At 43.8% G+C, this 268,103-nt stretch overlaps 4 protein-coding genes across 7 annotated transcripts; 2 read left to right on the forward strand and 2 right to left on the reverse strand.

Annotated features, from left to right (window-relative positions):
- The first annotated feature begins 1,622 nt into the window (after positions 1-1,622).
- On the forward strand, positions 1,623-23,871 carry RTKN2 (rhotekin 2). The gene is made up of 13 exons (XM_078593242.1): positions 1,623-1,714; positions 2,258-2,464; positions 7,740-7,945; positions 8,673-8,731; positions 9,648-9,701; positions 10,023-10,140; positions 10,941-11,141; positions 11,991-12,085; positions 13,597-13,703; positions 15,214-15,336; positions 15,986-16,145; positions 17,512-17,616; positions 21,756-23,871. Exons 2-13 carry the CDS (start codon positions 2,279-2,281, stop codon positions 22,184-22,186), a joined length of 1,845 nt encoding a protein of 614 aa, XP_078449368.1. The 5' UTR covers positions 1,623-1,714; positions 2,258-2,278; the 3' UTR covers positions 22,187-23,871.
- Positions 23,872-30,440: 6,569 nt separating this feature from the next.
- On the reverse strand, positions 30,441-161,750 carry LOC144717691 (uncharacterized). 3 transcript variants are annotated; one of them, XM_078593244.1, is made up of 10 exons: positions 161,651-161,750; positions 156,808-157,086; positions 83,268-83,805; positions 63,771-64,064; positions 43,194-43,444; positions 42,105-42,330; positions 39,547-39,599; positions 37,202-37,299; positions 35,917-36,133; positions 30,441-35,164 (listed from the first exon to the last, which is right to left on the reverse strand). In XM_078593244.1, the coding sequence occupies exons 1-10, from the start codon at positions 161,672-161,674 to the stop codon at positions 33,179-33,181; spliced, it is 3,966 nt and encodes a 1,321-aa protein (XP_078449370.1). In that variant the 5' UTR covers positions 161,675-161,750; the 3' UTR covers positions 30,441-33,178. The 3 variants fall into 3 exon arrangements, with proteins under 3 accessions (XP_078449370.1, XP_078449369.1, XP_078449371.1); XM_078593243.1 differs by having other exon boundaries at positions 30,441-35,167; XM_078593245.1 differs by lacking the exons at positions 156,808-157,086; positions 161,651-161,750 and adding an exon at positions 115,305-119,694 and having other exon boundaries at positions 30,441-35,167.
- A 12,535-nt stretch (positions 161,751-174,285) lies between these two features.
- CABCOCO1 (ciliary associated calcium binding coiled-coil 1) lies at positions 174,286-206,906 on the reverse strand. 2 transcript variants are annotated; one of them, XM_078593246.1, is made up of 8 exons: positions 206,756-206,906; positions 205,608-205,717; positions 203,867-204,036; positions 201,667-201,793; positions 201,341-201,413; positions 196,079-196,192; positions 189,465-189,626; positions 174,286-174,877 (listed from the first exon to the last, which is right to left on the reverse strand). In XM_078593246.1, exons 1-8 carry the CDS (start codon positions 206,756-206,758, stop codon positions 174,794-174,796), a joined length of 843 nt encoding a protein of 280 aa, XP_078449372.1. In that variant the 5' UTR covers positions 206,759-206,906; the 3' UTR covers positions 174,286-174,793. The 2 variants fall into 2 exon arrangements, with proteins under 2 accessions (XP_078449372.1, XP_078449373.1); XM_078593247.1 differs by lacking the exon at positions 174,286-174,877 and adding an exon at positions 178,068-178,232.
- Positions 206,907-228,833: 21,927 nt separating this feature from the next.
- Positions 228,834-248,607, forward strand: TMEM26 (transmembrane protein 26). The gene is made up of 7 exons (XM_078593248.1): positions 228,834-229,267; positions 232,009-232,177; positions 233,344-233,751; positions 235,994-236,220; positions 239,057-239,133; positions 241,313-241,443; positions 243,215-248,607. Exons 1-7 carry the CDS (start codon positions 229,077-229,079, stop codon positions 243,509-243,511), a joined length of 1,500 nt encoding a protein of 499 aa, XP_078449374.1. The 5' UTR covers positions 228,834-229,076; the 3' UTR covers positions 243,512-248,607.
- Positions 248,608-268,103: the final 19,496 nt, after the last annotated feature.

Raw genomic sequence — 268,103 nt, forward strand, 5'->3', positions numbered from 1 at the left:
ACATCTGTGAGAGAGAGAAAAAATAACTTCATAGCTCATCGGATTCCTCCAGTTGTTCAAATTGGATTCCGATTCTGCCGTGGCAAAGCGAGGACAGACAAGAACTCTCCGTGCCGTTCAGTGGCCGATCCAGCTGCCAGTGGTGGCGCTTGAGCAGGCGGGCAGCAGACAAGAGACGGTGGACCCGCACGCCTGGGCGGGTCCCATGTTGAGGTTTTGGTTTCGGACTTTCAACGGAGGTCGACGGCTCCGTTCGGCCCCACGGCGAGACAGCTGCAACAATGGGGCAATTTTTATTTCGATTTAGAGCTTTCGTGACTGCAGGGATTGATATTATTGGTTCTTTCGGTAAAGTCATGTAGAAGGGAAATAATAAAATATTTAAAATAAAATTTTTTAATTATCACGACGTTTCTATTGCAACACAAGCAATCATCATCAAGTGTGAAAAACGCCACTTTTTTCAAAAAAATTCTTGCTGTGGTTTTCACACCTGATGATGATTGCTTGTGTTGCAATCGAAACGTCGTGAGAATGTTATTATTTTATTTATTTTATTATATCCCTTCTACGTGACTTTACCGAAAGAACCAATAATACAATGGGGCAATGTTCAGAAAATCCCTCCACCTGTCCAGCTTGTGGATGGGCAGATCGCATGCGGTGGGGCAACGCGTGGGTATTTCCCCCTCTAGTGGAGGCCCTTCCGCCAGCGGTGGCCTGGGCAAGCCATTGCAGGGCTGCACCTTTACCCAATGCCCTAGATGAGTCGGTCCTTAGAACTGCTTTTTTGTGTTTGGTTTGTTGTCCACTCCGCTCCAACTCTGATTAGCAGGCTTGGCTACGTACGGTGGGAAAGAAGTTCACTCGAACATACAGACACTTTACCCCCCAACCCCTTATCAGTTGCCAAAGCTCGAGGTTGAACCTGGAGTGAAATAGTGTGAGTGAGCACTGCACGAGATTTAAAATAAAAAAATAAAATAAAATAAATTCAATTAACAGTATAAGCAAAGGTTTGTGATTTAAACAAAAATAAATACACGGGCTGTTAAAATAGAATTAAAATAAAATAATCCAAAACGGCTATCGTGGAATAAAACAGACATCTTTTCAGTTGAACGAGCCAATAAACATTAAATTTTGATTTAAAGCTTTCGTGACTGCAGGGATTCATATTCTTGGTTCTTTCGGTAAAGTCACGTAGAAGGGAAATAAAAAATATATCTAAAACGTCGTGAGCATTTTTTCCATTGTTTTATATCTTTATTATTTCCCTTCTACGTGACTTTACCGAAATAACCAAGAATACTAATAAACATTAAGCACGAATTTATGTTTGGAGGGATAACCTCTGATCTGGCACCAGGGATTGTAGGACTGCTCCAAATGAGTGAACGGGAGGGGGTTCCCTATTATATTTGTAATTATTCACCAACACACACTTAATAATGTATCGATCTACTTAACCACACGAATATACATAGATCTCTACACGAAACTGTGTAATAATTGTGGGCGTTACGTTATTGTTTCAGAACTATATTAACCCTCACCACCCCACCACCCCCCCTAATTGAGCCTCCTGATGGTATCGCCCTCATTACCACCTTAGATGCCCATTATACATTGTAGGGGGGAATTCACTTTAAAGTACACGTGAACCTCATCTCGAGTCCATCAGCCTGTTACGAAGTATCATTCGTCGAAGCAGGTAACCTCTATAAGTTGGGTTTCAACTTGCGGAATCTTTTAATTGTCCCGGAGAAATCCGACGAGCTGAGAAGCTCTTTATTTATTTATTTACAGCCGTCCATTCTGGGTCTCGAAAACAGTCGAGATTTGTTAAACATATGCTGTTGGATTGCACCAATTGTTGTTATTATTGGCAAGGGCACTGCATCAAAACTGTGCCCCCCCCCCCACGTTGCTGGCAGCGGTGCAACAACAGCCGACGTTTCGGGCAACATCGCCACTTAAATAGCACACGAAGGAGGATATCTTCTGAATAGCTGCTCTTCATTGACCCGGGGATGAAGAGAGGGTCATTGTCCGAAACGTCGCCCCCACCACCCACGACCCGCACGGGATCCGGGTTCAACTTCTCCAATTGGCGGCGCGAACCGGACGCGGTTCCGCGCGTTGTTTGAATGTTGGGAGCTGATGGCGGTGTCCGCTCGTTGTTGATCGCGTCTCTTGTTTGTTGTTTATCGTCTTGTTTGTTTGTTTGTCTATCGGCCCTCGTGTCTCCGCTTAGTCGCCAGCGTCCTGCCCGGCGATGTCGGCTCGCTGGGCCGCGAAGCGAGAGCGCGGCGACGCGGACGACGACGCTGGGAGTGCAGGAGGCGCGGGGCCACAAGCAGAGACGAAGCGAAGACGCGGGGCCTCCATCACCACCATCACCATTACCAACTCCACCACCCGCTCCTCCTCCACGTCGTCTTGCGGCCTCGCAGCTGCCGGGGTAGCGCACACTCGCCCCCTCCCCCACCCATCATAATCTCCACCATCTTCTCCATCATCTCCATCGTCATCCCATTATCATCATCTCCATCCCATCATCATCTCCGTCATCATCCCCATCATCCTCCCATCATCTTCTCCATCATCCCCATCCCATCATCATCATCATCCCATTATCATCCCATTATCATCATCCCATTATCATCATCCCATTATCATCATCCTCCCATCATCATCATCTCCATCGTCATCCCATTATCATCATCTCCATCCCATCATCATCTCCGTCATCATCCCCATCATCCTCCCATCATCATCTTCTCCATCATCCCCATCCCATCATCATCCCATTATCTTCATCCCATTATAATCATCACCATCCCATCATCATCTCCGTCATCATCCCCATCATCCTCCTATCATCTTCTCCATCATCCCCATCCCATCGTCATCCGGTCATCATCATCCCATTAGCATCATCCCATCATCTCCATCATCATCCCATCATCATCCAATCATAATAATAATCCCGTCATCATCATCATCTCATGATCCCAACATCATTCTCCTCCACGTTCCCCATTGCTGTTCGCGTTTTTGTTATTCGCCTGTTGCCGGATTCGTAACTCCTAATGCACGGAGCGTTGTCGACGAAACCAACAGTAACGAATCTTAAACACGTGGACTCATCTGCATATCTGTCAACCCATACGATTTACCCCGTAATCTTGTACAGAGAAATTGAATTTTCAGTTCCATAAGGCGTGCAGCCGTTTTAATACGGGCAAAGAAAACATATTTACTCTAGTTTTTGTCTATTTATTTGTGTTTCTCCCTTGTGATGGGACTTTATAGGATGAACATTGATATTTATAAGGGCACGGGTTGACCAATAAGGTCTGCATTGTTCTGTAATAAGGTAGGCAACTGATGAGGGGTTGGGAGGTATGCGTCTGTATGAACTTTTTTTCCACCGTACGTAGCCAAGCCCGCTAATCGGAGGTGCGTCGCGGGGGGTACAACGAACTAAACACAACAAAAGCAGTTCTAAGGACCGACTCGTCTAGGGCTTACAAAGCACGTGTTTGAGTGGCGCGTTGACAATGCATTGGGTAAAGGTGCAGCCCTGCAATGGCTTGCCCAGGCCACCGCTGGCAGAAGGGCCTCCACTCGAGGGGAAAATACCCACGCTTTGCCCCACCGCATGCGATCTGCCGATCCACAAGCTGGACAGGTGGAGGTATTTTCTGAACATTGCCCCATTGTTTCAGCCATCGCGCCGTGGGATCGAACAGAGCCGTCGACCTCTGTTGAAAGTCCAATCAATGTGCTTAACCTTTACTGCAGCCTTGCACTCCTTTGGATCTCAATCGTGAAACACATGTATAATGTTAATACATAGAAAGCCGTCCCTTGGTGTGGACCAATCAGTTTCAAGGACAATGCATATATTATCATAGTATGTTTTTTGTCTGCATTTTGACTGCAAGTATTGTGGTTATTACAAACATGAATCCTTGTAAAAAGATTTCAGTTTTGTTGCCAGAAAAAAGGGGAAAAACCCTATTATTAACATACATAGGGTTTGATGAAACAAAGTAGTTGTACTTACGTGCCCGTACTTAATTTTTGTTTCAATTATTAACTTTCTAAAAAATGTGGCCACGTCTCGCACCCCCAGAAAGGTCATCTCACACCCCCATGGGGTTTGTGCATCCCAGGTTAAGAGCCATTGCATTACACCATGGCCGCGATCCTCACGTGTTGATAATCAACAATGAAGTCCAAAGTCAAAAGGCCTTTATCTAGCAGTTTGCTCGATAAATGAGAGAGAAATACTTTTAAAATCACGGTCAGCGAATCGGTGACCTCCACTGCTTGGCGTATTAAACAAATGGCTATGACTTAGAATCAATGTTTCTGCATCCTTGAGTACTATGAACTATGCAAGTATTTTTTATATTACTAGGTAAGGCCCACTGAGCGATATATTGCTCTTCTTTTTTCAGAAGCGACCTGCCCACAAATTATAGCTCAACAAATTATAGCTCAAGAAAGTGTGCAAAATTATAGCAGCCTAAAATACTCTAAACGCACGTTGATTTTACAATTCAAATCTCTACTTTAAAAAAATAATTAGGGTATGACTGCTTGTGTAACTTCACTCGTTGCTCGAGTCGCCCTCTTTCCACCCACAGTCCAAAGCAAACAACGATTTGGGATTGGCAACCTAACACCCAACATGTGATCCTGTTTAGCCAGTTGCTGGGCTAATTTACAAGGGAATATATTTGGTGTGTGGACACAGCAGCAGCGGCAACAAGAACAGAGGACAATAAGTAATATTTTTAAAAACTTAAAAAAAAACACGCTTTAATGAAATGTACCGTACTCGTAATGGAAGAACTCCACGACTCCAGGAAGTGGCCCCGAAGCTTGCCATAACTTAAGCGACCGTGGTGATTTAGAGCCAACGTCAGTTGAGCTTGGACAATTAGACCCAAGCCGAAACATAACATATCAAAAATAATGTTTAAAAAAAATATATATTTTATTTTTAATGATAGAATATAGTATTGTCATCAGTATGACATAAGTATACCAAGTTTGCAGTCCATACCACATTGGGAAGTGGTAATAATTGAGTTACAAGAGTTGAGGATACAACAACAGACAGAGTGAGTTAATAAAAAGCGTGTTATAATAAAAACTTCAATATTGCAGAGAACAGGGTCGTTAAGGAATATTGCACAACTAACGAGGTAATTAGCAGCCATAAACGAAACGCGTGCTAGCATAAGTTCTATAATTCAGCTTGAGTATTACACATGTCCTGTACTCATTGTGTATCCTTTTCCATCGATGGGTCGTTTTCCACTTCGCCTTTAACGCCCTCTAAATCGTGTTCTTACGAGGAACATAGCGGCGCTAGGCAAACTGGGGAAAAAAACATTAACGTCCACATTAGCGGTGGTCGAACGGCGCATGCACATCGTGAATGCGCGCGCACAGGAGGATGGACAATCTAGCGTAGGGCGTTGTAAACATGTCACGTGCTGCCAAATACCCGACGGCCACGTAAACAGCCAGGCTCAACAATAACAATACATGATAATAGGTTTTTTCCCCTTTTTTCTGGTAACAAAACAGGTGTTAAAATGTAAAAACACCAAACTGAAACCTTTTACAAGGAATCATGTCTGCATTAACCACAATGATTGTGGTTAGAATGCAAACAAAAAACATACTCTGATTATATATGCATTGTCCTTGAAACTGATGTACTCAGTACATAAAATTTGTGATCTGATCTCATCTGTGAAGGATGTGATCCCTGACAAGTAATACCCCGGTGTCTACAAACTAAGCTGTGTCTTTGGCAGTAGTTACATTGGGGAAACTAAGCGACATGTCTCGGACTGTGTTCGTGAACATAAAGCAGATCTGAAACACGGTAGGACCAATTCCTAAGCCATGGCTGATCATTGTTTTAATGCTGTGGGCTCACACGAAATAGATTTTTCCAAGACGAAGGTACTCTGCAAACCCACTAGCTATCAGCAAAGATTCGTTCATGAAGCCATCTAGATATATAAACACAGTCACAATTTCAACCGAGATGATGGGTACAAACATATCAATAATTGGATGAACGTTATTAACCAGGTTAAGTCATACCTAGCTGTGATGTTCAGTAGTTATTTTCGACTCTCTGGTGTCACATTAACAGGTTAAATGTTTTTACATTAACAGGTTAAATGTCTCACTAACACAGCCACCATTGCTCGTTTTCCTTGACGTGGCGGTGGCTCTACGCTCTTACATTGACATGCTAATCTCTCACAATACAATGGCCACGTCCGCAGCTTCGTCGTGGAGGTAGCTCAGCTCTCCGATCTTACATTGACATGCAAATTTCTTCACTAGCCCCGCCCACTTCGCTTGTGACCCTTGGGCTACACTCATCTCAAACTTTTATAACAGGGGTCCCCAACCCCCGGGCCGTGGACCGGTACTGGTCCGTGGCCTGTTAGGAATCTGGCCGCACAGCAGGAGGTGAGAGCGATGAGTCCGCGCGTGGCCCGCCCCCATTATTTTATTATTGACCACTTCCGTCCGTGCCTCTTTCCCGTACTGTGCACTTGTCTCAGTCACAGTTTTGGTAAGCCCACAAGCTCTAACCCCTAGCCAACATGAAGAAAAAACAAACGTCGCTGGAGAGCTTCTTTGAAAAGGGGGAAAGACCCAATGATAACCCCCCCCCTGGTCCGTGAAAAAATTGTCTTCCACAAAACCGGTCCCTGGTGCCAAAAATGTTGGGGACCGCTGCTTTATAACATCCTGCCTCAGCAGCTCTCTCGCTATTTTTTCACCTGATGACGATTTCTTATGTTGCAATCGAAACGTCGTGATATTTCTTATTTTTTCTATCTACGTGGCTTTACCGAAAGACCCAAAGAATATTAGTAACATTGCAGACCTCTGCAGCCAGTAACACGAATGTTTCTTTACACTCTAATTAGACCTGTTAATTACTATGTCTATTCAGCAGTCTCATCAATCATACTCATTTCCCCGTGTAGACCAAACATTAAATCCACCCATGTAAACTACACTTGCACACATATTAATGTCCTTCATATTCTCACTCATGTTAATGACAGCACTTGTTTTGATTTCGCCTATGTTAATCAGTACTATAATTTTTTTACGTACATTAACGACGCTGAACTTAATCACGCCTGTTTAAACAACAGTCACATTAACGCCTAATATTAGCAATACCGTACGTCGTATATTTAAACCAACTACACATTCATCACTTAATGACAGTGGTGTTAACCACCCTCCTATTTACAACTCTTTACATTATGCTGTACATGTAACCACAGTCCTATATTCCACACCCAGTAATCACACATTGATTAAACTCCCATTAAACATATGTAACACAATCAAGACACTTGTCACACAGATTAAAACGATAGTTACACTAATATTTTCCAGAACGTAATATGAATGTAGGAAAATAAATGATTGCATCATCTCATAAAATAGAATTTTATATGAATTTACACTACACAAAGTGTTTACGTATGGTGTAACCGTCATGCATGTAAAATACCACAATACAATAATGCGACTCGCATATATGCTCTTAAATTCACGTGACGTTATTCTATTGTGATCTTCGCAAGCGCATTACAACGTTACAGTAGACTGTGATCGGGGGTTTGGTGTTGCAATCCCATGTGCTTCCTTCTCTGGCTCCACAGAAACACGTGCAACAACTCCGGGAGCAGCTGAGCCGAGAGGAGCGTGTGCACGAGGGCGTGTGTCGCCTGCTGTCGGCTTGCACGCAGCGCGAGCAGACGCTGCACGCTGCCCAGGCGCTGCTGGCGTGCAACGCGCGCATCCAGGTCTTCGGCGAGAAACTGCGCAGGGCGCAGGGCGCCGAGCTTGTCCGACGCGCGTCTCTCAGGTAACGGCCGTAACAGACCGCTACTGAAGTTGCTTCAGGATTTACACCATTGGAACCTCATTTGCCAGTAGCAAAATATGATAATTGGTCTTTTACCCTTTTATCTGACGACAAAACTGACACCTTTTTTACAAGGAGTCATGTTTGCATAGACTGCAGGTATTGCGGTCTATGCAAACATGACTCCTTGTAAAAAAAGGTGTCAGTTTTGTTGTCAGATAAAAGGGTAAAAAAACAATTATCTTGCTTCAGGTTGTGGAGGTTGCCTCAGTTGGGAGTGCTGGAGTCGGTGCTGCTGGATGTCCTAGGGTTTGAGTCTTAGGTACCAAATGGAACAAACGGAAGTGCGCCCAATTGGCTAAATGCCTGCGTTAGATCGGTCTTCTTCGTCGTGTTTCCTGTTCAACCTACGTGGTTTTTTCCCAGTATTCTGCACAGCACACCGCTTTTAGTGTTGGCATTGTCAAATTTTGAGGAGTGCATCGTGGTGCTGCATGGCATCTCAGAAGATGATCCGTGGTTTGCTTCTCCTGACACCACTGAGATCCTGCGCTTGATTCTGGAAAGCCACCTCTGATTAATCCTGATTACTAAATTATAGGGAGTTGATTGGTTTTTTTTTGGGTTGTAACTACCAATAATACATGATGGATGGAATGTATGAACAAGATGTGCCAGTCTAATGGCTAGTATCAAAGGTGAGCATGGATGTTTGTGTTCCCTCTAGTGCTGCAGATGATGATAACAAGGAGCGGTCAACATGCAAGGCCAAAGTCTGTCTCTCAGGTTAAAATGCACATGTAATCTAATTTCGAATGGTAAATAGACTAAACATTTCATGAAGCATTCTTAGCAAGTACCAGAAAAAACCTAGAAAACTCTGTGCAAGGACTGCAAATAAATATGCTTTACTGAACATACATTGAAAATACTTTTACGTCGCGAAGTGCTCTACAGAGCTCCGATTAGCCCCTCCGATTAGCATGGTTAGCTACGTACGGTGTGAAAGAAGTTCTACATAAATTTCAATTTAAAGCTTTCTTGACTGCAGGGATTCATATTATTGGTTATTTCGGTAAAGTCACGTAGAAGGGAAATAATCAAATAAATAAAATTAAACATAATTAAATATAATTCTCACGACGTTTCGGCCACAACGCTAGAGGACGGCTGTTTGCGTTGTGGCCGAAACGTCGTGAGAATTTTATTTTATTATGATTTATTTTTATTATTTTATTACTTCCCTTCTACGTGACTTTACCGAAAGAACCAAGAATTAGTTCTACATACATGCATACATAGCTAAAAACTGAAATAAAATGTAAACAAATACAAAATAATAAAATCCCACAAGCTAGTAACAGGAACACCTCACCAAATAAACAAAACAACATGGATAAAAAAAAATGCATATATGAAGGAGTAATAAAGCCTCTAAGAAATGATGTCTCAAGCCGAGAGACTCAGCGGACAATATTTAGCGGAAGACAATTGATGTACCCATTTTATATAACCTAGATTTAACACGGTTTTGTTGTACATTGATAACAGGGCTGAGTAATATTTGTCTGACTTTAGTTTGCAGTTAAAGATGCTTAATGTGTGGGAATGACAGATATATAAACAACAGCCACTTCAATACATGGATATAACATTGGACTCTGTTCACGCAGCGCGCTAACAGTGCCTCTCTCTTTCACAGACATTCGAATCCCACTCATGTGGAAGGACACGGATCATTTTCAGAACAAAGGAGGTTGGTAAACACATGCTTTGTGTGTTTAGTTTGTTGTCCTTCCCCTGCACCTATGATTCGGACAGTTTGCTACGTACGGTGCGAAAGAGGTTTAAAATCCATTTATACATATACACCAGCGTCATTTTTTTTAAACCATTAGTTATTAATAATTGTTATCTATCACATAATTGTATGCAAGTGCTGGTATTTTAAGTGGACAAAATATGAAGTATTTTAAGGCAATGTTTAACAACTGAATGGTTGCTTTGAGGATATTATGCATGAGAGGAGATACGTTGTTTAGAGGTGTAAAGATCTTCTCTCTACGCTCGCTTTCAGAATTCCACAGATTTGCTGTGTTCTGCCTGCTGAAGATGGACACGGAGGTTTTCGACACAAAGATGATCACCGTGGATCGCACAGTCACTGACGTCTTGTTCGACAGCGTGGCTGTGTTGTAAGTGTCCAGGCAGATTGCACTTTCTTTTGAACGTTTGTGCAGCAAAGTCAACTTGACGTCAGTCACCAAAGTTTGTAAGCTACAGGAAAAAGGTGTCCCTCCCAGTCATGTCATGAGTAAAGCAGGAAAATACCATTGTATTCCTCAAATTAAGAAACAAGATGCATGTTGCTTAGAGAAGATGAGAAATATATTTGCATTTAAATGTATTATGTATGTGCATGATTTGGTAGTGAAGATTTTTAAAAATCTGTTCTTTTTTAATTCCAATAATTGTGGCTCCTACGGCAACCATGCAGTGGTTTACATTTTATGGATTAAATATACGCCTGACTTAGATTTGAACTTGCAACCTTCCAATTGTGTGAGTACTGTGTCAACATTTTTAATAGATAATATTTCTGGCAACAAAATTGAAACCTTTTTACAAGGAATCATGTGTGCATTAACCACAATACTTGTGGTCAAAATGCAAAAAAAAACACACTGAAAATATATGCATTGTCCTTGAAACTGATTGGTCCACACCAGAGACGTAACATGCAATTTAACCTTTATAAAATTTGTTGAAGTACTCTATTGCGAAGCACCGTATCCCGCATCATAACGCTTTCCAAATCCTATGTACGGTCACTCTTGCAAACCATGATGACACTGCAAGATGAGAAATCTTAAAGCTAGCTGAGAATCTGCTTAAATGCGATGGCTGCATAAACAAATTCGTTCAAATGTAAGTAACATTTTGTTGAACTCATAAGAAACTCGTATCTTTGTGGTGGTGGTGGCGGTGATGGCAGCCCTGCTATGGAGCCGGACTTTGAGCTGCAGCTGGAGGTGTACAGCTGCTGCCTGCTGGAGGACCTCTCCATGGCGAGCACCCCGCGCCGTCTCGCCAGCCGCCTCAGCTCCTCCGTGGGGCGTTCCACGGGCCGGCGGGTGCTGCGACAGCGCTCCCTGAGCGACTTGTCGAAGCCCGCTCCCCGTCAACCTCCAGTCAGGTGGCCCCACCGACCCCTACAGTAGCCTCGGGAATACAGAGCAAGGCTAACACGGTGGCGAGATGTTAAATACCTCTCCTGGTATACGGGAGGTTGTGGGTTCGTTCCTGACCCTGCTATACATTTCCACGTGATAAGCCACTTCGTTCAGCGATCATTTGTGGCCAGGTCGCTTCTGAAAAAGAGCTATGCGGCTCAGTCGGCCTTACCGGGTAAAATAAAAAATTGTTTCAGTTTTAACACGTACACCAGTGTTATTCACTAATGTTCAGAAGGCGGCCACTTTCGCTGATAAGACATCAGTGTGCGGGCCGCCACACATTTGAAACCATTGAGGTTTGACAGCACGGTGATGGGGGGGGGGGTGTTTTCTCATTTGTGTATTGTCGGTGATGTGTTTGTTAATTTGAGTCTTGTGTGATTAAATGCACTTCTAAAACATTTCCAGTACCCGATGTGCTTCGTATATTAATATTTACCAATCGGAATGTGTACCAAAGCTGGATAATCTGTAAATTTGCTGAAATGTAACAATGAACGTGCCTCAGGAATGTTTCTACAGTAGCGTAACCTTGAAAGTCACTTTTAAAAGTGGCTGAAGACGAACTAGCACATTTTACTGCTCTTAACTTCAATATACTGCTAAGATAAGGGATTTTATAGAGTACTTGTTAAGCCAAGCATTGCATATGAGGGTTTGGTATAGCATTGAAGAAGTCGGGGTATGATGTTTGTGCGTTTTAACCTTTGTAATATATGAACAACCTGTTGCTTAAATATGTATATGCATTGTTTGTGAAACATATGTAACAATTGCCTGTGGTACGTTTTGTATATATATATTCATAGAGTGCCTAAGTTCCACTTGCTGGCTCGTGTGGCATTGACGCTGGAGCATGTTTATGATGGCTTCCGGACTCACGACCTCACGATCACAGGCAAAGGTTGGTTGCGGGTTGGCATAGTTTTAATGGCTTGACATTGGGACAGATGTCTAGTTCCATCGGCTTTCAATACAGTATTAATCATAGCTTTTATCCTGCAAAGCCTTGGTGAGTCTCAAGATCTTTTTTTTCAGGAGGTACCTTGCTCACTATGTTTGACTATTAACATGTGGAAGTGAGTTCCCAGAGAAAGCTCATCAATGCAAGGGGGGAACATTCACAGTCTGTGTAGGTAGGTCAGCAGGCTACTTGCTGCCTAGGCATATTGTCCCGAACAGCATTGCCTATGAACTACACAGTAGGCATGTAACAGTGCATTGATGTGTTGATTAATATCTATTGTTATGCTCATTGTACATACATTGAACAAAACTAAACAGACTGACTTTTAAACAACTTTTATTGCCGCCAGCAGCAACAGCACTGGAGGCGATTTCGATTCGAAATACACAGTCACCAGCAAACAAATGAAATATAAACGCTACAAATCCACGCGCTGTGGCGCTGCAAGCACCGCGCACAACACGAAAGAAAAAGTCACGTGGCTGTGGTGGTCATCGCGCACGCCACGGTGACGAGCGAGAAATAATACAAACAAGTTGGTTAAAATTTGACAAAAAAGCATTCTTTAAATTTAAAAGTGACTCCTAATTGTGGGAATTCATCGTTTAATTACTGTGGTGAATCATTTCATGCTTACTAAAGACACACAGCTACAAATCACAGGAAGACGGATCCCCTTGTAGATAGCAGGGCATGTGGTGACGGTGATCACCCATGTGGTGTCGGTGATCACCTAAGATAGCCAGTACCCACAAGCGTGTGGTGTCGCTGGCACCACACATACCACCTGTCTGACTGTCTTTAACGCTGCTTGTTTTAATTTTAAACCGAGTTGACCGAGTGAAGTCAGGCCAGGTTCGTATATGAAACGCTTGAGGAAGCTTGGTAGTAGTTGCACAGGGAGATGGTGATGCTTGATTTTTTTTAAATGCATACAAATTTGCAATTCGGCTTCAAATGTGGATTTTCACAATATGTACATAAGGTATTTAGTATTCGGGGAATGTATGTATGTTGAACTTCTTTCGCAGCGTATGTAGCCAACCATGCTAATCGGAGGTGTGGGAGGCAAGTATTTGATGCACTCTTCTTATTAATCATGTATACTTCAGGATAATTAACGTGACCTTGAAGTGATGCTTCATGAATTCAAAAAGGTGGGACGACACGTATAGTTAGTTTTGAACAAACTTAACCTGCCTCTTATATCTCATTGGCCTTTTTGTCAAATACAAATGTACACACTCCTGTTAAGAATAACTTAAAGAATACAAGATTAAAAGTCATATGATGCCTATGTTATGCTGGACTGATGGTAATGGGTCTAGTCATGTGGAACTGTGTTAATCTCCTGATTCATGGTTCATAGTATTGCATCTTCTTTGAGCCTATGAATAGCTCGGCATTGCGAAACTCTTTTGGCTTTGTTTTTCTCACGTTCAATACAGAGGGATATTCATATTGGCTGCCGCTCTACGGAAACATCTGCTGTCGCTTGGTCGCTCAGCCAGCTTGCATGACTGAGGACAGGATGACCGGGTTCCTTATCGTGCAGGTAAATGTGTAATTTTACCTCGTTTAACATTTGGTCCAAAGTCTTTTGAAATAGGAATAACCCCCATTGATATTGATCATAAAATGTTGTCAATTGTGCACTATGTATGTTTGGTACAGTGTCAAGGAAATATGAGGGTGTTTTAAGGTTAACCTACACCCTTAGTACTCAAAAACTTAATTTACGATAATAGAAAGTGAATAAAATGTACTCTTATTGTTTTGTTATTCTCCTGCTGCACACATGCATTTTCTCCATTGGTGATGTAACACCTTGTTACCAGAAGCATTGACACCTGTACGCCACCATTTCAGAACATGTTTTCCCATCCATAAATTCATTACCAACTCGCGTGCATTTGTAAACGTATGCTCTGACTACGACTAGTATTGAAACAATTGTGTGTACCACTCAACAGCTAAGTATATTTTCGGCTGGTCTTGACAGTTTTAACTGGAAATATCATCACCATTATATTCTCACACACACACAACACACTGTTTGGAAACACCAGTACTGCTCCGCTCAGTTGTGAAGTCACTTTACATTCGGAGTTCACAGAATCTTCCAATAGTACTCGACAAATGTGCTGTCATTTGTTTCTTTTATAATTAGCTACAACAACATATGCAGGTTAACCTTGAAGGTCCCCTTGTACTACTTCAAACATTGCAATGCCCATGATTCATTGTTTATTTTACCAAAGATCATCGTACTTTCATGCAGGTGTTAGATATGCATGATTTTAATATTTTTCTCATGTTATATTTGATAGATGTACAACAGTGTTCTTCACTAATTTTCAGAGGGGGCCACTTTCGCCAATAAGACATCTTCAGTGTGAGGGCCGCCACACATTTGAAACCAATTGGGGTTTGACAGCATGATGATGGGGGGGGGGGGTGTTTTCACATTTGTATATTGTCGGGAGCCGCACTAAAGGCCACCAGGGGCCGCAAGTGGCCCACGGGCCTTGCAATGAACAACACTGGCGTACAGTGTGATAGACTAGATCCTATACCAGTATTAATCCACATTTGTTTTCGAAGGAAAGTGTCACAGATTACAAATATTTGTTCATGGCGGATCAAAATTGTGAATTTTTGCTATATTTACGTCAAATATTTGTGCGTGCCGGAGGAGACCAGGATGGAGAAACTTCACAGTGAATAATAGCACTTGAAACTGTGCAGATAGCCGATCCGACACCCCATTGCTGTTCTGCCTCCTACAGACACCTCATTACACACCTGATATGTCTATCACTGCCTAATCTGTGCCACTAGTTTACAGGGATGCACCACCAAACATTAGCTCGTAAGAGAGTGACTGGTTACCGCTAGCACCAAACTTAACAAGCTGAGATGACAAACAAGACAGTCCCCGAATTCAAGACAACTCTTTAGACCTTGGAATTGTGCGTCAATGTAAAGCAACTTGCATGATTTTTCTTTGCTTCTGTGCCAAAGTTGTGCTCATGCAGCTCTTTTCACCATCGTGGCCTCAACAGGGAGGAGAAAAGCAAGATTGCAAGTTCTTCTGTGTGCTCGTAGAAGGCAAGCTGTTGTGTTTCACCACGCCAGAAAGCAAGGCCAAGGGACAGGAGCCAGTGTTCAGCATACCCATCAACAAGGTGACCGAGAGACACGGACACACAGAGAGAGATGGTGGAAGACAACAACATTTTTTAAAAACATTACACTGCAGATTTGCAGGAAAAAAACGTGCCTTTGGGTTCACCTATAACCCCCTCCTCGAAGTCGTTTGTATGTTGCCACAGTGACTCATGCAGCCAGCTATGGCTGCAGGGTTTTGGTAGTACATGTTGTTTGTCGTTTATTGTGAAAATTCCGTCACAGTTCCTATGATCACTGTTTCATTGCTTTATTTTGGTGATTTCGAGATGTTTTGTGGTTTGGCCATGTTTGTTTGTTGTAGTACGGCGTCAGACTGATGGCCTTAATCTAAGTTGTCTTGTGGTTGTTGTTGTTGTTTGACTTGCATCCCACTGGGATTTTTGCACACAGTGTTGGTTTACGGTGCTTTTTCTGCAATATTTTGCTGTCTTTTCTTGGATTTTCTGTTTGCACTTGGTCACATATTCACTTTAAGATGTTTTCTTGTTCATGTTTTTGTTTGTTGCACCCGATTCAAGAGCCGAATGGCTCACAGAGCTATACCTAATAAATGAACTTGAACTTGAACATCTGGAACAATGAGGCGTATCCTGTAGTGTGCGTTGGCGCACGATTAGATCGGCGCGCATCGTCTTTGCCGCACAGGATACGAGGATGCGCTTGGTGGGTTGTGAGGATGGCGTGGATCGGCTTCAAGTGCGAAACATGGAGTCGGCACGGTGGCAGAGTCACACGCTGCTGGCACATCGCTCCCCAGACCTTCTGGCCTGGCTGGAGGCACTCCGCCAGCACGTTTGGGATCTCGGTAAGAACATCGAATTAATCATTTGTTACACGTTGGAACATTTCCACATTTCCACTGGAAGCTATAATGTCAGGCCAGGCAAGGACAAAACCTAGTGATTTACAGAGGGAATGATATAATCTTCAAACCATGTGTAACATCTTATTTCATGAAGCATCAACTTTAGGTGTCAGTTAATGTTGATAATATCTTTCATCTCGTGCTTTTGGTGAAAAAAATATTTTAAAATATATTTTTAAAATATATATCAAATATTTTTTTGCAGTTTTACATCAAATTTGGCATATAATTACTTTCCACCCAATAAATTAATGTGGACACAAATATGCATACATTGGGCGTCATCAGTTTACCTCTCGCACAGGTAATGTACACATTGACACAAGGCTTGTAAAGTTTTGAAACAGAGGTTGCCAACTCAGCCTTGATGGCTATTGGTAATGAATATCTTTCCATGTCAGCATTCTAGTTTCAATTATATGCATTTACTTCATGTTTATTTGATGTGGTAAAATGTTTTGCCTGCAAGGCTTGGCTGTGAATGATGATCCCTTTCTTTAATTCAATGAGCATGTCTTGTACAGAAGAGAAGCCATGTTCTGATGAACACATAGCAGGATGTGTGGCCTTGGCTGAGTGTGTACAGTTTTTTTTGTTTATTTGTGCTCCTATCAAAAATAGTTTCTCAAGTTAAACCCTGTCAAAAAAATTACTCTGTTTGCCTTTGTAAAATAAAAGTCACTTTTATACAGTGCTCTACGGCAAAGTATCAGAGGTCGCAATCGGGTACCGGATACCCGTACCCTACCCGATACCCGGCTACCCATACCCGGCCGGGTACGGGTAAGGGTACCCGTTTGCGACCCTGGTGCGGCCGGGTACGGGTAAGGAATCAAAACCCGTTTGCGACCTCTGCAAAGCATACACTGTGAAAACTACAGGTTGTACCCATGCAGTGTGCTGTTGTTTGCAAAACACTCATATTTGCATTGATGACATAAATTTTCAACTTTCAATTGGTGTCATTCATGAGAATGTTGCAGTTGTTGGATTTACGAAGCCCTCTTCACACCGATGCCCATTTCCTTTGCAATTTATCGAACTTGCGAGCCCTGGTTGTTAAAATGCCACCCCAAAATGCTCGTCACATTCTGCCGTCTCATCTCGGTTATGCAATTCTCCTCTGCCAATCATCTCGTCGGTCAACCCATGGCACCTGGGTCTGTCTCGTGACCTCCTGCCAGCAAGCTTTCGATGCTTCACATGGCCTTGAAGTGTACATATCCTGGTACAAGCGCCGTGGTGACGTCACCGCCACTTGGTGGCGAATGGCGGTTGTAATTCTCCTTGGCTTGTGCTGTTCCAGACAATTGGAAGCAGTGCTGTAACAAGGTCATGGCAATTGAAGAGCTGTTGCCCAGGGCAGCTAATCTGCAGTCAAAGCCAGGATCATCTCTTTATCATGACATGGGTAAGTTGGATGTGTGCCTAAAGGATTAAATTACACAAATAATTTATCTGACTGGAAATTTTTGAAGATGGTAACAGTAAGACGTAACTTTTTAACATTTTTATATATGCGGTGTGTCAATTTTACAGTTTTATTTTTACAAACTAGTAAAATATCTTGAGTTCTGACTGAGAGGGCCTACTTTTATATATATATGGTATTACATAGGTAGTGTTTTGGTTTAGAGGTAACATATTTTCATGTAACCCGTGTTGAAGATCGAAGTGAAAAGACAAAGATTATGGCGGCGCAGGTAACAATTTACATCGAAGTGCTACTAAGGCAAACTGGCACCTATGAACATTGTAAAAGCAACAGTACATTCCAAATTGGGCTCACAAGATCTGTTGTTGTTTTATGGAAAAATAATGAACCTCAATTTCTTTTCTTCTGCATAAAGGCTTGCAACAATAATAAGTCAAATCTTGACTTAAAGCTTTCGTGACTGCAGGAATTCATAGTCTTTGGGTCTTTCAGTAAAGTCATGTAGATAGGTTGAACATTTATAAAAATAATAAACAAAAAATCACGACGTTTCGATCGCAACACAAGCAACCGTCTTCAGGTGGAAAAAGGGGGTAAAACTCATAAAGGAAATCTGTTTTTAAAGGTTTAAGATGGGCGTAGCCCAAGTGTCAGAACAAAGTCTGTTGTCGTAGTCGTCGTTGTCGTATCCTCTAATCTTGTAACTAAATTTTAACCCACTTCCCAATGTGGTATCGACTGCAAACTTGGTATACTTATGTCATACTGATGACAATACTATATTCTATCATAAAAAAAATGTAAACGATCTTTTTACACGCTTTCTATGAACTCACTCTGTTGTTATCGTATCGTCAAATCTTGTAACTCAATTTTAACCCACTTTCCAATGTGGTATCGACTGCAAACTTGGTATACTTATGTCATACTGATGACAATACTATATTATATCAAAAAAAATAAAAAATAGTATTTTTAAACATTCATTTTTATATGTTATGATTCGGCTTGGCTCTTATTGTCCACGCTCAACTGATGTTGGCTGTAAATCACCACGGTCCCTTACGTTATGGCAAGCTGTGGGGCCACTTCCTGGAGTCGTGGAGTTCTGCCATTACTCGTACGATACATTTCATTAAAGCGTGTTTAAAAAAAGTAATTTTAAATATTACTTATTCCACCAGAAGACGATTGCTTGTATTGCGATCAAAACGTCGTGGGTTTTTGTTTATTTTTTTTATTAATTATGAACCTATCTATGCGACTTTACCGAAAGACCCAAAGAATAATAATAAAAATAATAAGTAAATTCTGCAGACTGCATCTTTAAATAGCTGTTGATAATGATGATAATACCTTTTAAAGAATAATTTTCGAGGTAGGGTTGGTGATTTTGCAAATGTGTATGAAGCATTAACATCCATTATCAGCCCACTGCTGGATGAAGGCTTCCCCGTGCTGTGTCGATTGTAGGGGTGTGTTTGACCATGCTTCATCATGCTGGTCGGTGTGGATCAGTGGAGTGCAGGACCGATTCAGATATCGCTTGTCACTAATGTTAGCTGTGCCCAGGGATTGAACTCGGGTTACTTGGTTCATAGCAAAGTGTGCGAACCGCCGCACGACTGCTCTACCTCAAGCTGGCCAGTAGATGGTGGTAATTGTGTTTATGACCTGCCTGCTCGCATTATTTTTAAGCATTATGTGCTGTTGTGTGTCAGCTATAGATATATAAAAAAAAGTCGTGAGATAAAACTTAATACGTGCCAGCTCATTTGAAGGGTACTGTGAATATTTAACATGTGGAATAAATAAGGGTATCACATAATAAACCAAAATATTACATCTTGACTTAAAGCTTTCGTGACTGCAGGAATTCATATTCTTTGGGTCTTTCGGTAAAGCCACGTAGAGAGAAAAATAATAATAATGTGGGCACACGCGAAATTGATCCTTCCAAGACGAAGGTACTCTGCAAACCCACTGGCTATCGGCAAAGATTCGTTCATGAAGCCATCCAGATATATTAACACAGACAATTTCAACCGAGAAGATGGGTACAAACTGAGCAATCATTGGAAGGACGTTATTAACCAGTTTAAGTCATAACTGGCTGAGATGTTTCTATCCTACCTGCCGACATTACCAGGTTAATATCTTTACATTAACAGGTTAAATGTCTCACTAACACAGCCACCGTTGCTCGTTTTCCTCGATGTGGCAGTGGTTTTGGTGTTGTTCGTTTTTCTTACATTGACATGCTAATCTCTCACAATACAATGGTCACCTCCACAGCTTCGTCGTCGTGGAGGTAGCTCAGCTCTCCGATCTTACATTGACACGCAAATTTAATCTCTAGCCCCGCCCACTTCGCTTGTGACCCTTGGGCTACACCCATCTCAAACCTTTATAACATCCTGCCTCAGCAGCTCTCCCGCGATTTTTTCACCTGATGACGATTGCTTGTGTTGTGATCGAAACGTCGTGATATTTTTTTAAATTATTAATTTTCTATCTATGTGGCTTTACCGAAAGACCCAAAGAATACAAAATATTATAATTTGTATGCAGCAAAAGCTCTGTTGTCTGGCATTCATGAGGAAGGGAGGGTGCCGGCTAATCATGAAAGTAATACTTATGGTTCACCAAATTTTCCAAGTACGTAAAACCTTTCAAGAAAAAAAACTAAGCCTACATTTTAACTATGATGAAAGAAATAATAAATAATAAACTCTTAATGAGGTAATCGGCAGTCCGTTGTAGAGCATTCTTAGTTGATTGTAGAGAAGCAGTGGGCCGTTTATAGTACAGACTATAGTGGTACAGGATTGTATGTACAGACTGCCGCTAGCGCCACCACTCGGCAGCGTCCTGAATCTTCCGTAAACAACGGGTCAATGATAAGTGCAAGGCTGTCGTGAAGGAAGATTTATACTGGTAAGAACCTCCTGGTTACACCAGCCCACAGGGGATTATTGTGTCCGTCCGTCGTGCAGGGAGGGGTGGGGAGGGAGGGGAGGGAGGGGCTGGGTGGGGAGGGCAGGGTGGGGAGGGTCTGGGTGGGGAGGGTGGGGAGGGGCTGGTTGGGGAGGGGCTGGTCACCCCGTGGCGCGCTTATAAAACTCAACGTTTAACCTAATCACGCCGGCTTGTGCCCGCCCTCACAGTCGGGCATATTTGCGGAATACACCACGTCGCCGTTGACCCTGGCCATTGACCGAGCAAGCCAACGTTCCTACCAGCTCCCTCCGCAGGAATGTGGTTTACACTTGTTAAAACACAATGTCAAACAAAATTTGGGTAAGGCCTTGACATCCGCGAGGCTTAGATTCTTGAAAATGTGCACGAAAGTAGAATTCACGAATGTGGATGCCATATTAATAAGGGGTTAGGTTCCCGTGTTCGACTGAACATACCTAGAAAATGTAAATGTTTCATAACATAAATCCTGTACTGTACATATAAGTAACATTCATATGCTTAATTACAGTTTACAATAATACAAATAGATAATGCAAATAAGACAACAAAATAGAGTCAATAAAGTAAAACATATCAATAAATGTTCTTGAAAATGTTTAAGTTGTATTTTCCTTGGATGATGATGATGGTGGTGATGTTGGAGAGGAAGTTAAAGTGATTACTACTTTTTGAGCTAAACTCATCACTTTTTTCTGCCTTTTTCCTCTCACTCTCACTTCCTCCACTCACTCGACGCTTAGACCCCATGATCGAGATGAAATAAGAACACCACAAATAAGGGAACAAAACAGCACAAAAGGCAACGGCACTTGAACAGTAAAAACTTCGGGCACGTGAATCACGGCGCAGTTGACGACACAATGGCTTGGGTGCGCACACTGGGGCCACGATCCACTGCTGTACTACACAGGTTACCCCTCCCCCATGATGCGATATTCCCAAAAAAAACTCGCATACGAGCATTAAATCTCGAATAATCGAATTTTGCGAAAGAAAAATCCGCGAATGAAGAGGTTTTACTGTATTCTGAAAAAAGTCTTAATCCTCGGTGACTCATTCCTGCATGACTAAAACTGCTTCATTGTGTATTTATTATGGGCCCCAATTAAATTCCGCTTCATCTTTATTCACAGCCATCGACTCTCCAAGCAAAAACATTTCCCTGCCGCCAACCGATAGAGCCCAGCAGCCCGCCGATATGCCAAGTGCCTGTGGCAGCCTCGCCACCGTGCGGTGTGCGGGGACGGAGCCGACGCTCGCCGCGTCGCCCGGCGGCTCGGGCGACGCGGCTGACGCGAACGAGCCGGGAAGAGGACGGCGCAGCAGCGGAATCGCGCGTCCCTTCGGCAGGAACGTGGAGAAGCACCCCACCATCGGCGGGGAGCGGCGGATGTCCCTGGACGGAAAGCTGGCGGCGCTCAAGCAGCGAATACTGCAATGGCCCACGGCCGGAACCCCACGCAAGATCCGGACGGCTGGCGGCCCCAGTGAGCGGCGTGTGGCCGCAGTGGCGGGAATGGGAAGGCCGCCTCTTCCCCCGCGACGCTGCACACTCCAAAAGTGACGTGTAGAATAGCAGCGGGAGGCGAGGTTAAGGAGCCGAAAGGTGGACAAGAGCATACGTCTTGTGCTTGAGGATTAAACGTCGTGTGATTTAAAGTTGGGGAGTCCCTCATCGTTTCGTCGTGGAGGGGTTAGTGCTGGAGTAAGGGCTAGATTAAGGCTGTAGGCTTAGTCGGAGAACAGCGTTGCCAGATCTGTAGAATAAAAGCTTCGCAACGAATGGAATTCACACCTCAAGATGTAATGAAAAATAATTTAAAATGTGATTTTTTTGTTACAAATGATGAGAGTAACAACGATACAACAGTTTACATCCAGCTCAAGGAGAGTACGTGGGCTCTGGCGGCTGGCAGCTAATTGCAAATGCGTTGCAATGAAGCCCAATGACCAAGTTTACCAACAGTTATATAAAAAATATATCTTAACTTGTCCAACTCAATCTCTGAATGTGTCGGATGACTGACAGTCAAGAAAACCACCCTTCACAGATCATTCAGGAGTGCTGTTCCGTGTTTGGTTAGATGATTAATTCCAGAAGTAATTATCTGGTGTCACCGTTCGAGGTAATTCCTTAATGTGATACAATGCTCTGTTGACTTCAGGAGTTCTGGAAAAACATGGTTCGTTGCTTCATAAGACCATAATAGGGCATTTGGGATATAACTGGTGATTAGAACATGAAATGTAGCATGTAAACAGAAAATTACGTTTATTTTTGGTGCTAGCCGCTTAAAATCTGCAGCAGATGTCAATTGCTTTACTAATGAGAGAGCCGTTTGGTGTTTTTCTGACTTTTTATCTGGAAAGATTTGCAGGGTGCCAACGGTTGATGTAATCTACGTTCAACTGCTGTGCTTGTGAACATTTTGGTAATGTTTTCAGTGATGGTGATGATGAAACTACTGTTTTTGGTACTTGACGATTGCTTATTTTATTTCAAAGTTGTCTTCTTTGTAGCGTGCCAACTACTGAATGAACAATTACTGGATTGCAGGCGATGCCTGTACATTTTCCATTGTTCGTACCTTTAATTTGCAGTGGAAGTTTTATCGTTCATAGCATTTAGCTTTTAAGTGTGTCTTGGGTTTAAAATAGACCTCAGTTTTGTTGTGGTTATTTGTAGATTGAGAAAATGGTACATTTTGTCAGATGACGTAACTATTGTAAACGCGTTTCAGTGCTGATACGAAGCAGTGTGGCCCAGTGCTAATTATTTAGCGGCTCTTAAGGACAGGAGTGGAAATGTAACATTTCCCAGATGGAGGAAGGGTAGTCCAAAAGGACACCCATTGACTTACATTTGCAAAAAAGTGGTACGTAATTTATCGACTTACAAGATGATGGGCTGCATTGATCTCTTCCTGAGATATGAACTCACAAACCTCCCAAATGTGAATCGAATTAACTACAGCCAAGTAACCTGGCTGGATTAAAAGTGCCGGTGAGTGTGAAGTTGAATATAACTGTGTGTTACATTACTTGCGATGTAATATTGTTTCCCTGACTTTCAAGTGGAACTGCAAGTCGACAGTTAATGTAACGCATGCCTCTTGACATTTACCACAAATCCCCAATGCTGAGCTTTTGTTACCAATAAAATAACTGCGCTGGGAATAAAGTTCATGACGCATTTTTCAAGAGTGAGCAACGAGCGGAAAATTGCTACATTAAAGGCACTGTGCTCGACATTGTGTGTGTGTGTGAGTCTGAAAGTGTGAGAGTGAGTGTGTGTGGGGAGCGGTAGTGTAGCGGTTAGTACGCTGCGCCACGAACCTGGGTCACCCGAGTTCGACTCCCGCTCACGGCCAACGCCACCGGTGACGATTATCTGAGCCGGTTCTGGGATTCCCCTCCGTCGGCTCGGCCTCAAATGAGTGCCTGGTGCGCTGTGAATTTAAACAACGCCACTGGGGAGACAAAGGCGGCCGGGCGTGGTGTTGGCCGTGCCCGCCTTCATAGGTGCAACTTGCTAACAGCACTTGCCCCAACAGTCTGTTAGAAGCTATACGGGAAATCTTTGTCTTGTATACTCGTGTGGCTCTGGGTATTTACCTGATTTATCCAAAGTAAATGTTCTTCGACAAGTCATTGGTTTATTCTTAATCCGGGTTTTGCTCGTTGAGCTAAACCCGTTGATGGTGCCAATGAACTTCTCTGTGGGAGAGGGATGGCACCACGCGACCCCCTCCTCCACTGCGATTTACTCAGCGCTCGTACACACGAAGTTGCTCCTTGCCACATATGAAGCACACGACATCATCACCTCGCTGGCCTCGTCAAGGAGCGTGAACCGTCGGTCACGCGAGCTCCGGTGGTCATCCCTCGCAGCAGCAGCATATTTATATTTTGGCTGCTCGCCGTCGAACAAAGACGGCGGTCAACCGGCGCATCGCGCGGCGCTTTCAGATGCGCTTCTGCAGCCGTCTGGAACGCTCCTTCCTTCCGATATCAGGAAGCCACGGGAGAGCTATGCACTTCTAAATCATCCAGATTGAAAACTCGTTTCTTCAAACTACTGTGTCGTAGTAGTTTGTTGTCCTAACCCCCGCACATCCGATTTAGCGCGGTTGGCTACGTACGGTGTGAAAGAATTTCAACATACAGGACATAAGGGACATTTTACTTACCCAGTCTGACCGAAAAAACAATTATGCGTGACAAGTTCATCTTGTTATCGATACTTGCCAATGGATAACGCGCGTTAGGATTAAATAGTTTACGTTGAAGAGTCGTAAAACAGCATTACAATTATACTGGTAGGAACCTCCTGGTTACACCAGCCCACAGGGGATTCTTGTGTCCGTCCGTCCGTCGTGAATCCAATAATGGGAGGGGTGGGGCTGGGTGGGGAGGGTGAGAAGGGGCTGGGTGGGGAGGGTGGGGCTGGGTGGGGAGGGGCTGGTCACCCCGTGGTGCCCTTATACAACTCAACGTTTAACCTACTCACGCCGGCTTGTGCCCGCCCTCACAGTCGGGAATATTTGCGGAATACACCACGCCGCCGTTGACCCTGGCCATTGACCGAGCAACCCAACGTTCATACCAGCTCCCTCCGCACGAATGTGTTATTCTTGGCTCTTTCGGTAAAGTCACGCATATAGTTTCAAAGAAAATAACAAAAAAAACTACGACGTTTCGATCGCAACACAAGCGGTCGTCTTGTGTTGCGATCGAAACGTACAATATGAAAATTCCTACAGTCACGAAAGCTTTAAGTCAACATTATAATTCACTAGCATAGTCAATTTAAAAAAAAAATACCAATTGAATGAACGCGTCAACTCTTATCCGTTACACATTGCTGGTCGTGTTTCCACTTGGGCCTGCGCTCAGCAACACACAACAAGCCACTGACACGATGTTGAACTTCTTTCGCACCGTACGTAGCCAACAACGCTCATCGAAGGTGCGACATTTGAGTACAACACCACAAGTGCACCTCGTCCAATATCATCATTGCACGTCCAGCTTCATTTTTAAACCAGGCCTGCCACACCTGGGACGTCTTGTCATTGGCGTTCAATGGACATTTGTGATCCGCTGCCAATTGTGGATACGTTGGTGTTGACATACCCGGGGCGTTTCCCTGCTGTTACTGTGGGGGTTTTTTATGTAACGACTAATGGACATTATACATCACATTAATCGCCTCCACAGCTTCTCAGTGGATATACTAAGCATTCAAATACGTATTTCGGTAAAGTCGCGTAGGTAAAAAATAAATTATAAAAATATAATTGAAATAATAATAGAAATAAATAATCATTATTCTGTGACTTTACCGAAAAATCTAAGAGTATGAATCCTTGCAGTCCCGAAAGCTTCAAATCTAGAATTCAAATAAGTGTCGGTTTTAAAAGAGCCAACAGGCTTACTGAGTGCTTTCCATGGCAAATGTTATTGACGTTCATCCAAAAACATGTGATGTGTTCTCTGCGTGTGAACACACCACGTGTTTTCACGATGAGACATACCACGGCTTACCAAAGCCCCCAGATATGTATCGTTGTCTGGGCAACATTGGCAAATATATACTTTCGAAACGTGTTTATTTCCTTTGTTTTACCGCCAATGTAAAGTTGCAGTGCATACCGACGCAATTAGAAACATCGCACGAGAGCGCGCATTGTCGCACGCACGCTGCTACAAGGGGCCGCCCATAAATGACGTCACGCACCTGGGGGGGGGGGGGTGTCAGGCATTTGTGACGATGTGTGACGAGGGGGGTGGGGGTTGAGAAATGTGACGTCACGTCAAAATGCGCAACTTTAAATAAATATATACAACACGTTCTACTTTATTAAATAGGCTTTTTAATAAATGTTTTCTCCTACAACATCAGAGTGCAGCGCCACATTAAATACGCACTACAATGACAATAGTTTAAAGCGATTTGAAGTATGTTTTATATATTTGGGGGGGGGGGGGCAGAGCTTTGTGACGTCATATTTGAGGGGGGGTCTGACTTTTTGTGACGCCGTGTGACGACGGGGGGGGGGGGTCAAAATCGCGTGACGTAATTTATGGACGGCTCCCAATGCGCGTGTGTAGTGTTTTCCGTGGTCAAAATGCGTTCCACACAAGTGTCATGACAATGGGGTCTGAATGCGGTGTGAGTGGACTGGTGGCCACGGGAGGTAAGGACAGGGAGTCAGTTGTGGGTGCGAAGGGACTGGTGGCTACGGGAATGATCGAGAAGGGAGCGTGGTCAGGTGACAGAAGAGGACGATGGAGTCTGCCGGTGGAGCGAGCGTCCAGAGTCAGCGAGAATGTTCTAGATTTGAAGCTTTCGTGACTGCAAGGATTCATATTCTTAGGTTTTTTCGGTAAAGTCACGTAGGTAAAAAAATTAAAATTAATAAAAGTTAAATAAAAATCACGACGTTTCGGAGGCAACACAAGCTTCCGTCTTCAGGTGGAACCGTCACAGCACGATGGCCTTATCAAGTGAAAGAAATACTAAGAAAACAGACTGTTTTCTTAGTATTGCCTCCGAAACGTCGTGATTTTTATTTTATTTTACTTTTATTCATTTTAATTTTTTACCTCAGCGAGAATGATCGAGAAGGGGGGTGTGGCCTCGTTTTGGTATAAAAGGGAGATGTGCGGGAGACTTGGGGCTGTTGCAGTGGAGATCCCCGCCTGGTGTCAAGTGAACGCGTCTTCAATGAAGTGCCATCTCAAGAGAAGTGTGTCCAGTCGTCATTACACAAGTAGCCAAATCCCCTGCCGGATTGGAGACTCGCCTAATTGACTGGTTTGACATTCGAAATAGTGCGCTATTTGAGCTCACTGTTCAGATATATTTTAATCTGGATAAGAGTTGTTGGATGTGTGTCCTATATCCAATATAGCAGAGGGTTTTATTTGCCTGTAAAAATGAAAGCCACCTCAATACATTAATTTGCTTTCCACAGTTTGGTTGCCCACACGTAATTAAGGTTAAGAGATGTAGGTGAATCGTGTCTTTGTCAAAACATTAATGATAGTATTATACAATTGTTCAGATATATTAGCGTAGCCTTATAATGTTAATGGCAATTCAATGAGCCTTTTAATATAAAGCGTATTTATTTGGCCAATATGAATAGTGAATAGCTGACATCAGGGCACATTTAGCACTCAAACCCAATCCACACCTGAATCAAACTCTGCTCTAAAGTAGCTCTGAATCGACGGCGTGAACTGAGGCAGAGCCATTGAAATAATCCCAAGATTTAGCGCAAGAAAATGTTTCACTTGACCAGGCTTATCTGGTGGCGCAAGCTTGCAATCCAGCCCTTTGGGGGCAAAGTTGACGGACCATGGAGAAATTTCCATGCGCTGTGAGCGGAGGATCGATCTCGCGAGCCCCTTGCAGTGTGAACCCTACCGCCTGCCTCCACCCCTGAATGACCGACTCGTTTTCCAGGGTCGCTGGTTACCCCGAAAGGAGTTCTTTCAAAACGGACGGAAGGGGCCTTGGTCGACAGAAACTGAAGCACCCTTTGCGCTCATTATACTGGTAGGAACCTCCTGGTTACACCAGCCCACAGGGGATTATTGTGTCCGTCGTGCAGGGAGGGGCTGGGTGGGGAGGAGAGGGTGGGGAGGGGCTGGGTGGGGTGGGAGTGGGGAGGGTGGGGAGGGGCTGGGTGGGGAGGGGCTGGTCACCCCGTGGTCCCCTTATAAAACTCTTAACGTTTAACCTACTCACGCCGGCTTGTGCCCGCCCTCACAGTCGGGCATATTTGCGGAATACACCACGCCGCCGTTGACCCTGGCCCCATTGACCGAGCAACCCAACGTTCCTACCAGCTCCCTCCGCAGGAGGAATGTGTTCTTGTTCCTCTCGCGCCTCCTCGGTCCTTTTTCCAAAAAAGTCTCCCTTCAAAAGGGTGACGCTTTTCACCGACCGCAGCACGTTAAACCTTCTCCGCCACTGGGCTCGTTGCGTATCCACAGAAGATGCCACGCACCTGGCATTCCAATTCACTCGGGTCTAACCCGGTGGTGGTGTTGTGCACGACACGCCAGATTTAGGTCATCACACACCGTCAATTGAATACTGTTAGCCCAGGGCTGAAGCTGTTTCATAATATTTAGCACCACAAAAACTGGTTGCGAGTCTCTCCGACTCGTGTCTGACCATGTACGGCGTGAGCTGATCAAGCGGGCGGCCTGCTTTCAGCATACCCCTGGCTTGCTCAACATCGAGGGATGTTTTGGTGTCCCGCCCTTTATCCCTTGCCACCTCCTGCGCAAGGCCACACGCTGAACGTCCGCACGAAACAAATCCCTCATTGGATCTCTCACCCCCCTGACGAGAAACACTCTCCCTCCTCATGGTGGAGTTACTACCCTTCGTCTTTTTAGCCTGGAGTGGACTCCTCTTCCAAGTCCTTATCATCGGCAAATCCGCTCTGGTCTGGCCAACCTTTCTCTTTTCGATTTAAAGCTTTCGTGACTGCAGGGATTCATATTCTTGGTTCTTTCGGTAAAGTCACGTAGAAGGGAAATAATAAAACATAATAAAAATTCTCACGTTTCGGCCACAACGCAAGCAGCCATCCTCAGGTGAAGAACAGAGCTCCAGGTCCTCCAGTCACCTGAGGACGACTGCTTGCGTTCTGGCCGAAACGTCGTGAGAATTTGTATTATTTTATTATTTCCCTTCTACGTGATGTTACCGAAAGAACCAAGAATATGAATCCTTCTCTTATTGCCCTGGGCCCCTTTTCCTTAAGGCGTTGAGGACTGCTTAAGGTCACGACCCGGATTGGTCACACCAGGCCTGGTCCTTGCTCCGAGGTCAAGAAGGATCAGGATCATACCTCCCACACCCGGGAGGGACCATCTCAAGGTTTTCAGACAGTAACCTCCCCTGAGCCTCCTCAAGGTTATCCTGCATTCCTCACATTTGGAAACACGTTCTCAATTTTCCGCCAACGCTTAGCATTTTTAATTACGTGTCCTTAACGGACTTTACAGCTGAATTATATATTTTTGACCACAATCACTGCCTCTTTCACGCCAACATATGTCACAAATGTTACTATCGGGCATTCCGCCTCTGCTAATTACACCCCGAAATGCTGGAGCACAAAACATTCAGTCGCCTTGCCCCACATTTTTTTTTAAACACCAAGGGAAATTCGTTTCAACACGAGCTGCACCAACGGAGCACATTCTCTGTATGGGGTTGCGTTGCGTTTGCTTGGAAGCGCTCACCTTCAAGTGAAGTGCTGTTAACAGCTCAAAGTGCCTCGCCTTCTCTCCGTGGGGGGTGCCGCTTGGGCGAGATGTTAACTACCTCGCCTGGTATACAGCAGGGTTCGTGGGTTCAATACCGACCCTGACGCCTGCTGTATATTTTGAGTTTGCATGTTCTCCCCCGTGGCCGCGTGGATTTTTCTCCAGGTCCTCCAGTTTCTCCCTCGACGTTTAGAATGAACATCACGCGTTTGGAGTATTCGGCTGCTATAAACGTCGACGCGATGAGCCACTTCGTTGGACTATCATTTGTGGCCAGGTCGCTCCTGGAAAAAAGCGAAAGAGCTCAGTGGGCCTTTACTGGTAAAATCTAAATAATAAAATCTCCGCGAGCCTTTTCATTGGCGATGGCTTGCGTGTCGAGCTTGTTGCCAGTTTTCTGGGTGGCCAGCACAGGGCTGGTGGTGTTCAATGGCACGAAGTTATCCTCATCAGTGTGTCTTTCGGCGACCATCCTATGCACGTCCCCCCTTGCAAAAAAACGACACTTGCCTTGATTCATATACTGTACTCGGGGATGGCCATTTGTCTTATTTATTGAGACAACATTACAGAGCCCTTGATAAGATACATGTTATAGGCTTAAACCTGGATGAAATCCAACCATACTGTTTTATCATATAAGGAAAACATGTTTTGTCCAATGTACTACGTAAGTTTATATAACAGTTGTGTAGAAAATAATAATAAAAAAACCGAGCATGTTCACAGTGGCTTGATGAGACAAATAAATAATTCGTTAAGCACAAACCATTACGATTAAGCAGATATATGTTGCTCTGCAAGGCCCGTTGGTATGCATGCACGTGAAATTTAATTATGTACCTTTATTTCAAAGCTTGAATCAACATATTCTTTATCATGATTTGTGGTTAAATGCATGCATACCAAGAAGTCTGCCGACTTAAAACAGCCACCTTAAAAAACACCATTCATTAAGTCAAGCTTAACAAGCCTTAAATAAATACAGCAATAAAGTATTTGAATTTTTGAAGGATAATTGTTTTATATCGACTCTCAACTAAAGCTAGACAAAATTATGCTAAAGTTCTGCTATAAATTAGAAGTTCATGAAATCACGTGTTTTTATCAGTATTTGTTAAACCAGTAAACATTTGCTTCCTGTAAATACAAGTAATTATTTTGGCATTTATTTTGACAATTCAAGAATTTAAACAATGCTGAGAAGGAATACACACATTGCAGGCCACAATTCATGTTACGGGTCAACTTTAAGACGCAAACCACAGACCTAAGGAAGAGTATACTGTGTGTAAAAGATACAAATAACAAATCAATTGTAGAAGAATTAAGGATTATGAAAACACCATTCCCAGCTAAAACTTAAATCCTCACGCTTCAAAATAACGCAAATGCAATGATGTGTAAAATCATTATTTGTATGCGATTTTGTTGTATTTTTTTTAATCCCAAAACACTGTTTTGCACCCACACAACTAAGATTGGCGGCAGATATATTTAATAGTGGTACATTTATTCAAGAAAGTCAATAAATACACTTAACACAAGGCCAGTTAATCAATGGCAATAGTAGCCGGCACACTGTATAGAGAGAAAATAAAATATTCCATCAGGGTTTTATGATGCCCTATTCGCAGATAGACGAGTTATAACTTTTCATTTCACGGAAGTCTTTTTTGAACACAATATGGACACAAGAATGCTTACTACGCTCTATGCCCCGCAGCTCAATTATCATGATTATAACGCCTGCGTTTACACCGAGGTGCGATTCTTGGATATTTTTGTGTGGGCTCCACGGATTACGCAGTCTGGAAACGTTAAAGGCTGATGCGCCAGCCTATTGCGTTGGGCAGTTACAGCCATAACGTGTTTAACATTGGTGGCTAAGCCAGCGATACGTGCCACAAACCCCAGGAGGTGGCCAAACGAGTGATTATACGAATGCAATTACCAACGGCAGGCGGACGGCGCGGACGTGTACGCGTGTGCGTCGCACTTTAAAGCTGTGGTTGTCCACGCGCAATCGGAATACGGCAGCGTGACCACCGCGCTGTTGTGCCGACGCGCGCAACTGTGCAAGGGAGCTGTAGTGGGGGAATCAGGAGGGGGGGAGCTATAGTGTTCACGCATTCAGAAAAATCCCTGCTCTGACGGTCTCATTTACAGTATATTACAACGCGTGGGGGTTAGTGTGGGCGACGACGAGGTATAAGAACCGCCGTACTCGGGGGTGGGGGGGGGACCCCTAACAAAGACTCTGCGACCTCCACGGCCACTGACAGTTGGCGTCGCAATTGCCGGGCCATGGAAGCGGGCGCAGCAATCGATGAGCTAGGCCCAAAGCGTGGAACTTTATACAAAAGACGGCTTTACAAGGTTTCGGACGCCCTCGTTTGAAGGACTTCACACCCTTGGCAAGTTTTACAGTGTAGGCACTTGAATGTGAGAATGCAAATAACGAGGTTGCAATTTTTTTTTTTTACACACGTCCACTTCCAAGAATTGGTTTTTATTTTCCTTTTCTTGAAAGTGGATGAAGATTGATTTTACGTTAAAAAGTCCGTTTATCGGTGTACCATTATTATATCTGCGCGCACGACTAATCGTTCAGTACAAAGTACACACAAACACTGCCTAAAATAAACTAAATATACATGTATTCAAACAGGTTGTTGTCATTATCACATTAATAATGGTAAAAAGCCAAAACCATATGCAAATTATTTGATTAAAAAAAATCCCAGCATCTTATAATTAGCAGTTTTGTTCTCATGATAACTGTACAGTATTGTGAAACCTGGCGATATGACTGCCCGTGCGCGACTGAGACACGGCGCACGATGTCAAGTCTTCGGTGAACGTTGTCGCTTTTCGCTCACCAGACAGGCCACACCAGAAGAAAATAAACAAATGAAACATTTCATGATTCCAGTTAGAATTACAGAATTTGCGTGACTGTAATTACAGTGATTAGATCTTTTACCGTAAAAAAAAATACGCAACATTTCCCCCCCCCATTTTGGGAGATGTTACATATTAGTAGCGTACTTATTATATTACAAGAAAAACAACGGCAATAAAAAAAAAGCCGCTGCAAAACCGTACTTCGCACGACCGGCTAAGTACGGTGCGCGAAAGAAGTTCTACATACATACATACGTTCAAGGATCTAAATAACTTAGTGCACAATTTGTACCGGCGTGCATGTGCCAGGGCGGACACCCCCCCCCACCCACATCCCCCCCACCGCGTGCGCTCAAATGTTGGTCCTGGGGTGTGTCGCTCTCAGTCCCATCGCGGCGCAGATGCTTTCGGGGAGGTAGGGATAAACGGCCGCCTGCCCTCCCCCGCCGCCACTTCCACCGTAAGCCTCCACGGGCAAGAAGGACATGCGTGGCAGAGCTCCGTACGAGTAGCCCTGCAGGCCCGCTCCAAACACCGAGTGCGCGGCCTGCTGCTGCTGCCGTTGTTGCTGCTGCTGGTGCTGGTGTTGCTGCTGCTGCTGGTGCTGCTGGTGAGCGTGCAGCAGCAGCCGCGACTGCGCGCCCTGATCGGCGTGCACGCGAGCGCTCAGCCCTTCCGGGTGCGCCAGGTAGAGCGGAGGCGGAGACAGGAACGGCTGGCCCCCGGCCGTCACGGAGAAGGCCCGAGGCTCGGGCGCACGGCACGACGCCGGTTCCTCGTGGCCGTGGCTCACGAGCGGCGGCGCCGGCGCCGGCGGGGACGGCGGGCGTCGCGTCGGCTGCTTGTGCGGCGGCTCGCCCTCCGCTGTCCTCGCGGGATACGAGGCCGCGGGCTTCCCGTCGTCCTCGTGCCGCTCCTTGCGGGCTTCCACCTTGGTGTACGGTATCACCTTGTTCACCCTGTTTGCAGGAGCGACCGTGCTATTGCCAATTTGTCCTTCCCCAGATTTTTCAGGTTTCACATGAAGCTGCTGCTGTTGCTGCTGCTGTTGCTGCTGCTGCTGGAACAAGGATGTGGTTGTACATCTTGTGATCTCCCAGCACTTCTGCTGCACTGGGCTGGAATAATGGTTCTGCATGTGCTGCGGTGCAGGGCTCGGCGAGCCGTAGCGAAAGTTGTGGTGGCTCACCGGCGGCGAGAGAGACGTAACGACGGCATCTCCCACAGCCCGACTATGCTCTCGTGCCCTGGTTGCCTGCTGGCCACTAGCACCAGCAGCACATGACCCGTTACGATCCAGAGCCAACAGAGACGAGCCAAAACTGTTTTTTCCATCATTGGCTTCATGTGAACCTGGGTTATGCGAGAGATCAATTGGCAGGCACACCGGCCGCTGCTCATCTCCTCTCATGGATGAGCTCAGGTCCAAAGCCATCACGCTCGTGGCGTGTGCCGAGTGGCGCCTCGGTGTCTCCATCCACTGTGACGGCTTCAAGAGCCCGTTGACGGTGTGAAAGTTTGCCAGCCTGGCTGGGAACCCCGTAGGCATGGAACATCGTCTCGCCGTCGCACCCCCTTCTTTTGATGTGCTCGGGGTCTCAAGAGAGGGGCACAAAGGCTGCACGGCCTCCGCTTTGTGTTCCAGAGGCGACGGTGGAGATCCCGAGCACCCCTGTTTTTCCCGAGCACGTTGGGTTTCCGAACCCTGGCAACGGGCGGGGCTGACGTCGGGCGTTTTCTTGAGACACACGGGCACCGCTGGGGAACCCCCCCCGACCACCGCCACCACCGCGGCCACCGCCATCACCCTCGTCGCATCCGTCTTCTTGACGCTCAGGTCCAGCGGATTCTCGTCGGCGTTCGAAACGGCTCTGCCTTCCGCCGCCGCGCCGAGTCCGGCGGGGGGGCGGTTGAGCAAAAACACCCCGTCGTGGCGGGTGCCCATCAGGGCCAGCGGCACGCGGACCGTGGACGATCGCGCCTCGTCCGCGCTGGCCGGGCGGGATACCCCGTTGTTGGCCTTGGAGAGCTCGAGGAAGTGGCGGTAGGCGGGCTCCGACATCTGCTTGCTCATGTAGTCCAGGTAGCTCTTCTGCTGAGCCGGCATCGAGTCTTTGAGCTGGCAGTTGATGAGCGTGATGTGGCCCAGCTCGGGGTCCAGGAGCGGCTTGAGCTCGATGGCGATGGGCGCGTTCTTCTGGAGCTGGGAAGGAGGCGCCTGCGTGGTGGGGATGACCGACAGCACGGTCCTCAGCTTCAGGTTCCCGTTCTTGGCGGTGGCCATGAGCTCGGGCTTCTGTGGATCCTCAGGCTTGAGTCGCCCTTTGCTGGACAACAGCTGCTTGAGAGGCCGAACAGAAGGGAGAAGTACGGTATCAGCATCGCAGCATGATCACAGTGTATGTTTTTGTACGCACATTTGAATGAACGTGGCCTGATATTCAACTTCCACTTGATGTGTCAATTCATATGTTTTGTTACTAGCTATATTTATTAAATGTGTGACTTTATACAAATTTAAAGCCACACAAATCTCGCAGGATGCAAAAACTTTCAAAACTAACTGGGTGCACTGCGAGGGCACGACGTCACTGCATCGTTGTCTACGTGCGTTCTGACCTCGCACGTCTGCGCGCGATGTCAGTGGCACGGTTCAGCTTCTACAGTGGAAAAAAAACGCTTGGGGCCCTTGTAACCCACGATGGCTCGTCTAGGCATGGCGCAGAATGGAGTATGGTTAGTATTTGCTTTGGCACATGATGCTCCATGGCAACGCGTGATAGGTTTGGGAACATTTTAGCGTTTGGCGGGAATTTAATATGGCGTATTCTTGCCAATAACATCTGATAATACGGCAAAATTCCTGTAACAAGCCTGACGTGTGATGAGATTCCATCCAGGTCACGAGCGGAGAATACTTGCTTGAGCAAATTTATCGCTCGATAAAATTGGTTCGGAAAGTCAATAAATATTGGTTTCGTGGACTCATTTTTTTTTCCCCGCGCAGTTTACACGCGTAAAGTGAGAATGCGGCTATGTTCACATCTGCCGTCTCCCGCACGGGAGCCCGGCTGCGGCGAGGGCGGTCACCTTCTTGCCGTTGTCTTGGGCAGAGTCCTTTTTGCATCTCTTTTCTTGGCCATAGCCCCCCTTGCCGCCGTCGTCGTCGTCCCCCCCCGACCTGAGCGCCGCGCTGCCGTCGGCGGCGTCGCCCTCCTTGCCCGTGCCGTGCCGCTTGCGGGGCCGCGGCGGAGGCGGCGGCCGGTCCTCCTCCCCCCGCACGTAGCGCTCGTACGGCAGGATCAGCCTGCGGGGCAGGGAGGGTAGGGAGCGGACAGAGCGTCGCGCGGAGGTGTAGAGGGTGGCGGTGGGGGAGGGTCGGCATGGGGGGAGGGGGGGGGGGCACGATGACGGTGAAAACCAGAAGGGAATGTAAAATAAGTATAACCCGTAAAAACAAAGTTTTTCACTATAAATCCTTTATATGCGTGGCAGCGAACTTAATATAAAAGATTTAAAAATATATTCGCCTGTGGAGGACGAGCGGATCGATCCCGCGACCTTTGGCATGGGAAGCGAGGGCGCTACCAACTGCGCTACTCCGCCACGGCCTGTGGAGGTGTCACGCTCTGGGCTCTTACACTGTGACGTTCAGCCAAAGCCATGAATGAGTTCTATTTGAATATATGTAAAATAATTTTTTTTTACCTAAAAAGTGTAAAATTTTGGGAATTTTTTTTCACGAACATTGTCTCGCACAACGAGTCTGTGTGCAAAATGTCAGCTCGATTGGATCACGGGAAGTGGGTTAAAAAACGACCGAAAGATTTGCACGGTCGTAAGCAAGCAAGCACGCAAGCAAGCAAGCACGCAAGCAAGCAAGCAAGCGAACTTAATATAAAGGATTTAAAAAGCTCGACTCCGCTGCATTTTTTCTAATTAATTGGGTTTTCAGTTAAACGCGAGATTATCTGGTGCAATGGTTAGACCGCATGTTCAAATTCCGGTCGGGGATCGACAACCCATCATTTATCTCGGATCAATAAAAAAGAGTACCGCTTTGTGGGAAGTCAAAGTGGTTGTTTTAACTAAGCCTGGCTCCGGCTATAGCAAAGTAGACTGTCCACCATTGGCTTAGGGCTGTAAACAAGAAGATAAGCACGGGGCCAGGCTCGTGAGAGCAGGAAACCACTTAATTGACTATTAGCCACCCTGATTGCGACCATTTACACGGAGCGATCGGCATCGAGGCTTTTAAACGGCGACTCGGTGATCGGGACCGAAACGTATATTCGTGCGGGCCGCGGGGGGCAGGAGTGCAGAGCCCCCTATTTCATTCGAGCGTTCGTCCGCATCGGCCACGGCAGCAACGCACCTCTCGTAGTGGCGGCGGGTGCAGGTGGCGGCGCTGGTGCTCCCCGAGTCGCCCCCCAGCTCGTCGTAGACCACCTTCCACAGCCGTTGGGTGGTCACCTGCGGCACAATGGGGCGGACCGGGAGCTCGTCATACGGCAAACCCTCCATGGGGCCACGGCGCAGCAACCCGACTCTTAACGGGGAGGCTCGCGACTTTCGAACCACCGCGCCGGGGGTTGACAGCAATTGGGCACCGCGTTTGCGACAGGGCACCCTGCTGCTAAGGGAGGCGACTGTCCTGCGCGTACGTAGGGATGTGGAATGTACACCGATTGCTCAGGGCTGCCGATGGAGATGAGCACCGCACCACTTTGACTTGGACCGATCCGAGAGAATCGTCCCCTTGCGGCGATACTCTCCCTCCTCTGATCTAATAATTTGGATGTTGGTGGATTGCACAGACACGGAAAAAGCTTGATACTTGGAACACCTACTGTGGGGCAATGGTGGCACCTATACCAGGGAGTACAGCAAATAGACTACGCACCTCTCTGTGCAGAGTTTGAGTGTTAGGAGAGTTAGATACTCGTGCGTGCATGGGATGTCTATGGGCATTCTGGAATCCTTCCGCGTAATAAAATACCCAACAACGAAGTGAAAGGGAGTCCCCACGGGTCCAGGAACACTCCCAGTAGCGCACACCACTGCCGTTGGAGGCCCGCTCCTCCTCCAGCGACTCCTCTTCTCCCGGAGCCCTGAGCTCTCGACCCACACCCCGTGTATCCATCCGCTCACTCCCCACCTTCAAGAGCCAATCTCTTGTTTGGGTTTCCTCCAATCCCCAGTCTCATCTTTCATTCCCACCGTTATCTTTAATTGCTGATCTCGTCATGGAGCAAAACCATCAAGTGAACTCCCGTCGTCCTCGCAGCGGCTTTTGGCGCCCCATCGAACAGAGACGGTCAGTGCATCGCGAGGTTTCAGATGCGCTTCTGCGGCCATCTGGGACACTGTTCTTTCTGATATTATTAAGAAGCCACTGGAGTTATGCACATAAATCTAGATAGAAAATGTATTTATTTTGAGCTGATTTTTGTGTTTAGTTTGTTGTCCTTCCCCCGCACCTCCGATTAGCACGATTGGCTACGTACGGAGCAGAAGAAGTTGAACATCATTATTTCTCTTGGGTGTCCTGAGCGTGACACCGCATGACTTCATTGTGACCTGCATGACCTTTACATAAGGATACCAAACACCCCACGCAGGACCCTTCTGAAAACAAGCCTTGAGACTAGGTGAGGCTTTCATGAGTAAACAAACTTGTGAAAAAATTGGCTTTTTTTAACTTGCTTTAAAAATGTAGAATAAAAACCGTTTACAGCTGTCACCACGAACAAAGCGGAAAATCAGACGACACAAATGAATCGGTAGGCACGCAGCATCGAGCACACAGAGCTGACGGGAGCCGGTGAATTGGTGCCCTACCTTTAGCAAATTCTGCAGAGAAACATTGGTCTGAAAGAGGGCCCCTGGGCAGGTGCATTGCATATTGCATTATTTCTGACCTACAGTCTTTGTATTAATTGCAATCTTTTGCTTGAGGGGCAAATATATATTTTAAAAAGTGAACGTTTCAGGCAAGGTGCTGTGTACGCAATTTGTTTTCGCGGTTATAAAGCGGTTTTGATGATGAAAAGTATTTTAGATTGCGACTGGGGCCTATTCAACTTTTGTCGATCCGTTTGAATGACTCATTTCTACGGGAAATGTATCATCATTCATAATAAATCGGGAATATTATATGGCAGTCCAAAGCAGACTGTGTATATGCCTACTACTTTAAACAGAAGAATATAAAACACACATTTCTTTAAATGCATTCAGTAGCTTACAAAAATGTGTCACTTTGTTTACATGTGTATATATATAGGGATATGCGAATGTGTTATTCTGATTTCTTCCTACATGCATGAAGAAAATAAACAAATCACTCATCATCTAACATCCCAAGGGAGGGCCTGACCAAATAAACGTATCTAGATTGATTCAACCTTTCCCGGGTAAACAATTAAAATTCAGCTATGAACCCAATTACGTCAGTGGTGAGCGATACCTGAACCAGTTCTGGGCAGCCGTCTTTCATCAATCCCACACAGGCCAGTGCGGTGAAGTATGGTCAAACAACGGTGTGAGAAGGCCTTCGTCCGGCAGTCCATCGACAAAGGGCTGGACACATGACTATTATCCTTTGGCTTGGTGAATTTTCTGTGGGATATGGCTGGGTGGTTTTGAATGCACCAGTAATACTCGATTGTGAACATTACAAGAATAAATCTATGATCTGACAATGGAATGTTGACTTACAGAATCATATCCTCCAAGCTGTTGTGTTGTCTTGAACATAATCCAAAGGTTAACTGGAACAAAAAAACAGACGTATGTTACCACACGTTTACCGACCACTGTACAAAGCTACACATTTTACAGCGTTAAGTTTAATTCAGGTCAGTGTTAAAATTACACGATTTGGGTGAAACTTTACAATCGTTTGTTTAATCCAGCGGAGACAAACAAAAACCCGACTAGGAGCACGGAGTCGACCGTAGCGTGGAACACGAGGGGCAACAATCAACTACTCAACACTCAAGAAAGTCCAGGGAACAGTGATAGCAATAATTGGATTTCATCCGTCTGTGTTTGAGAACAATAACAAAACAGATTGGTTGGTGGTGCTCATATCCACTGGCAGCCTTGAAGCAGTCGGGAAGGTTACACATTAGTGTGGCACGATCCAGTCCATCGATAAGGCAACCCACTACTGGCCTCCGCGCAAAGAGGTCCTCGTTTTATCAACCACAATTAGGTGATGGGTTGAGTTGACACCTGAAAGCGGAGTGAATTCACATCCACATGAACTAGAGCCAAGCACTGTAAACACAGCATGCATGACTCAGGCAGATGATAGATAATCCTTAAATTGGACCAATAAAGAATTGTAGTGACAGAGCGCCAGCATCATTTAATACAAAAAAATGTATGCATTTAAATGTTTTTTTAAAGCAGTAACAATATACCAGCTAACTAACGTACCGCTATTGAACTAAAGTACAAATCTATTAGCCACCACATAAAACAAATATGAGCGGACATACGACTCACGCTTGCAAAAAATATGTAGTGGCATTCATAAACTCCTCACGAAGAACTTTGAAAAACCGGCACGAATCCAATTCTAAAAAACAAACTCTATATAAATAACAGCAAAACACAATGATAGAACCCAGACGCAGACCTCAAAACGCGTACGTAAACCGCGCGACAATTGTAAGACTTGCAAGAATTTTTCCGCAGTAAAAATCTGGCGTACGAGCGGACTCGTCACTGCGCAGCTCATCACTGCGCGGCCAGTTACTCGAGCCGACGCTCATCGCGCTCGCTCATCGCGCTCGCTCATTGCACTCGCTCATTGCGCACGCCCGAAGTGCGACAATTTTAGACGCACGTTTTCGTAGCGGTCTTATCGTGCGCACGTGTTTGCGCGCTCCCCTAAGTTGACTTCATAAAGAGGAAAACAATTATTCCAGCAGCGTGTCCTCAAGATGCGCCTCATTAAAAACCAATGTCACCAAGTAAATAACGTATGGGCATAAGAATGTTTACGGAGGCATCCTGTCGTGTACAAAAATAACATATCATTAGCCCAGACTTTAAGGCTGCGTCAACAAATGCAGCCACGCACACGGGCATGCACAGCTGCTTTGCTATTAAAATAGGGGCTACAGGTCAAGTTGCAGTGGGTCGATATCCAGCCAAGTAGACATCTCGACACAAAAATCTGGCGTCGAATATGTACGCAGGGTCAGTCGATTAAAGTCTACACATTAACATTGAAATAATGTGTTCCAGAGGACGGCATTGTTGAAACAATGGTCTGATGCGTGGATGTGGGCCACTAAAGGCCGTCTTGTTTATATTAATGCAAAGGTCAAGAGAGGTCACCGTGCCCATTGCTCTTCGTGCCTCAGAATCACTGTCTTGTACTAAATCCCACATTAGTTGAAAAGCTGACACCCAACCCTCCAAGGTCTGCCATTGTAATATTTTGACCATTTGGCTCGGGCTTTTCCAGAGGACGCTACGAAAATGTCCATCTCGGTAACACTGCCCCCCTCCCTTCCTCCGCCTCCTCCTCTTCCATCCGGAGCTCATCACAAGCCCCGCATCCTCATTTAGGTCTACATATTTTTCAACCGTGTTGTTTTCCAAACTTCCAAGTTGCTTACCCAAATACGGGCAGAATAAATAAATAAATAGTTATTTGCTTTGAAAGCCAAAAGTTTATTCAATATTTACTGCATAAACGTATACATTATCTAAAAAAATTGTTAACATATACGTTTGACGATATTTCATCGTTCTAGGGTAGGCTTCTCTTATATTTTGTTAAACGTTTCATTACATGGCCTCTTGGCCATTGGCACTTGTTCAGGAACACGCATTGTGGACCCACCCCTACTGGACATCTGTGAAAAAGGTCTTCATAGCTCATCAGATTCCTCCTCCAGTCTAAACAAAGATTCTGATTGCGATTCCCCTCTCTCGTTCCGGAGCACTCTTGTCTTTCGCTGACGATCGCTGGACCAAAATCAACTCGCGACGCCGATGCCGCCTCCATGCCTCGACGGTTCCTCTCCTCGGCAACAATCGCACGCGAGGTCCTCGAACGCCCGAGTGTCGACACCAAATGGGCAAACGCGCACAGCATCCCAGCGATGCGTTGCACGCGCTGCGCCACCACCGCCGCCGCCACCGCCGCCACCATGCGTGCCACCACCGCCGCCACCACCACCACCGCCACCACCACCACCACCATGCGCGCCGCCACCATGCACGCCACCACCACCACCACGAGCGCCACCTACTCTGCTTGAAGCCCAGGTGCGGCAGGCGTTCGATGGGCGTTCCGCGCTCGCGCATGAACTTGTAGATGGCGTCCAGGAATGCCTTCTCGCTGTCGCCGTCCTGTCCCGCGCCGCTCTCCGCCGCGCCGTCTCTGTGCCGCGCCGCCGCCACCACCCCGTCCACTGGCGAGGCCTTGGCCACGGCCGTGGGCTTGGCGTTAGCGGCGGCTGCATTCGACTGGGGGTCCTGTGTTTGTTTGATTACAGGATGAAAAAAAGTTAAAAGGCTGAGTGGAGGTTAAAGATAAAAGGTACTTTTTTTTTTTTACCAGGTAAGGCCCACTGAGCTATGTAGCTCTTTTTCAGAATCGACCTGGCCACAAATGATAGCTCAACAAAGTGGCGTATCACATGGACATTTATAGCGGCCAAATACTTTTAAACGCATGTTTCTAAATGTGCAGGGAAAATCGAAGGACCCGGAGAAAACTCCACACGCCCACGGGGAGAACATGTAAACTCCAAATATACAGGAATCAAAGTCGGGATCGAACCCATGACCTCCTGTATACCAGCTGAGGAAGTTAATCTTGCCACCGTGGTGTCTAAAATTACAAAACGGCCAAACATAGTTATTTTTAACTGGTGGTGTGTATAAGGCACAAGTCTTGGTGTGGCGTTAAATCTGAATATCTGCGTAATGCTGGCCCATTGCCCAGATGCAGGTATAGCAGCAGTTAGCTTCCCTTCCACTGATCCACCAGGCCACAAAAAATAATTCTACTCTATCTATAGACTCACAACACTGGCTAAAGCATGAGAATCATGGTGGAACTTTGCGTGGCCGCATTGTTGCTAATGAGCTGACGGAAGGGACGGATGATTTCTGGTGGTTGCAGCAGGCTGCTGTGCTTGGTGTTACAAGCACCCCAGTTAGACCCGCCCATAACTGGACATCTGTGGAAAAGAGCTTCATAGCTAATCGGATTCCTCCACCAGTCTAAACAAAGATTCCAATTCTGATGTGTGGCCGAAATGCAGTAACGCAACACGTTTAACCGCAGCTGTAAAACACGAGGGGGGCCTTCGCCGCGGGAGAAGACGCCTCACCTTAACCAGAGGCTCCATGGCAGCTGACGTGGCCTTGTTCTCCAGTGAGCCCTCTCCCCGAGAGGTCGCCTCAGTCCGGCCCTCGGACTGGGCGGAAATTATGGCGGCAGCAGTGGTGCTGGAGGTGGAGCCGACGGAGGAGGAAGACGAGGAGGAGGACGAAGAGGAGGATGAGGTGGTGACGGCTTTGATGCACGGCAGCGTGCTGCGAATCCCTCTCCTTCGCGTGCGCCCCAGCGTCAGCCCGGGCTCTGTTTCGGAGCACGGTCGAGGTGACAACAAGAACACGCCGGCGGCAATTAACACCACACGGCCAAATGATCCTGGACGCTGCCACCAGAATGTTCACCTGTAACCCCGTGAACATCACCATCTCTCCCCTCACCCTCAGATCCTGTCAGTGGTTCAAAAACAGTGGCAAGAAGATCGGCCCTTCTTGTCTTAAAGATCCAGCACGTCTCCCATTCCATCTCGATTTGCTCCTTTCCCCGCATTCTTTACTCGATTTCCTCAGGAAACCTTTTCACTCAACAGGAAGTCGCTTCTTCTCTTCTGCTGCCCCCCCCCCTGAGAGTCTGGAACCTGCCATCTGTCTGTACTCGTGTCTACCTCCCCCCTTGATCTATCTGCCCTGAACCTGATCCTCCAACAGTTAACGTACACCTGTTTTACTTTCACCGCTCTGCCGCAGACGTGTCGCCACGTGAAAAACGTTTCCACTCTGCACAGCAGTGGTGAGCACAATGTGCTGTGATCCCATTGACCCGAGCTTGATTCTCGGGGCACACCTAACATCAGTGGCGAGTAAAATTTCTCCGAACCAGAGCGGTAAAGTATGGGCAAACCCCATGACCGACACAGCACAGGGTTGAGGCACTCATCCAGCAGTCAAAAAGGGCTTTAAATTATGATTACATCACTTTCTTTACGCCACATCGTGCATATCCCCTACCAATTACATTTACTATTCATAATGACATTCATAATAATCCTGTCGTACTATTCCTCGCCCTGCGCACTGTCACCCACTACGTGATGTCAATCGCTCATCGAGCGTGGTCCTGAGATACGGCTGTACGTAGGCACGTTATGGCTGCGAACTGCACTGTGTGCACACGGGATGGGGAGAAATATCGTTGGCATCAGCCCCCTTCGCCGACGTGGGATGAGGTCCCGTTGAGGGTCGTCATCCCTTGCTGATAAACGCAAGGCAGCTGTTTATGAGCCACACTTCGAGGCAGTTTCTCTTAACAGCTGTTACTAGTCTTGCGAAAGCTGGTGTGGCGACAAAGTGTCCCCATTGTGCAACGGCATGAAGGTAGGGTTGGTGGGGATCAGACCGGGGTGCTACGATGGCAAGATGTTAACTACCTCGCTTGGTATACAGGAGGTCGCGTGTTTGATCCCGACCCAGACGCCTGAAAATTTGGAGTTTGCTTATTCACCCCGTGGTCACGTGGATTTTTCTCCGGGTCCTCCGGTTTTTCCCTCCACATTTAGAATCATGCGTTTAGAGTATTTGGCCGCTATAAATTTCCACACGATAAGCCACTTCGTTGAGCTATCATTTGTGGGCAGGTCGCTTCTGAAAAAGAGCTATATAGCTCAGTGGGCCTTACCTGGTAAATAAAAAAACATTAGTTGACACTGAGATGGAAACGTGAATTAGACTAAAAAGGTATGAAATTCCTGTGTATAAAGTAGGTCTAGCACTTTGTAAGTTTGTCTAAGATACGGGTGGGGTTTTTTGTTGTTGGTATGAGCATTTTTGCCACACAAGAAAACGCGGGTAAATTTAACTGGCCATTTGAACAAGTTACGTTTCACATTTTAAACGACACATGCTAACAATCACGTTTGGATATATGCGTGTAGAATATGTTTCCATTGTTCCAATGTTGCTCAATGCCGTCGTCATAAACAGGAAGTGGGCCACGCATTCCAATGTAGAGCCATCCTAAAGATGAATCACTAAAACCAGTTAATAATTTTCTTATTTGTTTGTTCTTGATTAGATTTCAGTGAATATGGGCTGCACATTAAGTTATTTCTCATTTAATTAAACACACCTCCAGATGACTGATATTTACTTTATACATTTTAATTATCACTTCGATATTATAATGCTTGGAATATGTTCCCTATAAAATAACAAAAAAATCGGTCAGGGTCTCATAAAGCAAAACATAGGACCGTGCTCGTCATGTTGGTGACCCTAAGGCAACGATAGACATTCCACATTTCTATGGCAGGGGGCCATTTCTTCCATTGGGCAAGTACTGTTGATTTATAATTAAGTGCTACTGAATTTATATACCCCAGAAGGATGATGATTTGCCGAGTTGACCCCTGACCAGGATCATAATTTACAACCTTTCAATCGCACGTTCAGGAGGTTTTGCCACAGTATCACAGGGCTGGCATTTAGTCTAAGACTAACGAAACGTTACAAATTATAACGTCTGCGGGCGCATGACATCGGAACTCTAATTGCTAGACGTGCACTTAGTAACCTAAAGCTACCCGCGTTGCAAATGGGGCTTTTCTCATAATCGCAAATATTACATGAAGTGAGAAAGACAAATAGTGCTGACAAGGCTGCGCGGGGGGGCCCAGTGGAAACGCGCTCGGTAAGCCGGCACATTTCCTCGTAACTGATGACCGAATACGGAACCGAGTGAAACGCAGCCGCTCTCTGCTCCAGGAAATCGAAATCGCTCTTAATCACAGACCGGAATCTTTTAAGGGATAATGCTTTGCTATGAAGAAAAACAAAACACTTCCCTGTATAACAATAATAAGAGTAATAAATGTCGGTGTTATTTGCGAATGAAATAATGTTGCGAAGATTTTCATTTTATTCTAAGCTCTCGACTCACGAATGAAAGGTTGAAAGTTCAAATCCTACTCCAGGGTCAACTGAGCTCATCATCTGTGTGGTGGGTAACATGAGTACCACTTTGTGGGAGACTGACCATGATCATCCATCGAAAGGACTGCTTGGTCCCTGCCATAGGAATGTAGAATTTCCACCACTGGCTCAAAATCAGTTGTGGCCATGAGTGTGGCGAAAATTATGGAAAAGAGAGATCATGATGCTCCTGAAAATCGTAAAAGTTTAGTATTAAATATTTTTGTTTAAAATAAAGTACATTTCTTTTAGCCTTTTTAGATTCACATAATATTCAAGTAAATAATAAACCTCATTGCGTGCAATTTTTTTTTCCCCCCAGCACCTTGACTGTAAATTTCACTTAAGGTGGACTGTGACACCATCGTAGCTTTAGGCAAGAGCACTGCCCAGAACATGTCCCAACATTGAGGTGCTTTGTCTTATTTATTAACGTGAGTTCCCATTTCGAAATTTAACTGTAAGCGACAGGCATCAAATACCAGGAAAGCGAATGCAGACGACGCCATTGTCTCAACATCCTCCCCAATCCTCTCCATGACAGCTGTGATGGACCAAAGCATCGCATTTCAAGACCCCCACCATGAACGACAAGCGTTTACAGAAAACCAACAGCTGCCCGTCAAAACCCGGTGTTTACCAGTAGTTGTGAATCAAAACGTCAAAGTGTATCCTTTTACTCAATCGAACACCTCTGTTGGAGGTTCGGAGTCCATGATGGATATTCTAAATTCCTATCGCAGGGACCCATTTATTAACAGGACAACCTCTGCTGACACATCACACAAAGTGGCACTGTTTTATTTACCACTGGGGTTACCATTTGCTGAGTGAACCCCGACTGGGATTTAACTCACAGCATTCAGATGGTCAGTCAGCTGCTCTATCTAACCTGTCTATTACATCGTGCGCGGTGGACAGCCTGACACAGAATATTCCCTAAGTGAGCCGGTCAGCGCAATTTGGTTCCGCGCGTAATCGCCGTAAACCATCGGGACCAGCAACAGCATTACGGCTGACGACGTTTCCAGTCTGGTAGAGAACGATGTCTCTCTCTCTCAAGGCCAATCACCTCTTTTCTCCGCAAGACACTTTTTGAGTGGCATTTCATTTTCACCTCCTAAAGCGTGCCACGACACTGTTGAAAGGAGTGGGTGGAGAGGTGTCCCCCGCCTCCCCCCCCCCACGCCGCACTTTGTGAACGACACAAAAAAGCATGCCAACGCCTTCCCCGGCACCCCCCGACACTTTCTGGGTGCAGAGGCTTGAATTTGTGGGCGCGTTATTGCCGGATAATCAGACGCGCGGGGCACAAAAGCCAACGTTAACGGAGATTACATTTAACACGTAGGATTTCGCAACCAGTATTATTCATAATAACGGTTTTGGGGTTAGATCGCGTTATTTATAAATGTGTAGCAACCCTCCACGACCCGACACGGCCAATGAGTAAAAAATGTGTCACGTTAACAAAACGCCAATTAGTAACTTCTTCAGCCCACCGGTGTGTTTGAAGAGTGAATTCACAACATTCGAATTTGAGTACGACGTTTCGCTGGTAATTATATCCACCATCTTCGGGAGATTTTCCAGAATAGCGAAGCCATCCACCTGCTTCCGGTCTTAAATAGTGCAGGATGACGTCATCGTTGTTGAACCCCATCAGGTTTCGAGATCAGAGGTGGAGGTGGGGGGGTATTGTAATTATATAATAGATTAGTAATCAGTTAATTAGTATGTGATCCCTCTATAAGGAATTGTAATTTGTATTGTGTATTACTTAATAATATGCTTCCATGCTGTGCTAATTCTGTAGCTATCAGAGCGGTTAAAATTATTTGCATTTTTCTCAATTTAGATGGATTCTCTAATTAACGGTGGGCTCAAGAAGTAACTAATTGGAGTTTTGTTAACGTGACACATTTTTTACTGATTGGCCGTGTCGGGTGGTGGAGGGTTGAGACATATTCATAATAACGAGATCGAACCAAAAAATCTTTTTTCTGGAGATTACATTATTGAAATGAAATAAGGATGAGAATGTTTAACTAACATCCACTTTGCACCCGAGCAAATACTCTATGCTCATGTGTCCAAAACGAGTTCCACCCACAACTAATCCAACGAGGAATTTCAACGTTTTCCTCCAATCCTAATGAGGATGTTAAGGATGCATCAGGATAGCAGATGAATGTTTACTTACACTGTGAGACAACACTAGAACATATGGAAGTTGTTTTCTAAAACTACAAAGCAAATGGAGTTAATTTTAACTTAAACAGCAGCAAAGGCAAAAACCCAAACGTAATTGATTTGGCACTCACTCATTTCCTTACAAGGCTCTGAGCCAATGGTGGAAATTCCACATTCTCATGACGGGGGCCAGTTTGCCCATGCCACCGCCACTGTTGACTTTAAATTGAAGTGCCGTGCACGTGATTGATCACAGAAGGACGATAGACTGAGCTGACCCCTGGATTTGAACTTCTGATTCATGAGCCGACTGCTCTGAACCACAGTGACGTACAAAACAGATCTTAAATGCGATCACTTTCCCAAAACTAAAACGTTATGCCCTTTCTGCATCTAACATCACTTTTCACTATTTGCATTCCAATTCAAATCTTCATCAGTACGCTATTTCACGATTTGAAAACCAATTCGTTTACAAAATGAGCTGCATACGCAATCACACTAAAAACTTGCTTACAGGAAAATTATTTCCTCAAATGAGAATTGTTTTGTCACGGACGGTAATTTTAAAAAATTCTAGACTTTTGGGGCTATGGCATTAACCGTGCAAATCGATGACCTTCTGGTAACATTGGCATCCTTTTGTTAAATTTCTCAGTGCAGATTATGGGAATCGAACCTTCGGATCCAGAGAAACAGGTTCAGTGGTGGTCACACTCACTGCTTGCTGCTAGACTACACAGGAGCCTTTATTACTTTTAATTTTGTGCACGTTTGTTCATTTCATGATATATGGGGGGACATTTTTAGTTTTCTCTGCTCATGTCAATCGGCAGCCCTTTACATTAGAGACCAAAATCTCTATTGACTTACGCACAATGATGGTGCTCATTTGATCAATGCCACAGAAATTATGACATGAGTCAATATTAAAACTGGGATTTGATCTCACAAACCTGTTGCAAGTCAGGTGCTCTGCCACAGCAACACCCAGCCAGGTCATGACCAACGACAAACCGTGTGCGCACGCAAGCGGGTATTTTTTCATTACTCAGCCAAATTTTTTTATCGACGACGCACACAGTAGTAAATACAATTTTAAAAAGCACCTGCAAGTTTTGCAAACGCAGCGATTCTGATTGTGGCCACTGACCTGCAGCGGCGAGATGATGTCGTGGGAGGGCACGTTTCTACTCGGCAGTATTTACGAAAATCCCGACTTCACGTTTTGCAGTTGGTTCGTATTTCATTTCACCCTCCTCCGTTTAACCACCGCTGGGCGGCTGCCTCTACGCTCGCCACTTTATCTATTTCCGACGATCAAAAACTAATCCTGCCGTGAGGCAGCGCTCGCACTTCGCGATGCATGTCGGCGGCGGGAACCTCGCCAAACCTCCGATCCACAGCCAGTCCAACTTCCTCAACTCAAAAAAAAAACACACTCATCAGTCCTACGGTGTGAACCTCACGGCTCGTCTACGGACGGCATCGCCGCGAGCCTCCCTCAGCGCCACTCCGCCGCGACTGGGCTGCCCTCCACACCACGCTCGCTCCACTCCTTCACTCCGCGCGCGTGCGCCGTCTTCACCCAAATTCAAACGGCTCGCATGCTTTGATAAGCGGCAAACATTCTAGGAAGCGGCGCTTTTGCGTGCACCGCCGCACGCCTGCGAGGGTGCCGACGGCTGTTTATTGAAACTTCCGCAAGAGCCCGCCGCTCGGCTCGCCCGCCCGCCCGCCTGCCCGCCCCCCTCTCAGGTCTCGCGAGCGGCAACGATGGTGCCGCTCGCCGCCGCCGTCGCCACGTTCAGCGTCCCGGCCGACGTCGCTCGTCGGTAACGGGGAGTGGGCGTAGCGAAATGAACCCCTTCAAGTAAACAAAAGATTTTTAAAAAGGCAAGAGTACGAACGAGGAAAAACGTGGTCTCTCGAAAGAATGAAACTGGTCTGAAAATCACAAAGCCAATCTTTGAAAGTCACCGCGGATGTGGCAACATGGCAGCTACTCTTGGGTAAAAATGCCACGCGCACGAAAAGCGCGGGGGGCATTGTACATTTACAAATCGGCTTATCAGAATTACAATCTTATGCAGAACATGCTTCATGCAAATCAATATTGTGAAATTATGAAATTTTTATCGTGCCACTCTGCTCGTACTTCCTTGCATAAACAGCTGCGGGCTAAGGTAGCGAAGTGGGGGGTGGATGGCTGTGGGAGTTGTTGATGTGGTGGGGGAATAGCCGGGGGAGGGAGGGAGAGGCTGCGGGACAGAGGGGGATTAATCAAGAGGCAGGATTAGCTACATTCTTCTATTATACTTCCAATGCTTGCAAACTAAGGGCCCCTATGTAAAAAAAGATAGGGGGCCATGCATCAGACCAGGCCAGTGTAAACTTGGTGCAGTGAACTAACACAGTTGCAGCATTTCTTGTAATATTTTTTTTTTTGGGTGGGGGGGGATTACAAGAATGTGGCCGTGCCACTCGTGTCTTAAACGGCAACGTCACATTATGGACACGTGTGTGTGTGTGCACACACGCATGTTGCTTTGAGTGCCCTGAACTTGTCATCACACATCCACGATGTGACGACGCTTGGCCAAAGGCACATTAAGGTGACGGGGCTTCCTGTGAAGTACACGTTGTAACTCTTTACAAGTTGTGCACCAAACGACACTTTTTTATATCTCCCTAGGTCTTCTGAAAATCTAAATTACAAGTCAAATAGTATGTTTTATTAATAAACTAGCTAATCTCTCTCTGTCCATCTTCCTTTGCCTCTTTATTTTCTGCTCTGCCTGTGCATCTCACTCTGTCCGTGTCTCTTTGTCTCACGCTGTCTCTCTCTCTCTTGTATCTCTCATTCTTCTCCCTTTGTCTCTGTTGCAATGTCTCCCCTCGGTTTCTGCAGCTCATCTCTCTGTCGCTCTCCCTCACCACGTGCTCATGGTGGGGATTTTTCTTGTTGTCACAGCTCTTCTCCCCCTTCCCTGCGCCGAGGCCTGCAGTGACCGTGTAACTACAGAGGCCCAAAGTGCTCAATAACATTTGGCTTCACATTTATTCTGTTGCTTCAAATCGGACCGAATACGGATTTCCCAACAAACGAGCTTGAATTCGGCTCAAATTTAAGGCAACATGAGCATTCGGCACCAGCCGGAGTTTTCATAAACACGCAGCAAATGCCATTCTGCGTTCAAGATAAACATTGAGCTTGAATAATCAGACGTGCATTCACAGTCCACGTATTAATGCGAACTTCAAACGGAATTTTCTCAAGCTGAATACCAACTGTATCTTTCGCTGTGAAAGAATGACACGTTTTCGCAATGAAAATAGGTAAATTTCAAAATATCACTGTCCTGGTCATAAAAGCAACGTTTGTGGGGAATAGCCATTTTCTGTACTTTTGAGGCATAAGCATTTAGGAAATAACACCTACTACCCAGGAATAAAAAATAACTAAATTTGTAACACAGTAAATCTTGACTTAAAACTTTCGTGACTGCAGGAATTCAGATTCTATGGTTCTTTCGGTAAAGTCCCGTAGAAAGAAAAAAAATTACAACAAAATAATAAAAATGAAAATAAAGTGAATAAAAATAATAAAGGAACAAAAATATGTTTTGTTACACAAGTGTATAATCAGTAAATCATAGTAACGTGTCGAAGCAGCAGCTGGCTATGCTGTCTAATACCGGCGGGGAGAACACAGAGCTGCTCAATTAATTTCTGGGAGAAGCTCCCAGCAGCACGTGGAGGCATCGGATATCGCGCCGACCACACAGTCACAGCCCCCCGAAGCCACATCGCAGAGCGTCCACTCCACATCCAGACGAGAAGCTGCGGGCAATTGCTTAGCAGCTCCGTTGGCAGACCTTTAGCCAGCGCTAAGTTACTCACCCCTGAGGGAAATACGTGCCGAGTCGATCCTCTAAACGCCGCAATGAACACAAACGACAGTCTCTGCGAGGGGCCCCGCCTTCAACAATCCGACGCCTCCGGCAAAGCTCCTTCTCTGTGCTGTCGACGGTAGAGTCATGGAGCGCTGTAACAATTTACTACAGTTACAGGTCTTAACCATACTTCACCACGCTGCTCAGTGCTAATGAAGGCCAGCGCCCAGGGATCGGGTTTAATGACTCGCCACTGATGTTAGCCGTGGCCGGACACTGAACACAGGTCATCAGAGTTCACAGTGCAGTGCGTCGATCACTGCGCAACACGGACTCTTATCTCCCATGCCCTGCAACACCCCCCCGCATCCTCCCTGGGTAGCTCTCAGATTGAGGCTGGTGTTGAAGTGACCTACACTGAACATTACAAACAGACACATCACAGCGACAACAAACACTCAATTGTTATTTCACCCACCTCGTCTTGTGCGATTCTCACAGACTGAAATCTCTGGACCACCTTATTGTCGACCGGCCAACCGGGCCAACCGCACAGTGGAGCGCGCTCATTCGCTGTTGGGTACAGCTGGGCTGGTGTTAAATATGAAATTCATAAACACGTTATCAGCACTGGCGATGATGAAACCTCCCCCACCCGCTGTAGGATGAGAGTTGACGCGCGAGGGTGCGGCACTGTTTCCGATTACGATCTTCACTTGGGTCGTCTTAGGTTGGCAACTTGTGGCAGCATTCTTGCGCAAATTTTTACACAGTCATCTGAGTGTTTTCTAATTTAAACCTCAAGTTTTGCATGATGCTTATTTATTTAATTACGCTCCTCCCCCGCTTTATCGCAACTGTGCTAAAACGACAGCGGCCGCTTCAGTAAGTTTCGAACCCTAATATAACCGACATTCAAATGGTATTCAAATGTTCTGTTGATTTTATCTTAAAAATACGGATAAGCAAAAGATGAAAATTGTATGATATAAGACTGTAATAAATTAGACAAATATATATATAAAAAAACTATATCATCGGACCGTTTTTTCCAGTATCAAAGTATTAGAAATAAGACTAGGTTTGACCCTTTCTGGCACTAAAACAGGTGCTAAGATGTTCAAATACCAAATAGATTCCTTTTCCATTAACCAAACGTACTTGCGGTGAACATGCAAACAACCATGCTCTGATAATATATGCAATGTCTTTGAAACTGATTGGCCTACATCATCACCAGTATCAGACCAGCGAACGCCAAACAGCAATAAAGCCAATGCACGTATCACAGCATGGAGAGCTCCAGGCGAGCGGCTGTGATACGTGCATTATCACAGCATGTTTTGTTTGCATGTTCACCGCAAGTACGTGTGGTTAATGCAAACTTAATTACTTGCAAAAGGAATCTATTTGGTGTTTGAACATCTTAACACCTCCTGTTTAATTGCCAGAAAGTGTAAAACGTCGTCTTATTTTGCAAAAAAAAGTACGAATCAAATAACAATATTATGTTTCGCGGAGAAGACCTAACATAGCGTCAAATTACATTACATTAAAAACCTCGGGGGAGTCAGCACTGATGGATTGGCCTTCAAATATAACCCTCCGAAAACAGAATGCGTCAAAATAACTATCGAGAATTGAATATTTTAATTGTGCTGCTAATGGCATATGTAACATCCTGTCAAATAGTATATACGGGGGGGGGGGGGGGGGAATAAAAACTCCTCCCATAAATATGTATTGGCACTCGCCATTCTTCAGTGTGTTACATAAACACGCACAAAAGGTTACATAAACACAGAGGTGTGCAGACGAAGACGTGGGAATTGCTCAAGAAGCAGTGGCTCATTGTAAATTCTGTCAGAGCAGCATTAAGCGGCAGCGTCTTAGACGATCACGGCAGGGCCCAAACATGACCTCGTCTAGATTTATACAGCGCGTTATTCCAAGGCGCTTCACAACAATTACAAAATTGTTCATAGTGTGATAGCGGTTGAAATACAGAGTGGGGTTATTAAAAAGAGGACGCCCAGCACTTCCCCCCCGGCCCCGCCTCTGCCTATCGGACAGCGGTGTGAGGAACACGAAATATAAAAAAGCTAAGTTTATTTTCTGGAAACGGGCAGCACCCTGGTCCCATCAACCGCGGCGATGCTGTGGCAGTGACCGTGCGCGAGAGAGCGAGAGAGGAGGCAGAAGGGGGTGGTTGTCTCTGTACGGTGGGAAAAAAAATACTTAAATGAGCCCCCGACCGCGTGTTCAGAAGAGGAAGCCGGTGTTTTTTTTTTGCTGTCATTAATTTTGGGAGCTTTGTAGTTGGATGACCGTTTTGTGCTTTTTCCGCATTCATTCATTTGTTGCTATATATATAGCAGGGTTCTGTTCACACAAACGAACATGTGACCGACTAAATAAAAAACGGCTTTGAAAATGTCACGCATTCTTTCCAACACATTTCTATTATTTTTTTAATTATTGAAATGTGTTGTTTCCCAGTAGCCCGTGGTCAAACTAATTTTACAGACACTCTGATGTGCCTATTCTTAGTTAAACAGGCAAAAGTCAAAAGTAAGAGTGCCTGTCTCCTCAAACGGTACGCTCATCTCAACTGGCAGTTCTCAGCCTGAAGTAAACATTACACATTCCTATGACAGGGACCGGTCTTTTTAAAAAATCCATTCAAATCTTTGGCAGAACAGTGCAAACATTCATGTTATAGAATGGCCCCACAAAAAGTGGATATCGCAGAGTTACCTTTGAGATCCCGTCAATTGATCTCTCATACGCTCAGTAGAATGCAGCACTTTCCCAGCCGCTCGATTATGACAGTCAAACCGATGTTTGCAATTCGACAGAACCTGCTTTATTTTCACAGGTCGTGGCCTGGATTCGAGCCCTGGTTCACAAGAGACTCGAGCTCAGCAACCTGATCTCTGAAACACCTGAGCACCTCAAACAGGGACCAGTCTTAATTAAAACAACACCGTTGACCTCCCACTAGACTGTGTGCATGATATATCAACTCCGGAGGACCGATGGGCTGAGCCGATGCCACACGAGTACTTCAACTCACATCTTTCGGACTGCGAGCCAACAACACCTTTGTCCCAAGCTAAAAACTTAGACGATACATTGTTATCGTGCATAATTATGCACTCGCAATAAGGGGAGACAATCCAAGATTCAGGATTTAAGCATTTTGATATAAACAATAAAATCAGCCTGTACGTCGCCAAACAGTCACGAAGTTCCGTCAAGAATACACACAAATGGTTTAAGAGCATTTGAAGGAAGTGCGGAAAATTAACGCAATGGACGTAATCAGGGGCCGTTGTGAACATTTACCGCTGACCTTCTCGCATGGCCGCGTGGCACCAGACGGGGAGAGGTTTTATGTTAACACTTAGGCCACGTTAACAAACTGGCATGCTCAATCAACTGTCACACTGATAAAAAAAAATCAATCACAGTTTGATCAGATGCTTTGTGTGGTGATAATAATAATAACACAAGCTTTATTAAATGCGTGCCAATTATTTGAAGCCGCCACATGTGCTGCACATTTATATATTCATGTTGTAATTTCCCCGAGCGTATTCACTTTGAATAGTCTGAAATTCATTACCGGGGTTTAGGAAATGATTTCATTTGACGATCTTACGTAACAAAACATAGTTGTGGGCCATTAAATCAGTACACAAAACGCCCTCGCGTAAATTCCTTTCTTTGACATTAAACATCGTTGGCAAATCCTTTCCTGATTGACTATGCTGGTTATGTTATTGACCATCGGCAAATACAATTCTAATTATTCTCCACACACGGGTCATACACTAATTACACACACATACACTATATCTTTAATTGTATAAAAATATACACGTTGTATGTATAATAGATTAAATATATTTTACAGATTCTTACATAACAAGCTAAATAAACATTGGGCGGAGTGGTGGCGCTAGTGTTAGCACACTGCGATATGACCCCGGTGATCTGCGAGTTCATTTCTCAGCCACTGCTAACATGACTGACGAATGGTGACTGAACCAGTCCTGGCCCTGGATCAGTCCTCTGCCCATCAATGGTGCAGTATTGTCGACAAACTCCCACGACTCGTACAACAGCGTGGGGAAGGCTTCCATTAAGTCGTGTATCGACCAGGACTGCTGTTAATCAAATAAATCAGTCAATAAACCTTTATCCTTATCTGTAGGAACATTGCTCACTAACTGTCGGCATGGCTATTGTTGATAATTTTGGTGATGACGATATTGAATAGTGCTGGAAATCCCATATTCCTATGTCAGGGCTGTCTGCCTGTCCACATGGCAGCACTGCAGAGTTCACACATTTAATTGACACAGGAAGGTTATTAGGCTGAGTCAACCACAGACTAGGACCTGAATTCACAACCTCCTGGGGAGGAAGTCAAGTGCTCTGCCACAGTGCCAAAGGATAAGTGGACTGAAATGTAGTTGTGAGAGACCTGCTGTGGACCAAACCTAGACCGATTTTTAGTGACGTGCTTAGAATTCAAGCCTCTGCCACAAATGATGAGTCTGGCCAATGTATCGTGACGATGATGATGACATGGGGAAATAGCCGTCGGTGTCAATTGGACATTTTGTAATTTGTTTATACCTTTCTCTGTCTTGTGCCAACTCTCAAGTAGTGGCCACATCTTTCTGGCACCGATCTCGTGTCGTCAAGCCGTTCTCTGTCAGATCTTCCTCTTTCCAGGTTCCTTCCTTCTTTCCACACAATTTTAATTTTTTTTGTTGTCCATCCTACTACTTCTTCCTAGCGTTGTTCCCGCTGTGGCGCAGGGTCCGCTTTTCGGCATTGTCTTCTCCATTTGGCTCGGTCCAGGGCATCTTCAGGGGATGCGTTGACCGTCTTCATGTCTTCCTTTATTCGGTCCATCCATCGCTTCTTCGGACGCCCGCGTGGACGGCGGCCCTCTGGCTCAATACGCAAGGCAGTCTTGGCCACTGATGACTCTTCACTTCGCATCACATGGCCGTACCACCGAAGCCTTGCCTCAAGCATCTTGTCCGCAATGGGGGCCACACCAAGTCGCTTCCGAACGTCTTCGTTCCTGACACGATCCCATCGAGTGAGCCCGAGGCTCCATCTGAGCATCCTCATCTCCATGGTGTGGAGAGCTTGTTCGTGTACAGTTGTGGCTGGCCAGCACTCGGATCCATAGAGTGCCACCGGTCGGACGATGGTCTTGTATATTTTTCCCTTCAGCCTATCCGGAATTTTCCGATCACAGAGGACTCCGGTGACTTGCCTCCATTTCATCCACGCCGCATTGACTCGTGACCTCACATCAGTCGTGATGCTACCATCTGAGCTGATGGTGGAGCCCAGGTACTTAAAGTCCGTCACTTTCTTCAGATCTTCTCCGTCAATGCTGATGGTGCCGTCGGTTTGGGGGCCACACTCCATATACTCCGTCTTTTTGATGTTGAACCTCATCCCGTTTTCGTCCAAACGTTCCTTCCACAGGCGCGTTTGTCTTTCCACTTCTCCTCTCTCTTCATCTGAGAGGAGGACGTCATCCGCGTAGAGAATTGACCATGGCAGGGGCGTGTGCAGGTCGGCAGTGATCGTGTCCATGCACAGGATAAACAGGAGTGGTGACAGGGCCGATCCTTGGTGCACTCCAACGCTGATGGGAAATGGCGGTGATATGCCCACTGCACACCTGACTGCACTGGTGACGTTCTTGTATAGGAGTTGCACCCAATGCACGTAGGTTTCAGGGACTCCATGGGATCGAAGCGAGTGCCAGATGAGGTCGTGGGGGACCCTGTCAAATGCCTTTTCAAGGTCGAGGAACGACACGTGCACAGCTTGGTTCTTCTCTCTGTGCCTCTCCTACTACTAATGTGTCCAAACAGTGCCAGTTTCCTTCTCATAACTGCCGGCAACATCAGATTGTCTACTTCTACGTGCAACCTTTTTCTTACTTCTACGTTGGTCACTCCTGGGGTCCAGCTTAGACGCAGTATCCTGACCAATGTGGGTGGTGAATAAAACAAACTATGGACCATATACTCTTTGGTTCTTTCGGTAAAGTCACGTTCTTCCAGAAATCAACCAGGTAGGGTGTTGACTGTTATGTTAGCCGACTCTCTGTGTTGTATTGCATTATATTTCTAAGTATACTAGGTTAGTTTTCTATTTCATTTATACCTGATGATGATTGCTTGTGTTGCAATCCAAACGTCGTATGCTATTATTTAATTTATTATTTTCTCTTTATACGTGACTTTACCGAAAGAACCAAAGAATAATTCCTGCACTCACGAAAGCTCCAAATTAAGTATGTGCCTTCTACGGAGGAATGGCAAAACCATGCAGACTCTCTCCCAAAGTCATCTCGTGGCCAGCAGACCTCGACATTGGCATCTGGCTGCTGAACACATTAACACAACCGTCGTACGCAAGAAATCGAATTAAAACATGCCAAGGCTGTAATAACGAAGAGTTCAATGTTTCAAATTCAAAGATGACAATCCTGGCAATAGGATTTGTAAGTTACAAGGAAGTTAATCATGTGTATATAGGCAGCATATAATCTTGGTGACATTCCTAAAGTGTATGTCTCATTGTTCTTTTTAAATAAGAAATTATAAAAAAAGACATTTATGCTTATTGCGTTTATGTTGTTGGGAGCTACCTAAGGAAAAACAAGACATTGTATATTCTTTGAATTAATAGAAGTTGCAAAAACTCTTCTGGTAATCTGGAAACAAAAAAATACATACAGGGAAAACACCCCGATCTGTGGCCCCACATATAAATACAAACAAGTTATGATTAAGCGAGCAAAACGTGAGTACAGTTTGGACCTGCTAAGTTGGTGTTAAAAATTATACAAGTTGTCAATGAAGAAACAATGCAAAGCCGACCTGCACAATTACGTGTAACTGTTATTATGTTTGTTACGCTCGCTTACCCAGGAAAGGCTAACCGAGTGAAGTGACTAATTTTTTCTGGAGGAGTCCTGCCATATTTTAGTAATCGGGGGGGGGGGGGGGGAATGATTGATATCTAAAATGCAAATTCAGTAATTACATTTTTTAATAAACAGAGAAAGTAACATTGATGGCTGCGCGTACTGCGGTGTTTGTATTAGTGTCCATTAGAACGCATCGAGCCAAAGAGACGGGACGCTCTAAATGCAGAACACGACTGCGGCACTCAATGCGCTGTGATGCGTCGTGAAATTATACAAATATAAATTGACACAAATAGACCGCCTCACTTTGGACGGCTGGGATAGGACAGCGAGGGCTTCTTCCCCCGTGCGCCGATGCAGTCTTGGACAGACACGGCTGCATTCGCCTGCACGGCTCTGGCAATCATTATTTATTTATATTAGGTGACCTGCTTACGTTTTCTTTATATTTTTTCCACTTCTATCGTCCCTTGCATTGTTCGCTGTTGTATAACTTACGGGAACCGCCCATGGTGGACATCTGTGAAAAAGAGCCTCAGAGCTCATCCGATTCCTCCTGCAGTCAAAATAAACGTTCCGATTCTGAACTTCTCGGCATTGCCGCCACCCCCTACAACACGGCATTGCACCAAGCCGCTAACTAAACAGATACACTTTTTTATTTAACACTCTTTCGTTCTTTCGGTAAAGTCACGAAGGTATAAAATAAAATAAGGCCCACTGAGCTATGGAGATCTTTTTCAGAAGCGACCTGGCAACAAATGATAGCTCAACCAAGTGGCTTATCACGTGGAAATGTATAGCAGCCAAATTATCTCAACGCATGTTTGTAAATGAGGAGGAAAAACCCAGAGGATGTGGAGAAAAATCCACGCGACAACGGGGAGAACATGCAAACTCCAAATATACAGCAGGCGTCACAGGGTTGAGATCGAAACCACGACCTCCTGTACACCAAGCAAGGTAGTTAACATCTCGCCACCGTGGCACCCACTTACACTAGACTCAAGTCTTCAATCCCCAGGGCCCACATCACAACCAAGCCTACATGCTGACCAAGACAGTCGACTTAACTTTTTCACCCTGTGAAGTAATATGGTTTATTAATGTAATTTAAAGGTCAAAGCTGGCCAATTTTTTTTTACGTTTAGATTACGTAAACTTGTGGGCCGCTCTTGGGACATGAGCCCTAATTTGGACAGCGCTGGTTTAGATTTTTAGTTTAGATTCTTCGTGACAATGCATTTTATTCTCAAATAAAACAAAGAAAGGGAAAGAGGGTGCAGACATTTCTAAAACTCCTAAGATTTGTTTGTTCACACATTGTGGTCATGCTTTTTTTGAGCCAAGTCAAAAGTCATAGTTGGCACATATATCATCATGATAACAGTCAGAATGAACTCATATGGGCTCGCAAATTACTCAAGTCCTGTGAAACACTCACAGGCAACAGACCACTGCAGTTTTATTTATAATGTGGACAATATTTTATTAGCTTTAAATGCCCACTCCAGTCTTACCCAAAACCTCAAACTGACCCTTAACTCTATTTATACCAAATCATCCACAACCCTAACCCTATTCTTAGGCTTAAGCCCAGCCCCAACCATAATCCCAATCCTATCCTTATAAAATTAATCCTAACCCTCAATCCTATCCATAACCCTGACCTTTATTCTAACCTCAGTTAAACAATATGCATACCATGTCTCCCAGGTCTTGTTTGCAAAAGACACACACACACACGTACAGTGTTTTCAATGGAACTCTTACACCGAATGCAGAAAATAAATCGGGGTCGGTACTCACGTTCGGCAAGTTCACTTGCGGGACAGGGCGTGTGGCTCTAGACTAGAAGATGTTAAACTCGTGTTATATAGCACTCCATTAGCCAGCCGCTCCGCTCTGTGCCCGTGACTCATCACCGACACCACGTGCTTACGATAACCGTGACTCGCATATTTCACTTTGATAAGGGCGCAAGTTCTCTATTGCCGAAAAGACTTGTATCGAAATGCAGCGGGCTTTTTTTTTATTTTAACAAAAATATATATTATTTATGCTGCGTTATGCAATATATAAATATTTATTGGCACGCAACAGGGGGAAAAACGGAAGTTCACACGCATGCATTTACATGTATAAATGTACATGAAATTCTGCTAGTACACACACGCGTGCAGCGTTATCCAAAACCGAGCGGTGACGCTGCAGCCAGAGCAAGTGACTCACCACTGGAAATCACAAGAACACGAATTCAAAATCACAGTTGGGGAGTCACCTCAGCCCATCAGTGCACCCGAGTTTTATCAAATGAGCATTGCTTCCGTTGTTATTGGGAAGTTGTCCCGTTGATGATCTGGTCTCTGTCTTACGAATGTGGAATTTCCACCGATGGCACCGGGGGGGAGGGGGGGCGCCCACCAAGAGAGATAAACGCCACCCGGCGCTCGTTGGCGTCGGGAGACACGGGACTCTGCGGTTCTCAACTGAGTACGCCCTTAGGACTATAATCCACCTGGCAAGCTTAAGTAAAGATTTGCATAAATCAAGTGGTCTGACTTGCATTTGTATACCCTATTTTTTTGTTTGTTAAAGCAAATACACAACACTCAACGAGCTCTCACCAGGTATGCATAAATATACAAATCAATGAATACACATGAATAAACTGACAATAAAACCTGAACAAACCGACAAAACGTCATCGGGGGAAAAACTCACACACAACACACACGTCAACCTGTCGCTCTGCCCACCCAGATGTGACCGTATCTTGCGCTGTACAAAAGCCAGAATCGAACTTTGTGCTTCAACGTCTTTGGCCTAACCACGGAAACTTTCTTTTTTAAACACAATGACTTATGAAGTGCACGTAAGGTAGATGAAAACAGTCTCGTTGCACAAATAAAAAAAACATCCCATCACAGATTCTCTTTGGGCGATTCATCATCACCAATGCGCCCCCTGTGCTTACCGTGAAAGTAAAATAATTTCATTTGGCTTCATGTTTCTCGATTCCATTGTGTTGCTTACTTAAAATTACAGTAGTCTCTGGGGAGGCACGTTTCCATTGGTGTATGCAGAATCGCTGGAATACATTTTATATTACAGCAGTCCTTTATATTGGAAAGCCTGACTTTTTCGTGAGGGGCCAGCATTGTTCAGCCAATTCCTTAATGAGTGTTTTTAGTTTGGGCAAAGATTGAGTGTCTGGCTAAAAACCTCACACACGAGGGAATAACAGTCAAAAGTGCGCACAGATGGGTCACAAACCCGCGTGGCTCTACACTGCCTTGTCATTGGCCACCGGGGCTGGCTGGGAATTTCACAACACACGGTGACCTCTGCGTGATCTCCACCAACCCTGCTGAGAAAGCTGCAGCCAAGAGGTGAGAAAAGTAATCAGCTGTGATGCCATGTGACACTCAATTTCTTTCAAAGAGACAATTGTGAAGCAGTTTTCACATAGCCAGTTATTTATATAAATATGTAGATTTTATATATATAGTAACTCGGTTGTCAGTATTTTTTTTCCTTTGATGCGATTTAGTGCCAAGACACCGGCAAACGCTCGCTGACCTCTGTGTAATTCGGTTAACGCTTGCGTTAATTCAGTGCTGTAAAAAGATACATTTCTGCGGTGCAGGTAGCAGTGCTCAGATATGACAGACATGATACAAGCACGAGTGAGGACTCTGGCTTGCAGATCAATGCATCACGCATCACATCTATTGCGCGTATTTTCACAGCCAGGTCTCAGGAGGGCCCCACAGGACCAGACAGATATAGCATCTGGCAGTACCATCACTGACAAAGCGCAGCGGGGGGCACCCCTGAATGGGGTACATTTTGGAGTGGGCGGTAGTTTTGGTTATAACGTGGACTTTCGTGCAGTTGGACCACTCCTTGGGAATGTCTTATAAATGGTTCAGAGCTTCCGAATGGCGATGAAGGGTGCGCTAGATTTGTCGGGAGTAGGGAGACACTTTGAGAGACGTAGGGATGTGAACGCTTTGGAAATATGACAATGCTTGCCATTGTGGCATAATTCAATTTCAATTGCATTCTAACATTTATTTCATTTTTAGCCATAGCACTGTCAATTTAAACAATTTAAGTTGCAGAGGTGGTTATACATTTTTGCTCTTGTAATATTTTACCTGCCAGTTAACATGCATTTGATTTAATTCCTCTTATTCCTCTCTATGCACCACTCACTTTTGCAGCGTCACTTTCTCCGCTGTTCTCCCAAACATTGATATGCTTCTATTTGACACTAAGTCTCTCCCTTACGAAAGACAGCTCTTCTCCCAGTGGGTCCTCACCTTGTGAATCAAAGACCTCACCAAATGAAGCGGACAGAGACTTTAGTTAATTTCCCCACTGCAATTTACCGGGCGGTTACAAAAATCAAACCGAGGACACCCGCGAAAACATATTATCTAATGAACCATCGCGTTAGTCCAGATAACCCCTCGGCTCGCTCTCCCGGACCCGTGCGCGCAAAACATTGCTTGCGAATACAACTCAAAGAACGCGGGAGCGGGGGGGGTGGGGCGAATTCATATAAAAAGAAAATCCATCCGTAAACTCACGGAGCAGCACGGCGCTGGCGGCGGTGGGGATTCGTGCCAGGCTCGAGTGGTTGAAGGTCTGTCGGCAGAAGAGGACCCGCGAGCCTGGCTTGGGGAGGGCCACCCCGCCGGCGAGGGCACGCAGCGTGGGGTGCGTCGCCCACGCGGCGGCCGCCGGTGCCGTCGCCACCGGCGCCGTCGTCGTTTCGCCCGCCAGCCGTCCCAGCAGCGCGCGGTAGCGGCAGTAGCGCGGATAGCTCAGCACCACCACGTCGGGAGCCGGTTGCTCCGCCGCCGCTACCGCCGCAGTAGGGGCTGCACCAGCAAGAGTAGAGGGGGAGAGTTGGGAGAGAGACGGGCGGCAAATAGAGTGGGAGACGGGGAGGATGGAGTGGGGGGGGGCGACGTTAGGTCAGACGCAACTCGATAATGAGGCTTTATGTTCAGTGGCAGGCTGTGAAATGAGCGGAAATAACTTTTTTCGACGTTAGCACCCTGCTATGGCTAATGTGCAACGGGCACATAAATATATTTTGTGCTGTAATGACATCACGCGGCGTGTTTTACATAACGTGTTGTTCGCGGAGATGACAACTTTAAGTGTACTTTAATATATAAATACAGTCGCGGCAAGAGACAAAAACACTTAATTGAATCTTTCACACGGTCGTAGAAAGCGCAATACTGGAGGCCTTGAGCAATGCCATCCTGTTTGGGAACTAAAGATGAATTGCTCTCGCCTTGCCATTTAAATTGCCATCAAGGGCTTGTAAATGAAAGTCAGGGGTTTAATTAACTAATTCCGTACTTGTGCGACGCCCCGAAATAGATGAAAACCATCCAGATGGAAACTGTCCCAATTATAACCCCATTAAAACATCCCGGAGATGCGCGCAATACACTTGGTGTTGATGGAGTGTGCAGCAATCGCACTTGAATTTGCCGCAGTGTCTTTCACACCTCTTGTAAATAGTATTTGCACCTAATCCAAATAAATAAAACTTGCTTTTTGACATTAATGAGAATCTATTTCGATGAGTATTCTCACGGTTAATGTAACGATATCAACCGCTGCGCACGTTGCAGCAAACACAAGGCAAGTGAATGTGCAAACATGCAAATTAATGCTGCGCTACCAAAAATAAATATATGTACAGTTTTTTTTACATAGAAATAATAACAACGTGCATTTTTGTTTGTAAGATTTCACTTTGTCAAATGAGTACGTAATAATAAAAATCAACGCATGTAATGCTGCAAAGGTGATTAAATACCCACACACACAGGTCAATAACAAGACATACATTAATCAGAGATATGGCACCCTTTTAACGAAAAATATTAAAACACAGGGTTCGTCACAAACCAATAACTCAAGATGAAAAACAACAACTGACAATTAACATTTGCCACGAAACAGAAGCAGCAAGTGAGATGGACTTGGCCTAAAACTGCTGTACGATACTCCATCGTTAATCACAAACTTGCAATCCATGATATTGGCTATCTGCCAATCGCATCTGGAACTCTAAACGACTACTGCATCGAGAGAGAGAAAACGTGAGGAGATATTAAGTGACGAGAGAAAATGTGATGCGAGAAAGTGATGAGATAAACTGATGAGAGCTAACGTGATGCGATAAAGAGGTGTTATGATAATGTTTACGTATTTAATAGCTTATTTATGTAGTTAAGGTAATTCACGTATCATCCGCGAAACACCTTATTCATGAGCATATCCGCAATGAGCATCCCTCGCGAATAACGAGGGAACACTGTAATCTGTGAGGAGACAGGGTTGACGAAATCAGGGCAGGCACGGCCACAATACGGAATGGCAGCGGGGTGGGGGGGGCACAACGAATGTGCAGGGCGTCACACGCCACACATACAACGCACCATGGAGGCGGTTGGTGAGCGCATGGCAGCGTGGCACCAAGGCAGTGGCATCTGAGTTGCGATCCAGGTCTGGGGTCAACTCGGCGCACAATCTTTTCTGGGGTTAGTATATATAATATATTTTTTTTTAAGTACCATGCACATCACTTTTTGCAAGGTACCAACAATGGTTGTCCTACAGATATATATTGGTATGAGCCATCGGAATGTGTAATATTCACCACTGGCTCAAATAATGCCAAGTCAAAATCAGAAAATGTATTTATCCTGGAAGAATCCGATGAACTATTAAGCAATTTTTCACAGATGTCCAGGAGGGACACAGGGTCAGAACGTGACCTCAACAAAGAATACGAAAAAAATACAAAAACACGATAGCAGTGCAAAGTACAAGAAAGGTAAACAAATCACCCAAAAACATACAAATAAAACTGAACCATCACCGTCCATGCAGACATCGTTTTTTTGATCGCTCACACGTTCAAAAGACACTTTGGCACAAATTAAACTGCTCTCTCTTTGATTACATCGCTACAACATCTGGAGCCGTGCTCACAAAGAATATGCATATTGTTCCTTCTGTTAAATCGAGGGCAATAATGGCGAGATCATCGTGGGAACTGCTGCTGCCACCACATCCCCGCCGCCATTGCTTCCTTCCTTCTGCCAGATCCTGTAAACGTCGCCGAGCTGACCACCAAATTCACCGAACTCGCCGTTTGACACGGGACGTGGCTAAGGGGGCCGATATGACAAAGATCCTTCTATTTGGCCTGGAAACATTTCTGTCAACAAGCACTTATTAAGGTCGATGCAGCACGCATGGAGGTATTCAAGCCCCCCCCCCACCCCATGACATACATGGCTCCCTTCCTTTATTTCTATTTGTTTAACTTCTTGTAAATACATTTTTAATTCTCTCATGAAACAACCAATAGACCAATAACGAATTGTACCCAAACCGAATGACCTATACAAGTAACATTTGTCTTGGCTTCTCTTCCATTTGAACAATATCCCGTGTGTTCCATGGGGTTGACATCCAACTCCACCACCACCCGTTCTCCTTCCCACTGGGTACATGGTCAGATTTACAAAGACGTTAAATGCATTTTAGCGACAACAATAACAACGTAACCACGAATCCAATGTTTTACATTTTAATCAAGATTACCCATTTCTCCAAAACGAAACAGATTTAGTATGAAATAGGAAACTTATATTTGTGCATTTGTCACCGTATATATTACAATATTAAGACTAATAAAAAAACATGTTAGTCCTTGCTGCCATGGTGCAATGGTTGGGACACTGGCAATCTGGAGGTCGTTGGGTCAATCTCACCGGCACGGCAGTCTCAACAACGCGTACATTTCTTAGAGCCCAGGACCAGGCTTGATATCACTCGCCACTCATGTTAGCCAAACAAAACGGGTCGCCAGGCTCGTAGCGCAGTGCATTAACTGCTACGTCACCACTCCCCCCCCCACCCAGGACACACCCGCACATTCACAAGATACAACAACGACACGCACACCAGAAGCCCACCAGGAAAAGCCCACAGCTGTGCAGCCATACCAAAGACAAAGATCCCCCGTTTAGCCTTAACAGACTGTTGGGAAAAGTGCTGTTAGCGAGCACCTATGAAGACCGGAATGGTACACGAGGAGGTGGGTGGCCAGCACCACGCCCGACCGCCTTTGTCTCCCCAGTTGCGATGTTTACACACCGCACCAGGTACTCATTGGAGGCTGAGTCGACCTAGGGGAGGCCCAGGACCGGTTCAGATAATCGTCACTGGTCTTGGCCATGAGCGGGAATCGAACCCAGGTAGCCAGGTTCATAGCGCAGCGTAGCGCTAACCACTACACTATCACTCCCCAGCCAGCTGTGGACGCCGCCTACCATTCCACGCGTGGGTGACAGAGGTTATACACACACACAAGGCTCTCCCTGTATATTGTATTGTGTGCTTTGTTTTGAGTTTAATTTACAGTTAAGTGTGCGTTTAGTGTGCACTGTTATTGTTTAATGGCGAGATGTTAACTACCTCGCCTGGTATACAGGAGGTCGTGGAATTCGATCCCTACCCTGACGCCTTGGAGTGTGCATGTCTCTCTCCCTGTGGTCGCGGGGATTCTTCTCCGGGTCCTCCGCTCATTCCCTCCACATTTAGAATCCACATCGCCCGTTTCAAGTATTTGGATGCTATAAATTTCCACATGATAAGCCACTTCGTTGCGCTATCATTTGTGATAGCCACGTGGCTTGTGAAAAAGAGCCGTCGAGCTCAGTGGATCTTACCTGGTAAAAATAAAAATAGTTTTAGTTGAGGTTTAGTGTAATCAGAGCCGCCACCATGTGGGACGTCTCAAACTTGTGGGCAGGGGGCCGTCACCAGCACACCACGGCCAAGCGGTGGTGGCTACGCACGCCCTGCAATCCAGCACTGTGGAGCTAGCGAGGGTTGGTGGAGCACAGAAATGTTGCTAAAATCCTTGCCCCGTGCAATTGAAACGTCGTAGTATGCTATTATTTAATTTATTATTTTATCTTTATACGTGACTTTACCGCAAAACCAAAGAGTAATCCCTGCAGTCACGAAAGCTCCAAATTAAGGTTGAGGAGGTGCCCGTACTCTGGCTCGCCAGGAGAAGGCAGTACCTCAAAGTTCACGGTAATATCGTCTGTCCCTTCTGCGTGGGATAAAGCGTTACCCCCTCGCACGGGCGGGTTTTCTCCGGCTGCTCCGGTTTCCTTCTACGCGTCGTATGAACACTCAATAATTCACTGATAACATCTTTATATATTGAGGACTGCAGAGCTTGGGAATTTTTTGGCACCGGCTGATAGGCTGGCTGTCTTCCAAGAAACTTGTCTGTAGTTGCGAGATGGAATTCGCATGTTTCAACACTATACATGAAATTAAACGTTGTATTTTAAACATTACAGCGTAACGTAAAAGTTAAATGCTGCCATAGCATTACAGTTACTGCATCGGACGTGAAATCCAGCATTTGCCAGTTCGATGCCACGGCACGGCCGTAGAAACGATGGGCAGCTTCCTTAAATACCCTTCGCCCTCGTGCCCACCCAGCAATATGAATGGGGGACAGCCACAGTAGTTTGGTGGGGTGAAAGTGTGGGTACTCCCAATGGCGGAGCCAGGATTTTCAGGTAGAGGGGGGAAACCCCTCCAGCAATGAAAAATGATAGAGGAGTTGTTAGTAAGGACTTGTCCCTTGCTTTTTATTCGACGTGTGTGCGGCGATGGTGCAGCCATCGATCGAGGGTCGAATTTGAACCGCGTTGTGTGATCAGCATTGCGCTCAGTGAAGGTGTTTGCCTTCAGGGAAGTCGTGTACTGAAAACGCAACTGCGCACAATTATGCGAGTCACATAACTGTTTTGCCGTTACTTATTTCCAACTATGGACTCAGACGATTGTCCTATCATCTCATAGAGTCCCTGGCACGTAATAATAATATACTACACAGTGGCAGTGGGGGTCGCAAAATGCCGATTTATTACTAATAAACCCCAATGATCCGATCGAAATCCCTAATTTCGATCCACCCCCCCCCCCCCCACTGGCTCTGCCAGTGGGTACTCCATCCTCTATCTAAGACACCTCCGTTAGCACGGTTAGCTACGTACTGTGCAAAAGAAGTTCAACATACATACATCTGGCCAGCGAGGAACAGTAGACCAAATTGTCTAGAGCTCCTTCCAGTTGGGGGGGGGGTGGCCCTGCTGCAAGCAATTGCAGGGTTGCACGTTTATTTTTTTCAGACAGCAATATTACGTGGTATAGTAGCGTACACTATAAGTAGACAACTTCATCAAATTTCATCGCTGTACCATCGTCCATTGTAAATCCATGAACACATTGAAAAAGGCCAAATCCCAGCCAGTATGTTATAAACTTTTACTATTCGTTTTTTTAAGGGATGTGAAATATCACCGTTGTTGCAAGCTAGAGAAACCAGCACGTAACCTGCCGTGCGTGCACACGATCAATCCTTTGTACACACCAATAATGAAGCGTTAGCTGAATGCACGTTTTAACGAACGCCCGCAATGCCAATGGGGAGCCTGAGATACAAATCTCACGAACCCTCTTCGACAAGGCGCCGGATATTGTTTTTAACAAATAGTACAGTATGCTTCCTTGTTTCCCCCTTTAGCACCTCGACAACTCCGGTGTTAACTGAACCACAACTGGGGACTGACTCCCAACACGTATTTATAGAGCAATCTTTTTTTTTTCAAATCACAGGTACATTGCTTCCAAAGGCAGTTTTTGAGTTAAACTTGGCAAAGTGACACTTTGCAAAAAGGCATAAACACACTTTAGCTGTCAGCTAGTTCACAGCGATGAAACATGAAATAGGTGTTACCCTTTCTGGCAATAAACAGGGTGTTAAGATTTTCAAACACCAAATAGAAACCTTTTTCAAGGCATCGAGTCTGCATTAACCACACATACTTGTGGTGAACATGCAAACAGACACGCTCTGGTAATGTACGCATTGGCTTTGAAACTGATTGGCCTACACCAGAGACAGCCTTCGATATGGCCTAGTCTCACCACCAGTGTCAGACCAGAGAACGCCAAAAGCCGAAGAGTACAATGCAAGTATCAGAATACTATATTCTTAAAGTCACATAGATAGAAAAAATTAAAGTAAATAAAATATTTTATTTTATTTAATATTTACTTAACTTTACTTTACTAGTAAATAAAATATTTGATTTGATTAACTTTTCTTTTATTTACTTTTATTTTTTCTATCTACGTGACTTTACCGAAAGATCCAAAGAATATGAACCCCTGCAGTCACAAAAGTTTTAAGTCAAAATTTATCAGAAGACTCATAGCTCGGGTTGAGCAGCTATATCTATGGGACCTTCTTGCCAGTATGCAAAATGATGAAAAATAAGAATATGTTTTACCCTTTCTGGCAATAAAATAGTTGAAATACCTATTCTTATTTGTCATCAAGCTAGTTTACGTTTACACGACGCATCCTGTAGGCATAACAAGTGGAAAGTGAGTCAGGCGTTCCAAGACACGAAAGGGAAACGGGGGGGGGGGGCGCACGAGATGTAAAAAAATGTATTCGGTTGCAGAATTTCTCTCCGTGCATAAGTGCCGTGCGATTCTAGACAATCGGTGGTCACGCGCGCGTTTCTAGAACCAAACGGACGAATAAATAAAAACCTCCCACCGACCCAACACCGTTGAATACTTAAGCAAACCTACTGTAGCTTTTACGTATCGTGAATATAAAATGCCAAAGGACGGTTTGCGAAAACCAAAAAAACATACACATTAAGAAGTTGTCGGTCCTCTTTTGTTTACAGGGCCCATGCCATAGCAATGTGGTGGACTCCACGATTCGCCACCACAGAGGCAAAGGCATACAAAAGCACCCGGGTATTAACGGAGGACCAATTACTGGAGGGCAACGACTTCAAGTAATGTGAGAGTTGGCGAAGAATGCGTTCAACAGTGCGACTTGGAAGCCAATGAGCCTAAATGCTTTTTTATCACGAGCAGCTGGGGGGGGGGGGGTACCAGGGGTGACTTTAAATTGCACTGTTTATGTCATTCAAACAATATTCGTCCGAGTCTCAAAAAACGAGTTGTAAAAAAGTGTGAGTGTTAACAATTTATGCCCCGCATTAAACAATCCGTCAATAGGATCCATTCATACAAATTATGTCACCGCAGCTATGCATCCTGTACACTGTGACGGCGCGGAGGTCTCACCTCACTTCCGCGATTGGGAATTCACTTTACCAAACTATCGATTTGCGCACACGCGCGTGCTTCGCCTACGTCAGCAAATCTTTCAGAGAGACCGCAAGAGTAAGATTGGTAAACTGCAAAACAATCTGCCCCAATGTAATCTCCACGAGTTTACTAAACAGTGCACACGTACGGCCGATTATCAACACAAAGCGACTGTAGCTTTTCCGTATCATAAATATTAAATGCCAAATGGCAGAGAGGCTGGTTGCGAACACAAAAACTAAATATTACACGAATTAAGGAAGGTCCTTTTGTTTACAGGGCCCATGCCATAGCAACGTGGAGACTCCCACGACTGACCATCAATGATAAATTTACCATCATCATCATCATTCTCCATGATCAATCCAATGCCGCATGAAGGTCTCCCTGCATGCCATGTGGGTCATGAGGAATGTTTGACCATAGTTCGCAACGCTAGTCCTTGTGGGTTGGCGAAGACCGACAGCAGATCAGTAGAGGCGTATGAATACAGAATGACAATGGATTTGGACGCACTGCACCATCCAGGGCCCTTGATGTCGCCGAATCTGTACCCCCCCCCCCCGAGCGGATACCGACCTTGTCCAGTCTACATACATAAAAAATGAGATCTTTGCCTCCGTGTGTAGTTTAGACCTTTGTTGTACGCATGTTGAACTTATTCTGCACCGTACGTCGCCAGCCGTGCAAATAGGAGGTGCTAAAAAGTGATTTGACACTACCAGGATGTCTCTCACTACGAGCATGCCTTTAAAGTAGTATATATCACATTGTAAGATGAAATAAATAGTACACCACGCATGAATCAAACTTTAAATCAAAACATCTCAAAAGGCTTTTACCAAAAGAAGTCAGGGCAGACACATTAGTGGGAATTCATAGCAAGCTTTAAATGGTTAACATAACAGCATGCCTTTTTTAAAATATAATAACAAAGAATATTACATTTCAGACATTTTGCGTACATTCCATTTCCAAAAAAAATGTAACCGATCATTTTATTTTTTGAACAGGACGCCCAGCAAATGATGTTTTTAATCAGTCCTACAATCAGCGCTTCAAAGTTTAATTTTTAAAATAAAATAAAATTAGTCCTCATCAATCAGAAATATAAACCATCACCGTTATGCCCCACTGTGTTTCCGAAAAAGCTTAAAAAGATTACATTGTTAACACAAAAGCAATCAGATGAAGAGTCATATTTCAAAAACGTGTTAACGTTATATCAGTTGAAATGCCAAGGGCACATTTCGAAGCAATACGTTATGCTCATTTACCATATCAAGATGATGGACTATACAAAGTTTTCTGTTAAATATTTATTTAACACGGCAAATCATCATAAATATTTTAATAAGTATTGTCTTAAATATATAGAAATACTGAATATGAATTGATGCCTCAATTGTATCAAAAATTTTGAACGGGATATTCTGCACAATCTGGCATCTTGTGAGATGGCTAACCAGTACACAGTTTTGGAGAGTATAAACTAACAAAGTATTGCGTTAACATCAATCGGACATTTCTCTGCAATTTAAGAATATGAAAATTAACAGATGTGGCAGGGTGGCTGAACGGGCCTCACAATGGCTGTGTCACAGAACTGAGCAAACTCTGCCCTCGAGTCTGGGTTTCTGCAACGCATGGGTTCAATCCTTATCAAGCACAGTGAGTTGTTAATGGTCACAGCCTCTTCAGGGTATGCCGAGACCGCGCGTACAAGTATCCACCCTCCAGGGCCAAACCCTAGGGGTCTCTCCTGGCAAAGTCCCAATATATAGGAAGCCACTGGAGTTTATGCACTTTTAATGTATCCATGTACCATACATAGCCAACCGTGCTAATCGTAGGTGCGGGGGAAGGACAAACTAAACACAAAAAGTAGTCCTAAAGAAATTATTTTCAATCTAGATTTAACAGTGCAGATAGCTCTCGTGGGCTTCCTAATATCGAAAGATTGAAAATGCATTTCTTTAGAACTGCTTTTTGTGTTTAGTTTGTTGTCCTTCCCCCGCACCTCCGATTAGCACGGTTGGCCACGTACGGTACCAAAGAAGTTCAACATACACACAACATAGTGAGCTCCCTTCCTGGGAGTCCCTTCCTGGCATAGTGCCCAAGCGAGTCTCCCTTTCTATTCCCCGAGTCTCTCGACAGTGGCGGTCAACCCGATGCAGCCACGGGGCCTGTGGTGGGCCCGTCAGCCTCATCCTCCTGCCCCACAAGGTTCTCTCGCTCAGGGAACCTCTTGGGAAGGGTCAAGCACGGGCAAGCGAGAGAGGAGCCACACGCCCCGAGCAACAAACACGAAATCAAATTTGGTGGTTTCCTCAAATAAACACACAAATCCAGCCCTGAGGACTCGAACATTTGTTTGGTTGCATGCGATAAACGCAGGTTAGCACCGTTTCGTGTTGAAATAAAGAGGGCCTACAGCAGTGACCTCAGAGGCGGACCTGTGATGTCATCTTCCACAGCACAATGTGACATTTCGAGGGAAATGTCAATACTCGGACTTCGCAATTGTTAAAAAAAAATAAAGAGCAATGTTTAAAGTGCAATTGTGTTAAAGCTGTGAAAAATGTCTGAAGCAGAAAGGAAGACGTGAAACATAATCTATTCCTATATTCACAATACATCCATAGAATTGTGGAAACATATTGTTAATCATGTATGTAAATTACACGCTCAATGGAGTGAAAGCAACTTTACAAATTGTATTGAACAAATGATAAGCAATACAAATAAGAGAGAAAAAAAAGAAAAAAAATTGATTCTCAAATCGAATTGCAACCCAAACGTTAGACAAATTCCTGGAACGGCTGAGAGGAAAACTGGAATCGTAACATGCAGCATGAACAACAGTGCAGTACCTGGGGCTTGCCTCATACCTTCTGGGTCGTATAATCTCTTGATTTTGCAAGAACACAAACGCTGCCTCAAGTATTTCATTTTCATATTCTTGGTTCTTTCGGTAAAGTCACGTAGAAGGGAAATAATGAAATAATAAAAATGAAACATAATAAAATTCTCACGACGTTTCGGCCACAACGCAATAGGACGCTGTCTTTCCGACAGCTCTGTTCTTCCCCTGAGGACGGCTGCTTGCGTTGTGGTCGAAACGTCGTGAGAATTTAATGTTTCATTTTATTATTTTATTTTATTATTTCCCTTCTACGTGACTTTACCGAAAGAACCAAGAATATGAATCCTTGCAGTCACGAAAGCTTTAAATATAAATTAATTTCATTTTCGCTTATCAAACGCCAATCGACCTCGACCATTAAGATTTCATTAGGGCCGCTTTCCATGAAAGTAACCAGGTGAATCGTTGGGCTCAAAAGAACATTAGATTTATTTTCCGTAAGCAACAAATGCACAGACAGCCCACCTGTTCTGCAGTGAATAACCTCCCCCCCCCCAACGATCCAATGCCTCTAAAATAGCTCCTTTGATCAAACCCAATCACAGTCCTTTTCGTATTTACTGCCGTTTGTTTTTAACTCTCCACTTTTTAAAATAATATCAAACCTCTCCGTTAACATCCCACCGACAAAACCGCCGCTGTTTAAAAGAGTAAACGTGGTCGCAATTACGAGGAACTGTTTTCGCGATTATGTTGTTCCAATTAAAACTACAAAGAGCAGATCATTTTGGGGCAAGGTGTGGGTGCTATTTCATCTCAAGCAATTATTACGAAAAAATAAGGACATACACAAGGAGACCAATGCAGCCTAAATGAAGTTCAACAATTTACAAATTCCCTCCCCAAGTGAAATAAACCGACGTTTGTGGGGCAGGTTTCATTTTATTTAAACGTGACACTAAGTTTAGATACAACATTATTGCAAATCATAAGTGCAATTATTCCTGTACTCGCCAAGGAATAAAGTGCCCTATTTATTTTAAATCGCATATCGACTTAAAATAGATTAAAATTCTGAGTCACATCATTTGATAGGGGTAGCCAACATGTCAAAACTGCATTTTTTTGTTTCAAACAAATCGGTGAAATTCAAGGTAATTTTGTTAAACCAGCTGAGAACTCAAGAGGCCGGTTAAATCCCGATGATAAAAGATTTTAATCTTGCTCGACTCTAAACCCATAAAATGAAGGGCACGCCAGTAGTACGCATTTCATGCTGCTCCAACATTCTCTATTGAAACATAAACGTGCGCATCTCCGTGGTTTTATTTACCGAATTAACATTTTAGCTCACTGTACTTCTTTTGTTTCAGAATATACATGTTGTAATAACAAGTTCCTGTATTTATACAACATTTTATAGACTATCCGGTCTGCTGGCACGACGCTAGAGCGAGCGGCTCGCAATCGGAAGGTTCGCGAGTTCATCTCCTTGTTGAGGGTTTAACTCAGCCCATCATCCCTCCCGGGTTGTTAAAGTACGTACCACTTTGTCGACACATTAACAGTGGTTGTGCTACGATTTTCAACGACTGGTCGAGGGTTGTAAATGGCACATAGAACACTGCCTCAATGCCCATTTGAGCACTAAAGTACTTTGACTCGTTTTGACTATTTTCTAGATAATAACCAAACCACATTACACACATTGCAATTTGTTGAAAATAAACGTTACATATATTCACCGACCCAAATGAAGCAATACAATCTAAATTTTAGAAAAAAATATGAAATAACTTAATTAGAGCAGTTAAAAAAACTGTACACATGTAACAATTTGCTGCAGGGTATTCCTTTTGAAGCAATAAATAAATATCTTTCTGACCAAAGGCAAAATAAGCTAATTGAATGCTGAAAAAAGGCACACGCGAGAATAAACAAATGCTTTTGTTGAGTTTAATTAAGTTTTTTTTTCATCTTTTCGTTCCACTAAAATAAAGAAGTTTTTTTTTCCAACAACAAAAAATTATGATGAAAGGTTGCTACATTTCCCGTGGTTTGACTGCGATCCGGGGACACTGAATGGACATGCGGCTGAAACAACACCAGCACCGATGGCCCTCCGCTCCCGTGTGCAACGTTCTCTGGTCTAACACCGGTGAGACAAGGCGATAAAAAGAAGGCTTTCTCTGAGCTTGTTTGTCTGCATGTTTTAGCCACGCGTGATTACAGCGCGGACTTGATGCCTTGCAATAGGGGGGCTCTGACAACAATCACTCCGAGAAATGTTGCTCAGTTTACCAAATGCCAAGTACATGATGCTGTGATCGAAGACCCTTTGTTTTTAAAACAAATGATCTTATCACAATGCGTACAAGGTAACCTTGTACGGGTTTTTATAATAAAAAAAACACGACGTTGTTTGGTGGCTCAAGGGACTAATGCCCGTGTCAGAACATCGCGCCAGCAATGTTCAGATGCTAGGTTTGAGTTGGGATTTCAGCCACTGATGAGTAAACTGGGCTCTCTAGTTTAGAGATGACATACTAGGCCAAGTCACCATTGACTCCCCAAAAAAGACCCATCAAAGGAACTTGTTTTTTCACTTGATTTCGCAAATTATAGATCAGAGCACGACACATTTTCGCGCAATTGGCATGGGGCACATTTATCTCTTCAGACCACCTCGTGTGGATAAGCAGCCGCTGAGATGACCTAAGACGTTCGAGCACCGCACTCCATTTTCGTGGCCGAGCTGCCCGGCTCTCCGACGCATGTTTTGGGGTCGTAGCACGAGATGTTGGGCATGACGTGCGACGTTTCGCTCCAGGTGCTGGGTAGCAGCTACCGTTTCGGGAAATGCATTAAATTCTTGAAGCTCCCGGCAAGCAGAGTGAAACATCAGACACCATGCCGAACAACACGTGGTACAACCTGAAAACATATCGTAGGCCTAAATGCCACAAATAACCTAAATAATTGAGATGTATGCAAATTGGAAAGCTAAGACACAAACATATCACTTTGCGTTTCAGCTAAAAACGTCAACAAATTAGAAATGGCCGCTTCAAATACTGATATCTGCCATAAATGTTCTCACTAAACAGCTCCTGGGATGCTCATTAAAACAATGATTCCAATTGGCTGGGATTGGATCCACTGGTTTCCCTCCTGTGGCCAACTAGATGGTGAACAATGAATTTCAGCCTCTCGTGCACCAAATCTCAAGACGCAGAGTGGCTTCACGTCGCTCGAGCTTGGGGGAGTGAAGCTCCTCTCATCTGTACACCTGTTAACCGGTAACGCTATCATCTGCGCCACTAGCATCGATCCCCGCAAAATCCCTTAACCTGTCCCGACAGATAATGCTTCGTGTTATCTGCACCTTTCCACGGATAAGAGGAGTATCCCAAAAGCGATGACAAATTCGTTCGATAATTATCCATGCTTATCCACATGTACAGCATGCATAAAAGTCAGTAATCGCCACATTAATTACCCGGAGATTATATGACGGTTAATCGTGTAGATTTTCCTTCGGCAACCACTCCGACACAACCGATGTGGAGCACATCCTTTTGGCACCATTGAGCACATTGGCACGAGACAGAGGAAAGTAGAAACAAAGGACAACATGTGCAGTGACCGACGGGCTGTCTGCCCATGGATCGTTGTGTGACGAGAATCACTCCGTTGTGAGTACCGACCACTGGCCATCACCCATCCTCGCGATGATGCGTCCTGCCCAACCCCACTGTCTTCTCACAGCGTTCAATATGACGTCTGCAACTTGCGAATCTCCACTAATCCATGTGCTGCTATTTCCGTCTCTCAGTGCAACTCCAAGAACGCCATGCTGTGCTTCTTTGCACGTATTTTCGGATTTGTTCAACGTTCTTTGTCAATGTCCATGCCTCCCACCCATATGTCCGATCAGCACGGTTGGCTATGTACGGTGTGAAAGAAGTTCAGCATACATACATAACAATTGATATGCACTGTTATCATAAACGTTCTTAATTAGGCACACTGGCACAACAGTTATAAAGGGTGGATAGGGATTAAAATAATATGAAGAGGCAGATGGGAGTGGGTTGTGATGATTGGAAAACTGAACTCAATAATGAAAGTAAATAAATATATACAAAGAAAAAGATCCCCCGTATAGCCTTAACAGACTGTGGGGCACGTGCTATTAGTGAACGAACACCTATGAAGGCCAGCACAGCACTTGAGGGGGTGGGTGGCCAGCACCACGCCCGACCGCCTTTGTCTCCCCAGGGCAATGTTTACACACCGCACCAGGTACTCATTTGAGGCTGAGTTGACCAGGGGGAGGCCCAGAACCGGTTCAAATAATCGTCACTGGTGTTGGCCGTGAGCGGGAATCGAACTCGGGGTGTGTCAGGTTCGTAGCGCACCAGCGCTAACCGCTACACTGCCACTCCCCACTATATATACAAACATCCCCCACTTAGCCTTAACAGACTGTAGGGGCAAGTGCTGTTAGCGAGCACCTATGAAGGTCGGCACGGCACACGAGGGGGTGGGTGGCCAACACCACGCCTGGCCGCCTTTGTCTCCCTAATGACGGTGTTTACACATCGCACCATGTACTCATTTGAGGCTGAGTCGACCTAGGGGAGGCCCAGGACCGGTTCAGATAATCGTCACTGGTGTTGGCTGTGAGCGGGAATCGAACCTGGGTCGCCAGGTTCATAGCGCAGCGCGCTAACCACTACACCACCGCTCCCCCATCTATATATACACACACATACACCTGCAGACTCGAAATCGGTAGTTTCCCTCTGATGCAGGACACAAAACAATAGTTATGGGGCTGTACCTAGCACAGTGCACAACACATTACAGTGTCACTGACTTTGATACAAACATGTGCAACTCTTTCCAGCAGGGCAAGGAGTTTGTGGTTATAATGAAAGCGGGTTTTTAAAATATTTTTTATGACTTCATCTATCGTGAATTGTGAACCTTTTCATGCGTTAGGTGTAGGATCATCAGCCGGGTTTGACAATCAGCCGTTCGCTCCTCGCTTAGCACTACATTTCCTTCCACAAAATTATGCCTCCTGCTGGTATTGGCTGACATTTCCCCTTGGAGGCAAATGAGTTGTTATTGTGAATTGCGCTGCAGACACTCGAACGGCAACAATTAACAAGCCGCCACACGCACAGCCATACCTGAGCCGCGGCAAAAACGCGTCGTGACAACTCGTGGGAGATGATGGGAAGATGCAACAATACACGCGAATTAAATAAATATGCGTATCATCACACATTTCTCAGAAAGCCACAACTTGCTCAATGATCCAGTGGGGAAGTGCTCAGCTCTCCTGGCAGCCCTGAGGCAATGACAAAAATTTCACATTCCTGTGACAGCCACCAGTTTCTCCATCTATAATAATAATAGTTTACATTTGTAAGCCACATTTAATCCATAAATCGCAATGTGTCGCCGCGTATGGAAAGGAGGAAATAAACAGAACCTGCAGGGTAAACGGCCAGGACTAGGGAAAAAAGGGTTTAAAGACCAATTTAAAGAAGTGAGTTTTCAAGACAGACTTAAACAATAGCTCTCACGACTCTCATTGTCTTATTAGCTAATGCACAGCATTGTTCAAGAGTCTGGGAGCTGCACAGTGCCGAAAGCCTGATGACCCCTGCAGGTACAGAGCCTTGTCCTCGAAGAACTTAGCAGAAGGCGATCCGAAGACGAGGGACCATCGTTGTGAGTAAAAAAAGAATTTGATCAGTTCCCGCAAATATTGTGGAGTTAACCCATTGTGAGCCTTGTAGATCAGCAGAAGGATCTCATAGTCCACTCGATACTTGACTGGTAGCCAATGAATGCATTGACAAAGAGAGCGGGTTGTATGATGCGCTGCTCACTCTAGCAGCCGCGTTCTGAACGGTGCTCAAGTCTACCCACCACATCACTGGGAATCCCGAACAGCGATGCCTTGGGAACGGGAATGGCGGTGCGGTGGTTAGCACACCGCGCTATACGCACAGTTGACCTACATTCAATTCCCAGTCGTGGCTAGGACTAGTAGAGCTTTTTAAAGTCGATTTTTTTTTTATTCTGACCTTCAAAACTCCAACAGCTACTTCAATTGCAGCTATCACAAGTGGAGAAAAGAGGAAAAATTTGATATTGATCTCAGATCACTCTGTCATTGGATCACTTGTAGCCGAATAACTTAGAAAACTGAAGGATAAAATCCACATCCACATTTGGGTGTTGACATGCACTCGAGGAAATTCAACCTCGGAAAGATCAAAGTTTGACCGAGAAAGGTCAAACTCTGGCTTTGAAATTAAGACCACGCCCAGTGTCAAGATGCCTCCTCCATCCTGTAACCTTAGCACGTGGTCTCGATACATGCAATTTTGTTGCTGCAAAATGCTCTTAAAACGTCCTCATAAAAGGACCCTTTCTCAAAAAAGTCTTGCCTCTGCAATTCCATTCTAATGTTCGCCATCATCAGCCATGGTTCATCCGCTGCTGGATGAAGACCTTCCTGTGCCATGTGTTGATTTCATTCTAAGGGGATCCATGGATCCAGTCCAAACATTTTTACTTGTTGGTACCAGCCTGAAATGGCAAATCATGAGTGGTATCAACGCGTTTAAATCGCTTACGAAAACAATTGATGCAATAACCTTATTAAATACAGACAGTATGCTTTCAAATAATCCGCACTTGAAAGCCACATACAAAATTGGAGGCCAATGATTTTGCTATTTCTTGCTAAACAAATGGGTCCCTTGGAAAATTAAAGTATGAGTGACAAAATTCGATACTGCGCATTCACCAACAGTGGTTGCACGCTCATCAGTGGCGACGTGCAGCAGCTGTGAGTATTTATTGGGCATGCCCTTTGAAACAGGAGATGGCTGTTTTTTAAGGACTTTATTTTCGTCCCATGAAGTGCACCGGTTAAATACAGGAAAAGGAAAAACTTAAACCCACAAACAAAAAGCCATTCCCACTCATTGACACCAGGGGGTGACAAGCTCGCAAAGAATACAGTGGAGAATGCAAGTGCCATCTTGAAAAGTATGCACGCGGCATATTAGAGGGCATGTTCCAAAAGTGCCCGCACGCTCTTTTGATGAGACATGCACAGTGCTCATGTCCATTAGAAGTCCTGAACTGGTGGGGTGTAAATTCCACATTCCTACGACGGGGACCGGTCTCTCCAAAGAAAAATCGCACACTTTTCACGAAGGGCTGCAGACTCTTTTTCTTGACCACGAAGGTTTGACAGAGCCCCAAGTTGACCCTGGTCAGGAATTAATTTTACGTTGAACTTCTTTCGCACAGTACATAACCAATCGTGCAAATCATAGGTGCGGGGGAAGGACAACAAACTAAACACAAAAAGCAGTTCTAAAGAAACGAGTTTTCAATCTAGAGTATTTAAAAGTGCATTGCACCAGTGGCTGCCTAATAACGGATGAAAGAGCGTTCCAAACGGCTACAGAAGCGCATCTGAAAGCACGCGACGCAGTGACCTTTTTTGTTTGATGGTTAGCCAGAAGCTGCTGCGAGGATGACAACCGGAAGCCATTGCAGCTTGGCAAGCACAAAGCCAAGTGTAGAGAATCTAGTATTCCACCAAATAATCTCTCTACATTGTGTCACTTAAGACTACAGAAGCTAAAATTATAAGAATGCTAAACGCACAAATCCACGGAGAAATAAACACCATTCATTTACTCCTATGGAAAACTTAAAACCTTCACTCCCACGCCTCCCAGAAGAGCACGTGTATAATTATCAGTACCCAAGCCATATTATTTTTCCCCCCAGTACATTTAATTGCGCATTTTGAAAGAGACATTATTTTTATGACTTCCCATTTTGCTAAACGCGTCTCATTTTGGATAAGTTTTCCACTGTATTCCAAGAATCTTACCAAGTATGAATAAATAATAAATACGGGCTCATTCTTTTAGCTATAAATGACAAAACAGAACTGGTGAGTTCATACAAAAACAGGATGATTCATCCTTTACACAAACAAGAAAAGATGACACACAGCAAAGCTGGTAATCTAGTGCAAATTAAACAGACAACTGATTTAAACAAAAACGAACGTAACAAATATCAAAAACAGCAGCAGTAGCCACCCCGCATGGTCCCGCTATAACCATCTTTATAAACTTGTGGTGGAAATTAGTATTTTCCACGACAAGTAGCAGTCTGTGCATAAACCATCATGCAAAATCCAGTCATCCTCGCAGCTGCTTTTGGATAACCATAAAAAAAAGACGGGCACTGCATCGCGGCGCTTTGAAGATGCGCTTCTGTGGCCTTCTGGAATGCTCTTCCTTCTGATATTAGGAATCCACTGGAGTATGTATTTTAAATATAGATTGAAAACTAATACTTTAGAACTTATTTTTGTGTTTAGTTTGTTGTCCTTCACCTGCACCTCCAATCAGCATGGTTGGCTACAGTGGGGAAGAAGTTCAACATACATATTACATGTAAACAAAACCACTGCTGATGTTCTACAAAGTGGTATGACTTCAACCCTGAAGCGATGATAACCCTCCCCCACTGGTGGCTAATAGTTGAATAAAACCAGCCAATTGTGACAATTTTTACCACGATTATCAAAATAAAGGGTAATTTTTGGGTTAGACCGCGTAAATATAAATGTGTCGTTAAACCCACCACCACCCGACACACAGCCAATTAGTAAGGTTTTTCACGTGAACAAAACATGGCGATTAGTTACTAGTTCAGCACACCGGTGTATTGGAGAATATTTACGCGATTTAACCCAAAATAAAAACCCTTTATTACGGACAACATTGGTCGCGAAAACCTACGACGCGTTAAACATGACCGCAATTGTTATTTCTCGAGAGCCGTATGCAAACTAGAAGGCGCGAGCAACAGGGGGGTTCGCGGTTACCTGCTGGCGGCTCCGCGCAGTCGCAGTCCTTGGCGGCGTCCTGCGTCTCGCCGGCCGCGGTGGAGGCGCTCTGAGTGGTGGCAGCGCTCTGGGCGGTGGCGGCGGCGCTCTGGGCGGTGGTGGCGGCGCTCTGGGCGGTGGTGGCGCTCTGGGCGGTGGTGGCGGCGCTCTGGGCGGTGGTGGCGGCGCTCTGGGCGGTGGAGGCGCTCTGGGCGGTGGCGGCGCTCTGGCTGCGCGTGCCGACGGCGCCGCGGGGAGGCTGCTCCCGCGTGCCCGAGCGGCCCCGCTTGGCGCGCTGGGACGCCGCGTTGCCCAGCGGGTCGGAGTCTCGCGGCGGCGACGTCGGCGAAGTCGGCGAAGTCGGCGAAGTCGGCGGCGACGTCGGCGGCGGTGGTGGCGACGTCGGCGTGGGGTGGGGGACGTCAGCGCCGGGCGCCACCAGCCCGCGCGTCCAGCCGCTGGGCTCGGCGTAGGACACCCACCGCACGAGCTCCAGCAGGCCGAGCGCCACGTCCTCCTCGGCCGCTATAAGCTCGTCCTGCAGGCAGAGGACACACGAGGGGGGCGTAATTTTCAACGTCATCGCGACCCATCGCCAGCACCGCCAACACCATGAGTTCTATCATCGTCGTTGTTATGGAGACTCATCATCAATGCCACTGTCACTGATGTATCACCAGCACCACCATGAGCTCCATCATCACCATCGTTATGGCGACTCATCATCAATATCATTATAACTAATACATAACCAGCACCACCACCACGAGTTCCATCATCGTCGTTACTCATAATGAATGTCACTGTCACTAACGCATCATCATCATCCATGGCATCGTCAGGACTGAAAATGAATGTAGTAAGGAATATTGCACAAGCTGGACCATCGCCATAGTGGGTTCCATAATGATCATTATTATCTACATCTTCATCACGATGCATCACCAATATCACGCACAAATGAATATTCATCCGTGGCGGCATCATCACCATCATTGTCATTGAAGTGTCTCCCAAATGAGTAAAGGGACAGGGCACATCACCACTCATGTGCAATTAAAATCTTTAGTGAAAATTTGCATTTTCCACGACAAGTATCAGTCTGCCCATGGAACAACCACTGGTGATGTTACACTAAGTGTTACTACTTTATCGACCCTGAAGAGATGACAACACCCTCCCATACAAGTGGCCAATAGTAGAATAAAACATTCAATTACTCCTACTCTTTGGGTCTTTCGGTAAAGTCACGTAGATAGAAAAATAGTAAAAAAATCATGACGTTTCAATCGCAACACAAGCAATCGTCATCAGGTGAAAAAAATATAGCGCTCTATTTTTTCACATGACCGCGATTCCTGCAGTCACGAAAGCTTTAAGTCAAGATTCAATTACTCGTAATCTTCGAGTACCACCGGCTGATCACGATCATTATTACCATGATTAACGGCAACTATACAGCGTGAAAATACTGCCCGTCACCCGTCGCAATTCCCTTAATGACAAACATCATCAATAACAACATCACGATTGATGCGTCAGATTAATGATAACTGCCATTACAACATGCACATTATTATAATCGTAGCCATTATTATCTTACACATATAACTAGCTTGGTTGCCCATCCAAGGACGGGTATATATTCTGGTAAATCGGAAATATTAAATAGAGGAATTGTTCAGCTCATGATTATTAATGAGGGGGGTTTGCACCATGTGGAGTGACTTCACCAGCTAATGGTTATTGGGGAGGGGTGCGGCATGTGGAGTGACTTCACCCCCTCATGGTTATTGGGGAGGGGTGCGGCATGAGGAGTGACATCACCCCATCATGGTTATTGGGGAGGGGTGCGGCATGTAGAGTGCCGTCACTTGCTCATGATTCTTCATGGAGGGGGAGGCTCATGTGGAGTGACGTCACGCGCGGGACACACACATTCTTGGCTTATTATACGAGTAACGGGCGACGTTTTTCAGAGCTTGAAGAAGTGCCATTGTCAGAAACGTCGCCTATTATATATATTGCCTGATAAGGCGGTGTTATTGACAATGTGTTTAGTTATTTTGTGCTTGTGCACCACTGCCAATGCAGCATTACCAAATAACGTGCTATCTATACGATCGGCATCGTCATCACTTTGCTTATTGATGTCACCATCACAATCGGTGTCATTCTTTACTCTCATTCTCGTTATTCGGGGGGAATTTTTTTTTTATAAATGCTGTTGCGGGCAAAACACTAGCAACGGAAAGGCTATATTTTTCGATTTAAAGCTTTCGTGACTGCAGGGATTCATCTTCTTGGTTCTTTCGGTAAAGTCACGTAGAAGGGAAGTAATAAAATAATAAAAATAAAACATAATAAAATAATTCTCACGACGTTTTGGCCACAACGCAAGCAGCCATCCTCAGGTGAAGACCAGGTCTGTCCCCCTTCTACGTGACTTTACCGAAAGAACCAAGAAGAGGCTATATTTTATTTAAGTGCGAAACAGCACTTATCTATTTATACATGTGACAAGCTGAAACCAGACCGGAGTTGATATCTTAGTAGATAAGACAGCAAAAGTCGTTGTGTCCATCCCATAGGTGCGTGGCTGCATGGGTCCCCCCCCACCCCGCATCCACGTTTAACATTTCAGAATTTGTATATATTACCCTGGAGCATGCAAACCAAACCGACCGCCCGATTACGTTCAGGTGTTCACTCCCTGGCGACCCAACTGACTACCTGATGAAGTCGATTTGCTACCAGATAAAGCATTACATTTCAGAATAATGTGGGCATGTGAGGTTTTGCTTCTTTGCTATTGCATAAGCTTAGGATGCTCACCATTTGCCAAGGACAAACCTGTTTGACTGGATAACAACTTGACTGCATGGCATGGACATTGCTGGATAACTGAACAGAAATTAAATGCCTCATGGGATAGGCCATATCGACTGCCAGGCTACGTATACATTACATGCATATTGACTAATGTTTTGAGTGTTCTTTATACCAAGAAAAGATGCAGCCACACTTGGCCAGCTACACAGTGGGGCAAGTCTCAGGCTGGCAGTCCTCTCTATGCCATTCTACTAATGAAACAATGAATGTCAAAACCGATCCAGAGTTGTCTTGTGTTAAAACGGTGCTTTGTGGCGTCCTCTGGTCTAGCACCGTTTGAGGCGAGGTTCAAAAGAAAGATGTCTCTGGTGTGGACCAATCAGTTTTCAGGACAATGCATATATTGTCAGTGTGTTTTTTGTTTGAATTCTGATCACAAGTTTTGTGGTTAATGCAGACATGATTCCTTGTAAAAAGGTTTAAATTTTGTTGCCAGAGAAAAGGGGAAAAAAAACTATTATTTAAAAAAAAAACTCTATGTGTGGGCTCTGCCCTTTGCCTCTTTAGGTGCTGCCCTGCTATTCATTAGGCCACCCCTTACTGGAAATCTGTGAGAAAGACCTTTATAGCTCATTGGATTCCTCCAGTATAAATTCATATTCTGAGGTCCCACCCCTTCCTGATTTGCTAATGATTCCCCGAGTTACTTCTCAACAGCTGTGTGAATACCGTGAGAGCGACGGCTCCGTGTCTAACAGAGCCAAGTTGTTAAATCTCTATATAAAAGTCAAAATTTGTCTGGCTTTGTGGCCGGGTTTGTGCGTGGGTTTGTTTGTGTGTTCGCGCGCTTGCCAAGCATTTCGCTCTCCAACGGTGGGGTTTACGTAAAATAAAAATAGCCAGGTACCACGCCGTAAGCCCCGCCGTGAGCAAGCGCGATTCCTATTTCACATCCGTCAACTTTAAATTAGTTTAATTAGCGATTTAGTGCGATTTCTGCGAGCTTTCTTTTTTATTTATTTATGACGCGTGCACGACCATACCAACTCGCGTGCCTTTGGTGGGGAGGGCGGCCCATGCCAAGTCGCACGCCTTCGGTGGGAGTGAGGGGGACATTTTCTTTCACATTAATGCTATAAAAATACAATAAACGCTCAGGTAAATTCTTCACTGTGTGATGTCCCCCCCCCACCCGGATGCGTGCTATACTAGACAGTCGGTAGATGCTACCACTATAGGCCGTAGATATTACTGCAGAGCGGCCAGGGAGATCGTGGCTGGGGGGGGGGGGGGGGTCAGGGGTAGCAGCCCAGCCCCAGCCTGCCAAGGTGCCACCTCGGCCGGCTGGACAATCTAGGCGAGGCCGGAGGCTCTGTACAGGACTAGGCCTCACCACGCCACTCTGTCAGGTGAGTAATTTGTGCTATAGAGGCGATAAATACTGCTATAGAATCACCATGTACTACTGTAGTGATAGCAGGTACCACCACAGTCGGTATGCACTGCTGTAATCATAGCAGGTACCACCACAGTCAGTATGCACTGCTGTTAGATTTTTAAGAGTAGGTTTGAAAAAAAATGTTGACCCCGGCAACGCCGGGTACTTCCCGCTAGTGCTTTAATAAGTGCACTGAGATTGGTGGGAGACGTACAGAGGCTTTAAAATAAAAAAAGTTGTTTCTTTAAAAAATATATACCTCTTTCATTGGGGGCATGTCTACATGAATCAATGTTTTCTCATCAAAAATCGAACCTCCGACTAGCACGGTTGGCTAGATACGGTGCGAGAGACGCTCAACATACACATGTACAAAAGTTCTGATCAGGCCCCATGGTGTACAGTGCAGTCTCCAACTCTTGTTATCCACTCTTGTCTCTGGCTTCTCAATGTATGCGCTATGAGGAAGGGTCATTGCCCAAAACGTCGTCCATTAGATACTTATTCTTTTAAGGGCACAGTGTGTAGGACGATTGTGTCGAGTTGTTTTTTTTGTTATTTGAGCTCGTGCTCAACTGCCAATGCTTGTGACGCAGTCGAATCACTGAAAAATGTTTCATCTCTGTGCAATTAAATGTGTATGTATGTATGCTGAACTTATTTCGCACCGTACACATTGCCAAACCGTGCTAATTGGAGGTGCGGGGGAAGGACAACAAACTAAACAGAAAAAGCAGTTCTAAAGAAATTAGTTTTCAATCTAGATTTAAAAGTGCATAGCTCCAGTAGCTTCCTAATATCGGAAGGAAGAACGTTCCAGACATCCTCATTTCAATTTGGCTCATCGCAGATTATGCCGATGTTTGCACAAAAATGCTTTGTATTTCAAAAACATGCAACGAAATTCTCCAACCACATGTTTTTAAATGACAAACGCAATGTTTGAAAAACATGTATCCCAAAAAGGAAACAAACATTTATGGTTTTGAAGCAATGAGTCACTTAAAAGTTTTCCAAATAAATCACATTCAATGGTATTCAAAACTTCACAATCTGGCCAAACCTGCGTTGATAATAGTTACATAAAATATTCATTTGCCTGAACCAAAATATGTCGGCGATTACCTTTTGTACTCAATGTCGCTTTGTTGTTCTGCAAGAGACTTAAACAACAAAAATAATTGGGAATTGTGTAAAAATAAATCTGTAAGTAATTATATATTTACCAGTTATTGGCAAAGGAAAATGCTGTGGAGCCACCGCAGCCAGGTTTGATGTCATCGGTCACAAACCCACGTTCCGCTCTATTGTTTTGGACTGGAGCGATAGTCATTGTGGTTTTCGAAGCGACAGCCATCCTCATTAATACACTACATCGATAGATGTTAATCAGCTCAAGCCTTCTGTGAATCACGTGACTTCTGTGTGGCCACCCCCACTCTGGACCCCCACCCCCCTCATCGCTCCACCCCCTGTGAAAACAGATGCTACTACTCGGTACAGCTCACATCTACTCGCTCTTTCGTCCTCTCATCACCATTCTCTCATCCGCGACATCTTTGCTCGCTCATTCCTTCTCCCCCTCGTCTCCTTCGTGCCCAGTGCTCCCCTCTTTCTGCTGCTCATCTCAAGCCGTGTCTTCTTTCTCTGTCTTCAGTCCCCTTCCCGTAGTGAACCACAGCTACAAGGATTCGTGTATAACATGTTATTTGTTTATTTATCCGCACGCTCATTTTACCCTTGCTTCCAGTCGTTTTTTGTAGTTTTTGTCAGGTCACATGGTGAGTGTCCTTCTCGCGTCTCAATGTCATTTTTTCCTAGGTTACCAAATTCATTTCATCAATGACTAGGCTGCTGTGGTTAGAGTGCTCAACACAAAACTAGAAGGCTGAGAGTTAAAATATTGTATTGTACTAAATGTGATATCTATTTCACGTAAATTAATCGTAGAATACCAATAATTATTATCCATTAGTCATGCACACAATGCGACTTAATACTTAAAGTACTATGGACATTGGCTACATGTCCCAAGCAGGACCCATGCTGCCGCCTGCTGCTGCTGCTTTGGCACTTAATAAAGGATTTCTGGGGTTAATAAATGATCTTTCGTATCACTTCAGAGGTCACATGTTCAACCTCCTGGCACGGCAGTGAAACGTTGCAATTTATTGAATTTACCCCCCCCCCCTGCCACTGTCCACCCAGCAGCGTAACTGGCGACAGCACCGTCACCGTGTGGTGGGGTAAAGTGTGGGTAGTACTCCCACCTCTTCCAAGATCCCTTGGCCAGTGTGGAAGAGTAGGCCAAATATCCTCTACAGGGGCTCACGAGAGCTCCCCTCTGATGCTCCTTCTCGCGGAGCCAAGTCCACCAGAGGTGACGTGAACAACGCATTGCAGGGCCACACCTCTTAGCATTACGGGGGCCTTCATCCAGCAGTGAATTGTTAAAGGGCTCCAAATCATAAATTCACTTTCCAGGGTTTCAATTTACAACAGCATTCCACCGCCGTGCATGAACCCAAAGACATGGCAGTGTTGCACATGTTTTGGGAATGGCGTTTTTTTTTCAACCTTGTTGTATATGAGCTGAAGTCAGCTTAACCTAGTACAAAGTTCTGGCAGAAAGGCAAAGTGAATATGAGCAGTCAAACTTTAAACAAAGCGATGTTTTAATGCCTGTGGAACATGCAAAAAAGAGCTAACCGTTTTAAAACTCGCGCAGACAAAAATCAGGTCAACACGCTGCATTTCAAACTTGGAAAATAAATAGTTAAACGTTACAATGCAAAAATGAATTTGAACGCGTAAATGCAATGGCGCAACATTCTAAAGTGTTTAATTTGTATGCACGTTATATAACTAGCGCTGACTCGCAAGCAATGTTTTACACTGCCTTGGCTGGAATAGCCACGCATTGCGTTCCTCTTGCAATGCAAGCAATCAGCGCAAAGGTAATAACGCAGTCCACCGGCAAACCTCACAAGGTTGCCGAAATGCGTTTCAGGTTTTTTCACGCAGTACCATAACAGTGACGTTATCCTGCATTAAAAAAGGACAACTATTATTTTTCTCCGACCGTATACGGGGGAGGGAGTGGATTGCGTGTGTGAGGATATACGTAGAAACAAGCTAGGTCTGTACTCTGAAGCCATAATAAAATGACATCACGATACAGTCTGATCTCCTATAACGCGGTAGTAGTTGCGTTCCTGAATACTGCGTTGTTGAAAATCGTGTTACAACTAATAATATATAATACAGTTTAAAGCAGTCCGCGATAACACGTGAGATGTGTACGCAGGCCGAACAAATGACGGAGGAGCGTGGGTAGCATCTAGAAGCATCCAGTAGCATCCCACCTTGTGTCATGCTACGCCGAGGCAGCCGCACAACCACTTATCCCTACTCACGCAATGTAGTTTTCTGTTCACTTAAATGGCGTTATTTCCAATTCACATCTGCGTTATAATAAAAATGCGTTCCCTAATACATTAATCGTGTTATATCCAATTCGCGTTCTGAAAGCACACGCTATATAGGAGAACAAACTGCACTTTATTGTAGTCTATGACCAAATTACCCAGGGAATGTGTCCAGTCCCATGAGAGCAGCCTGGGAAGTCCCTTCATCCAGCAGTGGATTGAGAAAGGATTGTGCATTATTACTTTATTATGCAAGTGTGTATACACTTATATAGATGTTTGTAAGTTACGACAGTTAGGACACGCATGCCCCAACCTGTTCATGTGTAAACATGCACACACAATATATGTCAAATCAAAGGGATGCAATGTATATCACTCTTGATTTGTTTCATAACTTACTAAAATCTAGAGCAAGTAACAGCCAGCATCCCCTAGGGGAGATATAATAATAACCACGGCAAATAAAAATCCTTGCAAGGGCACAATCCTTTTGAGAAAATTTGCTTGCAGAATTAATTTCCCCTCCCTCGCCCCTCACCCAATAACTGGGAGATTAAAAAAATACAAACGAGGGGAAAAAAACAAAGACCATAGCCTTAAAATTCCTTGTTTTTTTGTTACCAAATTGCTGCCAAGATAATCATTTTGTGGCCTTTATAAAAGTAGTGAAATGGCAAAATTCTACGGCGGCTTCCTCGGGTTTCCACAACTCCCTTTAATAACGCGCAGGCTTCAATCGCACAGCTGGATGTGATTTTAATCGGTTACTTAGGAAATGTATGAGAACCAAACGACAGAATGGACACGTTCCCAGCTGCGTGCGCTCGTGCAAGCGAGCACACGCAGCACCAGTGACGATTACCTGAACTGGTCACGGGCCTCCCCGAGGCTGACTCGGCCTCAAATAAGTACTACTCGCTAATGGCACTTGCCCCCAAACAGTCTGTTAAGGCTATGGGGGAGACCTTTGTCTTTATGCGTGCGACAAAGAGATGACATCAACGTGTCGAGAGGGAGCTTTACAAGTGACACTCAGCACCGAATCGATGTGCACAGATTTGGCAGTTCCAGATTAAAATGCTAACCCTAGCTGGTTGGCAAGTTTCATTGTTGTTACAGCAAACGTTCAGAGTGCCATAATGTCACGTCACGTGCCAAACGTTTCGGGGCATGTGTTGTGGTCTCTGGTGTCGTAGCCCAAATTCCAAAATTGGGAAAACAAAGTTTCAAGTGAGAATGATGAACGTTAATAACTGTGTCTGCATGTATCTTTACAACGCTTCCGAGTCAATCTTGAAAAATATCGAATGGGGCGTGTCGTCAATTAGCTCTCACGCTAATAAGTACATTTCATGTTGTTATCTTTTATTGCCGAGAAAGATCGATAAGGCGCGGTGTATGCTTGTGCAATGTTACTTTTAATCTCAGCAACGATGCGAATGCTATTTTTCGTTGCATAAAGGGCAACAAAAATATATATTAAATAAATATGAAAATGAACAAGAGCCTGGGTTAAGCCCGGAAAACTGCTTCCGCATATTTCTATTGGCTGGGGTCATTGACAAAAAAACTGTTTGTAGGCGGAGGGGTGGGTCTGGAAAGTGCAGTTTGAGGGCCGGCTTCACTAACAATGCGGCCTTATAGCAAAGGAAGGAAGATTAGGCAGAGAATGATTGCAGTGTAAACACTGGTTCATCTTACAGGCTGCAGCATGGGAAACATTCCTGGGCGAATGATTATACGCCTTGAGTATCACCACGATCTGCCCCAATATTTCTATTGCAAGAGCAAATGGTTTATACCGTGAATGCGCGAACAACTTCAATGCAATGTCCTATACTTAAGCGGTTGACAGTCCAGTGAGATTTATTTTCCTTTTGTGTGCTTAACCCAGATAGCCAAACTTGTAGAACATTATCACGTACCCTATTTGCCAGGTTGTGGATTTATTGCAGGATTGTTCTTAGTCAGGCATCACAAAATACTGTACGCATCATTTTCGTTCAATAATGTCTTTGTTGGTACTTAAGTTGTTGATCATTTTCTAATTTGAGATTTAGGTCATGACAGAGGCCTTGTCAACTATGTCAAAATATCTTTCAGAAAATTACAGAGCAGACACACAAACTTTCGTAAACTCCTGCAGAAATAAATGTTCCATTATAGGAATTCAGAAATTGGCTCAATATCAATTTTGGCTTGATATAAATTTCAATACCCCTTGACTTTAATGAACAATGGCTGGTCCCAAGGCCATGGGAATGTGGAATTTACACCACTAGGCTCTGAGCCTACGGAGCCAGAGATGAACACCACCCTCCTGTTGCTCGTATGGGCAGGAAGATCGCTGACCTGGCCCGAATTATTTTTAAAAGTCAAACAATGTCAATGACGACGTTCAATCAAGCATGGTGCTGTTCTAATTGGCGTTGGCAGCCCTTATCCAGTCATACACATTCCACATTCTTATGGTGCAAGATAAGACTCCATATAGAACAGCCCATGTTGACTTCTCACAACACGGTATTACATGTTGTTAAGGTAAAGATAACACCGAATAAGTCTCACTGTTGATAGAATAACAAGAAGCGTTCAGGCTCTAGAGCCCAATAACTAGAACTATATGGTGGCAAAGTCCACTTTTCTTTCAATTTAAACTCCTTTATCCTTAATGCTCATTGCACCAGGATGACTTTCAAAGTGTACTTATTAGCCATGGCTACTAAAGACCCTTCAGTCAAACCTAAGAGTTATGGGGGCCTTTCATACATCAATAATCACTTCACATATTTTACTGACATTTCTGCCTGTTTGCACTGTACAGTACACATTATTGACTACATTATAACCCCAAACACATCATCTGTTTTGGATGATGCTCAAACAATGCCCCATTCAAACCATCTGTTCGCAAAAGTTTAATATGCAGAGCACACAACCAGCTAAATAAACAAACAAATTAATAACCTTATACATGATAATGAACTAAAAGGAAAAAGCTACATATGGAAAGTTGCATTTTTTTAAAATGCTATCAAAACACTTGCGGGGTCAAATGAACTCAACGCAACTCGTATATAAATGCCAGTCATTTCTAATATGATACTCAAATCATATAATGTGCTGAAAGTTGCCCAGCTAAGGAAGCTTGATAACCCGTCTCTACGAATGTGTTTGTTATTTTCTTACATGCCCAGGTTTCCCCCCCCCCCCACCACGTGTTCTATAACACTTATTTTAAGAGAATTGTCCACAAATCTCGAACACAGGAACCACAAAACCCACGTCCCGTCTACACTCTCATGGAGCCAATTTCAAAATACACCAGCAATTGCCTCCTTCAGCAACCCCGGAGGAAACAAAATGCTGGAATGACCTCTGACTAGGACTTGAACTTTAGGGAGCTTGGGACTGTACGTCAAGCGCTCCGCAACACCGACACTCAGCCGGATGTTAAACGACTATTATTAGCATAACACTCGAAATGCAGTCCTTGCTCAATAGACTATGTTCTTCTAACTGCGCACACATGCCCCCACCTGAAGACGCAGATATTCACTGACTACGGTGTTTGAAACACAAATACGAAGAGCACTAAGCAAGGAATACGCCGAGGGCGGCTTCTCTATCGGCCACCTAAACCTGTTAAACGCACTCATTATCAAAGTCACCTTAGATTCACGCGTCTCAAGCAAACTTGCAAAGGGGGCTTCAAGACACACGTGTGACAGTCTTTTACTATTTCTGTTTCGCTTTCACCATGAACATCGATAGACCTACGAAACAATTATATATTTTGTAAACGTGTGCCACATATTTGCATTCCTTTTTAAGCGTATGTTTTAACGTATTACCCTGCAGTTAGCCGATCGGCCCATCATTAATCTGGGGTCAATAAAATAATTACAAAATTAATGATAAACTAACATTTTATTACAAAAATAATTAAAATAATAACATAAGTACCACATGGCATGCGGGCAGTCAACGTTGGTTGCCCTAGCAGAGGACTGCCAGGACTGCAGGCACTATTATTAAATGTTATCAAAATATGTTTTGGGTGTGAATAATCTGTCAGTCACAATGCCTGCTACGAAGCCAGTTTGTGCAGTCTGCATTTCGATACCCACTGTAGCCACAAAATAAGTTCCCCAGATTGACCAGCGAATGCATCCAAGTGTTACGTGGAGCCCAGAGACGCTTCAGCATCTTCATTCATCCATCCATAGCCCTTATTCACAGGCTTAAAACGTAATGGTGACATTCATAATTGTGTAAAAACATCTATAGATCACGCTGATCTAATAATGCATGAGAACAATGCATCCCTCACCTGGTTGCATAAAGAGAGTGAATCAATACTGCACGGTATCATGTTATGTACTCGGCAACTTCCATAATATTACATGTATAGAAAACACGCATAATTTTGTCAAAGCCTAACCCAGCCTCACGTGATCCTGGTTGTCGTTTCTACGGACCTCTGAAATCACCTACTGAACATAATTAAGAGCTCAAAATGCAGAGTTGCTGGCAACTACCCTCCCCCTACGAGAAATTCAACAAATCAGAAACCTACTTGTTGTGCTGCCTCCTAAAAACAATTCAGTGGCCCTGAAAGTAGAACATCAGCCATCAAAACGAGCACCCATGGCATCAGCGTGAAGGACGTACTCCAGTAAACAACACAAGAGAATGTGTGACCAATGTTTAAAATAGAGGCCAAATTCAGGCTTTTATAATTTGGTGCCATCAGCCATGAGATTACACATTTACTAAGTGACTGCCTGTTGATTTGCCGTAAGTAAATTATTTTCAGACTGATGGGGCTGCCATCCCCGCAGGGTTGGGGGATTTGTTGCCAGCGATGGGACGCTGGCGACCGACTGTGGTCAGTGTTTGCGCTTTCAGAAAGCGTTCAACCATTACGCTTAATAAAGGAATTGCTTTTCAGCGGCATTGCAATTCAGTTATTGTGCAGAAAAAACTTCAATCCATCACCTCCAACTATGACTCACCGAACTGAGAGTTTTTGACTCAGAAATAGCCCGGGTGACTCAAGGGGGGGGGGGGGTCACAATGCCAGTGGGATTTCCAGCAGGCATTGCTGACATCATATTGTTTGGCCTAGCCCAGCTGTGAAGACTCATATCTTTAGTTGGTGTATCGTCGTCCAGCATTGGATACAAGACGATCGGGTCCCTACCAAAGTAATGCGGCATTTACACAAATGCTTCAGGCGGAAAAACTAGGTTAAGCACTTTCAATTATTTCTTTATTATTATTACTACTTGGCTTGTTTACCCACGACAGCTTCACCGAGGGCGCCAACGTGGCGAGATGTTAACTCCCTCACCTGGTATGCAGGAGGTCATGGGTTCGATCCCGACCCTCGACACCTATATATTTGGAGTTTGCATGTGTCGTGTCTCTCTCCCCGTGATCACGTGAAATTTTCTCCCGGTCCTCCAGTTTTTCCCTCCACATTTAGAAACACGGATTTAGAGTATTTGGCTGTATACATTTCCACGTGATAAGCCACTTCGTTGAGCTATCATTTGTGGCCAGGTCGCTTCTGAAATAGCGCTATATAGCTCAGTGGGCCCTACCTGGTAAAATAAGAAAATAGTTTATAATTTTTTGGAGTTTCAAGAGGGCCCTGCCAAATTTTCGCAGTAGGGGGTGATGTTACGTACGGTACAGTATAACCTTAACCGATAAATGTGTGGGTAATCTTTCAGCATTGAGATGTAATTACTAATACCCGTTACGCTGCATGCATTTATTTTAGCTATGGGAGGAAACTGAAAACCCGGAGATATATACATGCAGAACCAAGAAAGAACATACAAACCCCACTCAGAAAGGCATTTGGTTCAGGGTTTGAATTCGGGGCATTCTTGCTGAAAAGTACGTGTGTTACCGCTACACAACTCTGCACAGGAACAGAGATTGTTTGACAAAGCATCAGAAATGTCATCTACATATTCACAAAATACACCCTGCGCAAAAGTTATTCAGACACCACGAAAAGTTCACGAAGAAAATACAATAAATATCCCAGAGTTACTTGGCATCATTTTCTACTCAATTTACTCAAAAACTAATCTTAAATAATTACAGCGCTGCAATTTACCTCAAAATCATGTGCGCAAACACTGGGCACACCCAGTGTAGATTTTAATAAATCGGCATCGGGTTTTATTCGATAAAGCGATGCACGTGTTCAAAGGCTCTGTTTACTTTCTATGTTTTTGCTTCGGGTTATGATCTCAGCGCAAGTTATTACACCGCATACGAAAGAACATTTAGTCAATCCAGAAACTAAACCTGCCAGCACAAAAATGTTGCCAGGGCACATGGGTAATCTTCGGCAGAAAAATCTGGCTTCGTTCATTATTGCTTAAAAACAATTGCGCCAAGAAGAAAACGTAGTATCGGTGTTTTTAAACCTTTGATGAAACAATTTCGCTTCCACTTTTATGAATTTAAACTATGTGAAGCCCCTTTTCCAGTCCACGAAGGTTCCAAGGTCACGTGATGTTTACTATCTCGCCTGGTATACAGGGCGTGGGTTCAATCCCAACTCGGACGCCTGTATATTTAGAATTTGCATATTCTTCCCCTGGTCGTGTGGATTTTTCTCCAGGTCCTCCGGTTTTTCCTTCCTCATTTATAATCAACATGCGTTTATGGAGTATTCGGCTGCCATAAATTTCCACGTGATAAGCCACTTCGTTGGGCGATAATATTTTGGCTACTGTAGGTCGCTTCTGAAAAAAAGCTGTATAGCTCAGGTGGGCCTTAACCTGGTAAAATAAAAATAGATTTGTTTAGTTTTAGTTTTTCACGACTGGATTAAGGACTCATCTTGACGCTGTATAATTCATGGGTGTCATTTGTCTACACTTCAACACGCCGACTAGGATAACGACCCAGGATCAGTTCAGATTTTCCTCGCCACCGATTTTGACCGTGCCCGGGAATCGACCTGAGCCGTCACACGTTCACGGTGCATGTGTCCTAACCACAGTGTGATCATTCCAGCTATTTATGCATATTTTTTGTTTGGTTTAGACTCGAACATTCGTTAAATAAATTACTTTATCAAATGGGAGTGTGGACATTTTTCAAGCATAATTCCTTTCCGTCAAAAAACAAAATCGCACATTGGCGTGAGGGGCAGTTTAAACCATATATTTGGCAGAAAAAAGTTAAGTTATTTTACACATTCAGTTGAAACCACATCTGAGATCAAATATAAATCATGCCACATGACTTTCCAAAGTCAAAACGTGTACTTAAGGGTTTTTATTTTAAAAAGGTTTCTAAAGTATGTGTTGGGGATGTGCTACCAAACGATTTTCAGACGTGGAAAAAGTTATTCTAACAATTCCACATAAGTCAATGTAAAGTATGCAACCAAATGCCAATGTCTAATAAGGATGCCAAATAAATCTGTAAACACATAAAAGCAGCATTTTTTTTTACTTTTTCAAGTGCACAACCACTTACTAAAAGACGTGTGCTAACATAATCCAAATCATGAGATTTCAGTATGTGCCCAGATAAACGTCATTAAGTTTTAATGGGCACTAAATCTCCAAGTGTTGTGAAAATAAGTAAAACGTGGCAAGGTGTCAAACAGGGTCCAAAGCTGGTTGTCACGAACCAACTTTGTAAACTCCACGATCCTATGGCGGAAGCTCCGTTAAACAATTCCGTTGATATCCCATAGTCGTGTTCATTTCATCAACCGTGGAGGCACACAAAAGAAGTGGCCACTCACGATCTTCTGACTGAGTTTATGAATCAGAAAAGTGATAACGTGACAAGTTTGTACATGTGACATTCACAAAAAAATGTATTGCGCAAAGCTTTCGCGAAGGTGCTGCTTCACACAGACGAGTGTAGTCTGCCAGTGGAGGGCAATGTTGCCACGTGGTTTTACACGCCCCACCTGGATGAGTTACTTGTGTGAGCAAGTGCCCGCACCTCCCCACCCCCCTAATTCCCCTCCCATCTGTGCACTCGTGATTAACAAAGCGATTCATCAATGACCCCTCCCTCCAAACAACAAAAATCCACCAAAAAATATGCACGCATCGGCAACTGTAAATGGAAAATGACATCAAATACATCTTAATCTCAGTGAGTCGTGCTTCGCTTCGTTGGGCCCGTCAGTAAAGCCAAGGGGCTCTTACACCGAGTCAAGAGCGTACGAGAAATGGAGTGGGGTTGCTGCCAAGGTGGCCCGCTGGCAAGTGCTGCTGACTACGCCTGCAGTAATTTTTGCCATTTAATTACAGAGGCGGGGGGCTGAATATACCTACAGCAATGCGCCTACCGGTATCTGTCAGCCTTGCCGGGCCAGTGGCATTCGCAGACCCCATTGACTGGTTAACCTCCCAACACTTGACGGTGGAATTAGGACAAGGTCACGCCGGCACATACATCCGCCTGCTTGGATTTTGTTGTTGTTGTTTTTACAGACGATGCAAGCATGTGGCGGCGAGGCTGCAGCCAACACTTGTAAAGATCGTTTGATAATGCTCGCGGAATCTTTAACCCTCCTATTCTTTTAAAAGTGTTTTTCTTCTTCCAGAATTGGTACTTAATAACAAAATAACTTAAGAACAATTCACTGTTCATGCAAAGTAATACAAAATAGAAAAGCATTTCTGAGGTCTTAAACGTGTATTTGTTTCAAGTGTTTGGGGTGAAGGTAAAAATAAGCGAGGGCTCATTTCCTTCAAGCGGGGACGTTTTTAATCTCGTTGCTTTTGGTTTTGTTTTAATTGTCCTGCAGTGTGGTTTCAAGCGGCCTACTTTTTTTTGGGTGCTCTGGTAAGCTGTTTTGCAAGAATTAAGAGAAAAGTGCACGTCTGCAATTTCCCGGAAATGCGCTTTAAGGATTAGAATCCTGGGAAGGCTGAAGGATGGGCTTGGCAGTACTGGGGGGGATAGATGGAAGGGGGTTGGTGGTTTGGTATCACTCGGGGAGTGATCAAGCCTCAAGTTATCCCCATTCATGTTTTGCAAATTTCTCACCACAGTGGCCACACCACACTGGGAAGGAGAGGGGGGGTGGTAAAGGCAAAGAATGCGTGCTTTCATTCGCAAGAACACAATAGATCCTCAATGGAAGGTGTACCGATAATGTTCAAGGATGGAAAAGGCAATTTTTTTGTTTGAAAAAAAAAACATGTTTGTCCTGAGGCAAAGTTTGTAATGGAAAAAATATCTCCACTTTGAATGTCACAAACTGCAGAAAAAACGACTTTTCAAGTCTTGTCACTGAGTATTTAAGACCTTGAACAAACACCGGCTTTCCCCCCCCCTCACCCTTATATTTTACTGCTAAGCATTTTTAAGTGACCTTTGCAACGAATCCCTTCAGATTCATTTCGTTTGCATTTGTGACAGTTTCTTTTGATCGGCTACAGTGTTGCCACATTTAGCCTCAATAATACAATGACTTGATTATAATAAACACCACAACTACGTGTAACACATTCGCATGCTAGGTCCCCACAGATATCAAGTTTGTGCCACCATCCTCCCCTTACTTCATTCCCCACCACCCCCCCCACCCTCAAAAAAGTTGAATAAGCCAGGGCCATGACAAAGGAAAAGATCAGCAGCTATTCGGCACTGCACATACCGGGGCAAAGCGAGCAAGTCAACAACCGCACGCTCTTTAGGAGTTAACCAGAAGCTAAAAAAAAACTAAGTTGACATTCAAAACCGGAAAGCTGAAATACATGTAAACGATTGAATGTGTCCATCACGAACTCACTCGTATGAGTGTGCTGGTGACAGGACGTTGGACAAGAGTTGCATTTCGTGTGTAAATCGTGCACGAAAGTATAACGTTTATTTCAAAGTCTCTAAAAAGTCCCAGCTAAGAATTGGGCAACGTATTGGTTCAAGCAACGTGAATTTCTGCCGACCAACAACATTATCTATACGAAGACCCCTTTGCAGAATGTAACGAACGAGACGTTTCCACTTAAAAAACACACGTGGTAAGATATTGACATGAACAGGACGCATAAGGTGTGGCTTTGTTGGCTTTTCTTTTGCGAAATTACTATGGCGACAGCAGACGCATATGGCGCCGCATTTTAAAAGAAAGCACCACCCCACAATAAGTAACACTAATAATTAAATATACATTTTAAAAAGCATAATAAAAAAACACAAAACACGTCTATTTATTTGGGTATTCACGCGTATACACTTGTAGGCGTGACACACAAACTACATTCGTTAACGTTAAGCAAATCTGCCTACAACTTCATACCCTGCCACTGTGGCTGGCAACAAGCGCACGGTGTTTTAGGATTACGATGACATCAATTTCACTTCCTTTCTCTGCGCACACCCCTTTGCTGCCTCAAATAAGGCAACTGCACCCACTTTAGCATGCTGCTGCTGCTGCCGACAGCACTCACACGACACGCTCATTGCGCCAATTCTTATTCAGAATGAATTTGTGTGTTTTTTTATATTTCAAGTCTGCCCTGTGTTCTCTTGGGTCCCCCTTAGTTGACTGAAGATTTTTTTCACTCTCACGTGGCAATGGCTTAAAGGCTAAATGGTTCTATTCAGAGCCAGTATTTTTAATGCACAAAGCATTTGCGGTGTGCTTCGAAGTTTCACCTGGTTAAAGGACAATTAATTAACTGCAACCTCAAGATAAACACTCTTACGACAAACACTTCGGCAGTAGGAATGCACCATTTATTTGAAGCTATAGGTAACCATATCCAATGCTAAGTTTGATCACTTTATTAAGATTGTAACCTTTTTATTTGTCATGTTAATTTAAACGTGAGTTCCATTTGTTGTAATCGGTGGGATTTGCCTTTTAAAGAAGCCATGTTCAAACAATCAGGACACAATCTACATGGTGGTCAGATGGTCTTGTGACCACCCAATTAATTGACCAAAATGTTTTTGTTCCTTTGCTTATTCATTTCCATTTTCCCACCCATTGGTATACAAAAAATGTTAAGTTTGAGAGAATCAAATGGGGGGGTTACAAGACATCTGGGCCATGCTGTATTTGGCGGTCGTGAGTATGAGAACTGGCTAGGCTCAGTTCTGGTTGAGATGAAAATGGTCAATGTTGTTCTTAACTTCACCGCCACATACCTTCGCAACAAAACGAGCCTGTCGATTTAAATGCAATAAGAGGAAACCAAAGTGGTGGAGGGCACAAGAGTGAGCAGCGTGACATTTCCCCTTCTCTCTCTACGGTTGGTGTCGGGGACTGCGCAAACTCTTCCAAGGAACGGAGAAACTTGCCACCGAAAGGAGGCATTAAGGAGTTGTGCTCACAGCTTGACCTTTGCCGTTTCCCTCAAGAGAGAAAAGGGGTTTAAATACTAAATCGGGAGAAACCGCCTAACAGTGTCAATTACGCCTCATTGGAGGCAATAGCAATTTACCAATTGCATTACAGCTTGAGACAATACGCATATAATCTGATAATGCTATTCTGGGTAGCACATGGGGGGATTGCAGTACGCGTTCACATTGTGTTTTAAATTACATGGCGTGAGATCATTCCTCCCGGCAATTGTCTGCACCAACTCACCAATACAGAAGCCCCCACGCCTGTCAACGTGAGTCACTGTAGCTACCTAATAATAACTAACCACCGTATAAGCTGCGTACATCACGTGAACAGAGTTCACACTGCGGGATTAACATTGCGTGGCTGCTGTGGAGATTGAAAAGGCACATCGTTCAATCTCCACTTAATGACGCTAACTTGTCTTATAGAGACGCCGCACCCCAGCAGAAGAATATGCACCGTGCTCGTTTGAGCACCAGGGACACTTAAAACTCTGCCCCCATTAACGTCACAACTCAACAAATTAATGCAAATCGCTGCCATGTCGCGCGCGGTGTATTTCTTGCGCATGACAATCACCGCCGAGGTAAACCGATCACGAGTTCTGTAATGAAACTCCATCGGAGAGAGCGGCGATTTTGCCGTTCCCAGCACTCGCTTCGTTAATCCGAGCCAGAGGCTTGCCCCACTATTTGTCCAGTATCACGCACGACCTTTCTACGCACGCTAACGGATATGATATTCGGGGTAACTTTACTTATTTCTTCGTGCCATTATTTATTTATGAAAAGCACATTATGCGCGACAGCTTGGCCATTAGGCTTGCGTCAGCCTGTTTCTACGTACAATGCAGGGTCTGTACAAGTCATTAAATAAACAACGCTGCATATATCAAAACACTTTTTTTTATTTTGGACAACAAAAATAGCTGACTACTGTCGTCATTCACAATTGCTGTCTTATTTGAGTGAATAAGATAAATAAAAGAATGGGTAACATTTTTGGAAACAGCCTATTAAATGGCGACAGTTTTAGAAATGTTAGCTTATTCTATGTATTAGTTACCTATATATACATACACACAAACATGTTATGATGATTGTGTTGATGGTAAATACATTAAACATGGAGATACATATTGCATCTGCTCCACATTTAAAAACAATTCCTTCCAAATGCATTTTTAATTGTCTCATCGTTCCTCTGCTCGGCCAATCTGAGAACACAGGCGCTTATGAATTAATTATACCTCCTAATTTAATGTTGTAACTTAAACTGCATTTGTCACCCCATGTAAATTCCCTTGTTATTCAGTGCAGTATTTTGAATACCCCGAAACACTAGGCTTCCACCAAGTGGAATCAACTACAGTGCTGTAATTACTTACATGCCCCCCCCGTCACCAATCACTGTACCATAAAACCGAATCTTTTACCACATTTTGATTTGTATCTACGTTGGCTTAATCATCTATTTATCTATTCTGGCCTAATGCTCCTCAGGGCTCAAATAGACAATGGATAACTCTGACTGACATGGCCTGCAGTCATGAAACCACCAGTGCAGGTCCGCTGGAGTGCTGTCCGATGATAAACACAGGCCCTCTATTGTAGTTGCTCAATTTGACCCCTGTGGGGGTCATCTCCTGACAGTTTGGGGCGAATAAAAGCCTGTTCGTCTAATGACACGTTTAGAGATATGTAGAAAAGAGAAGAAAAAATACCGTAGCCTTTTTGAAATGTATATATCGTACAATGCTGTGCTCTGGGGAAAAAAATTAAGTTGTGGAGAAACAAGGATGTAACTTTTAAGAAATAGTTCTCTCTTTTTCATGTTTAACATCTGACCTTTAACAAACACGACAGAGGTGAATATACAAAGAAAAAAAAGTCGACAGTGGCTTGTCACTGAAAAATCAATAAAAAAACAAATATGGATCAGGAAAGATTAATATTTTGGCCAACTATCCTTCAGGAGATAATGGGGCTTAGAGGGCCGAGAGTATAAACAGTGCAATGGAAAACGGAAACTTTAAGTTGGAGTTGTGTTTAACACAGTTGATGCAACACACTACTGTACCGTTTAAGTTCACTGAAGCAACTACTTATTTTTAATTACAATACCTTATTTTAATCGACGGTACGAGTGGATAACGGAGAAGGGGGGGGGGATAAAGCGTGGCCACGAAAAGACCACTTCCAGCAAAACCCTTCACATACTCTCCATATTAAAATGGATGCCACGCGATTAAGAAGTCATTCAAGGATTCATTTTCTTCCTCAATAATTGGGTGCTCTTTGCTGGGACTGGATCCTGGGGTTGGGGCAGGGCATTAGGGAGGGTATAGAGGGTGATGAGGGAGGGTAAAGAGGGTGATGAGGGAGGGTAAGGGGTGATGAGGTCAGCTGATTTTCTGGGGGATGGGGGGGGGAGCCAATGAGTGCTTTTGGGCTGAGTAGAAATGAGTTGGGGTAGAGTTGCTGGCTGTGTTTGTGTTCAACTTTAGCATCACAGCCGTGTTGTACACAACGTATTCTCAAAATATTACTTTTTTTTGGTTTAGAGGGCAACTTTGAAATCGCACGTAAACATAAATGGGCCCACACCCTGCCTTAAGTAAAAAATGTGAATGGCATGTGCTCATTGTTAATGAATTACTACCCAAGTTGTTAAAGCATTACAATCCTTCTTCTTGCACATATTATTAGTGACTGTAACGCAATTTTTTTTCCACGAAGCACTAAAAATACGACGATGGGGGGGGGGGAATCCACTTTGCAGGAAGTCAACAACCGTATTCATCCAATGAAGAGACTGGCTGGCGGAGGCTCTTCTGCCGTTACAGAATTCAGACCACTTGCTCAAGAGCACTGTGGGATACGAACACCACCCACCCACCCCCCGCTTGTTAGAACAGCGAGACAGCTTCACGACTACTAACTATGGCCACTGTACTGGAGTTGTTATTGTTAAATCAGGTTTAAAGTAGTGTTGCCACATCTGAGGTACACACAAAACCCAAGACGTCCGTATCATGGGAAGAGACATATCTCACAATGCCAGACGAGGGGGAAGCTGCCATAAGGAATGCATTGTCTTTCAGCGGGTGTGTTATTATGCAACAGACAAACGGTGGGATTTATTTAATGTCCCGGGAAGACTTGTGACAGATTTCCCAGGACAGCTATCTCAACAAAAGGAAAACCATGACAGGTAGCAGACCCTGCTTTAGCGGATGCATCGATTCATATATTCATATATTTTCAACGCCCACGTATGTATGGGCGTTGGTCGTCTTTCTCACCGTACGTAGCCAACCGTGGTAATCAGAGGCCCGGGTAATACTGTAACAGCAATTAGTGTTTTGAGGCGTATGCAAATTCTACACTAACTGTTGGCTAATGCTATGTTTAGACTTGAAAGAAGACAAGGTGCAGGGGCCCTGCGACCCGGGTAAAGGGCTCCACTCGAGAAAGCTCCATGGAGTGTTCTTCACTTTCGCCAATAAGATATCAGTGTGAGGGCCACCACACATTTGAAACCATTGGGGGTTTGACAGCACAATGGCGATGGGGGTGTTTTCACTCTGTGTGTATTGTTGGGGGCCAAACTAAAGGCCACCAGGGGCCGCCAGTGGCCCGCAGGCCTTGCAAATTACAAACGCTGCTCTAAGAGGGTATTGAGAGCCAAAAAATATACACAAATGAGGCGCAAAATAATCCATTCACAAACTGCATTCTTTCATCCGCTTGAATGTCATTTTAAAGACGACGTCCTTCGGGTGTTGCCGCTTGCGTGAAATGACAAAAAAATCTGATGAAATGTAGTAAACACTTCATTTTATGAACAGAAGTCACACATCGAGCATGTGTAATGTGTGTAATCATTCATTCAAGTACAGTACTTTAAAGCATAATAGTAATTTACTTAGGGCACTCGCTTTTTGAGTCCACATCTGAATGGCTGAGACCAACATAATCAGGCCCTTATCAGGCAATGTGTAGATAAGACCAGCCCAAGCAAGCTGTCCTTAGAAACACACACACGTGGTGTACACCACCACTAACTAACGTCTGCCGTCCAGCTCCATTCACAGCCATTTTGTTAGATATGATGAAATAGAATTTTTACTAATGGTATGAACACACGCAATGTCTTGTGTTATCACGCCTTGCATACGCCGCATTTTACCTTTAGAAGTCTACGCACAAAAGGTCGAAACGATAACGAAATATTTAATGGGAAAAGGTTAAAGGGGGCTTTGTTTGATAACTGGGAAGAGACATCCTGTCATCCATCGGGGGACCTCGCTACATCGCGTGTAATTTTATGCAACGAGCCAACCTCTGGAGTGGTTTCAACTTTACTGGGATTCATCGGCAAAGTGTGGCCTGTCAAAACGACGTGACTGGGCTGGTCCCGCTGTTGCAAACAAGAATCCGCCCAAGATGAATGTGAAACTCATATAATGTTGAGGAAACGATGGCGAGCAAAATGATTACATTTGAGGTGCTTTGGGAAAGCCTTCGCAGCAGGGACTGAGAAAATCACAATGTACGGTCAAAACCCATTAAGCAAGAATCTATATTAAAGCACATGACAAAACCAGCATGCAATGTGCCCGATCTCATCAGATCTCACAATCCAAGCGTGTTTGAACCTGGACAGAACTCGGATGGGTGACCACCATATGCTGAAGGAAGGTGGTGTCACAGGCACTGGTGGGCAGCAGAGGGCAGTGCTGCTAAGACAATCAATTGTGTTTTTCTACCCCCCCCCCCACATTTAACCGGCACTGACCAGCATGAAGTATGGTCAAATACCTCAACAGCAGTGGATTTATACAATGGGTGGCACTATATACACATAAGCACATATCTAAGGAAATTAACGTTTTAAAAACAGTAGGTGCATGAGTTTGAAATCAATGCAGTCTGTGGAAAGACAGAAGAACTGTTATAATATTCCATAAAAGCACTTTGTTATATTTGATCGTCTTAAGGTACTGCACACCGCTGGACTGTATACACACTTCATCCAAGATTAATTCTCTAGTCACCTTTAATTCTAGACATAAACGAAACTTTTGATTTTACCAGGTAAGGCTCACCGAGCTATAAAGATCTTTTTCAGAAGCAACCTGGCCACAAATGATCGCTCAACAAAATGACTTATCACGTGAACATCTCTAGCAGCCAAATATTTAAAAATTCTTAACCAATTAATTCATTAATGGGTTGAGAAGCCCTCATATTGTGTCTGCTTTATTACTACGCTATTGCACAATTTTATTATCCACGCTGTTGCAGATAATAATCACCCAAAAACGAAGCTCCACGACAAAACATTAGCTCACGGTTTTTTTCCCGGTACAAATGTATAACAAAGCCACCCTGCCTCTAAACCAATGTTTAACTTGTTTGTACCTTTATTAACACTGTACAGTGCTTTAAATAAGTACAAGCACACACATGACCGAATGCACACACATTGGCTACAAATAAAAGCGTTCAGGCTGAAATAAAAAAAAACGTTGTACAAATGCAAATCAAGGGCGATGTTGTCGACGACTGTGGCCCTCCTGAAGATGTTTATTATGCACCGATAATTTCCATTTTTTTTGCAGACTCAGTTCGGCATAGATATGCCTATAATACACGGAACACATTATGGGAAATATGGTTTTAAGAAACCTGATGTTTACCAGCTGACTTAAAGAAAGAAAGGAGGAAGCGTTGATTACAATTATTAGAGGAAACGGGAGTCGTTATAAGCTCGGAGATACCAGCCCCATGACTCATGTCGTCAACTGTTTGCCAAGCTCTCATTTTATGTTGCAAAATCAAAATAATAAAATTCACTCCCTTGTTTTATTCCAACTTCCAAGGTTACTCAAAAATAACACCGCACAAAGACGTGCGCTGCATAGACAGAAGCTTTTGGCCTTAATACAGACCACCAGTTCAAAATAACGGCATGTTTGGCCGTTTTGTCATTTTAGATGCCACGGTGGCGGGATGTTAACTACCTCGCTGGTTTCCAGGAGGTCGGGTTCGATCCTGACCCTGGTGCCTGTATATCTCCATGTTCTCCCCCTGGTCGCGTGGCTTTTTCTCCGACTCCTCCGGTTTTTCCCTCCACATTTAGAAACGACACATGTTCAGAGTATTTGGCTGCTATAAATTTCCACGTGATGATAAGCCACTTTATTCAGCTATCATTTGTGATGGACAGGTCACTTCTGACAACAAGCTCAGTGGGCCTTACCTGGTAAAATAAAAAAAAGATTCATAACAAAAATAGACCAACTAAAAAAAACATTAGAACATTTGGCCAACCAATTGAACCAAGACACAATCTGAAGACAGGTTTCGCCATTATTAGTACTCATCAGTACAGCAGAGACATCAATGTTCCTTGATCGCAAATGCTTCTGGGAGCCCCATATATGGACAGGGTTTGTACCTTTACGCTATGAAGACCCCGTGAGCTCTTGCCTGAAGGCAAAAAGATATTTCAAATCAATAAAATGACAAGAATGGCCACCACATATTTACGTCATCAATTTTCTCGTCATTTCCATATATAGATTACAGGTTAAGATGACTACACAATTATGAGTTTAAAAGTATTACCAACATTTGTGCTCTTAAACCCTATGCCCTGTCACAGAGAAAAGCATTTGCAGCGTACGCGTGTGTGCAACAACCTCGGTAGTATACACGGCATTGTATATCCTCGGTATACCCGACAGTACAGCAAACAATATGCACAAAAGTCTATTATTATTCGTGCATGTCCGTGTGGGGTATATGATGAAATTAAATGGTTGGGCGAAACTCGGGTCTGCCGAGAGGGTGCGAGTGTAAAGGTCTCGTATGCTGCGATACAAAGTCCAAATGCCCAACGCTCCCATTTTGAGCGCGGTATTGTGCGGCCGGGCGAAAACATTTTGGCGAAAGAACAAAAAAAGAAAACAGAAATCATTGACAGAGTTTAAGCAAAGCCTCAGTATCAATATACATCCCACAAGCGAGAGAGATCTACGCTGGAAACCCTTTTCCGCTTGAGCGCATTCCACAACTTTTAAATTTCAAGTAAAAATGTTTTCCACCACACGTTTGGCTGAAACGTTTTAAGCCATGACAACCGGTTAAAAATAACCTGAACGCAGCTCGCGCAATAAGTCGTTCTCATTTTCATTTAATAAGGTTGTTTTATGCGTTCGCGTTGGAGCGCATTTTGCGTTCAACATGTTAACCATTACACACGCATGCCATTTGCACCATTTCCTGACGAAATTCTTAGCAACAAATTAAGCCAGACATGCGAAGAACACTCGAAACCATAACCACATGACATTAGTTTTATGATTCAACGTTGCGAGGCATGCCAACAAATCAATTTGTTTTTATTTATCAGCCTGCTTTAATGCGCCTTTGTTTCGTTTAGTATTACAATGTAAATCACAGAAAACGCAAATGCTTTACGCACGATTTCCAAGGTCTAAAGATTAAAAACAAATCTTAAGAGGCAGTCAAGCAAGGTTTTTGTTCAGCCCATGCAACATCAGTGCTATTGGCCAACAGCTGTGATGACTATCCGATTTCTCTAGTGCTTTATATTTTTTGTTAAACATTTTTGGCATTGCATGCAACGCAGCCCCTATATGGTTATACCGATGAAAACAGCTCTGTCTTGCTCATATCTGGCATAATGATCTGAACGAGTTTTATACTCTCATATTTAAAATGGAAATGTACATTAAAAGGGATACATCAAGTTAATGCATGTGTCAAAAGATGGCAGATTAATTAATTAAACCAGCATAGCACGACAAGGCACAGACTTCTCATTTTGGAAACATGTCATTTTTACACGAACGATATTCCCTTCGAAAATAAATGTTTAACTGCAATCAGGTTACACGGGTTTTGTTTGTTAACCTGAATTCTTTCCTTTTTTGTCAATGGTTCACATTGTTTAAAGGTAGGTTTACAAATATTATTTTGTGTTTAAATGCGTAAATAACGTTTCAAATTGATTTTACCCAACAAGGAAAAATCATTCGCAGGATGTTACTGTCAAGTTGTGATGTATAATAAGACTAACTTCTAAACAGAGCTCACAATGACTCGGCCAATAACCTTGTTGAAAATACCACGTGTATATTTATAAATACAGATCGCCTAAGAAAACATTTACTGTGCAATACCTTATTGAAAACGAACAGTCACCGCTTTGATTTTTGCACGTAGTGGAACTCCTCCTATCCGTGTTGACTGATTAGAAACACCCGGTGGTAGAGCTACAATTCACCATATTATCTGCAGAAATAACCCTTATCTACGAATAATTTTACATATTGTGGGTTTGCATGTACTGCACGTCAATAGGTTATAGAAATGTATTGACTATTAACCAATTTGATAGAGCCACGATGGTTGTCGGAAGGTTACGATGGAATAAAATTGACCGGCTGACATTATACCTTTGAGGAACAGAAATCGTGTGAATGCGTGCAGTTGGCCAACTTCAAATATGACTACAAAGCCACCTTGTGTCGTAATGTTTAACTCGGCAGCAGATTAATGTTTCTCCTCCACAGCTGACTTCTTCCCCAAACTCGGATGGGCTTCGTGATAACACAGCACTGGTATAAACTTGAAATGACTGATAAAATACCATACAAAGCACATGCCGCCTTGTGTGTGTACCTGCATGTGTCCTCCCATAACGTAAATAATTTCAATGAATCACTGACAATGTCAAACATCAGACCAAGAATGACCAATTTCGGCCATTCAGATCACAAAATTTGGGCAGTAAAATGTTAAATATCCCGTGCGATCACTCGCAAGGGAAGGCCACGATGTGCCAACGTCAGGGTACAATTTACTGGACATCTGGTGATACAGAACATCTGTAAACAAGAGCTTCATAGCTCGTCGGATTCCTCCAGCATGAATACATATTCCGATTCTGACAAATCTTAAATATTACCTGCAAATTACTCATTTGAAATATACATAGCAATCATCGTCTGCCGACTGCAGAAATCTGGCAGGACTCTCCTGTAAAACAGTCATGAGGCTCAGTGAGACTTCTCTGTAAAAACAAGTGTGAGAATAATAACAACACAACCGACACGCAATTATTTCGTGACACCCATAGGCTTTAATTATCAAGACTTCCTTCATTATGTGTTCAATCTGTAAACACAGCAGCACTAAATGCTTGAATTGATGATACATTATGAGAGAATGTAGTGTTCCATAAGTACCACAGTATATCGATGTTCTTTAAACAGGCTAACACAATACCAGCATAACAATGTTTTCTGCGGTCATTGGACGGGTCAGCATTTTTTGCATGTCAAACGCAACAGGGAGGATCCCTTATCAAACTGGTTTGCCCAGTTATTGTTTTTTTTCCAAGCCAGGACAATGACCCAAATGATTGTTGCAAGAAAGGCATAAAAATAATGACAATTTTTCGAAATACTATTTTAAAAGTAAACAATTGATTTTCACTACACTTGAATTGTCCACGCGTTTGTGATTTGGTATCAAGAACTTGTGCTTTTATTTTATTTTTGTGCTCGTGCCAGGGGCATATATACATACGAATGGCTGACATTTAGCATGATGAGTGTGCGTGCGGGTTACACGAATGCGTGTGTTGTAGCAGAAAGCTGCGACAACACTGTGTGGGAAACAAAACAGACCGACAGGGGACACATTGCCTTTAGAACCCAGGTCAGAACATGCGTTTAGGTCTTCTTATGCAGACAACCATTTCATAATTCAGTTCAAATTGTAGCAATTGTATAAATACACCAGTCTCTGCTGTTGGTTGCCAACGGCCGTAAACTGAAGAAATGAGATTTGTATTTGGCCCCGTTTGCAAACAACGAAGTGTTTGAGTTTTAACTGTAATGAGTTCGCTTGAATAATTTAGTTATTTTAAATATGAATGCAGCATTCTTACCGATGGATAGAATTAACTTTGTTTGGCTTTTTGAAAGACACAAAATAAATGTTCGAGTTTTTTTAGGCCATTCACAATTGAAATGAGCATTGAACAATTGAAATCTACCAAAATAACCAAAGAGAACGTAAATCTAATTTATAAAAATTTAACTTGTCTGTGTGCCACTTCAAAAGCCAAGCTGATGCATGTAGTGATTTTGGTCGGTTAAATTAAGCTATACAAGTGCTTTCCGTTACATATACTATTAAGGCAAGTGAGCAAAATGAGCATACTAGCTTAACCAAGAATACATTTTGTTAATAACCACCATGCTACAATAATGTACGGTATAAAACCAGCCTATATATATGAAATAACCTCTAGTTTATAGTATTTAAAACGTTCTTAAAGACGTATATGTAATTATTCGCCGCTTTAGTGATTTCATTACGAGTTAAGAAACACCTATTCTGTGCTCTCCCATTGCTTGGGTGAAAAGTGGGCACAACTTTGTCCAATTCTGGCCCAAAACGTAATAAATAAATCAATGTCAGCAGTTATTGCCAGGGCCGGATGATTCCACCTCGAAATGATGCAACAAAGCATGGCGATTGGCGATTAAATACTTGAGGCTAATTGTTTTTTCGATACATAAAAAAACAGCAGTTATTTTTTGGTAGGCAAATATTATTTTTGTATACACTTCTACCCCCTATTAAGCTACGATAACAAATAACTGCAATACGAAATAAAATAAATTGAAAATTACTTTTTCCCTTCGGGCGAAGTGGCTTAGCCTGCTCGATGATGATGATGATGCAGCCTGTCGTGCCTAATCCAGGAGGCCTCGCTACAGGCTGACGGATCGCAGACACCTGAAAGAACATTCAAAACGACGGGCCCATTGATGGCTTAGTGACTACTACAACAAATATTAAATGCTGTAAACTAATTCCCCTTGAAGTTGCATCCGCAAAAAGAAATTTGACTTTTTTTCAATGCTCTCATGGCACCACCTGCCAAAAAAAATATTCCCTATTGTCTCCTTGCTGCCATTTCTCATTCTGACTCACTTGCATACACAGCCTGCATGTGTGCCTCATATCTCTGTGATGTGTCATTTGTACCTTGTGTTTTTGTCTTGTTCCGCATTGGTTTGTGTTGCCATTGTTGGACTCTTTTTGTGCACTGCTGAATCGTCGTCTTCCCTTGCACGGTCTCCCCCTGTTGTTGTGTTGTAATTTGGCACCATCTCTACTGTATTTGTGCACGAGTGCATCTTTTGGACTGTCTTGTTGTAGTGCCTACTGTACTCTGTAATGTGTCTTTTTTTTCTCTGCGTTGCATGTTTAGATGTTTTGGTGAACTCCACCAGGCTTCCCCGTCTTCGCGTGCCACGTTGTGGCCCCTGAATTAACACGATATTAGCATATCGTGAGGATAACATTTGGAAATAATCAACTCGTCGGGAAGAGATTTGATGCACGTATCATTCAGGGGGTCAAAGAATACAACAATGCATCCCATTGTTCTGGCCCCAGAATTTCCTGAAGGCCGCTTGACTAAAAACAGTTTTTTTTATTTCCGCCTGCTGATAGGAAACAAAGACATGTTTTGGGTAACTGGCTATTTGTATGTGTTTCCCTTCTCCAAGTTTAGTCCTGGTGTTAAAATAGTAACCGAGTTTAATTGAATAAATATAGCTGTTTACAGTCCTGTATAGACTGATCATCTTGTTTCTTCATATAAAATAAAACTACCTAATGATGACAGTACTAAACAGCTCAGTCGTTCACCTTCTTTCACTCCATTAAAACGAAGATAAAGTCCTTGTTAATTCAGACATGGTTGTTTCATTTCACAAAAAATACTTTTTGGTTATCGGTGCGAGTAACCGTGACCAAAATCAAATCAGTCCGTTTCATCTTTACAGAAATGTGTTGAACACGTGTCGTTTCCTTAATCGAAACCAGGCACACGCGTTCCCGTCGGTAAGATATGTGCACTCACCACAGCCGTCCACGACAGTGATCCAGTGTACATTTCTCCCGATGCGACTTGCATGGCAGTTTCAATAGGGAGAGAGAGAGAGAAACTGCCACGGAGATGAACTGTCAATGTGAAAGTACTTCTCATGGAAAAATAACTAACCGCTTGCGCAAAAACACGACCTTATTTAACTAAATAATATATTTCTATTTAAAAAAGCGAAGGTTTCTTCTTCTTCAAAAGGAAAAAAAAGGCAAGACACCGTGACATTTCATTGGGCATTTAAAACAAATACGTGTAAAAAAATCTGTTGCTATTGTATATACGAATAGTTTCCCATTAGCCTCCGTCGAGTGTAAACAAATCATGTCAATAAAAACTTAAATACATTTGAATTTAATAGGTAAAAGTAAAAGGATGCAACCCGACAATTAATTGCTGCTAGAAGGACCTCCATTGGAGGGAGTTCTACAGAGCGGCTCTGAAGAGTATTTTGGCCTTTAACACCAGCCAGGCATCTCGGAAGAGGTGACAGTACCTACACTTTATCTCACCAAATGTGACCTGGATGTCTGGCCAATTAGTGCAACTTCCATGGCCCTTTCTTAAGTCACCATCAGTCGACAAACTCAGGACCCAACATTTACCAAATAACCTGTGTGCGCGCTCCGTATTACGTTGTGATCTACGTGTGTGTGAACTGGCAGGAGGAATGGCAACTTGAAAGGATAAATACAGTGGACCAGAGTAGGAAGTGGGGATTGCAAAGAGCTGGTTTGAAAGACGAAGAGCATAAGCGTGTGCCAAATCCAATCAAGGGATTGGCTAGATTCAACCAAAGCCTACGTGTTAAACTCAACCAAAGCTGAATGAAGTTGAATCATCGAATAAATAATCCAGAATGAATAAGCAATGCCGCCAATCCCAGTACTCACGTAACCTGACTTATGGCTTGGCACAACTCCCAACAAGTTACAACAGGAGCGGGGGGAAAAAATATATGTACTTACCAAAACAGTAAAATTACACTTCAAACAAAAAACCATTTAACTTGGATGAGATTTGATTTATGACGAATAATTTTTTTATTAATGTAAAAAAATTAAATTGCGGGATTACACTTAAGATTGCTCCTGGCCGATGCTCGATTGAATGGAGACTCGCGCGTCTGTGCTCTGCTGTACTTACCGTGCGGTTACAAGGGGGCTGGCGGTCCTCAAATACAAAGCCATTCAAATAATTTGCATAACAATCTGCAGCCTGACTATCCCAATGACCCTTTGGAACTATAAAGAGCCTGATAGGTACCAGCAGTAGCTTTATATAAGTCCGTAAAAAGTTCATTCTCCACGCCCATCAGCAAACTCCTTCCTGATATGAAATGTACAACTAGAAATGACAAAGTCACTCGGCTCAAACGAACATTGGGGAAAGTGCTCATCTCTACTGACGATACCGAGCGAGTGGTAGAAATTCCACATTCCTCTGGCAGAGGCCAGTGCTACTTAAAGAGGGACCGATGTTGACTTCCCATAAGGGAAGTACTCATTTTTATACAATGGAGTTGTTACAGGCCAAGTTGACCACGACTGGAATTTGAACTCAATATCTTCCGAGTACAGGTTTAGCGCTGCCACATGGCTGCATAGTAAATAAAACTTAGGCATGCGGTAACATGCGCTGCACACATCCCATTACATGGGAAACATTAACATCTGAGCTTGTGAGATTATTAAACAATGCGATATGAAGACACTTTGAGCCATTGCTCAAAAAGCGTAAACATCTCTGTGTGCGTATAAATTAATCACCGTCCGTCCAAACATGATGACTGCATAACGAGATCCGTTCGCAGGTTAAGCCGTTAATTTTCCTTATCGCCCACCAATCTCCTGCATTGCAAAAAAAAACTATACCAAACGCGCCATGTGATGTGGTAAAGTTACACCTCCAAGGAAAATGGGATCCAGTTGTCTGATGCACACACTCTGGAATGCAGATAACTCTGCACGTAATGGATCGCTGCCCACGTCGCTCAAACCACGCAAATCGTCGCGGGTATATTTGAGACGCTTACACGATGTGTGGCATCGATTTTTGCGTCAAAACTAGCCCTACTTTCTTGAATAAAGAGCGTTTGCCTTTTCAAGCCGTGCAAGATATTTCGTAGATCTCAGGCATACGACCATGCCGCTCGCTACGCGTTTGTTTATTACACACTCCCGGTGCATACGATGTTTTTTGGTTGTCTTGGAAACTGTGATATAAGTTCGTGTGCACTGCTACCTATTTTCACGGCTCCGTCCAACTGTGTTTTTTCTCACTGGCACCTCGGGAACCCTGTGTTAAGCTTGCGCGAGATATCGATAAATAAAATTATAGTGACGATAACGTGCAAGGTTCTCCTATTTTCGAATGGTGAAAATGGCCAAAACACAACATCAGTCCTCGAGACTCCGTTAAGAGGACGTCGTTATTTCGTAACAATTCCAAGAAGCCGGCCACGGAAGTTGCCTGCAATCCAGCACCTTTGAGGGCGGGGGGGGGGGATTGGTGGATCACGCACAAGTGCGTGAACCTCCCAAACACACTAGGACTGAGAGGTAGCCAGGAAACAGCAGCACACCACGTGGATCGAATCCATCCGTGCAGTGCTTTGAGTGTTATGCCGTCATGTGTGGCTATTCTCTGGGTAGTCTGGTTTCCTCCCGCACGTCAAACACTGATTAATGAAATTGGCTAAAACATCCCAATGCAAGACCCCCCCCCTTCTGCTAAACCAGTCTTGAGAATCAAGTGAGGCGTTCCTTCTTAAACAAAGGGCATTGTTGTTAAATGTTTACTTCCTACAAAGTAGTTCTAATTTTATTGACCCCAGAGGGGTAGATGGTTGGCTACGTACGGTGCGAAAGAAGTTCAACATACATACAAACAATCATTTATGTAACGGGCACCTTTCCGAATGGCAGTTTAACTGTCTGACCACAGCACCCGGGTGGATGTTGCATTACTTACCGATTTCTATTACTGTAATTCTGGATTATGACTTGTTTTGGCAGTGCCTTTTTTATTATAATTATTAATGCAGGAACAGATGAAAACCCAGGCGGTAAGAATAGCTGTTCGCTCGTAATGAATTCATTTGCGATAACGATGAAATTGCAAATCGCGTGATCATCCGCCTGAGAAAGTTGGCAGCATTCCTGCTACTCCGCGAAATTAATGCGTGCATGAAATAAGAACAGAAAAAAAGATTACCTTGCAAATTACAAGGGGTGTGGGCATATTCAATTGTGTTTTCAAAAGCCATAACAAGTGATGACGTTGATAAGGACTGGCAGTATTTTAAAACGATTAAGGAGCTTGTGGAGAGAAATGGTACAGGGAATAGACAAAAAAACCCACTGGGATGCCTTTTATTAAAAAGCCGAGATGGCTGACCAGCTGAGCAGTCAGTGTGCACTTGCCAGTGAGAGAAAAGCTTAGCTGGACGAGGACTTGATAGTTATAATAACCACATCCGCCCAAAAACGACTGTGTGGGAATTGATGAAAAATCACTGCTGACGCCCTTTTCCTTACTTCATCGCCAAACACGCAAAATCCGAATCGTGCAATCGCAGTCACGACACGTGAGACCCAAACAAACTTCCATCTGCAAGTTCCGTAAAAAAAAAACAGCAGAGCAAGCGGCAAAAAAATCGTGAGAACCGTCCGGGAAGGTGACACCGCAGACTGTACTTGCGGAGCCACTTCCAGTCGGCGTATCTCTTTGCGCAGCGCCGCGCACGGCACCGCTTCATGCGCGACGCAGCATCAGTGTTAGGTAAATGAGTGGTATATGAATATACGGTTTAAGACTTGTGCTGGGTTAAACAAAAAGTTTGTTCAAGAATATCATCAATTTATCTATCAGATGGGATGGGTGCAGCCATTGGTGACCAGTCTCATTCATGCTGGCTCAATGCATACACGGGCAATTTCCCAAGCACACCCAGCACATATAAATATATACAAATATATATAAAAACGTATATTCTTACATGTATTTATATGTAAGTATATATATATTTCTCAATCTCCCCTGCCACCGTCAAGTTAGGTGATGTTGCGTGTGGTGGGGTAAAATGTTGGTAACTCCCATATTCTCCCAAGACGTCTAGCCAGCATGGAAGAGTAGGCCAAAAACACCCTCTGGAGAATCTCGAGCCCATCCACTAGCAGTGGGGTGAGCAAAGAATTCGAGGGCTGCACCTTTGCCTGGCATATTCTCTCACGTGGTAAATATAAACTCTTCATGACCACTGTAAACAGGTCACTGTGCGATGGTTTCATTGTTTTAATTCACCACTTTTGAAGGTTACACACAAATGTATATTCAATATGGAAATAAAAGTTGTAAGGATAAGACATTTATTGTGCCAAGCTGGGTAGGGTCCCCCCCCCACCTTTAGACTTAAAAGTGCCACTGTGTACTCGAAAGTACAATTGCTGAAACTAATATTATTCTACGCTGGGCAATTATAGAGCAGTACTTACACAAGCATTCATATGCGCATCCGTGTTCTACTTGAGCAGATATTCAACTATTACTGGACGTATACAAGCACGAGAAAGCCCCGGCTGACCCAGTACTCTCAAAGCCTGGTTGCACTGAAAAGCAAATCTAGAACTGGCAAGAAACAAATGTCACTTATTATGTGCCTTTTCACAACGTCTCAAATCCAGCCTCGCGATCTTGCATAAACCGTTGACTTATTGCTGCACGGTGTTCATTAACGGCAAAATATCGATGCACGGCAATTTGATGTGGCATGAGAAAAAAATGCAAAGCCTTGTGTAAGCGACTGCACCACGAGACATTTACTCGCAGCACTCCATAAGCAAACCCTAAGGTTGGTTCGCTTGTTTTGGGCAATGCTTTGTTGGTGACCATCGATATGCATTACCGTCCCATTAATTGACCCTTTCCCGTTCAGATGACGTGTAACTTTATCGGTACCGAGGACTCCCACAAGGCCATGCGGGGATGGGTGTATGGCACAGTTCGGCGCTAGCTGTTGTAGAGCGCGGTCGTTGTCGCTATTGTTCTCTGCGGCGTGTACAACGCCTTTAAAAACAACGGCGCTACTACTACGCCTAGAAATCAAATTAACGCGGAACCGGCTTGCAATTTCCCGAGATTCAGCAGTGAACAGGAGGGGGGGCCGGGGGAGCCCACCACCCTGCTACTTTGTAGGACGTCTTGGAAAGGGGGAGAGGGGGGATTAGACGCATGCAAAGTGATTTAAACGACCGCGCTGTGACGACGGCACTCCCCCTCCTGTTCGGGGGAGCAACGCCGCTCGGCACAGCCCCCGATGCCAGCCATCTGGAGCCAGGAACCGAATATCAGAACACCGCGTCCCACACACACACAGAACGTCCACACACACACACACAGAACGTCCCACACACACACACAACGTCCCACACACACACACAACGCGTGCGGGGATAGCCCCCCCCCGCACCAACTCCCCCGCGGGACGTTACGAGATCTCAACTTTCACCATTTGGTGGCGACGCAGTGATTCACTCGCCGCCACCGCCAGGCGTCAACGTTCAGACCTTCGATGCGAGAGTCATCTCTCAGATCTTCTCCCTCCCAATGACGACGATGTACGGCTTCCGCGTGAAATCACAACAGACGGCAGCAGGAGGGGGTTATTAAATGGAAATGGAATATTATCCACCGACTCATGAAACCACAATGATTGGTTAGTAGCCCAAGAGCTGATGTTATGTAATATCAGTCTAATTCCAAATATTTTACGCAGAGAAGAAAGTGGGGGTGGGATATTCCTCCTCCAACGCATTCCTTTTATACCCCCCCCCCCCAAGAAAAATGACATATAATAAATGCACAGCTTGTGCTACAATGGTATGAATTAGATTGCGGAACAATGTGCTGTCATCAGCTTACAAAACGTTGCCCATTCCGTCCTGATGAGCACTGAAGTGCCAGGAAAAACATAATCGCATAAGTGACGTGTGCCTCTGAATTATTTCCAAACTTAACCGTCAACTTAATTTGAGTGAAAACATGTGATGCTATTAAAACTAAACAAACATATACCCATTTAAGATTACTGTGTTTGAAATGCATACTCCCGACATTCTATTTACAATAAATGCAGGTGGTATTTTTTATCAACTCGCTTTGCCAAAGAATAGCGAAGTCGTACTATTGGTATCAATCGGCAATTGTTCCCGTTGTTGTACACTCTACCCAACGACGCAACATATCCCTCACGACACATCCTAGCAGCGTACACGCCTGGACCAAGATGCCACAAGATATCCCCAGCAATGCATCTTATATCTACACTGCACTAAGTAGCCAATATAGATGTGTAAGACTTATGAGTGTACAGGTTGTTCCCTTGCTTTATGCGGTAGATGCTTTCCAAAAAAAAGAGCAGACAACGAAATCGTGTAGCACAGACCGCACAGTCACCCAATCCACAATGCACAGTGAATTTAAACCGCACGGAGCAAATTTTGGGTAGAAATAAGTTCGCCGCATATCCACACAAAATTGCACAAACCGAACCTGTATTCAGCAAGGGAAACTTGTACATCAAAAGGTATTAATATTAACTACCAGCCCTTTTGTCATTCCACTGCTGAAGAAGGGAAGGACTTTGGAGCGGTTTAGGTATCACATGACTCGTAACATCACAAACACGACATCCAAGGCCTGTTTTTACATTTTCAGTGGGCGGTACTCTATAATTAAATTCAGATGTAATTCAGGGCAAATGACTGCACTGTGATTGTTAGTCATGACTCGGCAAGCGTGCTTGAACCAGGACGCTTAAGGTGGAGACTCAATAAAGCCGTGTGCAGCTTTTCAAATGCACCCTTCAGAAACCTATGCAATTTTCTACAAAGCCTTATTTAAAGTACCAGTAAAATTTTAATTACGCTAATGACCGACGAAATCTTCACACGTATTTTTGTAAATGATAGCTATGCTGACATCTGTTTTACATTACACAGTGCTTAATACTGTTGACTTATTCTAATTGTTAGTACCAAAATGGCATTTGCTTGAACTGTCTGTTGAAACTGTTCAGTTTAAAAATACGTAACCTGAAGTGAGTGACTCACAATGACAACGCATTGCCATGGTCCGATTGATGTAGTTTATCAATGCGCAGTCAATACATTCATTGATAAAGTACTCCGTTTAAGATGTTGTCAAGCTTACACAGCTGTCCGTTGCTGTTTATTTATAAGAGGCCCTGAATATTTATTTATACTGGAGGAATCCGATGAGCTATAAAGCTTTTTTCACAGATGCGCATGTGCGGGTCAGAACGTCGCAGCAACAAACAATACAAAAACACTACAGGGTGCAACGTATATGAAAGGGAAGCAAACCACTTAAAAGAAATACAAATTAAACTAAAGCCCACTGAGCCATTAGCTTATTTTACAGAAGCGACGTGGCCCCAAATAATAGATCAACGAAGTGGCTTATCATCATGTGGAAAGTTATATAGCAGCAGCAGCTGCTGCCAAAGTTCCACATTCCCAAGCTGGGGGGCAAGTCCACACATGAGACATGACACACCTTGCGCTGCCTTCCAAGGAGGTGGCACCACTTATCTTATTAATGATCAACCTCGGGAGGGAATGATTGGGGCCGCATCACCCCAGGCCAGGATCTGAGATCGCCCACTGTGAGCCAAGCGTTCTGCCACAATCACAGATCAGAATAACGAACACTGCACATTTTAATACGATATCATAATCATAAACATGTTGCATAACCATGCAGCAGCAATGCCATGCCAAGAGGTTATAAAAGTTGTCATCAAAAACCCTGTGCCAAAACAATTCCAAATATCTGCATCCAAATGTATAACTCATTGTGATAAGCACAATTGAATTTATTTAAATTTGCAATCGTGCCGTAAGTATAAGCAGACAATAAATTCCGCAACAATTATTGAAATTTTGAAGTTTCCAAAAAGGGCAAAGCCGCAATAAATGAGGGGAGGCTATTTTGATGGCGAAAAAATAGTTATGTAATTATGTCATACAATGTTAAAGTGGATATTTTCAACTGGACAGTATTAGAATTCACACTGCCTTGTAAGCTGCATTTCATCATGGACTATGTGCCCAACATCTCACAATTCACAGAGTAACACGATGTGCTAATATGCCACGCATTAATCAGTTATCTTTGTGCAAGTACCACTTTTAACTCAATGTGGCAACCTCCCCTGCTTATAATTATAATCATATATCAACAAGTTTTTATGTGTGTGTGTATATGTAGGTGCTCGCGAATAGCACTTGTCAACAGTTTGTTCAGGCTATACGGGGGGAATCTTTGTCTTAGTTATACATGCATGCAATACGAAATAGTAAGTAATATTAATTTACAGGATGTCCATAAAAATATCACCCATTATTAAATCATATGAGACCGCATTTGCACGAGTTAAAATATTATTTTGCCAAACCAGGTGAGAACTACAAAGACCAGTCTGATATGCAACAGTGACCTCGGGAATTAGTCTCAAACTAAACTATGTTTATATTCTTGGTTCTTTCAGTAAAGTCACGTAGAAGGGAAATAATAATATAAATATAAAACAATAAAAATTCTCACGACGTTTCGACTGCAACACAAGCAATCATCATCAGGTGTGAAATCCACAGCAAGAAAATTGTATATTGATATTATTTTATTATTTCCCTTCTACGTGACTTTACCAAAAGAACCAAGAATATGAATCCCTGCAGTCACGAAAGCTTTAAATCAAAATTTAAACTATGTTTATTTACCAGGCAAGGCCCACTAACCTTTATAGCTCTTTTTCACAAGCAACCTGGCCACAAATGAGTGCTCAACAAAGTGACTCATCATGGGGAAATTTACAGCAGCCCAATACTTTTAAACGCATGTTGATTCTAAATGTGGTGCAAAAATCGAAGGACGCAGAGAAAAATCCATACGACCACGGGAAGTACACGCAAACTCCAAATATACAGGCATCAGGGTCGGAACCGAACTCACGACCACCTGTATACCAGGCAAGGGAGATAACATCTCGCCACTGAGGGGTGGTGATGACGTCAGGGGACCTTTAACTTCCACTGCGAAGCGGACGGCACGTGGTATTTAAATCTAAATTGAAAACTAATTTCCTTACAACTGCTTTTTGTGTTTAGTTTGTTGAACTTCCCCCGCATCTCCAATTCGCACGGTTGGCTATGTACAATGTGAAAGAAGTTCAACAAACATACATACATCGCGGTTCAATACACTCGCAGTGATAACCGGGGCGTCCGCCGGATTCGTACCACAAGACCTCTGCAACGGGCTACCGCCGTGCCGCGTCACCGCCCTAGGCGGATAAAACTAAACCCACAATTTGGTCGGATGTATGTACGCATGTTGAACTTTTTTCGCACCGTACGTAGCCGACCGTGCTAATCGGAGGCGCGGGGCAAGGACAACAAAACAAAGTGCAAAAAAGCAGTTCTAAAGAAACGAGTCCAGAATCATCCCTTTAAAAAATAAAATCACCTCGCACCCGCCGCCACGGCATCGTGCGGAGCTCTGGGACGGCGATACGAATTGCACCGAGGTTCGATATACTGCGCCGTGCAGCCCCAGTGCGTCTGCTGAAATTCCGGGGGGGGGGATGGGGGAGGGTGTGACAGTCTTTCGAATGAAACCGGTAAGCGCGCTGCTGAATATCACTCAAGTTTTCCCAGTTTGAAAATAAGTACATGATCCATAGCTGTACATTGCCAACATGTCAATCACACGGTTAAAGCTGCTGTCAAATTACAATTCTTTAATAATGGTTTGTACCTTCATGGTCACCCTGAATACACGAGACACCACGAGTTACATGCACAAATACCGCATGAACACGTTTTTGCTGTATTCAATTTAACAGTGGATTAAGGAACCAAGAATATCACTGGATATACATGTACAGTGCTGTATATACGAGTTGCAATACGTGCTGCACGACACACGAAAACAAAGAAACTGATTCATGTATCAATAAACACCAGACACTCTATAAGGAAATACCTTACAAAGCCAATTTATACAGAAAAAAAGATGATTCTTTGTGCGCAAGTCACTATCCTGGCGTGGTAATTTGACATTCGCATGGATTCCTCACAAACGAGAATGGTGTATAAAATGCCTTACACGTCTGGGTTGAAGAGATTACACCAATATACGGCCCAACTAGTTGCAACAGTGCGTTAATGTTTGACTACACGGTGACAACATGTACTTCCTTGTACTCAAAATAAAAATCGACTTTTTTTTTTAAACCCAGCATTTCCACTGACGTGGTTGTAGCACTTGAACTAGTCATTAAGTTGCTTCATATATTGCAGATTGGCAGCTCACAGATACAATCATCTATCTTGCACATCACAGATGGCCCTCATAAGCCACTTATTGCAAATGCCACGCAAACAGCAGTGCACAACAGTGCCATATTCTCGCATTAAAATACAATTTTATCCCTGTATTTGAAAGCCAAATTTGGGGGAGCCTATAATCCGGATAGTGTGTACATATGCCGTGATTTTGAGATGTTAACTACCCCGCCTGGTATACAGGAGTGAGTTGTGGTTCGATCCCGACCCCGACGCCTGCATATTTGGAGACTGCGTGTGTCTCTCTTTCTCCCTGCGGTCGCGTGGATTATTCTATGGTTCCTCCGGCTTTTCCATTCACATTTAGAAACATGCGTTTTGAGTATTTGGCTGCTATAAATGTCTGCATTATAAGCCACTTCGTTCAACTATAAATTTTGCTTCTGAAAAAGTTATACAGCTCAGTGGGCCTTACCCGGTAAAAGAAAACATTTTCGTTGAGTTTTAGTACAGGAACAAATTTGCATTACAGTACACTATTGACCCCAAGCACACGTTTGGCATGCGACTTACTTTCCGGAGCATCTTTACCATCTGTAGAATATGCTGCATTACAAGTGAATGCACATTCCAGTGGAATAGGGAATATTGAAACCTGGTTACTGAGTAATGAGGTCAGGTGACACTGTGGTTAAGAGCATTTAGCTCACAATGGGAAGCTTGTGAATTCCATTCCTGGCCGGGAATCAATGAGGTCTTCCTCATCCCTCCAATGTGCACGTTCACATCAATTTTTTTGTCAATCCACTGCTTGATGATGGGCCTCCCCCACACTGGCGTCGGCCGTGAGGGCTTTTATGACCATACTTCACCACGTTGGTCAGTTGCAGCTTGAAGAAGTTGGAGGGAGTACAGAAGTGCGCTAGAATTCGCCACGCTGCCCCCTACATCCCCACACACCTGCTTTGCTGCTGAGGTCTGACAAGATCAGACACATTTCAGTTACTTTGGCCATCGGCATTATCCCTTCAGGGGGTCGATAATATGAGTGCCACTGTGTAGTCAATTGTTGTTGGCTTACAGAGAGTGGCTTGCAGAGAAAGTGGTCCAGGATAGAGGAATGTGAAATTTCCAGCATGCGCTCAGTGTCCCTTACAGACCACTACTCCGTGTTCACCACCCGTGCATGGTAACACTGAGTTTTGGACAAGAGATATTTACGCCGCTCATCAGCAAAACACCATCAATCGGCGCAGTACAAAACTTCGGGCAAAGACAGCAAAATAAACAAGGAAAACAGCCATGCCTGCACAACCTCGTTGGTCATGACACTCTCCGCTGAGGAAGCAACATCTCCAATGCTCACATATTTATTTCCGATGTAGCCCGGCTGATGAGAGATTCTCCCTCTTCCACGCGCACTCTTTGTTACAGCAAGCACTCTCTGTTGAAGCCCCCGGTCAACCATCACACAATAGGGCGTCTGTCGCTCATTCTCCTCTGCTGCTACCACGATATGTAAAGCTCCTCTCCCAGCGGTCAATGCTGTCCACTCCCTGCCCCTGCTAAAGGCCAGGATTCAAGGTCCTTCCTTTAGACGCAATATACATTCAAATCTATTGTGTTCTTTTTGTTCGAGGTGGGCCAATATTGACAAGTTTCAGTGGTCCAAATCATGACTCCCTGTACCCATAATTACAGTCTTGCTAATAATTGATCCGAGTGCCATTCTTGTGTGTGTGTGTTTTAACAGTGTCCGCTAATGCAATGCCCTGACTAAGAGGGCTCCCGCAATGGGTCACAGATATTTCCCCGAGCGTCAAGAAAATTGGGCCTATAATCTGTGTGCAGATCAGACGAGATATAATACACGTGGAAAATTCGACCACATCTAACTTTCCGTAACTGGCGTGATTGCTGTGGAAATCTCCGCAGGTACAAATACGGCCATGGTCGACCCGAGGCCGATAGCGGTCAGAGGAACGATAACTCGGGTAACAAAAAACTGCGGCAGGGAAAAAGAAACAGGTTTTTCTGCCGTGTTATGACAGCATATTTGTGGGTGGATTTGTTTTGATTCATTATTTTAAAATGTTCACGCGGAGTGCACAACACTCTTATTTATGCATTCGTAAATTAAATTAATCACCGAGTTATTTGCTTTGTACTTAAAAACTTTTTTTTTCTCTCTCTTTACAGACTTACTGCATACTTTAAACCCTCGAGATAATATTTGGCCACAAGACAGAGGCCCATGCCTGTTGCAAATAGTAGGCAGTTTATAGGCAGGCAACTATGTTGCCGGAAGGATAACTTTAAAAAAGGCGGAAAACAAGGAGAGCAAAAAGGCAAATGTCCCCTGTATAGCCTTCACATCTTTCGGGGTTAAGTGCTGTTGTATGTACGTGTGCATACCTGTCAACCCATACGGTTTACCCATATTCTTGTATAGGGAAATTGAGTTTTTCCAGGTCTATACGGCACACAGCAGTTTCAATACGGTCAAAAAATGTCTATTTGTTTGTGTTTCTCCCTTGTAAGGGGACTTTGTAGGATGGACGTTGAGATTCATAAGGGGTGACTGATAAGGTCTGAATTGGTCTGTAATAAGGCAGGCACTGATAAGGGCGTTGACAGGTATGCGTGCGTTCGTCTTGCATGTACGTTGAACTTCTTTCGCACCCTACGTAGCCAACCGCGCTAATCGGAGGTGTGGGTGCCGTGGCGGGTAAGGACAACTAACTCAACACAGCAACAACAAGCGGCAACTTCTCAAAGAAATCAGTTCTCACAGTTTGTCAGCGAGCACCTATGAAGGCCGGGGCGGCACACAAGGTGGTGGCGGTGGTGGTGGCGGTGGTGGTGGCGGTGGTGGGTGTCCAGCGGTGGTGGCGGCGGTGGTGGGTGTCCAGCGGTGGTGGCGGTAGTGGTGGTGGCGGTGGTGGCGGTGGTGGGTGTCCAGCGGTGGTGGCGGTGGTGGTGGCGGCGGTGGTGGGTGTCCAGCAGTGGTGGCGGTGGTGGTGGTGGTGGCGGCGGTGGTGGGTGTCCAGCGGTGGCGGTGGTGGTGGTGGTGGCGGTGGTGGTGGGTGTCCAGCGGTGGCTGTCCAGCGCCGCGTGACCGCACGCGGTCACTCGCCCAGCGATTCATGGCGAAGAGGGCACGAGTGCCTCACCACCACGCTGTGTGTGGGGGGGCTTTCTATGAATTCGGCCGTTGCCGCAAGAGAAACAATGCGCCGATTTTCATCCCCCCCTCCTCTCCTAATAATAATTATTAAGTAAAACGATGCTGACAGGTTCCTAGAATTAAGGGTCTTGATTTTAATGTGCTTAGCAAACGTGAGGGGAAGCAGCGGTGGGTGTCTCGGCCTGGTTACTACTTTGCGCAACACAAATCTGGATTCACGCGCTCAACGTGAAGACGCAGACACGGCAGCGGCATTTTTTTTTACTTTCTTTTGTTTTTCGCTATAATTTTTTTTTCTTATTTAAAAATCGTGTTTTACCGAGACTGTTGTTTTTTTTACTCGAGCATGCAGTTTGGAGTAGCCAAGCGGAAAATTACAAATCCTTTTTTTTAAATCTGCCACTGCTACGATTAGTTGCCAAGGCAACGCATTCCAACCAGATCAGACGTTGCAAGCAACACACACACAAAAAAACCTGAAACATAGTTCATACATCGTCGGTTATCTACACCAGCTGCGATATACGCTCACCCTGCTTAGATAAGTTAAAGCCCTTTTTTGCACACAACCAATTCAAGCCAGGGACCTGTACATCCCACTCACTTTACAATGAATCTCTCTCTCTCTGACTGCGCGAACCACTCTCTGTCGCTGTTCTCTTAAACCTGAACCGAACGGCAGCCTTGCCACTTAGCCTGGTTCACACAGAAAAAATAAATATCTGCTGGCAGACGCCAACTTGAGCGCTGAAACTGCGCCAAGTTCTCTCACTCTGCATTCGCCAGTTATAAAGCGACCACTCAATTGTATGAAAAACAAAATTTCGCGTCTGTAAAGCAGTTGGCATTCTGCGACCCAAGTTCTATTCCCACTCACGGCCAACACCAGTGACGATTATCTGAATAATCGCAACTGGGGAGACAAAGGCGGCTGGGCGTGGTGCTGGCTACCTACCCCGTCGCGTACCGTGCCGGCCTTCATAGGTGCTCACTAACTACACTTGCCCCAACAGTTTCTTCAGGTTATATGGGGGATCTTTGTATTTGTATGAGTGACAATAGCTGACACTTTTTTTTACAAATAGTAAATTACAAAATGAGTAAAGTATATTTGCAGGTGGGAGAGAGATTCTTACACACACAGATACCCTGTCAAAAGCCTACTTGTTCTACTGCCTGCTATAGGCATATGTCATTGCATTGCCCTTGGTGTGTGTATGGGAGTCCTGTGCAGGTCCAATCTACGCAGCGCGTTCCCTAACCCCAACTCCAAATGACAGGGTTATGAGGTTGCAGGACTTGCCACACATCTTTGCAGACAATCAAATGGTCAAGGCGTGTGGTGATGATGCATACATGCCCTGCCCAGTCCCAGAAATGTAGTGGCGAGATGTTAACTACCTCGCCTGGTATACAGGTCAAGGGTTCGATCCTGACCCTAACGCCTGTATATTCGTGGTCACGTAGATTTTTCTCCAGGTCCTCCGGATTTTCCCCTCCACATTTAGAATCGAAATGCGTTTAAGAGTGCTGTGGTTTTCCCACCTGATGATGATTGCTTGTGTTGCAATCGAAACGTCGTGATTTTATTTATTTTATACCTACGTGACTTTACCGAAAGAACCAAAGAGTACGCGTTTAAGAGTATTTGGCTGCTGTAAATGTCCACATGATGATAAGCCAATTTGTTGAGCAATCATTTGTGAAAGCCAGGTCCCTTCTTAAAAAGAGATATATAGCTCAGTGGGCATTACCTGGTAAAATAAAAATAGCTTAGTTTATCGTTTGTGTTTTTACGCCCACCCCCCTCATCGTATTTGCTCCGTTTCTCTCCGTGGACTCGTCCATTTTTATTACCGAGCTACAACGGAAATTATCTTAATACCTTGGGGCTCGCAGTGTTCACCGTTGTCGAGATTAAATTTGCGTGGATGACGCGCCATACATTTTTATTTTCATTATGATCACCTTTGAATCAGCAACATGCAAGGGAACGTGGTTCCAACCAACCCGCTGGCAGTAACAAACGACGCCGGCAAAGATCGCCTTTTGTGTGCGCCACGAGAGCCACGCAAGGCCGCTCTTTCTCTCCCTGGGAAATTGCACGTTTCCAAACCGTCATAGGAACGTCACATCGAACTCTTCCTTCGCGCTCAAGAGCCGCCAACCATTCACCAGGGGCACCCCCCCCCCCCATTCTCCGCGTTTGATAATTATGCGCAAGCAGAGTTTTTACAAAACCTCTTTGTGCTGCTTTGAGTTTAGCGCACGGCGTGGCCGAGGGGGCGGTTATGGTGAAGCTTGCCTCAACGTGTGAGCAGGTCAACAATTGAACACGACAACAACAACAACAAAACCGAATGAAATTATCGCACTTGATTTGGCGAAAAATCCACATCTGTGAATTAAACAGCAGTTGAACTGTCACGCAATGAAATGTACTGGTACACGTATAACAGGTGGGATAAGTGGTCCCCTTTTCACTGTGTCTAGACCAGAGGGGGTAAACTTAAAAGGATCTCAGATGTAGTTTGGTGATATCCACTTCAGTTGGCCATTCTCCGTAACACGGGGGGGAAAGAGGGATGCACTGCTGCGTGAGAATTCCGCACGGCTTCGTGATCTCATGACGACTTTTCGAAAGCAAAAGTGTGATGTACGTGGTGGTGGTGGTGGGGGGGGAAGTCGGAAATTAATAACAACGATTAAAACAATTACAGTAGGTGCTTGATGGCAGGTACTGATGACCCGAACTTGCGAAGCTCCTTTTTTGTGCTGGAGTTTGTTTAATGCAAAGTAACCATCTACTCCAGTGAACCTTGTACTGAGAAGCAGGCTGTGGGCACACTGCCCGCTGAACCTTCATACATTTCCTCAAGGGCTGACATGAGCAATACGATCGTACGATCGCACACACGCTCTCTCAGGCCCAAAACACTCGCGCTTATGATAAAAACAGAAGTTAAAACCGGTTCATAAAAATTCCCATTTCAAAATGAATGAAAGTTAAGTATGCTACAGGATGGAAAAAAAAGTTTTTTTTAATGAAAGTACTGGAGATACTCTCAAACTCATTCTTTTGGACCAATCTCAATGGAGCCAGTGTTAGGGTTCTTCCTGGATGGGTAACACAACACTGCCAACACAATGGTCATAATTGCTCCCTGTCGATGCTAAACAATGCAACAAACGATGACGGGAATTCTGTTGTGAATGTCCAAGGGACGCCCAATATGCTCATCCTCAAATGAGGCACGCACATCTTGGTGTGCACGAAGCCACGCACCGATTACCACAATCAGCTCTACATTGTATTTGCTGTCGATGAGTTTGGAAGGCAGATTGAGGGAAACGGCACTTACGGGCAATTAAACGTTGCAATGGCTATAGTGTTTTTTTATGGGCATGAAGAAGGTATGGGCACCATCTCACGCTATGGGCCAAAAAATGTATTTTCCAATCCTTAAGCGGCTTGGAAATGTGAACAACAGCAACTGCAGTAACTCCGCAAGCAGAAGATGATGAACTTGCTCAAAGCATGTTTTGGGGCCAAATGGTTTTTACGAGTGACATTAACAAGCAATGATAAACTGCAGCAGCAATGTTCTCTTTGCTATGCAGACATCTGCACTGCAATCACCCAAGGAATGTGTGTATCTTTATCAAAACTGTATGTTCCTTATTACAGACCTTTTGTCAACGCAATAATGGATGAAGGGCTCCCCACCCCAAGTCAGTCATGGCGGTTGTTTGACCATACTTCACCATGTGAGTCAGTGCAGGTTTGCAAAGCAAGGTACATAGGACCAGTTCGAAAATCGCTCACCAATGATGTGTGCTGCGGATGGGAATCAAACTCGGGTTTCCCGAGTCACCTTTTCTTAACTACAAAAGTATTAATTGGCCTCACTGCTTTGGGGTTCATGGCTCACATGTTCATGGGGGAACCAAGTAAACGCATTGCAAGCGCTTAAGACAAAGATGTAGGTTGACTCACTCAGCCTGGCAAGACGTGTTAAACCCGCTGGCATAACAACACAAGTGAACTTATCCCAATGCCCGGCGTGTATAGAAGAGACCATCCAGGGTTAAACGGTCTCTGAGATTGACGTCACACTTTGTAATGCAGTGCCTGGCGCACGAACAGCAAATACCAAAATCCGCGTTCAATTTGAAACGGGACAGACAGCACAGTTGCTGTCCACGTACCCAGTTGTCCTGTGAGAGTGGCCGGGGAGGGAGGGAGGCCCCTCTGCTTCTTGCCAGCCTCAGGTTGCCCCCAACCACCCCGCCACAAGGGCTGTGTGACCTCAACGGGCTGACGATGACCCCCCACCCCCCTCAGCAGCGTCAGACAGAATGCCCACGAGCAAGGTAGTAGGTTTGTCCACACGTATATTCACCTACAGGACTGTATCACGGATATGTTTCCCTACTTTCAAATCAATAGGAAAACGCAAAATTCGTTGGTCAATTTGAAATTTCGGATGATCAAAAAAAATCATGTTTTGGAGTGATACAAAAATGTGAAGTCACTTCCACGCATGCACGCTTCAAACACACCATAGGCTTTTGCGACCAATATTACGATTAGAAGTAGATTTGTTTGAGTCGGACCATGGATGAAATGTTGTTGTTGTACACCCTCCTCCACCCAACAACAGTCAATCCCGAAGATCGCTCACCAACAGCGCAGCAGAGCACCGAAGCAGGAATAAAATGGCACGTCTGTTCACGTGGACAACTTTATCAACTTGGCTGTATCGGGTGGAGGAGGGTGTATGACACGTTTGATTTAAGCGATGTAATCCAAAAATCAACCATGAATAAATTGCATCATTTGATATACAGCAAAACCTTGGATTGCGAGCATAATTCGTTCCGGAAATGTGTTTGTAATCCAAAGCACTTGTATATCAAAGCATTCGTATATCAGTTGTGATCACGTGACGCTCGACAGACAAAGCGTATACACGTACTACTCGTATTGCAAGACCTCGCTCGTTTATCAAATGAATTTTTATTTGCAAAACACTCGCAGACCAAGTTACTCGCAATCCAAGGGTTTACTGTATTTTATAAATACAAAACAAAAATAGATATTCCACAGCTGGAGAATGAGCAACCATTTATATTAATAATAAAAACAAATCCCAAATTAAATGTACAGTACCAGGTTATTTGAAACTTTAGCAAATTGAAATTTTGCAAGACAACTGTTCATTATTTATATACTGCAGCCACAAACTGGTATGACTGGAAATTTTATGTTGTATTAACAGCTAAACTATAAATTAATCATATTTAAAGTTGACCAACACTTACCCACAAATCGCATTAGAATATCGTCATATATAGTTGTGGTTTTAAAATAACTCCTTATTGTCTCTGGTGATGAAATCGACAAAGCCATGCAGCAATGCCATCATGACAAAAATCCCAAGCACCGGTTTGCAGTTTAGAAACCGACGTTAAAGACCCCCGTGGCTAAATTCACGGACATAAACCACTCGGCACGCCAACTGGTTGTGGCAAATTAAGATTTTTAAAAATCACTCGAAATTAACTTGCAAATTTCTGAGAAGGTGACCATGAATCGCAATGAGCTATTACCTGCTTGAATAAAGATATTGATTGATGAGTCATGTTGCCGCCAGAACATCATGTTCCAGAAACATAATTTACACAAAAAGGGCCTTGTTGTTAACACCCAACGTGTAATCATTTCAGGCTGTATTTTTGCAATAATGTGGAAATAAAACTAAATATTTCAAATGTAAAAGGGTGTCATTCATTATTCTGTTCTTATGTCAACTCAATAACTTTGGATGGAGAGGATTAGGAACACTTATCAAAATAAATACCGTATTTTTATCTGCTTTAAATAACCACTTATCGTGGCCGTGGAATGGGTTTTAATTTTATTTTCCATCAGATTGTCAATTTATTGCCTTTGTTGGCGGAAGATCACAAATGAAAATGCACGCACGAAAAGAACGTCCAGTTTTTATAAGGGTGCTCCCCTTGGGGCTATTACAACTTACGGAAGTTCACAAAACTTACACTAAATTTATTTAAATATTATTCGTTTCCTTAAACAAGGGCTTACAAAACAAGAGTGGGCTTGCGCCTCAAGACGTGAAACAATGAAAGCAGCGGAACGCATGGCCATGTGCTTATAGGTTTTTTTGTTCTTCTCTCAGCAGCTTTAGTCAAAAGGCGCTACTGGAATGTAATTATTGTAGTGAGCGGCTTTCGAACATATACAATGTGTATTATTCCCATGCAAAAGTACGTTCGCGTTGTATGCAAATAAAGGAGCACGTGCGTATAAGCCTTGCAATAAATATTCTAACAACCTCTTTTCTAACCTCATCCTCCTTGCTGTAAAACTAACAAGCCTTATCAATGACAAGCCCTATCACGTACCCTGATCCCAGCAAACGTAGCGTTTATCCCTATTAATAACAAGTTGTCGCGCTTACCCGGATCCAAAAAAAGGTTTGGCAATTAAGACTGAGCCAAGAAAAGCCAAGCCCTAACAATTTATTCAGCTACCTCTACAGTCACTGCCAATCCTTACATAAACTCACTACGAAATTGCTGTGTCGAGAGTCTTTTTTACGGGGTCTCTTATGACACTACATCATTTTATTAACAAAGTCTATGTTAATTTGTTTTTGCAGGGCATATTAAAGTAATGGACTCGAGTAGAGAGAAAAAAAGCACACGTACACACGTGTACACACACGCTTTAAAATGCCTTTTGCCACCCAAATGCAAATCACCCGCAGTCAAATAAACCTCTTCTTAGGTTTTTTCGGTAAAGTCACGTAGAAAGTAAAATAAAATAAAAACAGAAATCACGACGTTTCGGAGGCAACACAAGTCTCCGTCATCAGCCTCACTTGATACAGCTAATCTGGCTGTGACGGTCCCACCTGATGACGGAGACTTGTGTTGCCTCCGAAACGTCGTGATTTCTGTTTTTATTTTATTTTACTTTCTACGTGACTTTACCGAAAAAACCTAAGAAGATGATTCCTTGCAGTCACGAAAGCTTCAAATCTAGAATCAAATAAACCTGTTTATCGATTAGCACGGTTGGCATGAGTATGGTGCAAAATAAGTTAAACAAACATACATGTTCTCAACGAGAGCATGCAAAACATATACAGTATTTCGGATCCAAAAAAAGTTAAATGCTTTTTTTAAACTTCAACCACCTCGTTTTAGTGTTAGTTGCGCAATGTAGAACTCGAAGACAGCCTGCGGAAAGTAATTTCAATAGGTGCCACTCCTCAAGGGGTTAACCTATCGGTAATGTGACTGCAACGCCACTACAAAAACATAGGTAATAAGTCATCTGTGCTTTGGAAAGCACTTACTGTATTAAAGTTATAAAAATAAATGGAATGGCGTTGGGGTCAAGGATATGTCAAAGTGTGAGTAGGACGGTTGTACAGGAATAAGTCTCTATTGATGAGAGCAGGACATCCTAAAGGGATTGGTGGTATTCAAAATGAGCAGCTATTTTTGCTGAAATTGTAATCAGATTTAAAAACTCGGCCTAATACAAACACAAGTGCACACAGTATTTTCGAATTAAGCACATTCTGTCTCCAATCGCTGGATAAATCATTAACTGCCCTCAACCAACAATGCGGGAAATTACACTGGAAATAAAATGTCGACCAGTTATTGTCAGAAGTCTCAATTTTGAACGGCCATGGTTGAATATCGCTGCCGCATGCATTGCACATGCAGTTTTCCTTATGGGCGTGCTAATAAATGTGGTGGCTAGGCATGCTGCCATGCTCAACAATTACGGTACTTCCAATACATTTTTAAGACCCCCCCCGCCCCGCCACCCCACACCACAGGTTCGTGGGTATTTACCGAAAGCTGTGGGTATAAAATGGGCTTATTATACATTTTTAGCCTTACATCTGATATGAAAGTATGGTTGGTGAATCACAAGAATAACAACATTCACCAATATAAAATAAATAACCCTGTAATGTACTTATTTAAATGTCTCAGGCAGTGTAACTTTGAAACCTTTATTTCCGGAGCCAAGGATGATCGTTAACATTAACAATGTAACCACACGCTCTCATGCCTTCCCTTGGCAGTGTAATACACCGGAAGGTACACATGTCTGTAAATATGTTGAACTTCTATTGCACCGTACGTAGCCAACCTTGCTAATCGGAGGTGCGGGGAGGGGCAACAAACTAAACACGAAAAGCATTTCTAAAAAAATTAGTTTTCAATCCAGATTCCAAAGTGCACAGGCTCCAGTGGCTTCCGCATATCCGATGGAAGACCGTTCCAGACAGCATCCAAGCACACTGACATCTCACTGCCATTTTAATCCCAGGTGACTTTGTCGTGATAGATTATAATTACATGGCCGGGTGGTCATAAAGCATTGAAAACAAGATGCTTAATGATGCTCTGTTAATTCACTCATTACACCAAAATCATTTTCCTGTCATCACGTCATGGGGTGACGAAGCCTGCTTATGGAAATCAGATAGTGGAGTGTCATGTCAGGGAGGAGTCTTGGAAGGGAACACTACGTAACTGCTTCGGGAGTCGCTGCCCCCAGACCTTTCCGAAGCGATATTGAACGGCAACTCCCTGATGCTCTGTAAAGACGTCCGAGTTTTGAGTTTGTTCAGTCGAACTCAGCGAGCACTCAACAGACCTGGATCACCAGAATGATAGAAGCAAACCGATATATCTAAACTATAGATTAAACTATTTTTTTCCAGGTAAGGCCCACTGAGCAATGTAGCTCTATTTCAAATGATAACCCAATGAAGTGGCTTATCACGTGGAAATGTATAGCAGCCAAATCTTCTAAATGCATGTTTCTAAATGTGGAGGGAAAAACCGGAGGACCCAGAAAAAAAAACACACGACCACAGGGAGAACATTCAAACTCCAAATATAAAGCAGGCTTTAGGGTCGAGATGGAACCCACAACCTCGTGTATACCAGGCCAGGTAGGTAACTTAATACAGCATCATTACCTATATGACTTTACCGAAAGAACCAAAGAGTAGCAATTAAGTAAATAAAAATAAAAAACAAATGTGTCGCATGACGATCAAAAAAACTGTTTTGCACAAAGATAAATCAACACGCAATTATATATTCTCTGCAGTGTAAATCGGCCAAGGCACATTATATTTAGACCGATCATAGTACAATTACACATACAAATTAAGATGGATTTGCTGTATGCAATTCATCCATTTCATGTTTAGATTGCATCCCTTAGGGCAAGGGGCAGACTGAATGAAGCGAAAAACCTCATTTATTTTGGGCCGTTTCCATCGCAGTCACTGATGAACGTTTAATTTAACAACTCACTGACCTATTTTCTCCATTTAGCACTCCTATCGTGTTGTTGTAACTTTCCCGTTGTTGCAACCTGCTGACCCACGCCCTACTGGACATGTGAAAAAATATAGCATTTGATGGCTACCTGCAAATAAAAAAATATGCATTGTGTGCTACTGTGTGACAAGTCTTTTCCAGCACTACAGACACTCTATGAATTTGTCTTCACACAGCCACAAGATGTGGTTTTCATTGACTCGCAAGTGAGTACGATGGCAGAAAACCATTATTGTTGTTGTTTTTCTCATCTATCCTTGTTAACCTTTGTCTGCTTTTAGTGTTTGTCCCTTCTTTCCGAGTTTGCTGAATGCTGAATCAGCAGTTCTGGACTAAGTTATTACTGCTGCACATATGTGCAATAATAATAATATAACCAAAATGCCAACATCTGTGAAACCTACTGGACATCTGTGGAAAAAAGCTTTATAGCTCATCGGATTCCTCCTGCAGTACAAATAATAAAGATTGCGATTAAGATAAAGATTCTAAGTCGATCGACTCATTAAAACATAACAACCCTGGTTTAATCACAGGTGGCTGAAACCTGGAATTAGATCCCAAAAATTGGAAGTGTCAGCTCACGGCTTTTAGCCATTTACTTGACACTTACTTTTGAGGCTCCATTTTTTACGAGCTAATAATATAAATGAGTGCATTGATGTCACAAGTTACTACTGTGTCGTGAAAATAACATGCGTGTGAAAATAACTTTCATGCGAAATAACATTCGTGTGGATGACCTGTTGTGTAACTACTCCTCTTCACAAAGTCCACAGTGATCTGCAGGTTCAATTGTAACCGCGGCTTACCGAAGTGTGGTGCTGCGTGTTTCATAAAAATCCCCCCCCCCCCCCGAGCAAGATAGATCGCATAGAATGGCAACGGAACAACAGTTTTGTGCGGAATGGAATAATACAAGGATGCACATTTTTTATTATTAAACAAATTTACACCTTTGTCAAGCTGTGATTAAAATTTAATTTGAAAAACACAATGGACTTTGTGAAGAGGTCATCCGCCTCCTCATCCTCCGTATTGATTTTCACACGAGCCAGACAATTGGCCACACTGGTAACACGTGCTGACAAGTGGGGTGAAGTGTCAGAGTGAAACGACAAAAACAACTTTAAATTAAGACACACTGCGCTGCCAGGGTACTCAGATTAAATGCAACAGTGCCCAAAAAAATATAATTCCTTGCCCTAACCTAACTGCTGTATAACTTTGGTCTTAATCGCAAATACATGGTCTTTATTTTAATCCCAAGTCACAGTAATTACCCGAACTAGAACCACGAGCATGACCCTAAACCCATGCCTGCACCCTAACCCTATCCATCATCGTAAGACGAGCTCCAACCTCAACCACACCCTACGCCTCCACTACATACCAACAATCCAATATTATTATCCTCAGATCTGTATTGTGAAAGAGTCCTGTTATCTGAATGGACACCCACGTTGTGTAAAATTTGTGAAATAACCTTAGCTTAGCCACCCCAACGCAGTTAACCATAAAACCCCATTCCTAACACAAGCCACAGCACTTAACAGCAGCTTTATCTCACAACTGTAATCTCAACAATGTGAGCTAAAACACAAACTCAATTACGATACACCATACAGTTGTCGCTCAATGTCCCCATGAAATAACTATTTTTTATTTCACACTGGAAAAGAAGACATCCTCTTGGTACCCAGAGATTCCCATACATAACCCAGCGATTCCCATACCTACCCTGCTGTCATCATGGCTGATGAAATCAGAGTCGCTAGAGACCGAGGACCAGGCAAGCACTGAAACCCGTTCACGAGGACATCATCAAAGAGAAATGGAGCGATGAAATCGACTTCGTGCAGGTGCTACGTGGACTATTAACATCCTAAGATTTTAACACGTAGGCTTTCGCGACCAATATTATTCATAATCAATAATCATCGTAAGAGTGGCGGGGAAACCTTCCTCCAGCAGTGAATTAATCACATCAATACAACCATTTACTCTGATCATCTTTACAAACAGACGCACACAGAGACAGCCAACGCGTTAGTGCTTTCTACATTACTTTTAAATCACTGAGAAGGAAAGGATGAGCGATGATTTGGAAGAGATCTTCACCTGAGCATGACTGGCATTGACGATGACGATTTCTCTTTGATGTTACATATCTTCCGGTTAAATCAGGACATGTGCCACCACAAATCGGCCAGGAGTTACACTGGCAACAGACGGGGGCGGCCTGCCTTGGAGGTGACACGCAGGCACAGTTTAAATAAACAACGGCCTAGTGGTGCATTACGGCTGGGAGGGCAGCTTAAGTCCTTGAGACTGTGCGTGGTTATGCCACAAGGCCAGTCACAGCAGTGCCATTTGTTTTACTAGTCAGGAGTGAGATTATCGTTACACTCGTGAGCATTTGGGCGCCACGGTGGCGAGATGTTAACTGCCTCGCCTGGTGTACAGGAGGTCGTGGGTGCCATCCCGACCCTGACGCTTGTATATTTGGAATTTGCATGTCCTCACCGTGGCCACGTGGATATTTCTCCGATTCCTCTGGTATTTCAATTCACATATAGAAATCAACGTGCATTTGGAATATTTGGCTGCTATTAATTTCTACATGATAAGCCACTTCATTGAGCTTTCATTTGTGGTGAGGTCGCTTCTGAAAAAGAGATATATGGCTCAGTTGGCCTTAATTTAGATTGTGGTATTAAGCATGCATGATGTGGCTTTTGGGTTAGATTATGGTGATAGTTATTCATTGGGATGCCCTCTATGATGGTATTATTTCAGTGATGGCAAGCAATCTTCAAGCAGAATTTACAATAAAACATTTGTTATATAATTAGTTGAATGCGTGTATACCCGCAAGACGTGAACACGTCTGCAAAAGTAGCATGTATTTTCATACTGTCAATTATATACAAAACAAGTCCTGCTATGCATAAATGTAAGCATTTATTATGTATGGTATAGCACAATTTATTTAAGGCACTTCATTAATCCACTTATGGGTGGAAGCCTCCACACACTATATAGGTTACACAGGTTGTTGATGCATTCATTACTTAGAACAAAAATAAAACTTAGAAACGTGCACAAAATAAACTTTACAAATTGATTTAGTTATTTATCAGGAACCCACACTTAGCCATAGAACTCTTTTTCATGAGGGATTTTGCTGCTGCATTAGGTATTTATTTCAAGACGCTTTCAGCCAATTAATGTTTATTATGCACACGTGAGAGGAAACCAGAGTGCCCGAAGAAAACCCACGCCTTGCGCGAGGGAGCAACGCTCAATCCCCGTACAGATGGAAACAGGTGCCGATTTGTCCACTTGCTGTACTGCTATCTCATGGCGAGCCAGGGGTATGGCGACCTCATCGACGCCCACAGAAAACGGGTTTCACAACGCGTGTGTGTGTGTGGTGCATCCGCCAAATGCCTCACCGGCTCCACCGTGCTGCATCACAGTGACGCACCCCCAAGGACATTCGGAGGGCAAGTCAAATCTCTCCCTGCTCAAATCAGTGTGCTAGTGCTTGTCTTCTACAGACTATCTCTGTGAGAAAGAGCTCTACAGTTCATCGGTTCCTCCAACATAAATAAATATTCTGATTCTGACTATGAGCCAAGTTGAGAAAAAAAATCCACATTCCCTTGACACGAGCCAGTCTTAGTACAATAGTACTCACTTCATTGATCCTAGAGGCACGATGACCAACGATGCCAATGTGCCACAGGACAGTGTCTACGAGTGCATCATAGAAGTGCATATGCATGGGTAGTATACGCACGTCAATCCTGGAACTTATTCCAAACACGATGCGTGCAAATCCACGCGTTACACCCAGGCGATAAAGTAGCCTAGCGCAGCGTGTAATGCCTTCCTTTTAGAATCGAACAAGAACGTAAAACTTCAGGAGGTGATCTGGTCAACAATAATCAATTCCCAGCAGCTTCCATCGCCACACAACTCACCGTCACGCTCTCAACTGCACATCTTGTACGGCATTGACGTGACAGCGACGGACAACAACAATATAATTTGATGAACACAGACAGCCTCAGTCACGCACGGGCCGGAGGACAACAGCTAGCCAGACATTCTGGCAGAGAAATAACGAAAAAAATAAAAATTCTCTGGCCTACGAGTATGCGGGGAGTACGGTATTTATTTTACCACGATAAAGGAAACAGGGAAATTTTACAAACGTACAGTATGTTCTGTTCGTACATATGCAGCCATTCGAGCTTTCAACACATCATTTCATCAACAACAGGTGAGAACGGACAACCCCTTTGGCATTCCTTGGGGTATTTTGGTATTCACAGCACAATATGCTTCATGTACTGAACTTTGCACACAATTAGTGTTGATCAGTAAAGTTACTTTAGATACAAACCTACACGTAAATTGCTGATGTAATTTCAGATTTGGCCGGCTGGGGTGGGTACATAGGCACGTACTTTTGAAAAAACTTTTTTTTAATATCTAAGATTCCGATTAGTGTACAGTATAAGGATCACGTGAAATGCGTGCGCAGCAATTTCATGCCCTGCGGCAATAACAGAAACACGTTTCAAGAAATCTCTAAACGTACAGAGTAAGTGTAAAGTGTGATGGGTGGGCCTTGTGCTCAGTTAGCCAGATTGCACGGAGAGGACAGTTGGATTCTGGAAGCCGCTCAGTAACGTCTGCAGGGAGTTACTTAAGTAAAATCATCATTTATAAAGCGGACATTAAAGACCGTGACAAGGTCATTCTCAAGAGCAACACAATTGTATGAAGACGTCATAACCAAAACCTCATATGGTCAAATTACAGTATAATCAATGCCAAATTACTCACTGCTAGAATGGAATAAAAAAAACCCTACCGATATAACCATGATTTTACAGATACCGATTCAAAGTATATTTTATCTCACTAGGATTTAACCTGGGTAAATAAAGAACAACTGATTAAATATCTGCCATGTTGTACATACAAAGGAAAGTACAAAAATGTGTAAGAATGAGATTGAAAGATAGACGACTATAAAAACATGTGCTTATTCTAAATGTGTCCCTTTATGAATTAGCACTAATTTCAAAGTGCTTTGATGCGCCTCGTGATTTCAGCCAAGCGGCCTACAGTGCAAAGGCCTGGAATACGATTCAAAAAGGTTGAGCATCAGAGCAATCATCCCTTCAAGGTCATTTAAAATGATTACCACCAAATGATGGAAAGTCAACAGCAGTTGTTCTAAAAAATAAAGGGACTGGGTCCCATTACAGAAACATGGAAATTCCATCTCTGACTCAGGGCCATAGATGTGAGCCCAAGTCACGGTTGGCTACGTAGGGTGCGAAAGAAGGTCAACATTAGTTAACTTTGCCTTTTGGCATCGCCACGGCAAGAGGAGATCCTGTGCAGATATCCCCACCACTCTTTTTGACTAGTCACTACTCATTCTCTTGCGGGGCTATCTAGACCTCCCTTCCTGCAGTGACGTGAGCAAGCAATTGAAGGACTGCTGCACCTTTATCGCTGTGCGGTAATGAAGAAAGCTACACGGCGTTCGTGTGACATTTATGCAATGCGAATACATTTCCGCCTGTGCAAAACTACCAGGTGTACATGTTTATACCGAGCCTCATCCAGGTGGCCAAGACAAAAGGCAATGCGCGCACACACGTAACATTTCAACAGGTGATTGATCTTATGATTATTACTTACACAAAATTCCATTCGTCAATCGTCTTTGAGCAGTTATTTTTTATTCAAGTACTGCATGAGGCTATTAACGAGGCCCCATTAACATATTTAACGATTTACTAACATTGCGAAATGCTTTGCGAGTGTCGTTATATACCCGCCTATGGCGTTTAATCTCTAGGAAGTAGTTTGTGGAAATTTTTTTTACGACAAATGGGGATAGTTAAATTAGCGCTGCTCCAAAGTTCACCCGATGCACCCGAAGGTCAGATTTTTAAAACACACATTCCTGTCAAGGTTGAGAAACTTCCAAACACATCAATACAGCAGCACTAAAACTACATTTGCAATTTTAAGGTTTAAAAAGGGTTAAACGGACGTATGCACCTATAAAAAAACTTTTTACACTACTCACAAAACTCGACTGCTAATTCTTAGGTTTTTTCGGTAAAGTCACGTAGGTAAAACAACAAAAATTAAGAAAATAAAATAAAATAAAACAAAAAATCACGACGTTTCGGTGGCAACACAAGTCTCCGTCATCAGGTGGGACCGTCACAGCCGAATTAGCTGCATCAAGTGAGGCAATGATTCAAGATGTAATCCCTTATAAGCAAGTTGAAGGGGGGAGGAGAGGGGGGGGCTCATCAGAATGTTAGTACAACTCATCGGGAAGGGGGGGGCGGGGCCAAAAAATTGAACGCTGCTGCACACGCCAACACAATGGACAGAGAGGGGGAGGGGAGGTCTGATACACATGATAGACAAAAGAACGAAAATGCCCATGTTTATACCAATGCTGGCTGAACAATGAAGAGGGTACTGTTAAAAAACAACTGGGGATGTTAACACTCGGTAAAGTAAAGTAAAATAGTGCCTGTCAGATAAGATGGTCCAAAAAAGTGTAATTAAGTCTTTTTTGCGTGGTTGATAACATCTTTCCAATGATTACTAAGTTTGTACCCATCATCACGGTTGAAATTATGTCTGTGTTTGTATATTTGTATGGCTTCGTGTACAAACCTTTGATGGTAGCCGGGAGGTTTGCAGAGAACCTTGGTCTCGGAAAAGACAATTTCATGAGAGCCCACCGAGTTGTAGCAATGATCGGCAACGGCAGAAGAATCAGTTCTGCCGTGTTTCAGATCTGACTTGTGCTCGCGGACACGATCAGAAACATGACGTTTCGTTTCTCCAATATAGCAATCACCACAAATGCAACTCAATTTGTAGACTCCAGGATACTGTAAGTCAGGAACGACATCCTTCACAGATGGAATCAGATCACGGATTTTATGCACTGTACTGAATCGGACTTGGATCTTATGTTTGTTTAGAATTTTGGAGATCTTTTTGGTCACGCCTGCTATGTATGGTAACGTGATGGTTTTGGTCGGAGTTTCATGTGGCTGTTTCTGTGTGGTGGGAGAGACAGCTTGGCGGATAGTACGGTCAGAGTATCCGTTCATCCTGAGGGCCCGATGTACATGTCTTAATTCACCGGTCAGGTGGTGTTTGTCAGAAATGCCATGGGCTCTGTGGTATAGCGTTTTGATGAGAGAATTCTTTTGAGATGGGTGGTGGTGGGAATCCGGTTTCAAGTAGGAATCTGTGTGGGTGGCTTTCCTGTAGACAGAATGTCCCAAGGATCCGTCCGGCCTCCTCTCAAACAAAATATCCAAGAATGGTAGTTTACCGTCTTTCTCCACTTCCATGGTGAATCTGATGGATGGGTGTCTAGAATTGATGTGGTCCAAGAAGTGGTTCAATGCTGGGAGGCCATGTGGCCAGATGACGAAAGTGTCATCCACATACCTCTTCCACAGGGAAGGACGCAGGGTGGATGTCTGGATGGCGTCTGATTCAAACTTTTCCATGAACATGTTGGCTATAACTGGTGACAAAGGGGAGCCCATAGGGGTACCCTCATTCTGTTTGTAGAAGGTGCCATTCCAGGTAAAATAGTTGTTGGTGAGGCAATGCCTAACCAGCGCAGGTGCATCAGAATTCAATCCATGTTGGACTAAGTCCTCAATTATTGTTAGGGTGTCCGGTACTGGGACTTTGGTAAACAAAGATACTATATCAAAGCTGACGAGGATGTCATCAGGAGATAGTACCATGTCCTTAACTATAGAGACTAATTGGGTTGAGTTGAGTACTGCCGAAGAGGTCTTGCCTGTGAAAGGGAGCAGAGTATCTGATAGAAAACGGGCTAGTTTGTACGTAGGAGAGTTTATCGTCGACACAATGGGTCGTAGCGGGGTGCCTTCCTTATGGATTTTGGGAAGACCATAGAGTCTGGGAGGTCTTGCCGCCGATGGGTTTAGAGAGGGACGTTTGCTTGGTTCGATTAGGGAAGTCGAACTCGTGATGATACTGTTGGTTTTCGTCGTTAGGCTTTTAGTGGGATCGTTTTTAATTTTGGAGTAACTCCCATCATTAAGAAGGTCCAGGATTTTGTTGTTGTATGAATCTTTATCCATGATGACCGTGGCATTGCCCTTGTCTGCCGAGAGGATGACTATATCATCTCTTTTTTAGGTCCGCGAGTTCAGAGCGTTCGTTTTTGCTGATGTTACTAGTGGGTTTCTTAGCATTCTTAAGAATAGTAGCTATTTCAGCTCTTGCTACATCCGCATGGATGTGTGCTATGCCTCTGAGGGCTACATCAATCTGAGAAATCATATCCTCTACTGGTATATATTTAGGGGTGACGGCGAAATTTAGTCCTTTGGCCAGTACCGTTTTTAGAGTGTCAGAAATCGGGATGTTACTCTGATTAATCACGGTCTTGTTAACATCCAGCTTTGCGATGTGTGGCTCTGGTTTCTTCTTAGATAGGAGGTTGAATTTAGAAATCAGGTTCGCTTTGCATTTGGCTGACATTGAGTCAGCAGAAGCAGAAGTCATGTTATCAACGTGGTTCCAATCAGAAGGTGACATTTTTTGTGTTAACATTAAATGTGTTTGTAAGAGAGTCTTGTCTAAATTATCGAGTTCAGATCGGAGTAACCTTATTCTCTCCGAGATTAGTGATAGGCTAGCTTTAAATAAGATCTGTTTGGAGTTCGGTGAGGACACAGCAGCGGATGTGAGTGTGAAAGCGATGGGTATTACCTTGTTATCTCGGCATCTCTTGAGGAAGGCCAGCGTCTCGAGAAGCTGTGACTTCTTGTCTCGTTGTCTGTTAAAAACTCTAACAGATAGGTGGAATTCCTCCCCGTAGAGGGCATTAATTCTAGATTTGAAGCTTTCGTGACTGCAAGGAATCATATTCTTCGGTTTTTTCGGTAAAGTCACGTAGGTAAAACAACAAAAATTAATGAAAATAAAATAAAATAAAACAAAAAATCACGACGTTTCCATCTGTGAAGGATGTCGTTCCTGACTTACAGTATCCTGGAGTCTACAAATTGAGTTGCATTTGTGGTGATTGCTATATTGGAGAAACGAAACGTCATGTTTCTGATCGTGTCCGCGAGCACAAGTCAGATCTGAAACACGGCAGAACTGATTCTTCTGCCGTTGCCGATCATTGCTACAACTCGGTGGGCTCTCATGAAATTGTCTTTTCCGAGACCAAGGTTCTCTGCAAACCTCCCGGCTACCATCAAAGGTTTGTACACGAAGCCATACAAATATACAAACACAGACATAATTTCAACCGTGATGATGGGTACAAACTTAGTAATCATTGGAAAGATGTTATCAACCACGCAAAAAAGACTTAATTACACTTTTTTGGACCATCTTATCTGACAGGCACTATTTTACTTTACTTTACCGAGTGTTAACATCCCCAGTTGTTTTTTAACAGTACCCTCTTCATTGTTCAGCCAGCATTGGTATAAACATGGGCATTTTCGTTCTTTTGTCTATCATGTGTATCAGACCTCCCCTCCCCCTCTCTGTCCATTGTGTTGGCGTGTGCAGCAGCAACCGCGTCCAAGCCGTCGTTCAATTTTTTGGCCCCCCCCCTCCCGATGAGTTGTACTAACATTCTGATGAGCTCCCCCCCCCCCTCTCCTCCCCCCTTCAACTTGCTTATAAGGGATTACATCTTGAATCATTGCCTCACTTGATGCAGCTAATTCGGCTGTGACGGTCCCACCTGATGACGGAGACTTGTGTTGCCTCCGAAACGTCGTGATTTTTTGTTTTATTTTATTTTCATTAATTTTTGTTGTTTTACCAACGTGACTTTACCGAAAAAACCTAAGAATATGATTCCTTGCAGTCACGAAAGCTTCAAATCTAGAATCGACTGCTAATCTTGCAAATTCACCCAGACTAAGCATTCAACCCGCCGACACACTCAAAAACATATCGGAAGCGGCACTCGGATTTCAAATTACCAATAAAAAGGGAACTTCAATTAAACATGTATTTGAAACTGCACAAGTGCATACCTACAGTTTCCAAACCTGCAAAAGGTGTTACAATAATGGTCACCAGTGCACGTCAGGTGAGTTAGGGTTGGTGGGACTACCAGGTGACAGGTGGGCACTGCTGGCACAACCCAAAATGATGTAGATAGGACAAGCTCCGTTAAATTGTCAATTATGAACCTTACAATCGTTTTTTAAATTCGAATGTTATTAGATCTTTTATCCTCACAACAGGAGGCACACTTTCCCATAAGCGCTGCTGCACAGAAATATGTTGCATAGAAGTCAAATTAATAAAAACGATTCAAATATCGTATTATTGTCAGTCTCAAAATTAGCCAAATAAAATGAACAAAAACTTAACATTAATGCAATGGGTATTTTTTTTTGTGCAGTCATTGGTGACTGGGCAAAGTCCATCAACTCACAATGCTTGAGAACCTGGCTTAATCACAGACAGCTCCCGAGGTGGATACCTGGATTCAAACCCAGAATCTTGGCAGTCCTGGGTCATTGGTCTGACCCCAAGTCACCTGGTCTCAACACCATCACAGTATAGGTATTAAAATTGACATGTACTATCAATTGAGGGCAATGGATATTTTTTTCCAGAACCAATGGTATTGTGACATAGTCGGCTGGGTCGGAAATCTATCAAGTGTGCTTGAATCGTAAGCAAAAGGTTATAATGTTCAAATCCCCCATCAGGGTTGGTTCAGCTCATCGTCCTCAGGGGTCAATAAATACTATTTTTGTGGGAATTCAACATCGATGGCTCAGGGCTGCTAAACGAGATGGGCTCTACCTTGGAGAGGGAGACACTATGACTCTGCCATGATTTAATGTTGTCATGGGTTGCTTTTTTTTAGTTCTCCGCTGTTACCAAATCAGTTGCGAACGTGACTTTGAATTTTTAAGGAAACGGTGGAAATGATACTTGATTATTATGTTTCAACACAAGGTAAAAAATATTCACACTGTTAAACTAAAACTATTCAACTAAACTACATTGTATTTTACCAGGTAAGGCCGACTGAGCTACATCGCTTTTTCAAAAGCGACCTGGCCACAAATGATAGCTCAACCAATTGGCTTATCATGTGGAAATTTATAGCAACCAAATACTCTAAAAGCACGTTTATAAATGTGGAGAGAAAAACCGGAGGGCACGGAGAAAAATCCATGCAACCACGGGGAGAACAGGCAAACTCCAAATATACAACAGGCGTCAGTTTCGTGATCGAACCCACGACCTTCCGTATACCAGGCAAGATAGTTAACACCTCGCCACCATGGCAAGATGGGTCCCAACTCATTGGCAGCCAGCGAGAGAATTTGCGATTATCACGTGCATCGCCACCACAAGAAACAACAATTCTGAGCCTTCGAAGAATGCGAGCGTTCATTCAGTTGGGGGAGGTTTTCATTTATCGCATAATGCTGCAACAATGTCCTTGTGTCGCACTGAAACACGAAGGCCTAAAACAAATCAACGTGCTCTGTGCGTCGACACACTTTCTGATTGTGATGATGCATCGTGCGCAGGCTTATGCCCGACGCGCACGCGCACACACACACACAGTGTTTTTTTGGCAGGAGTCTGAGATCTTACGGTGAATTGGGAACAAAAATGTTGTGTGCACGCAGAAGTGCGTTTGTCACATTGTAAAATATTAAATCAGTAATGCATGAAATAGTTTATAGACAAAGCAGCCTTTTACTTTAGAATGCTAGATAATTTGTCGTCCTAAAGAAAGCTTATTCAGCTAATGGTGGCCTTATTTTGAACCCCACTAATTTTAATCAAACGTAAGTACACTGACGTTAAGCAATTGATAGTTGTCAAAATACTTAACACATAGTACCAGTGATGTATTTGCCAATCTGAGGACATTGTTAACACCCCATATGGGTCTCATTAAGATAAAAAAAAAAATCATTTTTCCTTATGGTGTGTACAGTATAACACAACATGCTACACGCAATGAATACGTCCTAGTCCAAATGGTACAGTGTAACAATGTAGTGATTGGCGCACATGCCGATATCACAAGACGTGCCAAGTAACGCGGTGAAGATGCATTTCTTTGAGCGTGCACACAACACGCGTGCGTGTCGTGCCTACCGTCTCTTTAACACACACTGAGTAGATTAATGTACGGATCGGTAGGCTACGTACAGAATGGTAAATCAAGTGGCTGGCAGATTAGATATCAAGGTGTGGCCAATGGCACAAGGGGCATCTTCACTGTTGCACTGCTCAATAGGCAAAGTCGTTGAATGGAGTATTTTAGTATTTTAGGAGTGGACTATCAAAAAAAACAATGCCTACCTTTCACTATTGTTATCTCAAAAATCCACTATTTCAGTGCACAGTGCTTAACTCACTTTCGAAAGAAGTTCAAAATACATACTACACTCAAGTAACCAGTGACATTAAACAGTGACATGACGCCCAATACTTGCCCTAATAATAATTACGAACACACCCAAAGCACGCAAGGTCACACGAGGGATTCAAATGGGTTAGACATGCTATACTATATGGCACTCTCCCAGCATCAAAACTCTGCACCTTATAAACATTTACAAAAGATTCGTATCATACTCGGTATGTGATCTCCGTTAACACGCTATAATAGCTTTAACGTTTTGCTGACTGAAATACTGTATCTCTCCGCTGTGCTACGCACGCCCTTGTAATAGGATTTCACCCTCTCATAATGATGTCACATAGGGAGTGGGTTTGTAAGAGGCTCTTAAATCTCTCGTGTAATATTTCTCGCATGCGCTATGGGTCCTCAAAAATCCGTTGGGACAATTCGGCTTTTGTGAAATTGACAATGCCGGGCCACGCGGTGCCACGTGCTATACATCGACACCGAGGCCCCGTGTATCTGCCAGGCAAAAGGAGCGTAATGAAACCTCGGCGATACAATGGCACAGACACGCAACAGCAGCTCAACTGCCCGTATAGCCTGTTTGATTTCTTTTTAAAGAACGATCGGTGCGGTTTCGCTTGCTTGCGGTGTGAATCATGAATTGAGAATTCACGTTGGCTTTCTGTTTTGTTTAATGGGCCGCTACAAGCCACAGCACGGTTTTTAAGGTTGTCGCAGAGTCATCTGATCTGTTACGTTTATGACCAAGTGCAAACGACGATATCGTGTGATGTTCCCTGCACGAATCCATTCATAAAGCCACCGCCCCCCCCACTCCTTCTCCCATGCCCTTGTGGTGGTGGAGGGGGAGGAGGAGGCTCTCGTTTGCACAATGCCGCCCCTTTTCTCTGACAAACTTTTTCCCGTAAATGCCCTTTGCTGAACACAACTTCCCCCCATGCACAAAAGCTTCCCCGGATCTCGTCCCAAATCTATTTCGCCAGTGTTATACATTTGAGAATTTCTCAATAAATATGTAAAGTATAGAAATGATTAATAAACACACGTGTTTTTTTTTATGAATGTGTATATGAATTCAAAAGTCAAACAAATGCAGCCGTTGCGATTAATTATTCTGTGTTTCTGAACATTAAGCCAGCATGAGCAGCTTTCAAGTTCACAATAAATAAATGATGGTTATTTTCAAGCGAATGTGAGTATTCATTTCTGTCAAGCAGCCAGACTATTCCATCTGGCTTTCAAAAAATAAGCAGGCTGTACAAGTAGAGAAAAAAAATACAACGCACTGAAAAAATATAATAGTCTCAGTGTTTGTTGTGCACTTAACACATTAACATTCCTGTTTCTCAATTTCCATTATTTTGATGTATTGAAGAAGTTGCTCACGCAGAATAGAGTAATGTAATTAGTTTTCAAAGACCTTGCACAATACAACCAAACAGCAATGTCAGTGGTATACAGCGCAGCGTACGCTTACATATCAACAATTATAAAATGTTACCCCCATAAATACTTGCTAAGCCGCAAGCTGATTCAACACAAGGCTAAGGAGCCACTTAAATCAATGATGATTCATCCAATACTGCACTGCTGGAATGTGCGCTTAAATTTTCTAAATTCTGAAAGTCTGTATTTTTATATGAAGGTACAGTGCATCCTTAAAATATTTGACTAATTCAGGTGTGGTATGCCCCAGTACAGTGTATCCATGTTCTTAACAAACAATATTATATCCATCCAGACTTTATCTGGTCAATTTACATTTTGTACTGTTATTCTTGCTGCCTTTTACAGAATACAAATGTGAAGAGAGATATGTATGTTGAACTCCTTTCGCGCCGTACGTAGCCGACCCGTGCTAATCAGAGGTGCGAGATAAATGGAATGAAAATAACCACCCAAAACGAACAAATAAAAAATACCATTGATGGACAGAAAAATCCCAACGCTGCAGAAAATTCTGTGCAGTCATAAACTGTGGCTGGCTGGTTGGCGCTTGTGTGCTGCGTGGGGTCACAGCTAATAAGTCGACATTTCTTTGCAAGCTCTTCATATTTTGAGTTTCTGGAGCGCAATTTTCAATTTCTTCCAAATTTCAGGGCTTCTAAAAACAACCCCATTGTATGCAAGAACTGTATATCCATCCACCTTGTTTTGAGGATAAACTGCAAAAAAAAATTCTTAACAGGTACCCTATTTCAGGATTTATTTTTATTATGCAGAGACTTTTTTGGCGTGGGGTTTAGTCACAGGAATTGCACATGATGCACAATGCTTTATTTATTATTTCCATTCAACGCTTCACTAACTGTGTAAGCCAGCCAAGCACCATCTTCCATTAATGAAAGTTCTGTGCTTGTGTGATCTTTTGTGATAAAAAGATGTCATTCCTGAAGAACAACACTTACAGTTTTTTATTCTAATAAAATATACGGAGACTGTAGCATGTCTTAAAAATGGCAGGAATGACAAATATTCCTGAACCAATTCTAAATATATAAGTGTGGTTAATTTCACATGATCACGTAGAAGGGAAATAATAAAATAATAAAAATATAAAACAATAAAATTCTCACGAAATTTCGACTGCAACACAAGCAAACATCACATTTTATTGTTTTATATTTTTATTATTTTATTATTTCCCTTCTACGTGACTTTTCCGAAAGAACCAAGAATACAAATCCCTGCAGACATGAAAGCTTTAAATCAAAATGATTGATTTGGTAATGTAGTCGCCATCTGCAGCGGTTTGTCATATCATGGCGAAAACTAGCTATATCCACCATTATGAATGCTTCTCTTACCCAATTGAACCATGACCCCCACAAACTGCTGTGGCTCTCATTCATGTCTTCATTCGCATCTTGTTTATTAAAAGCAACCCTACATTCTGTGGAAATCCCAACTGTAGCTACCCCAAGGAGTCATTTACCCGTGTCGGAGGAAAGCGGAATTTTCACCACTAAGTCAAGGCTGTAAACAGGAGATGGACATCGCCCTGCACTGATAAGAACCCAGTTTTGCTTTTTGACTCTTGACTCATTATTTGATCCAAACTTCAGATGGATAAAACTGAAATCCACACAATAAATCAAAACAGAATATTACACCGATCCTCAATATAAGCACTGGTTTGACATCAGCCAACCATGTAATTGCTTATCACCATCTTCCAGATATTGCAACGAGAGTTGCTCCGAACCGACATCCCCGATCAAAGTAAATCGCGTCAATCTCAAACTTACTATGGTGGTAATTTATTATTCTCTGCTGTTGTTACCGTCGGGAAGACACGAAATTCCAACTGTGTACCCAAATTTCAAGTAGAGCATCTGGCAATCGTCTATTACGCATTATTAAGTCATCCCTTTAACATTCATATTTACATTCCTTTACACTGGCTGTTCACTTATTTAATGTCGCTTATTAACTAATGTGTAATACATTACATGATTATATAAATGTCGTGTGTAGTACTGGAGGGTCTTGCGTTGAGATATTTGGCCAATTAATATATTACATTTCTAATAATAAAGTATCTCCATAATAGAGGTTAAAGTATCTGCTTAATTCCTCAATTAGTCTAAAGGTGTTCACCCCATGCTGTCAATACGTAGTGCCTGGATACATCTTTCACGCAATGTAAATACAATTGTAGTTTAAAACATGAAATATGTAGTAACCACTGTTAAACAATTCACATGCACAGAAAAAAAAGATATATCAGATGGTGTGCATATTTAATTAGAGCTCCCATTGAAGGGCAATTCCCTTCTATAGGGGCTTCAATAACTGTTTTATTTTGCCAGGGCACAGCTGCAGCGCCCTGATTAGGCCCAACACATCAGAACATGTGTCTGTGGTTGCGAACAAGCACACCCATCGCAAGTCTGTTTCATCCACAACAGCAAACATGGGCAAGCGTTCCAACCATCGGGGCCCCAGTGGCACACCATGCCGCTGGGCTCCTGATTCAACAAACCGGCTGCCCACAATGGCTCTACGCAAGGTGCGTGGACTTTACATACATGGCAATTAAAATCTGCAAAACATTTTTTCGTCAAAATGTTACATTAAAAATTTGAGCTCTACCGCTGGTCTATAAGATAACGAACTGGAACAATTATTTCAGCTCTTTGCCAATCAATCCTCTGCAGGATGAAGGCTTCCCCACCACGCAATACTGGGGCGCCGCGGTGGTGAGATTTTAACTACTTCGACTAGTATGGAGGAGGTCGTTGGTTCGATCCCGGCCCTGACGCCTGTATTCGTGGAGTTTGCATGTTCTCCCTGTGGTCGTATGGATTTCTCTCCGGGTCCTCTGGTTTTTCCCTCCCCATTTAAAAACAGGTGTTTAGATTATTCGGCTGCTATAAATTTGTGGCTAGGTCGCTTCTCAAAAAGAGCTATACAGCTCAGTGGGCCTTACCTGGTAAAATAACCGTTTAGTTTAGTTCATATTGCTCACGGGTGATCATTTGACCATACTTCTTCGTGCCGAAGCGAGGTGTCTAGAACCAGTTCAGATGTCACTCACCACTGATGTTAGCAGTGGCTGGGAATTTAACTCAGGTCGGCTGAGCCACCATTTATTCATAGGACAAGTCTATTACTTGTTTGTATTGCAATTAATTAGTTCTTTTAACTTGTTTTCCAAGCAACCAAAATTGTTTCCACTCTTAAGTCTAGTCGCAGTCTTAGTCTATGGAAAGTAAATGTTTTATCTAGTCTGGCATGTGATTAAAATATAACATCAGCTATAGGAATGTGGAAGACGGGTTGTGAATTTAGTCAAATTTACCAAAGACAAATTGCCCACAAGGAACAGCATGCAGCCTTTCAAAGTGTAATAACTTCTTTACAATTGGAATTCATGACCATATACTTGCAGGAGCAAAGTTACTCAACCATGTACTGATGTTTCACTATTGTTATAGATCTACACGGTATAGTGCGACTGTTCCTTACTGCTACAGGGTGCATACATGGACTCCTTTATTAAACAAAGCATGTTAACTCTGTACCATATGTACGAGTGTGCCCTGTTAGATCTCATACATCATGGGGAGCAGTAGTGTAGCAGCTAGTGTGCTGCGCTACGAACCTGGCAACCCGAGTTCAATTCCGCTCACGGCCAACACCAGTGATTATTATAGGATCTGGTCCCGGGCCTCCCCTAGGTCGGTTCAGCCTAAAATGAATGGGGAGACAAAGGCAGCTGGGCGTGGTGCTGGCTACAGCACCCCCGCGTGTGCCGTGCCATCCTTCATAGGTGCTCGCTAACAGCACTTGGTCCAAAAGTCTGTTAAGGCTATACGGTGGATTTTTGTATTTGTTAATGTACTCAAAGTATGATTGGCTTTAGTGGAATATAGCTTATTCATTGGATTATAAGACGTTCCCTCCGAAAGTTAGACTCGCCACAGAAGTTATACAAGCACACACAACATCCTACGAGATTATAAGAAGCACCCACCACTTTCGTTTTAAAATACAGGGGGGGAAACTGCATCATAATACAATACATATTCTGCAAATTGTTGTTATAATGACCATTGCACAATATTTATCCTATTTTAAGCGACATTCAGTGTTTCCATCAAACATAAAACTTTAAAATCAACAAAGTCAACCTTTTTTCTTACCTCGGCCCGTCGACTTGGTCGCACACTGCCACAGGGTGCATTCGGCGTCAACTCATTCACTACACTCTCCCATATCCACTCATTCCTTAACAATGCAGTGCATAACCAAGCAGTTTGTGGGATGGGCAACAGCAATTACCAACTATTCATAATACGCCACAGGAGTTACGTCATGCGCCAAATAAAAATGATTCTCCAATTCCTTTGCTCATCAGAAAATAACATTATGTAAGGGAACAGTCCCAAGAGGAGACATGGCAGAGCTACTGCTGGTGCATCAGATGTGTTGTTAATGCACATTCATCATTGACTGGGCACATACCGTCAACTCGCTTCACTTGAGAACCTAATTTAATTACGGGCACTTGTCCGGATTTGAACTCTCAATGTCAGCAATGCTTGGGCAGTGCTGACATGTGCATTTTCCCTGAAACCATACTTCCAATTTCCTCCAATATTTCACTTTAATCTTTGTAGCGGTATCTCCATGCTTACATTTGGATGGTGAAATTCTCGAACTGATGGAGCCAAGACATTAGTGGATACTCCACATTACTGTAACAAGGGGTCAGTCTCTCCATAGGAAAAGCAGCGTTGGCTTGCCACTCAGTGGTACTCGTTTTATTAAATCCAGATGGTTGACCTTTAACTGGGATTTTAACTACGGATTTTCTGATTGTGAGTCGAGTTCTCTGCGACACTCTCACTGCCACCTGTCCTGATGTTGAAGAAGCAGTTTTTTTTGTTCCCGTCAAGACAACTTTGTGAGACAGCTAAAATAGCTTAAACATCCTGTTATTAAGGAAATGCAAGCATGAGCAGCTGCACAATAGCTTGCGCTATAAATGCTATTCACCGAGAGTTCGATAACCTGCCACTGTGGAAAGTGATATCTGAATCGGTCCTGGCAAACACCACCATTCCTTCACCAACCCGCACTCACCAGCGTGGTGAAGTATGGTCAAACAACCCTCGTGATCCGATGGGTGCCGCGGTGGTGGGATGTTAACTGCCTCGCCTGGTATGCAGGAGGTCGTATATATTTGGAGTTTGCATGTTCTCCCCGTGGTCGAATCGATTCTACGGTTTCTCCCTCCACATTTAAAATCACCATGCCTTTAGAGTATTTGGCTGCTCTACATTTCCACGTAAGCCACTTCGTTGAGCTGTCATTTGTGATAGCCAGGTCACTTCTGAAAAAGAGCTACTTGGCTCAGTGGGCCTTACCTGGTAAAATTAAAAAGTTTAGGTTTCGTTGAGGGTACGTGGGGAAGCCCTTCGTCCACCAATGGCCTGCAACTTATTTCACTCCTGAGCATGATCAGCCAGGTCCCGGTATCGCGTGCAACCCACCTGGCCGTGCTGGCTGTTGCGGCCCTGTGGCGTGTCTTCGGGCAGGAAGTAGAGGCGGGCACTGGCGACGGCCTCGCCAGCCTCTCCTGCGGGGCCTCTACCATGGGCCTCCGCTGGCCTCCACAGCAGCAGCAGCTGGGCCAGGCAGACGGGGCCCGTGGCGTCCCAGCGCACTGCGTAGAAGTGGCCCACGCTCAGCGAGCGCTCGGGCATCGAGTTGACGCGCACCGCCTGGTAATAGACGCGACCGTCGCGAGGCGTGCTCGGGGCGCCCCCCCACTGCACGCAAACGGAGAAGAACGTCGTGGGTAAAACTTGGTGCAACGGTTGGCAGAGGCGTGCGCAACGATTCACACGCGGATAATTGACGAACGTATCTTATCGCCAAGTCCTGCAACAGCAGTTGTATATAAGGTGTATGTATTTGCATTTGATTGGCTGGTCTGAAAAAATGTTTCACAACAGTAGACGTTAAAGATGCCGTGACTTTAATCTAAAACATAAATCAGCGATATTGCAGCATGAAGGTCCAAATTTGTCAAATTTGAAAAATTACCCACTAATTACCTAATTGGCAGATTATACACATCTATGGAACATAGCAACTTTGTGACAGCTTTGCACTATGGAAATTACAAGAACACCAAATGCACTAATCATGATTGTTCTTTAAGAGCCAGGCTCGACTGACAATTTGTTGGTGGCTTAACCAAGTAAATACCAAGTTGCTATTTGTGAAGGGCATCTCATTATTTAAAAACGACAACAAACAAGCAGGTATGTTGCAGAAACATGTCCAGGTTATGTATTTAGGACCATTGGATGAAGAAAAAACATTTTAGTACAGCAAAATAAACGTTTTACACTTTATATTAGGAACTGCAAGATTTAATGGAGCAGAAATGTGAACCGGTTACAATGCGCATGAGAGAACGAGAAAAACACAACAGGAAAGGCACACTTTTACTTTAAAGTTTTTGCACGAATGCATTCACAAATAAGACTCGTTTCCTGTGCGCCTGTGCGCCGTGCCACGCAGCATGTAAGGGGAACGTCTCTACAATGCATGGGGATCTCAATGTGTCATTAATGTGCTAGAAAATGTCCACAGCACTGTCCATGAATTAATGCCGGGTCGAGATGTCCAAATAAACTTCATTTATTGAATGACCATGAATATTTATCGTGATATTTAAACGTGCTGGACACCACACGTGTGTTTAGTTTTTGAACCACATGGCAGTACTTGTGGGCTCCACTAAAAAAAAGCACAAGTCCACCACCACTTAACACTGCAGGTCTCAAGAACACCGAAATGCCAGCCACATAAATATCAAAATATTAATTAAATCAACAAATGCAGTTTTCGTGACTCGTCACTCTTCATGCATTGACAATATAAATAACTAACTCGTCGTATCGTGTTCATACATAAATATTACATAAACGTGTTCCTCCATCACAAGCTAATAGCACGCTTATATAATGCAACATATGCATTTGTCCAAGTGTAGTTATTACTGTATTCGCGTGGGCTGGGAATTTTACACGTCAACACTGAAATGTTTTAAATTATCATCTCAGCGTTGCCTCATTAAAGTCGGACTCCCACCAAGCAGTTAATAGCCGGAACAAAAATACGTGAACTAGTTTTAAAAGAGGTTGGAGGGGGGGGGTAAAACCCCCAAGTAAAACTACTTCATTAAAAATCGAGAAACTGTCTAATGCACAGAGGGTAAAGAGAGATAAACAAAAAAACAATGAACACTTCGACATAACAAATAACGTGAAAGAGTAGAGATTTAGCAAACACGCTCAAAACTCGAGTCGAGGAAATTAAAAAGACAGTGCCCCCCCCCCCCCCAGTAGATACAACAATATCCCCTATTGACGCTATTGATGATGTCGTGTGTAGTGTGTTAGACCGTTCAGTCGCTATCAGTCAGTGGCTGTCTTCTCCCTGAGCAATGCAACTTTTTTATTTTAAACACGCGACGCATTCTACACACAACCACACACACACACGTGTTATATAACGCGTGCATATTGCACACACACACGTGTATATTGCACACACACACACGTGTGTTTAGAATGGTGTGTGCGTGTCTTATTTACGACTCGCTACCCGACAAAAGCATTGCAATATCTACCGAGGCCTACGTGCTGCACGAGTTGTTTTAATGTCAATTCTGTGAATGGGGAAACTCTTCTTCCGTCGTGGATAGCTATCGTAAGCACGTGTGTGTGTAGTATGCGCTGCTATAATGTAACATGTGTGAACATGCATGTTGCGTCTACGGTATGCAATGTACTGCTTAAGCGTGAGCTGAGTTGCACAATACGAATGCGGTGTTGTAATGATTAACGTGTTTAGCACGTGGCCTTTAGTTATGTTCACAAGTATTACTGTATGGACATGTCCCCTATACAACAGTATCAGTATGCATATACTGCATACTTGAATGTATTTAACAGATCCTGCATATGCACGAGTGCTCATTGAGTGTTGGGAAAAAAGTCAGTAATGTACTGATGTCCATACACTTGCAAGCTTAACATTTTGATTACTCACATATATTTTGTACAGTAACAACTGTGCAATGCACTGACTGTACAAAATCTAATGATGCGTCGCATAATATTATGTATGTTATTGCATGCACTACTTTATTGCATTTATCATACACGACCTTATTTGGTGGGTATTAGTCGATGCTTTAAGTTTTATAGCGGAAATAGTCGTGGGATCTATAAACTACCCTAGTACAATGTTAGTGTGTTTGGTGAATGTGTGTACACATTTTTTTTTTAATAAACTACATTACAAAGCACTGTTCTGTAATGCTTTAGCCCTGCCAATCCACTGCTGGATGAGAGGCTCCGCGTCCAAGTTGTAGTGTTGTAACACTGCACTGTATATCATCATGTACTGTAAATAGTTACCACATGGCATTGAATACAACCTCACTGCACTGTATACGGCAACGTGCTGTAACCTCACCACAGGTGTAACACATTCATATACACAGAGGGCTGCTGCCCAGTTACAATTCAACAAAGCCAACAACACTATGAGACCTCCTTTACCAGTGGCAAAATATAGTAATAGGTTTTTACCCTTTCAACTGGTACAACAGCATTGGAGAAGACACACACACACAACCTCTAGTGGCGTACAATAGTGACTACAAAACAACCACAACAATAACAAGTAGTAGTAGTTGTTGTTGATCACACATCATCGTGAGAAGTTGGGAGAGAATTGCGATGGGCTGGAGACACCCAACACTGATAATGGCGCTTTAGAAGGCCACATGGGTTCTTGAATATGAATACAATGAATCAAGAAGGAGGAACATGTTACAAGCAGGCACCAACCACCACCACCACCACCTTTGGCACAAGTACAAAACCACACTCTCTCTTCTCAGCTAAATCACTGCACAGTGAGACAATATAAATTCAACTTACAACTTGTGCTCGGACACATTCCTATACAGAGACCTAACAACAACACACACTCACACACACTCTCGTAACTTTTGTGCGCATTTAATCACGGCGTGTAAAAGATCACCACCAACCACACACTTTGCTGTACTCGCTACAAACAGGGACACGTAGTACAACACAAGTTGTAACACTTTGCAAGGAGTCGTCGTTACAAAGTGCAGCTTAGCAAGGAACGGGGGGCGTGGAATGATGGGAAGTTGGAATAAGTTTTGGTGAATTCTACCGACGTCGCGTTAAGAACAAAGAGCCCCTAAACACACAATGGGCGTGCAACACAATTACGGTGAGATATTGAAGTGCCACCACCACACACAGCCACGCGTTGTGCCACAACCACCACCACCAAACCACGTTGGTTCCACAACCACCACCACCACGCGGGTCTCACCACCACCATCACCACGCACCACCAATCACATCGCCGTCACCACCACACAGCCACGCGTTGTGCCACAACCACCACCACGATCACCACCACCAAACCACGTGGATTCCACCACCACCAAACCACGTGGATTCCACAACCACCACCACGACTACGACCACGCGGGTCTCATCACCACCACCTCCATCCCATCAATCACATCGCCACCATCATCACCAACACCACCTCCATCATCACCACCACCACGGTCAACAACGCAGCACTACCACCACGCTGGTTTTCACCACTACTACCACCACTACCACGCTCCACCACCAAGACCACCACCAAGACCACGACCAACACGCGGGTTCAACCACCAGTCCACCACTACCGCGCTCCACCACTACCGCGCACCACCACCGCCAACCACAACCTCCAACCACAAACCACTTTAACTTTAAATAATTAATAACTCAAAAGGGAACGGGCAATCACGGCCGCGTTATATAAGCGGCGAGCGAGCACGCGATACGAGAACTTAGCACACAAACCAAGAGCCGCGTGGTGTTGTGGTTGTGTGCGCATAGCCACACACACAGCCCTGCTGTTGTTGCTGTTGTAGCACCACCACCAACAACAACCAACAACAACCAGCAATAACAACGAAAGGCGAAGGCCGCCCGTGTTACACGAACACCATCACTACAACAGCAGCAGCAGCAGCAACCGGCCCCCCAAGTGAAAGTAAAACAGAAATCCGATAAAACGTCCCGAGATCACTTTTTGTGCTACACGTACACACAGCAGTGTGAGGTTGTGGGTGCGAGCTGGTGGTAGTGTTGTTTAGATCGCTAACGAAACGCGACAGAACGTAATATTTCTAACATTCCCCGTCCGAAGCCACACAACAACGACAACAACAAATCCCAAACGACGACACCACCACGAACATTGCGCTACCTTGATTGAATCCGACTCCTCCATCAAGGCGCACTGCTGTCGATGTATTTAGTTGAGCCGCGCTGCTACATTCCCAGTGGCCGCCTGTAGGCGGGGACTGTGGCGGTGTGGGGGGGGTGGGGACGGTGGGGGAGTGGTGGGAGTAGTGGTGGGGGGGGGGTGGGAGTGGTGGGAGTGGTGGGGGTGGTGGTGGGGTTGGTGTGGGGGTGGTGGGGGTGGTGGGGGTGGTGGTGGTGGGGGTGGTGGGGGTGGTGGTGGTGGTGGTGGTGGGGGTGGTGGTGGGGGAGTGGTGGGGGTGGTGGTGGTGGTGGTAGGAGTGGTGGGGGTGGTGGTGGGGGTGGTGGTGGGAGTGGTGGGGGAGTGGTGGGAGTGGTGGGGGAGTGGTGGGGGAGTTGTTGGGTTGGGTGGTACCGCACCAACAACCCCGCCTGCAAGGCTGGCCGCCCGCCCTCAAATTTGGGGCAATGCAATTCGCATAGCGCAGACAAAAGGTCCCACCCAGCCACCCATCAGACAATCCCCCATCACCATCACCACCACCACCACACAAAGCGCCTACTTTTAGTGGCAAGTGCAGTTTGTTGTGTGAGTGAGAGAGGTAAACAAAAATAAACACAACCGCAGTCCATACCTGTTAACCCCTTATCAGATGCCTGCTACCTTGTTACAGACCAATTCACACATTGTTGGTCACCCCGTGCCCTTATAAATATATTCAATGAAGTCACATCGCAAGGGAGAAACACAAATAGACAAAACGATGTTTTGCCCGTATTGAAACGGCTGTACGCCGTGTGGACATGAACACTCAATTTCCCTGTACAGGAATACAGGCAAACCATTTGGGTTGACAAATATGACAGTCCGTTAAATCTTCGCTTAAAGCTTTCGTGACTGCAGGAATTCATATTCTTTGGGTCTTTCGGTAAAGTCACGTAGAAAGAAATTACATAAAATAATAATATAATACGACGTTTCGATTGCTTGCAACATAAGCAACCATCATCAGGTACAAATGATTGAGAAAACAAACGTAAATTTATATTTAAAGCTTTCGTGACTGCATGGATTCATATTCTTGGTTCTTTCGGTAAAGTCGCGTAGAAGGGAAATAATAATAAAATAAAATATTTTTATTTGATTTAAAATAATAATATTTAAAATAATAAAATATATAATGTTTTATTTATTATTTTATTCTTTCCCTTCTACGTGACTTTACCGAAAGAACCAAGAAAACAAACATAGTAAACTTGTAAATATAACGCAATACAACACAGAGAGTCGGCCAACAAAACAGTCAACACCCCACCTGGTTGATGACGTTCTTCCACAGATTGATACATTTGAGAGAGAGACAAAACACAGACACGGAGACAGACAGACACACAAGCAAAGAGAGACTGACACAGAGACACATAGAGAGAGACACACACAGAGACACACAGAGACACAGACAGACACACAAGCAGAGACACACAGAGAGACACAAGCAGAGAGAGACTCACACAGAGACACACAGTGAGAGACACACAGAAACACACAGAGAGACACACACACAGTGAAAGACACACACAGAGACACACAGAGAGAGACACACACAGAGACACACAGACACACAAGCAGAGAGAGACTCACACAGAGACAGAGAGAGACACACAGTGAGACACACACACATAGGCACACAGAAACTGACTGTTTTGTTGGCCGACTCTCTGTTGTATTTCATTATATTTCCAAGTTTAATGTTTGTTTTCTCATTCATTTGTACCTGATGATGATTGCTTGTGTTGCGATCGAAACGTCGTATTCTATTGTGATTTAATTGAATTTATTTCTACATGACTTTACCGAAAGAACAAAAGAGTAATTCCTGCAGTCACGAAAGCTTAGAATCTAGAAAAATCCGACGACATTTCGATCGCAACACAAGCGGTCGTCATCTTGATGACCGTCATCCTGATGACCGCTTGTGTTGCGATCAAAACGTCGTAGTTTTTTGTTATTTTATTTGAACCTATCTACGTGACTTTACCGAAAGACCCAAAGAATATGATAGTCTGTTCTCTTATATAACGCCGCGTGTTTGTTTTCGTAACGCGTGTTTGTTTTCGTAACGCGAATTGGATATATCGCGATTCATGTTATTAAAAACACGTTTTTTTTATATATATAACACGGGTGTAAATTGGATATAACGCGGCCGCGTCAACAGAAAACGACGTCGCGTGAGTTTGGAATTAGCGACTGAAACGGCTGGCCCCCGGTGTAGCATCGTCACACAGGGCATTGGGATACTGCTGGATGCTTAGAGATCAGTGGCTCTTAACCTGTTGGTTCATGCATCCCCCGGGGGTCCCAGATGCCCTTTCTGGGGGTGCGAGACATGGACAGATTTGAATTCTAGATTTGAAGTTTTCGTGACTGCAAGGATCCATACTCTTGGTTCTTTCGGTAAAGTCACGTAGGTAAAAAAAGATAAAAAAGATTTGTAAAATGTTTAAGACGGCAAATCTTCGATACACAAATTAAACACTGGCACGTAGGTGCCACTACTTTGTTTCATCAAACCCTATGTATCTATTAACATATTAAAACAATTACGACGTGCCTTAGTCTTTGTTCAGCCTGCGTACGCATCTCACGTGTTATCTCGGACTGTGCTTTACCCTGTATCATGTATTTTTATTGTAACGTAACATTTTCCCTTAACGTGGTGTTCTTCGCGAACGCAACTACCGCGTTATAGGAGAAATGTATTTTTTTTATTTTAGCAGGTAAGGCCCACTGAGCTTTGTAACTCTTTTATTCAGAAGTGGCCTGTCTATCACAAATGATTGCTGCTCAACGAAGTTGGCTTATAATCACGTGGACATTTTTAGCAGCCAAAGTCTCTAAACGCGTGTTGTTGATTCTAAATGTGGAGGGGAAGAAACCGGAGGACCCGGAGAAGAAAATCCACGCGACCACGGGGAGAGAGAGAGAGACACGCAAACTCCAAATATACAGCAGCAGCAGGCGTCAGGGTCAGAATGGAACCCACGACCTCCTGTATACCAGGCGAGGTAGTTAACATCTCACCACCCTGGTGCCCTATGGATGGACGATGTTGAACATCTTTCGCACCGCGCGTCGCCAAACGTGATGAACGGAGGTGCCGGGGCTGAAGAACAAATAAACTAAAAACGAAAAAGCAGTTATACAGAAATTAGTTTGTCAATCTGGATGATTTTATAAGTGCAAAGCTCCCAGTGACTTCCTCATATCGAAAGAGCGTCTCCAGACGGGCTGCAGAAGCATGAGGCACGGGTGGGTGGGTGGCCAGCACCACCACGCCCGGCCACCTTTGTCTCCCTAAGTGGCGATTTTATTTTGCATGTATGTTGAACTTCTTACCCACCGTGCTAAACGGTGGTGGGGGGGGGGTGAAGGACAAACAAAACAAAAACACGAAAAAATATTTACACATCGCACAAGGTCCTCGATTTAAGGCCGAGTCGACCTAGGAGAGACCCAGATCTGGGTTCAGATAATCGTCAGTGATGTTGGCGGTGGCCATGAGTGGGAATCGAACTCGGGCGAGGGGGGGGGGGACCGGGGGGGGGGGTCGTATCGCAGCGCGCTAACCACTGCGCCACCGCTCCCCGTACAGAGAACGCGCATGCCACCCACGCACGTGTGCACGATGATGCGGATGAGGCTCTTGCCACTCACGCTGCACTTTACAATAAAACACACCGCTGCCTTTGCAACTGCGCGCAATCACTGCCATTGGTGTGACTCATTCGTCCATTATTTCATCGTTTCGTCATCGGCAAGCCGAGGTCTTAGCCAGACCACCGCAGATCATCCAAACCCGCACGTTCTTGCCCACTCATCCATCGGGCGTCCTCCTCTATCCACTGCTGCACAATGCAGGCCACGCGTATTCTTCTTCCCACGTCTTCCCACTTTACAGAACGAGACCGGTCTCCCATTCCAGACGGATACATCTCAATTCTCGTGCGCACGTGTTCATCGTCCTCATCCCCGCGTGGTGGTTTTCGTCTAACCCCTTTGTTCAACTAAAATGAGTACCAATCTATAAAATGAGTACCCTTGCATCGTCAAACGTCAGCACTGGGAAACACGATTAATTTGCGTGATTGCAAACCGTACACTTTTCAAACTAGTCAAAATATAACAATGTACCTGCATTCTACACGACATGCTGTAACTAACATCACGCAGTGTGTTGTACGTGTGCTTGGGAAGGCAGTACACGCAGGACAATTACGTGCACTTCACCAAAAGAGGAAGGCACTTGTACCAGTTCCATAAACTACTTTTTGTTTTCGGGCTTACCGGCTGACCTTTCGCTGAATTATACACAAAAGCTGCCTTACATTGTCCGGAAAGACGGGGAGGGAGGATTGCTGTGGTTGAACCGTGTTAAGCTAAACTGTACGGTTCTTTTTAAATGCATTAATCTCTTGATGTGCCTATCGTTCTATGGCAGGTACATTAAGACATATCTCTTTTTTTTAAATGCCATCAACTCGTTAGGATTAGAAGTGTCTTAATGACACTCAAACTGATTGCATGCTGTACAAGTGCCCTAGTTATACCACTTTATAAAAAGTCGTGTTTTTGACACTGCGTATAACTTGTATTTTACAAATCCGTGGTTAAACATTAAGCGCAAATAGGTTTCCAATTGACCAGGGCAATAAAACACGTGTGTGCAGTGGTTAGCACACTGCACTACGAACCCGGCCACCCGAGTTAGATTCCCGTTCACGGCCACAAACACAATTGTCTATTATATCAACCCGTCCCGGGCCTCCCGTAGGTCGACTCAGCCTTAAAAAAATCAGTACGTGGTGCGGTGTGTAAAACCATCAGCACTGGGGAGACAAAGGTGGCCGGGCGTGGTGCTGGCCACCCACCTCCAACACTTGCCACCGAGAGTCTGTTAAGGCTATACGGGGGGCATTTGTCTTTGTTGTGGTACTTGTTATTGTGGCATGAGAGTCCAGTGTTGCCACATTGCTTCTTGACACAATTTCCGGGGTTTAAAATAAGACATCTTTTTTGTTTATTAAAATAACATCGCACTGTAATATATTTAAGCCTTTTTTTGGGTGGGTGGGGAGGGATGATCTCATACGATGGACCAATTTAAATACGAGGTGCTATTTCAAGTTTTTTGGATTGTTTCGACATTAAAAGGCGTGTATCGTAATTCACAACTGCCCCTTTGCGTAGAACTTGCTGCGTTTTTTGTGTCGGTGGCATTTTAATGTAACCTCAAAATATGTGCCAATCATTGTATTTCTTCTGACGTTTTAAAAGCATCGGCGTTGCAAGTGCAAAAACCCAACCCTTATTGTACAACCAGCTCTTCGCCGTTGGGTTTGTTGCAAGTTCTCAGGGTCATATACACATACACGTCTGTTTAAACATTAGGAAGTGTATAATTTAAAGAATGATACCGTGGGTTGGCAATGTTCCTTCTTTACGGCCAAGCCATTAAATCAAACCCACCACTTTTTTTTACAGGTGCACAGTACGGTTTCTGATATATACTGTAACACAAGAGTTTGGATTGTATCAGACAATGCGTGTTAAATGTTTATACCTTTCTACAATATACATACCGGATGGTGCAGATAGATGTCTTGTGACCTCCCACTTAATGGGCTCCTAACATAGTTTTTCCTTTGTATACCAATTTCTGTTTTATAATAAACCTTATTTTTTTTTTTTGAGAATTAAATGGCAGTCACAAGACATCTGGACCACAATGTACAGTACGTGGCATTAATCGGTGCAGACGAAATAATATACAGTGGTACCTCGGTATAAAATAATTTAGACACTACTTATTACTACAATGCATACACAAATTAAAATAAATGCATAAATTAAAATAAATTGAAATAATAAATACAATTTTACATCACTTTACCTTGCTGAGAGGAGTTGATAGCCTACGGTTCTCCGAGTGGTAGATTAGTAGAGGCTGGAGTTTAACACATTCCTGCGGAGGGAGCTGGTAGGAACGTTGGATTGCTCGGTCAATGGCCAGGGTCAACGGCGGCGTGGTGTATTCCGCAAATATGCCCGACTGTGAGGGCGGGCACAAGCCGGCGTGAGTAGGTTAAACGTTGATTTTTATAAGGGCACCACGGGGTGACCAGCCCCTCCCCACCCTCCCCACCCTCCCCACCCAGCCCCTCCCCACCCAGCCCCACCCCTCCCCACCCAGCCCCTCCCCACCCTCCCCTCCCCACCCAGCCCCTCCCTCCTCACCCAGCCCCTCCCTGCACGACGGACGGACACAATAATCCCCTGTGGGCTGGTGCAACCAGGAGGTTTCTACCAGTAAAATCCCCACTTGCATTGCCACACAACAAGAGTTAGCCTGTCCTTCATTGGCTTGTGCCCTGGCAATTGCCTTCTCCTCTTGTGTGTGATATAGGTCCTGTTTGGCATTTTCTTCCAAAACAGGCCTATCTCGTCACAATTAAAAACTTTTTGGGGAACAAAACCCTCAGCCTCTACAAACTCCCCAAACTCGGTAACAAATTCATTTGCAGCGTCTTTGTTGGCACTGGCCACCTCTCCATGCCTCACAACACGATGTATGCCAGTCCTCTTCTTAAAATTATCAAACCAGCCATGGCTGGATTTAAGCACTTCACTAATATCTTCACGCGTTCCTGGCATGTCTTTTAAAAAATCAGCATGCAACATTTTTGCCTTCTCGCAAATTATAGCCTCTGAAACACTATCTGAAACACTGTTTTTCGTTGATCCATATTAATAACAATTTTTCTAATTGCTCTAATGTCCGTGATCTTTGTTTTGATATAAATTTCACCCGCTTTGCAACGTTAGCTGATTTGATGGCTTCTTTTTTTTCACAATCGTCGAAATTGTCGTTCTCGGCATACGGTATGCCACCGCAAGATCAGCGACGCGCATGCCGCTTTCATACTATTTCTATAATCTATGTTTTCACATCAATAGTGATCCTAACCATTTTCTTTGTAGCTTGGCTTTTCTCACCAACCTTCTTAGGGCCCATCTTGAATGAATTCGCAAAAAATTCACGTTAAAATGACACAAAAAACACGTGAAATTTTACAGAAAGTTATAGCAAGGGTTGTGCACTGAACGAGATGTACCGTACAGGCGGACTGAGGAGCGGCGCTTTGTTCCAGTCGTGAACGGGGTACACGGTGACTCATCCCGACACATACAAGTTCTAGCAAGCGCGTCGTATCCCAAGCAAGACGTCGTATCCCAAGACGTTTTTTCTCTCTCGTCAAAACACGACGTATACCAAATTCGACGTATTCCAAAGTGGTCGTGTACCGAGTTATGACTGTATTGGCTTGTATAACATTGCATAATAAAACACGATGCATTCTGGGTGCTGCATGCTGCAGCGGTGTCATGCTTCGCATTCTGGACTTGCAATCGCAGAGGGTCCCCAGAAATTGATCTCCCGGTGTGCCAGTTAAAATGATGTTTAAATAAATGGCCGTTTTGTACTCCCCCTCTTCCCAAGACGCCTGACCAAGTGTGTGGATTAGGTCAAATACCGTCTCTAGGGTGGCTCTCCAGAGCTCGTCCCTGCAGTGATGCGTGCCAGCAATTGCAGGGCTGCACCCTCACCTTTGAAATTAAATTACGAGATACTTGACAACTTGTGCGGTGAATTTCAACCGTGGCGGTTGATACCATGCAAAGTCACGTAGGTAGAATTAAATAATATTATTTATAATAACCGTGGCGGTTGATACCATGCAACTCATACTCTTTGGTTCTTTCGGTAAAGTCACGTAGGTAGAAATAAAATAATATAAAATATTATTTATATTATTTTATTTCTACCTACGTTATATTTAGGTAGATATTTAGGTAGAAATAAAAGAATATAAAATAATATAAAAAATATTATTTATATTATTTTATTTCTACCTAAATAATATTTAATATTATTTTATTTCTACCTACGTGACTTTACCGAAAGAACCAAAGAGTATGGATTCCTGCAGTCACGAAAGCTTCAAACCATGCAACTCGTTTGCACAATGGTCGTGCCATCGATTACCAGCCAGTACAGAGGCCACAGAGAATGGGCGTCATTCACGAATACATACAATACCGTACATGCTATGCTGTGCAAAGAAACATCACGAAACAAATAAGTACATTTCGATTTAAAGCTTTCGTGACTGCAGGGATTCATCTTCTTGGTTCTTTCGGTAAAGTCACGTAAAAGGGAAATAATAAAATAATTAAAATAAAACATAATAAAATAATTCTCACGACGTTTCGGCCACAACGCAAGCAGCCGTCCTCAGGCGAAGAACAGGTCTGTCGGGAAGAAAGCGTCACGCATTTAACTTGCCGTAGCAGCAATTCATATGTATACGATTAACTGTTATGCAACCAGTTTGTGCACATTGTTCGTGCATCTTTTAGCACCCACCTACATTACAGAGGATCTGCTGATGACAACTAAGAGCACGACAAACCTAGGTATGCTGGCTGCGTGTAATGTAACCTTCCAGTGGAAAATATTGACCGTGACGGGATAAAGGGGTGATTTTGTTTTGGTACTTTCAGCGAATAATGTTTATTGTTGTTTCCAAAATCACGTGCGGGAAGCTTCCACCAGCATCATCTGCACATCGCCCCCCCCGCCTCCCCAGTTCTTAGTTCCCATAAGTGACTAAAAATGCACGTGTCACAAGAGTCAGCTTTGTCATTCTCAAACTTTTGACCATCCCTAACAGGACGAGCAAACATGTTTTTTGTATTGAAATACACACACATACTCAAAATACGGCGTAGACCCATCATGAAATATGAACGTCTCGAACAATCATGAAATATTTAAGTCATGACATATGTGCAGGTCAATCATGAAATACGTATAGGCCAATCGTGAACTATTTAAATCGCCAAATACCGACAGGCAAATCACGAAATATTTTAATTGTGAAATAAGAACTGCTGCTTTATGAACAAGCGAAATATTTGCCTTATACAGTGCGTTAAATAGACGTCATCAAAAATGTTGCGACGTTAGCCACTGAACAGATTCAAGTGATATCCAATCGATCGATGTGTCAGAGGTGCTGATACAACTTCAACGCAGTTCCGCCTGAAACTGGTTGCTGCTGCTGTTGTTGTGGCGACCGACTGCCAAGGCTCTTGTTTCGTATTTATTTCGACAATTCGTCCCAAGGTTCAAGTCTCCGTCCCAAGCTTCAAGCCTCGCTCAGATTGTGTGAATCACAGCCGTGGGCAACAACAATCCTGGACCGCCGACTTGTGTAGTTTCCTCCCAACCCAGGGCATACTTTTGTAAATAACTTCCACTGCAAAGAAAATGAAACTGTTGTCTAATGAAGTGTTCTTAACAACGCATTGACACTGTGTAGTTTCCACACAACGCCCACGTTTAATGTGTTCACCGAGCCCAAATGCTGGACTGTAATTTAAATTAGATGTGTGCGTAATGTGATGACTACACCGTTCACTATGTTATTCCACATTTGCGCAGTTGTCATCTGCACTTTTAATGCTCTAAAGGGCGTTGGACGGTACTTCCACCGTCCAGTGGGAATTCCACATTCCTATGACAAAAGCCAGGGAACTGCCACCGCAGATACATATCAGGTGCTTGGGGGATTGTAAAATGCCAGGACTATCAAAAATGTCGAAGGCTTCAGAAGGCCTTCATCCAGTAGTGGATAGATCATGTTTGATGATGGTGATGACTAGTCTCAAACAAATACTGAACTCTAGTACCAAATGAATTAACAATACAGTGCTCTAATTTACTTCGCTTTTTATGCACGTTAACATTTTTTTTCAGTGTCTATTAATATGTAATTTATAAAACGTTAAATATTAGTCACAATTACGTACCACGTTGCAAGACTCAAAAGTATGTGTTATTTCACATCCGCTATCAATTTGCATGAACAGGAATCCATAATACATGCCTTGGCATGTTTCAGTACTTAAATGCTGTACTGTAAGTCCATTATTGCAGTAATGAAATTCAATGAGCAACAGCTAGGGAATGCAACCATCTTTTATAGTCAGTTTTAGAAATCTGGATCTGAAAAAATGCACCTCAATAAATTAACAATCATCCAAAGGGTTTTTAGGGATAGATTTATCTAATTTTTTTAATACACAGGAAGAAAAAAACGTTCTAGTTTACACACACACACGTATTGTATCTAAACTGCTATACAGCATTATAGAATGGCAGCCACGATAACGTGGAATTTGCACCACTCAAACCTTTTAGTGTATACTAAAATGAGCGGACAGCACTGATAGCATCAATGAAAGTACTATACTGTAACGCAAGCTAGTATATAAAATTATTTGGTAATGCTGCGTTGGGAATGATGCTCAAGCACAATTTTACCAGAAAAAAAATCTAGATTTTTGTCAATAATACTGCCTTAAAAGGAAAATATATAAAAGGCTATTGGCATTTCTTCAAAGCACATATAGAGGCTAGAGAGATAAGAGTGGATACATTTTCTGATTATCAGCTTTTAACTACAGTACAGACAGCGGATATGGACAACCTTGTTGATTTAATATCCAGGGTAATAATGATTAAACATCATAAATCAACTTCTGGATGAAGGTTTCACCACTTCTTCACCATCCCTCACAGTTCCACAATGCCACAATCCATCTCGTTACAAGAGAGCCGATTTCTCTTAACATGTCTTCCTCCTTCAACGTAGGTGCCTCACGGTGGCGAGATGTTAACTACCTTGTCTGGTATGCAGGTAGTCGTGAGTTCGATCCCGACCTGATGCCCGTATATTTTGAGTGTCTCTTTCCTCGTGGTCGTAGATTTTTCTTCTGGTCCTCCGGTTTTTCCCTCCACATCAACATGTGTTTAGAGCATTTGGCTGCTATACATTTCCACATAAGCCACTTCGTTGAGCTAACGTTTGTGGCCAGATTGCTTCTGAAAATGTATAGCTCAGTGACTTTCCCGAAAGAACCAAGAATTAAAAAAATAATTTCATAGTAATTCCATACATGCACATCTCCACGTTCCTTGAAATACTTTTAAGATTCTCAGTGACTTTACCGAAAGAACCAAGAATATAAAAAATAGTTTCATAGTAATTCCATACATGCACATCTCCACGTTCCTTGAAATACTTTTCAGCTTTTCATCCATGTTCTTTGCCGGTGTGCACATTTTCAATCCATGTCATGGCTATAGCGTTGTCCCCCTTTTAGCAAAACCAAAACAGAACATATTTCTCTGTGGGCCTAAGCCTACGAAAACTGAACAGTATGCTGTAATAGAGTTCAATACCGCCAGATCTTGGTAAAACATTTAATTCCTGCCGCCAAAAACAAAGATGCCGATTCCTGGTCAAAATGCGGACAGGTGGCTCCCAAGTCATGGCAGAAAATATGCAATGGTGCAAAACGTTCTTCTTTAAGGCACATTTATATGTTGCTTTTCATTAAAAAATGTTTTCCAAAAGTACACAAGCCTACTCTCCCCTCTCTATTTCATAATTTTAATCAGTCCACCTTCAAAATTTGAAATTGGTAACGTTTTGTATGTCCTTATTTATCAAGTCTCGCTGTGCAGATTGCTTTGTTAAAATGCAATCATTTCTTATCGTTCTTTAACATGTGTTGTTATACGTTTAACGACTATTGCATCACTGAGTTTGAGATGGTTAATGGTTAATAGTGGTAAATCATGCAGTATTTGCTCTTGAGAGAGCAACATTGAACCATGATGCATGCGTCATAGAGACAGGAAATATATTTCTCGGATATACAAATTATATAGATGATGTGGCTATAATGGTAATGATGTTGATAGTGATAAAGATGATGATGATGATGGTAATTATGCTACAGCATGCTACACTTGAGTGGCAAATTTCTCCATGAATTAATCCGTGTTTATCTGTCGTTAGAAGGTACATGAAAGGGGTCCTCAAAAGTCACCTCAGACTCCTGTTACCTCTGGCTTTTGGACGGATAAGAAGAGTTCATTACAAATATCAACAAATCACTATTATCTGCGTTTATCCATTGATGTTTGTCTTCGTGGCTTAACGCGAACAATGGGATCCGTCAACAGCACCCATTATATCTCTGTGGATAAGTTTCAGAATATTTAATAAATATTTGATACAAAGCATGTGAAAGGTAGCTAATGTTGAAAGATAAATATGGTTGGAATAAAGTGGCAAAAAAAGTTGAATACTGAATATTTCATCAAGTGCATACACTTTTTTGGTCAGCCACAACACCATACCTAATGAATACTTGAACAATACAGTAGAGTTGTCATGGTGATAATTCTGCCAAAAGGATGTATTTCCTCATACATACTGTACTTCGATATTATAGGTTTAAAGCACGTAAAATTGTCCTGCAATGCCCATTGATGCAACACATTTCACCTGTACTGTAATGTGTAGACCAATTCCTCTAACATTTGGCATAACGAACACTATACATTAATCATAGTCGAGGTTACCATCACAGTTCTATTAAAGTGTATGTGTTTGCCACACCATTAGTGAAAAGTGGAATACTACCTTTGACTTCAGTAATCAACAAAACATCCTTTTATTACACCAATTTTTATCACAGTTTTTATTTTACTTACTAACCTTTACATGAGACTCAATTAGAATGACTATCACTGTACCGGCGTTCATTTGTAACTGTGGCACTTAGGTCAGCCTTATGAGAAAACATATTTCTCAATAGGCCGTAATTTCGTTAAAGGACGTTGCAAAACCATAATTATACTTTTTATGCATGCACTGTGATTACATTTTAACTTACAGGAGTGTGTTTATGGGATTGAAGTGGGTTATAAAGCAATGTTTTATGGTGACCTAAGAAATTATTTTATGAAAATAGAGTGCAGTTGCTTAAGAATATTTCAAATGAAAACTAAATATAAAACATACACATTTTCTACAGTCAAATAAAGCATTCACCAATGTTTAAAATGAAAATGTTTACGTAACATTTATATTGTCACTGTATATACCATTCTAAAAATAATTTGCATTAAACATTGTGCTCATAATAATTGAATTATGAGGGCCATTATGCCATTTCTACTTGACGCAGTTTGTCCAAGCGGGTCTTGTACGTCTCCTCTTGCACCCTCAACTTTTCAGACACCGCCACCTGCAAAGGATTCACAGCAAATAGCTTCACAGACACGTACACTCTTTGTGACATTTCACGCGTTCACATTATTGCAGGTTGTATTATTGCATCCCAGCGGGGCAGTGCCAGGAATTAAAAAATATATATACCAAGGTGACAATGACACATGCATGTATATGAATATAATTTAATTTCACAACAAATGCATTTAAATAAAAGAGTACTGTATTTTGAGATGCAAGTTTCGAATTGTGGATTTACGTTAATATAAAAGTGAGTACTTTTATTTTAACGTTCCGCAACTTAGTTGACATTTTATTCATGAATCATGGATTTTAGATTTTGACGCTAACACAATGGACAACTTTGCAGGTCATGTCACTGGGTCACTTTATACCACTATTAAAAATAATATATGCCTAGAGATTATTTTGAATATTGTTAGTGGCTGCCTGCCGTTGCTACCGACACGAGCTTGGAAACTGGCTAAACGGGATTTTCTGCATAATAAACATCGATTTGAATATATAATAGACTAGCTTTACAACCCGGCTTCGCCTGGGACTTAAGATTCACCACGCCCGGCCGCCTTTGTCCCCCCAGTGGAAATGTTCACACAACACACCAGTTACCACCAGTTATTCGTTTGAGGCTGAGTCGAACCTAGGGGAGGCCCAGGACCGGTTCAAATAATCGTGGCCGTGAGCGGGAATCGAACTTGGGACGCCGGGTTCGGAGCGCAGCGCGCTAACCACTACACGACAATGCGTTACGCTTCCACGTGCGCGGGTTACATGACAGATGTGACGTCACAGCTCACTTGCCGTGCCAAAAATCTCTGCATTATTGAGCTTCCCCCCCCCCCCCGCAAAAAAGTGTATTTTAATTTTTTTTGCATGGTGTACAGTCTGGAAAGTACCCACATGGCAAATTTCCAGTTTGTTGCATGTCGGAAAGTACGCTAAACATTTTGAACAGACACACATAATCACAACTTTGCCTTTTATATATATTGAGAGGAGATGGGTCACACACCGAAGAGGTGGGAGTAACACAGACGATTGACACGGTTCATTTAAAACTTGTCTAACTTTTCAATTTGTGCTCCCATCAATGTAATTATTTCGCCATAATATTCTTTAAATCGTAGAAAAAATAAAAAAAACCCTCACAATACATATCTTGAATTTTTTTGACATACAAAAAGCGTGCTCCGAATACATTATGAGAGTATGAAAGTAACAGCTGTCTCTTATTTTCCATTGCAAAGCATCAGGTTCTCTATTCTCTACAACTAATGTTTAATAATTGCCAACAGAATGGTCAGGGGCCCTATAACACAAACAAGATAGGAATAACTTTAAACATTCTACGTGACTTTACCGAAAGACCCAAAGAATGTGAATTCCTGCAGTCACGAAAGCTTTAAGTCAAGATTTAGGTATTGATTAGTGGAACAGTTAAGGAATATATTTAATTAAATAAGGAATAAATTGCATTAAATAAGGATCAAATTAAAATTTAGTTAACCAGATGATAATATACCCGTTGAAATACATGAAACAATGCCTCTTGTGAAAGTACAAACTGGGTTACATTAAATATATCTTTGAATATTTACACAAAATTTTAAAAAAATTCTCAACGAAACCAATAAAAAAAATTCTCAAATCCCTGCCGTTTAAGAGACGCATTGGGGGCAGTGTACTAACAACAGTGGGAGGTTTGTCAATGTGTGGTATAATGGGTGTATGTTCTATGGCAGCCATTTCCTGGCTTCAGAACCACCCTCCCTCCCTTAACCCCTTTATCACCATTGTGGGTCCACGTGTGTGGAGCCGCACTCCATTACAAAAGTGGGCACACAGTATCAACAAAATGTCCCTTCAATGTCATCAAGCCAGCTTTGTTGTAAATCACCCCCCCCCCCCGCTGAATACACTTGTTCAAGCAATGGACTTTAAAACTTTTTGAGAGGCAATATTGGACATGTGTTTTTGTTGTTCCGACTGCATATGTACACAAACATGAAAACGTTCATATTTGAAAGTTATAAGTTGCTCCCCCAAAAATGCATCTCGAAGCCGAGCTGTTTTTTGCTGGTTTTATGTATATGGGAGTTTGGACATTAACCATATTTAGGAAAAGGCAACACAGTATTTAGATTTACTCCAAACACTACCTTGTTTCAAGGGAACGTGCACATGTGGTCATTTTCTGAACGATGATCGGGGGTGTTGCTAATACGATGCAATATCAATTTGCATTTCCACAAACATCACAAGTTGACGCAGTGGGATGATTTTAACTCATAAATATGACCGGTTGTTGAACGTGTTGAAAAAGAGAAACAATGAATGACGATGAATAGATACGTACTGTGAGATGTAACGTTGACCTACAAAGCAGTTTGTCTTTTCATATCCGCAAAGCTGCGAAACAAAACTTCAAACAGGCGTTGTTACATAGAATTACTCCAGATTCTGGGCTACAGGTGGGGCAATCATCGGACATATTAGATGTATGTAGAGTACTGTACTTGGCTTTGGCCAGTGTGTGGAGTGGGCATTTGCCTACGAGCTACAAAGCTTTTGGTTTTAGCCTCTTGTGAGAGGTGTCAGGTTACTGCCAAAATATGTACAATTGATACCTTGCCTTCTGAACTTGAAATTAACATTTACGCAGAAAATATAGACCCGCCTGCCTGTTGTACAGTGCGGGTTGAGAAACAACTGCAATGCCCAAACATGCAAATAGTTTAAACCTTGTATCTTCAATCGAAAGTTATGAATACACAATTGTACTGTACACGGAACTGCTCTTATTACTTGCAACTGCAGTTTTCTCTCCCGAAAACGCGAGATCAAAGGACGCTTCGACACATTTTTTGCGTACAAGAGATTTAAAACTTAAAGAAAACAAAGCAACCTCCCCCCCCCCCGATAACTGAATGGGTTGGAATTGATGCGTATTTATGAAAGTGTTTTTCCAAAAATTCAACTTCTTTAAATGTGTGTTGACCACACACATAATTTTGACATGACTAAGGCAATGCTGTACAAGTGCATCCACACTTGAAAACAACTGTGTACACTTCTATATATACTGTATATTTATTGGTTTAAGGACAAGAAGTACGTTGATTGTATTCATATTGGGCTCTTTTTAAAACGTATCTTTAAAAATCACATAAGCAATGTAAACACATGTTTGATAGGACACGCATTGTACAGCATTTGGAGGAGGAAAAATAAACATTTCATATGAACTAAACAACCTAATGGCATAATTACTTAACGAATTTATGATGAAGCGGTGGCGCTTTGGTTAAAGTTGTCTCCTGTGACCCAGGTGACCTGAGTTTTATTCCAGCCTGTGGCGACAATTTGCGGTGATTTGTGAAACAGTTCTTGTTCACCCGCCCTCCCTCTTCATCAATCTGCACTGCCCAGGATGGTGAAATATGGTCAAACAACAAAATCCCCCGTATAGCCTTAATAGACTGTAGGGGCAAGTGGTGTTAGCGAGCACCTATGAAGGCCGGCACGGTACACGAGGGGGTGGGTGGACAACACCACGACCGACCGCCTTTGTCTCCCCAGTGGCGATGTTTACACACCGCACCAGCTACTCATTTGAGGCTGAGTCGACCTAGGGGAGGCCCAGGACCGGTTCAGATCATCGTGAGCGGGGTTCATAGCGCAGCGTAGCGCTAACCGATCCACAACCGCCCCTCGTGTGTCTCGCAAAGGATGGGGAAGAGGCATTCATCCAGCAGTGGTTCCAAAAAGGCTGTAAGCAGCATTTGATGTGTAAACCGTAATTCAAAATGTAGTACTGTACGGCAATTACCATGAAAGAAAACAGGCCATTGCCATTCAAAACAAACACACGCTTGTGCAGTATAGGAGCCATTAGAATAACTACCACAAAAACATTTTCATATTTAAAATCCCTCAACGGAATCTTTTCATCATATCAATGGTTTCTAAATTACCATGCCCATGTATTCCCATCCGTGCCCGGTCTCTTCTTGTAAATGCTAATATGCTTAATTCGAAATTAAATGCGGTTGACGAAGAATCAAGTAGTAGTTGGATTATATAATAAACGTTGAAATATTTCACCACCTCAAAGTTGACGATATTTAACGGAACTGAACATTCTCTGCATTTGGGACATGCCAATACATTGCCTGACTTTGATAAGACTTGCCGAGATTGTTTAGGCCCATTAACATTCATGCATTTATGGCAGTACACTGTGGCTTACTCAAGGTTCAAAAGCCTCACTGTGTCGACCCATTCTTTCAGGAACCACACACATTCCAAACTGTGTGGTAGCTACCAAAAACTGTTAAAATATTAGTGGAGGTTGGTTTGCTTTTTGAAGAAAGGACAGAGCATGAATTAAACGTGTGTTTTAGAAAAAATACTCATTGCTTGAATGTAAGATACAGGATTGTAAAGTTACATTGTAATGTATATGGAAATGTAGAATGTATACGTATAACATCATTCACTATATTAGAAACTGTAGAAGAACTCATCTTTATAAAAATGTTCACGATATTAAATACACATAGTTCTACACATTTGGAATGTTAATGAAGTACTGGAATTGAGCAGTTTCAGAACACACGGTCCCCTATTAATATGCAACAACGAAATGCATGTACAGCACAATTCAATATTCAGCAAAAGACAATTCATTCAATGAAACGTAAATACTGCCCTGTAAATGTTTACATTAGGCATTTTTATATCACATATCTCGTGGCCTAAGTTATTTTAGTCGAGTGGATTTAAACAAACACTTGCAGTATGCTTAGAATCCTTACAATTGAAGTACCGGTGAAGACGCTGGACACCCAGGTTGAGGCACACGTATATTTATTTTCAGCTTATCGGTACAGGACAACACTAGAGGGGGTAGCGGCCCCCTCACCCGGATAACTGGGGATACCCCCTAGCTAATCTCACCTATCCCCAAGTCCTCCTCTAACGAGCTAGGGGAGGCTAACTGGCCCGACACTGGTGAGTCGGGCTACGGTCTCCGGAGTCCCAGGGTCTAACCCTGGTTCACGGAACCACGCCTCTGGCTCGCTCCTCTGCAGCCCTGACAAGGGCGGCGTCGAGGGGAGTCCAGGGCTCTAGCTAGAGGATCTTCACTCTTCCTCCTTCGTTCCCAGACTGAGCCCCGAGCTCTCTTTGTCCTCCCCCTTTATACCCCCCAACAGGATCACAACCCCCCAGGCTGCCTGATGCGGACGTCGCTGCGGGCACCCCCCCCGTGTACTCCCGTAACTCCGCCCACTGTGTTTGTTACCCATTGGATCGTATGCACTTACAGCCCTCCCGTAACAGCCCTACATCACCCCCCCCATTACAGCTCGCAGCCGTCCCGGCTGCAACAATTCCAAATAAAGGAACAATTACCCCTCGACCCCGTGTGTGCCTCATTTTTTTCAACAAAATGCAAATAGAAGAACAACAACAAGAACAACAACCATACCCCCGAAGGGAATGTCCGACGCACCCCCCCCCCGCATAAATACGAAATCCGTAAGCACGTATGTACAACTAGCCAGGAACTCCCCCATCACACACAGCACACCCACGACACACAACGCACCCACAACACACACACCGCGCCCACACAACACAACACACTCAGTGTGCAAGGAGCACACCACCGACGCAGCATACAGTAACCATGACACGTGAAGGAAAATAAATTTTTTTCTTTTTCTTCCTGCTGTATATTATAAGAGTCTGCGCATTTTAGCGCGCGTCCTTGCCGCAGGCCCGTCACACGGGGCAACCCCGGACGGCGGACCATCCGGTGGCGGCTGTCCCATGCGAGGTGAGGTCGCGATTGAAGTCGCGCGACTGTCGGCATCACCTGTGGGGGTTCCAGGGCGTGAGCCCGTCATTCCCGGTGCACCTGTGGGTGGGACAGCCGGCAACACATCAGGCGAGAGCAGCGACGGACCCTCCGAGTCGGTCGACCCCCCACATGCTTGGCCTCGCGTGCGTGGCGTGGGCCCCCGCACCGCAACAAACGGCTTCAGCCTAGAGGGGTGTACAAACCACCGGCGCCTCCCCCATTGGATTCGAACGCACTGAGGCCTCAAAACCTCAATAACCTCGACGGGGCCCCGCCACGGGCGTACGAGTTTAGAGGAGGTCGCGAGTGGTACCTGGGGACAGTGCAGCCATGCCCTGTCCCCCGGCTTCCACTGCAGCACGTGCGCGCGAGCCAGTCTGAGGCGCTCGTTCGCCTTCTGACGCCTGTCAGAATTTAGCCTCGCCGCATCCCGCGCCTCAGTCAGTTTGTCAAGGTTAAATTTAACGTGATCGTCCAATTTAGATTTGCCCAGCGGCACGGGGATCTGCAACTGTGCCCGAACAGGTGGGTCGGGTTCGCGGCCATACATAAGAAAGAAAGGTGAAAACCCCGTCGCAGCATGGGGAGCCAATCTGTATGCCGCTAGAACCCCTTGAATTTGTAAGTCCCAATCAGCCTGTGAGTCCGAAACTTGCTGCGACAACATAGACGTGATGGTGCGATGCAGACGCTCGACCATCCCGTCCGTTTGCGGGTGATAGGGGGAGGTTCGAATTTTTTTCGTTCCCAGGAGATCACAGACTTGTTTTAGGAGTTTCCCCGAAAAATTTCTACCCTGGTCGGTCAACAACCGCTCCGGGGCACCTTTGTCCATGACATAACCTTGGACAAAGGCGTCGACGATGGCTGCTGCCGACTGATTCGCCAGGGGCCAGGCCATAGGCCAGCGCGTAAAATATTCGACCCCAGTAAGCAAATATTTATTTCCCCTGGAGGTGGCGGGGAATGGCCCCAGAATATCCAGTGCGACCAGTTCATTTATTCTGGAGACCTGGATGGATTGTAAGGGCGGGTTCGACTCCCGTGCCGGTGGTTTGCGCTGCGCACACTGAGGGCATGCCGCCAACAGATCAGCGACATCCCTTGTCATACCCGGCCAAAAAAAATTCAGCTGAAGCAAGGCGAGTGTTTTCTGGGTACCTAGGTGGAGGAGGCGCTCATGAGCAGCCCACACCACCTTACCTCGTAGGCCAGAAGGGACCACCAGCCGGTGACGCTGGGATTTCCCGTCCCAATGCATAAGCAAGCCCGCATGGGTTTCCCATGCGTCGGCATGACCCGTCACACGCCCCCTCTCCCCGGCGCGACGACGCAACGCGAGGAGGGAGGCATCCTCCAACTGGAGGCGCCCCCATTCATCAACGGGCAATCCAAGCAGGGAATCTCTCCCCTGTTCGGCGATATCAATGGGGACTACCGTTTCATCGTCGGCGGCCGCCGCCAGGACCGGAACCATCACGTCCCCCACTGGCTTGCAACGCCCCGACCCCAGGAGACATGCGCATTCGGAGGCGGTTGGCATCCGTGACAGAGCGTCAGCGTTGGTGTGGCGAACGCCCTTACGATAAGTGGTTTCAAAACTGAAATCCTGGAGGACCTCCAGCCATCGGGACAATTGTCCCGATGGCTGTTGAACCTTCAGGGCGTACTGCAGTGCCGCATGATCTGTGCGGACGGTGAAATGCCGACCGTACAGATATGGGCGATACTGTTGGATGAAATAGACAATTGCCAACAGTTCCCTACGGGTGACACAATATCTTTGCTCCGTTGGAGACAACACCCGACTGCCGTACGCGACCACCCGTTCCACGCCGTCAACCACCTGGGAAAGCACGCCTCCAATACCCGTGTTGCTCGCGTCGGTGTCGAGCAAAAACGGCCTCGAAAAATCTGGGTAAATCAAGGGAGGAGCCTTCACCAGCGCGTCCCGAAGGGAGCAGAAAGCAGCTTCCTCATCCTGACCCCAGTGGAACCGAACCCCTTTAGAAGTTAACGCGTGTAGGGGTTTGGCAATTGTTGCAAAATTAGCGACGAAGCGTCGGTAATATGATGCGAAGCCAATAAAACTCCTGACCTCTCCCACCGAGGTGGGAGTCGGCCAGGAGCTGACACACTGCGTTTTGGCGGGATCGGTAGCAATACCCGAGCGCCCTACGATGTGCCCTAAATAACGCACCGACTCGCGTAACAAATGGCATTTTTGGGGCTTAAATTTCAAATTAGCAGCCCGCATCTTTAGGAAAACCGCCCGCAACCTCTGGAGATGTTCATCAAAAGTTTTACCAAAGACAATAACGTCATCCAAATAAATCAGGCACGATTCCCATTGCAATCCAGCCAAAACCAATTCCATCAATCGCTGGAAAGTTGCCGGCGCTGAGTGTAAGCCCATCGGCAACCGGTTGAATTGGAACAGGCCGTGCGGTGTACGGAAAGCAGTTTTAGGTTTAGAATCATCGTCCAGAGGAAGCTGCCAGAATCCCGAAAGTAAATCTAGTGTGGAGAAGAATCGCGCTCCCGCCAAAGCGTCCAGCGATTCGTCCATCCGTGGGAGCGGGTATGCGTCGGCAACCGAAATTTTATTAAGGCGCCGAAAATCCACGCAAAACCGCAACGAGCCGTCCTGCTTTTTAACCAGGACGATCGGCGCTCCCCACGGGCTGGTGGAGGGAGAAATGATGTCGGCGGCTAACATGTCATCAACAGCCGATTTGACATGGTCCTTTTCGGCGGGACTTAACCGAAACGGATTTTGGCGAATTGGCGCGCTGTCACCCGTGTCAATATGGTGACGCAGCAGGTGAGTGCAACCCAAATCATATTTATCACGACTGAAAACGTCGGAAAATTCCCTCAGTAGCGTTCTAAGCTGTTGGCGCTCTGAATTTGTCAGGTCCGTCGATCCCGCACAAAGCGCGTCGATCCACCCTTCATCGCTGTCCGAATGTGGGAGCATCCGGGAAGCAGTGCCAACGTGGTTCGCGACAGGTTCCTCGCAGGGCACTGGCGTCGCGTGAGCGAGCACCGTCCCTTGAGGAACCACCACCGTCTGCGATCCCACATTTAGGACCGCGATGAAAGGGTCCCCGTCCCCTCTTACGACGGTCTGGGCCGGAATCAAATGAGGCCCATTAACCCCGGCCCTAGACGGTCCCAGCAAAACACCCTGATCCCCTATGCCCTTAGCGAAGGGCTTACGAAGTTTGAGAGGCACTAGCATTTGAGCTCCCGGCGGCACACGAACAGTTTCAACGACGAACGCCGGTACCGTCGCGAACGCCGACCGAGCCGCCGCAGGGGATGGCAGGAACGCCATGCGCCGCCCCGATGGAAGCTCAATGCATCCTTGGTCGATCAAAATACGAATGGGCATTTTACCTAAGAAATCCGTCCCCAGCAGGCACGGAACCGCCAGCGAGGAGGAAACGAAAATCGGCCCCGACAATTTGATGTCCCCAATAGAAATTTGCGCTCGAATCTGTCCCATGATGCCGAGAGAGCCCCCGTTAGCGGCATAGAATGGGACGTTAACCGGCAGTAAAGGCCGGCTTTGTACGGGCAGAATATTGTAAATTAATTCCGAAATGATTGTCGCCGATGCCCCCGTATCGACCAAGATGCGTACTTCTACCCCGTCAATGTGTCCGACTACGGCCGACGACCCTGACGACGCGGCTACCACGCGATGGGCCAACACGGACCACTGTTTGGGCTCGATTTGAGTCCCCGCAGTGATCCGCGTTGGCCCCACGCAACGCGACATCGGCCCCCCGTTTGTTGTGGTGCGAGAGCGTGCAACGGGTAGGTGCTTTGGCCAAACATGTGTGGTGCCGCGACTCGCCGGGTCATGTTGCTGGAGCTTGGGAGGAGGAGGCCCGGCGTCCCGTCGAGCCGTCGTCCCGCGCTGTCGAGGAGAGCGGCACCCCGAGGCGACGTGGCCCCGGACGCCGCAGTTGAAACACCGCGGGAGCCCCGGTGGAGACGACGGGCGGTTGAAACGGCTTGACCCGTCCCGGGCCGACCGTACTTCTTGCGCCTGTTGCCGTCGATGGTCGACGGCGAAGAGCTCCTCCGTCGGAAGGGTGGCTGCAGCCACCGCACGCCCTGCCGATGCCCTGCTGGCTTTCCGCCGCAGGGACAGAAGGTTGGCGTGAAGGAGGCGCGCCGCCTGAAGAGAGGTCATCTCGGCGTCCTCCTGTGCGACGACAGCGATGTCCAGGTCGTCTGCCAGGAGGAGTATTTTCTCCGTGACCATCGCGTCCACGCCATCGTCGTCCATACGGGGAAAAGCCGTCTTAGCCAGCGCTAGGAGGCTCGTCCTGTATGCCAGGGGCGACTCCTTCTCACCCCGCTTGCGCTCGTAGAACCGCTCTCTGCATTCCGCTGAAGGTCCATAGACCCCGGCCAGCAGCTGTAGTGCTTTCGGCAGAGTAGACCGCTTCTCTTTCGGCGCCGATGTGAGGGCGGCGAGCGCGTCTGCGTCGAGGAGCGCCGGCAGCGCGCAGAGGGCTTCATCGTCGGACCACCTTGCCATTTCTTGGTGGGCGATGAAGCGTCGCTGGAAGCCGCCCCAGTCGCCCTCTGCACCAACAAATTCTTTCAGCGGAGGCAGCCGTTGTTGTAGCGCAGCGTTCGCCTTGGACGTCTGTAGGCTGCTATCCCCGGGACTCGGCTGTGCGTCGGCGCGAATGGCAGATGGAATCGCCTGTCGCGGATGTGATGACGCTCCCTCCGCTGGAGATGACGCAGCTGTCCCAGCGAGAGCGGTGTCGGACCCAAGGTTGAGCCCGGCCACGCCCTCCGCAGCTGCCGTGACGATGGCGGGAAATTCAAAGTTTGAGTTTTCAGAAATGGCGGGAAGGCGCTCAGGTTGACGACTCCCCTCGCCCCGTGGTGGACCACCAGCCCCCAGCCGCGTGATGTTTTCCAGCGTGGCGGCAGCGGCGTACAGTAGCTCCGCCAGTCTCTCGTGAGCCAGCCGTAGCGCGTCTGGCTGCGGCCCCTCTTCATGCCGATGCCCCGGTAGGAAGGCGTCGGCCCCCGGCTGCGCCATGTCTTGGTGAGCCGCCTCGGGCTCAACGACTTCAGCAGTGTCCTCCTCCGGTACTCTGGCTCGAGCTGTCTGACGTGTTTCCATGTCCGTAGTACTTCTGACACCAGATGAAGTACCGGTGAAGACGCTGGACACCCAGGTTGAGGCACACGTATATTTATTTTCAGCTTATCGGTACAGGACAACACTAGAGGGGGTAGCGGCCCCCTCACCCGGATAACTGGGGATACCCCCTAGCTAATCTCACCTATCCCCAAGTCCTCCTCTAACGAGCTAGGGGAGGCTAACTGGCCCGACACTGGTGAGTCGGGCTACGGTCTCCGGAGTCCCAGGGTCTAACCCTGGTTCACGGAACCACGCCTCTGGCTCGCTCCTCTGCAGCCCTGACAAGGGCGGCGTCGAGGGGAGTCCAGGGCTCTAGCTAGAGGATCTTCACTCTTCCTCCTTCGTTCCCAGACTGAGCCCCGAGCTCTCTTTGTCCTCCCCCTTTATACCCCCCAACAGGATCACAACCCCCCAGGCTGCCTGATGCGGACGTCGCTGCGGGCACCCCCCCCGTGTACTCCCGTAACTCCGCCCACTGTGTTTGTTACCCATTGGATCGTATGCACTTACAGCCCTCCCGTAACAGCCCTACACAATGTCTAATTCTGGTCTAAATTCCATTCCCCTGCCGCCCTCCAAACAGTCGTTACACCCCACCACCATCTTACAATCTCAACCTACAAATGTTGTACATTAACATGCTTTGCTTTATTCACAATCTCCCTAAAAAGTACCATTAAGATAACAACAACAGTTTTAAGTCTGTAAATGGAATAAACTGCATATTTACAATTTCAATTTGAGGTCTGAGTTTCAATCCTAAGCTCAAATACCCTGGCCATGCATGTTGTTGGCAGTAATATGACACCAAACACTTGTGGCTCAGCTGAAATTGTATCACAAATTCTACTGAGCATCTGGATGTATGGAAACAATACAAGTTGTGTGTGGAGCTCCCACAACCCCAAATGTTTACAATTGTCTCTTTGTCCTTTTCCATATCAGACAGCTCCGATGTAGTTCATGAACAAGCAGAAATGTTTCCACGCAATGAGAAATGGCATTCATTTGCCACGCTGATCATCAGGCTACTGGAGATAAATGTGGCCTCACTCAACCGCTCCACATTGTTGAGTGAATCTGGAAACCTTCTTTCTTGAAATGTCACACGCAAAAAGGCTTCTGCATTATATCACTCTCGGTAAGAGTTGTAAGGCCAATAATTATTCACTTTGATTAGAGGTAAAACGAATCGCGTGCGTTCAAGTTGATTCAATCTATTGAAATTTCAACTGTGCATAATGTCATTTACTTCTGCAACTTCAGCAGGAGGGAATTAAGCAGGTGAATTGATGACATTATTGTGTGCCAACGAAGTTATTACCAATAAACTATGATTCATTACCTTCTTACTTAGATGGAGTATTTTCAGTTCTTTGCAACTAAGTGCTTCGCATTGATGCTTGCTGCTATCGTATTTCAACGCTGTCATAAATATACACTCCCAACTAATTTCTATATTTTCAAATGTCAATCTACAAATTATTTGTTTACGACGACTACTATTGTTATCCCGGTGTCACATAGCACCGTGAGCTGCACATGAGATGCATAAAGCCAGCCATATGCCAGTATTTGTGCTAATCTACAATATTAAATTTAGAGTGGATCAAATATCCATAATTACTGTTAAATAATCCACCACACAAGTCTTTATATTACAGGTTAATCAACTTGCAATGTTTAATACACTTGAAGAGGTCAAACAACCCAGGGGTTTTCACTCAGAAATGATTAGCTGCACTGTACACGCCTCAATACTCTGCAGCATAGTCAAATGTTTTACACCGACGACGTAAAATAATCTTTAAAAAAGTAAAGTTTTTTTCAATACACTGGTCTGCCAACAACTTGAACACAATACCAATAAAGTGTTATTATGAAAACTGCATTTCAGTTCATGATTATGCTTGAATGAAATTTTACTGGATACTGGATATAAACATTTAAACATAGTGTATTTTACACTTAATAATGTTATTTAGAAAATACTCTACGGTATGAAAACAGTTGGTACAACAATTTATCATGGTTCCTTATGCCTAGTTTTGATCAAGACAGACAGGAGTGGAAGAAAATAATCGGTGTTCGTTTTAAAGGTACTGTGAAGGTACAATAGTATGAAGCAAACAATAATGAAGAGAACGGAAGTGAATGTTAGCATGCAAATACTTCCCTTTGCAAAAAAAAATATTCTTGCCTTACAGAATATCCATATACGGTACAATACATTACAAAATCTTTGCTGATCATTTGTGTCATTGTTTAGTACAGTACACACATTTATTATTAAAAAAATACAGTGCATAACCATGTTTGCTATAATCACATTAACAATGGAGTTGCAACTAAGGGATGAAACGCATCTGAAAGGACATCCATGGAGGAATATGGAGCTATGAAATCAGTACATCTGCCGGTGCAAAGTGGATTATTAGATTGCAGGACTGACAAATAATCATTATTATCAGAAAAAATGATATCGCAGTGGCAGTCAAGGAATGAAACGTGACCGAGAAGACATCAAACAAGGAGACGGAAGAATGAAATAAGTTAATGTGCAGGTGCTAGTTGGCGTGAGATGTGGCAGTGGCTCGGGGAGGCCTTCATCCAAAAGTGGATGGACCCTGACCGATCATGGCAATGATTCAATGATTACAAATCTGCACGGCTGGCACTGTGGCTAGAATGTTTCACTGACAATCGTTGAGTTGAGAGTTCAAATCTAAGTGGGGGGGGGGGGCAACTCAATCTATCAACCTTCTGAGTTAAGTAAAAAAAGGTAGCACTTTGTGGGAAGTTACATGGTCACAATTGTATGGATACACTGGGCCCTGCCTCCGCGATGTGGAATTTACACGAATGTTTAAGGGCTGTAAATGGGATTTAAAGGCTGCTTGATTGCTCACAACAGCAGGGGACAGATTGCTTGGTGAATATTATTAACTCTTTCCCATTCCGATGACGTACGTGTGCATGTACGTCATCAGAAACAATAAAATAAAATAACTTTATCGGTATCGAGGCACCCACACGGCCATGCGGGAGGCCGTGCGGCACAGTTTGGTGCCAGCTATCATAGAGTGCGGTCGTGTCACTACGGTTCTCTGTGGTGAGTAAAATGCCTTTAAAAATAACGGCGCTACGCCTCTCCAAATAAAATTGACACCGAGCCGATTGAGTGGTGAACGGGACACCCACCCCGCAACTTGCAGTCGTGTCAGAACGGGAAAGGGTTAAATAGGGTTGAACTGTATATTACAAGTGAATATAAAGAATATATGGGTGAATTTTTCGATTTAAAGCTTTCGTGACTGCAGGGATTCATCTTCTTGGTTCTTTCGGTAAAGTCACGTAGAAGGGAAGTAATAAAATAATAAAAATAATATATTATATATTATATAAAATCTATTATTTTATTATGTTTTATTTTTATCATTTTATTACTTCCCTTCTACGTGACTTTACCGAAAGAACCAAGAAGATGAATATATGGGTGTAGTAATATTTTGAATCGTGCGGTTGGAAACCCACCTGAAGTTCACCGATCATCTCGGCGGCCACCTCCTCCAGGGTTGTTCTGACCTCTGCCAATGTGTGACCACGGAGGGGGTCATCGCCACTCGGGTAATCGGCGAGGGGGTCAGCCATTCTCTCTTCCTCCTCGGCCTCTTCCACGATGGGCTCCTCTGCATTCTACCAGATATTACAGGTTCGAGCAATATTCATATCAGCCAGCAGGAAAGATACCTCCGAGGCAATGTCAACATCGGGCACAGACGTCACAATGCAGTCAATGTACCATGTCTGGTAAGCTTGGTAAACGATGTTGCCACAGTTCCTCGGAATTTAGGCCAAGCTGTGTACACCATCTTTGTCTAAATTCATCACCGAAATAACATATTGGATGATGTATAAATATCTGACGTGCAATTCACACCCCTTAAACATTTGTGGAAATTCCACATCGTAGAGACAGGGCAGTGTATCAAAATATCTACTTTTCCAAAATATGTTTGGCAACATGCTTCACACATATAGTATACCGTATGAAACTTTCATACAAAATGGATATCATGCAATATTGATACTCATCACTTAAATATCATGCTATTGGATGATGTATACATATCTGACATAGCATATACTCTGTGCAGAGTATATAAATATAGCATGTACATTCTCTTGGCCATTAACATAAATACTTTATACGTTTTGATCGAGCCTTATTGCTCATTTAATTATATATATAAACATTTTTTAAACAAATGATGGGTTTCAGGAAGAAGAGTGAACAATGATATGCAAATACAGTACTGGTAAGGTCATTCCACGTAAATGGAATACACAGCGAGATGTTACAGTACTCAATCATTTTAGTTGACTAAAATTACATTCCTGTAAGGTTAATGGTATATTTATAATCGTTGCTTAAGCAATAAAAGTAAACATGTACAGCGTTAAGGTATTATCATTCATGCATCTTCTGGAATGTATCTACATCGTGGAAATGTTCATTGGCCAACGAGGAGTATTTTTCATTTATTTCTTAGCTAATATCAACTGTATTTGCCAAATCAATGGAGTGCTTTTGGAATTTAGTGTACAACTTAATATTCACGTAATATTATATTGACTCTTGCAATTACAAACCAATTTTCACGCCAAGAAGTGTGGAAAATCGTTTAAGACACTGACTTTTTAGCATAATTCCCGAGGAAATTATTTTCATGAAAATAACTTAAATAGCAATACACAACTTTTGGTATCATTGATGTCATCATCAAATATCTAATCATTGTTGCTGCATGATGCAATCATTCAGACCACCGGCTATGGTATATATGTGTTAGATTCCTATTGAGAGCTTCAATCTACAAGCAAAACCCTCCCATTGTGCTTTGTAGAGCAAACATAAGGGGGTCGTTGGCTGGTGGTATAGTTTGTTTTCTTCCAGCCGTGTAACTCTCAATGCAGCACTGACCTAAAGCTTTATTCTAGACAATCAAATCAGCGTTACAACATTTTATTGTTAAATCCAGTTCAACCAGAAAAAAAGGAACAGCCAAAATTGTCAGTTGCCAAAGTGTTTAACATTTAAAGCAGCTCTGAACATGTTTGTGTCCATAATTCTATTGCGTCTACGTCAGAGCCGCAAACTAAACCTATACAGTATTCCTATATTGAGTTCTTATCTCATAAGCTGTAGAATGGAGCAGATTAAGGAGGCTTGTTATGCTCCGTATTTACTCTGTCCTTTTTGGTAGTGGTTAGGCCACATTCCAATGCCAACTATTATTACACAAGAAAAAACAAATATATATACAGTCAAGGATAACTAACGCATTGTAGAGTTTGAATGTACAATTTTATGATTATAAAAATGAGGTAATCTATGTATTAAAACAGAGACCTTTTATACGTGAATTCTATCATTTGTGTTTCGCTTGAACATTTTATTTAAATAGTCTAAAGATCAGAGTTTAAAGGAATATTTAGTGTTATATATAACTACAATAATTTTAAATATTAAATATACGGATTATATTTCGATTTAAAGCTTTCGTGACTGCAGGGATTCATCTTCTTGGTTCTTTCGGTAAAGTCACGTAGAAGGGAAGTAATAAAATAATAAAAATAAAACATAATAAAATAATTCTCACGACGTTTCGGCCACAACACAAGTAGCCGTCACCTGAGGACGGCTACTTGTAGCCGTCACCTGAGGACGGCTACTTGTGTTGTGGCCGAACCGTCGTGAGAATTATTTTATTATGTTTTATTTTTATTATTTTATTACTTCCCTTCTACGTGACTTTACCGAAAGAACCAAGAAGATACGGATTATACTTTTATATATAACTAGTGTTATATATAACTACAATAATTCTAAATATGAAATATACGGATTATACTTTAGCATAAAATATTTCTCAGCAGTGACCGGGGACAGCAAAATGTGAGTAAAACTCGGTGCAACAAACCAATGAAAGTACATTGGGGGTCACACTTTTAACAGACGTAATATATAATCGTTTTCATTCGAATGTACCTACAGATTTTTGGGAAACTATACACAAATGCAAACTGAACACATTAAAGTTAATAAGTAAAATAATGTTATTTCGTAAAAACCTGTTCAATATCACTGGAAACAGAATAACATAATTTAGAGATGAACAAAACACATGAGCATGCCATACTATTTAGGAAAGGGCCTTCTACTACAGACCACAGACATATCAGATTTGGAAAGAATACTACTGATGGATATCAAATACCTTTATGCCTAGCCTTTGTAGAATATGAAAAGGCATTTACACTGTGGAAATTGATGCAGTGATCCATGGGTCTCAAAATCCACAACCTAAATAAAACAACGTTTTATAATAAAAAAATATGAAAATGGAAGTTACACTGAGATTGCACGACCAAAGTATAAAAATGCATGTTATTAATAGTCAGACGAGCTTTGGGAGAACTTATTTACAGCAACATTACAACATTAATTGTTTCTGGAGACTGGATTGAGAAACAACGGCTTAAAAATAGAGAAAATACTAACAATATCAGATATTCGGATACCATTGTCATCACAACAACCAATGGGAACGTATTACCGTCCAGGAAACGGTATAAGTCTGCAAAGTGGAACAAACAATAAATATGAAATAGACAAATGAAACAGACAAAAGTATAGATTATTTGCTACAAAAAATGTGAGATATCTGTCGGAGGGACAGATTAAATTATGAGGTTGGAGCGCTGTTGCCAAACTGAACTTAATAATGAAAAGCAACATAACACTGTGCCTAAAAGAGAAATATCCTAATCAGTGCATATTACTCGCTATAATATAAGGATAAAAAAGACATGGACACTGATATACAGAAAAAAATAGAGAAATATACAGTAAATATTGAGGGGTGCTCACCGAGAGGAATGGATAGATTACAACTTAGAGATATAAAAATGCCTCAGGCGGAAGCGAGTGGGATTGACCAGGCTACGTCGCGAAAAGGGACAATGGCCAGTGGTCAAGACTAATGACAGAGTGGCCAGCCAACCGAGGGAATACGTCAGAGATTATATACAACGCGGAGATGAAACAATGAAATCAGCTCATGTGCAGGTACTAAATGGCTTCTTAAATCACTTGGCCATGAGAGATGGTGACCGATTGGGGAGGCCCTCAACCAGCGGTGGAGAGTTCATGGCTGACGATTGTGTCCATACTCAGAAAAACAAATCGGTTAAAGCATAAACCCCACAATATAACGGTAGAAATATTTTAAAGTTGAAAAAAGTAGATAAAGGCTAAAAATGCATGACCCTACCGAGTGCACTGATTAGATGCACATGTGTAATGCTCGAGCTTTGACTATGAGGTCATCTGCTTCAGCATTACTTTCTAGGAGGCAGTACACTCTCAGGAGGTTTGAGTGTGAGTGGGAGGTTTTCAACCCTTCCGTTTCCCCCTGTAATGTCCTCCCAAGGGTCCTGCCAAATGCAATGTCCTGCTTTGCGTTGTGTCACCGATTTCACTGGTGCAGCAGCAGAGGGCACTATAGACCCAACCAGGACCACTTTGTCAGGCGTTAACATGGTTGTCGTATGGCACCATGGACCCATCCATAGGAATGTGGGTTTTTTTTATCACTGGCTCAAGGCAACCAACTGAGACGAGTTCTACTCAGTGGACATTTGAGCCTGGAAACAGCAAACGTGTGTTTGAGTGGAAGCACAGCCGTTTCAATACGGGCAAAAAAAAGTGTCTATTTGTTTGTGTTTCTCCCTTGTGGTGGGACTTTGTAGGTTGAACGTTGAGATTTATAAGGGCACGGGGTGACCGATAAGGTCTGAATTGGTCTGTAATATGGTAGAGACTGATAATAGGTTGTTGACAGGTATGGTGAAAGGGTGATCATGGGGATCGTAGTGAAAATCTTGTAAAAAGGGATAATTGCAGTTGGGAGATTATAATTACTGTAGTTTATTCAAAACGGTGGAGCAACACGGGAATAACAGGGAATGATTTTAATAATCGGTAACAAAGATAAAAACAAAAACACAAAATGTATGACTCATTTTAAACTTCGAACATCACATGATGCTGCTGAGGAACGCCCACATCTTGCAGCTGAACACGTAGAGAAGAGTTTCATCAGGGGTTAGTTCATAATTGTGCAAACGCTGTCTCTGCTTTTCCCTGCGAAGTAGCTATTTATTTAATTCCTGCAATATTTTTGCCGAATCCAGAAATACATTTGTACTTTGATATTACGTAAAAAAACAATTCGATTGCTGAATTTAAATACGAAATCTATTTTCCTTAAATGGCAGCACAGGTGTCCCAATGATAAAACTGGTAATGTGGGTTTCTGGTTCAAAAACAAGTGTTCCTTTTTTAATATGATATCGTTTAACAATCTTTTTTTATCCTTGTTATACATTACATGTTTGCACACACTTGTATAAATACTCTATCTGCTTCCCCCTTGCCTAAGCCTTCATTATTTATTGCCCTTCTTGATTCGTCACAGCATTCAGATATACCTTTGTACTTTGACACTTTGTCAAAGTAAATTGTGTACTGTATATTTGAACTTGTTTGCCTTCTAGGGGTTTGGTTAAGGGGAGGGGAAAATCTCTCAGTTGGTATTGGTTCATTTATCACCTCGGTAGGCATAATGTAAACTCTATGTATAAAACAAATGATCACGGCAGTTTAATGCAGCATCTGCACAATTGCAAACTTGGCCAATGATTAAAGCACACGATAAGCTTTTTACTTTTCGGCAGATTGGCACTTTAATAATTATCACACAGTATTGACAAGTTGTGGTGAAGTGATTCAAGGTGTGGTGGATTCAATCTGCCAAACCCTTTTATGATGCGAAATCAAACTAGAAATTGGGCAATGTCTCTTTACAATGGTGGCCCTAAGTCAGTGATGGAAATTCCACATTCACATGGTGGGAGTCAGTCTATTTACATAACAATCACCGGTGACTTCCTATATTCTGGTACTCAACATGTTTGCGCCCAAAGAGATGATGGGCCAAGTTGACTGCCAAGGAGGAATTTAACTCACAACTTTCCCGAGCACTGTTGGAGCCACTTGGCCAGACTGCAGGGCATTCCTAATTTTAAAATATATATAATTAGATCCCCCTTGCAAGAATGCAACATATTTTCTTTTAACATGGAAAATGAACAATGACATTGACAAAGAAATAGGAACAAGAGTTTCGAGATGCACAAAAAGAAGCGTGGAGTGGTGCATGCTTGAAATTATACTGAGAGACGGGAAGATGAACTGAAGTATTAGAGACCATATATAATTAATATACAACATATTGACTGCTAAGAAAAGTAAAGTGGGCTTGGGCAGAACACGTTGCCAGCAGAGATGAGTGTGCTGCAGACTAATAAAAGAATGGCAGCCAAAAGAGGGAAAATACAGGAGAGTCCATCAAGGAAATTAATCTGGATGGATTGTTGCATTCCAAAACCGTAAGAGATGGTGATCACTAGTAGAGGCCTTCATCCAGCAGAGGATAGACCACGACTGAAGATTACGATAGCAAAGCGTGGGATGGAATTAAAAGTTCGTTTCTGTGTCACTGTTCCCCACACCATCACTATCCCTCATGGTCATATAGTGGTGCAGTTCATTTCACTTATTTCTATGGTGTTTGTCCCCTCAGGGGTATTATTCCATCATTAGTCTTGTCCATTGATCTAGTCCTGTCCAATTTGGCGTCATCCCTTATAGGGACTGTCTTGCCCAAGTCTACATACCCTTTCTTCATACCGAATATGATGTGTCAGATTTGAGTGCAAATTTGAGCGTGGGATATTTGGCCAAGTACTTTTGCGTGTGAAGAGAGGACCACATTAAAAGTTCAAGCAAATTCATAGTCTCCTTCCGATTAGCACGGTTAGAAGTTCAACATACAGTACACACGTGCCTCCTACAGATCCCTCATCACCCCTTAGGTGGGGTGTCTTATACAGTCTCTGTACGATTCAACATTTGATCCCTACAAATTGCTACATTACAAGCATGTACATTAGCTGACTATGACTGTCAAGTGTAGAATGATTGGCTGAGATAGATGGGTGAATGACTGCTGGTGTCTGACCTCCGTTAACTCAGCTCGGGGACACATGTAGCGTTCGTATATGTCCGCATCAATGCCCTCTTCCAGTGGCAGTGGGAAGGGTTTCTGGTTGATCTCCAACAACTCCACCTCAATCTGCAAATGTATCAACAGCAGACACGAATAAACGCGGCAAGAACACCGTTAGGAATACAGCATTCCCTCGTTATTCATGAACTTTCTATACGTCATTTTGGCATTCTGTGAATTGCATCTGGAACGCTACGTGACTGCATCAAGCGAAGGTTATGACAAAGTGATGACAGAGAATGTGATGCGAGAAAGTGATGAGAGAGAATGTGATGAGATAAAGTGATGAGATAGAAGGCTTATTTACGTATCTAAGGTAATTCATAAAAAAAATATATCATTATCCGTACCCCTCGCGAATAACAAGGTAATACTGTATACCCAAAAAAATCAGAGCTGAAAAACGAATACTTAGTTTATTTAGAAATTATAAAGCAAATATATATATACCATTTATAACTAACAATTCGTGTATACTCCAGTCAGTGAAAAGTACCCGTTAAGGTGTGATAGACTGGATCTGTCAAATGATAGTGATATAGAATAACATGGCAAGTCCAATGTTGCTTTGTTGATTTTGAGTGTGACATCTAGTGGAGACCTTGAGGTGTGACTATTGGAGATATTTATGTATTGGCATGTTAAATGTTCAGTCAAACTCTTTATCCAGGGTGATTGTGGGGAAGGGTACTCCAGTTCCAAATATCTGACGTCCCGATCGGGGATTAACTTGTTTATCTGGGGGGGCGTGACCTCGAATAACTCCGGATATTTGGAAGAATTTTCTGAATAACTTCATTTATCCGTGGTTTCCGGCGCCAGATAATTAGAAGTATTTGCCTGGATAACTTCGTTTAACTGTGGTCTGGACCCAGAAAATGTGGATTACCACGCCTTCCGGATATTTAGAAAAGAAGACTGAGTTTGCCCACACCGGATAAACGAATTCCCGGATAATTGGGTCACAGATAAAACAGAGTTTGACTGTTTATTGCAATATTCATGATGTGTTACTCAATCATTTTAATTCGTATGACTTTTAATCAAAAGATATGGATAATAAAGCCTGATGACGATGTGTTTCATGTCAACATGACAGTACTCTACTTGATTAAATTTCAAGTTCCAGTTTGTTTCGTTTCACCAGGATAGAACTCAGAGACCAGGATAGTCTCATTTGCAAGAGTGAATGTCCTACGAATTTGAAATATCCTAGCCCAATGTACTACAGTATATGACACCAATGTTCTATGTGGGTATGCATGAGCGATGAATGAATATTTTAATGACTTGTGTTTAATTGCAATATCTCGATTCTTAACTTTCTAACCATTTTCCTTCAACCACACATCCATGCTGTTGAATCGCAAACCCCTGTTCAAGTGCAAGCTCAATATTTTCCTTTTATTATTTTACCTGACTGCCTTTCTAGCGCTATATCATATGACCCACTGTTCTATAAAGTGTGTTGCGATGTGGTTGCATTTAAATGCTATGCAACATCCAAATGGTTATTGTATTGTAGCAGTGTTCAGCATGCCTGCACAGACTTGTACACTTGAAACCGACTACGGAATGTGATTTTAGTCGTATGGTAAAGAGTAGATGCACATGTGTCAGATATTAAAAAAAAAACCCTGGAGCATAACAACTTTGTCAATGCACACAGAACGGTTCAAGTCCGCACACTTAGCAGCGTAATCGCATCATTTTCCATAGAGAACTAAAAATTGTTAATTAAAAATTACAGTACAACCATACATGGTTATTTAGAATTGGCTGCATATATTGCAAAACTGATGTATGGATCGCTTCTACGACCGAATAAACATTTTACCTTTTTAGAACGATAATAAGAATCCAGGTGGTCAAATGTTAATGTTAGCTTTTCAAAATGATGCGTGAAAAACAGGGCAACAAAATGAACTGCAGTACAGTGTAGCACGTTACGGACGTCATGTATTAATAACTGGCCTTATTTATTAACCGAGGGAAACGAAAGCTGGAGTATAAATTACAATTGGGAAAATCTTCAACGCCATTAGGTGCACCGACTCCACCTGCCGTTGAAGCTGCGATCATCACTCGTCAACCATTATAGTACACGGAAACAACTTTTTAAAAAAATGTTCACCGTGTAATCTTTACAGTTGTAATTTACGCGAGTAAGAAACACCAGCAGTATTTAAAGTCTGCATCAGAACCAACTGAGAAACAAGCATATCTCAAAATCGCCACTGGAGCAGAGGTGCACAGCAGAGGCGTTGAATTGTTGAACCTACGTTGTGCAAATCGGCTACGTGGAAAGCACACTTTAAAATTCGACCGTAGGAATTAATTCCTTCACTTAGAAGCGGGTGATATCTCGTTCTGATCAAATACGTCCTCTGTATGGGAGATGTGGGTACCATCTTGAGTATACAGGAGCCAAACACCTAAATTTGTGTTCATTCACCACAATGACAGGAGGCAGATTAGCACGGCTGGATACGTATGGTGCGAAAGAAATTCAACGTACATGCGAGCGCCACATTTTAGCTCCACTGACTAATTACAAAATACACCATTCAACACTCTAATATACTCTTACAAATGTTCATGAAGTCACCCTCAAACTTTACAAGTTTTTCAACATGGTCGGTTGGTTTCCTTTCAATCTGAAATGTAAACAGGTCTAATGTGACTTCGACATACAGTACCTGCTTTTCCAGTTTTAGCCAAATATGGATTTGCATAGATTTTGAGCAAACAAATTGTACAAATGGTATTGCAGGATACGTCAATACTTTACAAAGCTTATGCAACATCGAAGTGCCATTGCCAAAGCTATGGAAACTTTGGTGAAATTACATTTATTAAAATACAAAATACTGTTATCATCAACATGGATAAATGTATTAAATAGGTTTAACTTGTAACCTTCTAACATGCTGTACAATAATTTAATAAGAAACATATCCAAATGGACCATACTATTGAACATGAGAACGCCTGTTTAAAATCAGCTGGCAGTATAAAACAGAACCGAACGTGGTGCCAATTACAACATAACATAAAAAAAACTGTGACCAGCCGCTGCAATGTATACGTGCTAAAGGTCCAAAAAAACAACACAAGTAAAATATATCATGGAATAAACGAGATCAGTTGGAGGAAGAAAGCTCAGAGTTTATGTTGGACTGTTCGTATTATATAAACAGCCATACGCACATGCTCTGTTTCGTATATTAAATTCAACACAGGCTTATTAGTCTGATGCGTGGTCTTCTTGTGCTGACATCTGGACAATAATTCAACCACTGAAAACCTAGCCGATCTAAAAGAATTTCCATAAACACTACCACCATTCACCATCACTGTAGTTTCTGCTCCCCAGCCCTCTCCCCCTCCGTTCCCCCCCCCACGTGAATTTTGAGCGCACACATTCATCGCTATACTATGTACTGTAATGTTATCCCCATGCTATGAAATGTACGATGATATTTCCTTAATGTGGCAGTTTTAGTTTTCAACCACGCACGGCTATACTTACTGCACATTCAACGTTTTTCCCTGGTATACAGGCTACTTTTTTACGATAAGCACAGGGTCATATAAGGCGGTAGTCATCTTACGGCAAATGCTTATTGTCGCATTTGAAAAATGTGTTATCTTTAATATGGTTAGGTGATGGGGGTTGACCGCATGTGGTGAAGCAATGTGTGGGTTTACTCCTGTCTTATCAAAGACGCCTGTGGCACGCGTGGAATAGCAGCGCAAATACATTACTCTCCAGAGCAGTGGTGCCCAACTTTTGTTCATCACGTTCCCCAAAATGTTCTTCATTGAAAGGCCCGCGGGTCACTGGCGCCCCCCCCGGACAACACACAAAAGTGAAAACAACACCGCCCCCCACCACCCATCATCATCGTGCTGCTGTCAAACCCGAAAAGCGGTTCAAATGTGCTGTCTTATCGGCGAGAATGAAGAACACTGCGATACTACTCCCTTACCAGCACTCTCAACTGTCCGTGTACCTCTCTCTACCAGCATATAGAGTAGACGTAATATTTGAACAAGACAGATTTTTGTTTTCTGTACACGTTATCAACATAATGCATTTAGCCTTTCATTTAACAACGTATCTAAATATTTACAACTTAATATGTATACTTATAGAGAATCATTGCCTTACAGTTGAAACTGAGTCACGATTACCACAAAGCGTAGGAGCAAGTTCATAGTTGGATGAAGTAAAACAGTGTGTAACAACGATTTCCCCCTCTCCCCCTTAATGTTATTAAATAATGAGGATGAATGCATCTTCGGGAATTATCAACACTTTGTTTAATAATAATGAAAAGCACCTTAGAATTTGGAAAAAAATAAAATGCAAAGCCCAAATGACCTGAAAAATTAAAAAAATTACGAATGTTTTGTAATAAAAAAAAGTGTAATAAAGTGTGTTGCATAACTAGACAATAGTGGTAGTTGTCCGAGGGTTATAAATGTGACTGTAACTTTGAAATAAAAACCAAGAGTAAAGCTTGTGGACATTATTACACAAGCAAGGATACTTATATAAGAAAAAGGACAATAATTATTATTATTCATTCACCACCATTGCTGAATGACATGCCATATTTATACCCACGTGTGAGGCAGTGTGCATTTGTGTCTGTTTATATTACCCAAATGCCAACGTAAGGTGCATTTTCAAGATAATTCTGTTGTGGAAAAGCACATCCTAGCAACATAAGTTTGGTTCGTGGTGACGTTCACGTTTCTGTATGAAAAATTCACAAATAAGAGGAGTTTTCGTGCCATTTTGTGCACACAGAAAATATGTCACGGTAAATATGTGAGAGAAAAAAAAGAATATTTTTAAAAAATAAGATCATAACCCTGGAACATGGCAATCAATCAAATTAAAATTACCGGGGGAAAAACGTCACAAAAGTTCAATGTGAGCACGTCAGAATCAGAATATTTATTTGTACTGCAGGAGGAATCCGATGAGCTATAAAGCTCTTTTTCACAGTTGTCCAGTAGGTTTCACAAATGTTGGCATGTGGGTGATATTACGATTACACGTATGTACAACAGTAATAACACAGTCCTGAACGCCTGTTTCAGCATTCAACAAACTCAGAAGGAAGAGACAAACACTAAAGTAGACAATGGTTAACGATGAGAAAAACAACAGCAATAATGGTTTTCTGCCATCGTACTCACTTGCGAGTCAATGAAAACCACATCTTGTGGCTGTGTGAAGACAAATTCATAGAGTCTGTAGTGCTGGAAAAGACTTGTCACACAGTAGCACACAATGAATATTTGTATTTGCAAGTGGGCAGCAAATGCTATGAACAGAAAAAAATGCATTATTCACTCCACAGTATTCTGTAACAAATCACCACGAATAGGGAGAATATTGGCCAAAAGTGTTTAATGTATGTTTTTGCGTATGTGTAAACATATTATATAAATGAAGGCAACAATCAATATTATATGTAATTACGTAAACAATGTTGGATTGTTCATGCAAAAAAACAATGTACCTGGTGGTTAGGTAACCGAGAACGAGCTTTCCTTGCTCCAGGCTGAGACACGCCAAGTCATCACAGCCAACTCCCACCAGCTGCAGTGAACAAGCCTTCAAATTTTCCACGAGCTTCATTCGCCTCTCTGCAATGAGACATCCTCTCCTGTTTAAAAATGTTTAAAACTTCCAAAGTAAATAACATACACACTGCACGCAATGTACATATTGGGGTGTGGTGCGTTGGGTGTTCCGACTGCTCACATCACATTATTTTCGTCACAATTAGCTTGTGGCTTATGACATCAATCTTTTGTTTGAACTGCACAAACAAAGCCACAGTGTGTTTTAATGTCAGATGACCGGATGATCATTATGATGAACATCATTAGTTGGAAATTACACTTGTGAGCATCAAATTACCATAGCGACTACAACCAGTCATGCTGCATTAACATTGCAGCGACGCTACACACTTCTGTGACCATATACAGGACAACAATTGTAGCCAAATATGAGGTGTCACCACAAGTATTCTAAATTCCGTCAAATCACTGTTAGTATTTTTTTAAATCAAATTTTGACACTACAGCATCACACACAAAATAAAAATGTGTGTCTGTTAAAATTTGATAGACATGAGCAATGAAATGTTTTTCTTTTCTTATTTTGTTCTTGTTATTTTTGTTGCGAAGGCAAACAAATACAACAGCAAACAAGGGAGTACATTGTGTACAGCCTTGTCACTCTGTCCAGATTCTTCTGAACTCGACAACGCAGGTTATTTTCGGAAGGTAGAATGCATAATAGTTTTAGTGAAAAAATGCCTATACTGAATGCTTAACGTATTTTGAGTGGAAATAACAGGCTGTTAAACACATCCCACTAAATGGCAGCATCATATGATGTTTGAACATTTGGCATTAATTAATATATGACACATGTATGCAATTACCTTAAAGAACCCAACATTTTTTAAATCATGTTGTATGCGATGGGATCACGTACAGACAGCCCCCGGGTTATGGAAGGGTTAACTTCCCGAGAACAATCCGTAACCCGACTTTTCCGTATGTCGAAAACTGAACAATTTTCCCCCAAAATCAAGATAAATTCCCACTTATTACAGTGAATTTGGCTGTAACGGTTCCACCTGAAGACGGAAGCTTGTGTTGCCTCCGAAACGTCGTGATTTAATTTAGTTGTTTTTTCATTTATTTATTTTTAACTACGTGACTTTACCGAAAAAACCAAAGTATGAATCCTTGCAGTCACGAAAACTTCAAATCTAGAATTAATATAAATTCCATTTACCTTAATCCTAGTCAAGCTCGAGTGAGGTGTACGGCTGCCGGCCTTACGCCTCGCTCCACATACTTCATCTGCAACCTCACCGTGCTGCACTACTTGGGCTTATGTAACTAACGCAAACATTTCCGCGTAATGCATTTTTTTGACATGATTTATGGAAGCATTTCCATAAGGTCGGATTTTTGTAAGTCGGGTCTTCCGCAACCCGGGGACTGTCTGTATATTGTCTCTTGAACTGAATCACGACCCTGAATCGTGACAATTCATAAAATCGTTGGGTGAATTGTTATATCCCTAGCATCTGCTAGAGAAGACAGTGACTAACTCAATGAGCCACGTCTATTCTAATGAGTCTGAAAGGCAAAAAATCTGAAAGTTGGTGCGATTGCAATCCGCCAAAGCTTATGACGAGAGATTCAGCATATAGTAATCATTCTACCACACTGTTGTGTGAAACCAAATACTTCCATCTGCAGCCACGATAATTTACATTTGAATTGTGATGTGAATGTATTTATTTTGGCTCCCCTACAAAACACTTCAAGATGTTATGAAAATCTACAGTGCTGAAAGCAATGGCATGTGGGCATTTGAAGGAGTCAAGGTGTTAATGCAATAATTATGAAAGCCTGTGACCAAGCCAAGACCATCAACACTCACTCCACCTGAGAAGCTGGTTCATATTAAGGCAAGTAATACAAGTTCACCGAGGGAAGCTCTGCAGTGTTGCCAGATACCCGAGTTATTTGGTATGCTGCATAAATGCAGCTCATGTCCAGGTAATTATATCGTAGGGCCATGAAATGTATGGCAGCTTGGGGAGGCCTTCATGCCACAGTGGATAAAACATAGCTGCTGCTGCTGATGAGATCAACGAGTGGACATAGTTCTACCATACCCCTCTTCACCTTCTATGTTCTGCAGCAGAGTGTGCAAGAGGGTGACAACGTAGAGGATCTGCTGCGATGAGAATCCGTGTTCACGAGCCCAGCGATAGGCCGACACGTACACATCCAGCAATGCCGCCTCGCGCAGGGACGTCTTGTGCTCACACAGGTGCAGCATCTCCACCAGATGCCTGCAGAGTTTCTCAGTTCAATAAATGCAAATCACGATAACTTCTTTGTGACACATATTTTATTAGTTTTACTTTTAGCTAATCTCGGGACTGTTTTTCAGGAGAGTCCTGCATTGTTTGGCATGTTATCCGATGTTTTGCTCCAAATGCTGGGAGCTTCTTCAGGAACTGGATTTGAATTCAACCGGAAAACACATCAGAGCTATGCAGCACAATTGCAAGAAACCTACGCAGTAGCAAAACTGGAACGCATCGAGGAGAACTAACACATCGAGGAGGAAACGATGCTCATCATCTGCATGAATAGGTCGGTCAATAAGTGGCTTTGTCTTTTACAGGTCATCTCATTGCCCTGCCATTGGAAATATCATGAGCTTTAAAGTGCTATAGTTATTAACATGTCACGACACATAAGGGGGGGAAATGCATTTCAAGCCAATACAAAACATCGACCCGGCCATGCAGTGGCATTCATATAAAATTTTAACAATTACAACTTGAGATCTAGTGGTGGCATTGGTGGATCACACTGATATGGACACATGGGTTCTCTGTTGAATCACAAATGTCATCATACCTTCCTAAGGGTTACTCAATGTATTTAGGGGATTTTTCCAAACATTCTCGTTTCCTTTAAATCTGGCCAAACATGTCAAAGCAAAACCCTCTCTTACAAATACATCATAAAGTACCGTATGTACACGCATTGTATTCTTCCAATGGAGCAATTAATGTAGTGGAAAGGCACATTTTCATTAACACATGGCATAAAAGCAAACTGATGCAAGTCTCTATTATTTAAAAAAAAGTGGAAGAATTTGCCCATGCACCAATGTATGAAGTGGGCCTCATATAGTTGCAAACAAAATCATGCTATGAAAATATATGCATTGTTTTTTAAACTGATTGGTCCACACCAGATACAGCTTTAATTAGAGCCGAGTCTCAAACGGTGTTAGACCAGAGGATGCCAAAAGGCGAACAGCAAAATGTTTCTGTTTGGTGTTTTAACATCTTAACACCTGTTTTATTGCCCCGAGCTCTCAATGTCCTCATAGTGGCATTGTCTTTGTGCTTTTCGACTTTTGGCGTCCTCTGGTCTAACACTGTTTGAGACAAGGCTCTAAATAAAGCTGTCTCTGGTGTGAACCAATCAGTTTCAAATACAATACATATATTACCATAGCATGTTTTTCTTTTGGTTAATGCAGACATGATTCCTTGCAAAAGGTTTCTGTTTGGTGTTTTAACATCTTAACACCTATACTCTTTGGTTTTTTCGGTAAAGTCACGTAGGAAAAAAAAAATTCAATTAAATCACGTTTTGGAGACAACACAAGCTTCCGTCTTCAGGTGGAACCGTCAAAGCAAAATTTTTGCTGTGACGTCGTGATTTAATTTAATTTATTTACTTTTTTTACCTACGTGACTTTACCGAAAAAACCAAAGAGTATGGACCCTTGCAGTCACGAAAACTTCAAATCTAGATCTTAACACCTGTTTTATTGCCAGAAAGGGTCAAAATATTCTTATATTATACTGAAATAGTTGACAAAAGCGTGGCTGCTTACGTCTGCACCTCCTCCAGAGTGAGTGTGGCAAGGGACTCCACTTGAGAAACTGAGAGGACAATCTCTGTCTTGGATAAGTCCTTTTTCTCGGTCACAACTGCGTCGTCGTTCTGCACTCACAACGAAGCCAGATATATTCCATTCAAAAACACATGAGATTGTGTAAACTTCGTTTATTTGATGTTAAGATAGCCTCGTGGTCAGTGTGCTAACCAATGAGCTACTGTTCCCAGGGTTCATTCCAACTCAATAAAGGGGAATTAACAAGGTTATTCAACTGCTACAAATTGCAGAATAAAGGCCCTGTGAATTGATGATTATTATAAGAGAATACCATTGTGTGCGGCTTTGGTATGCGAAAATTTGTATAGTGTGAAAAAGAACCGCAACAAAGCTTAAGTATAAAATGACAATATATATTTTTTATCAGTTATAAAGAGAACAATCGATTCTATTCAAAATGTATTAGATGTTAAAATACTAATTTTGCTGTTTTTTCAACTTTTGTTGCAAAACCAGCTAAAAAAACGAGTCATTCTATATTGCTAAGTTAATGAAAACTGATATATCCACAGGGAAAATGTATAAAAATATAATTTAAACCGCTGTATACAGATGATATAAGTGCAACTAAACAGTTATATTTTGAAAGGAAATGCGATAAGGCTGGTACACCGCTGAAACAAAGTAAAACATAATGAGACGTTAAAATATCGCTGTTAGTAGACTCATGGTACAGCCCTCATTCATCCACTGCTGGGCTGGTTGACAACCCACAGCCGTGCGGGTCTTGGGGCTTATTTGACCATACTTCACCACTCTGGTCAGTGAATGTTGAAGGCGCGGGAGCATAGAAGTACAGCCCAGCAATGGATGTCTGCACTGTCCTCTGGTGGTCCAGTACTCTTATTACACTATCCATGGCATCGTGCACCACACTACATTCATGTTTATACAACACACATAATACGATACAACTTATAAAATGCAGTGACCGGAATATATATAAAATATACAGGACAGTAATCTCAATACCACACGACACGATAACGTATTGACGCCGGGTGAAATTCACAACAGGCACACACACGATACATATTTTAATCAGGCTAAATGTTGGTTTAAAACGTCTTAACGGTAGCGATTACCATCGTCGCAAACTGTTAAAAGGCTGTATTTGTTTAAAAACAAAAATAACAATTTATTTAGCTTCAAGGTAACGCGGACATTTAAATGTCCACTCGGCAATCGCCGCGTTCTGTCGGCGGTTGCGCGGGGTCCGCTACGGCGCTGGTGATTGGCTGGCGGGAGCCACGCCCCACATGAAACGCCGTCTCCTATTGGCTAGACGGCGGGGATTTCTCAACGCCCAATCACAGCGCCGCGTGGCGAGAGGAAGGGGTTGCCGTCTCTACCACGCAACAGTCGCCTAGCAACTCACGCGACGGTCGCCTAGCAACTCACGCGACGGTCGCCCAGCAACCTCATGCGACGGTCGCCCAGCAACTCACGCGACGGTCGCCTAGCAACTCACGAGACGGTCGTCTAGCAACTCACGCGACGGTCGCCACGGCGACGGCGGGTCACGTGCCCAGAACACGTGTCACGGCATTGAAGCAATTCCTGCTTATTGTTCAAACAACCCAAAAAAACACTTCAATAATTATATTCTTGGTTCTTTCGGTAAAGTCACGTAGAAGGGAAATAATAAAATAATAAAAACATTAAAAATATTCTCACGACGTTTCGACTGCAACGAACCAAGAATATGAATCCCTGCAGTCACGAAAGCTTTAAATCAAAACTTCAACAATTATTTAAGTGTTTTTTCTCTCACTTTCACATCGATATAATACGGCAGCATCTGGTTTTAAGCAAGAAAAACTCTGGACTGGCGTTTGACCTTCTGGGTCTCATCAGCAGTGTCAGACTGGTAATCCGGCAGCAAATGTTTAATAACTCTCCTTCTGATGACCTGGACATCTGTGAAAAAGAGCTTTATGGCTCATCGGATTCCTCCAGTATAAATACATATTCTGATTCTGATGATGAGACGCCTCCAAAAAGCCAAACACCAGTCCACAGTTTGTTTGCTTGCTGAGTTACCACCAAAAAACATTCTTGGCAGTATTCCATTGAAAATATGGCTGATGGACTAAAACACGTTTTATTTGCGTGGAGAAATGATTTAATTATCTCCCCCCCCATATAATGCTCCGCGTGGTTTTAGTTACATTGCTCCACACCAAACGCGTAATGAGTTTGTGTGTGGTTACTCACACCAACTCGATTGGCAATCAAGTTGAAAGAAAATAATCCGTTTTTAGTTTGGCACCAGTACAGGAATTTAATCATGAAAGCTGAACACGCGATGGACTCCGGCTGTGGAAGAAAATGCAAAGTTCAAATAGCCCTTTGGGGCCGTCCATAAATGACGTCACGCGATTTTGGACGATTTTTGACCACCCCCCCCAGTCACACGGCGTCACAAAAAGTCAGACCCCCCCTCAAATATGACGTCACAAAGCTCTGACCCCCCCTAGGTGCGTGACGTCATTTATGGACGGCCCCTTTGCCACGCATTCTAGGGCCTCCACGTTGGAAGGACTACTCGGCACAGCATAATGGGATGCAAAACAAACATCACCAATTTAAACTACAATCACTTTTGCTGCAACCATGGAGAGCAGTGGCCACACGAAGCCACTAATAGGTGTGTAGTGTACCAAGTACTGCATATCAGCCTGCTATGCTCATGCACGCCAGCAGAGAGCACACGAGGTCTTTGAGTTTCCTTCAGTTCTTTAAAGTGTGAGAGAAATATTTTTCGATTTAAAGCTTTCGTGACTGCAGGGATTCATCTTCTTGGTTCTTTCGGTAAAGTCACGTAGAATGGAAATAATAAAACAATAAAAACATAACATAATACAATAATTCTCACGACGTTTCGGCCACAACGCAAGCAGCCGTCCTCAGGTGTAGAACAGGTCTGTCGAGAAGACAGAGTCTGAATGAGCATTCATGAAGAGTCTGAATGAGCATTCATGAATGAGCATTCAGACTCTGTCTTCTCGACAGACCTGTTATACACCTGAGGACGGCTGCTTGCGTTGTGGCCGAAACGTCGTGAGAATTATTTTATTATGTTTTGTTTTTATTTTTTTATTATTTCCATTCTACGTGACTTTACCGAAAGAACCAAGAAGATGTGAGAGAAATACCTGATCTTATTTGAATAGAAATTGCCCCCTTTTTATTCACTTTACTTGAGTAGCTAAGTGTTTTGCATAACGGAAATGTTGATCTTTAACAGCCTCTGTTGGAGTGGTTTACTATGATTTGTATATTCAGATATTTTTTTCAGTAGTGGCATAACTAATTGGATGGGATCTGTCACGAGTCGTTAATTTGGACTTAAACTTTATTCGCTACATCCTAAACGCATTTATAGAGCAAAATGTGAAAAGTATGAAATTGTATTCTGTTCAATATAATTTTTTTTTTAAAGTGTATAGATTTTTACATGGCTTAAGGAGGTCTTGATGCAGAAAAAAAGTGGGAAATTGCTGTAAAAGATTTTTATTTTACTAGGTAAAACCCACTGAGCTATATAGTTCTTTTTCAGAAGCAACCTGGACACAAATGATAGCTCAATGAAGGGGCGTATCATGTGGAAATGTATAGCAACCAAATACTCGAAACGCATGATTCTAAATGTGGAGGGAAAACTGGACCACGGGGAGAACACGCAAACTCCAAATATACAGCAGGCGTCAGCGTCAGGATTGACCCCACGACCTCCTGTATACCAGGCGAGGTAGTTAACATCTCGCCACCAGTGGCGCCCAAAGCATTTTATTCTATCAGTTTTACAAATAACTTTTATATGAATCTGTGTTGTTTAAGTTTCATGAGGGAGACACTTCACTATTTACTTAATTTATGGTGAATTCCCTGGTGATAAGTGACGAATAGAGTATAGAGAAATTTATTTTTGCTGCTTCCTATTCTGATAAACATCTTAGAATGCAAGATGTTAATAAACACTACAGAATAATCGAAATTCCTCCTAACTGCATTTTCCATCTACAGTGCGTACAGTATACTGCATATAAATTTATCATGACTCAAAACTTTCGTGACTACCGGAATTCATACTTTTTGTGTCTTTAAAAAAAATTCTATCTACGTGACTTTACCGAAAGACCCAAGAAATATACATTTATAATTTTAATGTTTACCTAAGTGGTAGTGACATGCAGTTTCTAGGATATTTTTCATTGTAAAGGTAGCATTTCCAAAAAAGGTTTAGCATAGTAAAATTCCCTTTAAGAACATCAGGAAATGGAACAGCTTCTGATTTTTTTTCTTTGACCCAAACTCTGTAGGCACCCGGTGATTGTGTGGTTATGCTGCACATCCGACATCCGTTGGTCATGCACCCCTTCCCCTGAGGCTTTATTGTACACACATATCTCAATGTCTTCACATCTGTGTTTACTCCAGCCCTGTAGCAGTATGTTCCGTGGGAAATATTTTCTTAAGATGGAAATATGTGACTGTCAGATTCACGACACTAAAAAAACCCACATGCATGCCCGTACATATGCACCATTTGGATGATTTTATTTGCAGTATATAAAATTAATATTAAGTTAAAGTTAATGCATCGCATTAATTGTTAATGAGTTGAATAAAAACACTGGCACGTACACGAGAAACGTTTCATATGGCTATTTGATTGCATAAAATACAACATATGCTTTATTTTTTAACATTGAAATAAGTGTCCATATTTTTAGTAAAAATTTATTTTACTCAACAGAATGGTGATGGAACATGCAGGCGACTGAGTTGAAGAAACCACTCAAATTATGTGTGTGAATTGAGAAACTTGCATACAAGAAAAGTATATGCATTTTGTAGTCAGCAGATACATTTATTGTATTTCTGTCTTTATCTCTGAAAATATTTCCTGCAGATTTAGTTTTTTAAAATTGGTAAATATCAGCCTTCCACACAATGGTCATGTCCAATTCACGTAGAGGGCTTACATCTCAAAAGGAGCAAATGTTATCCACTTGCTGAAAAGGTTGGAAGATAAAGGGGAACTTTATCCAAGCACAAGCAAATTAACCAAATTACATTTGTAGTGCACCCCCTCTGGCAGTGTATATACACTAAGTACTGAATTGTAATGGCATTTGATTACAACCACTTACCGTACCGGGTGAGTCATGCATAATAAGAAGATATGATACAATTATATTTTGTAATCGAGGGCTGCTAAGCATTGCAACCTGTACGTGGGGCACATTCACTTCAGCTCTTACAGATTTTGGTCCGTTTCTTTACGTTTTAAATAGAAGCTGCCGTCACAGAATTTGCAATGCATTGCCAAAAGTTTCCCAACGCGGGTCACGTATGTCCTAAATTTCTCCTGGATTAGACGGCGTGTGTGCCACTGATTGTGAATCTCTATCGTGCTACCTTTAACAGCCTCTGCTGCAGTGGTTTACTGTGGTTTGTATATTCTGATATATATTTTTTTCAGTAGTGGCATAACTAATTGGATGGAATATGTCACGAATAAATTTCGATTTAAAGCTTTCGTGACTGCAGGGATTCATCTTCTTGGTTCTTTCTGTAAAGTCACGTAGAAGGGAAATAATAAAATAATAAAAATAAAACATCATAAAATAATACAGACGCTGTCTTTCCGACAGACCTGTTCTTCACCTGAGGACGGCTGCTTGCGTTGTGGCCGAAACGTCGTGAGAATTGTATTTTATTATGTTTTATTTTTTATTTCCCTTCTACGTGACTTTACTGAAAGAACCAAGAAGATGTCACGAATAGTTTATTTTGACTTAGAATGTATTCGCTACGTCCTAAACGCATTTATTGGGCAAAATATGAAAAGTGTGAAATTATATCCTGTTCAGTATAATAAAAAAGTTTTAAAAAGGTATATATTTTTTATATGGCTTAAGGCGATCTTGATGCAGAAATGGAGTGGTAAATTGCTGTAAAAGATTTAGATTCAACCAGGTAAAACCCATTGAGCTATATAGCTCGAAGCTTCCGTCAGAATTTGCAATGCATTGCCAAAAGTTTCCCAACGCGGGTCACGTATTTCCCAAATGTCTCCTGGATTAGACGGCGTGTGTGCCACAGATTGTGCACCTCTATCGTGCTACCAGCTTCTCTCTCTGTTCCCCCTGTAAAATAGTGAGCTAATTGCTTTCATAATATTCAATAACCTGTTCATAAGAGGCTGGCTCGTGGGTTATTGCTGTGCTCGCTCACGGCGCTCATAAGGCCATTGTGTGCTGGCGTTAACGTCAAAATGAGCCAATTTATAAAATGACCCATAATTTACTCAATTGGTATCACACATACCAATCATCGCCCCCCTCCCGCCCCCACTGGTAGACTGCCGGCCCGCTTGCAGGCCAGGTGCTGAGTCACCTCATGCGGCAGAGGGACAGCTGCCACTGGGGGTGCCCTTTCAAAATGTTGAGATGAGATGTTGATGTGGGAGTCGCTGATCGTGTGTAAAGTGCTGTGATATGCCCTGGCATCAGATGTATGATTTTAAACTCAAATTATCATTATTATTATTAGACAGCCGCGGGGAATGTATGAATGGATCAGCCAGTGTATTAATCTGGTTCGTGAACTACACGACAATAACCCTGCTTGATTGTCATAGCCAAGTACAGTACTGGAGGTCCATCTGACATGTCATTAATTGTTTTGAAATGTTTATGAACCAGGATTTCATTCACCAATAATATACATTCCATATTGTATTTTACATACAGGAGAAAAATAGACGAAATGTAAGATCCCACCTGATGACGGAGACTTGTGTTGCCTCCGAAACGTCGTGATTTTTGTTTTTATTTTATTTTACTTTCTACGTGACTTTACCGAAAAAACCTAAGAAGATGATTCCTTGCCCTTCCTTCGCTGACCAATCATCGCGACCCGATTCAATTGCTCAATTCAATCTGTATCATAATCTTCTTGGTTTTTTCGGTAAAGTCACGTAGAAGAGAAATAATAAAATAACAAAAATAAAAAATTAAATTCTCACGACGTTTCGATTGCAACACAAGCAATCATCATCAAGAAAAAAATATTGCTGTGGAATATAAATCCCTGCCGTCACGAAAACTTTAAATCGAAATGTATCATCATCGTTAAGACGTTGACGTAAAAGCAACGGGAAGACGAAAATCCAACATTAATACGACAACGACCAAAAAAACTACCCTTCCTCTTTGGACAATTACCAGACGTCCACACAGCGACCTCGGCGCGTGTGAGGCGAGGTTCTTTATGCCTGCTTTCCTGAATAGCTGAATAAACAATAAGTCCAGGCCCCCCCAGATGGAGATACGTGGCAAGGCGCCAGGCGTTGCATTATCCCAATCTCATAGCTGGCCAAGAGAATGCCACGCTCAAATAGGGCTTCAAGATAGCTAATGTCGACTATTCTGTTTTGACTTATTTTTGCGCTCTCCTTTAAACGCTATTGTCTTCGGGCTGCTGCCTGTCCACCCGTCGCACACGAGGAGGTCAAAATGTTATGATAATAATATATTACAAAATATTACAATTACTCGGACTTTAGCCTAAGTACGACTACCCCTCCATTTTTCATAACTGCTGTGGTATATAAAGACAAAGATTTACAATAAACAATGTCATAACTTCACAGCGACTTTTATAGTGGGTCGTTTTTTGAGAGCATTTAATTTAATTATACGAGATAAATACTACATATTTAATATCAGTGGCCCTATTAGATGCGTAATGTGTGTTCTACTTTAAAATGTATAGTATCGCAAGACATTAAAACTTGTTTTTATCTTCCCAATATCATACTTGTACATTTTAAAATTTCTACTTCCGTTTGAATATTTTTTTGTTAAATTTGGTGCATCGTGCATTTTCGAGGTTTTTACACACATACTTTGATTAAAGTGAAATAAAATTTACCAAAAAGTGTACGAGAGGCATTTCGTTCCGAATAGTATTATTCCATGTTTGGAAAATGTATCCTTTCAAATAATTTCCACACAGTACAGTACAATCGCATGCACATGATACAAATTCTAATGTTATGATAGTAATACATTTCAGGCTTTAATGTCATCATGTCAAGTGATCGTTGTGTCTTCATGCTCAAACATGTGCTAGCGAGTAATCGTCTCCATGAATAGCCATGAACCGGCAGTGGAAATTCCACATTCATAAGCCAAGAACTAGTCTCTCAATCATACAGACATAGTACTGTGTAGTATATCAACCGTACAGACAGTACTGTGTAGTATACAGTTTTTGTTGGTAACGTGTTGATACATTTAATCTACTTTAACGTTTAACAACTGTGGCAGCGCATAATGACTTCAGCTTTTGAAAATGATGTAACGTATATTGCAGCGTTAAAACAACACGCAGCATATCTGGCTGGAGAGTGCTGGTTTAAATAGCAATATATCACGCAATTGGCAAGTACATTACTACATTCCCCTGAGGGTAGTCTGTATAAATTATGGCGATAGAAAATAGCAAAAATAATTTAATGAATAAACAAAATGTTGTCGAGCTTTCGACATGTGTGTGTTAGGACAATTTCCACGTTTTGTGAAAAAATCAGCTCTGATCATTGCATGTGTTGGGCCAAAATACCACGTGGAGGTGGCCGTCTGGGATTTAATAAAAACAAAATATTCAACTTTAAATAACCTAAAGCAAAACAGTAAAATAATCCAAAACGAAACTGAATCCTTTGCTTTATGCTTCAGCCAATGCATGTAGAGCGAGTTAATTTTAAATACATTTTAACTCAAGCGTGATCTAGAAATACATTCAAGGGAATACTGTGTATATGCAAACATTTGTATACCTCAGTATCTAGGGATTTTTTTGTCATTATTTTATTAATTCATTACTTCCCTTAACAAATGTGATTTCTCTTCTTGGTTCTTTCGGTAAAGTCACGTAGAAGGGAAGTAATACAATAATAAAAATAAAACATAATAAAATAATTCTCACGACATTTCGGCTACAACGCAAGCAGCCGTCTTCAGGTGAAGAATGAGACACTGCCAAGCTTGGAGCTTATATATAAGCTGGTTTGGAGGTGGAAGAAGAGCGCCTTAACAAAAGAATGTGCATATCAAGAGGAATTTAGCATATTCATGGGAAATGCGTAGGAGGTGGGCGGGGGGGTTTCAAAGTCATATTATGCCCATGCATTATGCAGGATCAGCAGCACCAAAGGGAGGGGGTAGGGGTAGCATTAACAAAGGGAGGGAATGTTAATAGTATGTATAAGCAATGAAACATGTCAATGGGAGAACGGTGGAAGGAGACCTGCAGCGGAGCAAATAATGCATTCCCTGTGGAGAACACAAGATACACAGTTAATGCCAGTGAGTGGACTGCGGTCTGAAAGTCACCGTAAACGTGAGCAACAATCAGATAAGATCCGAAATGGTTTATTACGTCCTTCCAATGATTGCTGAGCCAGAATCCATCTTCTCGGTTGAAATTGTCTCTGTGTTTGTATATGTGGATCGCCTCATGAACGAATCTCTCATGGTAGCCATATGGCTTGCAGAGAACCTCTGTCTTGGAGAAGTCAATGTCATGTGAGCCCACTGAATTGTAACAGTGATCTGCCACGGCTGAGGTGTTAGTCCTACCGTGTTTCAGGTCTGCTTTATGTTCACGGATGCGGTCCGAGACATGTCGTTTGGTTTCTCCAATGTAACTGCTACCACAGAGGCAACTTAGTTTGTAGACGCCAGGGTACTGTATGTCTGGAACCACGTCTTTTACAGACGGGACCAGATCACGGATTTTATGTACTGTGTTGAATCGGACCTGAATCTTGTGTTTAATCAGGATTTTGGAGATCTTTTTTGTGACCCCAGCAATGTAGGGTAAGGTGATAGTTTTGAAAGGCTCCTCAACAGGATCCTTCTTGATGGTTGGAGTGATGGCTTTACGGATTGTGTAGTCGGAGTAACCATTAGCCTTAAGAGCTTGGCGTACGTGTTTGAGTTCACTGGCAATGTGTTCCTGGTCGGAGATGCATTGGGCTCTATGGTATAGAGTCTTGATGAGGGAGTTCTTCTGGGATGGATGGTGGTGGGAATCCGGTTTTAGGTAGGCATCCGTATGGGTGGCTTTCCTGTAGACAGAATGGCTCATTGAAACATCAGGTCTCCTTTTAATTAGGACATCCAAAAAGGGTAGCTTGCCATCTTTTTCGACTTCCATGGTGAATCTGATGGCTGGGTGTATGGAATTGATGTGGTCGAGAAATTGGTCTAGAGCAGGTCGGCCATGTGGCCAGATGACAAAAGTGTCATCTACGTACCTCTTCCATAAGGTCGGGTGTAGAGTGGCAGTCTGGATGGCGTCAGTCTCAAATTTCTCCATGAAAATGTTGGCTACAACCGGAGATAGGGGGGAGCCCATTGGGGTGCCCTAAGTTTGCTTGTAGAAAGTTCCATTCCAGGTGAAGTATGTATTGGTTAAGCAGTGTCTCACCAGGGGGGGTACCCCAGTATTCAGTCCTTGATGAACCAATTCTTTAATGATTGCGATGGTGTCAGGTACAGGAACTTTGGTGAAAGCTTTCAATCGGAATGTGATTTCAATTCTCAAAGCTGTTTCAACTTCTACTTCCGAAACAAACTTTGTAGTTTCTTTATTCGTGTGAAAACAACAAGACAATTTTATTTAAAAATGTACAACATAAATTGTTAATGTTTTAACTAGTACTGTATGTCCAAATGTAAAATACCGTATCTATCTTTTCCCAGCAGAGAAATCAGGATTTCAACACAGTTTAGGCCAGGATGGGTTACTTTAAAGATGGACTGGTCCCTGCCATAGAAATATGCTCTCTCTCCATCAAAAGGTCAGGCACACACAGGAGATGCCGATGACTTTAGGGATGAGGTTAACAAATAAAAGCAAAGCACACCTCGGAGAGGGATACGTTTTCTATTATATAAGTCACACTGTTAAGCGTTACACCTCAATCAATGCCATGCCTGCTTTAACAATGAAGACAAGCTTTTATATATTTCCAGTTTCATATTTCTACACGATGAGGATTTAGTATGGATGAACAAGTGCTCATCAATCAACACAAATGTCATGAGGAGAATAATAATGATAGACACGACTCTCCAGGCTTGTGCTGTATGGATATTGGCACAATATCAGGACGTTTTACACCACGCGCTGCAAGCGTCTTCAGCAACTTAGCAATTTTATAGACCACATTAGTTATCGGAATCAGAATATTTATTTATCCTGGAGGAATCTGATGAGCTTTAAAACTTTTTTTCCCAGATGTCCAGTATGGGCACGGGGGTCAGAAAGTGACAAAAATAAACAATTCAAAAACACGAGAGGAGTGCAAGGTTTAGGAAAGTTAAACAAATCACGAACAATAAACACATTTATATTTCTGAACCCCGTATTACTTTAGTTTTCGTGAGCTGCAGATGATAAATGTATTTATTAAGCTTTGTATAACAAATAGTTTTCCAATTATTTAAGACCCAATTGCATATGTGTTTATTGAATGTTTTTTTCTTTTGAATAGAACTGCTGTTATGATTGTTATACCAATATTATAATCCACTCGTACAAATGCAATCCAGTATGGGCATTAAGTGTGCAAATACGGTGTTTGCACTGGCACATAGTCACCCCCAAAGCCTAAGATTACACACAATGCGTCACCCCATGTGGCATACGTGAAATATTAGCTTGGGAGTGTTGTTATTATGGTATAATTATATTTTCTGGAAAGGAACTACAATTCGATTGTGCTTAATGAAGCAAACACCAAAAACAATGATCCCCCATATAGCCTGATTATACTCTTGGGGCAAGTGCTGTTAGCCGGCACGGTACGCATGGGGGTGGGTGGCCAGCACTACGCCCGACCGCCTTTGTCTCCCCAGTAGCGATGTTTGCACACTGCACCAAGTACTCATTTGAGGCTGAATCGACCTAGGGGAGGCCAAGGATGGTTCAGATAATTGTCACCGGTGTTGGCCGTGAGCGGGAATCGAACTCGGGTCGCTGGCTTTGTAGCGCGGCGTGGCACTGACAGCCATCGCACAAGATGAAGACATGAAACTTTGAGAGTTCACGTATTGCAAACCCACGGGCTTGTTGTGGCATAGAGCATCACATACATTGGATCAATGTCAGTGTGTGCACGCCATGTGGTATCCACAGGAAGATCCACTGTGGCTTTGTGGGGGGAAAAACTTGCAGCTTTAAGGCACTTGCCTGTGAACAGAGTCTGTACTTGCGATTAAGGTGTGCACGTGTGAATCCGGTCTGTAGAATTGGATTGATTCTCTGCTTTACACACGGATGAAGCTAGCGATTGTGAACGTTATATAAAGCATTGGCAACTTATGTGTGTGCGTGTGCGCGTGGACAAATCACACGGAGAGTTACAATATTGTGACTGCATTGTTGTGTTAAACAGCCATCTTAATCCCATCGAACTTGAAGTGATTTAAACATGATTGCTGCGTATCCTACGACCACTGGGAACAAGTCTGTCCCGGCCCAAGGAACAGCCCTGGAGCTATTCCAGGATCAAGAGCGTGGTTTCAGTTTGTGTCCCGAAGATTTGTGGGTTTTCTTGGACGCAGCTCCTCCTGCTCCATCCACTCTCATCCTCTCCCCATCCCTACCATCCTTGGCATTTTTGCAGAGGGTCAAGAAGCAATGTTAACAAAAGGACATGTAATGTCGACTTGTATTTGGGTTAGGTAACCCTTGGCCAAACTATTTTAGTAATCTTTCGCCATTTGTTTGGTTTCATTAACATGAATGTGACCCTGAAGGTTTTGAGCTGAGCGACAGACGCCGAAAAGTGCACATCCCGGATTGTCACAACCGATTTCGAGGGCCGTCCTGGAGGAAGGAGCTTGCGTGGATCTTGAGAACGCGAGCCCACGGGTCCACTCAACGAGCCCATTCCAGTGGCAGGTCGGGCCAGTAGGTAGGGATTGCCACCTGTCCTGGCTTTACCAGGATCGTCCTCAGTTTATAGACTATTTAAAACTATGCACTTTTTTTCATGGGACCACCTTTGCCAGAATATGTTTTTTGTTTGCATTCTGACCACAAGTTTTGTGGTTAATACAGACATGATTCCTTGTAAAAAGGTTTCAGTTTTGTTGCCAGAAAAAAGGGAAAAAGCCTATTCTTATTATTTGGTTCTTTCGGTTAAGTCACGTCTAAAGATAAAATAATAAATTAAATTAAATAATAGAATACGACGTTTCGATTGCAACACAAGCAATCATCATCAGGTATAATGAAATAACGACATAAAATCTAACCAGAAAACTATAGACAGACATATTAGCAGACAGATATCACCAAGATACATAGCGGGAGCAACACAGGAAACAGAGAGGGGTGATCGTCTCTGTGGGGTGGCCTTAAATAGACAGAGGGGGGGGGGCGGAGGCAGAGAGAAGGAAGGTGGGTTAGAGAAAAAATTTGCATATCAATGAGTGGTCAACAGACGTGGTGCTGCACGGCAAGTAAGCCTGAAAATCAGGAGGACACACTAAAATTAAATAACCTAGTAAAATATCGAAATGTAATGTAATACAACACAGAGGGTCGGTCAACACACAATTAACGCGTAGCCTGGTTGATTACGTATTTCAAAGATTGCTAAGTTAGAATTTAAGTGTGAACATTCTAAAGAGGACACAGGCAGAGAAAACAAGTCGCCAGAGAGAGAGAAAAAAGATAAGCTTAAAACTTCCCCGTAGAAGTGGTTCAATCTTAATTTTAGAACTTTCGTGACTGCAGGAATTATTATTTGGTTCTTTCGGTTAAGTCACGTCTAAAGATAAAATAATAAATTAAATTAAATAATAGAATACGACGTTTCGATTGCAACACAAGCAATCATCATCAGGTATAATGAAATAACGACATAAAATCTAACCAGAAAACTATAGACAGACATATTAGCAGACAGATATCACCAAGATACATAGCGGGAGCAACACAGGAAACAGAGAGGGGTGATCGTCTCTGTGGGGTGGCCTTAAATAGACAGAGGGGGGGGGGGCGGAGGCAGAGAGAAGGAAGGTGGGTTAGAGAAAAAATTTGCATATCAATGAGTGGTCAACAGACGTGGTGCTGCACGGCAAGTAAGCCTGAAAATCAGGAGGACACACTAAAATTAAATAACCTAGTAAAATATCGAAATGTAATGTAATACAACACAGAGGGTCGGTCAACACACAATTAACGCGTAGCCTGGTTGATTACGTATTTCAAAGATTGCTAAGTTAGAATTTAAGTGTGAACATTCTAAAGAGGACACAGGCAGAGAAAACAAGTCGCCAGAGAGAGAGAAAAAAGATAAGCTTAAAACTTCCCCGTAGAAGTGGTTCAATCTTAATTTTAGAACTTTCGTGACTGCAGGAATTATTATTTGGTTCTTTCGGTTAAGTCACGTCTAAAGATAAAATAATAAATTAAATTAAATAATAGAATACGACGTTTCGATTGCAACACAAGCAATCATCATCAGGTATAATGAAATAACGACATAAAATCTAACCAGAAAACTATAGACAGACATATTAGCAGACAGATATCACCAAGATACATAGCGGGAGCAACACAGGAAACAGAGAGGGGTGATCGTCTCTGTGGGGTGGCCTTAAATAGACAGAGGGGGGGGGGGGGCGGAGGCAGAGAGAAGGAAGGTGGGTTAGAGAAAAAATTTGCATATCAATGAGTGGTCAACAGACGTGGTGCTGCACGGCAAGTAAGCCTGAAAATCAGGAGGACACACTAAAATTAAATAACCTAGTAAAATATCGAAATGTAATGTAATACAACACAGAGGGTCGGTCAACACACAATTAACGCGTAACCTGGTTGATTACGTATTTCAAAGATTGCTAAGTTAGAATTTAAGTGTGAACATTCTAAAGAGGACACAGGCAGAGAAAACAAGTCGCCAGAGAGAGAGAAAAAAGATAAGCTTAAAACTTCCCCGTAGAAGTGGTTCAATCTTAATTTTAGAACTTTCGTGACTGCAGGAATTATTATTTGGTTCTTTCGGTTAAGTCACGTCTAAAGATAAAATAATAAATTAAATTAAATAATAGAATACGACGTTTCGATTGCAACACAAGCAATCATCATCAGGTATAATGAAATAACGACATAAAATCTAACCAGAAAACTATAGACAGACATATTAGCAGACAGATATCACCAAGATACATAGCGGGAGCAACACAGGAAACAGAGAGGGGTGATCGTCTCTGTGGGGTGGCCTTAAATAGACAGAGGGGGGGGGGGCGGAGGCAGAGAGAAGGAAGGTGGGTTAGAGAAAAAATTTGCATATCAATGAGTGGTCAACAGACGTGGTGCTGCACGGCAAGTAAGCCTGAAAATCAGGAGGACACACTAAAATTAAATAACCTAGTAAAATATCGAAATGTAATGTAATACAACACAGAGGGTCGGTCAACACACAATTAACGCGTAGCCTGGTTGATTACGTATTTCAAAGATTGCTAAGTTAGAATTTAAGTGTGAACATTCTAAAGAGGACACAGGCAGAGAAAACAAGTCGCCAGAGAGAGAGAAAAAAGATAAGCTTAAAACTTCCCCGTAGAAGTGGTTCAATCTTAATTTTAGAACTTTCGTGACTGCAGGAATTATTATTTGGTTCTTTCGGTTAAGTCACGTCTAAAGATAAAATAATAAATTCAATTAAATAATAGAATACGACGTTTCGATTGCAACACAAGCAATCATCATCAGGTATAATGAAATAACGACATAAAATCTAACCAGAAAACTATAGACAGACATATTAGCAGACAGATATCACCAAGATACATAGCGGGAGCAACACAGGAAACAGAGAGGGGTGATCGTCTCTGTGGGGTGGCCTTAAATAGACAGAGGGGGGGGGGCGGAGGCAGAGAGAAGGAAGGTGGGTTAGAGAAAAAATTTGCATATCAATGAGTGGTCAACAGACGTGGTGCTGCACGGCAAGTAAGCCTGAAAATCAGGAGGACACACTAAAATTAAATAACCTAGTAAAATATCGAAATGTAATGTAATACAACACAGAGGGTCGGTCAACACACAATTAACGCGTAGCCTGGTTGATTACGTATTTCAAAGATTGCTAAGTTAGAATTTAAGTGTGAACATTCTAAAGAGGACACAGGCAGAGAAAACAAGTCGCCAGAGAGAGAGAAAAAAGATAAGCTTAAAACTTCCCCGTAGAAGTGGTTCAATCTTAATTTTAGAACTTTCGTGACTGCAGGAATTATTATTTGGTTCTTTCGGTTAAGTCACGTCTAAAGATAAAATAATAAATTAAATTAAATAATAGAATACGACGTTTCGATTGCAACACAAGCAATCATCATCAGGTATAATGAAATAACGACATAAAATCTAACCAGAAAACTATAGACAGACATATTAGCAGACAGATATCACCAAGATACATAGCGGGAGCAACACAGGAAACAGAGAGGGGTGATCGTCTCTGTGGGGTGGCCTTAAATAGACAGAGGTGGGGGGGCGGAGGCAGAGAGAAGGAAGGTGGGTTAGAGAAAAAATTTGCATATCAATGAGTGGTCAACAGACGTGGTGCTGCACGGCAAGTAAGCCTGAAAATCAGGAGGACACACTAAAATTAAATAACCTAGTAAAATATCGAAATGTAATGTAATACAACACAGAGGGTCGGTCAACACACAATTAACGCGTAACCTGGTTGATTACGTATTTCAAAGATTGCTAAGTTAGAATTTAAGTGTGAACATTCTAAAGAGGACACAGGCAGAGAAAACAAGTCGCCAGAGAGAGAGAAAAAAGATAAGCTTAAAACTTCCCCGTAGAAGTGGTTCAATCTTAATTTTAGAACTTTCGTGACTGCAGGAATTATTATTTGGTTCTTTCGGTTAAGTCACGTCTAAAGATAAAATAATAAATTAAATTAAATAATAGAATACGACGTTTCGATTGCAACACAAGCAATCATCATCAGGTATAATGAAATAACGACATAAAATCTAACCAGAAAACTATAGACAGACATATTAGCAGACAGATATCACCAAGATACATAGCGGGAGCAACACAGGAAACAGAGAGGGGTGATCGTCTCTGTGGGGTGGCCTTAAATAGACAGAGGGGGGGGGGGCGGAGGCAGAGAGAAGGAAGGTGGGTTAGAGAAAAAATTTGCATATCAATGAGTGGTCAACAGACGTGGTGCTGCACGGCAAGTAAGCCTGAAAATCAGGAGGACACACTAAAATTAAATAACCTAGTAAAATATCGAAATGTAATGTAATACAACACAGAGGGTCGGTCAACACACAATTAACGCGTAGCCTGGTTGATTACGTATTTCAAAGATTGCTAAGTTAGAATTTAAGTGTGAACATTCTAAAGAGGACACAGGCAGAGAAAACAAGTCGCCAGAGAGAGAGAAAAAAGATAAGCTTAAAACTTCCCCGTAGAAGTGGTTCAATCTTAATTTTAGAACTTTCGTGACTGCAGGAATTATTATTTGGTTCTTTCGGTTAAGTCACGTCTAAAGATAAAATAATAAATTAAATTAAATAATAGAATACGACGTTTCGATTGCAACACAAGCAATCATCATCAGGTATAATGAAATAACGATATAAAATCTAACCAGAAAACTATAGACAGACATATTAGCAGACAGATATCACCAAGATACATAGCGGGAGCAACACAGGAAACAGAGAGGGGTGATCGTCTCTGTGGGGTGGCCTTAAATAGACAGAGGGGGGGGGGCGGAGGCAGAGAGAAGGAAGGTGGGTTAGAGAAAAAATTTGCATATCAATGAGTGGTCAACAGACGTGGTGCTGCACGGCAAGTAAGCCTGAAAATCAGGAGGACACACTAAAATTAAATAACCTAGTAAAATATCGAAATGTAATGTAATACAACACAGAGGGTCGGTCAACACACAATTAACGCGTAGCCTGGTTGATTACGTATTTCAAAGATTGCTAAGTTAGAATTTAAGTGTGAACATTCTAAAGAGGACACAGGCAGAGAAAACAAGTCGCCAGAGAGAGAGAAAAAAGATAAGCTTAAAACTTCCCCGTAGAAGTGGTTCAATCTTAATTTTAGAACTTTCGTGACTGCAGGAATTATTATTTGGTTCTTTCGGTTAAGTCACGTCTAAAGATAAAATAATAAATTAAATTAAATAATAGAATACGACGTTTCGATTGCAACACAAGCAATCATCATCAGGTATAATGAAATAACGACATAAAATCTAACCAGAAAACTATAGACAGACATATTAGCAGACAGATATCACCAAGATACATAGCGGGAGCAACACAGGAAACAGAGAGGGGTGATCGTCTCTGTGGGGTGGCCTTAAATAGACAGAGGGGGGGGGGCGGAGGCAGAGAGAAGGAAGGTGGGTTAGAGAAAAAATGTGCATATCAATGAGTGGTCAACAGACGTGGTGCTGCACGGCAAGTAAGCCTGAAAATCAGGAGGACACACTAAAATTAAATAACCTAGTAAAATATCGAAATGTAATGTAATACAACACAGAGGGTCGGTCAACACACAATTAACGCGTAGCCTGGTTGATTACGTATTTCAAAGATTGCTAAGTTAGAATTTAAGTGTGAACATTCTAAAGAGGACACAGGCAGAGAAAACAAGTCGCCAGAGAGAGAGAAAAAAGATAAGCTTAAAACTTCCCCGTAGAAGTGGTTCAATCTTAATTTTAGACTTTTTTTGTTTACCAGGCAGGGCCCAATTAGCTATGCATCTTTCTAGATTTGAAGCTTTCGTGACTGCAAGGATTCATACTCTTAGGTTTTTTCGGTAAAGTCCCATAGGAAAAATTAATATTAAAATAATGAAAATAAAGAAATAATGAATTATTATTTTATTTCTATTATTTTTATTATTTTATTATAATGTTTTGCTATGTATCTCTTTCTTCCCGTGAAGTGTCCTTCACGGGCGACCCTGCTTGCAGTGTGTCTGCTGTGGGAACCCAGGTAGAGAACGGTGAGTCCGCTTCGAGAATCTTCGTTACTGGCAGCTTGGCGTTTTTTTGGCCTTTGGACTCGTGGTCAGTGACCGTGATTTAGAATAAATTTCAGATAATTTTGCTGCTATAAAGTTCCATGTGATAAGCCACTTTGTTGAGCTATCATTTGTGACCAGGTCGCTTGTGAAAAATAAGTTTATACCTCAGTAGACTTTATCTGGTACGATAAAAAAAGTTCAATTTTATTTGTACATATATTTTAAGTAATTTGTTTACCTTTCCTATGCTCTACACTCCTATCGTGTTTTTATATCGTATGGATGAACAAGTGCCCATCAATTAATATAGATTTCATGAAGAGAATCAGAATAGACACCATTCTTTCGGCTTCCACAGTTGTGCTGTACGGTTCTTCAACGGGACATCTGTAAAAAAAAAGCTTTATAGTTCATCGGATTCCTCCACGATACAAGAATATTCTGATGCGGATTAAAACGCCATTTGTGTAGTTGAGAGCTTTGGAGCGGGGTTTGTGGAGACGATCATGGGCATGAAACAACGCGTTGCATGTCCTGGGCCAGTAACCACGTAGCAATGGACCACTTCTCTCATCCAGGGAGCTGATTTGATGAGTTGTCACAAATCGAGGCGTTGCAAATTTGAGTAAAGAATACATTACGTTTGATCTCGCTTTTATCCAGTCGAAACCATTTTTGCTACTTTCATCCATCTTGCTCGTGCAGTTTTTTTCTCTCCCGCCATTACCATAAGAATAATTTTTTTATTATTTGCATAAAATGTTGCAGGAATTCAAAAATAATTATGTTTACACGCATGATTCAATGCTTGTAAATCTGTGCAATATAATGTACTGCATTTTAATTGATGCGCCGTTTGCTTCGCTGGGCGCTTGGTGGCCAGTAGATGGCAGCATGGCACGTGGAGTGCATAAGTATCCCCATAACTCGTTTTCTCCGGTCTTGTGACGGTAAAGGTGCAGCGCTGAAATGACTTGTTCACGTCACTGCTGCCGGAAAGGCCTCACCTATTCGACATCTGTGAGATAGAAACAAGAGCTTCATAGCTCATCGGATTTCTCCAGGATAACAAAAAATACTCTGATTCCGATGAGATGGAATTGAAGAGGGCAACCTGTGGATCGCAAGTGTGCGAATGACTACACCGCAGAAGGTGCCTTGCTCTCTCACTTAAATGCTTGTTTATCGCGAGACATTCATCGTATAGTATGTGTGATAAACCGGTAACCGTGATCGCGCGCACTCTGGGTGATTTGGTCACGGTTAAAGTTAAAAATATCGAGAGCACAGCTATTTAACTGGGTTGTGCTTCGTCTGGAGCTATTGTTCATGGGAACAGTGACCTCACGTGATTATCAGCTCAGGGAGCGGTGCGACAATCGGTTAGGTAAGGAACGACATTTTGATTTGTCTCGCACGGTCGCACCCAGCATATTATATATTGCGGCTGCTCTTGCCGAATAGCATCATCCTTACGCTCACGGTGTCGAACATTTAACGCTGTATGGGGCGCTCCGGCTTCGCAAAATAAATTGTTCTTCTACACTGTTGTTGAAAACACATATCACTGTGGTTGTCAAAGGGGCTCCAACTCGTAGCTTTGGCCACCCCTTGTCCCCACGCTCGTTATACGACTGCACGGGAACCTTGCAATAGCTGGTGACCCCGAAACCTCAAAAACATCTCTGGGTCAGGCAATCTTTTGGGAGGGGGGGGGGGTAAAGATGCCTTGCAGATGAACGCCACTGCCCTCTCCCTTCCCCATCGCTTAACCTCTCCCCCTTCCTTCCTGATCCCACCTCGCCCTGCCACCCACCCTTCCCGGCAAAGATAGGTGGAGATAACGTTTACGATAAACACGTACGCGAAATGAATGGCCGTAATTTAGCCTCCGAGAATGAAACACATTTGTTTGGAAGCCACACGATGAACGCACATCAAAGTTGCGCTCCTATCGCGGTCACAGACGTCTATTAAAGTGACGTGCCAGCCATTCTTTGACACACTGGTGTACCGCTCTCTGTAATGGTAAACGACACAAAACAAATCTTCACCCCGCACCTCCGATAAACCCGGCGACGTACGGCGCGAAATAATTTGAACATACAATAGAAAATCAAAGGCTTGGAAAAAATCAAGGAGACGTGATTTACAAAAAAAAATAGAAATTGAAGCGTTTTAGGTGCCGATCAGGGCCCCACCAATGGCGATGGGGGGGTCTTGTTGAAGCCAATTGGCTTTGGGCTGGGTCAACACCACGTGATGGCGCGAGACTGGTGACGGAAGAGCAGTCGAAGGAGCAAAGGCAATCCCCCGGTGACGACCCCAGTGAGATGGAGTGACAGTTCACGTGCAGGAGTGAGATGGATGAGAGCAGCACTGGACTGTGACAGATGGTGACGCCGAAAAGGGGGGGGGGGCTTCATCTAGCCGTGGTTAGACACTGGCTTATGATGATGGCGATGATAATTATTATTGAAGTGGACTATTCTGAGTAAGTTGTTCACTCAGCCTATCAGGGTTGATAAAATGAGTACCATTTTTGGAAAGACAATTGTCGTCATATGGTTAGACTGGTCGTGCCATAATAATGTGGAATGTCCACCGCTGGCCCATGCCTAGAAAAGAGATCAACGCCTTCACTTTGTTCGTTTTAGTAAAGAGACACCTGATATTTTGACTCATGATTTGGTTTTAAACATAGCAAAACTGTAACGTCATATATGCTGGCTGCCAGCAATTGTACACTTTCTATACTCTTCGGTTCTTTCGGTAAAGTCACGTAGATATAAAATAAAAGTTACGTAGATATAAAATAAAATAAAAGTTTTATGTAGTTAGGAATAAACATTTTTATTTTATTTTTCTACCTACGTGACTTTACCGAAAGAACCAAAGAGTATGGATCCCTGCAGTCACGAAAACTTCAAATCTAGATTGTACAATTTCTGTAATTGCTCTCAACTGCAAAACGTTCAGCAAACATCCGTGAGAAGGCACGAGGGTGAATGGATGAGTGAACTCACGTTATTTCACATATGGTTGCCATTAAAACGATTGATATTCCCACGCTGGGTGCCTGCCAGAGGAATATGGAACTGACTCCACTGGTTCAGGGACACCAATGTGATTAGGAACCTCCCGTTGCTTGCTTGGTAAGGGAGACACATTGACGTTTCCTGAAAATTTTGAATTAATTGTGTTAAATTATAACATTTTAAAGAAACTAAATTAAGCATCCATAATGGAGGGTTTTTTGGGTTGGATCGCACTCAATATCAATGTGTCGTTAAACCTGCCACCACTCGACACAGCCAATTTGTAAGGTCTGTCACATAAAGAAAACACGCGAATTAATTACTAGTTTATATTGTAGGTTTACTCTCCAATACACCGGTGTGCTGAACTAATCACTAATTGGCACGTTTTATTTACGCGACAAACCTTACTTAATGGCTGCGTAGGGTTGTGGCGGATTTAACGACACATTTATATTTACGCGATCTCACCCCAAAAAAACTCTATCATGGATAATATTGGTCGCGAAACTACATGAAGCTATAGTAAACATATAGAGTCAATAAACGATGTCTCAATGCTGACATATCAAATTGTTTACTAATCATGACTTTAAAATTTGGAAAATTATGGCCGCTACACGAGTGCAACAAGGACGTGCACTCGGCAGGATGATGTCAGTTCCATTCGTGCTGACTCGGCTGACTCTCTGGCCAGGCCTCTGGGAATTACTTGGCATTGATGAAATTTCAACCAAACAGAGCTTTAGAATTTGCCACTTAAGTAATATTCCAACCAACCATTACTAGCTTTCGCAGCTGCCCAAAAAAATGTATGTATATTGACGGCAGCATCTAATGAGGCTCATGAACAATTTAAAGATGATTTTTTAAAAATGTTAACGTTCTACCGAAAAAAATACACGGGTTGGCAGGAAGGAAATTAAAGCGGTTTCACAGTCATGGGAGGAGGAGGCGGCGGAGGAAGAGGAGGAGTGGATGGGTGGGTCAGGCCCCGTTATGAGAGGCACACTTTGTGGTCAGAGTCAGACTTGGCAGTGAATAACCGCCCGCACAGAGCTCTGGGACTCCGTACAACAGTGACCGATTTGTTACCTCCCTCACTGCCTCGTCGACGAGAGTTCGCCCACTCATCTGTGCAGAAGGGGGCTTCGACTTCGACGAGGCCAGAGTCAGAAGACGTCTCAGCAGCAGCGACGCCGTGGAGACACGCCGGACCGGACACTGCGGCCGGAGAAGGGACCCGTTGAGGGCAATGACGCTGTGGGTCATGCTGAGGGCCATCGTGCCGCGCCTGGTGTTCGCGGTGCATGCGCTGGCGTGCGTCTGGAGGGTCGCGGTGCACACGCAGCACCGCCTCTACTGGCTGCTGCTGCTCCTCGTGCTGCTGCTGCCACTCGAGTTGATCGTGACGCTGGTGCTACGCAAGGGCAAGGACTACAAGTGGTAGGTCTGGGCTGTCCGTCACTCGATGCTCCTCGCAGCCGTGTTTCTTCACTCGTTTTCAGAAGGGGCCGGGGGCGGACGGGCCGAGGGGGGACACTTTCGCCGATGAGGCATCATCAGTGTGAGTGCCGCCACACCGCCTGTAAGGTTTTTTTTCTCACGATTTGTTTATTGTCTGGGGGCTGCACGTCAGAGGCCGCACTGGAGGCTACCGGTGGCCACCAGCGTCACTTCAGGTCTTGCAATGATGGACGCTGACACTTAAAAGCTTTCGTGACTGCAGGGATTCATCTTCTTGGTTCTTTCGGTAAAGTCACGTAGAAGGGAAATAATAAAATAATAAAAATAAAACATATTTTATTAATAAAATAATAAAAATATATATTTTTTTATTATGCTTTATTATTTTTATTTTATTATTTCCCTTCTACGTGACTTTACCGAAAGAACCAAGAAGACGCTGATACTATTTTTATTTTACCAGGTAAGGCCCACTGAGCTGTACAGCTCTTTTCAGAAGCGACCTTGGCCACAAATGACCGCTCAACGAAGGGGACATTTATAGCAGCCAAATACTCTAAAGTCTAAATGCGCGGTTTTTTTTACACGTGGAGGGAAAAAGCGGGAGGACCAGGAGAAAAATCCACGCGACCACGGGTAGAACACGCAAACTTCAAATATACAGCGGGCGTCAGGGTCGGGATCGAACTCACGACATCCTGTATACCAGGCGAGGTAGTTAACATCTCTCGACGCTGCCCCGGTGGAGCGGTTAGTGGCGGCACTGGACTTGCAATCCAGAGGTCGCCGTATCGAGTCCATCTCCCAGCTTGACAGTCGAAACACAACTTTCTTCAAATCTAGATTTGAAGCTTTCGTGACTGCAAGGATTCATACTCTTAGGTTTTTTCGGTAAAGTCACGTATGTAAAAAATAAGTGTCCGTCATCAGGTGGGACAACCACAGCAAGAAACAATTGCTGAAGTGGGCTGTGGTTGTCCCACCTGATGACGGACGCTTGTGTTACGCCCGAAACGTCGTGATTTATTATTTTATTTCTATTTATTTGTATTATTTATTTTTACCTACGTGACTTTACCGAAAAAACCTAAGAGTATGAGTATTTGTTTCAAATCCTCACCACATCCTCTGTCCACCAGGCAGCAGCAATTGGTACACCCCAATATGGGAACTTTCTTGCCAGTGTCGAAATATAACAATAGGTTTTACCCTTTTTGGCAATAAAACAGGTGTTAAGATGTTAAAACACCCAACAGAATCCTTTCAACATACATACATTCAAGGATTCTGTTCGGTGTTTTAGCATCTTAACACCTGCTTTATTTTTCGATTTAAAGCTTTCGTGACTGCAGGGATTCATATTCTTGGTTCTTTCGGTAAAGTCACGCAGAAGGGAAAAAAAAATATGAATACCTGCTTTATTGCCAGAAAGGGTAAAACCTATTGTTATAGGTACACCACAGTTAACCCGTTGGTGGGTTGAGTCTCGTTGTGTCTGGTGGGGTAAAGCGTGAGGATTATTACCACCTCTTCCGAGATAAGCTGCCAATATGAAAGAGTATGGGCCTCCACTCGTCCGATGCTCTTCTGTCAGCAGTGACGTAAGCAGCTATTGCAGGGCTGCACGATTACCTGTTACTTTTGTTTTACTATTCTGGACAACCCCGTAATGCTGTAGATTTAGTGACGAGTTTTCAACAGCATTGCCAGCAGCCACCTCCGATTATCATGGTTGGCTACGTACAGTGCGAAAAAAGTCCAACATACATACAGCCACAATTAATAAGTAAAAACAAATAAAATTATTCCCCTGATAAATAAATGTGCGGTTATGGTTATCCTGTTTTTCCTGATTCCGATCCAGTTGAGGAAATTCCACAGTCCCGTGGAATCAACCATCCTCTTTTAAAATAGTATGGGGCACACACGTGAACTCCGGCCATCCTCACAACGGCAGTGGCCTTTGGCTGCTGGCCATCAAGCAAAGACGGTCACCGCATCACGTGACGCTTTCAGCAGACGCGCTTCTGCTGCCGTCTGGAAACGCTCTTCCTTCCGATATGAGGAAGCCACTGGAGCTGTGGACTTTTAAATCATCCTGATTGAAAATTCATCTCTTTAGAACTGCTTTTTTTCTATTTAGTGTATTGTCCTTCCCCCGCACTTCCGATTAGCCCTGTTGGCGACGTACTGTGTGAAAGAAGTTCAGTATACATACGTACATGAAGGTGACACTGAGCAAAGGGCACGTGTGACATTTCCATTGTACATATGTCACGCAAGAGGTACGGCGAAATTTTTCATTTCTGGGGATTAGCCATTTCTAAAACTTGAGTACATTACTCTGCCTCGTGAGTTAGGGAGTTTTGAGTGCGGAGCGGAAACTAGTGAGCGAAGGTGACTGTTCAATGTGGAGCGAGAAGTTTGTTCCGGTGAAGGAGGGAAAGAGAGAAAGAGTGAACGCGTGGATTGAGCTACGAGCAATCCACGGTTGGATAAGGCCCCCCCCCACTCTCCAAGTGTCAGAAATTGTTACCCCCTTTTATAAACACCCAGGTCCCAATATTTATTATGTATTGACTACATTGTGGTCCTAATACAGCAACTGAATAATTGATGACTGAGTGGCTGGGTGCTCCATTAAGACCATCACGGAACCTTATCTCCAGGCTTGGTCAGCACCGTTATGTAATCGTTATTGTGGTCCATCTCTTTACCAGGCTCTCTCTGGCAATACTCCTGTACCTGATCAATGTGGTGCCTGCCATCTGGCTTCTGGAGGTTCGATATTTTGAGACGAAGCTGAATGAAACCTGCTCCAATGCCACGATCACCATCACCACCACCGCTGCGCAGCTACCGGTGCACCGGGAACCTCTGCAATTTAAGGTGAGGAAACCATGCCATCCATCTGTTAAATGTATGTGTACATATGAAGAACTTGTTTCGCACCAACCGTGCTAATCGGAGGTGTGGGCAACACTCACAAGATGAACAGACACCATCGTTCAAAGTTATTGGCTATTGTTGTAAAAGACGGGAAGGTTGTTGTAATCTCAAAGAGCTCACGTATTTTGTCCCCCGCCTACTGCCTGCATCCATCTGGTGGCATGGATCAGTAAAGTTACGATTCACATCACCCGTCGATGCAATCAGGCAGAAAGAGAGGTGTTTTTTTTTGATGGGTGGGTTATGTCCGTAGAAAGGAGAAGGGTAGGTTACCGATAAGGGCGTTAGTTGGTGACCAAGGGGAATACCTTAGCGACATGGTTGAGGCATTGTGAGGCATTGTGATACATAACGAGAGATGGTTGAGACATTGTACCAGATGGTTGAGACTTTGTGAGACATTATGACAGACTGTTGAGACATTGTGAGAGATGATTGAGGCATTGTGAGACGTGAGGCATTATGATAGATGGTTGAGACAGTGTGAGACATTGTGAGAGATGATTAAGACATTGTAATACATTGTGACAGATGGTTGAGACATTGTGAGACATTATGAGAGATGGTCGAGGCATTGTGAGACATTGTGAGAAATGGTTGAGAGATGGGTTTGACAACGTGAGACATGATGACAGACAGTTGAGACATTTTAGACATTGTGAGAGATAATTGAGAATTTGTGAGACATTGTGAGAGATGATTGAGACATTGTGAGATATTGTGACAACAGACCTCGGAGGTTCGTTGTTGACTCCAACCTTTATCGGATCTGGCAGGAAGAAAAAAAGTTTTACAGCGACCATGACAGTCGTGATGATTTCTATATTTGGAACCGATTGTAAGCAGTGAGTCAGCTTTATTGGCCTGATTATTGCAGGCCAGGTTGTTTTAAACTTGAGAAATGTTCTAATGGGCACAGAGAGGATGATAAACAGCTGTCATCCCTGCAGTTATACAGATCCAGATACGAAGGGTCAATCATTGTATGCGGGCTGCTGGTATTGCAGTGCAGTGTGTGCTAACCACTTTTCCACCACTCCCCCCCCCCCCTCCCCTTTCACGCACGACACACACAACACATTCACACAAACGTTGTGACCAGCAAGACGCGACTCTTTATTCGGGAAGCTCCAGACTTTGCTGCTTCCTCGGAATCTGGCTTCGCGTCGTCGGGAACGGACACCGTGGAATTTCTGTTTCCGAGCACCAAGGCGCCGACCGTCCGTCCTCTCGCGAGGGGCCAAACCACCTCCATCCCGGTCACCGCCAGCGCGGGTTACTCGCCCACCCAGATGTTCGCCCTCTTCGGGGAGGAGGCGACGCAAGTCGCCATGACCCGCTGGCCCGAAATGAGCGACTCGGATTATCTCGGAGAAGAGCCGCGGGTTGGCTCGAGCGTTTCCGAGGCTCCTACGACTCTCCCCACACCCCTCTTTCCCCCTGAGGATGTCGGTCGCAGGGGGAGGAGTGGTCCTCATGGCAAAAGCAGAGACGCCAGCTACATTATCTCTCAGGTACAGCGCTGTCGAACAATAATGACCCAACCTCACCGTACGCCCCCTGCCTCATTAGTAACAAATACGTAGATAAATTTTGACTTAAAACTTTCGTGACTGCAGGAATTCATATTCTATGGTTCTTTCGGTAAAGTCACGTAGATAGAAGAAAAATAATAACAATAAAAGAATAAAAATAAAAATGAAAACAAAGTGAATAAAAATAATAAAATATTACAACGTTTCGATCGCAACACAAGTGGTCGTCATCCTGATGACGTAATATTTTCTTTTATTATTTTTATCCCTTTATTTTCATTTGTATTATTTTATTGTTATTCTTTTTCTATCTACCTGACTTTCTGAAAGAACCATAGAATATGAAATACGTCAAAAAATCAATGCCGCGTGAGTTCCATTGCCAATTAAAAACAAACCGTGCATGAGCATTTATTTAATGAGAGCGAACTCTGGACTCGGTTTTGGTTTGTCAGTGTCATCATCAGGGTTGTGCCCATTTAAATAAACAATCGCTACCCTTGGAACCTCATTTGCCAGTAAAAATATGATAATTGTTTTTTTTACCCTTCTATCTGGCAACAAAACTGACACTTTTTTTTACAAGGCGTCATGTTTACATAGACCACAATACCTGCAGTCATAATGCAAACAAAAAACATAACTCTGATAATGGGCACTGTCCTTGACCAATCAACTTCAAGGACAGTGCACATTATCAGAGTTATGTTTTTGTTTGCATTATGACTGCAGGTATTGTGGTCTATGTAAACCAGACTCCTTGTAAAAAAGGTGTCAGTTTTGTTGCCAGATAGAAGGGTAAAAAACCAATTATCATATTTTTACTGGCAAATGAGGTTCCAATGGTGTAAATGCTTACCCCGAGCTCTCATACTCTGATGGTGCATTGTCTTTGAGTTGTGCGCCTTTTGGCGTCATCTGGTCCAACCCATGTGAGACTAGGCTCTAAGGAAAGCTGTCTCGGGTGTGGACCAATCAACTTCAAGGACAGTGCACATCAGAGTTATGTTTTTTGTTTGCATTATGACTGCAGGTATTGTGGTCTATGTAAACATGACTCCTTGTAAAAAAGGTATCAGTTTTGTTGCCAGATAGAAGGGTAAAAAACCAATTATCAATCGCTACCCTATTGACCTCACCTCGTACAAGCAAGCGTCATCATTCAACACCGTAGAATGTGATAACAATGATTTTCTTGTTTTCACAGGAAGACCATTGTCAGACCTAAGGGGCCGTCCATAAATGACGTCACGCACCTGAGGGGGGGGGGGGAGTCAGACATTTGTGACGATGTGTGACGAAGGGGTGGGGGGGGGGGGTTGAGAAATGTGACGTCACATCAAAATTCGCAACTTTAAATAAATATAGACAACACGTTCTACTTAATTAAATAGACTGTTTAATAAATGTTTTCTCCTACAACATCAGAGTGCAGCGCCACATTAAATACGCACTACAATGACAATAGTTTAAAGTGATTTGAAGCATGTTTCATTTGGGGGGGGGGGGCAGAGCTTTGTGACGTCATATTTGAGGGGGGGTCTGACTTTTTGTGACGCCGTGTGACTAGGGGGGGGGGGTCAAAAATCGTCCAAAATCGCGTGACGTCATTTATGGACGGCCCCTAAGACTTTGGTTTCAGGAGAACCCAGCCTACATTGGCATGTTTGTATCGTTAGCTTACTTGTTCAAGGAGAGTATAGTGACCATAGACAAACTCACGGAGAAACCTGAATGTGATAAATATCTACCTACTTGCTGTACTGCCTGCCATGGATTGATTCCTCGTTGTACTGCGGGAAGGTGTATCATGCAGACCCTATCTCTGTGCGATCTACTAACCCTGGCCCCAGTTACCGTATTACGGGAAATCATCGCCATGCGTATTAATAAATTGACCTAAATTCTTATTTCTCAGTGATTATATATATTTAAAAAATGCGTAATATACTGCATGTGTATGTTACACCAAGGCAGTGCCTACTCAATGTTTTCATAGCTTTGCCGAACTGCACCGAACATCTCTTCGCTGTGTGTTTTTGGATCGTACCGGCGAGGTAGTTAACATCTCGCCACCGAGGTGCCCTACTGTGAGAGGCCTCTCCCACGGGGAGGGGTGTCATCGGTCACCTTCGCCAGAAATCTCAGCCTCCTTCGCCGTCTCAGCCTTTCTCCCCCCACCCCTCTTCCCTTACCGACTGCGTGCCGTCTCCCCGCGCAGGTGAAGCAACTGGAGTCCACGGTGAACAACCTCCTGGACTCGAACGAGGCGTGGATCCTGTGCATCCACCAGATGCTCCTGCTGCTCCTCATCATCGGGCGCTGGTTGCTGCCCACGGGCACCGAAGTGTCCCGCGAGAAGCTCTCGCAGCTGCTCCTCGAGTTCATCGGCACGGCCGGCGACATCCTGGAGTTCAAGACGGAGACGATGCAGGACTCCGTAGTGAGGTGCGTTTCGACGCCTCTGCGCAGCGTCCCGCGTGGTTCCCGCGTGCCTCGGCTGGACCTGCAGACACGGGACTTTGAGTAAAATTCATCGTACCGTGCTAATCGGAGGTGCAGGGGGGAAGGACAACAAACTCGACGCAAAATAGCAGTTCGAAAAGAAATTCGTTTTCAATCAAAGCACGTGGTGTTTGCGCGCTCTCACAGAGAGAGAGAACGACTCAGAGGCGCGAGGAAGCACAGAGAAGCAGGAAGGCTGCCACGTGGTGAGCAGGCGCCAACAATTGCCCGAGCTCTGCGGTCCTCTATATGTGAATGAGTTGTTTACTTCTCAAGCAGGAGACATTTGGCAAGGGGGTTGATAGGCAGATACTGTACATGAAACAACTGGTTTGTTAAGGCTTGCAAGGGTCATTGTGGGCTGACGGTGTTTTTATTTTTATTTCTGTGCTCCTTTTCATTCGGTCGTGTAAGTAAAGAAAAATGTGTGTGGTAAACGCTCCTCCACCCGACACAACCAATGAATAAAAGTGTCACGTGATTCGAACATGCGAATTTATTACCCTTCAACAGCACGACCTGTGTTGTAGTTGTAGAGAAATATCACAACATTTACACGGGTACCGACGTTTTGCAAATTACACCCAGAATCCTCAGGTTGTTAAGGGGAGCTCAGATCTTGAGAATCATAACGTTGGTCGTGAGATACTACGTATAAAATGTCTTACCTACTTATTTATTTGAATGCAATAATTCACGAAAGGGCTTCGATATGATCTGACATATGCATTGCCTCTAGTTGAGTCTTGGCAATCGCATTGCTTGTGGCTGCATCGGACTCACGGCATCCGACTCACAATATCTGGCTGCCCAGTGAGATTGAATTGTTGAGCCAGTCAGAACACCTCGCAAGTAATGACAGGTCAAAGATTGTGTTCCATAAACAATGTTATTCCTCCACGTGCTTACATTGCTTATATTATGCCCCTCTTGTCGTTATTTCGTTCCACCACATCCTCTCGTCTCACCCTCGGGCTCCCTCGATCCCTTCTGACCTGTACCGGTGGCATCTATACAGCCATTCTCACTTCATCTGGGTGCCACGGTGGCGAGATGTTAACTACCTCGCCAGGTATACAGGAGGTCGTGGGTTCGATCCCTACCCTGATGCCTGCTGTATATTTGGAGTTTGCATGTCTGTCCCCGTGATCACGTGGATTTTCTCCAGCTCCTGTATTCCCTCCACATCTAGAATCAACATGCGTTTTAGAGTATTTGGCTGCTATACATTTCCACGTGATAGGCCAATTCGTCGAGCTATCATGTGTGATAGCCAGGTCGCTTATGAAAAATAGCTATATACCTGATGAAATTTAAATTGTTTAGTTTGATCTTCTTTCTCTATGCTCAACGCGAGCCCAAAGCATCGAAGTGTCACCTCGCTGATCTTCTCAGGGATATCAGTAATTCCGGCAAATGCTGTAACTGTTTCATCCCACCTCTATTTTTTTCTCAGATATATTCCCATCAGCCATCTCGGCATCGGCATCTCTGTCCCTTTCAAGCGCTCTTTATTCCACCTTCCTCAGTGACCGCGTCTCTTTCAGCAAGCGCCACTGGAATACATCAACCTGTGCGTCCCAAAAAGCTGACGAACTGAATGTTAGTTTTATTCGTGTATTCTGCCCGAGGAGATGTTGTATTTTATATCATATAGCACACAATCTTTTCGATGGGTAGCCGTTCACGTACACGAACATTTATCTTTTGTAATTCAAATGCAATTTTTTTTGGCTATGACATTGGCACACAACGGCATTGTCTTGTGAATGGTCTCACGGGAGCTTTAATCTCTCGTACTCTCGAACGTGCATTGAGTGCTGGTAATTCACGTAAGAATTTCGCACTGGGAATGGAACTGGCAACTTCACGCACAGTGGGTCAAAACGATGGGCAACAGGACGAGTGAAGACGAGGTTAATTTCGCTGCTCGTTTCAGAGAAAGATATAAGAGGAGCGAGATATGTGTGAGAGATGTTTGAGAGATATGTGAGAGAGATGCGATAGAGATGTTCGAGAGAGATGTGAGCCTCAGTTAAACAGTTACCATTGACGGGCTGTCGGTGACTTCCGAGTGTGCGTTTCCCAGTCGTAGTTTTACGTGATTTATGAGTCAATTGACAACTCTGAAGTGCAAACACAATTCTCCCACAACTGGCGGCCACCCAACGTGACGCTTCTTATATATAAATTAGTAGGCGATACTGGGTTGACAGTGGTGCATCAGCACAAATAGCTAGACAACTCAATGCGTTTGTTAACGGCACTGTGAGAGGCGAAATTTCTGGCAATGGTTATACTACGCAGCCACAAACAAGTCCCAAGGCACGGCACCTCTCTGTGTGCCATGAAGGACGATTGCCCGAAACGTCGACTATTAAACACTTTTTAAAAAGTCCGTGTTATTGACGAATGTGTTGAGTTGTCATTAATAACTTCTATGTAAACCATTTTTGATGGCCGATTTATTTAATAGATTTAAACCAACGTCTTCCCCTACAGGATATATTTTACCATGCTTTGTACCAAAGATAATTGCAATTGTTACACGAGTTGAATAATGTTGTTTCTAATTACAAAACTCATTTTTTTGTACAAGAAATGCAAAAAATGCCGTGAGGCATATTTTTCTATTCGACTTTTGTGCGTGCGTGTGCTACTTTTTCTGGCAGACCTTTGAAAGCCATCAGTATTATAGAAAAAGTTCAACGCGTTCGATGATTATAGAACAAATGCTGAGAGGCTCTTTGATTAACCCACGTGGCTCGATGCTCTGCAGGTGCAACAGGCCGCTGTTCTATTGCATCATGGCAGTCTGGACGTGGAGCTTGATACAGTTTCCGCTCGTCATCAAAGGTACGCATCTCACTCGGTGGCTCGTAGAGATAATGCCCAGGTCAGGAGAGTAATAATAATAATAACAACAACAACAGTAATTCTCCATGGGACCTCCCTTGTCAGTATCAAAATATAAAAATAGGTTTTGCCATTTCTGGCAATAAGGGTAAAAACTATTTTATATTTTGATACTGGCAAGGGAGGTCCCAAGATGTAGCTGCTCAGCTCGATCTATAAATGCCCTAAATGTGCGTTGTCTTTGCGCTGTTCGCCTTTTTGAGTCCTCTGGTCCAACACTGTTTGAGACTAGGCTCTAAAGAAAGCTGTCTCTGGTGTGGACCAATCAGCTTCAAATACGATAAATATATTACCAGAGCATGTTTTTGTTTGCATGTTCACCAAAAGTATGTGTGCGTGGTTAATGCAGACATGATTCCTTGCAAAAGGTTTCTGTTTGGTGTTTTAACATCTTAACACCTGTTTTATTGCCAGAAAGGGTACACCCTATTATAACAGTAATTCTATCTATGAAGGGGACTTTTTTTTATCATGGATCACAAAGCACTGTACACAGCGAAGCCGACACTTAAGTCATGCAATTAAAAGGTAAGACTTTGGGAAACAATAAGATAAATGCTCAATGAAGTGGCTGATCGTGTGGAAATTTATAGCAGCCAAATACTTTAAACGCATGTTGATTCCAAATGTGGAGGGAAATCCCGGAGGGCACGGAGAAAAATCCACACGGGATCGAACCCACGACCTCCCGTATACCAGGCGAGGTAGTTAACATCTCATGGCCACCGTGGCGCCCTCATCTTCTGTCTTCTGCCGGCAAAGTCGCACGTTTGAAAAAGAGTTTGTGGCCCAATGGGCTTTACTCGGGTGACAGACTTCTGATTCTGTTTGTCTGCGTCTCTTCTGTCATCGCACAAAGATTTTATGAATCAACGTCCGCTTAGATCTCCCCAATGGGCCATCACCACCACCGCCCAGAGCTGCGCTTTTGTTAGACCACGACGTGACCTTGCGGTGATGCGTTCGCCGCTCGTTGCAGATTTTTTTGTGGTTCAAACTCACCCGGCTGCCCTGGCCAATATCACGGGGGGGGGTGTTCGCCACCGATACGCGCCGTCTCATTCACAGTGAACGTTACAGATCCCGTTTTGTTTTTTCGAAGAAGAGTAGGCCATACGCGTGCCACTGAGCTGCCGTGTGATTGTAACGTCGTGGTCCAAATTGGCGAGAATTACCCAGAAATCACTTAATTGGGAAAACATTGCCCCCCACCCGAATAAGTCCCCCACACATCCAATTAGCGCAGCAAGCTACGTACGGTGCGAAAGAACTCCAACGTACATACATACTACTGGCGGGATAATGCCCACATTTCCCCCTACTGGCAGGATAATGCCCTGTTGGGGGCCTGTGCTGCCATTCACCTTGCGCCGCACATGGGCAGCTGCCATCAGGGGGGGGTCCTCGAAGCTAAAAACTCGCTTGGGATGACTGAAATGCGACCTTATAATACATTATATGGTTGCACACATTACACACAAAGTGCTTGCCACAAATGACCACAATACCTTGCTTATCGCTCGCAGCCAAGAGCATAATCGCAGCGGTTGCTCTTGGCTGAGAGCGATCGATCAAAGACGATAACCGCATTGCCCGCTTTCAGATGCGCTTCGGCGTCCGTCTGGAGCGCTCTTCTTCCTTCCAATATTAGGAAGCCACTGTAGCTATGCACATTTAAATCTAGATTAAAAACTCATTTCTTTAGAACTGCTTTTTGTGTTTAGTTTGTTGTCCTTCCCCCACACCTCTTATTGGCACGGTTGGCTCCGTACGGTGCGGAACAAGTTCAACATAATGAAAAAATATCATAGATTTTACCCTTTCCAGCAATAAAGCAGGTGTTAAGATATTCAAACACCAAATAGCTATCCTTTGCAAGGCATCAAGTCTGCATTATACAGTACTTGTGGACAAACATGCAAACAAAAAAATTGCCTTCGAAACTAATTGGCCTACACCAGAGACAGCCGTACAGGTGAGATGTGTGATGTGAGGCCTTTCCTTGAGTTGCCGAGGCGCCGACGGGCCCAGCAAGCGCACATCCCGACGAAGAGGTCACGACCTTTGGGGGGCTCAGACTCAGCACGTGTCCCCCCCCCCCCCCCTGCGTGCTCGGCAGTTCACCAGGCGCTGCCGGGCTCGCAAGAGCAAGCACCGGCCCGCGGGTGGAGGACTCTGGTGCGCATCTATAGCACGGATCTGTGGGCCATCGTCATCAGCGTCTTCATCCAGGATGGGCCCTTCCTCGTGGTGCGAAGTCCTCGGCCTACCCCCGTGCCGAGACCGAACGAATACGGCGTCGCGTTTTACGGAGCATGGTTTGGTCACCCGTGTCTGTTTTGGTCCACAGCTTTGATGTGCATGCTCAGAGAGTGATGTTCGTGTATGTGGCAGCCAGGTTTGATCGGCTGTGTAGTGGTAAGGGAACTTTTTGCTGAGCTGCTGTATAATTGTGAGGTCACACTTAAAGTGGAGGTTCAGAAATAAAAGGGTAATTACGCCAATGTGAGTAAACATATCATTAGATGATCTGCAGGTCAGTTTCTGTTAAAGCTTTTCCGAGAAATTACCAAATTGCATACCTGTCAACCCATACGGTTTACCCGTATTCTTGAACAGGGAAATTGAGTTTTCAGGTCCATAGGGCATACAACTGTTTTAATATGGGCAAAAAAAAGTGTCTATTTGTTTGTGTTTCTCCCTTGTGATGGGGCTTTGGAGGATGAACGTTGAGATTTATAAGGGCATGGGGTGACCAATAAGGTCTGAATTGGTCTGTAATAAGGTAGACACTGATAGGGGGTTGAATTGTTTTCCACTGACATGGCCAATTCTTCTGCAGAAAGTTCATAAAAAATGTACTTCTTACCACCACATGAATTAGGTTATAGATGTCACGCGAACAAACCAACAACAAGCCAACACACAAACCAACACACAAACCAACACACAAGCCAACACACAAGCCAACACACAAACCAACACACAAGCCAACAACAAACTGACACACACGCCAACACACAGACCAACAACACAAACAGACAATACAATCCAATAATACAAACCAACACACACGCACAATGCCTGCTCGTGAATGCGCACAAGGGTGGACTTGAACGTTGAGCTGCTCACAGTTCAACGTTCAAGCCGAAATTCCACCTGAATAAATCATCGACGGCGCAGTCGAGTAAAGTGGTGTCAGCGCCACGCATAAATAATGGGGCCCTCCCTCCACCAGCCAGCAGTGGTTATGAGTGGCAGGCGCATGGTCTGTCAAGGACACTGGTTTAAAAAAGATGCCGCTACCTTCAAGCAATCTCTGCTGTGGTTGCGACAAAATCTGTTTTTTCGCCGGGGGTGGGGCAGTTTCCTCAGCTGGTCTCGAAACAGACCTGGGTCAACACCTCAGCTGCTGACTCCCCGTGCCCCTGCTGGACATCCGTGGAAAAAAAAGCTTCACAGCTCAGCGGATTCCTCCAACGGTCTAAATAATGATTCTGATTCTACAAAGTGTCTTTAAAGCAACCAATGGGCGAGGGATTACACGGGACACACGATTGATCGGTACCGTGCGTAGTGCCGAATTAAGCTAGTGCGGGGCCTGTAGCATATGTTATTAAAGGGCCCTAAATAAAAAAAAACACAAATATTAAAACACACATTTTTTACTTGCATAGTAAAGTAATTGTATTGTTTAATTTGCTATACAGCCAGATAATACAAACCGCTAACCTTAAACACCCAGTCGTTCATACAAGTTGGAGGCGGTATAGTACTATAGTAATAGAGCAAGTGCAGAATCACTGAACCGGAATTGATAGCTTGAAAGCATTTAGCGCGGGGCCCTTGAAAGTGCGGGGGCCCGTAGCTACTACATAAGTAGCTACTACATATGTAGCTACTTTTGCTCCTCGGATAATCCAGCACTGACTGTGCGCACCTGTTATGACATTACACTGCGGTGGCTTCAAAGCGTGTTGCCCATCTCCGCTAACCGCTCGTCTCCCGCGGTCCCGCGCAGGTGCGGCTGCTGCTGCTCATCCACTTCGGAGTCCTCGACCAAATGCAGATGCTCATCTTCTTCACCATCAAGAACGTGCTCGTGCTGATGCTGCAGGCCTACCGCCTCGTGGTCATCTACGGGGACTACCGCGCGCTCTGCCTGAGTGGCCCCGATGGCGCGCCGTCGCCGCGGGGGCGACAGGAGGGGAAGAGCCCCGGAGAGGTCCCCAGCGATGCGGGCACGCTCGCCACGGACGACTCCTTCACCATGACCATTACAGCCTCGAACAGCGAGAAAATGAGGGAGTGCCCTTAATAAAAGCGAAAACTTTTTGTAACAAATTTTTTTCGGTATTTTACCAGGTATAAGCCCCACCGAGCTATGTAGCTTCTTTTTCAGAAGCGACCCTGGCTACCACGTGGACATGTATGGCAGTAGTCGAATACTCTGAACGCGTGTTGTTGATTCTAAGTGTGGAGGGGAAAACCGGAAGACCGGGAGAAAAAAATCCACGCGACCACAGGGAGAGAGAGAGAGACACCGCAAACTCAAAATATACAACAGGCGTCAGGGTCGGGATCGAACCCACGACGACCTCCTGTACACCGGGCGAGGTAGTTAACATCTCGCTACCGTAGTACCCTTAACTGACGGATGACCGCGAACTTCAAGTTTCGCGAGAGGAAGGCAATAGCTGATTGCGTTTAGCGTCGGTCAGTTGGTGCACAGACTCTCACTACAAACAACGGTGCCGGCGTTTGTTTTGTTGTTACTTTTGCCGCGACCGCATGCCAAACGCCTGCGGGGAATTTGCAAAAGCATGATGTCTGCTGGGGGGGGGGGGGAAATACTTTAAAGACCCTGTCACAGTTTTCTTGCAAGATTGGGACAATTCAGGCGAGAGTGCTACGGCAACGGACGACCGAATTGCTCCACGCAACGCGTTCTGGTTTCAGTACCCGCTTGAGCCATGAAACGTCACAATCGGATCAAAGGTTTCCCCGGGGCAAAACGTTACTGTTCGCCATGAACCGGTAACGAAAAAACTATATTTAGTAGGCAAAGTATCTACATTAGCTTAACTTTAAATAAAGGAGAACCTCTCTTATCCGCGGGCCTATTACCCACGACTTCTATTATGATAGAAAGTCGTTGGTAATAGGATAAATATGCACGGCACCTATAGGGCCTGTGAAGCTTCTATTATATCCATGGGCCTATTTCTTCATATGATCTGCGATTGTACCCATAATGCGCAGCAAAGCGGCTTCCTAATGCTTGTGATGTTTTTGCGAATAAGAGGAGTTGTTTGGAAATGTACTCCTAATATCTGCGGTTAATCGCATTTCAAAGAAAAATGGCCACGATCAAAGCAATGGCACGGGCAGCATTTGCTTCGACAGGGAGACAACGCAGACACTCGCAGAGACACAAACATGCACAGAGATACGGAGACATACACACAGAGACACGGGGACACACAGATACACGAAAACACAGAGACACAAACACCCTCACACATACATGACAACACTACAAAAACACGAACACACTCAGAGCCATGAACACACAGAGACAGGGAGACACACACAGACACGTGTCTGTGTGTCTGTGTGTTTCAGCTAGCTGATGAAAGTTGCAAGCGAGAATTTCATCATCGCTTGCAGCTGGGGTTGGCATCGTCCCCCACTCCTCCTGATGTCGAGGGGAAATGGGCGAGGTTTAGGACTGTGACTCATGCAGCTGCAATGGCTGCTTTGGGTACGCGGTCCAGACCTCCCCAGAGACCCTGGCTGACAGAGGAGGTGTTCAGGCTGGCTGAGAAAAAGCGACAGGCCCACTCTCATCGGCTGCAGCATCCCACGTCAGAGAATGAAGAGGCTTACCGCAGCCTTCGCTCAGAGGTTCGAAGAGCCGTGAGGCGCTGCAAGGATGGGTGGTGGTCGCGGGTTGCTGAGGAGATCGCTCTTTAATTCCATCAAAAACGTAACCTGCAGCGCCACACCTATTACCATCATTAGGGGAAAGAACGGTGATTCAATCTCCGACCCCCAGGAACAGGTTTGCAGATTTGCTGGGCATTTCTGTGAGGTGCTGGGGGAGGGGAAATCCCTCAGCATGGAAAACAACAAGGGACAAAGTGGGGATGACCCAGCCGAGGCTGCGGTGCCTCAAATATTGGAAGAGGAAGTCACCCCATGTGGCTGAGGTGCCATCTGTTGAGGAAGTACTGAAGGCGATCCAGAGTCTGAGACCAGGAAAGGCACCGGGCAGAGATGATCTCCCAAGTGAAATGTTGTGGGAGGGTGGCGTTTGTGCACAGACTGCCCTACATGACATCATAACAACAGTCTGGACCACTGGACGGATTCCGCAGGATTGGAAGGATGCCCTGGTGGTCCCCCTCTTTAAGAAGGGGGATCGCACAGACTGTAACAACTACAGGGACATCTCACTCCTCAGTGTGCCGGAAAAGGTCCTGGAAAGGATTATTCAATATCGCCTTGCTAGGCACGCCGAGGAGAGGCTTGCGGAGCCCCAATGCGGTTTCAGGAAAGGGCGATCCTGCACAGATGCCATATTATCTGCCCGTCTGCTACAGCAGAGGTGTAGGGAATTCCAACAAGACCTACATCTCTGGTTTATTGACCTGGTCAAGGCCTATGATACCATGAGTAGGCCTGGGCTCTGGGTTGTTCTTCGTGCTTTCGGAGTTCCTGACCCTCTGCTCATGATCATTAAGAACCTTCATGATGGTTAGCGGGCCCAGGTAAAACTACGTGGCCGGGAGTTGGAGCCATTCCCTGTACACATTGGGGTGCGACAGGGATGTCCTCTGGCTCCCACATTATTTAACATCTATTTCGACCACATAGTTCGTGAAGCCTTCAATAGCTGTACCGGAGGAATTTCCATCTGGTACAGATACAATGGGAGGCTGATCGATGCCCGGGTGCGGTCAAGGGATAGCTCCCTATTGCTCAACCATGTTATGCATGCCTATGATCTGGTAATTGCTGCTCTCTCAGAGGAGGAGTTGGAGGCGCTGCTCCTGAACCTGGAGCTTGCCATTAAGAGGTGGGACCTTACCATCAGCCCCACCAAAACTAAGCACCTACCTGGGTATTTTGTACCATCGGACACTTCACCCCCACAACTCCCAATTGGTGATGGGGCAGTTGTGGAGAGAGTGGAGAGTTTCCCATACCTGGGCAGTGTGCTCATGACCGGCTCCGGTTTAACAGCAGAGGTCTCACTCTGAATCAGTCGAGCGGCATTATCTTTTCATCAGTTGCGTAATGCTGTGTGGAAGCTACCTGGTCTGTCGCTCCGCACGAAGCTTCAGGTCTTCTCGGCCACAGTCATTCCTTCCCTTCTCTACGCTTGCGAAACGTGGTCCCCCCTCATGGAACATCTTCGCCGGTTAGAACCATTTAGGCTGGCCTGCCTACGATCCATCCTGGGTTTAACCAGGCTGGATTGTGTGAGGACCTCACAAATCCTTGAAAGATCTGGACAAAGTCTCATTGGTGAGCTCCTCCGGCAGGCAAGGCTGCGTTGGCTGGGCCATGTAGCCCGCATGCCCAGCCACCGCATGCTTAAACAGCTTTTTTTCGGCCAGATCGAGGGGGCTAAACGGGCGCGGCACGGGCTAGAGGAGAGATGGAGTGATGTGGTACATGAGGACGTGGAGCTGAGTGGACTTGCCGATGACTCGTACCAGCGGTGTCAAGATCAGCCTCTGTGGAGGAGGCTCGTGAAGGACGCTACTGGGCAGTTGGAGGCAGTCGCCCTCCAACAACAACGGAGGATGAAGGAGTTATGCTCACAACAACGAGCGGAGCGCCGGGTGGCTAAAGCACAGCAAGTTGGCCCAGTAGGGGGCACAGATGGTGCATCAGCCAGTCGTCTCAGTCAGTCGACCTGTGCCATCTGGGTCTGCTCCGTGACCTGCCAGCGGGCGATCGACACTTCACGTGACCTCAAGGTGCACATAGCCTGGCACAAGCGTCGTGGTGACGTCACCGCCACTTAGTGGCGAATGGCGGTTGTTATGTCTGTGTATCTCCATGTCTGTGTGTGTCTGTGTCTCCGTGTCTATGTGTCTGTGTGTCTGTGTCTCTACGTGTCTCCATGCCAGTGTGTTTTTTTAAACGCCGCACATTGCACATTGTCTAAGCCCCCTGCTGTGCTTCAAATACTCCTATTACCCGCGATATTTTCACGGATAACAGGGGGGTCGGCACTGAAAATTCATCCCATTACCTGTGGGGTTTCCGTAATTCTTCACCCCGTGGATAAGAAGAGTAAAATTACGGATAACTCCGTGGGTAATGATGTACAAAATTGGTTGCCCACATCACCATGGATAAAGAGTTCTCCTCTGTGGTGAACTGCACTACAATTCTGATGATCGTTATACATGATTATAATGATAATATACATGACTGTGATTCTATCATTATCATCACCATAGTCGAGATGTGAACTCGTGTTTTTGTTCCTTGGGGAGCCTGATGTGTCAAGCAATTTCCTTCGTATCCCGTGTTTAATCGCGGCAAATTGTTTACCAAGGAACGGCTCACCGAGTCTCAAGACTACTTTTCAAGCGGGGTCCTGCCAATATTTTGCAGTCAACGGCGATGTTGCTGCTGCTGCTGTTGTAACCCACATTTTTGTAATCGGGAGGTTAATTCTTCAGCACTGGGATGTTTGGCCAACACCGGATGCATTGTGTGTGTGCTTCTACTTTATTTATATTGTAACGCTATGACAGCAAACCTGGTGGAACCCATCTGAAGAACAAGGAGAGAATATAGAAACAAACTCCATCCAGAGGGCCTTCTGCATGTTTGTTACCACTGTGTCACCCTGTACGCCCCGGAATCTATGGCAAGACATTAACGACGTGTTTTTATACCGTATACGCATTCATTACGTGCAACGGTCTTTACACGTTTAAACATGAACATAAAATCAGCTGGCAGGTTACGCAAAACTGTGACAGCATTTACAACCATCTCAGAAGCGTTAAGGCAAGATCACTACTTATGTTTTATTTTTATTATTTTATTACTTCCCTTCTACGTGACTTTACCGAAAGAACCAAGAAGATGAAAGATCACTACTGTATGTGACTCTACCGCCTCCAATAGCGAATGACACTCAATTAAGCAAATTAATTATGCTGCAGGCAATCCGATTGAATATACAGCTCAACGTGTAAGGGGCCGTCCATAAATGACGTCACGTACCTAGGGGGGGAGGGGTCAGACATTTGTGACGATGTGACGAGGGGGGGTGGGGGTTGAGAAATGTGACGTCACATCAAAATGCGCAACTTTAAATAAATATAGACAACACGTTCTACTTAATTAAATATACTTTTTAATAAATGTTTTCTCCTACAACATCAGAGTGCAGCGCCATATTAAATACGCACTACAATGACAATAGTTTAAAGCGATTTGAAGCATGGGGGGGGGGGGCAGAGCTTTGTGACGTCATATTTGAGGGGGGGTCTGACTTTTGTGACGCCGTGTGACGAAGGGGAGGGGGTCAAAATCGTTCAAAATCGCGTGACGTCATTTATGGACGGCCCCTAAAAAAAAATTCGGGACTTCTGTTCGTATGTATGTTGAACTTCTTTTGCACCGTTCCGTACGTAGCCAGCTGTACCAATCGGAGGTTTATCTCTTCAAGAGCAACCAAACGCTGGGAATGCTCCGTGCATGATGATTGAGCGGGCGTCTTAAGGACCGTGTTGTTCGTCACGTCTCGGATAGTGATTGACCTCTAATAGGGGCAGTCCATAAATGACGTCACACACCTAGGGGGTGGAGGGGGGTCAGACATTTGTGACGATGTGTGACGAGGGAGAGGAGGGGGGGGGGTTTGAGAAATGTGACGTCACGTAAATATGCGCAACTTTAAATACATATAAACAATATAATTGTTATAACACTAATTTTGATTAATTTTAATTATTAACTATTTGATTATTTAAATTTGCTAAGGTCACCTTTTATTTATTCCATGAAGGAGCAGTTTGCTTCTCCATGGGAGAATTGAGAAGCATACATTTTTTATTTTTTTCAATGATTGTTATGAAACATTTTGATTCTAATGATTCTACCAGGGCTTTTCATTCTGTGGAATGAATATGTGATTGTTATAATTGTACTCTCCATTTTGCTTCGTTCTACTACAAAGGTTCAAGTATTTTTTTTTATAGTTATAATTACTTTTAATATTTTATAATTATAAGATAATTTCAATATAATATTCTGAACATCTGCAGTTTTAGTTAGACGTTGAATATTTTATAGTGAATTTGATGCTAAATTCCAGCTTTCCAACGCCTCCTTTTTAATACATGTTTCTCCTACAACATCAGAGTGCAGCGCTATATTAAAAACGCACTACAATGACAATAGTTCAAAGCGATTTGAAGCATGTTTTATTTTCAAAATGGAAATATGGTTTTGGGGGGGGGGGGTGGCAGAGCTTTGTGACGTCATATTTTTGGGGGGTCTGACTCTTTGTGACGCCGTGTGACGAGGGGGGGGAGGGGGGGTCAAAAATCGGCCCAAATCGCGTGACGTCATTTATGGACGGCCCCATACCACACCTGAGCGCAGCCTCAGACTTTAATAGCCGCTCCGTTGTTTTCAAGAACTGAACACCAAACCCTTGGCCAATTCGCGGCCAGGCGGTTGCGTTCTTGAAAATCGCCGCGATCCGCAAAACTCAGAAGGCAAATGGGGAAAACTCGAGGGGGGTGTCTGGTTCACGGTTCGTGATACGACACCCAACCACTCCTTGTGTGTTATGTTACCCTACATGAACCCAACACATGAATCAATACAAAAATGCGAGTAATATCAATCTTGATTTGAAGCTTTCGTGACTGCAGGAATCCATACTCTTTGGTTCTTTCGGTAAAGTCACGTAGGTAGAAATAAACATTTTAATTTTAGAAAGAAACTTTTTTATTTTATTTCTAACTACGTGACTTTACCGAAAGAACCGAAGAGTACGAGTAATATCTACCGAGTGTTAAATACAACTTGGGACGGTAAATTAGAGTTAGAATGTCAAACATTACGCAGTGCACAGTACAGCGTGGTCCAGATGTCTTGTGCCCCCCCCCCCCCCATTTAATTATCTACTTTTTTAAAAGGTTTATTTAAAACATAAATGAATATGCAAAGGAAGAACATGTTAGGGGTCAATTAATTGGGGGTCGCAAGGACGAAAAATCATTGCGTGGCTGAACCTCACTGCCTCCTGACTGGAGGCTGGGAACACCGCGTGGCCTGGAGACCCGCGATGGGCCACTTGGGAGAGACGAGATGGAGACGAGACGGAGATGAAACGGGGACCAGACGCAGACGAGACGGCGCCGCGTGTTGTTCTTCCCCGACAGCAGCATCATCGCGAGCAGTGCAGTTGCGATGCATCACATGATTACAGGAATCTCGCGGTCAACCGCGAATGGTTGAGCCGCAGGGGCACGATCGGCAGCAGCAGCATCGCCAATAAAAGTGAGCGATGATGCGAATGGTCAAAGCAGAATATGGGCCCAAGTTTGAATCCTAGTTGAGTACGGATCAGATTTAGAGTAACGGCGTTCATTCTTCACTCTCGATGTGGGATTAGTGGGGGGGTTTGGATGGGGGGTGGTGGGGGGAGATTCCAACTTGCATCAAACGGCGCCCCCCCCCCCCCCCCGATCATTTAACCAGCAGCGTTCAGCGCCTTGTATTTGTTCTATACTTGATGCACAGAAAACGCCGAAGACGAAATCACCCGTCAGATCTCGGAAGCTTCATTTACTCCTTCTTCTTCGTATGGCTGATGTTGAGCAACATCCGTGATGTGACACTGAGGTGTTCGAGCCAGATGGTTGCGTCAGGAGTCTAGCGGAGCAGTGCGTCGGATGTCACGACACCACCTTCGTATTTGTTTTTTTTATGAATCAAGGCACTCGAGTCGCTATAGCTCGTGTCGCCATGTGTTTCTGCGTGAATACATTTTCGGTTTTTATTCTCCGTTTGTGCACCATCCAGAGTCCACGTCTGCCAGTGTTTGTGCGCGGATGCGGCACGGCCCGGTTGTGGCCCTGTGTCGCACGAGATGGAAGATCGCGAACGATCTTCCATTGGGTCTTTCACGAGGAGGGTGTTTTGTGACTTCTTGTGAACTCCGTTTTCGGATTTCCGAGCGCAGTCACCGGGGTTTTGAAGTTGCATTTTCCAAAAGGGCTTTGCTGTTCGACTTCAAGTGGCGGCGGTTCATCTTTTATCCTCCCACCCCATGTTTTTGCACTCCAGCAATGGGTTTGATAACTGGTTATAGGGGCACCTATAGTTGTCTCTTTGTAAGCACTGAGGAACGTTGCATGTGCGTACCATAAAATTATTTCGCACCGTACGTAGCCGACCGTGCTAATTGGAGGTGCGGGGGAAGGACAACGATCTGAATATAAATCTTGATCGAAAGGTGCATCGCTCCAGTGGCTTCCGAATATGGGAAGGAAGAAGAGCGTTCCAGACGGCCGCAGAAGCGCATCTGCAAGCGCGCGATGGCAGTGACCGCCGTCTGTGTTCGATGGCCAGCAGCCAAAAACAGCCGCTGCCGTGAGGATAGCCGGATTTAGATTTTAACGCAAAGCCTGGAACCCGCATCACCCTCGCATGAGCCCCGTGGCGAATACAACTACACGGTTCTATAGAGTGATTGTGTCCACCGCCAATTAGCATTTGTCCCATTTCGGCCCTGTCTCTCTCTCTCTCTATGCCAAACTAGGCATGCCTGAACAGAAGGGCTGTGAATTTTTCACGAGGGCTGTGCATGCAACACGCAAGGCAGACCCGTGCCGTTATCGATGAAGAAAGGCCATTGATTATATATTTTTTTATTTTAAGGCCGCAGTCTTGTTGACGAGTGTGTTGAGTTTTCGTTGTTGTTGTTGTTGTTACTATCCTCAATGACTAATTAACCACAACAATTCTCATAAATAAGTCAGCCATCAGCTGGTGATGCTGAGTAAGGCAAAGTGGTAAATTGAGAGGAACGTGGCAGCCGACTTCATCACGGTGGTTACCTTCAAGCGCTGTCGAAATTCTGCCTTGATTTATCCTTGTCGCTGTAAAGATGAAATGCTGGGATTAAAATTAAATCTCATTTTTAGTGTCTGGCCATGGTGGTAAAAGTATCGGCGGCTAAACGCTATCGGAGAGCAATTCCTGGGAGAAGCATGGGTGGTGACGCTTCCTCCTTCGAACAAAATTTTTTACGGATTATTTTCCGGAAAGGAAACTATGGCTATTTTAAGACGACAAGGGCTTAATTTCACGCATGTTTGTTTCGTCTCGAACCATTGTCTTCTACTAAACCATCTCGAGCGTTAACATTTCGCTTTGCAGATCTCAAAAATTGGTGCGAGTGTAAGGGGCCGTCCATAAATGACGTCACGCACCTAGCGGCGGGGGGGGGTCAGACATTTGTGACAATGTGTGACGAGGGGGGGGGGGGTTGAGAAATGTGTTTGCGTCACTTCAAAATGCACAACTTTAAATAGAGAATTGTTATAACAACACTAATTGTTATAACAACACTCCTACAACATCAGAGTGCAGCGCCACATTAAATACGCACTACAATGACAATAGTTTAAAGCGATTTGAAGCATGTTTTATTTTCAAAATGGAAATATGGTTTTGGGGGGGGGGGGCAGAGCTTTGTGACGTCATATTTGAGGGGGGGGGGTCTGACTTTTTGTGACGCTGTGTGACGAGGGGGGGGGGGGGACAAAAATCGTCCAAAATCGTGTGACGTCATTTATGGACGGCCCCTAGAAAGAAGCCAGCTTTTCTGACCTTCTGTAAGATCCTACAAAGGAAGCAGTTCCCACACAGCCAGTGATATATACCGTGGCAAAGATGGAGAATGTTTAGCCATGTTTGCTAACGCCATTTGCACAGCACAGGCATACGCAATGTTTCGTACACGCTGTCAATTGTCGACTTTCGGCACAAGATATAAGGCAGGTCAACATTCACATCAGGATAACATGTACATCCATATTGATTTAAAGATTTCGTAACTGCAGGAATTCATATTCTTGGTTCTTTCGGTAAAGTCACGTAGAAGGGAAACAATAAAATAATAAAAATATAAAACAATAAAATTCTCACGATGTTTCGCTGTCCGTGGTGCTAACGTTAATTTTCTTGCTGTGGTTTTCACACCTGATGACGATTGCTTGTGTTGCAGTCGAAACGTCGTGACAATTTTATTGTTTTATATTAATTTTATTCTATTGTTTCCCTTCTACGTGACTTTACCGAAAGAATCAAGAATATGAATATGTAAATCCATATTTGGAACTGCAACACCATGTAATTCCTTTCATAAAAGGACTAAATATCATGATACTTTTATAAGCACGGATGTTTATCAGAACATTTAGTAATGATGTGGAATGCCGCTAAACAGTGCAAACTATCGGTGTCACTTGTTATTACCTCCTTTACTTGCAGCAGTAGGTCTCGTTGGGCGTACACAGACTTTATTTTACATGTTGACATTCGGAGTTATTCGATGGAAAACTCATATTGTTTGTTGTCTTCCCCCGTCCTCCGATTAGCACGTTTGGCTACATACGGTGCGAAAGAAGCTCAACATACACACATTATATAAATACTGCTGCCAGTAGAATGACTCATCACAACTTATAGCAATACTGTTTTTAAATTACGTTTTAAGAGCGTTGTGGAAATGATTTCAAGCAACGGTCAATGCCTACTGTGGGCGATATGCACAGAGATTGCCACGACTCGTGCAGCTGATGCAGCCGCAAGGCCCCTTGCAAGATAATATCAAAAGGCCCTGAGCGTGGCCAAGTCCACACCGCATAGCTGAATGCAGTGGCTCTCAACCGCGGGTGCGCGGCGGACCTCTGGAGATATGTGGCAGTCTCAGGGGGTACATGAGGCGATGTTTAACACATTCCTGCGGAGGGAGCTGGTAGGAACGTTGGGTTGCTCGGTCAATGGACAGGGTCAACGGCGGCGTGGTGTATTCCGCAAATATGGCCGACTGTGAGGGCGGGCACAAGCCGGCGTGAGTAGGTTAAACGTTGAGTTTTATAAGGGCACCACGGGGTGACCAGCCCCTCCCCACCCAGCCACACCCCTCCCCACCCAGCCTCACCCCTCCCACCCCCCACCCTTTCCACCCAGCCCCTCCCCACCCGCCCCTCCCAGCCCCTCTGTCTCTGTCTTTTCTCTGCATCTCCACGGGCAGACTGCTCATGGTTCCCAGGGCTGGCTTATCGTTACAGGTCATCCCGAAATCGCTTTCATGTAATTACGAGTTTCAACAGCCATTTACAAGAAATTAACTTCAGACTTCATTCAAACTGATGATAATCTGCGACCACCGCGTGACCTCTGTAACAAAACCGTGATGTTTACACGCAGCTGCACTCGATTAGGTTGGCAGCTCAAGATAACCGGGGTAACAGGGGCATTCCATGGCTATTTGAAGCCCGTCCTGTTAAATTCGACACTTTTTTCAATGCGAGCGAGACCTTTCACTTTGGAAATGACAATTGTTTCCAGATCAGCCAATTGCACACCCACTTCCGAAGTGCGTGCAATTGGGGAAACGCAAAGACCTGTTAATAAACAACATCGACAGCGTAAACGTGGACAGAGACAAAAACAAAGAAAACCCGACGGCAATTAAAAGAACAATATATTATATAATGCTTCCGGTCGACAACAATGGCACTTGTTACGAGAGGGCATTTAGGGGGTGAACCAAGAAAAAGCTTCTGCAGACGCGATTTTGGAGACACAGGATGATGCCACCTGACTTGCGATGGTGGGGTGCGGGGTGGTGTGATGGACGAGGCTTTTCTAAACTAAAAACTATTTATATGTATTTAACAAGGTAAGGCCCTTTTAGAATTTTTCATTCCTTCTTGTATCCCTTCCATAATCTGTCACCTTCAGTAGTTGTCCTTTGGGAAGAATGGGCCCCTTCCGTCACAATGTGGAATTCCCACCACTGATTCGGGGCTCTTGATGGAGATGCGGTAACTTCCCCGTGCTTCTTTAACCTTTGAGACACCTTGACCTCCTCTGCATACGACAGGGCTTTCACAAATATCCAAACACGAGAAGAGCAAGGAATTACTTGGCGGTGTCTTGTTCTCAAAATATTTTCCCCGTTCGTGAAAACGAATGCCTGTCTGCAGTACTGTATATGCATGGGGAGCGGTAGGGTCGCGTTAGCCAGTGCGCTACGAACCCGGCGACTCGAGTGCGATTCTCGCTCACGGCCAGCAACACCAGTGACGATCATCTAAAACCGGTCCAGGGGCTTCCCTTAGGTCGACTCAGCCTCAAAAGAGTACCTGATGTGTAATCATCGGCAGTCGGGAGACAAAGGCGGTCGGGCGTGGTGCTGGACCAACCCACCCCTCGTGTGCAACGTGCAGGCTTTCATAGGCGCTGCGCACTAACAGCATTAACAGCCCCAACAGTTTGTGAAAGCCATACGGTGGATCTTGATATGAATTCGTTTAAATGCAATAACATTGGCATAATAAAGAGTGAGTTTAACGAGTGATCGCAAGAATCCCAATGCGACTGTGCAGTTCTACTTGTGCTCACCCTCTTATTGCCATGACGGCGAAGTAAATAGCCATATTTGACTACGCGAGACATCTGCCCCAGAGAATAAGCTTTTCAATGAGATGCAATTCAGCTCGGTTATTTCTTAACATACGGACACAAATTGCGATGAAAGATGCTAAAAAACGCTAATTTAAGGCTGTTTTCTTGGCGAAGTTTGTTAGTTTTTTCGATTTTAATCATCAATTATTACCAGAAACTTTGTTATTGTTATTAATTGTGTGCATGTTATGAAAGTTTACAATTTATAGAAGCAAAATATCAAAAAAATATCAAAATTGACAAACTGAACAAAACTCTTCTTGGTTCTTTCGGTAAAGTCACGTAGAAGGGAAGTAATAAAATAATAGAAATAAAACATAATAAAATAATTCTCACGACGTTTCGGCCACAACGCAAGCAGCCGTCCTCAGGTGAAGACCAGGTCTGTCGGGGAGACAGCGTCTGAATGAAATAAGCTGGGTTGGAAGGGGGGAAGGGCGCCCTGACAAAATAATTTGCATATCAAGAGGAATTTAGCATATTTATGGGAAATGCAGGTATGTGATTAGTACTACTTGTGAAATGCGTAGTAAATTGAACAAAACTCATTATATTTGCCTGTAGTACCTGGCCTTAACTACTAATCTTAACAGGAACATTAACAATACATTGAGGGTAAAGTTAGCACTTCAGATATCTTCACTGAACAGAAATAATTCAGAACCACCAGGACTTGTCTCACCAGCCAGTAAATGATCATGAGCAAACAAGCTGCGAGAAACAGAAAGAAAACAGAGCGCCAAATCTATTCCAGACTTCACCAAGTCACTTTTATTGAAGAACAAGCGTGCATAAATGTAACAATATGTATGAAATACATGCCTTGGGCACAAACATCCATTTTGTAATTTTTTTTATTGTCTTAATTAACAGCAGAGGTGTTGGAATGTTTTATTTGTAACGTCCGGGCAAATAGGCGTGATTGCGATAGGTGCAAAAACAGGTTTCCTGTGAGAAGAATTAAACAGCTGCTCATTTGGAAAGGTTATCGTGTATTATTTTACTTCTGTTGGTGTAACACATAAATTGGCACCATTGAAGTGTTGCCACCTTGGATGGGACCGATATCTGGTCTGGCCCAAGGACTACTTGCGCAAGCAGTGGCATGAGCGAGCTAATGAAGGGCTGCCCCTTTGATATGTTAGCGAGCACCTGAAGGCCGGCACGGCACACAAGGGGGTGGTGGATGGACAGCACTACGCCCGGCCGCCTTTGTCTCCCTAGTGGCGATGTTTACACACTGCACCAGGTACTCAATTGAGGCTGAGTCGACCTAGGGGAGGCCCAGGACCGGGACCGGTTCAGATATAATCGTCACCGGTGTTGGCCGTGAGAGAATCGAACTCGGGTCGCCGGGTTTCTAGCACAGCGCACTAACCGCTGCTACACTCCACTCCCCATGAAGACACTGATCCCCCGTATAGCCTGAACAGACTGTTGGGGCAAGTGCTGTTAGCGAGCACCTATGAAGGTCGGCACGGCACCTTTTACTCTCACACACACCGTTGCTAAGACACGCGTCCCACATTGGAGCCGTGTCCATGAGTTTATCAGCAAACGATGCCACGGCTCATGCCTTGCTGTCCTACCATTTACAGAGCAAATTCAGAAGAAACTGTAATACAACAGAGCCCTGTTACCCCCCCACCAACCCCGCCCGTTTTTAAATATTTATGAAAAAAACAGTTTCCAAATGCTCTCCCATTCCCAAAGGTGTGCGAATTGACTGCGGTATGGTCACAGAACTCGGCCACTTTGTATCATTGGCACTGGGCCACATTTGTATCTGGCGCTGGGCCACGTTTGTATCATTGGCGCTGCAACATTTCAATCGTTGGTGCTGGGTCAGAGGAAGTCGTCCACGGTTTGCAAGGAAACACGCAATTTGTTCACAAAGCCCTCTCTCTGTTTTCTTCTCAGTTTAATGGGCGACGAATTCGACTTAGTCGAGTTACTTACGATGCATCGGTGGCGGTGGCGGCGGTGGCATCTCTCCAGTGGGAGCGCTAAAACCCACGGCGCCAGCAATGCAAGAGCTTACAGCCGGGGCGCGTAGCGCAGCCACAGCTGGGATTGCGAGGCGACGAGACCACTCTGCAGATGACGACGACGATGACGGTGACAAGAGACCCACGCACGCCTCGAGGCGTTGGATGCAATGGCAATAATTGCAAGACAAACACACGCATATTCCACATAGGATTTCAAATGACATTAAAATATTTATGGAGCTAATTGAGTGTTAACGGCAGGTTGTTGTTGTTTTTATTGAGATGTCTCTGGAATGTGATGTGGGGAAAATATTATTTTGATGTTGGTGGCTTCTCCTTTGGCAAGTCAGCAGAATTAACGAGAGCAATACATAAAATGCACGCGTGCTCCCTCAATGCATTCCATTAATCGTATATTTTATATTTATTTCCCTTTAAGTTACAAAACATCACCCCTTCGCTAGGACCCATGTTCTGTGTGGCTAAACAAAACAAAGCGAGAAGGAAAATACCACTCCAGCGAGCACTGAAGCAACAACAAAGGAGAGTTTGAAAAAAACAAATCGAACTTAACCATCCCTACATTTTACGTGAGGTTAATCATATAATGCTCACTTAACCATGCTAATGAAAGCAGTACCCAGGCACAGGCAGTGTGTAAATATCAGAATATATAATGCACCCAAGAAATTCGCATGCTCTTTGGATATTGAGAAGTGATATATTTCTTGTCGCGTGTGTGCATTCCTAGCGAGCCACTGACTCAAGAGGGGGGGGGGACGGAATCGCTTATGGCACGCCGTATTCGACTCTGCGTGCGAGTGATATTGTAAATCCGTGAGGCAGGAAGCTTGAGCTGGCCAGCAAGAGAGTGTTTTAAGTGAACATTCCTGCCAAGTCACAAACGCAAACAAATCGCTCCCTCCAAGTTAGTAGGAGTCTTTGCCAGAAATGCTGTGTCACTAAATATACTAACAACTCGCACGACATTTCAGAGGAGGGGAAACAACACGGTATGTTTATGCTACTTGAAAAGCATAAACATCATGACAAAAGTGATCGCTAATGTACTGGCGGATAACAAAAAACACTCGATGTTTTTTTAGGCCAAGGTTGAACAACATCTTAGTGAGCACAGACTCGCTCCACAGCACTGCAGATACTGTGGTGGAATACGTCTGGGACATATGCACAGGAATTGAAAAAAGCAAGACTTCTGACATTACTCCTGGAGTGTAACTACCACTAACGGATTTTAATGACTTTTGCATTGCAATGAAGATGATTAGTCGCCATTATTATAATAATTGCTGTTGTTGTTACAATAATACAAATGACTGAAATGATCAAAGCCACGGTTGATTTGTGGAGCACAATCGAGTTATAGGGCCAGTTTACACCCTTGGGAATAAGATGCACACACACATATATATAAAGACAGTCGCCATCCGCTGATCTGTCTGTGCACATTAAATTGAAGAAGGACCAGCAGCAAGGACACGCCAGGCTATTGCGACAGGATCAGTGGCTCGATCTTTGCACGATCCACCAACCCCACCCTCTGTACTACAGACGAGTGGCAATCAACAAGCAACTCATACTCTTAGTTCTTTCGGTAAAGTCACGTAGGTAAAAAATGAAATTAAAATTAATAAAAATAAAACAATAAGATCAGCGTCTCGAGAAGCTGTGACTTCTTGTCTCGTTGTCTGTTAAAAATTCTCGAGACGCTGACCTTATTGTTTTATTTTTATTAATTTTAATTTAATTTTTTACCTACGTGACTTTACCGAAAGAACTAAGAGTATGAATCCTTGCAGTCACGAAAGCTTCAAATCTAGAATCAACAAGCAACTGTTCGTTATGGATAAAAAAAAAATCAGACTCGACAACCACACTGCCTTAAAACTATCTATATATCATCATCGGTGACATTTCAAGCAATGGCCCTTCGTCGTAACATTGATGAGCTATGCAGCATTTACGAGTTATGAAGACGAGCCAGTTGGCACGAAACGTCTCAGATTATATTATTTTTCTTTTAAGGTCACAGTGTTGTTGACGACCCTGTCGAGTTGGTTTTGTTGTTGTTGTTAATTGTGTTTGTGCACCACTGCCAACGCACAATCGCCAAATACACCGTTAGATCTGGATGTCAATTTACATAAAAGGCAATAACATTACGTACGTGTATTATTTTTTTTGCACGTGTCTGGCAGTGCACGTTTAATTACAGCTCAACATTTGCTCAGCTGGCGGCGGTGACGAAAGATCGGGTGGGATGAATCTCTTCCACGGACGCATGCCCATTCATCGACGAATGCGGTGCTAAAGCGTCGACATTACTAGCGCCAGACACGGACTCGTGCCCAGTCAAAAGCACAAGAATAAGAGAAATAATGTCATGCTAAGATGAATTAACAAAAAACGCAACAAAGGTACATTTTGGTTTAATTCTAAACCGCTCGCGTACACATGGTTATGACAACAATTTGTTTTAGCCGCAAGGCTTTGTACATTAGCTGGGATATCTTGAGTTTCTGAGATCGACATCATTTACAACTCAAACCATCGTTTCAAAAATACGCCTAAGATGCCATTGCGGTTTTCCACACAAAGTTCATGGAAGGACCTAATTTTAAAGTGTAGTTAAAAAAAATCACCTTTCAGATTACCTTAAGATTTATACACGTCAGAATTTTAGCCCCAGGGGTGTAGGCTTCACCTTCTATTCTAAAAACAAAAGATGGATTACTACAAAGACTTCAACGGTATTGCTGTCACAAACTCCAATGTTTAAAACAACATCTACATCTGTTAAATGGTGAATATTATTCGCCGCTGTACGTGAATCATGAGGTGACAAGTTGGTTGTGAAACGTTACGTTGACAACACATTATGTCTGATAGCAATAACAGCAAATGTGCTATCCATCAATCAAAGGCTTACAAATGCTAGTCACTTAGATGTTCCGAACAAAGTTTTGTTCACTTTCTTTCAAACAAAGTTTAAAATTCCCAATATGTTTTTGTTATATATACTAGCCAGCATTCATCTGTGTATAATGGACATGCAACACCTATCATCGCCACCAAGGCCACAGCCATGGAGTCAACATTGGGGGGGGACCAAATCTTCCAGGGTGTCTGGGGGTCCAAACCCAGAAAAAGATCTAAATTTGAAAACTAATTTCCTGCCTAAAATATTAAAAAATTCACTAAAACATGGGATGGACTTTTTATTTATTTTTTACAATAATGTCTAATAGTGTATTGTATTTAATTGCTCTGTTTTAACTTTTTTACCATTTCTTGTTTCATTGTATGTAATGGCAGAGATTATGGATAAATAAACTACAAACATAACCACAATCATATAAACAGAAATCTATGCGCTGATTTATATGAAGACAAATCCAGATATTGTGGCCAAGGTTTAGCAAATTGTTCTTTTTATTTACATAGCATAGCAATTATTATTTTTATAGCAATATATTGGGGGGGACATTTTGAGCATATTTGAATATATATTATAATTACGCCCTTGATCGCCACCCCCTACATAACAGAAATTGGAAGCTCAGTAAAAACAAAATATGCACTTCTTTAGTGCTGCCTAACGGCGTGTGCGACTTCACGATGATATTGGTCCCGGTCTAGCACGGCGTGTAGAGTTTGTGCTGTTGTTAATTGTAGCCATGTTTTGATGTTACTGAGCCATGTCGCTATTAAAGCAAATCCTTCCAGGATTTGCTTTAATAGCTGGTATTTGTGGTCGTTTCGGGCAATGTGGCCTAGGTAGTAACACTTCCTGCTAATGATGGTCTTCAGCAGTTGCCTGTCAGTGCCCATATCTTGCAGAACTTGTGTATTGGTGGTTTTGGCTGTCCATGGGATTTTCAGCATTCTTCGATACAGCCACATCTCGAAAGCTTCAAGCCTTTTTGTTGTTGTTGTTGTTGTTGTCAATGTCCACGTCTCTACTCCGTACAGCAAAATTGACCAGATGTAGCATTTCAGTGCGCAGTTTCAGTGATGTACTCAAGTTGCGGTCTGCAAGGAGTGTTTTCCATTTAATAAATGCTTGCCTTGCTTGTTCAATTCTGCTCTTGATTTCGACTTCATGGTTCAACTGATCGTCAATGATTACACCAAGGTATTTAAATCGGTGTACTTGTTCCAATTTTTCGCTGCCAAGCTTGATTGTTATTTCGCTTGTAGTTCGGCTGACCTTCATAACCTTTGTTTTCTTTTTATTAATTCGTAAGCCCCATATTTGACTCTCTGTGGCAACCTCGTCCAAGATTTGTTGTAGGTCTTGTTCCGAATCGGCCAGCAGTGCAGTGTCGTCGGCATACCTGATGTTGTTGATGTATTGTCCATTGACTTTAATACCAATGTTTTTATCTGCTAGTGTTCGATCAAAAATCTGCTCCGAGTAGATGTTGAAAAGACTGGGTGAAAGTGGGCAGCCTTGTCGTACACCTTTTTGTATTGGTGTTGGATCTGTCAATTCGTTGTCATATCGGAGTTGGGCTGTTTGCTTCCAATAAAGAGCAATGATGAAGTTGATGTCGTTTTTATCTAGTCCCAGTTGTTTTAATAGAGCAGCTAGTCGGTCGTGGTCGACTGAGTCAAAGGCTTTCTCGTAATCTATGAAGCAGATGTACACTTCTTTCTGATGTTCGTAGCATCGCTGTAGTAGTATCTGTAGACAGAAGATTGCTTTTCTTGTGCCTAGTCCTTTGCAGAAGCCAAACTGTGTGTTCTTCAATGCATTTTCGCATGTGGAGCGTATGCGCTGTTGGATCACCTTCAGGAAGACTTTCAGCACGTGGCTCATCAAGCTTATCAGTCTGTAGTCCTCGCATTTCCGGCTTGTTGCTTTCTTTGGTATGGCCACAAAGATGGATTGTAGCCAGTCGGATGGAATTTTATTGCCATTGTATATTTGATTGTACCAATTAGTCAGTTGTCGTATGTTGTTACTGTCTAATAGTTTGAGCAATTCTACATGGATTGTGTCGGGCCCGCACGCTTTGCCTGACTTAGCTGTTTTGATTGCATGTTCTACTTCTGATGTTAAAATGTGTAGAGCGTCTTTCGACATCTGTTGGTCTTTTTCTGCAGATGTTCTCGCGGCGCCATAGAGCTTGTGTATATAGTTTGTCCAGGTGTCCATTTTTTCCTGTTTATTTAGGATTGGTTGGTTGTTGTCCGCATACAATGTAGCTGTTGAGGCTGGTCTGTAGATGTTACCAGCTTATTTGAGCTTCTTGTGCAGAGTAAAATTGTCATGTTTTTTAATTAGTTCTTCAATCTCGGCGCATTGTTCTTCCATCCACTTTTCTTTTGCCTGTCGGATTGCTTCTCTGATCTTCTGTTGCATTTGTTTGTACTTCTCCAAGTTGTTATTTTTGTACATTCTTCGTTTGCTCATTAGATCGAGAATACAATGTGTCATCCATCGTTGTTTCTTTTTCGGTGGCTGATGTCCCAGCATGACTTCTGTTGTTTCTGTGATGCATTGTTTGAACGAGCGCCAGTACTCCTGAACATCTGCTGTTTCTGTTGTTATTGAGCGGATGCTATCGTTGAGATGTTGCTGTACTTGTCTTTTATCGGCGCTGTTCTTCAGTTTCTCCAGGTCTGCTCGTCTCGTCTTTGTACATTGTATTGATCGCAATTTGAGTCTTATTGTAGCTGTTACTGGGTTATGATCTGACGATATATCGGCTCCAGGGTAGGTTTTTGCTGTAATCACACTGGAGTTAAACCTGATGTTAATTAGGATATAATCGATTTGGTTCCTGACGATGTTGTTGTCGGAGTCTTGCGGCGAGGTCCACGTGTACAGTCGTCGAGGTGGTAATTGGAACCACGTGTTAGCAATACTGAAACGTTCTTCTTGGCAGAATTGAACCAGTCTGTCGCCTCGTTCATTCCGTGTTCCTAGTCCGTGTTCTCCGACAATGTTCTGCATTCGACCGTGGCCAACCTTGGCGTTGAAGTCGCCGAGGATTATAGTGATGTCTTGCTTCTTCAGCGGCTTCAGCGTGTTGGTTAGTTGCTCATAGAACGATTCGATTTCATGATCTTGTTTATCTGCTGTTGGAGCATAAACCTGTAGAATGTTCACGTTGACTTTGTTGCCTGCTAATTGTAGTAGTGCTATTCGTTCTGATACTGGGGTAAAGTTGTTGACTTTATTCGCTAATTTCTTGTGTACTATAAAGGCGACACCGTATGTTTGTTTGGTGTTTTCTTCTCCTCCGGAGCAGAAGATGTAGTGTTCACTCGATATAAACTTTTTTGTTCCAGGCCATTTAGTTTCGCTTAGACCGATTATGTTGATTTTAAGTCGGTCCATTTCTTGTATGACATTGGCTAGTTTTCCTGCTTTAAGTAAACTTCTAACGTTCCAAGTTGCTACTTTGAAAGGGTTCTTTGACACAAGCTCGGAGATTCTTAGCACCCCTGTCCTATTTAAAGGACGCCGATACTCAGGGCCTTTGTTGATTTTGCTTGTCATCATTGAAGTTTTCAAGGGAGAAATAATCCAAGTAGTTTCCCGTTGCTTTCTTGGATCACAATTTATTTGAAAAGGTTATGTGGGGACCTTTCGAAACGGGTTTTGTCTGACGTCTCCACTGAAGTCTTCCCGCCTTGGGTGACCCTTCTGAGAGCACTAGGCTCTCGACGGTATAGCGATCAGCTTCTCAGACGTACACAAACTCTCTCGCCGCATTAAGGCACCGTTTCTCGAGAGAAATATGCACAGAGAGCGCAATTACCTGTCCCTGAACTCCACCTGCGTTCTCGACAGACCCACACACATCACAATCGAGAGCCCTCGACTTGTCCGCCTGGATGCAGTTCCATAATGAACGCGAGACCCGTCGTCCATAAACCCAAGTCCGGATTGTAAATACAAAAATACAGCTCTCATAGACAACAACAGGGGGGCCTTCGCGAGGACTCGACTACGGTTTTACGCAATTCGTGAAAATGTACAAAGCACCCCCCCCCCGATTTAATATCGGTTGAATGCCTCTCCGCACACCGGTCTGGCGGTCAGAGGCAGTCGCGCTCTGCTCGAACTCCAGCGACGCCGCTCAGCCGACGATGATGGGCCAAGGTCTCGGATAGAATTCACCGTTGACGGGGGAATGCAACCCCTTTGGTTGCATTCCCCCGTCAAAGTCAGGCCCCCCCCCTCGAATATGACGTCACAAAGCTCTGCCCCCCCCCCAAATATAAAACATGCTTCAAATCGCTTTAAACTATTGTCATAGTAGTGCGTATTTAATGTGGCGCTGCACTCTGACGTTGTAGGAGAAAAGATGTATTAAACGTCTATTTAATTAAGTAGAACGTGTTGTCTATATTTATTTAAAGTTGCGCATTTTTATGTGACGGCCCCTTACCAGCACATGCACCGGAGTGATTGGTGCGATGTGGTTCCAGTGAAATGAATGCAACCCAAGTAAAGTTCCAGGCGTTGAACAAGACGGCGCGTGTCAGCTCACTCAATATATCAACAGACATCTGGAATTGCCAGATGAGTATTTGCAGTGGAGGTTCGATGCCTCTCAATATAACAGGACCCCGAAGCGTTAGGAATGCGCTATATAAAATGGTTGGGAGGTCTTTTTTTTTACCCGAAGATTGAATAAAGTAGCAAAACCCCCAAATGTGTACGCAACACGCAATGGTTGCGCCTGAGCGCAATGGCGTTTTGTCGTGAGGTCTGCTGGGCGGTTTTTTTCTCTCACGTTCTTTGCTGCTGCGTAAAATCTACGCACTCCGTGAAGAGTTGGCTCACGATGGGCAAGATTCACACACAACTGATAGAACAGCCTTGGTGGCGAATGGCTGATAAGGCAACATGGGTGGCGGCGTTAACGAGAGAATATCGACTGCAGTGAGCTTTGTGAAAATATTCCGGCGAGATGGGACGAAGCGTAATCATTTACTCGGCAACATCAAAATAACCTTCAGGCGGCGTCTGCCACATTGAGGATATTCGTGGGACGGAGCCAGCGAAGAGAACGACTCGGGGGGGGGGGGGGGACACACACACACACCTCCAAGCAGATCGGACACACAGAATCCGCAATCAACTCAGTAGATGATGGCAGCTGGCCTCGTGGTGTGTGGCACATCGATTTACGCGTGCGTGCGCACAAAGACCCCCACTCCCCAACAGCCTGTTGGGGCAAGTGTTGTTAGCGAGCACCTATGCAGGCTGGCACGACGAACGAGGGGGTGGGTGGTCAACACCACGCCCGGCCGCCTTTGTCTCCCCAGCGGCGATGTTTACACACCACACCGGCTGTTCATTTGAGGCCAAGTCGACCTAGGGGCAGCCCAGGACCGGTTCAGATAATCGTCACCGGTGTTGGCCGTGAGCGGGAATCGAACTGGGGCCGCTTCCCCCACACACCATGAAACTGACCTCAGCAATCTGCTGTTGAGGGATCACACCCGTTTCTCGCGTGAGCTCAGTGCAGCCGTGGTGTTCCTAATGCACTTTTCATACAAAGCAAGCACCTTGGGGGAAGGGGGTGGAACCATCATAATGAAATGTTGATGGCGTGCGCCAGCTCGTGTCTACAGCACTCATCCAACACTTATGGCCCCATCATGTTGACTCGACTCACAATCCAGATGTTTTCACGCGGTGAATATTGCCGATGTAGATCGCGTCATTCCATCTGCTGGACCACGCGCCTCTTCACACAATCCATCAACACCCTCCAATCAGTGCCGGATGATCCTAGTAGCAAAAGTAGCGACATATGCTACGGGCCCCGAACTTTCAAGGGCCCCGCGCAAAATGCCTTCAAGCTATCAATTCCGGTTCAGTGATTCCACACTTGCTCTGTTACTATAGTATTATACTGCCTTCAACTTTTATGAACGATTGGGTGTTTAAGGCTAGCGATTTGTCGTATTATCTGGCTGTACAGCAAATGAAAAAAAAAAACAATTACTTTACTGTGCAAGTAAAAAAATGTTTTAATATTTATGTTTCAATATTTACGTGTTTTTTTTTTAATTTAGAGCCCCTTTATAACATAATGCTACAGGCCCCGCACTAGCTTAACCCGGCACTGCCTCCAACCCCCCAATGTGTGCTCTCGGTGTCACCACCACCACCATCTCTGGAAGTCCTTCCCATGGGCACCGACCGCTTGGTTGGTGCTGCTCACTTGAATTCTGGGTTGAGAATCATCGTCCGTTATTCCACGTCCGTGTGGCATCTTGCAGGAGGGCTGTGTGTGTGTGGGGGGGGGGGTGTGAAACACGTTTCCGTGAGACGACCAAAGTGAACGTGGTGGTGGTGTTTGCGTGCAAAGAAATATCCAACCGGCACAGGGGCAAAGGAGATGTTGTTTGTTTGGTAAATTTCCAAGAATCCGAAGTTTATTTCAAAAGTAAAACCCACTAAGCTAAGAAACTCCCCCCCCCCCCAAGGGCGACTCGACTGGCAGACAATTTTCATCGTCGATAGATTGGCAAAAACTTTGCGGCTCTGGACACGTAACTTGACGGGAGTCACTGATCAACATATCAAAGGTGTCGCACACTTGTACAGACATTTCGAAGACACACATACGGTGGTCTTTCCGCTTCGTGCTAAATTGCGACTTGATTTCTCTTTTGGGATGGGGTGGGCGGGGGGGTCTTACGGACACGTGACATTGCCGGGCAACGTGCTGACACTTCGCATTCACATTCACTGGGGGTGTTTGCTTGCAAATCAGCATCGCTAGCGTTGAGCTGTCCACTAAAAGCCCAGCTCGTGCACTGTAGGTGACAATTTAAGTGAAGCAATGAAAAAAGATCAGAGATGGCAAAAGATGCGGACTACAAAAACAAACTTTTTTTTTAAAGGACGGAATCCAAACCGTACTTTTATCTTCGGCCTGTGGCATACATGTGTTCCATTGTCACGGCTCACGTGCTGCTCACACCAATGAATGCTGATTCGTGAATAACCTGCCTGCAAGTTCATTAATTACAAATCATTACCCCGCCCCCCGCGAAACGCATCTACTCGCGTCCTCCGACTCGCAAATTAATTCCAAAGCAACTGTCAATTTAATTAAATTGCATATCAATTTGTAAACACATCAGCTCAGAAACTCACCCAGGTCT

Source organism: Lampetra planeri, chromosome 4, assembly GCF_965212315.1.
Source record: "Lampetra planeri chromosome 4, kcLamPlan1.2.h2, whole genome shotgun sequence".
Classification (NCBI taxonomy): Eukaryota; Metazoa; Chordata; class Hyperoartia; order Petromyzontiformes; family Petromyzontidae; genus Lampetra; species Lampetra planeri.

What these genes read in the sequence shown, in the direction of transcription:
- RTKN2 (XM_078593242.1), top strand. Translation starts at nt 2,279, where the DNA reads ATGTCGGCTCGCTGGGCCGCGAAGCGAGAGCGCGGCGACGCGGACGAC. An exon ending in TTCGACAGCGTGGCTGTGTT is followed by an intron (nt 10,141 to 10,940) that starts GTAAGTGTCCAG and finishes CGGTGATGGCAG; the next exon opens with CCCTGCTATGGAGCCGGACT. An exon ending in CCAGCACGTTTGGGATCTCG is followed by an intron (nt 16,146 to 17,511) that starts GTAAGAACATCG and finishes GTGCTGTTCCAG; the next exon opens with ACAATTGGAAGCAGTGCTGT.
- LOC144717691 (XM_078593243.1), bottom strand. Translation starts at nt 161,674, where the DNA reads ATGGAGGAGTCGGATTCAATCAAG. An exon ending in AGGAGTCGGATTCAATCAAG is followed by an intron (nt 157,087 to 161,650) that starts GTAGCGCAATGT and finishes GTTTGCGTGCAG; the next exon opens with TGGGGGGGCGCCCCGAGCAC. An exon ending in CCATGGAGCCTCTGGTTAAG is followed by an intron (nt 42,331 to 43,193) that starts GTGAGGCGTCTT and finishes AAACAAACACAG; the next exon opens with GACCCCCAGTCGAATGCAGC.
- CABCOCO1 (XM_078593246.1), bottom strand. An exon ending in TGGTTTTCATTGACTCGCAA is followed by an intron (nt 196,193 to 201,340) that starts GTGAGTACGATG and finishes ATACATTTGCAG; the next exon opens with ATTGAGGTGGAGTTGTTGGA. An exon ending in AGATGATCGGTGAACTTCAG is followed by an intron (nt 174,878 to 189,464) that starts GTGGGTTTCCAA and finishes AATCCTTTGCAG; the next exon opens with GTGGCGGTGTCTGAAAAGTT.
- TMEM26 (XM_078593248.1), top strand. Translation starts at nt 229,077, where the DNA reads ATGACGCTGTGGGTCATGCTGAGGGCCATCGTGCCGCGCCTGGTGTTC. An exon ending in ATGCAGGACTCCGTAGTGAG is followed by an intron (nt 236,221 to 239,056) that starts GTGCGTTTCGAC and finishes GATGCTCTGCAG; the next exon opens with GTGCAACAGGCCGCTGTTCT. An exon ending in AGGATGGGCCCTTCCTCGTG is followed by an intron (nt 241,444 to 243,214) that starts GTGCGAAGTCCT and finishes GGTCCCGCGCAG; the next exon opens with GTGCGGCTGCTGCTGCTCAT.